The 273,684-nt window shown below is 56.6% G+C and overlaps 12 protein-coding genes and 3 long non-coding RNA genes across 36 annotated transcripts in view; 7 read left to right on the top strand and 8 right to left on the bottom strand.

Moving 5' to 3' along the window:
• Positions 1–7,520, bottom strand: part of LOC116799748 (ras-related protein Rab-11A-like) — an 11,315-nt gene extending 3,795 nt beyond the window's left edge. Inside the window, 5 exon segments of the mRNA XM_032713099.1 lie at positions 5,528–5,608; positions 5,770–5,963; positions 6,094–6,260; positions 6,263–6,291; positions 7,265–7,520. Of these exon segments, the coding sequence (XP_032568990.1) occupies positions 5,528–5,608; positions 5,770–5,963; positions 6,094–6,260; positions 6,263–6,291; positions 7,265–7,304 (511 nt within the window). The 5' untranslated portion in view covers positions 7,305–7,520.
• A 596-nt stretch (positions 7,521–8,116) lies between these two features.
• Positions 8,117–10,303, bottom strand: LAMTOR2 (late endosomal/lysosomal adaptor, MAPK and MTOR activator 2). Its single transcript, XM_032713100.1, is given in 5 exon segments — positions 8,117–8,332; positions 8,621–8,711; positions 8,827–8,885; positions 8,888–8,988; positions 10,221–10,303. Coding segments are annotated over 5 exon segments (375 nt in total). The 5' UTR covers positions 10,289–10,303; the 3' UTR covers positions 8,117–8,276.
• A 452-nt stretch (positions 10,304–10,755) lies between these two features.
• Positions 10,756–21,932, top strand: UBQLN4 (ubiquilin 4). The gene is given in 12 exon segments (XM_032713056.1): positions 10,756–10,908; positions 12,677–12,828; positions 14,781–14,986; positions 15,301–15,563; positions 16,760–16,918; positions 17,591–17,696; positions 17,699–17,815; positions 18,189–18,328; positions 18,766–18,849; positions 19,456–19,571; positions 20,141–20,318; positions 20,728–21,932. Coding segments are annotated over 12 exon segments (1,827 nt in total). The 3' UTR covers positions 20,881–21,932.
• A 5,164-nt stretch (positions 21,933–27,096) lies between these two features.
• Positions 27,097–29,613, top strand: GPATCH4 (G-patch domain containing 4). The gene is made up of 7 exons (XM_032713075.1): positions 27,097–27,260; positions 27,607–27,677; positions 27,759–27,852; positions 28,060–28,167; positions 28,313–28,413; positions 28,531–28,581; positions 28,671–29,613. Exons 1-7 carry the CDS (start codon positions 27,186–27,188, stop codon positions 29,176–29,178), a joined length of 1,008 nt encoding a protein of 335 aa, XP_032568966.1. The 5' UTR covers positions 27,097–27,185; the 3' UTR covers positions 29,179–29,613.
• Positions 29,567–31,929, bottom strand: NAXE (NAD(P)HX epimerase). The gene is made up of 6 exons (XM_032713076.1): positions 31,730–31,929; positions 31,269–31,377; positions 30,633–30,743; positions 30,386–30,499; positions 30,159–30,306; positions 29,567–30,078 (listed from the first exon to the last, which is right to left on the bottom strand). Exons 1-6 carry the CDS (start codon positions 31,912–31,914, stop codon positions 29,876–29,878), a joined length of 870 nt encoding a protein of 289 aa, XP_032568967.1. The 5' UTR covers positions 31,915–31,929; the 3' UTR covers positions 29,567–29,875.
• An 81-nt stretch (positions 31,930–32,010) lies between these two features.
• On the bottom strand, positions 32,011–37,782 carry TTC24 (tetratricopeptide repeat domain 24). The gene is made up of 13 exons (XM_032712874.1): positions 37,579–37,782; positions 36,470–36,838; positions 35,336–36,172; positions 35,039–35,257; positions 34,830–34,958; positions 34,572–34,693; positions 34,339–34,458; positions 34,132–34,202; positions 33,973–34,040; positions 33,725–33,857; positions 33,401–33,456; positions 33,283–33,325; positions 32,011–32,629 (listed from the first exon to the last, which is right to left on the bottom strand). The coding sequence occupies exons 3-13, from the start codon at positions 36,150–36,152 to the stop codon at positions 32,011–32,013; spliced, it is 2,397 nt and encodes a 798-aa protein (XP_032568765.1). The 5' UTR covers positions 36,153–36,172; positions 36,470–36,838; positions 37,579–37,782.
• A 1,301-nt stretch (positions 37,783–39,083) lies between these two features.
• On the top strand, positions 39,084–53,622 carry IQGAP3 (IQ motif containing GTPase activating protein 3). The gene is given in 40 exon segments (XM_032713077.1): positions 39,084–39,304; positions 39,306–39,353; positions 39,698–39,854; positions 39,928–40,005; positions 40,186–40,241; positions 40,243–40,260; positions 40,410–40,477; positions 40,716–40,829; positions 41,217–41,395; positions 41,700–41,787; positions 42,043–42,206; positions 42,402–42,489; positions 42,638–42,801; positions 42,917–43,077; positions 43,306–43,430; positions 43,598–43,761; positions 44,019–44,109; positions 44,222–44,389; positions 44,481–44,623; positions 44,697–44,867; positions 45,148–45,231; positions 45,686–45,757; positions 46,313–46,382; positions 46,754–46,962; positions 47,216–47,368; positions 47,481–47,644; positions 47,804–48,028; positions 48,108–48,248; positions 48,709–48,793; positions 49,092–49,324; positions 49,410–49,542; positions 49,847–49,881; positions 49,883–49,947; positions 50,105–50,246; positions 50,387–50,474; positions 50,741–50,950; positions 51,047–51,213; positions 51,365–51,468; positions 51,816–51,922; positions 52,148–53,622. Coding segments are annotated over 40 exon segments (4,860 nt in total). The 5' UTR covers positions 39,084–39,290; the 3' UTR covers positions 52,262–53,622.
• A 2,514-nt stretch (positions 53,623–56,136) lies between these two features.
• On the top strand, positions 56,137–157,204 carry MEF2D (myocyte enhancer factor 2D). 16 transcript variants are annotated; one of them, XM_032713060.1, is made up of 12 exons: positions 56,296–56,319; positions 99,415–99,483; positions 117,086–117,381; positions 123,510–123,713; positions 130,298–130,435; positions 134,036–134,246; positions 136,951–137,007; positions 140,712–140,902; positions 141,178–141,198; positions 144,297–144,426; positions 147,605–147,857; positions 149,253–157,204. In XM_032713060.1, the coding sequence occupies exons 3-12, from the start codon at positions 117,328–117,330 to the stop codon at positions 149,581–149,583; spliced, it is 1,590 nt and encodes a 529-aa protein (XP_032568951.1). In that variant the 5' UTR covers positions 56,296–56,319; positions 99,415–99,483; positions 117,086–117,327; the 3' UTR covers positions 149,584–157,204. The 16 variants fall into 16 exon arrangements, with proteins under 16 accessions (XP_032568960.1, XP_032568951.1, XP_032568955.1 ...); XM_032713059.1 differs by lacking the exon at positions 56,296–56,319 and adding an exon at positions 74,271–74,292; XM_032713072.1 differs by lacking the exons at positions 56,296–56,319; positions 130,298–130,435 and adding exons at positions 74,567–74,721; positions 130,570–130,704 and having other exon boundaries at positions 144,300–144,426.
• On the bottom strand, positions 87,992–89,517 carry LOC116799732. Its single transcript, XR_004361115.1, has 3 exons — positions 89,188–89,517; positions 88,820–88,973; positions 87,992–88,356 (listed from the first exon to the last, which is right to left on the bottom strand). It is a non-coding gene; the product is annotated as an uncharacterized LOC116799732 (long non-coding RNA).
• Positions 157,205–165,760: 8,556 nt separating the features above from the next.
• LOC116799707 lies at positions 165,761–167,464 on the bottom strand. The gene is made up of 2 exons (XR_004361112.1): positions 167,196–167,464; positions 165,761–165,987 (listed from the first exon to the last, which is right to left on the bottom strand). It is a non-coding gene; the product is annotated as an uncharacterized LOC116799707 (long non-coding RNA).
• Positions 167,465–174,440: 6,976 nt separating this feature from the next.
• On the top strand, positions 174,441–197,939 carry LOC116799706. Its single transcript, XR_004361111.1, has 4 exons — positions 174,441–174,581; positions 188,956–189,047; positions 189,482–189,845; positions 197,566–197,939. It is a non-coding gene; the product is annotated as an uncharacterized LOC116799706 (long non-coding RNA).
• Positions 197,940–233,258: 35,319 nt separating this feature from the next.
• On the bottom strand, positions 233,259–238,805 carry RHBG (Rh family B glycoprotein). Of its 2 annotated transcripts, none has more exons than XM_032713128.1 (10): positions 238,555–238,805; positions 237,022–237,208; positions 236,458–236,608; positions 236,164–236,317; positions 235,689–235,855; positions 235,349–235,486; positions 235,045–235,178; positions 234,763–234,884; positions 234,182–234,255; positions 233,259–233,737 (listed from the first exon to the last, which is right to left on the bottom strand). In XM_032713128.1, the coding sequence occupies exons 1-10, from the start codon at positions 238,733–238,735 to the stop codon at positions 233,672–233,674; spliced, it is 1,374 nt and encodes a 457-aa protein (XP_032569019.1). In that variant the 5' UTR covers positions 238,736–238,805; the 3' UTR covers positions 233,259–233,671. The 2 variants fall into 2 exon arrangements, with proteins under 2 accessions (XP_032569019.1, XP_032569018.1); XM_032713127.1 differs by having other exon boundaries at positions 233,259–233,743; positions 238,555–238,781.
• A 1,926-nt stretch (positions 238,806–240,731) lies between these two features.
• Positions 240,732–243,790, top strand: HAPLN2 (hyaluronan and proteoglycan link protein 2). Of its 2 annotated transcripts, none has more exons than XM_032713125.1 (6): positions 240,732–241,096; positions 241,274–241,387; positions 241,691–242,041; positions 242,367–242,483; positions 242,585–242,770; positions 242,912–243,790. In XM_032713125.1, the coding sequence occupies exons 2-6, from the start codon at positions 241,300–241,302 to the stop codon at positions 243,556–243,558; spliced, it is 1,389 nt and encodes a 462-aa protein (XP_032569016.1). In that variant the 5' UTR covers positions 240,732–241,096; positions 241,274–241,299; the 3' UTR covers positions 243,559–243,790. The 2 variants fall into 2 exon arrangements, with proteins under 2 accessions (XP_032569016.1, XP_032569017.1); XM_032713126.1 differs by having other exon boundaries at positions 240,733–241,096; positions 242,907–243,309.
• A 328-nt stretch (positions 243,791–244,118) lies between these two features.
• On the bottom strand, positions 244,119–261,266 carry BCAN (brevican). Of its 5 annotated transcripts, none has more exons than XM_032713122.1 (15): positions 261,038–261,266; positions 255,157–255,249; positions 254,644–255,036; positions 254,328–254,502; positions 254,106–254,233; positions 252,786–253,079; positions 251,282–251,545; positions 250,340–250,504; positions 249,761–250,168; positions 247,574–247,681; positions 247,231–247,389; positions 245,629–245,711; positions 245,156–245,300; positions 244,766–244,948; positions 244,119–244,682 (listed from the first exon to the last, which is right to left on the bottom strand). In XM_032713122.1, exons 2-15 carry the CDS (start codon positions 255,239–255,241, stop codon positions 244,657–244,659), a joined length of 2,616 nt encoding a protein of 871 aa, XP_032569013.1. In that variant the 5' UTR covers positions 255,242–255,249; positions 261,038–261,266; the 3' UTR covers positions 244,119–244,656. The 5 variants fall into 5 exon arrangements, with proteins under 5 accessions (XP_032569013.1, XP_032569011.1, XP_032569012.1 ...); XM_032713120.1 differs by lacking the exon at positions 261,038–261,266 and adding an exon at positions 257,923–258,322; XM_032713121.1 differs by lacking the exon at positions 261,038–261,266 and adding an exon at positions 257,889–257,922.
• Positions 261,267–265,417: 4,151 nt separating this feature from the next.
• On the top strand, positions 265,418–272,727 carry NES (nestin). Its single transcript, XM_032713118.1, has 4 exons — positions 265,418–266,308; positions 267,243–267,367; positions 267,855–267,928; positions 268,513–272,727. The coding sequence occupies exons 1-4, from the start codon at positions 265,496–265,498 to the stop codon at positions 272,271–272,273; spliced, it is 4,773 nt and encodes a 1,590-aa protein (XP_032569009.1). The 5' UTR covers positions 265,418–265,495; the 3' UTR covers positions 272,274–272,727.
• The last annotated feature ends 957 nt before the right edge of the window (positions 272,728–273,684 follow it).

The raw sequence follows: 273,684 nt of genomic DNA, 5'->3' as shown, positions 1-273,684 counted from the left end.
GGAAGCATCCTCCTCCGCTGCTGCTGGTCCAGCCCATGAGCCAGTAAGTCCCTGGGTGTGGGTTAAGTGCATTTTCTGCTCGTCCCAGATCTGGCTGGTTCCGGTAAAACCTGGTGCAACAGGCTCTGGGGAGCTTTATCACGCGCCTCCCCTGTCAAGTTTGTTGAGTTTATGACTCAACAGGTTTTCATTTTTATTTTTTTTAATTTATTTTTAATTCCTTCACTGCCAAGACTGTTCGTTCCCCAGGTGCACTCAGACACTTCACTTTGCCCACCCTGTGGGACACTTCACCCCACCATGGTCAAACAACAGCTGAGGTCATGACCATCCAGTGACCATGATGGGGAGGACATCAGAGCAGCAGCAGCAGCAAGGGATCACCAGGATGCCACATACTGCAGGAGCTACAGCAAGGCACAGCTACACTCAGCCAAGGCTCAGCAGACACCATCCTCCAAGGATGTTGCTCCATGTCCTGGATAACCCCTGCCCACCAGCTCCAGCTCATTGACATGGCTCTCTTGCATGGACTGGGGTGCAGAACATTCAACAGTGCAGCCACTCCCTTGCCAAAACCCTCGGTGAAGGGCAGCCAGCAAACAGTTTGGCTCCAGAAAGCCCAACAACACATGGAGCAGGTCCCTGGGGTCACCAAGGACATCTGGAAAGCACCTGAGCCTCACTGGCAATCACCGTGTCAGGACAGCCAGTGACAGAGGGAAGGGCAGCTCCTCCACAGCAGCACAGAATGGTTTGGGTGGATGGGACTTTAAAGCCCATCTTGTCCCACCCCCTGCCATGGGCAGGGACATCTTCCCCTAGAGCAAGTTGCTTCAAGCCCCATCCAACCCAACCTTGGACACTTCCAGGGATGGGGCAGCTACAGCTTCTCTGGGCAACCTCCCTCACCACTCTCACAGTCAAGAATTTCTTCCCAAGATCCCATCTAACCCTGTCCTCTGGCAGTGGGAAGCCATTTCTCCCTTGTCCTGTCACTCCAGGCCCTTGTCCCAAGTCCTTCTCCAGCTCTCTTGATGCTCCTTTAGGCACTGGAAGGGGCTCTAAAGTCTCCCTGGAGCCTTCTCTTCTCCAGGTGAACACCTCCAGCTCTCCCAGCCTGTCTCCAGAGCAGAGGGGCTCCAGCGCTCGGAGCAGCTCCATGGGCTTGTCTGGACTCACTCCAGCAGCTCCACATCCTTCCTGTGCTGGGGCCCCAGGACTGGAGGCAGCTCTGCAGGGGGGCAGAATCCCTGCCTTGCCCCGCTGCCCATGCTGGGGGATGTGCCCAGCACAGCATTGGCTTCTCGGCTGCTGCCCACTGCATGGAGGTCTGGGAGGACTGTGACAGTCTGCAATACTCTGGACCAGCCGACAGGAAAATGCAGGCCAGTGATAAGCCAGGCTCGTTAACACTTCCTGAGCATTGAAGCTTTGATCTGGGTTCAGTCCTTAACCAAAGGGAAGTTGCTGCTTCCTCAGCTAAACTCTCAACTGCAACTCCCGAGCTGCAACCCCCATCCCAGCAGTGCCGTGCTCCATGGCAGGCTCCAGAGGGCTTTGGACCACACCACGGATGCAGGGAAGGGGGGAGTGGGCAAGGCCCTGCAGCCTCCAGGGGAAATGTGCTGAGCCTCATCCCCCTGAGCCTGAAGGGCACGAGGGGCTGGAGCACCAAAAGCATTTGACGCACTCCATCCTCATCGCCTTCAAACACGCATCCTGCGAGCACCAGCGAACATCCTCAGCACACCGTGTCCCACTGCAGGGGAGTTGATGGAAACAGCCTGTACCTCCACACAGGGCCCCAAGGAGGGCTCCCAGAAGCAGCCATGCCCAGAGCTGTGCCTCATCCACCCTGAGCCCCTCCAGCAGCATCAGGGCCTTCCCACAAGCACAGCCAGAATGAGCATAGTGCTTCACAACAGTTGATGCTCCTGTCTCAGTGAAAGCTGGAATTACGCTGCTTTCCAGCTGTGATTGTGTCCCTTCTCTCAGGGGAGAAGTGAGCTGTTGTAGCCCAGGAGCACCAGCCCAGCTCCATGCCTCTGGACACAGGGAACGAATAGATACAGGAGGATCATGTGCTGGAGCCCCCTCAGAGCTGTTCTGCTGGCGCAACACCAGCCAGGAAGTGCAGGACACAGCAGCTGGGGGAGCTCCTGCCTGGGTGCCTTGCTCAAGGCACCAGCCAGCATCAGAGTTTCCCCCTCATCAGGTCCCAGAATAACTCCAGGGAAGAGGATTTTCCTGGGCAGAGGCCAGGGGAGGTGTGTGAGGAGCCAGGGGCTACCAGCATGTCGCTGGCTGGAATTACATCGTGTCAGTGGCTGGAATTACTCGGGGCCGTTCGGGCAGGGCTGTGTGGGCAGGCTGACTCATGGCCGCCCGCTGGTGAGCTCACGCCCCCGGTTTTATGGCTCAGGAGGTTGTGGTGTTGCTAAGATGTCCCCTGGCTTTGCCAGGGCCCACTCTGGCCCAAAATGTCCCCTTGCTTCTCCAGCACCTGCTCCAGCCACAGCAGATGGTAGGGAAGCCTGCCATACACAGGGATGGGGATGCTCCACAGGGGTGCTGGGCTCCCACAGCCAGGAATGCCAACACTGTGTCTCCAAGGGCCAGTCCCTGTCCTCCTGTGCACATTGGAGGTGTCCCACCAGGACCAGCACCAGGAAGGACAACCCCAGATCCCAGGATCCTTCCCCTCCACCAATGCTGGGGGTTGGCACAGCTTTCCCTCCTGGGGTTTCTCACTCAGCCCCCAGACATGCTCCCCCCAACCAGCCCAGCAGAGGAGAGCACTCACAGGTGCTCAGGGGCAAGCATAGCACCCACAGAGCCCCACAGAGCCCCACAGACCAGCCTTGCCCACCGCCCCCAGCGACCAGCACCCTGCCACAGCCATGGCCACCCCTTCCAGGACACTGCACTGAGGCGAGGGCTCCAGCCTCCTCCCGCAGCAGTAATGAGCTGCTGTAATTAGCACTGGGACCACAAACCATCAGCCCAGCTCTAAGCAAACCCTCAGACCATGGCAGCATTTCAACCCCAGTCCCACCAGTACCCACTCCCTGCTCAGCAGTGGGAAACGTCACAACAAGCCTACGTGCTGGTCCCCAGCACTGGAAACTGGGTGTTATATCCCAGTACAAGCTTCCAGCCCCATCCCAAGGGTGCTGCATGGAGCCAGCCCTGCCAGCAGGAGGCTGACTGGCACAGCTCACTACAGGCATGGCCAGCACAGCACAGGCAAGAGACCCACCTTTGAAGAGATAATCATACTCATCGTCCTTGCCTCGCATCTCGTCCAGCACCACAGCCCCACTCCCACTGGGCTAACCGGGATTTCCGGGTCTTATCCAGCCCTGGCAGGGGCTGTCCCGTGACACCCATTGGTGGCCACAGCCCTTCCTGCTCCACACCCATTGGCAGCTGGGGCTGCCCGTCATAGCCCAGGTGTGCTCACCTGGGCCAGGTAAGGGGGGCAGGGATCTGCACAGCAGCAGGTACAGGCCACCACCTGTGTTTGCCACTGATAGGGACAGTGACGGCCACACAGTCCATGCAGAACCGTGGCTGGGACAGGGACCTGGGCAGGGCACGGCTGGCATGGTGCAAAGGGAAAGTGAGTGAAGACATGGAGAATCCAGCAGGAATTTCCGAGGGGTTTCGGATAAGATAACTGGTGGAGGCTGCATCATCATTTGGACTGATGAAGTCCAAATGGGGGATGTGGACTGGTAAAGGCTGCCTGGGGAGGGGCTGCAGGAGAGCACGGCTTTGGGGTGGGAGGGAGCACAGAGGAACCATGGCATTGGTGTGGGAGGGGGCGCAGGGGGGCCAAGGCATCCAGCTGTGCTGCTTTGGAGGCCGCTGTGTCCAGCACATCATGAAGGTGGGGGCCAGGAAGTCGACCACAAACATGCAGGAATTCCAGCTCAGCAAACCTGCATTTCACAAGTCCTTTAATGATTGCGTCACCCCTGCTCTGGACACAGAGCTGTTGTTCCTGGCCCCATGGCACCGGGCCCTGCAACGAGTCCTGTCCCACCATGCAGACAGCAGGGACCTTCACTTGGTCCTGCTGTCACACTTGCCCCATGTTTGGGATGGGACAGAAGTGAGCCAAGGGCTGAGTGCTGCACTCACTCCTTAGGGCTTGGCTCAATTCCAGAGCAGTCCCTGGCAGGATGGACACCTGTGGGTCAGCCACATCCCAGCGTGTGGCACAGGAGCAACTCCAGGGCCAGAGGCAATCTGAGAGACTCCTGTTGCTGGCATGACCCTGGCCAGAATGTCCTGGCTCCTTCCCCAGCAGTGCCTTAGAGGTATTCCAGTTCTCTGTCCCGCAGGTCCAGAGGGATTGGGACAGTGCATGATGGTGGTGATACTGATCAGGGCCCGGCAAAAACACAACAGAGAGAGAAGAGCTCCTGGCACAGGTGCTTCTCACCATTTATGGCAGAATTTGGCCCCTGTCCAGGCTGCTGGTCCCCACTGCACCAGGACGAGGGTGGCACCACAGGCAGCACAGCCTGTGCTGGTAGCCAGAGGCAGACCCAGCTCTATGCCACTGGCAAGTCCCGGGATTGTGGGGTTCCCTGGGGGCTTCCCAGGGTGCCCAGCTGGTTCAGAGTGCCACACAGCACGGGCGCCTCTCCGCCTGTGCTGGGGCTGTGCTTGCAGGGCTCTCGCTGGCAAGTGACACCATGTTGCTTTGGCTGCTCCTCTGCTTCTGTTTCTGCACTTTGTGGAAGATCTCTGCAAAAGAAGAGGTGCTGGGAGGTCTGTGCGTCAGCCCAGGCCCCTGGGGAAGCAGGGACAGCCTCAAGCCTGCAGCCCCTGCTGTTCGCCCATGGCTCTCCTTCCCCTCTACGCAGCAGAGGGGTGACAAAGGAGCAGCTCTGCCAGGTTGCATCCCTGTGGCACCAGGGGAACACCCTGTGCTTAGGCAATTCCTCTTGCCCAACCTGGGATTAGTGCTTCGCCCCTGCACCGGGCTGGCAGCTCACCGGGCCAGACTGGCTCGGCAGAGCCCGGTACAGCATGGCACGGCACAGCATGGCACAGCACAGCATGGCTTGGCACGGCACAGCACATCTGGCTGCCCTGGTGCTGCTGGCTGCCGTTCCTGGAGAGCTGCTCCTGCATAAGCCAAGAACCACCCCCCCTCCATCCCTATCCCAGGTCCCCGTGGCCAGTTCAGCAGGGTGCTGGAGACGTTGAGTCAGGAGCCAAGACAACAGGAAGGGGACTGGAGATTATGGGGGAGAAGGAGCCCCTGGGGCTTTGGGAATGCCCAAGGGCCATGAGAACAAAGATGTGGGTGTGGGGAGAGAAACGCCCAGCACCAAAGGCTGGAAACCAAACCAGCCAGAAAGCCAACACCGAAACCAGCCCCAAAGAGCTCAGGTGGGGCAGGGCAGAGGAGAGAAGCTCTGCACATCCTTTGCCCAGCACTGCGTCCCGGAGAATGGACCCTGCAATGGTCCAGGACCCTGCTGCACCACGGTACCAGTGCCCATACCCTTCAGGATGGTCTCGAAAGCCTGCTCAACGTTGGTGGAGTCCAGCGCCGACGTTTCCACAAATAGCAGCCCCTTGTTGTCTGCAAGTAGAGGAGTCCCTGAGACAATGCAGACCCCAGAAAGGGCACGGCTCCATTCTAGAGCCCCTTTAGAGATGTTCAGGTGCCTGCACTGGTGCAGGTCCCTGTTGCCGGGGGGGTTCCCAAGCCCCCAGCCCCTGTGGCGGGGTGCCAGCCTGTACCTGCAAACATTTTTGCCTCCTCCATGGGCACCTCCCGAGCCTGTGAGAGGTCGGTCTTGTTCCCCACCAGCATGACGACAATGCTGGCCTCGGCGTGGTCATAGAGCTCCTTCAGCCAGCGGTCCACCACATCATACGTCTGGTGCTTGGTGATGTCAAACACGACCAGGGCACCCACGGCCCCCCGGTAATACCTATGGCAGAACCCCACCATCACCCCACGCTCCAGACATCTCCCTCAGCACCTCACCCATAGGGCTCAAGTATGAGGGCATCGCCCCCCAGGTCCCAGAGGAGCCTGGATTTCGGGCATCCCATCCTTACGCTGACGTGATGGCGCGGTACCGCTCCAGCCCGGCAGTGTCCCAGATCTGAGCCTTCACCGCAGCATCTCCCACGAGGACTGTGCGGGTGGAGAACTCCACGCCGATGGTGGTGCGGCTGTCATGGTTGAACTCGTTGCGGGTGAAGCGGGAGAGGCAGGTTGGTTTTGGCCCACCCCGGACTCCCCAATTAGGACGACTGTGGGAGGAAGGAGAAATCCCACTGGACTGCCCTGTTACTGGCATTGGCTGCATGGGCATCACTCATTGCCCAGTGACCCCAGACCGGGCAAACAGAGGCTGGGCAGGTGTGTGGACTTAACACCTGGTGTGTTTTGCTCCTTCAGCAAACTGGAGTCTGTCCCTGTGCCATGAGCTCTCAGCCCCTTGAGTGTGGTCGAGCCACCTTGGCGCAGCCAGCCATGCTCCCCATTTGCTGGTGTAGTCCCAGAGCTGTTCATAAGTCACAGCTACCAGGCTCTGGGCAGCAGGAGCAGGGTGAGGATGCTGGTGAGCCCTGGGTCACCCTGTTGCAGTGGGCACCCAGGATGGGTGGCACACCAGAGCCTGTCCGTCTCTGCTTGCCAAAGGAGAGCTCTGAGCCCCTGTGGGGTCTGGCCAGTAGCACCCAGCAGAGACACAGGATGCCAGGGCCCTGTGTCTGAGGAGCTCAGGCTGGAAGGTGTGAGGCTGTGCCCCTGTTTCTCCAGCCTAGGTTTGACCCCGTGTCCTCTGCATGTGCCACGCCCTGGTCACCACAGCAGAATGACTTTCAACGCCTGCTGCTCGTGGGGGTTATGGGCTCACACTGCATTTATGTCTCACATGCTCAACCCCAGCTGTCACAGCCCCTACACCTCACACCAGCAATTCACCCAGCACCCCACCTGAAGTCTTGGGGTATGTGGATCTCCCCATGACTCCATGGATCCAGATATCGCTTGTCAGCCCTGGCCTCGCTGCTGTCAGCTGGGGACGCGGCCAAGGCCAGTGCCTGCTCCCCAACTCCCTGACCCTTTGCAGCTCCAGTGCCCATCACAGCTGCACGGACAGTCAACAACAGAAGGACACAGCAGCCCCGGGGGAAGCCACCCCAGTTCCCTCCCCGTAGCCCCTGGCCTCCTGCTCCATCCCTTTAGGGGAAGGAGGCTCACATCGAGCACAGGACTCACCCTTAAAGACAAAGTTATAATCCTCCTCGGCGCTGCCCATGTCACCCCGGCTGCCGCCCAGCCTTCGCGGGGGCCACCGCTGGGTTCCTCCTTGCCGCTGCAAGCCTCGAGCAGACGGCGGGGCGGGCCGAGCTCCCGGAGGCGCCGAGGGAGGAGACGGAGCGGGCAAAGGTTCCTCTCCGTCGGGGAGCGGGTGGGAAAGCGAGGGGGGTCCAGGGGGGCGCGAAGGGGTGGCAGCAGTGGCGGCTGGGCCGGCCGGGTTGGCAGCGCAGCGCGGCCCTTGACTCGAGGGGTGGGACCGGGTGTCGGCAGCGCAGGTTGGGCAGGTAGTGTCACCCCTGGGACCGTCACGGGGTGGCCGGAGGGAGGAGCCGGGGCCTGATCCTGCCTGAGCGCGTGGCAGGCTGGGGCAAGCGAGGGCCGCGTGAACAGGATGGTCAACATGGGCAGTGAGGGGTGTGAGGGCAGCGTGAGCAGAGAAGGGCAGTGTCGGCAGCGAGGGGGGCGAGGGCAGTCGTGGCAGAAACAGAGCCCCCCCCCCCCCCCCCAGCCCAGCTCCTGCCGGCTCTGAACGTTCCCTCGCCTCTTGCTGCCATCGTGTGAAAGTCGGGAAAACTGAGACAGTAAGGAGCCCCCGCTGCCCCCGCTACCCCCGAGCGGCTGGGTAGGGCTGTCAGGGGGCTCGGCTTTCTTGTACCTATCCCCCTTGACACCAGCCCTGTTTTTCTCTTGGGTCTCTGTTCATTGCAGAGCAACAGGAGCCCCAAAACACTGCCCAGGCCCCCCTGGCCCAGGGATCCTACCGGATGCTTTACCCCACCAGCTCCCCCTTTTATTCACAACAGACACAAGCATCAGATACATTTTTATTACTCCCAGGTTTTGTGCTCCCCCCACCTTATTTTTAAGGCCACACCAGAGCTCTGGGATGCCCATGGGGCCGCTCACCCTCCACCCACGCCAGTGATGGTGTCAAAGCCTGGCAGCACCTCAGAGCCCTCTGCTGCCCTGCTCAGGATACGGCCACCTGTGTGAGTGGCTCCTCCAGGTACTGCACCAGTGCTGCGCCTGCAAGTAGAGAGCATTGTGAGCCATGCCCACGGGGGTTTGCCACCTTTGTGCCCACTGCCCACGTGCTTATTGTAATTTATATTTCAGTTTAGAGCCTTAAAAAGGTGTGGTGTGGTGCCTGGGTGGGCATGGGGGACAGAGGAGCCCTCTGCAAGGAGGAAAGAGGCATCCCAGGCATGGCAGCTTCCTCCATTCCTCCCATTCCCATCCTCAGCAGCTCCTTCCCACACACAGCAGGGACTCAGCCCTGCAGCCCCCCAGACTTCCTTCCCCCACCACCATTACCTTGGCCTTCAGCATCCCAAATCCCACTGTTTCCTTGGCATACATGCAGAGCAGCAGGTTTGCCAACCCGTGTGATGGCCACTCGCCCCTCCTGCCCAGGGAGAAACAGCATCTGTCACATCCCAGCCTGGCCTGGACCATGGGCAGGGTCCCAGGGGACTCCCAGTTACCTCAGGGGAGGGAGGGACGCCCCCAGCCCCACGTACCATGCAGTCCATGAGGATGAATTTGAGGTTGTCCTCATTGAATGCCTGGTGCCCATTCTGTCGTAGGCCACCCAGATGTTGCTGGCGATGGCTGCGGTGACCCTGGCATCTGTGTCCCCATAGCCAGAGTAGGCCAGCAAGGACCCCTCATTGTTCAGGAGCCTGGAAACGACATGGGGGAGGGGGGCGAACTGGTGCCTCTAAACCCAGTGGGGGCATCAGACCCCACTGCAGTGCCAGGGGCAGAGTGAAGTCCCGAGCGCTGCTCCCTGGACACCCCCACTTTGCAGGGGGTGCGGGGGCTTCAAAGCCAGGAAACTCTTGGGTGGCCCCAGGCCCAAGCAGGGTTTGAGTGGCTGCGTCTGTTGAAGCAGTGGGACCTGCTGCAGAGCAGGCACGAGCCTGGTGGGCAAACCCTGTGCACTGTGCACAGCCCTGGCACAGTGCATGGGGATCACAACACTGCACACACCGTGTCACACACGGCCCCAGCACTGCCCATAGCCCAGCACCATGCAGGGTGTGTGGGCATACCCCTGGTGGGGCCCCTCACCCTCCTGGGCCAGGACAGAGAGCATCCCTGGGCAGGGGCAGGGACAGGCAGCACCCCAGGCAGGGACAGGAGCAGGAGCAGGGAGCATCCCTGGGAAGGGACTGGAGCAGGGGCTGGGGGCAGGAGCAAGGGCAAGCAGCATCCCTGGGCAGGGCCTGGGAGCATCCCTAGGGCAGGAACAGGGGGCAGGGACAGGAGCAAGGGCAGGCGGCATCCCCAGGCTGGGGAGGCATCTCTGGGCAGGGGAAGCAGCATTCCCAGGGCAGGGCTGGGGCAGAGGCTGGGGCAGGAGCAAGGGCAGGACAGGGGCTGGGGCAGGGGCAGGCAGCATACCTGGGCAGGGACTGTGAGCATCCCAAGGCAGGGGCATGGGGCAGGGACAGGGGATGGGGCAGCAGCAAGGGCAGGCACAGCATCCCCTGGGGCAGGGGCAAGAAGCATTCCCAGGGCAGGGCTGGGACTGGGGCAGGAGCAGGAGCAGGGCAAGCAGCATCCCTGGGCAGGGCCGGGGCTGGGGCAGGAGCAGGAGCAAGGGCAAGCAGCATCCCTGGGCAGGGCCTGGGAACATTCCCAGGGCAGGGGCAGGGGCAGAGAAGCAAGGGCAGGGCAGGGACAAGGGCAGGCAGCATCCTCGGGGCAGGGACAGCATCCCCCGGGGCAGGGGCCAAGCAGTATTCCCAGGGCAGGGCGAGGGCAGGGGCTGGGTGCATCCCCGGGGGCAGGAGCAGGAACAAGGGAAGGCAGTACCCCCGGCAGGGGCAGGATCCCCCCTTCGCACCGCCCGCCGCAGCCCCCGGCGGGGGGAAGCCGCCCCGCTCCCGCAGTGCCCCCCGCACTCAACAGCGTGCTCTGGACGCCGCCGGTGTTGGCCTGGCTGAGCACCTGCGTCAGGGCCTTGGGCCGCAGCATGGCCGCCCCGGCTGCGCGGGCGGGGCCGACGCGGGGCCGGCGCGGGGCCGCGCCGCGCCCGGAGCATCCCGGGGACTGTAGTTCCCGGCCGGGTCCGGACCCCCAGAAAGGCCTCGGTAGCCGGAGGGGACACGGCGCGGGCGTGGGACCGCGGTGACACCGCGGGGATCCGAGATGGAGCCGCGTACTGAGGGGGTCATTAGGGGCACCGGGGGCCCCTGCGGGCAGCACCCCCTGTCCGCTTTGCCCCTGCCCGCTCTGGTCCCTGCTCGTTCTGCCCTTCCCCGCTCTGCCCGTGCCCGCTCTGCTCCCCACCCCTTTCCTCCCCCCTTTGCCCCCCCGAGCCGCCCACCACCTGGCCCTCCGGGATCGCCGGGGGGCGCTGTCGCGGGACGCGGGGAGGGGGCCGGGGCGGCGCTCGCTGGTCTCTGTGGTGGCGGCGGCCCGGGCTGGCGGCGGGCGGCGAGATGGCGGAGCCGAGCGGCGGCGGCGGCGGCCCCGGGCCCGGGCCCGGCGGGGAGGGCCAGGCGGGGCCCGGCGGGCGCTCATCCGCGTCACCGTGAAGACCCCCAAGGGACAAGGAGGAGATCGCCATCGCGGACGGCGCCTCCGTGCGCGAGGTGAAGGCGGGGGCGGGCCGGAGGGGGCGGAGGGGCCTGGCGGGGGCGTGAGGGGGCTGGTGGCGGGGGAGTTCACGGGGCCGGGATGGGGTGAGGAGTTTTGGAGAGAGAGCTGAGGTTGGTGATGAGGAGGACTTCGGGGGGACGTGAGGAGCAGGGGAAGGGGAGCTTTGGCTGGGGGGGGTGTCAGGGCGTACGGTGGGGCTCTCGGGGACCAGGTCAGAGCTAGAGGGGCGGCGGGGGGGTCCTGGGGGCAACCTGGGCCTTCGGGCCTTGTTGGAGCCAGGCTGGGAGGAGGCCGGGAGACCGGGGAGGGCGGGTGCTGGGGGGGCTTCAGGAGAGGACAGGTCCCGGGCGGGGGGGGGGGGGGGGGGGTTGGTCCGGGGTGGGAGGCACCCGTGGGAGGGGTCGTGGATGTCGAAACCACGTTTGTTGCGGGCGTGTGAGGGGGGTGTGAGGGCTCAGAGCGCGGCTTTTGGGGGGGTGGCGGCTGTGGGAGGGGTGTGAAGGACGGGCGGGGGGGGGGGGTCTGGGGGCTCGGCCGTGGGCTGGGCAGGCGGGGGGAGTGGGAGGGGAGGAGTTCCCTGAGGCGGGGCGGGGTGGGAAGGGTTTTGGGATTGCGGGCAGAGGCCGGCTGGGTGCGGGGGGTTCTGCTCCTGCTAGGGAACAGGACGGGGCTGGGATTGGCAAAAGGCTGGGATGGGCAAGGGCTGGCTCCGGGTGTTGGCCCAGTGCCGTGGAAGTGGCAGTGCCCACTGGGATAGAGGGTGTCATTCGCACAGCCGGAGCTGGCAGCGCGCGTCGGCGAGGCACAGGGCCTGAGGGTCGGCCTGTGAAGGACCTGGCAGGAATCTCTGGCTAGCAGGTCACAGTGTGGGCATGGGCTGTGCACATGTGGCCCTCCTGCTCCTTCCCATCTGTTGGCTCCAGGAGCCCATGGCTACGGGGAGTGTGGAGTGAGGGGCTCTGTGCAAGGGTGGGACATGAGGGCTGTGCAGGGAAGGCACAGAGCTGTGGGGCCAGGGTGACCTTTGGCCAGGGCTGTGCTCTCACCCAGCTTGTTTTAGACTGTGAAGGCTGTGACTCTGGGTCAGACATGTGCTTGGCACTCTGTGCTGGCCTTCCCCTCTGAAGTCCCTGTAATTTGTGGCTTCCAAGTGCAAGGCTTTGTTTTCCTCCAAATCAGTTGGGAATGCCCTGGCGGGGCCAGCAGTGACAGCGGTGTTGGTAGGGTTATCCCAGCACACCCCACAGTACGGAAGAGATCCCGTGCTCCGTGGCGCGCTCACACGGGAATTCGGTTGCAGAATAGGCATTGGAGAAGACCTAGTTTATTTCCATTGGCTGATAAAGGATTGTTCCCTTTTCCATAGAGCTCTGTCCTGTATTGAATCAGAGTTAGGCTTTCCTTAAGAAAAAGCTCAAATGAGCAGAGACAAAACCAGTTCAGTCATTCAGAATAAACGGTGTGTTTGGGTTAGGCCTGAGGACACACTTGGTCTGGCTTTGGAAGCCTTCAGCTCTTCCCGAGGGAATGGCTGTGTTCTTTCCAAGATTTACTCCATGTTTTGTGAGTGCAGAGCTTGTCTTTGCTTTGTTATGGTTTTCCTAAACACCTCAGATATGCTCAGCAACTGGTGCCTGAGTGATACCTGGGCTCCGAGGGCCTGTCACTCCCTTGTGCTGTTCCCAGAGTGGGTCTGGTCCCTGGAGCTTTATATTTCTGGTCTTGGTCCTTTGCCTGAAAAATGCTCTGTTTGTTTTCCAGTTCAAAGAAGAGATTTCCAGGCGGTTTAAAGCCAAACAGGATCAGCTGGTTCTGATCTTTGCTGGGAAGATCCTGAAGGATGGAGACACATTGAATCAACACGGGATCAAAGATGGGCTGACTGTGCACTTGGTCATTAAGACTCCACAGAAGTAAGAGTTTGGTCTGGAGGGCTGAGGGCAAATGAGGGCTGGGAATAGTGAGGTTCCTGATGAGCTTTCCCAGGCTCTCCCTGCCTGTAATGGGGTTTATCACCCACCTGTGTGCTCCATGGGTGGTGTGGCAGGTACTTGGTGGGGCCGGTCCTTTCACGTGAGTTTTGTGTGTGTGGCTTCATGTGTTTTGAGCCTTTAGAATTCACTAATCTTGGAAGAAGCCATTGGAACTTGATACTGGTTCTAACAAAGCCAAGTTGCTGATAACAGAAATTACTTTCTCATGAATTTGTGTTGCTGTAGAAGCAGCACCCAAGTTTTTTCTGTCATCTCCTGCCATGTACTCTGCTCTAAGCACAGTGGGTGCTCCACCTCAAGAGTGTGTGGAGGTTCAGGCTGTGTGACCACATGCACAGAGCAGTGTGGGAGTCTCCAGGGCTGCCTCTGCCTTGGGCTCCCGCCATGGTGTGTTTGGGCTCCTGGGAAGCTCCAGGGTGGCATCTCTGTGCAGTTCTGCCATCTTCTGGGAGAGCTGCATTATCAAAATGGTTATTTTGCCCTGGTTTTTTTTTTTCCCCATCTGTTATTTACAAAGACAGGGATGTGTATTATCAGGTCCTGCAGGAGCCTCTCCCTGGGTTCTGCCTCTCCAGGTAGCTGAAAAGCCTGATGCTCTTCTTCCACTGTCTCCACAGCAAATGTGGTACTGGTGAACCGTTTCAAAGGGTGAATCAGAGCTGTCCTGAGCTGCTCATTTTTCTCATGCCAATAGTCCTAGATACATTACAGTCTCTCCCTGTGCTCATAGAAACCAAGTGCCCTTTCTCCAGCTTCCTTCTTCCTTTTGTTCAGCTTCCCATTTACTTTGTTTCCCCACTCTCTGCCTCTCTCAGTGGCTGCTGGTTTTCAGCAGCAGTTGGGTGAGTCTGGACAGTGGACAGGGACCTTTGGGATTGGTCTTACAAGTGCTAGAATAAGAGTGAAAAAGGAAAGGGAGTTAGACAAAAAGAATAATTCTTGGAAAAGAAAAAGTAGAGAAATAATTGTTCTTATTTTCAGAGGTATAATAGCATTATTTGAGGCAAGTAAAGTGAATTTTGTGGTCTAAATTCATGTGAAAGCTCTTCAGCACTAGTCAGGACTCACTGTTGTGACTTGCGGAGGCTTCAGAGAATCTTTAAATGTTCTGTTTCAAATTCCTGTAACACTCCTGAGGAGGAACTGTGGTGACAAGTACTGAACTGGGTTGGTGTACTTAGCAAAGCTGACGTCCAGCACCTACTGCGTAGTGGCCTATGGCACAGTGGCTGTGTGGGTGTGTTAAAATAAGCTCCAGACAACTTGTGTTGGATGCAGGAAGGTACAGCCAGTGGCAGAGCTGGGAATTTGGAGCCAAACTGGCCATAGCTTTGTGGGACAAGTGCTGCTGCCTCGTGCCTCAGTCTCCCTCTCTGTAGAGTAATGCTGGTACTTCTTTTGCCCCAGGAGCACTGATAGGAATATTTAGAAGTGCAGAGTCTCGTTTAGCCCTTGTACCAGCCCTGCTGTAACCTCCTGTGGTTTCTGTGGGAGCAGCAGGAGGATTTTCCTGTTTGGAGGCAAACTCTTGCTCAAGGATATGGCTGAGGTAAATAGTTCAGTGGGATTCAAGGAAGAGCTGGATACAACTCAGGGTAGGACCTGTCCAAATGCTCTGTATGGGCGAGGACAGCATGACAGGGGCTGCAATGCATCAGGATGGGAGGCAGAATCCAGCAGATGGGAGGCATCTGGGAGCACAGCTGGGATGCGTGCAGGCAGGGTTGGGACAGGAGCTGGGGCTGGCTCCTGCGGGGGTGACCGGTGTGCTGGGAGCTCGGTCAGCGTGGGCTGCATGTCCCGTGTCCCCACAAAGGACTCTGCTCACCCTTCCCTAGCCCCAGGAGTTTAACACCCTCTGATCCTTGCAGGGTCCAAGATTCAACATCTGCTGCTTCTGCCCCCAATGCTGCTTCTGCCCCCACTGCAACCCCCTCTTCTCCTGCTGCCCCATCTCAGCCCTCCACATCCAGCAGTGCCGGTCCGGACACAGGGAGTGGCAGCAGACGGAGCAGCGGGTCGGGGACCATGGGAGGTCCTGCAGACGGAGGCCCCAACAGTGCTACATCCATCCTCTGTAAGTGGGGGCTGTGAGAAGGAAGGATTTCCTGGGATTAGGAATCAGGGTTCTTGACCCCCGTTGTCTCTGCTCGCTGTGGGCTTTGCATGAGTCACTCCTGTAGCAAACCTCAGTGTCCCTGCTCAGTGTAATGCCACAGCCCTTAGTAAGGTGTGCTGTAGGGGTGTCTTCCCTCAGACCTGGCTGCCATAGGAATGTGGGATACCCCTGAGTTTGTGGGGTGCAGTTCAGCTGATGTGCCTGTCCTCTTTTTGCAGCTGCCAGCAGTTACTGACTCACGCCTCTCTCCCCGTGTGTTGTTCCCTCTCCAGCTGGTTTCGGTGGCATCACTGGTCTGGGCAATCTTGGGATGGGCTCTGCCAACTTCATGGAGCTCCAGCAGCAAATGCAGCGGCAGCTGATGTCCAACCCAGAGATGCTTTCCCAGATCATGGAGAATCCCTTGGTGCAGAACATGATGTCTAACCCTGACCTCATGAGGCAGATGATCATGGCCAATCCCCAGATGCAGCAGCTCATGGAACGAAATCCAGAGATAAGCCACATGCTGAATAACCCGGAGCTCATGAGGCAGGTGAGTCACACCAGGGCCTCGGTAAAGAGCGTTCAGGAGAGTCCTTGTGGACCAGCTTTAGTGTCTGCTCTGCCGAGGGGGAGTGGGAATGCCAGAACAGTGGTTTTTGGAGATCTCTTCCTTCCTGCTGTGAGCTCCCAACAAACAGATGGTAGTCTTGAGTTATGTGAATACTGATTGCACAACCCACATCCTTGCAAATCTTGTCTCCCTTTCAGAGCTATTGAATCCATGGTGTGTTGGGAAAAAAAGATGCTGGATTATCCTAGCGTGCTGCCTACAAGACTACTGTGTTCTGATTCAGGAATGGGAGTAAAAGCAGTGCTGGAGAAGTGAAGCTACTGCAAAAGCTCTTTGTTTCTCTCTAGTTCTCTTGACAGATAAAGTACAGAGCCCTGAGCTGTACAGTCAGTGTTTCTCTACCTATATCAGTGGAGAGCGCTAGTGTAGGCCGGGATCCCAGAGGGCTCTGATTTTTCCCAGGACAGAGAGGACCTGTTCCCTAGAGGACTGGCTAGAGGGAAACCTAAGGGTTGAGTGAGAAATTGAGGGTGTTAATAGCCCTTGACAGGACTCTGCTGTTTCCTGGGAAGGCTTGTCAGAAGGGTTGTGCTGAATGGGCCTAGTTTCCATCTGCTTCTCGGTTATTCTACTTTCAACTGTGTTGGCCATACATGAAATTCCAGAGCTGCAGGACTAAATTGTGAATAATCCGTACGTAAGCAGATCCTCAAATGAGACCTGAATATTCCTTGTGCGGGAGAGACCCATCCGAAGTCTGGAGAAGGTGGAAGGATTCAGCCTTTTCTACCTTCCCAGCTGTTGAATGTAGTCTATCCAGTGTGAGTGGGAACATATGGGTGTTAGATGTTTGGATGTCCTGATACTGCTTAGAAACAAAACAGTCTCATCCAGCTGAACGGAGGCTGAGAAGGAAGAGGGGCTGAGCAAGGCTGGGGAGGAGCTGGGATCCCTGGGCTCTCTTTGCTTGGATAAATGATCTCTCTGCTCTCTGCCTGTGAAACGGGTTTAATTATCCTCTTTCTCTTTCTCCTGGGAGCTGAGATTTAACTCTTTCAGGGCTTGGCTGGGGGATCAGTTGAAAACTGCTGGGCTGCTGAGCAGGTTCTTGATCCACCCTGGTCCTCCGTGGCACACATGGGCCTGAGCTTTCCATCTTTTCCTCCTTCTCCCAGACGATGGAATTGGCTCGTAACCCTGCCATGATGCAGGAGATGATGCGGAACCAGGACCGTGCTTTGAGTAATCTCGAGAGCATTCCAGGAGGATACAACGCCCTGCGCCGGATGTACACGGACATCCAGGAGCCCATGTTCAGCGCAGCCAGGGAGCAGGTATTGGCTGCCTTCCTCTGAGTGGGGTGTAGTGTGGGAAGGGGGATCATTCCTTGGCCCCCGTGCTGGTGGGGCAGCTTTTCTAGAGCGTGGTTGGTCGTGTCTCTCCAGTGCAGGCACTGGCCTGCAGTGCCTCTCGTTACATGGGTTGGGGTGTCAGAGCAGAGACCTGCCCTGGCTCCTGCAGCCCCCCAGCAGGTTTGATGCCAGCCATAGCCCATGGTCAGGCCCCCGTCGCCTTGTTAGCACAACCCTCTGCTCCCTGGATTAGCTGGAGCCTGATGCCTTTGGAGCAGAGCTGGCTCAGATCCAGCTGGCTTGGAGCACAGGAGGAGGGAGCGCAGGTCTGGCTGCAGAGGGCTGTGCAGACATACTCCAGTCCAGCATTACCTACTGGTATGTCCGGGCGCTGGTTTTACAGAGGCGTTTTGAAGCCTTGCATTTAGGAGCCAAATCTGGAGGCTGTGGCCACTCCTGAGCCTGGTCTTTTTCCGAGCGAGGTGTGTTGTGGATTGCAGATTTCTCAGGAGGCGAATCATGGCACGTGTTTAGCATATTCTGGACTTGGCTGAATGTGATCGGCTGTTCCCTGGCTCACTCGGTGCTGGGGTTGGTCTGACCTTCTCTGCTGGGACTAACTGATTCCGGCTGTTTCTTTTTTCTTTTCCCTAGTTTGGCAACAATCCTTTCTCTTCCTTGACGGGGAATTCTGACAGCTCGAGCTCTCAGCCTTTGCGGACGGAGAACAGAGAGCCGTTGCCAAACCCCTGGAGCCCCACACCCCTGCTTCCCAGAGCCAAGCACCCAGCAGCGAAGGGAGCACGGGCTCAGCAACCACCCAGAGCACCCCAACTGTATCCAATCCCTTTGGGCTGAACGCTGCCAGCATCGGTGCTGGTACGTGAGGGGGGAGCTGGAGGATGCCCCTGGCTGAACAGGTCACCCAGGCTTCATTGGGGGGCCAGTCCCTCTGGCATTAGAGCCCTGTCTGGAGCTGTTCTCCGGAGGAATGGTTCTAGCCCAGTGGCAAGCACAAATGGATTGTTCTGGTGTGCCTGCCCGAGGGTCCCTTTGGGAACTCTGGTGTCCCTGCACTCTCAAGAGCAGGAGAGTGGCCAGCAGAGCACTGCCATGGTGTCCACAGTGGTGTTTGCTGCTGGCTGGGGGATGGACTACAGGCAGTGCTGTTACCAGTCACATTGTATTTCGGGCATTGCAGCGGTGCTCAGGCTCATCAGAGATCTTTTTTTGTCTTCCCTTCCCCTTGCAGGCATGTTCAACAGCCCAGAGATGCAAGGACTCCTGCAGCAGATTTCTGAAAACCCTCAGCTGATGCAGAACATGATCTCTGCCCCTTACATGCGGAGCATGATGCAAACTCTTGCCCAGAACCCGGACTTTGCAGCACAGGTAAAAGTACTGCAGTCATCTGCTGTTGCCAGGCAGGCTGTGAGCACAGTGAGACCAGTCTGCTGTGGGGTCAGACTGGTTCCTCCTGCAGACACCGAAGCAGAGTGAATACACACAGTTTGACTGTATTTCTTGATAGCCTGAAGGCAGCCCCAGCTCTGAGCCCTGTGTCTTAGCAGAGCTCCTGACACAAGAGGTGGCTTTCAGAGGGACATGGGAATGGCCCTTCTCTCTTCTCGTGACCAAGTGGCCCCTGTTCAACTGTTGTCAGGAACTGAGCTGTCCTGGTCCCTCTTAGCAGAGGAGCATGTTGAAAGCCCAGGGAGGGAGTCAGAGGCATGAATGACCTGTTCTTCATGGCTTAGTTGTGTAGGGTTTAACAGCCAGTCAGTGGCAGCAACCCTCTGACCCTACCTACGTGTGCTGTCTCTTGCTAGATCATGGTAAATGTCCCTCTCTTTGCTGGGAATCCACAGCTTCAAGAACAGCTCCGCCTTCAGCTCCCTGTCTTCTTGCAGCAGGTAAAAGGCCTCTGGCTGGCCCTGTGCTGCCCTCAGGCCCTGGCTCCAGAGCTTCTCCCCCCACACTGTGGGACAGGCAGGATCTCAGCTGCTTGGTCAAGTGCACTAGGAAGCATGTGGGCTTGGGGGGCGGCTGAGGAAGGAAAGAGGTTGCACTGGAGAGACAGAGAGGAAGAGCTTGGTTAGACAAGGCAGTCTGAATTAACTCATGGAAATTACTGAAAAGTGGACTCCAAATTACGCTCATTAAGCTACTTGGAACCCCTGTGGGACAGTCTCCCACTGTGTTGAGTTTACAAAAATTAACACAGCTAATTGTGCTAGAGCAGCTGGTTCTCAGGTAAATTAGATTCCAAAGGCGTGTGCCCCCAGTTCTAATCTGATTCACCCAGTTCATTTAGGAAACCTGATCTGAGCTCTGTGAGTGTCCCTGCAGATGAGCCCTGTGGTCTTGGAGCCTCGGAGGAGGATCCAAACGCGCAGGTCGGCGCTGGCCGCGGGCGAGAGGCACAGCTCGGTGCCTGCTCGAGTGTAGCAGTGCTGGATCTGGGGCTGCCCGAGCTCTCGCTGGTTGGTACCATGGTGTCTTTCTGCCTTGGTCCCCAGATGCAGAACCCAGACTCCTTGTCCATCCTCACCAACCCCCGCGCCATGCAGGCCCTGCTCCAGATCCAGCAGGGACTCCAGACGCTGCAGACGGAGGCCCCTGGACTAGTGCCAAGGTACGGAGCACTCCGGAGTGGAGTCATGCAGGCAGAGCTGCCGTGTCTGGGACCAGCAGGCAGAACTGGCTGTCAGTTCACTGCTTAGGGTGCTCTGTCCTGGGGCAGTTGGGTGTGTGCCTGCAGGCCTCTCTGAGCCTGGCTAACTAGCACTTGCTCCTTGCTTGTGCTTCGCTGGGAAGTCCTTGACCCTTTCTTTTTGGAGAAAAGGTTTGGAATGCACTTGGTCTCTCCCCCATCCTTTGTTTGCTGTATTCGGTGTGGACTGAGCTCAAGAACTGTATCTCTGGAGAGAGATGGACAGTCAGAAGGCTGGGTGGGTGTGCTGGGGCAGGCTGGGCTGCTGGCCCTCTGCTCGCTGTCACTGTATGTCGTGCTCCATCTCAGCAGTTCCCTGCAGGCCTCTGTTGGCTCTGCTCACTCCCAGCGCCACGTGTGGGGCACGGACGCAGCCGGTTCTGTTTCCAGAGCTGCCCCATAGCTGGCCTGCTGGCTGCCCTGCTGGCCCACTCCCAGGGGATGCCCAGAGTGTCAGCGTGCCCCTGAGCGTGCCCTGCCTTCCTCTGCAGCCTCGGCTCCTTCGGCATGCCCCGAATGCCCCCGTCCTCCACAGGAGGAAGCACAATCCCGGAGAACCCCGTTCCCTCTGCTTCGACGCCGGCCAGTGCCTCTCCAGCCGGGGGTGGTAACCCCCAACAGCAGCTCATGCAGCAGATGATCCAGCTGCTGGCCGGAGGAAACTCTCAAGTACGTAATACCCAGTGGCTCCTGGGACAGGCAGGGAGGTCTCCAGGGGGATCCCCATCCCACCCCGCTTGGGGGATGTGGTTCCCAACGGTCTCTTGTGGCTGTGGTGCTTTTTAGGCCAGGTTTGGTGTAGGGGTCTGGCTGGTTCTTTGGGGTGTGGAACCCTTTGCAGAGATTTAAGCTTGTAGTGCTGGGGATCCTACTCCTCACACTGCTGCTGCCGTCGGTACCAAGCCAGGACTGACTCTGGTGTGGCTGCTGTGCCACAGCCTGAGGGGACATGGAGACTGTCCCCACACAAGCCTGAGGCTGAGCTGAGGGTCCCTGTGCAGCCGTGGCTGCCAGCCCTGCCCGTGTTGGATGCTGTCTCTGCTCTCTGACTCCGAGGTCTCCGTCCTTTCCTTCACAGGCGCAGAGCCCCGAAGTGCGATTCCAACAGCAGCTGGAGCAGCTGAATGCCATGGGCTTCATCAACCGTGAGGCCAATCTCCAGGCGCTCATTGCCACCGGCGGGGACATCAACGCAGCTATCGAGAGACTGCTGGGCTCCCAGCCTTCCTAAACTCTGTCCTGCTGCCCCACAGATGTCAGCACATGCATCCATACACATGCACAGGGGATCTTTCCGGAAAGCCCGCCATCATTTTCATATCTGACAGCTGTCCATGTATTTAAAACAAAAAGATACAGCTTAACCCCTGACCTTCCTACTAAGTTAAGATTTCATGTTGAAATGCTCTTTAACTGGCTTGTATGTGGATTCCAGTTCTCATCGTGGCCACAGAGACTTCAGATGTGTTTTTTCCTAAATATGCCCTGTCTCAGAAACTCTTCTCTCTCCTCTAGATGGTAGAGGCGATACTTCTAGTTACTTACCTGAATGATTGTGTTTTGAGTAGCTTGATTTTAACTGTACATGATTCCCTCCCCTAGCCCTCCTTTCAGGCAAATATTTAAAAAAATGAGCCGAGTTTGGGGATTGGTTATTTCTCTCAGCATCTTGTTGGGAATGGATCAAAAGAAAAATTGAAATTACCTGGAAATTTCTGATGTCATTTGTCTTAATGTTCCCTGGGATGAAACGAGCCCATAATCCTCACTCACAGGTGCCTCTGATCTCCTGGTAAAGGGTTAATGGGTGCGAAAACTGCATTTGAAGTGTGGTCTTTATGCTCTTGGGGTGGCGTAACAGAGTCCAGGGGTCTGCAGGGACCAGGTGTGCTGTTCTTGAGCTTGAGTTGAAGGTGCTGTGCAGAGGAAGGTGTTTGGAAGGTGTGTTTCTGCCCAAGCAATGTGGTTCCTGAGCAGAGGTGTCGGGGACCGTTGACTCCTATGCTCGGTGGGCTCATTTCTCCAAGTGTAAAAACTAAAAAGGAAATGGAAAAATAAGTTAATGATCTTTTTCGCTTCACTGGAAAATGTTGAAGTTCATATTCTTCCCAGTTTAGATCCATCCTCCACCCCCCCCCCCCATTCTGATGTGTTTGAATGTTCTGACTCTCTCCAAGAGACTCCCCAGGACCAGCAGGGTGGTATTTCCCAGGAGCCTCCATGGCTGTGTAATTTGCATACACCATTTTTATCAAAGGAAATAAATGCGCACAACCATCTGTCTCCCTGCATCCCTGTCTCGTCCTTGCCTGCCTCGCCTCAGCTGGGGCATTCTCAGTTCCCCAGGAGGATTAATCCATGCTGTGCCCTGTGCTCACTTTGAGCGGATAGCGGGGGCGTCATGCTCCCTCCCCACTTGGCCCCTTCTGCTGCCTTCCCCTGTGGCAGGAAACGTTTCGGACACTTCAGGAATGCTGCTGAAGGTTCCCAAACTCTGGCTCTAAGTGTGCCTATTTGAAAGCTTCCTTTCAATTAGAATCAGCAATTAGCAATTAGCAACCCTTGGAACTGCTGTGAGCTGGGAGTTAGTGTTATTTGGTACTTTTAAGTTTCTTCCAGTGTGGGAGGATTGGGCAGTGAGAGGGAACAGGAGGAGTCCCGGCGCTGCTTCCTGCATACCTGTAAAACCTGCTGCACCCGGGGGCTCCTGAGCTGGAGCTGGGCTCGATGGGTGCTCGTGTTGCTGAGAGCGTAGGTGGTGGTGGAGAAAACGTGAGTGTGCGAGCTGGAAATGCTCCTGCCTGTGTGTGTATCCCAACTAGACTGAGATCCCTTGGAGGAGGATTTGGAAAGCAGCTTTAACCTCTTCTGGAGGCTGTGCACAGATCTGTGGATTGCTTTGTGCGACCTCTCCTCAGACATGGGAATTTTGCGCAGAGCTGTGTAGGGATGGGAGCTGGAGGGGTTGGAGCTCTTCCCAAATGTCGCTGATCAGCCCCTGAAATGGGTTCCTGAAAAGGCCTGCGCCTTGTGATCTCTTGGATGTCCCTTGCTGGCATTAAGGTCTCTGTCCCTGCACATGCCAACGCTTGCTCCTGGGAGGATGGATGGGGCAAGCAGGGAAGGGGGAGAACAAAGGGAACACAGGGGGTCACAGGGAGACATACCCCCATGGCATGTGTGAACCTCTGAGGAGCAAAACTAGTCCCAACCCTGTTGTGTCTGGCCAGGCAGAAACAGTCCTTCCACCCCCCTCGGTGTCAGCAAGGTGTGACTCAGTGGTGTCAGCGTGACACTGGTGTCAGCCACCCCAGTGCGAGGGGATCTGGGGTGAAGGATCCGTCCGTGCCTGAGGGATCTCTGTGTGTGAGGGATCTGTGTGTGCGAGGGGGTTTGTGTCTGAACAGGGACTTTGAGGGATGGACGGATCCAGTGAGTCCAAAGCTGGCTGGAAATAAATCCCTGTGGTGGAGAGATCCTGCTGCAGTGTGGGCAGATGGCTGTGAACCACTGAGGAGAGTCCAGAGCAGCCTGAGAATCACGGAATGGTTTGGGTGGGAAGACACCTCACAGCTCATCTCGTTCCATCCCCTGCCATGGGCAGGGACACCATCCACTAGACCAGGTTGCTCCAAGCCCTGTCCAGCCTGGGCTTGACTTCCAGGGATCCAGGGGCAGCCACAGCTTTTCTGGGCAACCTGGGCCAGTGCCTCACCACCCTCACACCCTCACCCTCCTAACATCTCGTCTCAGTCTCTTCCAGTTTAAAACCATTCCCTCTTGTCCCATCACCTTCTGCCTGTGTAAAAAGTCTCTGTCCATTGCTTTCACGAGTTCCCCTTAAGTCCTGAAAGGTCATGATGAGTCCTCACAGGCTGTTCGTTCAGTTCTTGGTGTCTCTTGCTTGTTTAAGCAGGAAAACACATTTCTCCTGTCTCTCCATTCCTCACCTGCTGCCAGCCCACCAGCCAAGATGGTAAAATAGAGACACAGAGAAGCCTGCAACCTCCTGCATCCATCTGATGCCACCTCCCAGCTCTCCACCCTCCCCCAGCAGCCTGGAAAGGCTACCCACTCCGTGCTGCTCCCAGGGGCTTTGTTGTGCTGCTCATGGGGAAGGAAAGTTGGGAGGGAAGGGCCTGTGGCTTCTCTGGTGTTGCTGGCAGGAGAATGGGACCATGGGGTGGGACACGGTGGGGATGAGATCAGAGAGCTTGGAGGTGTGATGGTGCAGCCACTCCAGCCATGGTTACCCCCAGAGGATGGGGGATTTGGCCCTTGATACCTGCAGGGATGGGGGGCCTGGCCCTTGGTATCCGTAGGGGATGCAGGTCTGACCTTCCCAGCTCTGGAAATAAAGGTGCTTTGAAGGCTGATGCAAAGGAGCCTTTTAGTGAAACCTTAATCCCCTCTAGAGCTTTCCCCAGTCCCTGGTAAGGTGCTGTTCAAAAGCCCACTTCCAAAGGAATGACCACACTTTCTTGCTCCCATATCCCTCCTTCCCAAAAGAATTGCCTAAAGGTGTTCTCACTGATTTTTTTCCTCTTATTTTACTCCAATAAATAGAATTAATACTTTCAAAATATAATGGAGGGAGCAATTTCCACAGCAAGTAGTGGTGAATCCAGTTGATTGACTGGGAGAGATTTCTGCTGTCAAGGACGTATTTTCACTTCATTCCTTCCCCCCTTCCCTGGAGCAGATCTGCAGCCTTTTCCCACAATATCCCAATGTAACACTTCCAACTTCAAAATCAAACCTCTGAAATGTGGAGGAGGGAGAGATTGCAGGAAACTGACATCTACATTGCTTTCAAGAAACCATTTTTTTTATTAAGATCCACGAGAGAGGTGGTTTCCTGCAGCCACAGCCCTTATTATGGTGTGGCAAGTTCAAAGTATCCCAAGAGAGGGTCAGTAGGGAAATATCCTGGGATTAGGAGGTCATGGAGTGGGACAGCTTGGAAAATATATATGTGTGCATATGGAGCTGCTGCAGCACCTTTGCTCAGCCACAGGAGCCATGAGGAAAGACTGAACAATGCTCCTTGGCCTCTCCGCTCAATTCTGCAGCATTTTGGGGCAGAAAACAATGATTTAGAGCTTGGTTGGGCCATGGCCAGCCTGGGTGGCTCCCTGCAGCAGGACCCAACCATGGCACATTCAGGGCCATATTCATGTTGCTCTGCCTTGGTTTATTTTTAATTCCTCCAGCAAGTTGACACCTGGTTCCCAGTCCCCGCCTGGCCAGTGCTGGCTGCGTTTCACTGGGGTTTGCTGGGGGTGTTCCCAGCTCGCAGGGCTGACTGTGCTGGAGCCAGCACTGCCCACCAAAGGAGGGAACCAGTTCCTGGGGCAGGACAGAGACTGGGATTTGTTGTTTGCTCCCTCTGAGATTGGAAACAACAAAATCACAAGTCTTCCAGCCTGCCCCAGAGCTGACAGAGGAGGGGCGGTCCAGAGACACTCACCAGAGCTGTCCCGGGACAGAGGAAGGGAGAGGGGAGGCATTTTGGCACCTGCCCTTCCCTCCAGGTCTGCTGGGCCTCTGTGTGGCCCCACGTTAGGATTAGGCCTGGCTGGTGCCCCTGAGCTGGCACCCACAGGTCCACCAGGAGCTGTGTCACCCACGAAGCCCAATGGATTTCTAATGTGCACTGGGAAAGGGTCCAGGGTGCCCGAGGGGCTTTGCAGCCCTTGGCTGCTCCTGGCAGTAGTGACACAAGGCCAGTGGTTGTCCCCAGTGTCCCCCCCCGTGTTAGTGATGGGGCTGAGCCTGAGCTTTGCCCCCATCTCCTGCCCAGGACAGCTCCAGCCTGGCTCTGCTGAGGACAGATGAGAAGCCCCCCCGTTCCCCACGCTGCCCTGGGAAGGGGTTCTGCTTTTGGCAGATTTTGCAGTGCTGGGACCTTGCATCGTGCCCTGCTCCTGTTCCTGTTTCCTGGCTGTCCTGGTGGGAACATCCCCAGCCTCGCTGTCTCCGTTTCCCTGTCCATGAGCCACATCTGGAGTGCAGCTGTGAGATGGCTCCTCTGCAAAAGTTATTGCTGCTCTTTCATCCCAGCAAAGAGAGCAGAGAGTGGTGAAGGTAAAAGTGGCTGAGGCTGCTGCCCTGTGGGCTCTGGGCTGCTGCAGGTTCCCACCTTGGTGCTGCCCTGGAGATAAGCCCCCAGTTATCAAGGGGAGCGGAAGAGGGGAAACAAAGCATGAGGAAAAGCAGGAGGGACGCCAGGGCTGGCGTAGGGGAGGGGATGTCCCTTGATCCCTCAATGCTGCTGCCACGTGCAAGGGCTCCAGCAGAGCCAAGTGTGGAGCTGCTGCCTTTGCTGTGTGTCTGTGGAGGCACACACTCCACTATGCAGCTCACACCCCACGTGCACCCCACTGCACACCTGGCACCATGTTCCCATATCCTCATATCCCTGTACCCTCACGTTCTCATTTCCCCATATTCCTGTATCCTCATATCCACGTATCCCTGTTCCCATATCCCCATATCCATGTATCCCCCCGTCCCCATATCTGTGTATCCCCCTCCTATATCCCCATATCTGTGTATCCCCATGTTACTGTATCCCTGTGTCCCCATATCTCTGTATCACCATTCCTGTGACCCATATCTGTGTATCCCCCACCCTGTATCCCCATCCCCATGTCCCTGTGTCCATGTTCTCATATCCCTCTACCTGTGTATCCCCATTCCTGTGTCCCTATACTCATGTATTCCCCATCCCTGTATCCCTCCATCCCCATATCTGTATATGTCCGTTCCCATATCCCCATATCCGCGTATTCTCATTCCCATATCCGTGTCCCCTGTATCCCCACGTTCCCATATTGTGTATCCCCGTCCTTGTATCCCCCTGTTCCCATGTCCCTGTGTCCATCTATCCCCACGTTCCCCTGTACTCGTATGTGTTGTATCCCCCTGTTCCTGTATGCCCATACCCCCATATCCCCGTCCCTGTATCCCCGTGTCCCATATCCGTGTATCTTCCTGCTCCCGTATCCCCATATCTGTGTATCCCCATGTTCCCATGACCCCATATCGTGTATCCCCATCCCTGTATCCCCCTGTTCCCATGTTCCCGTGTCCATGTATCCCCACGTTCCCCTGTACCTGTATCTGTGTATCCCCCGTCCCTGTATTCCCGTATCTCCATATCCGTGTATCCCCACGTTCCCCTGTACCTGTATCTGTGTATCCCCGTCCCTGTATTCCCGTATCTCCATATCCGTGTATCCCCACACCCCTGCACTCCCACGTTCCCCTATCCCATATCCCAGCGTCCCCCCATTCCCGTGTCCCGCCCCCTCTCCGGGCTCATTTCCCGCTCCCTGCCCCCTCTTCGCGCACGCGCAGAGCCCCTTCCCGGCGGGCCCCGCCCCCGGCCGTGACCCGCCCCCGGCCGCGACCCCGCCCCCGGCCGCGACCCCGCCCCGGCCGCGTGCGCGGGCCGCGCTTCCGGGGAGTCCCCCCGGAGACCCTCCGAGACCCCCCGGGACCCTCCGAGACCCCCCCGGGGCTCCCCGGGACATGAGCGCTCCGGGACCGCCGGGCCGCGGATGCGCTTCGCCGAGACCCAGCTGCGGCGGCACGGCTGGCGCCGAGGTGGGCCGGGCGGGGGTCCCGGGGTGGGAGTCCCCTGGCTGTCCCTCCGTCCCTGGGACCCCCCTGAACGCCCCGCGCTCCGCCCAAGCCCCAGAACTCCCCGGCCCCGGCTCCCCCTGCCAAGCCCCGGACTCCCCAGCCCCGGCTCCCCCTGCCAAGCCCCATCCCCCTCCATGTCCCCCCCAGCGCCCCGTTTTCCCCTGCTAGGCCCCAGCTCCCTCCAGCTCCCGGCTCCCTCCAGTACCCAGCTACCCCCCGGGACCCTCCAGGCCCCAGACCCCGGTGGTCCCCAGCCCTCGGGCCTCCCCAGCCCTCCCCGGCGGGGTGATGAGTGGCTCTGTCGGCAGGCAGGGGGGGCAAACGGCAGGACGGCATCGCCGAGGCCATTCGGGTGAAGGTGAAGTGTGACACGGCGGGGTGAGTGCAGCCCCCTGCCCGGCTGGGGCCCCGCGCCCACCGCCGGCCGCGGTCATTCCGGCGGCTCCTCTGCACCCCGCAGGTGGGACACGACGCGGCGGAGCCCTTTACCTTCCACTGGTGGGACCACGTCTTCAACAAGGCGGCTGCCAACATCGCTGTGGAGGCCGGGCAGGTGGGAGGGCTGGAGGGGCACCCTGCTCAGACAAGGGTGGAAAGCAGGGGAGGGGGTTGGGGTCCCTTTGATGGTCCTTGTGCTGCCGCTCTGTGTGTGTCCCCACAGCCCCTCTCAGCACAGGGACCATGGTGGCAGAGACGTGCTGCTAGAGGGGCGAAGCCCCTTGGGCAGATCGTTCCCGAGCCCTTTGTCTCTCCCCTCCAGGATGGCATCTCCGTGAAGGCGCTTTCTGAGCAGGGAGGCGGGATCAGCAATAAGAAGCCACGCAAGGCCGGCGGCACCAGGGACCTGCTGTACGGCCGCTTCGTGAAGGTAACCGGCCCTGGGATGCGGCTCAGAGAGCAGCTGGTGTCTCTGCAAAGGCTGTGGAGAGCTCTGCACCCCCCTTGCAGCACAGCCCCCAGCCTATTGCTGCTGTGTCCCCCTTCCTCACGGTCCCTTTGTGTCCCTGGTGCAGTCGGCCACACTCACAGCCTGTGGGGAGGAGTCCATGACGCTGCCCACTGGCTCCGAGAGCAGCGAGGAGGAGGAGAAGCTGGACCTCTCTTCAGCCAGGAGGCAAGGCTGAGCCCCATCTCCACGATGGGAGGGATGAGGGCTGCGAGGGGCAGCCCCAGTCTGAACCGTGCCCCTGCCACACTGCTGGGGGTGACACGTCCTCTCTGTGTCCCGCAGGCTGACGGACGAGGAGCTGGTGCAGGCGTGCGGGGGCCGCACGGCACACAAGTGAGTGGCTGGGGGGGCTGCATGGCCAAGCTGGGGGCACGTTTCCTGCTCAGGGAGATGCCAGATCCCACTGCCTGTGGTCGTTGCAGGGGTGCCCGTCACGGCCTGACCATGAGTGCCAAGCTGGCGCGCCTGGAGGAGCAGGAACGAGCCTTCCTGGCCATGTACCGGCACAAGGAGCGGCAGCAGGAGCTCCTGGAGAGCCCCCTGGCAGAGAGCCAGGGCAAAAAGAAGAAAAGGAAGAAGTCCAGGGACAGAGCTGACCCTGAGGTGCCCCAGAGCCAGGAGTCAAATGGGAAGGAGGAGAGTATCAGGAAAAGAAGTGAAGGTTGTGAAGAGGAAGAAAAAGAAGATCCGGGAGCCAAGTGGAGAAGAAGAGCTGATGGGAGAGGGAGAGAAGGTCATGAGGAAGAAGGTCACAGAGCCATGCGGAGAAGAGGAGGCATCAGGAGAGGAGGGGAAAGTCGTGAAGAGGAGGAAGAAGCCAGAGGCACACACAGAACAAGAGGTGGCAGAAGAGGAGGGGAAAGCTGCAAAGAGGAAAAAGAAGAAGAAACAGAAGCAGGAGGAGGAGGAGGACAAAGAAGAGCCAGCTGAGATAGATGTACCTCTAGAAGGCACAGGTGAGCCAGACCTGGGACACAGCCCCAGGAAGAAGAGAAAAAGAAGAAAAGGAAGAGGGAGCCAGAGTAAGTGCCACAGCTGCCGTGTTGTGCAGCTGCCAGTCCCACCTTGCTGTGAGGGTTCTGATCCTGGTGCTGGTGGGTGCCCAAGGGTGCTCCAGGCTCGTCCCAGACAGAGCCCAAGCACTGTGGCTCAGCCTGGAATGCTGGGCTGGGTTGGTCTGGAGCTGGATCGACCTTTATTTCACCTCCTGAGCCTTCACTGGTCAGGGGTGACCCCAGTTCCCCCAGACCCTGGGGCAGGGACCCATTTGCTGTGGGCTTGTTGCAGAAGGACACAAGGGGACAGACCCCGCAGCGTATTGAAGTATTTTTTCAAGAGCACAAATAAATCTTTATTGCAGTGAGACCACCCTGAAGTGTGAGTGGTGCAGGAAGCAGCAGAGCCCAGGATCCCAGATCACTTGGATCAGGCAGCAACCCCAAACAGAGCCCCCCCAGCAGCCCCCATCACTCCCACCTCCTGGGCCTTTGGTCTGCAGTGACCTTTGATCCTGCTGGGTTGAGCTGAAGCCCAGCAAGGTGCTGAGCACCCTCCCAGCAGAGGCTTGGGCAGAATTGGGCCCTGATGTGCAGTACTGAAACTGAGCCCAGCCCCTGTGGCCCTAGCCCTATGTGAGCTGCAGGACACAGTCTGTGCCAGGGTACGCTGGCAGGTTTAGAGCATATTTCTCCTGCAGTGCGGGAGGCACAAACCTGCCCCCGAGGAAGTGGTACCGTCCAGCAAAGTGCGTTGCCGCCTTCTTGGGTGCCGTGAGCGAGATGAGCATGTCGGGCTGGAGGCCGTCTGCCTTCCCCTTCTCCACGTCCCAGCCTGCAACGAGCCCCGTGGCTGGGCTGGAGGGACACCATCCTGGCTGGGCACCTTCCTCCAGGGGGTGCGGCGTTACTCACCTGAGGGGATGTCGATGCTGGCGATGGGCACTGTGACGCGCTCCAGGGTGCTGAGGATGCTGCCGAAGGGCTCCCGCACCGCCCCCTTGAAGCTGAATCCAAAAATCGCGTCCACCACCAGGCCGTAGAGCTCGTCAATGAATGCAGCCTGCAGCAGGGATGGCAGCAGGTGAAGGGCAGCCCTGGGCACTGCTCCCCCTGCTCCCGAGCCAACAGCTGCCCCTCACCTCAGTTGGGAATTCTGGGAGGAAGGGGATGTCCATCTTCTCGCACTGGGTGGTCAAACCTTCAAAGAGGGGCTTGCTGGGGCGCTTGGGGTAATACACGGTGGGCAGGTAGCCCTACAAGAGCATGAGGAATCTGAACTAATCCCGCTCTGGCACCAGCAGCAGCCAGAGGAACAGGACCCCAAAGCCTGCGGTTACAGGGGCACATGGGCATTGGCAGCCTCAGGGGGAGTGTGCAGAGACTCACAAACATCTTCAGGTGCCGGGCACAGACCAGCCCATCGCCACCATTGTTCCCCGGCCCGCAGATCACGAGCACAGTGGGCTGGCTTGTCGTGAAGGAGCTGGGTGGGTAGGCCTGGTAGGAGATGGCGAGTTATGGTGGGAAAGCAAGGCCACACCACGGAACCAGGACTCCCACCTGCCTCCCACGATCCCAACCTTGGTGCTGTCACAGCTCTTCCCATGGGACTGGGACCCCACCCTAGGACTCTTCCCAGGATCCCCACTTGCCTCCCTGGTGTCCACCTTGGCAGTGACACAGCTCAGTCCACAGTGCTGGGACCCCCAGAACCCCTACCTTGGTAATGGCAGTGGTGCAGCTCAGTCCACAGTGCTGGGACTTCCCCCCAGTACCTTCAACTGCCTCCTGGGCTCCCACCTTAGCAGTAGCACAGCTCAGCCCATGGTGCCAGGACCACCCTCGGGATCCCCCCTGTTCCCGAGGGCCCCCACCTTGGCAGTGACACAGCTCTGCCCACGGGACTGGGACCTCCGTAGAACTCTTCCCAGGATCCCCACCTGCCCCTACCTTGGTGGTGGCACAGCTCAGTACACAGTGTTGGCACCCCATAGGACCCCCCCTGCCCCTCAGGACCCCCACCTTGGCGATGGCAGTGGCACAGCTCAGCCCTGCCAGCTCCATCAGCTGGTCCACGCTGAACTTGTACTCAGTGAAGAGCTCCTGGTCGATGGCCTGGGCCTCCTCCTGCCTGGGGGGAGGAGGATGGCACCCCTGGGGACCTCGACACTCAGCCACCCACAAGGTCTGCAGGGCTGGGGGCTGCTATGATCCCCTCGACTCTGTATGAGCCATGGGGGGACACACAGGGTCCAGCTCCCCATGCTGAGCCCCCCCCCCGTGTATATCTGCACCCCAACCTCAGGTCCTGCCCGATCCCTTTGCACCTCTCAGCCCCACCATATCCCGTCCTCCTCGACCCCTTACCCCCCCACCACCGTGCCCCTCCACTCTGCCGCCCCCCCCGTACCCTGCGGACCCCCAGAACCCCCCGCCCGCTCTACCACCCCTCCTTCCCCCCGCGCCTCCCCACCCAGCCGTACCCCAGGAAGCGGAGCCCCTTCGGGCCGGGCCCCGCGCTGGGCCCGTGCATGGCGCGGCGGGGGGGGCACCGGCCCCTCCCGGCCCGGACCCCAACCCAGACCCCAACCCCAGCCCCGGCACCGCCCGCCGCCCGCGCCGCTGCCACGAGCAGCCCGAGCCCCAGCAGCGCCCTCGGGCCCGGCATGCGGCGGGCACGGCCCGGAACGGCTCGGAACGGCCCGGAAACGGGCGCGGAGCTCGGAAGGAGCAGGCGCGGGGCCGCCCCGGGGCGGAGCGACCGTCACCGAGCGCCCGGGCGGGGCCGTGCAGAGCCCTCGGTGCAGAGCTCTCTCCCCACGGCGGGACGCGGCGGGACTCGGCGGTCCATCCAGCCCCCCCCCCCCCCCGCCCTCTCCAGTCCCCTGGGGACCCCCGCGGTCCATCCAGCCCCTCCTTCCACTCCAGTCTCCCTCGGGACCCCCACGGTCCCTCCAGCCCCCCCCTTCCCCGCCAGTCCCTCTCGGGACCCCGCGCTCCATCCAGTCCCCTTCTCCCCCTCCAGCCCCCATCCAGGACCTCGCCGTCCCTCCAGTCCCTCTCTAGGCCGGACCTCGTGGTCCATCCAGCCCCCTCCTCCTCCTTCAGTCCCCTCAGGACCCCGCGATCCCTCCAGTCCCTTCATTCTCCTCACCGCCAGACCCTGGCATGGAAAGGATGGCAGAAACAGAGTGGGGTCAAAACCGTGTTGGCTCAACGGGCCCCCCCGCTCCAGCTTGGGGCTGTCCCTCCCGAGAAATGGCATCTCCCACGTGTCCTGCTGGTCACACAAGGTTGCAGACAAGGGACAGTGTCCTGGTCCCTCTTTGAGGTTCCCGCGGGGCCAGCAGCTGGTGACAGTGGCAGTGGGGTCATCGCCAGGGCTGCGAGATCACGGAGGCATCACAGGTTGTAGGGGTGTCCAGCGGGATGCAAAATGGAGTTATGGAATCATAGACTGCTCTGAGTGGGAAGGGACCTTAAATCCCATCTTGTCCCACCCTCCTGTCATGAGCAGGGACACTTTCCACTAGCCCAGGTTGCTCCAAGCCCCGTCCAACCCGGCCTTGCACACTTCCAGGGATGAGGCAGCCACAGCTTCTCTGGGCAACCTGTGCCAGGGCCTCACCACCCTCACAGCCAAGAATTTCTTCCCCCTATCCCATCTAACCCTGCCCTCTGGCAGTGGAAAGCTATTTCCCCATGTCCTTGCCCCACTCCAGGCCCTTGTCCAAAGTCCCTCTCCAGTCCTCCTGAAGCCCCTTTAGGCAGTAGCAGGCAGGAGGTTCATACTGGGGTGCTGGAAACCACCTTCAGATCTACTGCCCCATCCACAGGGTAGGGTTTGATGTTGGCTACAAGGTGTCAAAATCCCCAGGCCCTGTGATTTTTGGCTTGGAGACTTGTCCATTGCAAGGATCAGAGGTGTCCCAAGCCCTGCTGGGGGTCTCCACCCCTGAACCCTCCTCTCAGAGGACACCCTGGAGCCCAAACCTCCTGTCTGCTTCCTTGTCCACTCCCCCAGGGCATCACCTACCGCTCCAGAGGCCTTGGCTGGAGGGTTTGGTGGTCACGATGCCCTGTGGAACACAGTGTGAGACCTGCAGCCCTGGGCTCTCCACGGAAGGGACACTCCGGTTGTGTTCCGTACTTACATGGCTGGAGGTCTGTGTAGGGTGGTGGGGCCAGGCACAGGGGGGTGGTCCTGTTACTGGCAACAAAGTGCAGCTCATGTGGGGGTGACAGAGAGCATCTGTGTGACAAACTCTCCCCATCCCAGCGTGACCGAGCCCTCCCCAGGTTCCAGCTGGAAGTACCCCAAACCCACTCCCCAGAATTACGGATCTTTAAAAATCTCTGGATTTTCCCCATTAACCAGGAGAAGTCCCCAGAGAGACACCATTCATTGTGCTACATCTGCTGCAGGGGTATTTGGGTACCAGGGGCTGTACTGGGGTGACTCCCTCTCACGCACCTACCTGTTAGCCTGGGGCTGACTCGGACACTCTGGAGCCACATCAGGACCACCCTCATCCTCCCCAGAGGTGCTCAGGATGCTGTGTGGGTTGCAGGGCTCCAGCGTGAGGCCATCAGTCAGGGCCACTCCTCTGCCTCCGGGGAGGAAGGACGAACAGGCAAGAGCAGAGTATCAGACTGTGTTGAAGCCTCAGCTCCGGCAGGAATCTCCTGGATGGCTCAATCCTGCATTTAGTTCTAACCCTCTCACCTGAATGCTTGGGATGTGCTCCCGGCACACACATGTAGAGCTGGTCCTGGGCTTTCCCTCCAAAGGGCCTGGAGTGAAGGAAGGAAGGTTTGTCTCCTGGGTGATGCTGGGAACTCATCCCAGAGGAAGGAGGGAGAGGACAGCAGCTTTCCTACTCACACCTCACTCCTCTGGACCCGTGTCCCGCTGGCCTGGGGCAGCATGGAGCAAAACCGCAGCTGGCTGAGCTCCTGCTGGGATGGAGGGATGGCTGGGGCTCATATGTGTGTCCCTCTGCCCACCAAACCTGGGCACCTCTTGCCACCAACCCTACTGGGGTCCCAGCCCCAGCCTGCCTGTATGTCCCACACCCAGGGTGATGCTCACCAGAGCTGGGGTGGGCACTCGGCCCCCACGGTGGGAGAGGCGGCCACCGAGGCAGAGCCGGTGCTGGATGGCATCCGTGAGCTTGTGCACAACCCGCTCTCGGGTAGCTCTGGGGGTGTCCTGTGGTGGACAGAGCCCACATGGATGATGGGCTGAGTGGGTCTGTCCCCAGGGCTGGGGCACCCGTGATGCATAGCAGAGTCTGGCCCTGGAGGTTCCCCAGTGTGTCTTACCTGGCAGTGGGAAAGCAAAGTCAAGGCCTCCTCGTAGTGCCCGATGGCTTTCTGGGGGTCTCCCAGGTGGAAGCAGGCTGTGCCCAGCCCCTCACATGCTTGCCACTGCCCCTGCACGTCCCCTGGGAAGCAAAGGGCAGCATCAGTCCCAGCAGAGTGTAGTCGAGGTCCTGGGCAGGGAGCATCACCCAGCTTGAGTCCACTCAGCACCTGGATGCTGCAGACCGCCCGGGGGGGTTTGCCTGTGCCTCTCCTTACCTGAGTCCCGGAAGGCTTGCAGGGCGTGCAGGTAGCTCTCCGCGGCAGCCTCATGGTTCCCGAGCCGGCTGCAGGCATATGCCAGATTCCCGAAGCACTGCCCCTGTGCCCTCCGGTTCCCCAGAGTGCCTGGAATTGGGAACACGGGGCTCCATCCCAAGCCGGTACATCCAGCAAAGCCAAGAGCCGGAGACAGCGGTGTAACCTACCGTGCAGCGCGGCCGCGCGCCGGTGCCAGCCCAGCGCTGTGCCAAAACTGCGCAGGGCGTTGTGGGCAGCACCCAGGTTCTGCAGCAGTGCAGCCTCCCGGTGCCGGTCCTGCTCCAGCTCCCCTCTGCAGAGCCTGAGGGCCTGCTCGAAGCTCTCAGCAGCCAGGGAGAAGATGTGGAGCTGGGAGTAACCCAGGCCAATGTCGTTGTAGAGTTTCCCTGGGGGCATAGAGGAAAAGTGGGCACAGGAGCTGCTACCTGGGACCCTTGAGAGCAAAGGGTGCAGCACAGCATTACCTTGCAGGGCTGGGTCAGGGATGGTCTCACAGAGCGAGCGGCACCGGGCGAGGACCTCTGCGATCTCCGCCGCTCGGAACCGCCGGCTCTGCAGCATGGAGCCACTCGCCCTGCTCAGAGCCACCGCCGCGGCCTCGGGGCTCTCCGCTGCCGTGTAGGTCTGTGCCGCGTCCAGGAAGCACTGCGCTGCTCGTGCCGGCTCCCCCATCCCCAGGTAGCAGCAGCCCATCTGCACGTGGGTCCCTGCTCGACCGCCAGCCTGCGACACGTCATTGTGGCCAGTGGCTTTGCCAAAACAAGCCTTAGGAAAGTCCTGAAGCCCTTCCTGAGCTGCCCCAGCGTTGAAATAAAGGTCCCCCGAGTGCTCCCCATTCTCCCTCTCCAAGGGCTGGGACTGGAGGAGGAACTCAAGGGCCTTTCTGGGCTTCCCAGTCTCCACATAGGCAGCTCCCAGGTTGAAGGCACAAGCCCTGTGGAGCTGAGTGCTCACCACGTCCCTGGAGAGGAGCAGGGCCTTCCTGAAGCACCCCACTGCCTCCTGCCCAGCACCCAGTGCCAGCGCCTGGCGCCCGGCTTGTGTGAGCCCCTCAATCGCAGCCACCCTCCCCACTGCCTCATCACCTCCCTCCTGGGCATCTCCCTTGGCCTTGGCCGCCTTCTTTTTCTTCAGGCTCTTCTTGCAGCTGGGAGGGTTGGTGGGGGCTGTGGAGGCTGCAGGGGCTGCAGGGGTGGTGGTGGTGGTGGTGGTGGTGGGGAGGACGGGTTTGTCAGGGGTGGTGGGTTGCACTCCCAGGTCAGCAGCCTCCTCTGAAGCCATAAGCAGGGGCAGTGACCTGTCTACAAGAGAGGCAGAGGCTCAGGCAGCTAAGCTGGCATGATCCTGCCAGGGATCGCTTCAAATGAGTAGAGTTATTTATATTATTTATGAAAAATTAGGGAACTCTTGCAGTTTGTTTGCTGCTCAAATTTCAAGGAGGAAAAAGGCCTTTCCACAGAGGACCCTGCAAACCTCGGTGGCCACCAGAGGTGAGAGAGGTCACTCTGGGGGAGCAGGGGAGATGCTGCAGCAAGGGGGGGTGGGAAGTTCCCGGGGTGCCTTTTTGGGAGGCAGAATAACCATTTGCACACACTTACTGTTTGCTCTTCAGGCGCAGAGGGTGCTGAGAGCAGGGAGGGAAGGGACAGGGCATCCCCGCCGTCGCTGCTGCAAGTCACAGCTCTCTGATGGGGATGGATGGAGGGGGTCCAAGGGGCCTCTCCACCTGGGCTTCCTGGAAAGTTGCCCAGAGCAAGTCGCAGCCCCCCAGTGATGGCCACTGGTGCCTGGTGCTGGAGCACAGCCGGGTTCTGAGTGGCAGGAGCGTGGCAGGAGCTGGCACAGGCTGGGACAAAGCTCCTGGGGAAGCACATCCTGCAATGGCCCCGCTGGCTCTGGTTTCATCCCTGTCACCAGCATGGTGTGCAGTGCCATGGCAACTCCGTGCAGCAGCACCGGTGTGAGACCTGTCATGGATGGACGGCACAAACTGGGTGGCAGTATCATGGTTTAAGCCCAGATGGAAATTAGGCACCACACAGCCATTCGCTCGATCCCCCTTTTTCTCCCTTCCAACCCCATGGAATGGGGAGGAGAATCAAAAGTGAAACTTGTAGGTTGAGATAAGAAGGGTTTAATAATAGAAAACAAAGTAAAATACAATAATAATGGTAAGTAATAATAATAAAAAAAGGGAAAGAAAAAAACCCCAAGTGATAAACAATACAACTGCTCATCACTCGCTGACTGATGCCAGACTCCCTTCGCAAACTCAGATCAGCCCTCCCAGGTAATTCCCCCAGTTTATATACTGGGCATGATGGTCTATGGTGTGGAATATCCCTTTGGCCAGTTTGGGTCACCTGCCCAGGCTATGCTCCCTCCCAGTTTCTTTTGTGAACCTTCTCACAAAAAACCCAAAAGGTCCTTGACTTAGGAGAAACACAATTTAGCAAAAACCAAAACATTGGCGTTATCAACATTATTCTCATTCTGAATCCAAAACACAGCACTGTGCCAGCTACTGAGAAGAATATTTTAGCTCCATGCCAGCCAGAACCAGGACCGATGGATCCTACAACCGCACGATGGAGGGCACAACTGTGTGCTGGGCAGCACCAGTGCACGATGGACAGGACATGGGCACAATGGATCGGGCACAATGGATGACACAACCACACCATGGATGGCACAACTGGCCCCTCACTGTCTCGGCAGCTCATGGCAGGCACTGGGGGCTCGGTTTGTGGCAGGGCAGGTCTGTGCTTTGGCGCAGGTTGATGGACAGTTGCAGAGCAAGGAGGGCACAGTGAACCCCAGGGCTGGCAGCCTGGGCCTGGCACAGCCCTGGCCCCTGGGCACAGCCTTTGGTGGGGTCCCTCAGCCCAGCAGCCCTGCTTGGACCTTCACCCACCAGTTCCCCCTGCACCCCGGTGCGTGCCAGCCCCTGAACCCACGGGGTCCTCCCGCCCCCCGGTGTGGGTGTGTGCCACCCTCCGCACCATAGGCGACCGCTGCATCCCGGCGTGTGCCAACCCCCGCACCCATGGCCTCCCCCCTCCCCTCGGTGGTCCCCACGCCCCCCGTTTTGTGCCACTCCCCGCACCCACGGGCTCCCCCGCTCCCGGTGTGTGCCGGCCCCCGCACCTCCGGAGGTCACCCCCCCTCTTCACGACTCCCCCCTCCCCTCGGGGGGCCCCCGTCCCCCAGTGCGTGTCACTCCCCGCACGCACGGGCTACCCCCGCCCGCGCCGGTTCGACCTGCAGCACCCGGCGGCCCCGCGCGGAGCCACGTTGGTCGGCGGAGATTCCAACCGCGGGTGGGCCGCCCGCCACCGCGGCCATGGAGGGAACCGGGACGGGGCGCTGTGAGTGACCAGCACCGGCAAGGGGGGACTGCCGGGGGAGGAGAGGCGATGGGTGTGCGGGGGGCCGGGGGACAGGCAGGTCTGGGGATGCAGGGGGATGGGGGCTGGGTAAATCTGGGGCAGTCGGGGGGTGGATAGGGAGGTCCGGGGGTAGGGGGGGATGAGGGGAGCAGGCAGGTCTTGGGGTGCAGTGCGATCTGGGGGGATAGGTAGGTCTAGAGGTGCAGGGGAATCTGGGGGGACAGGTAGGTCTGGGAGTGCAGGGGTTGCTGGGAAGAATGTACGTCTGGAGGTGCAGCGGGATCTGGGGGTGCAGGTAAGTCTGGGGGTGCGGGGGTTGGCCAGGAAGGTCTGGGTGCAGGGGGATCGAGGGGGACAGGTAGGTCTGGAGGTGCAGGGGATCTGAGGGAACAGGTAGGTCTGGAAGTGCAGGGGGATCTAGGGGGACAGGTAGGTCTGGAAGTGCAGGGGGATCTAGGGGGACAGGTAGGTCTAGGGGTGCAGGGTGATCTGGGGGAGAGGGGGGATGTAGGGGCTGGTAGGTCTGGGGATGCAGAGGGATGAGGGAACAGGCAGGTCTGAGGGTGTGCGTAGAGGACGGGCAGTAGTGTGTAGGGTCCCAGGCACCTGGCGACAAACAGGGGGACGTGTTTGAGGAGTTGTTTGGTGGTGGGCAGCCGGGCTCCCCACAGTCACGGGTGCCTCCAGCACCAGCTGTGCCAAAGGATCCCAAACCTGCAGCTGTGTCCCCCTGAGTGCTGGCTCTGGGCCCCCGCTCCCTGGTGCCAGCTCTGGGTGCCAGCTGTGGCCGTTATTTGGGAAAAAGGGAAGTTGGAAACTTTTCCTCCAACCGCCTGATGGGCCTGGCTGGTGTCACCGTCATGCTGGTGCCTCCCCCACGTGGCTGTGGGAGGTTGCTGTGCCAAAAGCCTGCCTCCCTTTCCCAGATTTTATTTTGGGTGGCCATGGGGACTTCCAAAAGCCCCCCCAAGCAGAGGGCTCTGACGGGCACCCCCATCACTGCCCAGGTGAGCGCCTGACTGCGGCCGAGATGGACGAGCAGAGGACAGAACGTTGCCTACCAGTACCTCTGTCACCTGGAGGAAGCCAAGCGGTGGGGCTGCAACCAGGGAGCCCCTCGAGCTCAGATTTGGGGGGAAAAAGGGGTGCAAAGGAGAGGGGAGGGGAGGGGGTCTAGGTGGGGGCAGCTATAATGCTGCAGAATCTTGCCCAGACTCTGGGGCTTTGTGGCCCTCAAAGATGCTTTTGGGGGTGGTTTTTGGGGGGAGGCTCTCAGCCAAGCACCCAAACTGAGAACCACCTGGCAGCAAAGGGCTGGAGGCCAACCTCCCCTGCCAGGGGCATTTATGGGGAGGGGTTGAGGGGGTCTCCTCTGGGTGCTTTTTCTGCCTGGTGGGATGCTGGGATCTGTGATGTGCCCCATCTTTGCCCTGCCAGCTGGATGGAGGCCTGCCTGGGTGAGGGGCTGCCTCCCCCCACTGAGCTGGAGGAGACCCTGCGCAACGGCGTCCTCCTGGCCAAGCTGGGCCACTGCTTCGCCCCGGCTGTGGTCCCGCTGAAGAAGATCTACGATCGTGAGCAGACTCGGTACAAGGTAAGGCTGTGACACCAGGGGTGTGTTCCTTAGGGAATACAAGTTCAGCCTGACTCTAGCTCTGCTTTTCCAGGCAGCTGGGCTTCACTTTCGGCACACGGATAACATCAACTACTGGCGTGATGCCATGAGCCATGTGGGCCTTCCCTCGGTAATGTCCCCCCTCTGCTCTCCCTGGCCAAGGACATGCTGGCCTCTGCCCTGTGGCAGCACCGTGAGGAGTGCTGGTGTGGCAGGGGGTCTTTGTCTCTGCCCCCACCCTTGGACACCATCCTGCCCAGGGACCGTCTCGATGCCATCCCCCCTGAGCTGTCTCTTGTCTTTCTGGCAGATCTTCCACCCAGAGACCACCGACATCTACGACAAGAAGAACATGCCCCGGGTGGTCCTGCATCCACGCACTCAGGTGGGTGGCCTGGCCTGGCTGTCACCACTCATGAGCCGCTCATGTTTGTGCTCACGAGCCCTTTGGTGGCATCACCCGCCGGCCTCGGCTGCCACAGAAGCTTTGGGAGGGAGAAGCAGGTGATGTTACGGTCATGATCTGTCTTTCAGCTTGTACCTCTTCAAGCTGGGGCTGGCTCCTCAGATCCAGGACCTGTATGGCAAAGTGAACTTCACAGGTATGCTGCTGTGTAGGGGGACCTGGGCTGGGGGCTGGTGAGAGGGGTTTGCCATGATGTTTTGGGATCCTGTGGCAGGAGGGGTGTGGGGAGTGAAGATTTTGGGTGAGCTTTGCCAAAGCTGCCTCAGGGATGCTCACCCCAGTGTGGGGATTTTCTGCACCCCTCTGGTCTGGAAGGGGAACAGGGGCTCTGCTGGCTGCCCCCGCTCCAGTGCTGTCTCTCTGCTCTGCTCCAGAGGAGGAGATCAACAACATGAAGCGGGAGCTGGAGAAATACGGGCTGCAGCTGCCTGCCTTCAGCAAGATCGGCGGCATTTTGGCCAATGAGCTCTCAGTGGACGAAGCAGCAGGTGACGGGTGCCTGGTGGGGAGCAGGGCTGAGCAATCAGCCCCTGGATACCAGGTCTGAGGCCAGCAAACTTGAGAGGTGGTGCTCTGGGAGGTGGTGGTAGTCTGGGATGCAGCGGAGGCACCTGGTTGCTCACCTTCAGCCCCGCACGTGGCTGCAAGGGCTGACACAGCCCCTTCCCACTGGCAGCACCGGGGGTTCTACATTACCTGTTCTTGCTGTGAGACACCAAGACTTCCCACGTTCTGGAGACTGCAGCTCACTCTTTGGTGGTTCCCACCATCGTGCATGGAGTGGCCTTGTCCCACTGCGTGCAGGGTTATAGCGGATGGTCCATCTCACTCCTCCATGTCTCATCTCGCCCTCCTCCTTCCCACCTCGCCTCCAGTCCACGCCGCGGTGCTGGCGATCAATGAAGCTGTGGATCGGGGGGTGGTGGCCCAGACGATGGAGACCCTCCGCAACCCCAGCGCGATGCTGCAGGACCTGCGTGGGGAGCTGGCGGGCGCCTACCAGGAGGTGCTGCACCGGGCGAAGCTGGAGAAGGGCAGCAATGCCAGGAACAGGGTGAGGAGGGCATGGGGGGCTCGGGGGGAAGCAGCTGGGAGAGGAGCAGCCCCTTTGCTGATGGGTGCTTCGAGCTGAAGGGGTCCCTTAGCCACAGACCAAGGGACCTGGTGATTGCCGGGTGAAACACAGCCTGGGAGCCCTTGTGCTGAGCAGAAGATGGGGGAGATGATTCCTCTTTGGGGGCCTAGTTGATCCCCAGGGCTTGGGATTGGGAAATGAGCCCAGGCACCTGCAAGGGGCCCTGCTGTGTGCTGTGGGGTGAGCGTGGGAGGAAAGCTCAGGGTGAGGAGCCTCTCTCCAGTATCTGCAGGTGATCCCTGAGGGAGAGGATGTCTATGACCGGTGTCTGACCCAGGCTGAAATCCAAGGGAACATCAACAAAGTGAATGGTGAGAGAAGCTGGGGCTTTCTTCTTGGGGGGGCTCTAGGGCTTATAGTGGGACCGTGGTACCTCAGGGCATGAGGAGGGTGATGGATATAGCAGGAAGGAGTGATGCAGACCCATCAGGGATCAGGGCTGGATGTGCATTTCCAAGGAGAAGTTAAAACGACGGGTATGCAGGCTTCAGCTATAGCTGCCTTTGCTCCCTGAAGCTGTGGGATGATTTACCTGCTGACCTCTGGGATGGACTGGCCTCTTGTAGTGCACGGGGCTCTGGAGGAGGTGGACGATGCCCTGCAGAGACAGGATGTGCCGGCACTGCACCGGGCGCTGCAGGACCCTGTCCTGGCCCTGCACTGCTTCCAGCGCGACAACCTCCAGCTCTACTTGGAGCAGCTCAGCATGGACCGGGAGCAGAAGGCACTGGTAGGTGCTGGCAGGAGCCTGTGGTGTGGGTACCTGTGCTGGGGTGCACCCCCGTGGTCCTGAGGAGGAGGAAGGTCCCCTGGGTGGGAGTTGCTCTGCAGATTGGCAGATTTCTGACAGGGTCTGAGCACGGCTCCTCCATCAGTGTGAGCAGGATGAGGTGCGAGACCCAGCACCCACCTCTGCCCACTGCAGGACCTGGGCTACCTGGAGATGCTGGACCAGGAGGAGGTGCAGGCAGGGATCCTCACAGCCAACAGGAGGGGCAAGGAGGAGCAAGCCAGTGAGTGCCAACAGGGACATGGTGCTTGCGGTGCTGCCTTGTGAATGCCCAGGAGCTGGTGCCCCTGCCAGCAACCCGGCCAAAGGAAGACCAGGCACGGCCACCTCCTGCAGCCCCCCTGTGCCAGCTCCCCTGGTCTGTCCCTCAGTGCTGCTGGCTGTCAGCCGGATCAACGCCGCCATCCGCCGAGGGATGCTGGCTGAAACCTTGGAAGCGCTGACGGACCCTGTGGCGCAGCTGCCCGATGTGCACCCCTTTGCTGCCCCCCTGTACCAGCGCCAGCTGGCCCTGCTGCAGCGCCAGCACCCACGGGTGAGAGACCCCCAAGCACGGGAGATGAGGGGGATTGGTGCTTCCCCTGTGCCCGGGGGTGCTGGGCTGGAGGAGGGGATTATGAGGGATCAGTGTCTCTGTCTGCCCCGGGCAGGGTGAGCTGGCGCAGGAGGAGCTGTTCGTGGCTGTGGAGATGCTCTCGGCTGTGGCATTGGTCAACCAAGCCCTGGATGTCGGGGATCCCGACAGGCTCTGGAGCAGCCTGGTCAGCCCTGCCCTGGGCCTCTCGGGAGTTGAGGATGCAAATGCACAACGGTGAGAAGATGGGCTCTGTGTTTGAGGTCAGTGTGGAGAAATCCAGTGGGAGGGGATGGTCAGTCGGCCTGCACTTTTTGTGGGTTTATTCCAGCAGCCTCCTGCCCTGTGCCTTGCCTTTCCCCTCTGAAGAGCCAGGCAGCTGGCTGTGGCAGGTGCCATCCTGCTCAGAATGCACTGAACCCTGCTTGGAATGCACCAAGCCGTTGCCCTGTGTCTCTCCTTCAGGTACTTTGAGGACTTGCAGCAGCTGAAAGGCCAACCTAGGGAAGCGGAAGCTGAATTCCTGAGCTGGAATGACATTCAGGACAGTGTGAACAGCACCAATTCATTGGTGCAGGATGAAAATGACAGTGAGTCCTGCCCACATGGGGTTTGGGCGTGCAGGGCGGTCTGCAGACACCCCGGGTAGGGAGGTTGCACTGGGATTCCAGCCCCAGTGAGACACCACCCTGGGCTGACTCCCTTGGGTGCCTGGAACACGGGGGGTTGAGCAGCACGTCCCTTCCTTCCCACGCAGGAGTCCACGCGGTCAGGCTGGTCAATGAGGCGCTGCTGCAGGCAGACCCCGAGAAGACGCTGGCGGCGCTGCTGCTGCTGGAGGCCGCCCTGCCCGACATCGCCCTCCCGACCGCCCAGCGCTACCACGACGTCCTGTCCCGGGCACAGAGGCAGAAAGCCCAGGTGAGGTGGGGGTCATTAGCTGTGGAGTACCTCCATGGAAGCATGGCATCCCCCCTGGCTGTTCGGTACCCCACTGACTGCATGGCATTCCGCCCTGGAAGCGGGGTACCCCAGCTTGGTAGCACGGTATCCCCCAAGGCTGTGAAGTACCCCCCCACCCAGTAGTGCAACACCCTGCAAAGCAGAAGGTGCTCAAGGGGGGCTGCCCAGCTTGTTAGACTCCATTTCCCCCCGTGCCCAACTCTACTGTCTCGCAGGCCATGGGGGATGACGGAACTGTGCTTTGGTGGGAAGAGATCCAGGAAGGGGTCTGCCGGGCTAACCAGGACACAGCGGCAGCCAGAAGGAGTGAGTGCTCTCCCCACACAGGCTCTGGGTGCTGAGCCCCTGTGGGCTGAGGTGCTGCTGTGGGGGTCAGAGGACGAGAAGATGCTGACATGAGCCCCCTCTGTTCCCTCAGTGGCTCTGGGCATTGCTGCCATCAACCAGGCCATCAAGGAGGGGAAGGCGGCGCAGACACTGCGGGTGCTGCGCAACCCTGACGTGGCCCTGTGTGGTGTGGTGAGCGCCTGTGCCAGTGCCTACCAGGAGCAGCTGGCGGCTCTGGTGGCCACCAAGAGACCAGCAGGTAAAACCTTGGGAGCTGCAGAACTGCCCCCCTCCACCTGAGGTGTTCGAGGGGCAGCACTACCCAGTTCCTGTCTGTCCTGGCAATGCAGGGAGTGAGAAGCTGTACTGGATCCGGCACAGGCTGCCAGATGGTGCCGAGTACTATCTGAGCCTGAAGACCTTTGAGGGCAGCTGGCAGCGCCCACGCGACGGCGGCCTCAACACCACACACCTGAGCCGGGAGGAGATCCAGGTACAGGCCGGATGAGGCTGGGTGGGCACCAGTGGCATCACTGGGGCTGAGCTGGTGCCTCATGTCCCCACAGTTGGTTGTCACCCGAGTGACGGCAGCGCACGACCGGGAGTGCCTGTGGGCATCCAACACCTCCTTCGTGGTGAGGCTGCAGGCTCGGCTCCGGGGCTTCCTTGTTCGCCGGGAGTTCGCGGCACGATGGCACATCCTGCGGGAGCAGCAGCCGGCTGCCGTCAGGATCCAGGTGATGCAGCCAGAATCCATCCCACCTCTGTGCACGGGGACACAAACATGGGCAGCTGCTCACAGCATCCTCTGGCGGGTCCAGCGACCTCTGGCATTTCACTCCTGGGGTCCCCCGAGGTGCTGCAGAGGGTGGTGTGGGGCTTGTTTCTCTCACAGCAGCTGCTTTGGGTGCTGGTTTCTTCTTTTCTTGTGCTGCGTTATCTTCTTCCCTTGTGTGCTCCTGATGAGAGTCATGGTGACCTCAAGACACCTCATGCTGGTGTCTTCTCTTGTGCCAGGCTTGTTGGAGGGGGTACAAGCAGCGCAGAGCTTACCTGGAGAGGTTGTGTTACCTGCGAGCCAACGCAGAGGCTGCAGTCAAGGTTGGGAAGACTCTTTGCTCCCTCATTGGGCATTGCCACCCTCTTGCTCGGCTGCAGGATGGCATCTACCCCCTGCCCAGTGCAGAGGAGCCGAGGGGGATATGGCTGCTGGGCCAGGGCAGCATGTGAGGGGATAAGAGAGAACAACATCTTGCAAAAATCATTGAATAGAATTATGGACTTGTTGAGCTTGGAAAAGCTCTTGAAGATCATTGAGTCAAACTGTTCCCCCAACACTGCCAAGGCCGCCACTAACCCATGTCCCCAAGTGCCACATGTCTGTTAAATTCCTACAGAGATGGTGACTTCACCATTGCCCTGGGCAGCCTGTGCCATGAAGAAATTTTCCCTAGTCCAATCTAAACCTCTGGAAATCCTCAGTTTCCCCTCTCCACCCACTCGCTTTGGCCAAGTGAGTCCTTGCAGAATCCGACTATTTGAACATCTCTTCCAGATCCAGGCAGGTGTGAGGATGTGGCAGGCTCGGAGGAAGTACCAGGAGAGGCTGCGCTACTTCAGGCAGAACGTCAGTGATGGGATGGGAGCAAAACAGCTCCTGGGAACATGTTGGTGGGGATGGAGGAGAATGATCTGGAGCCCATGGTTGGATCTCCTTCCCTGAGTGCTTGTGGCACAGCTGGAGGGAGAACTGCTGCATCCTGGCCAAGGGGGACACATGGGAAGGAAAATGTGCCAGGGGGGTCTGGAAGCCAAACTATCAGGCTCTGTGAGGTGTGAGGAGAGACAAAAACCACTCCAGTTCCATCAAAAACCAGGGAATTCAAGATGCTCATTAGAGGGGAAGGAAATTTTGGGGGAAAGGGAGGTATTGGCTGCAGGAAGCAAAGCTGCACCTCTGGAGTTGCTGCAGCTTCTGAAATACAGTGAGCACAGGGGAACAACTGCTGAGGAGGGTGGAATCCCAAAATCCCTCCCCGGTTGTGGACCCTCATCCCAGGCCTTGGCACACTGCCAACAGTGGGAGCAGGCAGCCAAATACCTGTCCAGCTCTCCTCCACTCCCCACGTGTGTCAGGGATGCTGTGGGGAAACATCCCCCACCCCCTTGTTTGTCTTGGCAGATTAAAGCTGTAATTAAAATCCAGGCTTTTGTGCGAGCGAACAAGGCCCGTGGGGATTACAGGATGCTGGGTAAGTGTCTGCTCATTGCTGCTGAAGTGTGAGGGCTAATTGGAAAGGGGGTTCTGCCTCCTCCCTCCCTGGCCTTGCGTGGTGGGGAGGTGGTGGCAGGCTGGCCATCAGTGTCCCTGTGGCAAGGACAGGAGTGACAGATCCTTGGTGGTTCCTGGGCGTCAGCCTTGGAGCTGCCCCTCTGCCCCCAAAAGCTTCCTGGGGGCTTTTTTGCGGTGTGTCCATGCCCTGTCCCATGTCCTAGTATGGCAAGAAGATGCTTTTCTGGGAGGATGGGGTCTCTGGGTGAGGTCCTGGAGGTCCAAGGGTTTGTGATGGGGGTGGCTGCTCTGCCCCCTGCAAGCATGCACGGTGTCGCTGTCTTGCCGCAGTCCATGCCAGGAGGCCACCACTGAGCATCGTCCGGCGCTTCATCCACTTGCTGGAGCAGAGCCAGCACGACTTCTGGGAGGAGTCAGAGGTGCTGCGGCTGCAGGAGGAGGTGGTGAAGAGGATCCGTGCCAGCCGGCAGCTGGAGAGTGACCTGGACCTCATGGACATCAAGATCGGGCTGCTGGTCAAGAACAGGATCACGCTGCAGGTGGGGAGCAGGGCAGGGGTCAGGGGAAGATCTCAGACATCTCATGTGGTCCTGCCAAAGTGCCTGAGCCCATTGGTCCTGCTCTCCATGGCATTGCAGCTTGGACTTATCTCTGCTTCACTTTTCAAGTGGTTGGAGGGGTTGGGAGGGGTTGAGGAGCACTGGGATGCCTCAAGCTCTTTCCAGAGGCTGGTTGGAATGCCGGAGCCTATGGCAGTCCCCAGCACTTCTCTCCCTGCCCACGTGGCTGCAGGAGGTGGTCTCCCACTGCAAGAAGCTGACAAAGAAGAACAAGGAGCAGCTCTCAGAGATGATGTCCATAGACAAGCAGAAGGGGCTCAAGTCACTCAGCAAGGAGAAGCGGCAGAAGCTGGAGGCTTACCAGCACCTCTTCTACCTGCTGCAGGTGGGGCTGGTGGGGATCTGCTGTGTCCCCCACAGCGGGGGGGCAGTGTGGGGACCTGGTCCCCGAGCACTCCACAACATTTGGGTTAGCTTGCTGTCCCTCGTGCCTGCAGACACAGCCGGTCTACTTGGCCAGGCTGATCTTCCAGATGCCCCAGAACAAGTCCACCAAATTCATGGAGTCAGTAATCTTCACACTTTACAACTACGCATCCAACCCGCGGGAGGCTTATCTGCTGCTCCAGCTCTTCAAAGCGGCGCTGCAGGAGGAGGTCAGGTGGGTGTCCATGGGTGTCCTGGTTTGGGGACAGGCCTGGGCAAAGGCTGAACCAAGGGCATCATCTTGGATGCAGTTATCTCCTCTGGCTACTCCCTCCTGCTTGGAGAACACACACTGGTCCATCCCTCATCCCATCCGCCCTGTCTCTCTCCCCAGGTCCAAGGTGGACCATGTCCATGACATCCTGATGGGGAACGCCACGGTGATCCGGCTGGTGGTCAGCTTCTACCGCAACGCGCGTGGGCAGAATGCCCTGCGGCAGATCTTGGGTGGCCCAGTGCAGGAGGTCCTGCAGGACAAAGCCCTTGGCATCCGTACCGACCCTGTGGACATCTACAAGGCGTGGATCAACCAGGCTGAGTCACAGAGTGGGCAGAGAAGGTCAGGCCCTGGGTGAGGAGGCTTGGCCCAACCGCAGGGTGACAGGCATTGGGATGGTGATGGGATCTTCCTTTCACAGCAAGCTCCCGTATGAGGTCAGCCCTGAGCAGGCTCTCAGCCACCCCGAGGTCCAAAGGCGGCTGGATATTTCTATCCAAAACCTCCTGGCAATGACAGACAAGTTCGTCTCTGCCATCACCTCTTCTGTCGACAAGATCCCGTATGTATCCCTGTGGTATCTGTGCCCACCCCGGGAGCACTGCTGCCTCAGAGGTGTCTCTGGCAAGGCCTTAGAAAGGAGGTTCAGTGACTGAGGTCCTTTTGCCCCTTTAGTGCTTCAGGGCTGTTTTACTGCACTGTCAGCAAGCTGAAACCAAATATCAGCAGTGCCCCGTGGGCTGGCTCTTTGGGCCACTCTGAGCGCTTTACTGCTGGTGTTGAGGTGTTGCCAGGGAGAATCTGAGCTGTGGTCATCTCAGAGGATGAAGGCTTCCTCCAGGGATGTCTGGGCTGGCAGCAGGGAAGAGGAGGGAGCCGAGGGATGCTGCAGCTGCTGGCCCCTCCTGTGGGCTCCTCCATTGCCCCAGGGCTGGGGGTTTCCTGTATCTTGAGTTGTGGGTGGTAGAGCTGGGGCAGGGTGGTCCTTCATGCTGATAGACCTTTCCCTGCCCTCTCCTCAGCTATGGCATGCGCTACATGGCCAAAGTCCTGAGGACATCTTTGATTGAGAAATTTCCCAAGGCCCCGGCAGAGGAAATCGATAAGGTACCCTGGGGCTGGGGGGGTCTGTGCCGTTTGATGGGGTTCATCTGTGTCTGCACGTGAAGGGCCAGTATCTCTTCACAGAAAGTCAAGTCCTCTGGACTTAAAAATACCTCCAAGTCAACATTTTCCATGAGCCTCTAAGGAAATGCCAAGGGTGGGCTCCTCTCAAGGGTGCCATCTCCCCTGGGAGGCTCCCACAGGGCAGTGCAAGGATGCAACACCCTTCCCTGCTGAGCCACCACCTCCTCGGGCCTCAGCCCGCCTGCTCCCCCAACCCCCAGCCTGTCTCGTGCCCTAGATTGTGGGCAACCTGCTCTACTACCGCTTCATGAACCCGGCTGTGGTGGCCCCTGACGGCTTTGACATCGTGGACATCTCGGCTGGGGCGACCCTGCACCCCGAGCAGCGCCGCAGCCTGGGCTCCATCGCCAAAGTGCTGCAGCACGCAGCCGCCTGCAAGGCCTTCAGCGGGGAGAACGCGCATCTCTGCAGGGTGAACCAGTACCTGGAGGACACCCACAACAAGTTCAGGTGGGCAGGACAGCATTGGGGTGAGAAGGCGGTTGTGAGCCAGTGGCAGGGTTTTGGGGTTGACCGAAGAGGTCCTTCTCTGCAGGAGGTTCATCTCTGCTGCCTGCTGTGTCCCTGAACCAGAAGAGAGGTTTAATATGGACGAGTACTCAGAGATTGTGGCGGTGGCCAAACCAGTCATCTACATCACTGTGGGGGAGCTCATCAACACACACAAGGTAAGGGCATAAAGCTCACAGCAAGCGAGCTCTGTTTCCTCTTCTCCCACCTCCTGGGCTTTCTGCCGCATTTCCTCACACTCTTCTGTGTCCCACCCCCAGCACAGCTCCTCTCCTCCTGACTCTTTTTTCTTTTTTAAGCAAGGAAATAACCCAGATTCTGCAGGTTTGTTGCTGCTTGTCCTTCCCTGAACATCATATCTGCTTCATCCCCTTTCGGGTGTAAAGGATGCAAAGGGGGCCCTCTCTCCCTCTTCTCCTTTGCATCCCCCTTTGCCACTGACTCATCCCTTGCACTGTCCAGCTCCTGCTCGAGCACCAGGACTCCATCGCACGCACCACGGAGACCCCTGCACGAGCTCCTGGAGGATCTTGATGAGATTCCTACGGTCCAGTCCCTGGTTGGTAGGTCAAACTCTGGGACACACCACCCACACTGTCAGGAGGAGGGTGGACATGGGGACAATTTGACTTGCATGAAGCTTGATCTGGATTCCTTCTGTGTGAGAAACTGGCCCTTTGGAGCCCAACACAGCTAGCAGGGCTCTCTCTGCCCTTGTAGGGGAAAGTGTTGCCAGCCTGGCAGACAGTGGTGCTGAGCAGGTGCTCTCTCAGCTCAGCAGAACAGAGATCTCCCTTACCCTCACTGGCAAGCTGCTGCCAGCGGCCAGCAGTGAGGAGAGCACGAGGAGCTTGCTGCTGAGGTGAGGATGGGCCCCACGGGCATTGGGATTGTGCTGGGGGCTGGGATACTCTAGAGAGGCAAGAAATCCTTGCGTGGAAAGTAAATATGTGAGCAGGGTGGTGGTCTGGAGTGGATGCCTGATCTCGCTCTGGTCTCTAGTACCAAGCAGATGCTGGTGGATGTGATCCAGTGCCAGTCAGGAGATTCCCTCCCAGAAATCCTGTGGACACAAGCCTTGGAGCACGAGGTCGGTTGAGTGAGGCTGCTGCTGGGCATGAGCTAAAAACGTTCGCAGCAAAATGGCAAAAAAAGCCCTCAGCAAAAAGCTGCCCTGCTCCTCTTGGAGCCTTGGCCACTGCTCTTGTGCTCCAACAAGAGCTACAGTTTACACAGAAAACATGTGTTCTGGACCAGGAGAGATCCACATCAAACTGTGCAAGAGGGGTTTGGTTGCTCCATCTCCTCGTGCCCCATTTCAGCTGCGTTCCAGGCTCAATGCCTTCTCATCCCTAGGAAGCCGCCACGACCGCCTCGTGCACAGGCGAGCGCTGCAGGATGCCCAGACCCCCCCAGCTGAAGCGGCACCGCTCCCTGGCTGCCAACGGTCAACTCTCCATGGAGGAGAAGAAGCGCAAGATCATCTGCAACCTGCGGCACTTGGAGAGCCTGGGGCTGGTGGACTCTGCCCACCAGTACCAGGAGCTCATTGATGAACTGGCCAAGGTGTGCTGAGTCAGCCCCCCTGAGATCCTGCTCTGGTGCTCTGAGAAAGCTCAGAATGAGGTATATTGGCTTCTTGCCTGGCTTTGTTCCCTCCAGGACATCCGGAACCAGCGGCGCCACCGGCAGCACCGCCGCGCGGAGCTCCTGAAGCTGAGGCAGACCCTGAATGGCCTCGATGCCAAGACCTTATTTTATGAGGAGCAAATTGATTATTACAACCAGTACATCAAGACCTGCCTCGACAACCTGGCAGCCAGCAACAAGTATGGTTTCTTACCAAAAATCAGTACTTTTTTATAAAAACCCATTATTTGTTTTCATTGCTCTCTGGTTGTTGTGACTCCTGGAGATGTTGGGGGTCCAAGGGACACAGGTGGCTGGAGATGAGCTTTCACCGTGTGGTTCCTCTTCCAGGGTCAGCGGGAAGAGTAAGAAGCTGCCGTCACTGCACTACACGGCGGCCCGGCTGTTGGAGAAGGGGGTGCTGCTGGAGATCCAGGACCTGCCACCCATATGTAGCCCTGGCTCCATGGGAGGAGCTGTTACTTGGGGTTGTCCTGTGCCAGGGCCAGGAGTTGGACTCGATGATACTTGTGGGTCCTTTCCGACTCAGGATATTCCATGAAAGCTTGGGCAGGTAGAGGAAAATAACCCAGGAGAGAGTGCACCTGAGCCACCATTGTCCTCCTGGGATGGGGCAAGTAGTTTCATGTAGGAGAACACGGGACAGTTGGGATTTGGAGGGGGGATTTGGGCTGTGGGTCTGGCTGCTGTGCTGAGGGGTTGTGCTGGGTGGGTGACCAGCTCCTTGGTTGCCTTAAAGCCATGAAGCTCCTTCTGGCAGTGAGTGGCTCTGTCCCCTCAGGTTCAAGAATGTGATTTTTCATCATCCCCTGTGAGGAATCGGGCAAGTTCCAGGTGAAAGCCAAATTCATGGGAATCGACATGGAGCGCTTCCAGCTGCACTACCAGGTGGGGAGCCTGTCCTGGGGCTGCCGGTGCCCAGCAAGGCCAGGGAGTGCAGGGGACAGGTGGTGTGCCCCCGCCTGCAGTTTTTGGGGGACTCAGAGTCCACAGGGAGCCCGGCCCTGAGCTGGGGACAGCCTTGTCGTGCATCTCCCACTGCAAGCCCAGCTCTGAGCTGATCCTTCTTCCCGGGCATGGGGCTGGCAGCAGTGACGGTCACCTCTCCCACAGGACCTGCTGCAGCTGCAGTACGAGGGCATAGCAGTCATGAAGATGTTTGATAAGGCCAAGGTCAACGTTAACCTGCTCATTTTCCTCCTCAACAAGAAGTTCTTCAAGAAGTAACAGGGGTGGGGAGGGGATGGGCTACGGGGATGGGGGGGACCAATGAAAACCTGCCAAAGACACCTTGGGGTTAGTGATCCTGGGCTAGGGAAGTTGCTGCTGGCCATGGATCTTTCCTGCCTGGACACAGAGTGCTTGAGCACCTGCAGCCGGCTCAGCCCCAGCCCTGGGCACCCCAAGCTCGGTACTGAGGCAGTACCCGACCTCCTCACAGGAGGATGTGGCTGCCAAAGCTTTTGCAGCGCGTGTTGCTTTTAAAATCTGTTTTTTTCGTGGGTATTTTGGCTGTTTAGTTCCTGTGTTGCCAACAGCCAGCTGCTCAAGGACACTATGGATTTCTGGACACTACACAGGTTTTTAGTCATGCAATAAAGGTATTTTAATATATATATATATATATATATATTTCTTCCTCACAGTAAGGCCGGAGAAATGTCAAAATCAGTCTTTATATTGGGGGGTAGGAGAGGGGCAGAACATAGAGGCAACAACTGCTTGTGAGGACATTCGTGGCTGTTCCCTACTAAACTGAGGTGCAATAGGAGAATGTTGGTTTCCAAAGATGAATTTCATTGCTCTCCAGCCAGGCTGAGAACAGATAAAAAGCAGGGTGGCTCAGAGCCACTGCTCTCCCATGGATGCTGCAGGGCACCAGAGCAAGGACCTCCCCTTTCTGGGTTTGCCTGGTATTGGATGTGGAGCAATGGCACTGTCTCAGCTGGGATGGTGATGTCTCTCCCCTCTTTATTTGCTCTGGTGGGAGCAAAGTTTTCAAACGTGGATAATGATCGAGTTTGTCCACGGATGCATTTAAAGCACTTTCTCTTCATGTGAGCCCCTTCCCTGGGATGGGAAGGGAGCTGGTGGCAGTCCCAGCCTCCTCCCAGCCCTGTCTCCATCAGGCAGAGGAGCAGCAAGTCCAAACCTGCTCCATAAAGGAACTTTTTGGGGGGATTGGATTTGGAATCTCCCTCACTGCTCAAGTAACTGCCTTGGGTTAGGGTTAGCCTTCAGGCTGGCTCAATGGTACCTCATCTATTGCCATCTGGGGCTCTGTCTTGTCTTTGAAAATGTGTTTGTTGTTGTGAGGGTTTTATGTGTTTTTTCTCTCCCTTCTGTCATATAAAAGCTGCAAACAGTGCTTACCCTCATCCCTGCCCATGCTGGATTCCTGCTGTGCTGCCTCTGCTTGTTTACTTTAAATAAAGTTGTATTAGAAAATGCAGAATTGCTCTGGATCATTGTTTCCCCGTGGTCCTCACAAGCCTCTCCCCTGGCTTATCAGGGTCTTTCAGACTCATGACATTCTCTGCAGTCTCCCATGTCCAAAGAAGGTGCTTGTGGCCGTGGGCACCAGCCTTAACCACTGTTAGATGGGGACCGGCTCCCTCGCAGTGGTGCGAGTCAGGCACTGAGGCACCGACTCAGCTCTTGCATGGGGAATTTAGGCCACTTTCAGACACATTTAATTCTTAAATAAATACTATGATTACATCTCCTAAAGACTATGATTATATCTCTACAGGAGTGAAGCAGGATCAAGCTGCAGCACTCTTCCAGATTTAAAACAGGATCTGTTGGCTGCTGTGGGTGCTGCTCTATCTGCAGGGAGATGATCTGGAGGAGTTGCTGCTGCATGTTCCCATTACCACGCTGGGGTTTTTTTATTCTAGTTAAGTATATTTGTTTATTTTTCTTACCTTCCTTGCCTTCAGAGGAGAATCAGCATGTCTCTGGCTGTGGCTTGGTGTGGTTTGTTGCCACCAGCCACCTCCCACAGAAGCTGTCGGATTTGCAGCAGCAGCATTTGGCACAATAAAACCATTTATTTGGGATGTTTTGGGATGGAGGAGAACTTGAAGTAAAGACTCCACATAACGATAATAATCCCTAGCTCTTCATTAAGCACAGTCGCAGCACGACTGGAGGGGACTCAGTTTCCTGTGGAAAAGGTGATTTTTTTGGCTCCCAGGAAGCTGTGCTGTGGCCAACCATGACTCAGAAATGGGGTGTTGGCTCTTGCCTTGTGCCCACACGTTTTGGAGAGAAGGCTGGAGGGGAGAATTGAGCCCTGGGAGCGCTGGGGGAGGCCTGGTGCTGGCACTGGCTCGCTGAGCTCCTCCCGAGGTGGCTCCACTAGATGTCATTGCAAGCTGGGGATAAGCTCGTGGCTGTGGCCACCCGGGCACCAGCCGCGGGTGCTTGGAACACCCGACAGCACTGCGGGTACCAGCAGCCCCCCCACAGGGTCCTGAGGGACCATGCTGCAAACACACATGGTGTGGCCCCAGCTGGAGGGGTGGATCCATCACAGTGATCCCAGGACATCCCAAATGGGACAAAGCGAGACTGAGGCTCACAAGTGACAGGGATTCATCCTCACAGCAGGGCCCCTGGCCTCTCCTCCGCCCTGGCAGCTTTCCCCAGGGCACTGGGCTCACTAGGGGCTCTGTGGTGCCTGCCCAGGCTGGGACTGTGAAAGGGGCCTGGAGGAAAGCCCATCCTGAGAGGTATTCTTTGGGAATGGGGAGAAAGGAAGAGATCTGGGCTCCCCCTGAAGCTCATATTTCATATCAGAGGATCCTACAATGGTTTGGATTGGAAGGCACCTTAGAGCTCATCAGGTTCCATGAGCTCATCAGGCTCTTGCGATGGAGCAGGAACACTTTCCACCAGACCAGGTTGCTCCAAGCCCTGTCTAACCTGGCCTTGAACACTTCCAGGGATGGGGTAACCACAGCTTCTCTGGGCAACCTGTGCCAGGGCCTTACCACGCTCACAGGGAATTTCCTCCCAATATCCCATCTAACCATGCCCTCTGTTAGTGTGAAGCCATTCCCCCACATCCTGTCACTCTTTAGGTACAGAAAGGTGCTGTTTCACCTTGTCCAACTCCTGCAGGTCCTGTCCAATGCCTGACCCACGAGTATTCTCTGCATGGACAGGGAATCATTGTGCTTGCAGAGAGTCCCCCCACTGACCTCCCCACTCTGCACCTTGTACTATAAGTATGTGTATAGATGTGTGTGTGAGAGAGAGAGAAAAATGGCAACCGGATACTGGATATGTGTTACATATTTCACATCTCACCCAGCTGGACTGGGTATAAATCCTGCAGCCTGTGGCCCTGCATGTGTAGGAATTAGGGGGATTGGAGGCAGCTGCCAAGTGTAATCCATGGGGAAATGTGCCACCAAACCCACACTGGGACTGCTGCCCGGTCTGGGGTGGGAAAGAGGCTGCTGGGGTTTCCCAGGTTTTGGGAAGGAGAGGTGAGATAGGATGGAGGAGTTTTGGGAGGTTCATGGCTGGGAGCTCGCTGTCCTGGCAGCATTCTCTGTCCACTCCAGCCTGCTCGTGGGAACCCACACCCAACAGGGATGAAAAGTTGTTAAACCGGGCTCAGAAAGCTGCTGCCACGAGTCCTGATCCTGCCAGCTTGGGACTGCATGGCCTGGTGCAGCAGGTGCTGGGAGCTGGTGCTGGGTGTTGGATGCTGGTTCTGAGTGGTGGGTGTTGGGTGCTGGTTCTGGGTGCTGAGTGTTGGGTACTGGTTCTGGACGATTGTGCTGGGTGCTGGTGCTGGTGCTGGGCAGGCCGGCTCGACAGAGCTCCCCCAGAGCCGCTGTCCCCGCTGTCACGTGCCGCAGCGATGCTAATCCCGTTTTGAAAGCCCGCGCCCCGCACTGCACCCGCTAATCCCCCTCAGTGCCACGGCTGCGGGGCTCGGCGCTGCCTCGGGGAGCCCCAGGTGTCCCTGCCCCTGGGTCCCCTCCACAGGCACATCTGCCTGAGCTCACATCCTCTGCCTGCTCCTGCTCCAAGCCCCGAGGATGCTCAGGTGCTCCCTGCCCTGTGCAAACGGGTGCTGAGTCCTGGACATCCGCAAAACGCACGTTGGATAGAGGCTGGGCCGTGCCGGGTCAGGACATCTCAGCAGTCCCTGGAAGCGCCGCGCTGCCCAGGAGGAGGAGGAATTCACCTACTTGGCCAACCTGGCTTCGGCACAGCCCCGGTCACTCAGCACGACGACCTTGGCGGCAGCACCGAGGAGGCAGGTGAGCGGCTCGAACCTGCCTGTGTCGGAGCCGGGGCCCTTCCCCAGGAGCAGCCGCCTTCCCGGCAGCGCCGGGGGCTCTGCACCGCGGCTCCCGCTGAGGTGGCGCAGGCTTCGTGCGCTGAGGAGTAATTTTGTTGTTCCCTTCCGATGGCAGCAGCTTCCTCGTGGGAGAGGGGGAAAAAGCACAAACCGAACTGGGGAGAAAATAAGAGGGGAATGTTTGCCGACTGTCTGCTGTGTGTTGTTGCTGTTTGTTGTGTTTCTGCGGTTGCTTTGGCAACCGCGGGAAGATATGCCAGGCTGTAGCATGGCGGGTACCAGCGCGGCGTGCGAGAAGCCGGGGCTCCGCTCCCACAGGGCCAAGCTGCCGGCCCGGTGGCAGCCCTCGGTGGGGCTGGAGGGCTTCCGGCAGGGGATTGATGGGGTCACGTTTGTGCCCAGCTCAGCTGCTGCCCTCCTGAGCGAGCCTGTGGTGGGCACTTGCTTCGCACCGCATGGACCTTCCGAGAGGGACCTGGCTCGGAGACGAGCAAAGGAAGAGTGATTGGAGGGTCCGATGGGTTATCTCTGCCATGGGGACAGCTGCCAGCCCCACTGTTCCTCAGGAGCCTGGGAGTGTCTGGGCTCATCCCCTCCCTTCTTGTCCAGAGGAAAGGGAGCGAAACAGCCGTGTCGTGGAGGGGCAGCTGCTGCCATGCAGCGCTTGCCAGAGGGGCGTCAGGAAATGCCGAGTGTGGGGGCACCTCTGTCTATCCAAGGAAGGCCATTCCTCTGGTACTGGAGCACCAAACTGTGGCCTAACACGGGCAGGGTCATGCTGCTTTCTGTCTCCTGTAGCTCCGTCTCCTGCTTTGTGGGGCAGAGAGGGCTGCTGCCTGCGTGGCAGTGGGGGATGGAGCCAGGATCCTGAGGGGCAGCGTGGGACTAGGGGACCAGGGCAGAGGAGCCTGGCCGAGGAGGGGACGGGGCCAAGAGCAGCTCGGGGAGGATGGGGATGCTCCCAAGCCACTCTCTCCCTCCTGCAGCCCCGGGAACTGTGCGAGCTGACATCCGTCAGAGCAGGAGTCGCTGTGCCCCGCGGCATCCCCAGGGCAGAGCAGTCAGGGGGTGGGTGAAGGCTTTGCCCCTGGGAGCCAGGAACATTCTGTGCAGCTCCAGAGATGCATGTTAACTCTTTGGGGGCAGCGGGAGAACTGGGCTGCAGCAGGAGACTGAGCTCCTCGGGGATGTGGGCACCGTCCACCCAGAGCCTGCAGATCCCAGGGCTTAGATATTTAGATATTTCTGCAAACCAGTGGTTTGGGGCTCTGCTGCTTCCTGTCCCACTTTGCATGAGAAGTGCCAGCGAGGAAAGGTTTCAGCCTGCCGCTGGTCAGAAGTGCCAATTTAATGAAATTATTTAACTGCCGCATCTCCAAATGGTGCTTTTTTAACTGAAAGGAGAGGCCTGATGAGGAATCCTGCCCTGAGCTGGAAGCTGACTCATTCTCCTCCCAGTCCTAGGTCAGCGCTGGATTGCAAATAAACACATCAAATTCCCACTGCTGGGTTCTGGGAATGTGCTCCCGGCTCCACACGGAGGGCAGGACCCAGGAAGAGGCTGAGTGTCCGCCTGCCTCCCACTGCATCCTCCCACCCTTGGAGCAAGGGGGGCTTTGGTGACACCTGGAGCTGTCTGGGGTGGGGGGAAACACCACTTTGCTCTGATGAGGGTCTGAAAAATCCCAAAGGACAGAGATTTGCTGCCCTGTTCCCTCTTCCGAAAGGAGGCCCCAGCTCTGTGACATCCTTGCTGTGCCCACCAGGCGAGACCCAATTCCCATTTCTTTGCTTACAGCTCTGGTATCTCCATCCCCTCCTTGGCACGTGATTTCCATCACAGGATCTGTGGGTGCAGCTTCAGCCCAAGCCCAGGTCTTGGGAGGAAAGGAAAACAGAAGCAATAAGAGGTTGGAGCTGGGACTTGAATCCACATCCCAGGATGAAAGGGCAGCACTTTCCACCCCAAAAACTTCCCCACGCAGGGCTAAGCAGAAGCTGGAGCCAGCCTGAGTCACCCTGTGTGGCTGCTGCCGAGGCAGGAGTGACCTTGTGCTGCTGAGCCAGCGTGGGCTGGGGCTGTGGCCCTGTCAGCTACGGAAGGGGAAGCTTTTGCTCAGCATGGATGCTCCAAGGGAAAGAATGAGCTCTGGGGCTGAAATCGCTGTCTGGAAGGGACTAGAGCAACGGGCACAAGGTCAGGGAGGGTCTGAGGTGTGCCCTGTCTCTGAGGGGAGAGCATCAGGGCCTGCTGGAGCAGTGAGCAGGGTTTGGGCACTCCTGACCTGCTGGCAGTGTGCTCTGGGACTTGATGAGCAGCATCTGTGAGCCATGCTGTGACAGGACTCACTTTCCTGTGAAACTTCAGGGAAAAACAGATGAAACTCCCCTCTGCTCCTGCCATCCTGTCTTCAGCCTTGGGATCCTTCCAGGCTGGCGCTTGTGAATGTTTTCCCCCCATCAACTTCTTTCGCTTGAATCAGCGGACGTGACTCACCGGAGGAAAGAAAGGGCTCAGATGAGCTGCTCCATCCGAGGCACCGGGGCCCTTTGGAGCACGGAGCACGGGACACCACAGGAGCAGCATCCACATCCCCCTGATTGTGAGGAGCCAAACTGTGGGCTAACATTCCCCTTGTCCCATCGCTGTTCCCTCCCCGCGCCCAGCCCAGTGGGTGCAGCAGAGGGGGAACTGGTTGAGCCGGTGCACCCCGTCCTGGCAGAGAGGGGAGATTCCTCTGATGGGGGTTGACACTTGGGGGGCCTTTGTCACTGGGGCGGCCACCACACCCCAAGGGGACCAGGTGCTGGGGACATGCATTGCCTTTCCCAAGGGACCTTTGGAGGGAAGCAGCAGGCAAAGCCCCTCTGTGGCAGGTCTGCACTTTGGTGGGAGGGTGGAAGATGGGGAAAGTGGCTCCGGGGGGTGGGGGGGGGTTACTCCTCCTGGCACTGGGTTAGGGGAGCAGCCAGCCAGGGTGCCGAATCTTGGCTGGATTAGTTAAAGAGATCAAGCAGCTGAGGGATTAGGGAGTCAAGAAGCCAGGCCACCTGCGGAGGGGAGGGGGAAACCTATGGAGGAGAAGGATATGCCAGAGCTCTGGAGAGGGTGTGCAAGGCCTGGGCTTTGGAGTGATTAGATAAGTGAATCAGGGCCTCGGAGCGATTAGAGAAAGAAATCAGGTTTTACACCAATTAGGTAAAGTCCCTGAGTGATTAGACACACTGGTGGCTGCAAGCAGAGGTCTCCTGGCGGCCCATGGAACTGATAGGGCCGAGCATTGATTAAAGGAGCATCAGAGGCTGAGAGCAATTTGATAAGAAAACAAAACAGTGGATCAATTAGCCTGGGAAAGAGGAGAAGGCTGGGTGATAATAGGAATAGGGGCCAGTCAAACCAACCCCTACAGCTCCAAGCGTGGGACTGGTGGAGCAGAAGGGAAGGGGTGGAAGGAGGGAAAATGGTCCCAGCGGGAGCCTCCAAGGGCTGCGGGCACCTGGGGCACTGGGCTAAGATTGGTGGGCTACTTCAATTTGGCCTTGGCACAGGTGAATTTACACTTGGCCTACAGGTTCATTTATTGTTGGCTGTGGCTGGTGTGAGCCCCACACAGCTCATTGTGGGCTGCAGCAGAGCATTTCCAGATGGCTGCTCCTCCAACCAAGAGAAGCAAAAAGTTCTATATTTCAGTCATGGATTCATGGAATAGTTTGGGCTGTAAGGGACCTTAGAGCTCATCAGGTTTCAACCCCTTTGCCATGGAGCAGGAACACTTTCCACTAGACCAGTTTGCTCCAAGCCCTGTCCAACCTGGCCTTGAACACTTCCAGGGATGGGGCAGCCACAGATTCCCTGGGCAACCTGTGCCAGTGAATTGCAGAGAATTTCTTTTTTTGAGCAGGTTTTGCTCTGGGCTCACACCATTGCACACCTGGAGCAAGTTTATCCACTGGGAAGGCAGTTACACCAGGATAACTCAGCCCTGCGCCCCGTCCCAGATGCTCTGGGAGCTTCTAGATATGGGTGCCAGACGAACAAGCAATTAAGTAACTCAACGGAGCCTTGAAATAATTAGACCAAGGAATGCAGTTCCGGCAGATGAGTTTAGTGAAGAAATGGGAGTGTTGGAGAGATGGAGATGAGAAGGGTGATCAGGTCTCGGCACAATTATCTAGAGAAAGTCTGCTCCAGACTGATTAGAGGAAGGGAAAAGAGCTTCTGGGCAATTAGGTGAGGGAAATCAACTCTAGGCAGGAAGAAAATAGACTATGGAAGAGATTGGGGTGGGAGATAGCGAGTTATCTCTGCCCCCTGAGTTAGACAAGGGACCTCGATAAGGGCTTTCCGAGGCAGAGGCAGAAATGAGGATTAGAGGGATTAGGGAGCAGAGGTGGGTGTGCAGTGTGTCCCTGGTGCTGGGGTAGAGGGAGTGGGGACTGAGGTGGCAGGAGAAACTGAGCCCTGCACCTGGGGAATGGGAGGACTGAAATCCTGGGATTAGGGCTAACACGGTAAAACAGGGGTGCTGGCAGTCAGGATGGCTGTGGGTCGAAGTGGGGAAGGGAGCCAGGCACTATTTCCAACCCATCACATGGCAGGATGCTTCCTTAATCTGTAAAACGGGATTAGTCCCTCGTGCCCAGCGGTGTTGAGAGCTGTCAGGGTCTTTCTGCACGACTGCCTTTGACTTTAGGACAGAGGAACCTGCAGGGTGGGAGCGTGTTCGGGGATGAGCACGGGGATGGCAGATCCCGGGATGCACTCCAGGATGTGCCTCATGGCACCCGGCGATCCCTGGCTGAGCCAGTGGGAATGGGCAGGCATGGGGCAAACTGGGGCGTCCTCAGCAGTGAGCTTTACCCTGGATTTTGGGGTGCTGAGCCACCATAAGAGAGGTGACAACCGCTGGCTGCAGCCCAAGGTCGTGCCGCAGGTCCAGCAGCAGCTGCAGCTGGAGAGTGCCGAATCCTTTGGGAACGGCTGCATTTGCTCTTTAATTAGCCTTGACGGCTGCTGGAGCAGATTTTGCTGGTCCTTTCTCTCTGAGGTTGGCCCTGACTTGAAGTCGCAGGGTTCGGGAGTCGGGCTCCTTCTTCCTTCCTTGCCTTTTTCTTTCCTTCAGTCCTTGCACACAAAAGGCAGTGGAGGGAGGGAGCAGCATCACCCAGGCACATGATGCTGACTCTTATGCTGCGGGAAGGGGAAGCTGTGGTTTGGCTGCCGGGTCATAGTTTGGCCTCTGGAAATGACCCTTTTGGAAAGGGAAGCGGTGGTCTTGCCAAGCTCAGGGCAGGAACTTGGGCAGGGGCTTGGCAGCCCCCTGGGAGAGGCAGCAGCATTGGTGGTGGGCAGCTGGAGTGGAGTGAGGGGCCTTGTGAGCAGCGACCAAGGGCAACGGGGAAACAAACCCTGAGTTAAACCAAACACCTATGCAGGTCATGGAGAGTTTTTAGATTTTAATTTTTTAAAAAATTATCTTTTCTCGTTTTCAATTTACTGTTTTTTCCTCCCAGTTTGCACATGTGAGATTTGGCCACAGCTCCCAGTGGCTGCTGGCAAGTGACAGAGAGCAGTGCTGGGGCCAGCCAGGGAAGGTCTCATGGACACTCGTCCCCCCTGGGCATCACAGTCCTGCTTTTCCCAGTGGGAGGGCAGCTCTGACATATCTCCTTCACCCTTGGCCTCTGCTGAGCTTGCTGGGACAAGCCTGGTTTCTGTGGGGTGACAGCGTTATCTGGGACACAAGCAGAGGCAGGCTCCACTCTGGTCCCTGTTCCTTGCTGGTGTGGATATCCTCAGGAGATAGCACAGTAAATTGTCCCCCTGGACTCCATGTGGTTCACTCCCCTCTGACAGGATGGAAACGGGGCTTTATGGATGCTACAGCCCAGCAAAGCCCCAGAGGCATGCAGAGCATCCCTTGAGGCCCTACGGGTGTGTCCTCCTCCTAATGCTTAAACACTGCTTTTGTTTGAGCCCTAATGTGGATTTCAATGTTTTCATGTTTTTTTTTTTTATTTTTTTCCCCCTTTCGAATTCTGATGAAAAAGGTATTTGGGGAAAATAGAAATATTTAGACATTTCCCTGACAGGTGGCAGAGCTGGAAGAGCGGCGGTGCAGCACCATTCACGTGTGCTGATGAAAGCTGGGCTGGGGGATGCAGCGTCCTCAGCACCACGAGCCCCACAGGGTGGAATGGCTGTGCTCGCCCCACAGGTCATTCCTCCTGCCAGCAGGCCCAGCACCAAGTTGCCTTTGAAAGAAAATGGGTTTGAGCTGGATTTGGGGATGTTTGGGGGGGGGGGTGTATATGTATGTATATATATATAAGTAAAATTTTGGGTATATAAAATATTCATAGTATATTAAAATATACTATAGAGCATATTAAAACCACTATAGTAGGAGTTTTGTATTGAATAAGTAGTAGTATATGTATGAAAATATCTATACTTTGCATTATAATGTGCATCTGTCAAGGCTGGAAAGGGCTTTGGTGTTTGTGGTCCATACCAGCCCCCATTTTCCTGTCAGTGGATGTCTGGGCCAGATGTACCCTCGAAAAGGCCAGTGAAAAGCCCACCTGCAGCCCCAGGATGCTGCAGGGACCCTCGGGAGTGTCAGTGAGGGACAGAGCTACCTCCTCCATGCTGATGGCTCTGGGATGAGCCCAGACCTCCCTTTCCAGGAGGCAGAGAAATCCCCAGCCCTGAAACTTGCCTTCCCCCACCCCATTTTTTCTCCTGCTCACACCCTCAGGGTTTTGGTCTCGGGGACGTGTCAGCCCTGAACAGAGAGTGGCCACCGCACCTGCACTGGGGAGGGAACAGTTCCCATCCTGTGCCCCACTCCCTTCATCCCAGCCCCTCAGGTTTCACCCATCGCTCTGTGTCATTCCAGGGGGTACAGAGCCTCCTTTCTCACCTACCAGGGCTGTGCCTTCCCAGGGCTGGTCTCTGACCCACCACTCTCCCCACTGGGTCCCCACTACGTGAGCTCCCTGGATGTGGATGCCACGTGCACGTGGCATCTCTGCAGCACTGTGTGTTTGGGGCTGCTGGCCTGCTTCCTGGGGAGAGAGAGGGGCTGGAGGTCATAGAACCATGGAATCATGGAATGGTTTGGTGCTGGCAGGAAGGCCCTTAAAGCTCTTCTCATTCCAAGCCTCTGCCATGGGCAGGGACACCTTCCGCTAGACCAGGTTGCTCCAAATCCTGTCCAACCTGGCCTTGGACACTTCCAGGGATGGGGCAGCCACAGCTTCTTTGGACCAGCTGTGCCAGGGCCTCACCAACCTCATTGTAAAAGACTTCTTCCTTTTATCAAATCTAAATCAACCTCTGTTAGTTTAAAACATTCCCCCTTGTACTGTCTGGCCTTTTACTTGGATTTGGGAAGAGGAGCTCGAGGCCCCTGTGCCCAGAGACCTTGCAAAGACATTTTCCTGCTCAAATTTCAGTTCTCTGGAGAGCTGTTCTGTTGCTCCCTCCCTTCCCTCCCTTTTCTAACTTGTTGCTGGGGTGGGGGAAATAAATACATTTAAAGAGTTTTGTGGCTGCAAAACCTCTGGATTACACACAGGTTTGGAACTGCCAGGGTGGTGAGATCCCGGGGCAGGGCTATGGCAGTGTCTCTGGCCTCAGCCCCTGCCTGGTGGGAAAAATGAGGCCAGCTGTTCCTAAACCACCTGAAACCACCTCGGCATCCTCGTGTCCCTTGGGAGATGACCCAGAGGTGTGGTTTTGCCCACAGCCATGTCTGTTCTGCTTCAGCCACCCTTGGTCTGGATGGACCCTGCAGTGGTGTGAGGGACTGGAGAGCTGGACAGACCCAGAGGGGACAGGAAGACTGGAGAGGGGAGGTGGTAAGAGCATGGGATGGGGTGCGTAGGTTGTCTGTCTTCCCCGTTAGTGGGTCAGGCCTGCGTGGAGCACACGCGTCCTTGGGCCGTGCAGACATCGAGGTGTTGAGGCAGCGTCGGCCCCTGGGCCAGGGTGGTCGTGGCAGGGGAGCACTGCAATGGTGTTTTCTCAACTATTGGTGCTGGTTTGGGGGTCGGGGAGTGGCGTGGGGGCCGTGGGGTGGTGGGAGCACTGGGGCTGGCCACCCCTTCCCGCAGCCCCCGCGCATCCCGGCTCCATCATCAGCCTGACCCCTGATTACACTCCGCAGGCTCTGCATCGCTGCCGTTGCCCCAGCAACGTGTCGTCACCACAGCAACCGTGACAACCTTATGTTCATTAATTTAAAAAGGTTCACAGTGTAACAAATGAAATAGTTATAAGCTTGTCAGGGTGTTAAGGAGCAGGGGCTGACAACTCGCCCCCCCACCTGTGCTGCTGGAGCAGCCCTGCTCTGCCATGAGGTCCCCACCCCAGGCCCGGCTTCATCCCATCCTTGAGTGTGGCAACTCCCTCAGGCCAGTCCTTGGAGCATCCTGGCAGTGTGGCATCTCTCGGTACCTCCCCAGGGATGACATGGGGCCAGACACAGGCAGGGGGGCTGATGCAGAGGTGGCTGTGGGGGATTCAGATCAAAGATGCTTCCCTTGGGGCATTCCAACTGCAGTGTGGTTGATGTCTGTGATGGAGTCAAGGTGATCCCACCATCCTTCCCTGAGGTCAGCATGGGATCTCACACAGAGGATAATTACTTTCATGCAACCTGTAGCACCTCAGAATCTGCACCATTAAAATTGATATCTTTACTTTGTACCTAACATGGTTGAGAGGGGGAGGACAAACAGATTAAATAGATAACTATACACCTATATTCCTTAGGAAACCTGGCACATCACAGATACCCTGGATATCTGGTGGAAGTCAATTCTAGCTGGCTGAGCCCAGTACCTGGGGCAAATCAATGTTTCCCTTGAAGTCCTGGGCCAGGTTGCTGACAGGTACGAAAAGGTGTTGGAAAGATGAAGGTGCTGAAGCCTGGGCAGTGGATGCCAGTTGAGGATTTGGCTTGTACTTTATTATGTTACCATTTTGCTGAAATCTCAGTGGACTTCAAGTTGACCAAACCCCTTTAATCTCAAATAAAGGCCATTCTCTGCCTTTTTTGTAAGTGGAAACATGAAAGGAACCGTTTAAAAAAAAAAAATCTCCTGCCACTGCGATTCTGCTTGGTGAGATGAGAATAAGGTCACTTTTCAGCAAGAAAAAGTGGCCGTTTTAGCTAAAACTAAAACTAGTGAATTCTGGGCCACATCCATTCCTGGTGGAAGCCAGCACTTGGATTGCACTCTTTTTTGCTGGCTGGGACCCAGCATTCCCCAGCTCCAACACGGTCCCTTTTGCCAGCCTAGTGTTGTTCTGGGGATGGGGTTTGTCCCTCATTTTGGCCCCTGAGCCGCTCCCCCTCCTGTGCAAGAGGTGGTTACAGCTCACCCACCAGCTCCAAAGCCCAGCCCCGCTCCCTCCATCCCTGTGGCCATCCCTGCAGGCAATGCAATGCAGGCTGGAGCTGATGTTGGAGGATTCCTGTGGTGACGGGGGAGATGGCAGCTGTCATGGCCCTGCTCTCTGCCCTGTGCTCTGGGAAGGGAAATCTAGTGAGGACCCTGGGTGCTCATCTCCTTGCCTTCAAGAGATCCTTCAAAATCTTCTCAATAATTAAACAAGCAAGGCCTAAAAATAGCACCAAGATCTACTATATGTGGCAGGATAATTTAAGGGGAGAGCAGGGAACAAAATGTCCTCAGTGCCCCAACCTTCCCCCGATGCCTTGGTGGGCTCCAGCTGGGCACAGGGAGGCTACTGGGTGTCAGGAGCAAGGGTCTGGTGGCAGGTGGCCGGGATGCCTTTCAAAGCCGCCCGGTTTTGGGGATGTTTCATTCCCTGGAAGAGGCTTTTTGGCAGCTTCTTATGCTATGGTGGGTTTTGGAAGGGCATGGCAGCCTCAGCTGGGGGTCCCAGGCTGCAGCGAAGAAGGCACATGTTTGGGCACCCCAAACTTTGAGTTGGAGGCATCTCCTCCATTCTGGACAGTGGGCACCCCAGATCTACCCCAAAATAAGCTGGTGGCACAGTTGACTCCCAGCCCACAGTGCAGAAGCTGCCAAGTACGTCCGCCCAGGAACAGCATTCCCAGGCACAGCAGCTGGAGCCTTAAATCCCTGCTCTCCCGAGTTCTCACCTATCTCCAAAGCTCCCGGCATGGAAGCAGGGCTATGGTGGAGTAGATAAACCCATGGTCTGGAAGGGGCTATTGGAGCCTCTGCTCGTAGGAGAGGGGAGGCCCTGGGCTGGGGAGGCTCGGCCCTGGGGGCCTGGCTGAGATTTGGGGCTGTGCCCCCCGGTCCTTGGACAGTGCTTGTGCTGCTCTGACCTGTGTGCAAAGCAAAACAGGACTTGGTGTCAGCAGTGCCAGGGCACCATGGTGCGTGAAACAGGGCTGCCACCACCACACTGAGAGTCAGTGAGGATCCCGACTGGGAGCCAGCAGAGATAGCCAGGATGTTACAGCAGGATTTGCTGGGATGCCATAGCAGGGTTAGCTGAGATACTGTGCCAGGGTCAGCCAGGTTGCTGCACCAGGGTTAGCTGGGACATTGTGGCAAGGTTAGTTCCGATGACAGGGCAGGGTTAGCCAGGATGCTGCACCAGGGTTAGTTGTGATGCCATGGCAGGGTTTCTTGGGATGCTGTTTTAGGGTTAGCTGGGATGCCATGGCATGGTTATTTGGGATGCCATGGTAGGGTTAGCCGGGATGCTGTGGCAGGGTTCTCTGGGATGCTGCACCAGGCATGCTGTGAGCTTGCAGAAAGCTCTTCTTGCAGCATAGAGTCCACATGGAAAGGGAGCAGGGCTGAACCCTGGGGGACACCTGGAAAGAGGAGAAGGGGAATGGATTAGGAATGAATGGAAGCCTCAGGGACAGAGCAGGGAGGGGAACCACTGTGCTGCCTCTCACTCCCCTTTTGGGGCACCCCAGGACCTGCCCACTCCCCAGAACAGGGTACCCAGCCCAGCCTCCCCAAACTCCTCGCAGCGAAAGGCAAACAGCTCAGCCGTGCGTTGCATAACCAGGAAAAAAGGCGTCCTCGGAGCCGAGTGGCTGCCGGCCAACATTTGGCATTAAAGTGGAGCAGAGGATACCGGGAGGGGAGCGCGGATTAGGCGGAGAGGAGACGGGATCAAGTGAGCAGCGAGGGCAGCCTGGCCACAGCCTCACGGAGGGTCACGCTCCCCAGGGCCGTGGCCAGGAGGGCTCCAGCCTCCCTCTGTGGGCAGAGCAGGTGGCACACAGCCGGATCTGCGGTGCAGAGCCCCGGGCACCTCCCATCCCAGCCAAGGTTGGGTCGGGCCCACGGCAGCAAGGCTGCCTTGACTCACAGGTGATAAGGACCTCACCCGGGAGAGGCTTTTTGTGTGCACTGGGCTCAGTTCGTGCAGGTTTAACTGGCTGAGCAATGGGGAGGCGCTGGGCCCTTTCATTAGGGCCAGGTGTGCATGCAGGAATCATAGATAGTGTCTCGAGGATGAGGGGATGAAGATGCTCATGCTCAGCACTGAAGTTCTGGCTGCAGAAACCCAGGTCTTTGCTTTCTCCAGGCTGCAGTGTGGAGCCGCTCTGGATCTCGCACTGATTCAGCAAGACGTGAAGGCTTGTAACTTTTGGGAGTTCCTGGAAATTAGGCTGCTCCCAGTCAGCAGTTACTCCTACACATGGAGGAGATGCACTTCCTTGGGGAGCTGCTGAAGCTCTACCCGCCGGCTGCCACAGCCACCGCCTGCACCAGAACGGGGAGAGTGGAGCTGCAGTTCTCTGTTGGGAAGAAAAGGAGAGATCAGGTTAATTTGAAATTGCAAGGTGCTCCAAAGTGTTCCCAGTCTAGCTGATAAGCTTCATGCTGGGCTTAACCCTCTGAGGTGCTAAAAGACGCCTCCCTGGCTGATAAACCCCCAGCAGAAGGAGATGGGGGGGGGTGTGTGTGCTGTGCCTGATCTGCCCCAGGCACTGCTGCTGTCCCAGCTGGAAACCTCCAACACAGATCAGCAAAGCTGCCACCAGCTTGGGCTGAGCTACACCCCAGCTGGGTTTGCTGCCTGCAGAATCAGAGTTACAGGCTCATTTGGGTTGGAAGAGACCTTAAAGCTCATCTCGTTCCACTCCCTGTCTCCCTTCCACTAGACCAGATTGCTCCAAGCCTTGTTCAACCTGGCCTTGAACACTTGCAGGGATGGGGCAGCCACAGCTTCTCTGGGTAATCTGTGCCAGGGCCTCACCTCCCTTACAGGCAAGAATTTCTTCTCAATATCTCATCCTCTGGACTTGCTCCAGCAGCTCCACATCCTTCCTATGCGGGGGACCCCAAAGCTGGAGGCAGCACTGCAGGTGGGGTCTCACCAGAGCCGAGCAGAGGGGCAGAATTCCCCCCTCACCTGCTGCCCATGCTGTGGGGATGAGCACGGGAGAGCGCTGGTTTTCTGGGCTGCCAGCTTGTGTTGCCAGGTCACATAGAGCTTCTCATCCCCCAACAGCTCCAAGTCCTTCTCTTTTGGACATTTCCCACCAGGGCTTGGCCACAGTGGTTAGCCCATGGAGCATAAACCATGGTGAGCAGGTCCCACACAGTCTGTGCCACAGAGGGGTGGAGGCAGCAGCTTGCTGGGAGTGATGGCAAAAAGTCCTAGACCAGTGGCCAGGTCAAGGCTACACTGATGCTTTGCAACAGCAGTGGGGTCCTCCCCCACCCCCCACAATTTATCAGCTGATCTCCAGGCTGGTCCAAGCCCGGCAGCCCTGGTAGCCCATGCGAGGAGTGGCTCCCACTGAAGGTGGCTGCCTTCTGCAACTTGAGTTTTTAAATTTTTTTTCCCCTCTCTTGTGGTGGCTCCTGTTTGAGGGCTCACCATGATGGTTCCCACTTGCCCATCTGTCTGCCTTTGGAAGCTGAGCATTCCACAGGCTGGGTGCAAATGGAGCAGTGCCAGTGGCACGGGGCAGGGGCTGGGGATGCTCCAGGGGAGGAGGTTCAGGGCTACATTTTGTGCCCTGAGGAGCTGAAGGGCATCGTGTTTGTACTCAGATTTGCATCAGAATCAGGGTCAGAGCCAGGAATCTCTGCCCCCAAGAGCCTTGTGGTGCCAGCGCTCATGGCATGCTGCCCAGGCTTCCCGGCCTTGGGTCCAGGATCAGGGCGAATCCCGTTTTAAGGCAAAAGGTTATGGGCGGGAAGGAAGTAATCACAAAGCAAACACCACAGCCTTCTCCAGCCGCACATGGCTCTGGCACAATAAATAGAAGGGAAGGGACAAAAATAGCCCCCCGGGTTGCGGCGTGGTCACAGAGGGGAGGCAGGGCTGTGCTTTGGGGCGGGGGGCGCTCTCCTGCCCACCCTGACACCCTGAGTCATGGGGAAGGGGATGTCCTGCAGAGCTGGGGCTGTCAGACAATGTCCCAGAGCAGAAAGGATGAGTGGGCTTCCCCCTGCGTGCAAACCCCGTTCCCAGCCCGAGGACCCAGCCAAGCTGCACCGTAATTCGGGCAGAGGCAAAGCCCAGATGTAAAGGCACAAGGACTGGCTGGGGGCCCGGCAGCCGGGAAAAAAAATCAGGAGTCTGGCTCTGGCTTTGGGAGCAGGGTCGGGGAGCTCACACACCTAAAGCAAGCTGTCTTCCCTGGCCGCCAGAGCTGCTGATCCCCATTTGGGGTGGGTTTGGAGCGCAGCAGGGAGGGAAGGAGGACGAGAGCACGGACCTGGAAGCAAAATGTGTTCATGCTCCTGTGCGAACCTTGCGACGGGAGAGGAAAAAAAACCCCTCATCTCCCCCCAGCCTGCGCTGCTTCCTCCCAGGGTGAGGTGGGAAACACCTCCCGACAGCACCAGCACCAGCACCCCGGTGCCGTTTGGGTGGGGGGGTTCACCGGGCAGCCCCACCCCACCCCCGCCGGGCTCCCGCGCCCCCTCCCCACGCGGCCCCGCTTGTTGGGGTGCGCAGCTGGAGCCCTCCCAGGGCCCTGCCGCTTTAAACCTGCCTCTCCCACGTGCTGTCTGGTTGTGCTGGAGACGGTGACGCAGGCAGGACGTCAATGGACGCTGTGGGAGAATTTAGACTTGGAGAGGAAGGGGGGGACAGGAGGAAAGGGAACGTTTGCAGGAGCGGGGGGCCGGCGGGGGTGCATGGCCGGGGCAGGGAGGGACCCCACACCCAGCCTTGCAGGGTCACCCGGGAACAGCGCCGGCGGCTTTGCTCCGTGCAGTGTTCCCCCCCTTCCCGCCACGGGCATATGCTGGGGCCTCCGCCAGCTGCGAGGGCAAATAATCCTCCTCCCGCGCCCAAGCCGGGGTGGGCGGCGGGGGGGGGGGGAGGTGCTGGGGGGGCCACGTGAAGGCGATGCTTCCTCCCCGCTCGCACGGCCCCCCCGTCTCATCACCACACGTGTGCCACCCTTGTCCTCCTGCGGGTCGGGCGTGCAGCTGGTGAGCTGCGCTGTGCCCTGGGCAAGTCACCCCGGCACGGGCACGGGGGTCACGGGAGCCGCAGCGACAGGGCTGGCAGGGACCCTGAGGGTCATCAGGGCTGTCCCTCGGCTCGGGGCTGGAGAGTTGGGATTGATCCTGTGAGTGTATCTTTCTGCACAGCTCTGCTCCTCTCCCCGCCCCCAAAGACGGGCTGTGTGACCACCAAGGGTATCACCCCCCCCTACCCCAGGCCAGGGTCCAGCTCATGTGGGGCTGACAGGACCCCCATCCCTCTCTCACTTTCAGCTCTGCATCCCAAGGGCATCAGCATTGACAGGGACGAGCTGGCAGTGGCACTTCTACGCCAGCAAGTGATGAGATGAGCCACGAACTGTTTCCTCCCTGCATCCAACTCCAATCTTTAAGAGCCAAACTGGTCTCCCCGAAACTGGCATGGGAGTCTGCTCCTGCTTGGCTCAGAAGGAGGAATGGCAGCAGGGAGAGACAGAAAGTCGCGGCAAGGAGGGTGGAGATGCTGCTCCATGCACAGGACGCTGCTCTCGGCCTCCTGGCTTTGCCCCGCACGCCGCTCCTGTCCCTGCGCTCGGTGTGGGAGAGGAACAAATGTTTTTCCCACTTTAGGTTTTTGGGTGTCTTTTATGGTTTTATTTTAATAGCCTGAGCGTGTAGGTGGCTGCATATCTCAGAAGACCCAGGAGTCCTGCCTTCTTCACACTGGCATAGGGCAAGGGAAAGCAGTTTCCACTGTCAAGAGGCTGCGTACCAGCTGTACGGAGCAGCAGCCTGGTGTGGGAAGGGAGTTACTCAGCATCGGTTCCCAGAGACCAAAAAACAAAAAAACCCAGCTCGAACTGACTTTCCAAAATACTTTGAGGTTCATAGTAATGTTCTTGTCTTTGTCTCATAAATATCCTGGTTGGATCCTTCCCTCATTTCCCCGTAACTCATGGAGAGGCACCAGAGTGTGGCTGCTTGCGCGTTATTCTATTTTTATTTTTTATTTCTTTGGATACATGATCTCAGTTGATTGGAAAACAAACCCCAGAGAATCCTTGAGGAGAGACTGCAAACAGCTCTTGGTGAGATGACTAATCCCATCTCATATCTAAACCAACAGCGGCTAAAAATAACCCTATTTCTAACAATAAATATAATAAAATAACTACATGGACACACAACAGCCCCAAAAAAGCCAAACACACTGAAAAGGTCCACTAGAAATATGTATCGGGATGGTGGAAGGAAGCCAGCAGAAAACTGTGTCCAGTGAGTCAGAGGGGTGGTGGAGGCTGAGGTGCCCGTGCCACCGGTGATGCTTGGTCAGATCCAGCCTCTCTGTCAGGACCGTCTTTACCTCTCGCCCTAATGGAGATATTTGTGCCTTTGTTTTGTTTGCTCCAGATCAATGTGGGGAAGGTGCAGAGGCACCAGATCGTGAGGAAGCTCAGCCCAGAGTCACCATCCTGGCCCTCAGCATCTGGTGTCCCACTGAGAGCCCTCGAGCGGGACCCCCTCCCCCAGCTTCGGGCTGCAGGTCCATCACCCCCCGGCCTGCTCCCTGCCCACCAGCCTCCCTGGCCCTGCGCTCAACCACACACCTTGAATGTCGGATAATTTTCCGCCTACTTTCCACGCACCAGGTGCCTCCCACACCCAGCGTGTTGCAAACAACCCCTCAGCTGAGTCACTGGCATCAGGGAACCTCTTCCTGCCCTCCCGGCTGGGATGGGGCTCAGGGCAGAGCCAGCCATGACGAAGAGTCCCTATGGGAGTACACCCCAGCCCCATCCTGTGTCACCCCAGGCCTTTGGGGAGGGAACTGGGTGTTTCGGGCTTGTGCAGTGCCCTGTGCCGTGGGGGCTTGTGCAAGGAGACCATGTGATGCTGTGTTAATGGCTATGGGCATTGTCTGGGTGAAAATGCAGTGACTCTGCCCCCATCCCCAGCAGCTCCCCTGCATCTGGTTTTGTGCTCCAAGGACATTGGGAGTGCCTGTATTCCCAGTGCTCCAGCTGAATGTGACCCAAAGGACTTAGACATCCTTGTCATTGGTCCCCAGTCCCCCTTGTGCTGGACAGTGGCCTTGTATGTGATAGAGTCATCACTTGGTATCCCTTACTTATGGGGCACTGGAGTCCCACTGGATTGGTGCTGGCTCCTTGCTGCTGGTATCGGAAGGTGGGCTGCATTCCACTGGTCAGGGGGACCCGTGAAACATCTCCTGTGGAGGCTCCAACCCCTGGCACAAGCTTTTTTCCAGCGGGAGCAGTCCCACACCAGCCTCATTTTTATTTTTACTGCTTTATGCAGCACGTGGGAGCCCGCCCAGGCCTGCCGTGCCACGTGCGCCCTTGGAAAGGAAAGCCTGTGCCCCATGCTGAGCCCCAGCTGTGCCATACAGCACTTCTCTGGCATTCCCAGTGGTGGGAGAACTCATCCAGTGGAACACCAGCTCCTGCTGTGCCCCTCGTTGTGGACCTGGGGTGCAGGCAGGAGGTCTGCAGCTCGCCAGCCATCAGCTCCATCCGCACCCCCAGCCCCAGAGGCTGCTGGTGCCCACTGCCAGCACTGTCCTGAGGCTGTGGATGCACAGCACCAGACATGGCAGCAAGACAGGGACAGCAACCCCCTAAAAACCAGAGTCCTGCCCCAATCCAGAGCCCCAAACTGTCCTGGCATGGAGGTGGGAGTCACTGTTTGACCTGATGGATTTCTTTAGGGCAGCACACAGCAATTTATCCAGGTTGCAGCTACTGGAGGAGCAGGGAATGTAGTGTCCTGACTTGTAGCAGGGCCTGGGAGCTGTGGCCCTGCCACCAAGGAGCACATGGAGCCATCCCAGTGATGGTGCCACGTGCTCGGCTGAGGCCATGGCACTGCAGGAAGGGCCAGGGCAGGGCTGGGAGCCCCAGGAGCCTGGGAGCCCCCGGAGTCCTGTGCAGTGGGGATACCAGAGGCAGGAGCAGCCCCTGGCCTATGTCAGGGCACAACGGGCAGGGTCATACCCACGAGGGGTCTGTGCTGGTGCCAGACACTGAACCGGGACCTTCCACTGCCTCTGAGTCCCAGATCCAGCATCCTGGCAGCAGAACTAGGACCTCCACGGGCAGCTGATGTCCTCCGTGTGACTTTCGGGAAACTCTGACCCCAGAGCCCCACTGCTCTGAGCATGACACGCTATGCAAGCAGGGGCAGAACCCCACTGTCCCCCCACCACCCCGGGGCAGCTGCCTCGGCCGCGGGGATGGGCTGGACCCCCCTTGCCCACCGACACGGGGGGGCCACGCCAGACCCTGCGGGGAGAGAAGGGAGGTCCCGGCTCTGCCCCCCCCTTGGCCTCGGTCCCCTCCCGGTCCCTCCCGGTCGCCCCCCCCGCCGCGGCCATTGGCCGCCCGCGCCGCCGCCGCCGCCCCTGACGCTGGGCCGGGCCCGGCCATGGTCGCTCCCCGCCGGCTCCGCCGCAGCCCCGGCAGCGGCCGGTCCGCGCCCCGCTCAGGTGGGTCCCTCTCGCTCTTCTTCGCCGATTTGGTTTGTTTAATTTTTTGTTTCCTTTTTTTTTAATTGTTCTTTTAATTTTTTTTTTTTTTTTTTTTAACGTTTCGCGATTCTGGCGCTACTTCCGAGAACGCCTCCCTCCCTTCCTCTCCTCGGGCAGCCTTCGGGGGAGGGGGGGCGCCTGTCGGTGTTTGGGGGTGGGGGAAGCGGAGAGACCCCCCCCCGACCGCCGCGCGGTGCCGCCCCGAGGCGGCGGGATGGGCGGGGGCGGCGGCGGCGGCGGCAGCGGCAACATCCTCCCCCCGCGCCCCCCTCCTGCCTCCTCCCCCTGCCGCTTCAAAACAAACCGTCACCAAAATGGTGCAGAGGTGAAGGAGGGAGCGGGAGGAGGGGAAGAGGTGGCGGCTCGGCCTGGGCGCTGCGGGGACAGGTGAGGGGGGTGCGGGACACGGGGCGGGGGGTGTGGGGCGCGGGGGGTGGTGCAGGACGCGGGGGGATGCGGGACGCGGGGGAATGCGGGATGCGGTGGCCGGGTGCGACGCGCCGGAATGGTCCCGCTGGGTGCTGCCGATGGGGGCGGGGCGGCACTGGGGGTGCCCACCCCGCCCCGGGCGGTGGGCTGCGTCCCCGTGGGACATCCGTGGTGGCGACCCACGAGCCCACCCGCGACACCGCGGCCACCCCGGAGTGGGACCCGCCGCGGCCTGGCAGGACCCGGAGAGAAGCAGGGCCCAGCGGCTTTCGGGGGCTGGAGGCTGCCTTCCCGTGGGATGATGGCACGGAGGGGCTGTGGCGGGACCCGCCGGTGAGGCTCGAGGTGCCGGTGTGGGCTGCGGTTTGATTGGCAAGAGCAGATTTTGGGAGAGCCGGCGGTAAAATCGAGTCCGGGAGCGTCCATGCCTTGGCCGAGCGCCGGCTCCGGAGCCCGACAGCTGGGATTGTTTGTGCGGGGGGGGGGGGGTCAGTGCCGCGGCTCCATCCCACAGCGGCCGGAGCGGGGTGCTGTGGTGGGGGGCAAACCCCAGCACTGCCCCCGCGGCCACCCCGGGGCGGCGAAAGCTTCCTTGGCTCGGCGGTGCGATGGGCCAGCGGTGCCGGGGCGGAATGCAGTGACAGGGCGTCCGGCATCTGCGGCTGTTCGGCATCCCTGACGCCTGCTTGCCCGCGGCTTATCCCTTCCCTGCAGTTCCCAAACCCCTTTGGCTTTGTCATTGGCTTTTATTTTTTTATTTATTTTCCTCCCCCTCTCCCCCCGCCTTGCGCAGGAGAGCAGCACACCGTCAGCGAGACACACGTGTGTGCTTGCTTCCCTCTTCCCCCCGGGAGCCCCATGGCACCCCTGGCTCTGCATGGCTACCAGCTGAGTTGACCCCCCCACCCCCCTTCTTGTCCTCCCCGGCTGTCGCAGCTGCCACAAGGTTTTGGCCGGTGACTCCTTGCTGCTGAGGGGAGGGGTCCGGGCAGGCACACAGACACTGGTGCTGGTGCAAATTCCCCTGGCACTTTGGCTCAGCGCCTCTGTCCGTCTGCCTGCCTTCCAGGGAAGGCCTGATCTTGCCCCTCCAAAGCCCTTTCTCTCACAGTGCCTGTGGCCACACGTGGGTTTTTGGGCTGGCTCTGCTCCACCAAGGTGGGTGTTCTCAAAGCACTGTCCCAGGACAGCCAGCCTGAATCCTCACTGCTGACAGGGACAGGGCTTTGCCAACCTCAGTGCGATGGGGATGCTCACCAGGTGAGGCTGCGGGTTTTGGGTGTAGGTAAGGGTTATTCTGGGTATGTTCTTCCCTTCCCTGAGCCGATTTGGTGCTGGTGGCCCTGGCCTGGGAGTGCTGGGGCTGCTCGTGTCCCTTGGGAACTCAAAGCAAGCTGCCTGCCCTGCCCTCGGGATTACTGTCGTGGGCTCCTGAAGGTCATAGACCTCTGGACGGGCCTCATGGCTTCTCCTTTCCTCCCCCACCACCTTGTCCTTCAGCCCCTGCAGTTGTCGTGGCTTTGCCAGGCTGAGGCATCCACACTTGTGTTGGCTCGGAGCAGGTGGCTGATGTCCCCGCAGCAGTGGGGCCGCTGCTCAGGTTTCGCCAGTGCCTCTGCCATGGCAGGGATTTAACATGCTCGTGTTGAAGGGGCATTAGCTCCTGTGTCAGGTGGCTTGGTGCTTCCCCTCCTGCCCCGGCTCTCCCCAGGCACAAAGCGGCTTGGGGGCTCCTTGGGCTGAGTGGTCGCATCCATGCACGTGCTCGGTCCTGCTGGGGGGCTCTGGGAACCTTGGGAAGTGCCAGCTTTGTCAGCCAGTGACCTTGGGCATGTCCCTGTGCTTCCCCATGCTTTGGTGTTGCTCTCGGAGGGGGGGGTGGTTAATGGGTTAATTAAACCCATGGTTTAATTCCCCCCTCCTCACTGCTGTGGGGCTCTTGGCTGTGCTTGGGAAGTGTAACTGCAGAGCTGGAAAGGGCTGTTGCTATTTCGTGCTGTCCCCGAGCGGGCAGGGCGGGGGCATGGACGGTGCTGGAGTCACCCGGGGTGGATTTTTCCCAGGCTGCCAAGTGAAACAAGTGGGATCTGAGTCTCATTTAATGCTGCAGCCCTTTATTGCGAATCTGGCAACGTAAAGGAGCCTAAATATGGTCATAAACCACATCCACTTCAAGGTCCCTCCGTGCTGCCAGGGCAGCCTCACAGCGGCTTTGTGCGAGAGAGAACAAAGCCAAAAGTGTCGGACGAAAAGTACGGGAGTGGGACCCAGCTGCCGCGGTGCTGGCGCGTGCCGGGAGCCGGTGCCGGCAGCTGTCTGGCAGGGAGGTGTCAATGCTGGTGCAGGCCCTGGCTCATGGAGAGAGGACGGACATGAGGATGGGGGGAGATGCTGCCTGGCTCATCCTGAAGGAACAGGAGAGCTCGGACGAGGTGTGGAGGGCTCAGTATGGGCTCTTTTGCTGAGACCCTGGGCGAGTCATTTAAATCTAAAAAAGCATCTGTGGTGAGGGGCAGAAATTGCTTTTTCCCTCTTCTTTCCAAGCCAGAGTGCTTCCCAGGGTCGGGTTGGCGTCGCTTGGAGCATGCTGGGAGGGACCTGCCACTGGGTGCTGTGTGGTGTCCCTTCTGTGTCATGGATTGCAGGGCTATGGCTGTTTTGGGAACAGAGGGGAGGGATGTGGGTCGCTGGCATCAACTCCACTTTGCTGAACCACTGCTGCCCCACCGGGTGCCCCCAACAGCCCAGTGCTGGTGACCTGTCATGCGTAGCCATGGTGGTGTGAGCCAGCCTGGAAGGTGATGCCTGAGGCTTGGGAAGTGAGCAGACAACATCCCATTTAAATCCCGTAATACCTGGGAGTGCACACGGAGGTGGCCCAAGCCACGGTGAGCTGCATGGGCAGTGGTGGGGCTGCCATGCTGATGCCGTGTCTGTGCCGTGCCGGACTTCCCCATCTGCAACCAGAGCTAAAAATATCCCCCTGCCTCGCCCCGCCGCCGTCCCATCTGTTCGGAGGGCAAACTCCTCGGGCCAGGGACTCTTTCTTATTTTCATCACTATTTTGGCAGTTCCTGGAGGCTGAGCCGTCCCAAGTTCAGAGGTGACTCTATTGCAGATGACAGTCCTGCCCCCGGGAAGGTTCGGCTCTGCCACTGAGCCCGACGCGGTGAGCAGAAAGCAAGTGAGTCAGAGGAGGAGGAGGAGGAGGAGGAAGGCTGGGGAGGCACGGAAACCTGTGGCCATGCCAGTGCCACGGGGCAGGCACCGGGTGCCCCCGGCCACACTGGCCCTCCCTGTGCTGGCAGACTGTGGGGTGCATCACCCCCTGCCTCCCCCCCCCCGCTGGTGTCTGAGACTTCACCACCTGATGCACCTCTCAGGGGTTTGGTTTTGTTTTTTTCTTTTCCTTTTTTCCTCTAATTAGGGAGCTTTCAATGAAGAGCTGAAATTTGTTAATCACTTTGTTTGATCAGAGCTCAGGCAGTGCTGAAGACCTCTAGGTTTTTCCCTCTGCCTGTGTGAGCAGCAGTTTGCTTTTGCTTTCAAGATGGATCTTGCCGTCTGCCTGCCAGCAGCTCTGCCTCCCCGGATCTGTCGGTTTGCATCTCGCACTCCACTTTGCTTTGCTTGTGGTTCTTCTTTAATTTTTCCTTTCCCTCACTCTTGGTGTCTCCTTGCTGTAGGTCCTCACCACTTACAAAACAGACAAGAGGCTGCATCCTTTAAAAAATTGTTAAAAAAGTGCGCACTTGGAGCAAGGGTTTGTTAAATATGCAGGAAATCAATTTGGGGTGATTTATTTGGGAGGGATAGGCTGTACGTTTGCTTTCTCTTAAATGGGGGCTAAAAGGTGAGGAAGCAGAACCACTGAACTGCACAGGGAGAGTTTTTTGGGGAAACTCAGCCTGTTTTTGTGTGGGTCACGCCAAGGCTGGGGGTGTGCAGCAGCTGCTCCCTGATTCCCTTGCTGCTTTCCTGAGCTGTAGGTGAGCCCTGTATAAAAGGGGGTGATGAGATGAGGTGTGTGCAGTGGTTTGGGGGCTCCTCGCTGCCACCTTCCTTGTCACCTGGAGGGGCCTGGTCGCAGTGAGATGTCCCGGTTGTCGTTGAGTGCTGGGATGCCAAAGCAGTTGCCAGGGCCTGTTCCTGATGCTGAGTGCTGTTGTGGCACCCAGTGGACTTTAAACAGCTTCGTGCCACTCTGGTCCCAAGGGGAGCGGGCACGCGGTGCTGCTGCTCCTGGCTGCCAAAAGCGAAGCCTGAATTGGTGGGAGCGGTGCCGGACGGGTGTCTTGGTGCATGCGGTGAGGACAAGGTGGAAGGGCGGGGTGATGCCTGTGCCGGGATGTGTCAGGCTCCTGCCACCACCCAGGAGCCACTGTGGTGTCCCATCCCCAAGCAGCCGGACCAGACTGTGCCAGGGGCCGTGCATTTCACTCCGTGCCGAGCAGGACACGTATGATTTCCCAACATGCAATTAGCCGTTGGTTTTCCTGGAGGCGGCGCACGGCCGTGCCCGTGGCTGCTCGTGGAGGGGGTCGGCAGCACCCACGGCCTGACCATGCTCTCTTTAATTGATCAGTGCTAATTGGAGTCCAGAGGGGGGGAGCTGAGTCCCTGCCATCTGTGCTGGCTGTGCCCTGGCGCCCAGGTCCTGCTGGCGTGGTAGCTCAAGGTCAAAGCCGTGCGCAGTGGCTTTGGGCTGCTGCCGGGCATGAGCCGGCACAGGGTGAAAGAGCTCCCCCTCCTGTCCTGAGTCAGTGGTATTTGGGGTTGGAAAGGGGGTAATTAAGTGACCTATTTCTGGGCAGGGAGGAAGGGAAGGAGGAGGAATCGTTTTTCTTTCCAGAGCTTCAAACAGCTTCCAGCAAGCGTCCGGCACAAACCCAAAACCGCTTCCAAGAGGAGGTGCCTCAGTCGCCCCCAACTGGGGGGCTTGGGGCACGGGTGGGGGGCTGTGGGCTGGGGGGAAGGGTGACCTCCCACTGCAGCACTGCTGCCTCATCGGCCTTTTTTTTGGAAGGAGGCAGGGCAAATCCATGGCTCCTGAATTTTTTTTTCCTCCCAGCCCCAAAAAATAGTAACGAGATTTGGGAGGCAGCCTGTGGGGTCCCCGACCTGAGCCCACCCCAGGGCTGCCAAGGGATCATCTTAGAATTCCCAGTAGGATTCCTCCTCCTCATCCTTCTCCTGCAATATGGGGGATTATCAGCAGGAGGTGGATCCTGCAGCCCTGGGGGTGCTGGGACTGTCGGCAGGGGGATTCCTGCTCCGGAGGATGCGGTGAAGCTTTGGGTGGAAGGTGCTATTGATGGATATAAGCAGTGCTTATAAATAGCCCTGCTTGAAAGTTTTCATCTTCCGTTTAAATGGAAGTGCCTTTTGGAACAAAGTGACTTTCCTCCATCCTTTTGGAAAGCATCTTTTTTTTTTCTCTTATTTTGAAGATGAAACTTTTCTTTTTACTTTTAAATGTTTTCCTTTCCAATTATTGGAAGACTTCAGGGAAAAAATTGCTAGGCGCCATATTCAGGAACACATCCCATGTCGTGCAGGTGGAGAAAATATGTGGGGTCAGATTAGTTTGGTTTGGTTTTCCTTAGAAAAGAAATTGAGGAATGGAAAATGTTCAAGGCATCAGTGACACTTTTCTGTTAAAGCTGACAAAATTTGAGGGGCTGAAAAAATGGAGTTTGGCTTAAAACCTGCTGCATCAAGTGTAAGAAAAAAAACCCTTTAAATAAATTAAATAAATTGGATGAAGAACTTTAGTTTAGTGAAAAACTGGCAGCATTTCTGGGCTTCTGTCTGGAATTTTTCAGCTGTAAAACCTGAAATCCTCCCCCACCCCAAGCAGTAACCTTGAGACAGAGCGCCAGAGCAGGAGTTTCCACTGACAGGGAAGAAAAAAATTAAAATAAAGAATGTAGACAAATTATTTTGACCAACCAGCCTTTTTTTGTTGTTGCAAGGGCAGTCACTGAGACCAGCCCACCCCAGGGCCGTGGTGGTCAGTCCTGGGACCAGCAGATAAACCAGCGTCATGCAGGGCTGGGGCAGGGAGTGGCTGGGATTGGGCTCCAGGCACAGGTGCTCCTGGTCTGTGGTGGCATCTGTGGGAGAGGACCTTCTGCAAGTTTGGGACTGCCAAGAAAATGCATGTTTTTCACCAGTCTTGGATGGTCCGGAGGCAGAGAGGGGTCATGTGTTTGTGTAACCATAGGCTGAGCTGTCGGTGTGTTGTCTAAATATTCTGATAAATGTCCCCATGGAGCTGGTACCCACAGGCTTACCACTGCCATGAGAGCAAGCTCCCAGGCTTGGGAGGAACAGCCTGTCTGGTCTGAATGCCAGTGGTGGTCCATCCCTGGGCTGTGGTGTCCTGTGGCAAACGTGGCACCTCCTCCGAGAGGGGACCCCGGTGCTGCTCGGGTGGACAATGAGTGGCAGGTTGGAGTGGCTGAAGACCCCAGAGCTTGTTAAAATCCTGGCATTGCCGGAGCCTGGCTCTGCCACCAGCACCCTCTCCCTGCTGGGCACTGTGGGGGGAATTTTTGCCCTTTAAAATTCCACTGCAGGGAACTCTGGCTTTGGCTCTGCCATGAACATGGAGCCTGGCCTGTGGCACTCGGACCAGTTCAGAATTTGCTGGAAAAACCATGGGGGAAAGCAAATCATTTGTGTGTGTCACTTAGCATTTCCTTTGGCACTGGCATCACCAGGGAGGTCGTGGTAGAGGCGAGGAGGTGCCTTCAGGCATGGTTATTACAGATTCATGGAATGGTTTGGGTTGGAAGGGACTTAAAGATCATTTCGCTCCAACCCTTGGGTTTATCCCAGGGGGTAAACCACATTTTCCCTGGATATGTGTCCTCTGCCCTTAGGAAAGCCCTCTGATAACAGCAAATTTATTTCAATAACTGGGACAGGGTGGAAGGGTTGGGTGAAGGCAGAGCTTGCTTGAATGTGGGCTTGGGGCAGTTTTCCATCTGGTATTCCAGTGAGGAGCAGCACTTGGGATCACATGGACAGTGTGTGCATGTCAGGCTCTCCTTCAAGAGCATGGACCAGTGTGGGGGCTCCCAGGAAGGGCTCAGGGCTGTGGGTTGGGATGTAGCCGGAGTCAGGCCTTATCTCCAGCCTCATTTCTTGGGTGATGCTTTCCCAGAGAGCTCCGTGCACTGCTGGACATCTCACTTTGTGTGACTTGGGAGGACTCGATGCCTCGTCTCCAGGGTTTTAAGCACAGGGGTCAATCATGGATCCATCCTCACCTTCCCTGACTCGGCATGGCCGTCCTTCCCACGCGCCCGCAATGAGCTGCCAGGAAAACTAGCACCTCTCGGCTCGCTCGTTCAAAAATATCCCCGGCCCCGCGCGGATGCCGCTGCCAAGATGGGGAGCGGAGCCGGCGCTACCTCTTTGCAGAAATCTGTCGCCTCGCTCGGCGGTGGGGAGGCTGGGAGGGAGGCTGGGAGGGAGGCTGGGAGGGAGGCTGGGAGCCGTGGAGAGCCGAGCCCCAGCGCTTTCTAAAATAGAAGCAGAACAAATGGTTGGAGCAGGATGCTGGTGGCAAAGGCAGCCAGGGCTCTTCCCACGGCAGCTGGTGGCTGCTTCTTGCTCCTCCATCAATCCTCTCCCCAGAGCTGGCGTTTCCTTGTGGGGGGAGAGGCAAGCATCTGGCTCTTGGGGCAGCCTGGGGCACAACGGTGGTTTTTGGGATTCGGTGTGACCTCCTGGGTTTTTGGAACGGTTGAGCTTTGAGTGGGCTGTGAGGATGGTGGGCAGGAGGGGGTTTGGTCGGCGTGTGCCACAGCAGCGTGCGCCAGTGTGAGATAAGGAGGAGATGAGTTGGGTGGTGCCAGTTGCTGAAGGGACTTTGTCCAAAACAATGACACAGGTGCCGGGTTGAGCTGTGGGCATGGCGTGGGCAGCGGGTGCTGACCTGGTGTGTCAGAGGGCTGAGGCACGGCTCTGTGCCTTCTGCCTGCTCCCACAGGAGGGGCGGGGGGTCCTGGTGGGGTGAGTTCCTGGTTGCTCCTGGGTCCCCAGTTGTTTTGGGAGCTGCATTTGGGCCACCCTCTCCCTCCTTCAAGGGACTGCTGCTGGGGAAGGGCCAAGGGCTGGGTTCCTCACTGCCCTGCTCCCCTTCAGATGCTGCTCCTGAGGGGACGAAGCTGCCCGTCCTTGCTCCGGCCACTGGCACCCAGGAGAGGAAATGGTGAGCCCAGGTCTTGTCACAAATCGAGAGAGTTTGGAAAAACCTGTTAGTTGCCCTCAGGTCTTTGAGCTTTAGGGCCAGACGTGTGTGTGTTAGTGAGGAAGACTTCACGCCTGGCTTTGCACCAGAGAGGGTTGCTCCAGCTGGACAAGGTGGAAGTGGGAAGGTCGGGAAGATGTTCTTGCCTTGTCCTTTCCAGGGAAGAGAACCAGCTACAGCGAGCTCAGCATCAGCTGGGGTGACCTTGAGCGCCTTTGCTTGGTGAGGGAGACTGCTTTGCATGGCCTGTCCCCACCAAGCATCGGGGTCTTTTTGTTATGCAAATACATCTTGGTTTTAGCTTCACAGAGATAAATACCTTTGAGGCTAAATCTGGAGCTTGGGGCACTGCTGAAAGCGCCCTGATGGCCCAAGGGCTGACAGGTCGGATGCTGAAGGTGGTGGTTTGGTGGTTTGGCTTTGCTTTGGGCATGGAAACAAAATGCTCTCTCTGTTTTTCCGCCTGGAGTTACACAAGATTTTTTGCAGCGAGGAGCATTGCAAGCCCTGGTGGGGCGTCCTTGGCACCCACTGCCCCATGCCTGGATTTCCTACTTTTGCAATGATGTGCTGTGGGGTTTTTTAAGCATTTAGAGCTCAGGAGAGCCTTTTGCCCAGCATCACAGCTCCCTCTGAGGACCCCCCACTGAGCTGTTCCCAGGCACTGTGGCTCCAGTGCAGGACCGATGGTGATGTCTCCATTCCCCCTGGTGCTGGCCACCTGGGTTTTGTTGTTGGGGTCTTCTCCCACCCCTCAGAGCGAGGCTGAGGGGTGCAGGCTGCACGGCCGGATCAGTGCCCGGACGCTGTGCCGGGTGCCGCGCACCGGACCGGAGCCTTTTCTCACCTCCCTGCTCATGCGTGGGCGAGCGTGGTGTGGGCCTGGCGTTCCCTGGGGCTCTCTGGCTTCCTTTGGGACCCCGTGAGCCCCTGGCAGCCTGTCTCCCTCATGATGGGGGGGTGTCACAGGCCGTTAGGCTGGGTTTGGGCAGAGGTGTTTGTGTGCAATCTTATTTTTATTTGTGAGTCTTTCGGAAATTTTTCGTCACGGCGGGTGCCAGTTCAGTGCCCGACGATGGGACGAGAAGGGGTGCGAGGAGGATGGAAACGTGGCTAAAACTGGTTTAGCTTCTGCTCATGCAATTTTGCTGTTTCTGTGCCGTAGGAGAGCTTGAGGCTGCTGGGATTTGGGGGGGCTGAAGCCCTCAGGTTAACAGTCCATCCCTCCAATGGGGTCACGGGTCACCTACGAGCCTGAAAACCCGTTGACATCAGCCCAGGGGCTCTTTGGGGCTGAACCATGATAGTGTGACACTAAGAGCACCCAGAGGTGTCTCATGACCTTGCAAAAACACAGGGCAGTGGTAGTTTTTTTCTAATTGGGAACTGGACAGGAACTCAGGATCTCCCACATCCTGCTGCTGATGGGATGCCACTGGGACCTGCCATGGGCAGAGCAGGGCAGAAAGGAAAGGTGGTGGGGAATAAAGGTAAAAAGGGGAGGGCAGCTCTTTTGGAGCTGCTTCTTTGCAAAGTAGGTTGGTTTTGGCCCCGTGCAGGTGCTAAGCCATGGTGGGCAATGCTAAAGCCACACAAATAGGTGTTGCTCCACGGTTTGCCTTGGGTTCCGCAAGGTCTGCTGCATCTCCCAAAGCCCTGCAGGGTCTGTAGCATCCATACCCAGGGAAGCTGCTGCCCAAACAGTGCCCCAAAGTGGGTACTCTGGCCGGGGGACAGGAGCAAATCCACATTCCAGGGAAGAGAAGGCTCCAGGAAGACCTTGGAACTCCTTCCGGTGCCTAAAGGGCTCCAAGAGAGCTGGAGAGGGACTTTGGACAAGGGTCTAGAGTGACAGGACAAGGGGGAACGGCTTCCCACTGCCAGAGGGCAGGGTTAGATGGGATATTGGGAAGAAATTCTTGGCTGTGAGGGTGGTGAGGCCCTGGTCCAGGTTGCTCAGAGAAGCTGTGGCTGCCCCATCCCTGGAAGTGTTCAAGTGTTGGACAGAGCTTGGAGCAACCTGGTCTAGTGGAAGGTGTGTCTGTCCATGGCAGGGGGGTGGAGTGAGATGGGCTTTATGGTACCTTCTAATCCAAACCATCCCATGATTCACTGATCCCTCCAGCTGCAACACAGCCCTGCTCCTCCAGCCTCTGCTGCTCAAGTCAGGGTGCTGCCTTGGTTCTTTTTTTTTTTTTTTTAATTCTTTTTCCCTAAATGTGTTACCAGTGCAGCTCGTCCATATTTCCACCACCTTCTCCCTCCTGTTCTTGTGCTGAAGTCTATAATGCTGAAATTATAGCATCCCCCTCATCACCATGGCAACGAGCAGGGATGTATTTAAAAAAAAAAAAAAGGACCAGAAGCCCTCCAAGGATTATGACTTCAGTGAGGGATCAGGCTGGAGGGGAATCTGGGTCACGGCTGGAGCAGACTTTTCTTCCAACCTGTCTTCAGTAATTCCCCTCACAGCGCCTGGGGCCGCGTCAGGGCAGGGCAGAGCTGCCGCTGGCACCCATGGGTGCCCCCGGGGGGTCCAGCTGCCCCAGGAGGTGCTTCCCTCCCTCTGTATGAGATCACTCATCACCCGTGTGTACACCCTGGGAAAGAGCATCCTCTGCAAGCTCAGTATTCCCACCCAAAATCCAGGCATTTTAACCAAAGTCTTTTGATTCCCAAGCGTGCGGTGCCTGCAGGAGTGCCAGAGCCTTGCTCCCCCCCCCCCCCGACTTTGTGCAGTGCAAGTTTTCTCTCTCATCCCCCAAAATAACAGGACTTTTTTTTTTTATACAATTTTTTTTCTCCTCTTCTTCTTTTATTTTTTTTCCTCCCTTTTTCACACCCCCAGAGCCGCTGTTGCTGGTGGCAGAGAGCCCAGACTCTGTAGGAACTCAGAAATGCTGCAGATCCAAGCCCCGGCTGGCCCTCTCCGTTTCGCAATCCTTTGGAGTGGAGTTGGGGGGAGAGAGAGAAGGAATAAACTGGGAGGGGATTTTTTTTTTCTTTATTAGAGATTTATAGACTTTCCCACCAGTAGGGACAAGGAGCTGGAGCTGAGCGGCCAATTTCCTACAGTAAGTTTCCAACACTGCTCGTCTCTGGCCTCTGTGAAACCCTCTGCAGCCTCGCCTACGGTGGGTTGGGTTGGTTGAATTTTTGGAGATGCTGGCGGGGGGGGTTGGCAGGGCGAGGGCTGCTGGCGCGGAGGGTTGGAGTTTGTCTCCGTGGGCTGGCACCTCCCACGGGTTAGGTGATGTTAAGGGGCCAGGAAAAAATCAGCTCAGGTGGGTTTTCTGAGATGTTAAAGCCTTTTTTCTACCTATTTTTTGGTCGCATGTGAACCCTTCAACTTGGGCTTCCTGGTGGTGTCACAACAGCCACTGGCAGCTGCCGGTCCCCCCGGCTTTCTGGACGAGGTGCTGCTGGGGCACCTTCCCCATCATCCTCATCCCCTTCAGCCATTCGGCCTCTTGAGGTTTGTGGTCCATTTATTTTAAGGTAATTGCAGTGTCCGAGTGCTGGAGTGGCTGGTCACTACCAAGCAGCCGGACAAGGGAGGGTTTGTTGGCCGTTGTATTTTAAGCAGTTGGTTTCTTACAGACGAGAGCCTGGCGAGCTCCTCGTGCTGGTGTGGAGGAGCTCAGCTGATGCTGGTGGTGCTTTCTGTTCCCACATGGGCCACTTTACCTGTGCCCTGTGCTGGCACAGGGCAGGGTGCGAGGGTTCGGCTCCTGCTCCGCTCTGCACCTTCGCGCAGGATCTGCCCCCCCTCCAGTGCTCCACTGGGGGAAAAAAATCCTCCCTTGAGCTATGCCTGTATGAGATCTGAGTGCTGGCAGCTCTGCTCCCAGTGTCCAGTGATTAATGGGATTAAATTGGTGCCCCTAGTGAGGGTTTTTTTATGTTGCAATCTGGTTTTCTCAAGACTTTTTAAGCAGGGGGAGGCCAGGGCCATGTCGCACTGAGATCTGATTAGATAAGGGAGAGCTGCCTGTGAACAAAATTCCTACCGGATAATTATTTATACCTCCATGTGCGTCACTAATAAACATCTGGATCTGCTCCAAACATCTTCATTTGATTTGTTTTGTAGTTTCTCAACAGGGATGTTTCTCAGCTCCCCACCTCCCTCTCATCACGTGGCTTTTGAGGACTTGGCTGAAATGAGGGGTGGGCTTTGAGCGGTTGCCCCACTGCCCATGAGATAAGCCCAACCCCCAGTGCCAGCCTTGCTCTCCCATTCCTTTCTCTGCCGGGGCGTTACCACTTTTGGTTAGTGAATTCCCACTCCTGGATTCCTGTGATAGGGTGACAGTCACATTGCCCTTTCTTGGGAGGAGAAAATTTTTGGTGTTGGTGGTTGCAGAAGACAATACGAGTGGCCAAAGCAACCCAAAAAGCAACCCCAGATGTGTTGCTTTCTATTTTAAACATTCTCCTTTGATTGGGGGCGAACCAGACTCCTGACCTTTCGGAGCGCGTGGGGCTGGCAGTCACGCCGAGCTCTCCGAGGCCAGGGCTGAACTTCTTGCTCTGTTGTGTAGAGCCAAGAAATTACTATTAATAACTTTCCCTGAATGAGAGTTGAGTACCTGCTTCCCTGGGGCTCCTTGGAAGGCTCTGGCTCCGCGGATACATCACAGTCATTATGAACAGGACCGAGAGCATCGCGCAGCTGGGATGCAGATGGGAAGGGACTGGTGTGGCAAGGGAGAGATGAAGAAAACCTCTGGCTCGCTGTGAAGTGCCTCGGGCAGGGCTTGCAGGCGCCACGAGCCATTTTAGCCATTTTTGTGTGTTCCTCCATACTTTTTGCAGCCCCAGCCCCTCTTTGCATGAATGCAATGGAAAAACCTCCCAAGTTGCTGGAGCTGGCAGTGAATGCCAGCTCTGTCCATGTTGGCTGTAATCCGGGTCTCACCTCTGCCGGGCTCTCAGGAAAAAAAAATTAAATAAATAAGAAAGTTTCAGTGCTGCACCCAGCTTTAATCTCTTTAAACTGTATTTCGCTAATCCTTCATTAGGATCTCATTGTGAGCTTGTTATCTCCGTTAGGGCTGAGCCGTGCGCGGCGGCGCCTGCGGAGCCGAGGCGGGAAGGGGCTGTGTCGGCCTGCCATGGCCACGTGCTCTGCTGGGATGTGCTGGCAGAGCTGGGCGAAGTGGGCTCTGCCCGTGGGGGATGGGTCCTGCCCCTCTGTCCCACTGCTGCAGAGGAGTGGGTGCTGGGCAGGCGCCGGCTGTCCCAGGGTCTTTGCTGTGGACTGTGGGGATGCCATTTCTGTTCATCTTCCCCTCCATCCCTGGATGTCCCCATCTGGGGTGTCGGAGCTGGGGATGGGGGTGTCACATAAAAAGTGCTGGTTTTGGTTGCACCAAGGCTTGGTTGGCCTCGGGAGAGTTTCTGGGGGCTCTGCGACGGGGCCAGGTGCCAAGGGTGAGGTTTCAGCTGGGATTATGTGGGGAGCTAGTGGGAGGTGGACCCCGAGGGGCTCGCCAGGAGCCAGGTGAGCTCAGCACATGCTGAACCCCTTCCCACTGCCACTGGAGCCTTAAAAAGGGCATTGTTTGGCCCCAGCGTGCATGGGCAGATTCCTTCCCTTAGTGAGCGGCTGCTTTCCCGCTGGGAGGCTGAGCTGGTTCCCTGCTCTGTGCCACCAGCTCCCCTGTCCCGGCCTGGCACAGCCACGCTCCCCCTCCACAGCACCCAGCCCTGACACCCCCCAGACACAGGGACCTTCTTGGGGCGACTGGCATGGCAACAAGCTCTGCAGCACCCAGGGGGCTGGGATACCTGCAAGCCATGTTTCTGGAAGTTTTTGAAGGAGGAGAGCAGCCTCGCATGAGGCTAAAGCTGGAGAAATGGGAAGTCCATCCCGCCGGATAATAGAGCAGGGCTGAGCCTCGCAGGCTGCGAATCGGCGAGAGCAGGAGATGGTCTGCAGAGCCTGTGCAGAAAGCAAAACAAAACCCGCACACCCACACATTCCCACATGCGCAGGCACACACGGCAGTGAGCAGGCAGGGAGGGGATCTGCCAGCAACCGGAGTTGAGACTCGATTTGATTTGGTGGAAAATGAAAACCATTGCGGCAAGCGAGAGAGTTCCTGGCTTTTCTTTTTCCTCCCTCAAGAAAATAATAGGTGGGATTTTTACCTTACCTGAGTTTTGTTTTGTGCAGCAACGTGGCTCGGAAGAGGAGACCGGTGGCTAAATGAGTTGCTGCCTGTTTTGTGCTTTCCTGCCCAGTCTCCTCCATGCCGGAAGGTCTCATGGGCATGTGTGTCTCCGTGTCCTTGTCCACTCCTGCAGCGAGTCGGGGGAGGGAGGTGGCTCCTGTGACATTGCCCAGCAAGCGACAATGAACTTGACTCTAAGCCTGCGCGTGGCTTTGCCTGAGAGCCTTGGCTGGCATTTAAATTGATGCACATTTATGTGCCTCCAGGTTGGGGAGGGTCTCTGCAGGTTGAGCTTTTGGGCAATGCCAGGGCATGAGGGCATGGTAGGGGCTTGTGGCATCGCTCAGCTATAGGAGATGGGGTCTCCATAGGGAACCCAAACTCAAATTCCCGACATAGCATTGAGCAACACTGCTTCTTGCCATGTTTATTCTGGCAGCCGGGGCAGTGCTGTGCTGGCACTTGACGTGTGCTGGGGCAGCGTTGGTTCCGCTCCCCGTGAGGGGCTTCTCTTCTACACCAGAGCACGTAGGAATTGGGGAGTGTTGTGAGCTGAGATTTATGTTGGCTTTTATCCTCCCAGAAAAGAGGGATAGTGATGCCCAGGAGCACCTATCCCTGGCCTTCTTTCTCCTTCCCTGGGTTTCGCAGCCCTTTGGGGTGCTCCTGCCGTGGGCCTGGCTGGGGCTGTGACGCCCCACTCCCCTGCTGCTGGGAAGGTAGAGCTTTTCCAAACCCTCTCTCCCCTTTTCCTGTGCCTATAATTAGCCCTGGCTCCCCGCCACCATATACTGTACGATCCTGGAAAGAGGTCATGGCTTTGCTGAAATTCTTGGGAACAGAGCTGCCTTTGCAGCTGGGAAAGCAGTGCAATTTCCAAGCAGATAAGAAATAGGGCAAATGCAACTCTGTTCCCTGCTGTAACTTATGGGCTCTGGGGATGGCATCCGATGGCCTCCTCCCTGCTCTGGTTCTCCACGTGCTTGGGGGAATGGATGAGTCCGTCTGGGTTGGCGAAGAGGTTCCAACCAGCTCCTGACTCTGGTGTGCTGCTGGACACTGCCCCGGTGGCGGGGGGTGAGGAGACTTCTGTCTTCTCCTGGACTGCTGGGTCTGTTTTTCCCCTTCTGCTGGATCCTGTCAAGGTCTTGCCCTGGGTTGGAGAAGGAAACAAACCCATTCTTGGGTGTTTGTGGTCTTTCCACTTTTAAAGCTTCCCATTTTTATGAATTTCCTGGGAGCAGGACTCCCTTTGCAGCAGGAAAAGCATCATCTTTATGACCTTAAAGGTCTCTTCCAACTGAAATGATTCTATAATTCTGTGATTCCATGACCTCTGGGCAGATGACGAATAGGACTCAGCTTTTTTCCCAAGAAGGGGCAAAGCCCACGGGAGCAGAGAGGTCTGCAGGGGCTGGGGAGGGTTTTCCTGCCTCTGAACCCTCCTGTGCAAACCAGTGAAAAACTCAAAGTGAAAAGAATATTTTGAAAAGAGAAAACTCCCCTTTTCAGGAAATGTAGACAAAAACACAGCAAAATCCCCTGTTCAGAAGTTTCCCAAAGCTCTGCTATTGTTTCTCTGCCTCTCTACTGTCATTCTGAGAAAAAGCCAGGATAAATCCGCCCAAAAAGGACAGGAATGGAGAGCGAGGGCTCGAGCTGTGCCATCCCAACTGGGACTCTGCACGTGCTATATCCCCCCAGCAGCATCCCACTGCTGAGCTGATCGTCCCTTTCCAAAGGAGAGATTAGCTAAAAAATCACGAGATTAAAAAGCAAAACACTTTCCGTTTGTTGTAATTGGCTCCTGGGCCAGTGAGCTGCTTCTCTTCCCTTCCTTCCCTTTTACATCCAAGCACTCTGAGTTTTGCTTTAGCTGACAGGACTGAGGGGTTCTGAGGGGAAGAAGCATTGAGGATGCTGAGGTCTGTGAGGCCACTGCAGGGTCCCCTTTGGCAGCACCAAAAGTTTTTCTGGGGATTGCAAGACTTGATAAACCCTTTTTTTTTTTTTTTTGCATTTGCTGGTGCCAGCGTGTTCAAACTGGGGATTGCATTTGGGATTTGGGATTTTTGCAAGGGTCATTGGTGTAGATCCATTAGAGGCAGGTGATGCTTGTAGGGATCACCGTACATCCGGCCACGGATGTTTCGTTGCCCCCCAGGCGACTGAGTCGTTTGAGGAGCACAGGGCAGTTTCCTATGGATTCATGCTGTTCAGTTGACTGATTAACCAAATTACACAGAAATCTTCTTTTGTCACTGTAGGTGCCTATACACCCTCTTCTGCTCCCCCTCGCAGTGGCGTACGTGGGGGGCGGTGTAGGAGTTGCTGACGATGGCACCGAATGTGCAAGTGTTTCTCTGCACCTCACTGGGGAGAAATATTTTAATCTTTTTTTTTTCTTTTCTTTCTTTTTTAATAAAAAAATAGTGGATCTGAAGTTTGAGGAGTAGGTGCCCACTCCACAGAGATTCACTGAGGATACGAGGGGGTCTGGGGCTTGAACCAGGAGATTTGGGTAACCCCAAGAATGATTTTTAGTCTCTGGCTTGGAGTTTTCCCCTGCTGGGTTTTTGGAGGTGGCTGGGTGGCAGAGTCTCACTCCATCAGGATGTGACTCCCACTTTTCTCGATGCAACCCCTGCTTTGCAGCTGGTGAGGAGCCGTGCTCAGCTGCTGGACTCAAAGAGTTTGAACGAGGGGTCAGGGTGTGCACATCGGCTCAGGAATGAACCCCTTTATGCTTCCCAGGGCTGAGCAGCCCCGGCTCTGGCTCAGGTCACACCTGTGCCAGGTGGTTTTCCAGCCCCTCTCAGGGGTTGTATCTGGTGGGTGCTGGGGTCTATGGCTGGCACTGGTGGGCTGGGTGCTGGAGCTAGGCCAGGAGGTGTTGTTGAAGGGTGCTGGGGCCTGGAAGGTCGCAGCAGCCCTGGCTGTGGCCGAGTCTGCTCAGGGCACACCAGAAGGGCTGTGGCACAACCCAGAATTAAGTGTGAGTCTCCCAGGCGCCGGTGTTTGACCACGGAGCCACATCCCCTCCGCACAAGGAGCTCCCTTTTCTTTCTTGTTTGCGAGTCTCCTTACAAGCAGGTTTAAAAAAAGCTCTCGGCTTCCAACAAGGGCCACAGAGCTGGGTTGGGATCTGTCCCCATTCCCAGGGTGGGAGACAGCAGTGAGGGGCAGGGGGAGATTTGCCTTATCCCCCTTCCTTGTGCATGCCCACCTCCTCCCTCTGCCTTTGCAATGGTGTTGGCACAGGGTTAGTCCACCCTGGGAAAGCTCTGTGCCACCCCAGCACATCACCCAATCGCAGCCGAGAGGTGACTTTGGACCTGCCACCATCTGTCAGAGCAGGGAGATGGATGGGCTGGAGGTTTTGGACGTGGGCGATGGTGTTTGTTTGGTTTCCATGGGGAGAGGCTGGGCCCAGTGGCCGGTGGCAGCCCGAGCTGCCAGGGTTTCTGTGGCGATGAAGAACATCCCGGGGCTGGTGGCTGCTGACTCAGGTGACAGCAAGCAGGGCCATGAGGGGTCAGGGCTTTGCTCTTAACGATGACGATTGTCTCCCATCCTCCCTCCTGCCTGGCTCCAGCGCCACACCTCACCCAGTGGCCCTGGAGTTTGGACTTGCCTCACTGAGCCAGAGCCGGGGCTGGGGCTGAGCTGGTCTCGATGCTGGCGGGTGCAGGGACACCCAGAGTGGTTGGGTTCCCATGTTCTGGGAGGGGACAAGTGCTCCATCCACCTGGTGAACTCCCTTGAGGTCCTTGGGTACCTGCCCACGGGGGTATTTCCTGAAGAGGTGGTGAGGGGAGCTGGCACCTGTTTGCCGCAACCCCGTGTACTTCACCCGTGCTGGGCACACACGCAGCAACTCCTGTTGCCTTCCATGAGCCGTTCACATGGATCCACGTCAGCGCTGCAAACGCGTGAGCCCTGCCTGACGTGAGGCCACGGTGGTGGCCAGGCTGGTGCCGATGAGTGCCTGGCACACCAGGACGGAGTCATGGATGGGGTTCCTTCCAGCATCCTTTGCCTGGTCCTTCCTGCCAGGACCCCCTTGGACCTGCCTCCCTCCGGGGGCAGTGGAGGCTCTCTATGCGTGTGTTGAAGAACCAAACTCAGCGTTGATTTTCCTCCGGCTCCACTTGTGCCATCCGTGGGTGGTTGTGTTGGTCTGGTTGTGGAGCATCAGTGATGAGTTGCTGTTTTACCTGTGTGTTTGTGCAGGTGAGGTTTGCATCCCCCCTGTGCCTTGCATGGAGTTTACACTGATGTAAAGCAGCTGCAGAGCAGTGACAGAGGATCCGTCCCCCCATGCGACATAAGAGGGAGCTTGGCCTGACAGATGAGTGAGAAATCGGATCCGTTGGCCTCTGGGGAGAAGCAGCAGAGGAGAGGAGAGGTTAGTGGGGAGTCAGGAAGGCTTGGAGGGAGTCTGGGGGGCAAAACAGCTGATGGTGCTGTCTCTGCTTTACCTCTGCCTGGAAATGCCAACAGGAGCTGGAATTAGAAATCCAGAGTGGCTGTCAATGCTGCTGTGAAATCTCCTACATCCCTGGAACAGCACCGGGGCCTTTCACATGGTGCCCTGGCAAGTACGGAGGCCTTTGAGCACGGTGGAGGCACCTGCAGCCCCTCTTGGCACCCCCGGGAAGGTTTGCACATGCACCATCCAGGCTGCCATGAAGTTAAATTAGATAATGGATAAAATTAGTTCAGGAAAGTGAGCGGTGGCTGCTCTGATCAAATGTGGCAGCAGCCAGTTGGATGCAGATCTGGACCTGGACCTGGACCCGGTGCCCAGCACAGAGTTGCTGCCTCCCTCGGGGAAGGTGCTGGTGCCCTCGGGCCCTGGGGCTGGTGCCAGCAGGTGGCAATGTGGTCTGAAGCATTGTCATTGTCACCAGGGCAAGGGCAAGCACTGGGTGCTTGGCATATGGGACACCGACATCTTGGAATCCCTGTGCTCTCATGGGAGTCCCGGTGATGTTCTTGGCTGTTTTGGAGTTGGTTTTGGGGTCTTCCTGGTGCTGGTGGGTGAGCAGGATGGGACAAGGAGGGAGCCAAGGGGATTGCTCAGGGGGAGGTGACTGAGGGTTGGGCTGGGGGATGCTTATGTGTCAAGGTCTGCTGTTACCTTCCCCTCTCCGTGCGTCAGTTTCCCTGCACTGGAAGGCTCAGGTGGTGCTGCTGGCGGTGAGACCACCCCGTGTGGGCAGCTGTGGTCCCACTGACCAGCTCCTGCCCAATGTGCAGGGGCATCCTGCCAGGCTTGGGAGTGGAGACATGCCAACTGGAGTCTGCCCAGGTGTGGGCACCCACATGCCTCAGGGTGCTTCTGCTCCCATCAGATGTGCCGGTGCAAGGAGATGGGTGGCCCAGCTGTGCAGAGAGGGCAGAAGCAGGGTGGGTGCTGTGAGCCAGAGGAGACTCCTGTCTGTCATCTTCTGCTTCCCCTGGTCCCCCCAGCACCCCTTGGTCACCAGTGTGACGGTGCGTGGCCGTGCTCCGAAAGCCGTGCCAGTCCCCAGCCCTCCTGCGCCTCCGGCCGCCCCCGCGTCCAATACAGCTGGAGGTTTCAGTTCTGCATCTCCGCTGCCCAAGGGGAACTCAGCCAGCGAGAGCGAAACTCGGTGGCTCCAACGGTTGCACATGCTCGCCGCCCCCCCGCCGACACCCCCTCCTGTCCCCCAGGTCCTGGCAGGGCCAGCAGCCGCTGTCGCAACACCTGCGGCGACAGCTGTGCCACGCTCGGCCCCTGTGACCTTCCCTGGAGCACAGCTCAGCAGGGACAGAGCGGCTTCCCAGCTCCCCTGCCCAAATCCAGGGACTCGATTTGGGCAGGGAGCCCGTGCTAGGACTCTGTGGGGCAAAACCTCTGCAAGGTTACCTGGAGGAGCAGGGGAATGCCCCTCCACGATTCTCACCCTGCCTTGAGCTGGGGACACCTTCACCTCATCCCTGTGCAGGTTTGGAGGAGCTCCAGTGGTGGTGGTTGCATTCCGGGTGGTGTGAATGTGCCCTCAGCACAGCTGGCTTGTGCCATCACTCTTAGGCCGTTGCTCACCCCTGTGCTGAGCATCCCGTGCCACTGGAGGTGGGTTTCTCCCTCCTGGCTTGACACACTGCCCTCCTGTCCCCCTTTCCACAGCCCCTGGTGCTGTGCTGCTGTGATGGAGCCGTGGTTCCTCGCTGCATTTAACCACCAGCCTGTCCTGCCCAGAGTGAGATCTCTCCCAGTTTGTCCCTTCCCACCTCTTGGTGTCAAGCCAGAGGAAATCCAACTGTAAAAGACTCATCAGGTCTAATTAAGCCCTGGGGATATTCCCAGTGGCTGGTGCAAACCAAAGGCCAGGCCATGGCTGAGATGCTTTAGTTTCATGGGCTGGAGAAATGGAGAAAATTGGAGAAACATGGAGAAAGTTCTTTTTTTTTATTTTTATTTTGTCTGCTCCTTGCTGTTGCTGGGACCCTCCCAAGACCAACCCGGCACAGCCTGGGAACTGGGGTCTGGGATCTCCCTGGTTTGGGGTGGGTGTCCATGGACTCCTGGCAGAGGAGCGGCGAGCTGGACTGGGAGCCCAGGGTGGGGAAGTTCAGGTTTGGCATCCAAATGTTTGCAGCCCTGAGCCCATTGCTAAAGGAAACATGAAAAAAGAGGAAGGAGAGATTGCGGTCGCTGCTCTTCTCCTCCGCAATCTGCGCCTCCCTCTTGGCCCCTTTGGCTCCGGGGCTGGTTTTTCTGCCCATCCATCTCCCCTTGGCTTTCCTGCCGTGGCAGTGGCCATGGATTGTTTATTTGGGGGTATTACATGTATATATGATGTATGCAGGAGTTGTATATATTGGGGGTTTATATATATGAGAATAAATATATATTTGGGGGGGTTATATATAGGAGAATATGTATATTGAGAGGGGCTTATATATGTGGGAATGTATATATTTGGGGAGTTATATATACAAGTGGGAATACATATATTTGGGGGGTTATATATATGGGAGTGTGTATATTTTGGGAGGGTTGTATATAAGGGAATATGCATATATTTTGGTGGCGTTATATATATGGGAATATGCCTGTGTTTGGGGGTATTAGTGAAGACTGGCTGTGGCATGGGGGCTGCTGAGCATCAGCTGAGCAGATATCCAGGGAAGTCTCCGGAAGCCATCCCTGCACATCCTCTGGGATCCTTCTGGGCAGGCTGGAGCAGCTCCCAGCATCCACTGCCTTTGCATGGCAGGTTGTGCCAGCCCTACTGCATCAGTTAAAAACGGGGGTCCCAGGAGGTTCCCCCTGCCCTGAGGAGTTTTGGTCTGTCGCTCGGTGAAACCGAAGCTTTGGTTTTCAAACAGGAACAATGTTATCGCCTGCTCAGCATTTCTGCCCCAAAGCTGGACATAAAGATTGTCTCCTCTTTCCCCTTTTCCTCCCCTCCTCTTTTCCCTCAGAAAGGGGAATTCACTTGCTTTTGCCGCCTCCATCCCTCCCTACGTGATTTTTCCCCTCAGCTTATGAAATAACAGAACATTTTGAAAACACGATACTTTTCCCCTTTCCTGGGCAGCATTTCTTTGTTTATAACAAGAAGGCTTCAAGGGCAGATGTGTGACAGGGATGAGAGCTGTGGGCTGTGTGGGGGCCGTGGGGGCTGCTGGTGGCCCAGCCCGGCCCAGGCCCCAGCCCCTCACTGGGAGCTGGTCTCACAGAGCTGCAGCGGGTGAGACGGTGACCTTCCAAAATACTCCAGAATCCAGAGTTTCTGGGAGCAGTGCTGGGATGGTCATCCACCGGGGCACAGGATGTGCATGGACAGACATGGGGAGATGGCAGTGCTGGCAAGTGGGGGCTTTGATCCTTTGCAGCAAAAAATGCTGCAAAAACGGGGTTTACTGGTGCTGGATGTACCACTGGGTCCAAAGAGCAGTGGCTTCTGCAGCTTGGCCGGGGTGTGAAGCAGCCCTGGAGCTGTGGGGCTGGAGAGGGTCGAGCCTTTGAGCTGGTGTCTGTGTGCACTGAGGGCTCCAGACTGTCACCCCATGCATGCTGTTCATCCCTGTCTTGGGTGACACTGGGGTGTGACCCTGCACTGTGGGCTAAACCCCCTGAGACTGATCCTGGTCCCTCTGGAGTCTCTCACCTTGCCTTGCCCCAGCAAAGGGGGAGCTCGTCTGCCGGAGTGGTCGGCAGAGGCACTGCCATTAGTTGTCATGATCTGGGGACTGTGACATGGCCAAAGGCTGCATGGAGTTGGGTGTTGTCCGACAGTTGTTGTCCCAAGAGCCTGGTGGGCTCTGGGAGCTGAGGATGTGGCTGCTGCCAACAACCAACCATGGGCAGTTCTGTCGGTGCGAGGGTCTGTGTGAGCAGTGACTGTGTGGCTGTACCAGCTGTCCCGTGGCACTCTGGGGATCCTGGAGCCCACAGAAACACACGTTCATGGCTTGTCTACTGGTGTCCCCCACGGAGGGGAACAACTCTGTGTACAGATATATGAGGTCTTGCTTGGCCAAGTGTCCCCCACTGCATCCCAGTGAGCTGGCAGAGCTGGCCTCGAGCCCCCCGAGGCAGGGGGGGTTCAGCTGCGCAGAGCAGAGCCAGCCTGGGGCAAACCTCAGCCACATCCTCCACCCAGCCTAGCTCGTGGTCCCTGGTGCCCGTGTGGCTCTGCCACCAGCCCTGCAAGGCACTGCTGAGACCAACAAGAGCTGCTTGGACACCGAGGGGGAGCTCAGAAGCCTGTCGAGAGCCCCTTTGCAATAAACACCAGCTTCCCTCATCCTGGCTGGGAGTGTGGCATTCACAAGGTGGAGCTTCTTCTGTGGGTCCCCTTGTCCCCACGTGGTCAGTCATTCTGTAGAATGCTCTGTTTTATTCAGGGAAATAAAGAGGTGGTTCTGGGCGGCTCAACAGGTTGGTCTGGGCATTGACAGGTGCAAATGGGGCAGGAGCCCCACATCACTGTGCCCACTGCTCCCCCGTTGTGGAGGTGACAGTCAGACTCATCTGTTTGTCCTGATGAGAGAAACCTTGCGACTAGTCCATCTGGAGGGGCCCAGATGATGTGGCATGACGTTGGAGGCTGGAAAGCTGCTTGCACCTTGGCTGTTTTGGGGTGTCCCCTCTGCTTGGCTCCTTGGGAGTGAGGGGTAGGTGCAGCCCCGACTGGAGCCACACGCTCCTCACTCGGGCTTTGTTCAGGCTGAATTTTGTAATGCCAGGAAATGAGCTGGCCGTGGGAGGGGAGGCAGCTGGGGGAGGAAGGCTGGTTTTGTGGTTGGAGCGGAGGATGAGGACGCCGGAAAGCCGAGCACAATTCCTCGCTCTGTTGCAGGCACTGGGGGTGAGGCTGCAGCTCGGGAGCTGATGGTGTGTTCGGAGAGCAGGCATTTGGCCTCTGTGCCTTGGTTTCCCTTTTGTTCAGCAACGCTCCTCTTGCAGGAGTGTGCCCTGGGGATGGGCTCTGCACAGGGCAGGGGCTGTCCCATGTCAGATGGTGACGGCCACTGGTAGAATGAAATGATGAGTGGCTGAAGCTGCTGGGCTTTGCCCTGTGGGTCACCTCCTATCTCCCAGTGGCGAGTGGGATGAGTTCAGCAGCCACATTTCCTCCTGGGCCATGGCAGTTTGTCCTTGTGTGGGCTATGCTCGCTCTCCAGGAGAGTATCTGAGCAGGCAGGTTGGTGCTTTTCCCTGTGGGATGGGTCTTCCCAGAAATCGCCAGTTCACCTAAAACCTTGAGTGACTTGCTGCTGGCCACGCTGCCAGCCTGAACTGTGTCCCTCATTAATGTTAACCTTCAGTTTACCATTTGTTTCATTCCTGAACTCTTTTTAGCTTCTTTCCCCCTGGTCTCTTTATACATGTCTCCCTCACTCCTTTTCCCCCTTTCCTTTCACGGTCCCACAAGTTCCTGTATCCTGTGCCCACCTCGGACACTGGGATGCTCTCCATGCATAGCCTCAGGGCTCCTGGTTCCCTGCAGGCTCCCAGCCAGGTCCCACCCCACCTGCGTGGCCTTAGCAGTGATGCTCAGGGTCAGGGCAGCGAAGGAGGGGACCTGCGGCCAGGACTTCAGCAGGGGATACTGGGAGCCCCTCACTGTCCCCTGTGGCTGCCACGCCAGACAGATGGGGTGTGTGGGGAGCCCTGTCCTTGCCTCCATCCCCTCAGACTGATGGCTGCTCGCTTTGTCTTTGCAGTTGGATTGAGGAGTGGTGGCTGCAGCTCATCCCTGGCAGGAGTAGAAGATGCAGGAGGCTGCGTAGCAGGTACAGTGGAAATCCCAGCCTCTGGGCTCCTGCCTTCCCCCTTGGCTTCGCTTGCCAGGGACTGTGTTTCTGCAGGCTGGGGGCAAGCAGGGGGTCCCCACAGAGGTCACCCCAGCTGGGTGCAGCTCAGGGGCTCAGAATCCCATAGTGGTGCTGACCAGACCCTGCAGCCCTGCTCTGGTGGCAGGAGGAACAGCAGGTCCTGGTGCTGCAAGGGCACAGGGAACATCCTGCCTGGCTGTGCACCCCTCACATGCTGCCGCACACGGGGGGTCCCAGTGAGTGGGATGGGGCAGCAGAGCCCCCAGAGCAGGGCAGGAAGGTGGCACCCAATAGTGGGTGTCACTGCTGTTCTCCAGTGCCCAAGCTCCCCTTTGCTTCCCCGCCTGGCACAGCTCTGCTGAGTCCCAGCCATGGCCCCAGCAGTGATCTGGGACTCTCTGGGTTTTTTGCAACACATCACCTTGTATCTGTGCAAAGGAGGGTTTTCCTGGCCTGGTTTCTCCCTGTGTGGACGAGACATGTGGCTAAACCTGCTGTTATTTTGTCCCTCGCATTCCTCTGAAATAAGGTGCCCTGGGAGAGGGCATCATGTCCAGGTTTTTTCCCTTTTCAACCTTCTTGGCCTGTTTATTGCTCTTACAGTAAATGTTTGCGTCTCCTGTGTCTGCAGTGAGGTTGTGGTACAGACACCACCGTGGGCCCAGTTTATGAGGGCTCTACAGTTTCATGTAATGCATCTTCTGTACCTGAGAGTGAAATCAATAAAAAGGAAAGATTTTTAAAAATAATCTGCCCCCAGCTCCTGAACGGAGGGAGCTCTCTCACCGCTGCTTAGCAAGCAGTTTTGTGGGGTTGTGATGGCTTTTTAGTGCCGGAGAAGGGGCAGGTAATTTATGTGGAGGCCTGATGCTGGGAGATGGGGATAGCATGGCTGCTTCCTCCGCAAGGTCAGCACCAAGGGCTTCATCTGCTGATAGAAACCAAGAGCAGTTCCCCAGCTTGGATTGGGGTGAGTGCAGCAGACAGGCCTCACTGTATCTCAGTGGTGCTCGGCGTGTGCCAGGGATGGGCCGTGGTGTGCTGGAGGAGAGCAGGGCTGGAGGGCTTGGCCAGGTCTGTCCTGCTGCAGCTCGGCTGAGCACAGTGTTGTGAGAGTGTTCCAGGGGTTGGTACGGGACCATCTCTGGTCCACTCGCTCTGGGAACGTGTTTTAGTGCAGTGAATGACTACATGGAGCACTGTAGTGATGGGTCCTGTCCTGCTGTGGGGTGTGTGTGAGGACAAGACCCTCTTTGGGTCCCAAGTACTGTGGTCCTGGTGCTCTGTGCATGTCCAGTCCCCCAGCCCGGATGCTGGTGGGCACTGGCAGGATCTCTCTGTAACTGCGTTCTCCCCCACATCACGGTTTGCTGCTGGAGACAGGATGCTCAGCTCCGCTGGCTCCATCCTGACCAGTGACAATGGCTCCTTATTTTTTAGGCTCACACAAATTCTTGTTTTTCGGGTCGGCAGTGTCCTCCCACGAAGCCCCTTGCTGCCGCCGGCACCGGCACAGAGTTTTGAGGTGGGGAGGAGCAGTTTAGTGATTTCTGCCACTGCAGAACTGCTCGCTCCGAGGAGCAGCACAGCAAGTGCTGTGCTTAGGGAGGAAGATTTCGAAAAGCACCTCCAGGGGGACTGCTTTGAGACTCGTCCCCTTCGCTCTGTGAGCAACAGGAGCCGAGCAATTAGAGGAGCAATATTGACCCAGCCTGGGAAGCGTGACACGGCTGCACCGGGCAATTTAATCTCAACGAAGCCACGTCCTTGCGTCCTGGACGTGCAGCATCGCTGCCCATGATCAATAGGCATTTTGTCTTTCTGAGGCCAGCCCTGTTTGAGGCACACCAGGAAAACCTTGTTCTGCAGCAGAAAACTCTTCTAGGGCCTGTGACCTTAATTGAATCGACTCTTTTATGTCCTGAAGACAGTCGCATCGTCTCACTGCAGCCATGCTCGGTAAATCATGTGTCCGTCCCCGCATGCACACACCCCGGGGTCTGTACCAGCCTTGCTTCTCTGCTGATGAGATTTTGCAGCCCGAGGCTGATTTCCAGCTGCTTGGGAAGAGCCCTTGGGTCACCGGCTCTGCTCCTCCACTGTCTGAGGCCTTGCCTGTGTTCTCTTGAAGGTTTAATGGTGGTGGAGACTGGAATTGGCAGCTTCCAGGCTCCAGCCATGCTCGAAGTGCAAGTGTGCCACCTCGCCTGGCACCTGGCTCTTTGCATCTGGTAGGATCTTCCTTCTCTCTCCAGGGAGAGCTCATAAAAGCCCACTGGTGGGCACACCAAAACCTAAACCCCCACTTCTTGCCCCTTTGGGACGTGGGACCCTGGATTTGGTAAAGCAGTGGGTTCCCGCTGTCCTTGTGGCAGCTGAAATGTGGCCGAGCTGCTGGAGGTCACCTTTCCAGTCCCTGTGGAGCCAGGCGGCCTTTCCTGGTCACGGCTCTGCCCTGCGCTTTGGGTTCTGAGCTCATCCGCTATTTTGCCACTGGCAGGGGAAAAAAAATGTCTTCAAAGCCCTTTTCCCTTGGGGAAAAGCCAACTTGGTCAGAAATGTCTGCGCAGAAATGTCATCTAACCCAGGAGCTGGCTCATCCTCCCCGGGGGTCCTACGGCGACCGTCCCCGCGTCCCCATCCCACCGTGTCCCCGGGTTTGGGGTGGTGGAGGAAGCGAGACCAGGGCGCTGTTTTTGGCAAGCTCTGGCCGCTCCCTTCCCCCCACACGCTTCACCACCTCCTCCTGCCTCCGCATCTGCCTCTGCCCTTCAGCCGCCGCCGAGCGCCCCGGTGCCCCCCAGGCAGGGTCTTGAGGGGACTCGGGGGCCGGCCAGTGGCCTCGGCAGCGGTGACGGTGGCTCGGGCACGGCGGCTCCATCCCGTGTGCTTCCTCCCGGCCGCCAGCGCGCAGCAGCCGTGGAGAAGGACGCAGCCACCCTGTCTCCTGTAAGTACCTCTCACTCTTTCCACTGGAGAGTTAAAATTAGCAACTTCTTTTTTTAAAGCAGGCGTCGCTTTAAACCTCGCCAGCCCAACTGGGTTTCCTTTTATTCCCCCCACCCCCCCGCCCCCGGCTCCTTTTCTCTGATTTTTTTGTATTTTGTTGTTATTGTTGAACGTGTGCGTGCACTTTTCTCCCTTTTTATTTTTTTTTTTTTTTTCCCCTCCTTCGTTTCGTTCCTTCCTTTTTTAAACACGGGTGACGCTGCAGTGTCGGTGCGGAGTTCGGAGCCAAATAAACAGCCCGGCGCACCCCACCCCGATCGCCTTACAGAGCCTGGGCAGAGCCCAGCGCCGAATTTAGACCCTTATCTATTGTCAGCCTCCGCGGTCGCCGCTGCTCTGCCAGGGGGGGTTGCCCCGGACCCCCTTGTTGCTTCTGACACAGATCCTCGATGTGAGTTTGCCTCTTGTTGTTTTCCCCTCTCCTTTGTGTTCGTGGTAAAGCACCGAAGTGCCCGTAAATCAGGACCCGTTGCTTTTATCGAGGGCTGCGTGGGCAGGGAAGGAGAGGGGGGGTCTGGGTGATGGGGAGGTTCCCCTGCTGGAGAGAGGGGGAAACTGAGGCACGGAGGAGGGGAGACAAGGCTCACCGACGGGGAGTGGGTGAGCCGGGATTTCCTCCTCTTAAAATCAAAACAAACATAGACAAGGAAGGAAAAGGCAGCAGGCGTGGGCTCAGATGCAGGATCGGTGCCTGTCCCGGGGGATGAATCCCTTTGGGAAGCTCGCGCTCACGGGTCCCCTGTGGCCGGGACGGTTCCAGGGGTGACACTGTGCGGGTGGAGGGTGCTGCGGCCGGAGCTCTGCTGCGCCGGGACGGGGCCGGCAGTTGGAAGTGGACGTCCCAGCCCGGATCTGCGAAAGCAAACAGGAAGACGAGTGGGGAGCAGCTGCCGTGTTAACTCGGAGGTTATTTATTGTGGTTCCTCTGAGGTTGGTACCGGGGGTTTTTAACACCCTCCTGCTCAGTGCCGGATCCTCTTGGCCGGGGCTGGATGCCCGGTGCGGCGGGAGCTCTCACCGGCCACAGCGGAGGTGAGCCGGGTACCACGCACCGGGCATCAGGGGCGGCAGGAATGTCACACTGGGGCTCTCTCTCCAGTTCCTTCTCCTCCCTTGACTATTTCTTAAATGCTTAGTTTGCTCTAGAGCCCAGCCTGGCCCAGGTGGAGGTGGTGGGGGTGGATGTGACAGGGCTGGGACCAGTGCTGGGCTTGGCTCATCCTAGAAAAAGTTTTCTCTGTTCAGTTTTTTTCAGAGGTTTTTGTGCTGTTGCTGCTTTGGGGTGAGAGTTAATAATACTGATAAATTGCTTATCCACACCTGTGAAAATGGAGGTGTGGAGCCTGTAGGAAGGGGGTCAGCATTCTTCAGAAGTGCTTTTAGTGTTTCCCTCCCAGGAGGGAGGGAAAGTGTTTCCCTTCCCAGGTCTCCACTGTCCTGGCTCCAATGCTCATGGATGGCTTGAACACAACCAGGGCCGGAGGCTAAACTGCACTTTGGGCTAAACACAACCCTTTACCCATCACTGGGGGTGGATGAGGCAGGTTGTCCCCTCTGCTTGACTTGGGGGAACTTGTCACAGGGTGGTCCCTGTTGTTGCAGGAGCTACTACAGAGTCCTGGAACCTACTACAGGGGTTTGGAACCGAGCGGCTGCCCACAATACTGCCCTGGGCTTCAGAGCCCTTTCCTCCTCCTCCACTTCCTCCTCCTCCTCCTCCTCTTCCTCCTCCTCCTCCTCCTCCTCTTTTGGGCAAACAACCCATCAGGGCAATTATTTATTGACACGGTTTTACATCCCCACCCTTCAGCAAAACTTTTGACTGAAGTATTTTCATTTCTACCTGCAGACTTGTGCCTCACTCTTTCTCTCCCCCTTCCTTTTGCATGTATGCATAAGACACTGCCTTATTTGAGTTTTTTTCCCAATATTTACCCTTTTCCAAGAGGAATCGTGGCTGATGTTTATCCGTGACACTCCTGCACTCATGATGGCTCTGCCCTTGGGATACATCTCCTCTGTGCTGCAGGAGCATCCCAGTGGCTTTGCTGCCATCCCTCATAATCCAGCTGGAACCCATGACCAAGCTGTTGGCTTCAGCCATAGTCGTGCACCAGTGGTGCTCCAGTGTGGGACTGTGGAGTGTACCAGACCTGGGTGCTTCTGGAGAGTGCCAAATCTTGACATTTTTGGCAGTGGCTGGGCATCCCCATTGCTCTCCTGACCATTTCCCCCATGGTTTGCTGGGATGTCCTTGAGGGGCACATGGGCAGCGTCCACACCCCCAAAGCACAAGGCTGCCAAAATCAGCACCCTTCTGGCACATGGCTTTTGGTGCAGCTGTGGAGAAGGGCTCGGCTTGTTGGGGACCTTCCCCCCACCTAAATCCTCCTTGCTGAAACACAGGCTTTGGGGTTAAAAAATTCCCTTTTAAAAACAGAATACTTTTCCCCACTGTTCCTGGAGGTTGTGTGCTGGGATGAGCTCTGGATGAATCCGTCTCTCTCTAGTGGGAACCATCACCCAGTGGGTCTGTCTGCGGCCGCCACTGTTGGCCATGGGGCTGGCAGACGTCGTGGCTGCACTGCGGTGGCCTGGCTGCTGCCAGGGAGCAGAAGGGCAGGATTTGTGCGCCTGGGCCTAGAATGTGCGTCCTGTGAGTGAGTAGCAACAGCTGAGAGCCAGCTGTCCTGAAGGATTTCGGCTGCCTGATGAGCCGGAGCCGGATCCTCACCCCTCCGGCTTGCTGGCATGCAGCTCAGGATACATGTGGGTGCAAGCTGTGTCTGAACTGGGGAGTGGGGCTGGATCCTGTCCTGGCTGACAGCAGAGCCTTTGGGCACAGTGGGCATCCCCTGGTCTCAGCAGCCAAGGGTCGTGCTGGGGACAAGGGGCCCTGATCTGGTTTGTGCCCTCCTCCCTACCCTCGCTTTGGCTGTGGCAGCTCTGGGCACCCCCGGTTGCTCCAGTGCCTGGGCTCTGGATCAGGAGCACTGGTGGTGGCTGATGTTATTTGTGTACCAGGAGACACTGTGTTTTCAAGGCAGTGCAGGGGAAGAGGAAGTTAGACCCGTTTTTGCCATGGGGCATCTTGTCCTGGTTCCTTCCGTTTGCTTAGAGTGAGTTCAGTTTGGATTTGGTGTCAGCTGGACCGCAATCCCTGGGCATTGGTGGCTCCTCGTCTCACACTTGGGCTGTAGATCCTGGAGCCAAGCGACGGCTCCTCATGCCCAGGGCCTTGAACCCAGATAACCTAGCGCTGGGTTTGGGCCTTTGTTTCCTTTATTCACTGAAATAGCACTGTCTGGTGGTGAGCTCCCAGGTGTTGGATGGCAGTGCACTCCAAGTGTGATCCTGTGGCTACGGACCAAAGTGGGGTTTTGGGAATGTGTAAAGGTGGATTGGCATGTCCACCTCTGAGAACAGCAGATAGCCAGGATGACAATTTTTGTGGGTTTGTTTCCAGTCCGGAAGTGCCAGGGACAAGTCGGAGCTGTGATAGTTGAGTCTGAACATTGGGATGCAGGCAGAAGCCTGGTCTTGCCCATTCCTGGTGGTGTTGGCCTGATCTTTCCCATCTATCACTCCAAGGGACTCTAGTGAGCTCTGCTGCAGCATCACCCTCCCGATAATCAGCATTGCCCTATCACTGACAAATTAAGCTCTTTTGCTTCTTATCCTTCTCGTGGTCAAGTGGAGCTGGTGACCACCGTCTCCCTCCCCAGTGATGGGAAGCTTCTGGCTTCTTCACCAGCTCCTCCACACTCCAGATGAGTCATGGATCCTGCAGCCCCCGAGGAACCTGATGCCTCCTGCCCAGGAGCTCAAGATGTAAACCCTGATGGAGAGCAGTATCTGCTTCTCTGCTGCCTCCATATCTTTGAACCCGACGGAAGCGACAGTTGCCTTGGGCATGGATGCAGTCAGCAGTCACTAGATGCAAATAAAATCAGCAACCTCGTGACTTTGGTCATTGCAGCTGTTACTCACCAGTGCTTGAGGGTGAAAAACCAACAAAGAAGTGGTTTTGGGAGGCTGGTTTGAAAGATCTTGGTGGCCCTTGGGAAAGGGCTGAGTCTTTGGGAGCAGCGCTGCCAAGGTCACGCACTGGGAGGGAGGATCGTGTTAGAGGGCTGAGCTCTGAGGTGGCAACTGTGGGCCTCTGTCCTCTCAACAGCCCTGGCTCCCAGACTGAGCCTGCACTGGGCTTTGGGTGCTGGAGGATCTGCAAAGCTGCTCTGGGGTGTCCCTTCCTGGTTGGGGACAGGGCACGAGGTCCCTGAAAGTGGGGCTGGGCTGGGGATGGAGATGAAGACAGGCTGAGAGAGCTGGGGCTGTTCAACGTGGGGAAGGGAAGGCTTCGGGGAGACCTTAAAGCCCCTTCCAGTGCCTAAATGGGCTCCAAGAGAGCTGGAGAGGGACTTTGGACAAGGACCTGGAGTGACAGGAAAAGGGGAAATGGCTTCCTACTGCCAGAAGGCAGGGTTAGATGGGATATTGGGATGAAATTCTTGGCTGTGAGGGTGGTGAGACCCTGGTCCAGGTTGCCCGTAGAAGCTGTGGCTGCCCCTGGATCCCTGGAAGTGTCCAAGGCCAGGTTGGATGGGGCTTGAAGCACCCTGGTGTAGTGGAAGATGTTCCTGCCCATGGCAGGGAATTTGGAACTAGATGAGCTTTAAAGTCCCTTCATACCCAAACAATTCTAGGATTCCATGATTTGTACTACACTGCTTTTGGGCAAAGGGATGGTGACAGCAGGATGCTCCAGGCTGGCTGCAGAGGACACATCCCCAATCCCCGTGCCATTGACATGGGAGGGAAGAGCAGTGTTTCCTCTGGGACAGTTTCACTTTCTGCCGTGTCCCACGGGGCTGCCCGTGGATTTCCATTGCTCTCGTGGATGGCCCGGAGTAACAGTCAGGTCTCAGGGAATTTCCCCTGGGTAAAACCCACCATGGGAGAGAGTTGTCCCCTCTGCTGCTGGGGGAAATCCTGTCCCCTTCATGGAGAGCCCCTAAATTCCCTGCAGGGAGGATTTTGCCCCGATGCTGCTGAGCTGCCCTTGGGAGCCTCACTGGGTCGCAGTGGTGGGATCCTGCCCCCTGTGTGTGAGCTGAAGGCAGTGGTTGTCCCCCTTTGGCCTGTTGTGTTTTGGGACTCGCAAGTCATCGATGTCCTTGGTGACCACAGTGGTGACGGTGACCACTGTGAAGGTGCTGGCAGCAGGATCCTTGCTGGGCTGCACCGGGGCATGGTGCACCCTTGGGATAGGGGTGCTGTTGGGGGTGTGGGGAGCCTTGGCTGCACCCACGCCCCAGGTTTGCATCTTGCCATGCTGTTCATTGACAGAGAAAACCCCTCAAAGTGAGACATTGCTGCCATTGGGCACTGAGGCTTTTCCTGGGCTCAAACCCCCCATCCCAGATGAGGAGGCAGCTCTGTGAGCAGCAGAACTGGGTGGACCCAAAAACTGTAGCGACATCCACTCTCTCCATCCCTTCCCTTTCCTCCCTGTGGCCTCAACACCAGCAAAGTCCTCTCTATGGGGCTGGTTTGGGGTGGAGAGCTGCTCCTGCTCCCCACCGGTGCGAGGATGGCTGTGATGGCCTCCAGATTTATGAGCGCAGGATCCGACCCTGAATTCAGCTCCCTCTCCTTCTCATTCTTTTTTTTTAATGAGTCAACCTCTCATCTGTCATATTAAACCTCCTCATTACCAGGTATCTAAATTTTGCTCTGACAATAGTGACAGGGGAAGCTGCGATCTCATTGCCACGGCGCGGGGCTCTGGGGAGCTGGCAGGTGGTTATTTCATGCCCTGCAGGGAGCCGTGGGGGTGGGCGACAGAGCCGGATAATGGGCTCTCGCTTCCCATCATTTAGAAAACCCTACTTAGTGTAGAGGGGAAAATTACCCCCAGTCTCCAGCTCTGGAGCTGGTTATGGATAACCATGGGGTAAGGGGATGGTTTTTGGAGGGTCCGGCTGCTCCTCCCTGGGGGTGTAGGGTGGTTTGGGATGAAGGGGTGGGATGGGCATGGAGGATGGATGGGGGCCGAGGGTGGGTGGGGGTGAGGGTGGATGGGGATAAAGAGTGGATGGGGGTGGAAGGGGATAAAGGTGGCTGGGGATGAGGATGGATGTGGATGGAGGGTAGATGGGCATGGAGATGACAGGGCTGCCCTGTGCAAGCAGTTGGTCCCAGCCAGGGAAGGGGATGCTGTGCCCGTATGGGGGTGCCCCAGCTTGCTGTGCACACCCAGGGAAGCCACTGAACCACCTTAGAGACCAGAGCCAGGCTCGGAGTGATGAGTGACCCCTGCTGCGAGGATGCCACTGCCAAGGTCGCTGCTCAAGGTCATGGGACTTTTCTGGCAGCTGCATCAGCCTTTAGTTGCTGTTCCCAGGGTGCTTTGAAGGTCACTTTAGCAAGGGGCTGTCTGAGCCCTCCATTTTAACACTGAGCCTTGCAGCAGCTCGTCCCTGCTAGTCCCTCCCTGCAGCATCTGCCTCCGGGAGAGAGGACCAGCTGCCACCCTGGGAAGCCATGTAGCATGAGGGGCTGCAAGTCCCTGCTTGTCCTAGTCCTGTGGGCTCTTCCTCCTGGAGGCCATGTCCTCACCTTGGCATGGGGTGACAATGGTTCCCTGGTTGACTTTTGACCAAGGGCCACAGGTTTGCCAGTGACTTCGCCCAGGGCTCCTGCCTAGCCTCCCTTTCCCATGTCTCCTCCAGCCTCTGCTGGCTCTAGCCACGCTGGCGGTGCAGAGAAGGTCACCAGCTGTCCCTGCTGCCTCCCAGCCTCTGCAGAACACATCCCCAGCCTGGGACGTGCTCCTGGTGTGGTGGATGTGATGGCCTCCCTGTGGCGTGGGATAAAACCGTGGGATTTGGGGTGCAGAGGACCAGGGTGCCTGGTTTGGGTGCTGCCTCCAGTCTTCGCTGGTGCTGACACCCTTATTTGTGGGTGTTGTCTGGGTCCACACTGGCACATGAGCTGTAGGGGAAGAGAAGATCAACCCTGGTTTAATAATTTCCTCTAAATCCTTTCTTTCACCCACCCTTGCACAGCAAATGCTGGTTCTCCAGCATCGTGTCAGGGCTGTGCTGTTCCCCAGCCTCTGCCGGGCTTGGCACCGCGCGAGGTTTTGTTACAGCTCAGCGGAGCTGGTTGCGCGGTTGGCATCTGCTTTTCTCCAGAGAGCGCCTGAATCTGGGTCAGGAATATATGTGTCTTTTTCAAATTCCTTGGGGGCCTGACTGGATCCAGCCTTGCTCCTGCTCCCCTCAGCTCCCAAGGTTTGTACCTGCAGCTGGCAGGACCGATCCTGTGCAGGCAGGAGGAGCCGAGTTTGGTGCCCATCTTGGGGAAATCGGGGCCCTGCTGCAGGCATGAGGTGTGCAGGAGGAGCTCTGTTTGGCACCTGCCAGGCAAGCGGGATTTAGCCCCAGGGAGGGTCAAGCAGCCACATTTCCAAGCGGGAGGTTTGCTCTGGAGCCGTGTTTCGGACTCCTTCCTCTCCCCTCCCCCTGCCTGCATCTGGAGGCTCGACACAGGAACCCAGATAGCATCATCCTGAAACCAGAATAGAAGCCTTGGAGGAGACTTGAGCATGTTTGTGCGGTTTTGATCTCGGTTTGTAGATAAAGAGGTGCTAAACAATGCTAAGCTGCCGAGTTGGAGTCCCTCACGGTGTGTGCAGCGAGGCTGGTGAACTCGATGGCAGCTGCCTGTTGCCCTGCTGGGGACATCCCCAGGCAGGTACCACATTCCTCCAGGGTGCCACATCCCTCCAGGGTGCCACATCCCTCTGCTGGGGCTGCTTCTGCCAGTGCTGCCCCCATCCTGCAGCAAAGCTGGCTGCGAGTCCATCACCGGGGTGATGGCTGGCACCATGCAGGTGCCTTTGCTGGAGAGGAAGACCAATGTTAACATGGGTACAGGCACTGCATTTTAGGGAAGAACACTTTTCCCCCTCTGCAGAGGAGAAGGAAGTCGGTCCTGCAGATCCAGAAACCACCAAGAAGGAAACTAAAAGTCCTTGGTGTCAGCATGGAGGATATGTTAAAAAAACAACAATTAACTCACAAAAGGCAGCGAGAAAGGAAACAGGAAGGCAAGAACTGCAGTTAAACAGACGGGTTCAAGAGGTGACTTGAGCTAAATCCTCGTCCTTAAGGGAAGGGATCCAGCCCTGGTCGTGGGTGGGGAAGTGACTCCGTCAGTCTGTGCGGGTGCAGGACTCGGTAGCCTTGAGCCGAGGCTTGGAGACCTCGGCTGCGGTTGCTGCTTTATTTGCAATTGCTTTTATGGCTCTTTGCAGCGGGTGGGGAGTCAGAGCTGTGCCAGGGGCTGCTGGGGCAGGGCAGCCACACTTGCACCTCAGCTCAGCCGCTCCTCCTGGTAAGAGCTGCAGGTTTGTGGTGGGGAGCAATGCAGCAGGGCAGGGGGGCTGCTCTTTCTAAAGTATCATTGCCACCTTGAGAGCATCACTGCTCCCTCCCTCTGCTTGGCCCTTTCTCCCACACCCCAGCACAGGGTGGTGAAGGGCTCGGCAGTGGCTTGGCGTGGTGGGCGTAAACCACTTCCCATGGCAGGCCGAGCTCGGGGGCTGGTTTGCAGCGCAGAAATCCAGCACTGTCATGGGCTCACCCCCACAGCATGGGCAGCAGATGAGGGGGGGATTCTGCCCCTCTACTCTGCTCTGGTGAGACTCCACTGCAGTGTTGCCTCCAGCCCTCCAGCACAGGAAGAATGTGGAGCTGCTGGAGTGAGTCCAGAGGAGGCCTTGGAGATCCTCTAAGGGCTGGAGCCCCTCTGCTATGGAGAGCTGGGATTGTTCAGCCTGGAGAAGAGTCCTGTGACACCTTAGAGCCCCTTCCAGTGCCTAAAGGGGCTCCAAGAAAGCTGGAGAGGGACTTTGGACAAGGGTCTGGAGTGACTGGACAAGAGGGAACGGCTTCCCACTGCCAGAGGGCAGGGTTAGATGGGATATTGGGAAGAAATTCTTGGCTGTGAGGGTGGTGAGACCCTGGTCCAGGTTGCTCAGAGAAGCTGTGGCTGCCCCTGTATCAAGTGTTCAAGGCCAGGTTGGATGGGGCTTGGAGCACCCTGGTGTAGTGGAAAGTGTCCTTGCCCATGGCAGGGGAGTGGGACAAGATGAGCTTTAAGGTCCTGTCCAACCCAAACTGTTCTACAGTTCTGTAACACCCTGCACCTCGTACCCCATGTGCCCACTGCTTGTGTGCTGAAGCCCTCTTGCAATGACCCTCTGATGGAGATGCTGCAAGATGGGGACATTTTATTGCAGTAACTTCTGTATGTGAATAAACCCTGAGTACCCTCCCCCCCCCCCGAATGTGTTGGTCCCACTGAGCTGGGGTCAGTCAATTCAGTCCTGTTGGGTGCCCTGTGCCTTGGAGGGGGGTACCCGGTGGGGAAGACCCCATCTTGCTGCATTCAGACCCGTAGCTCTCAGCCAGCCCTTTGACTTGATGGAGCCAAGTAAGGACAAACCCATCTTTGAGAGAATTCCTGCAAATCCTGGGTAAAAGGTGGATTAGTCCTACAGTGAAAGCATTGGGTGCCTGGGCAGAGCTGGGTTGGGCTGTGCTCTGCCTGTCACCTGCATTTCTCCCTCCAAATTGGGGCTTTCTGTGCCATGATCAGACATCCTCCCATTCACCTCGTCCATCAGATGAGCTGCATCTTCACAGGGCAGTGTTTTATTTCTTTCCCTTTTCCATCCTTTCTTTACCTAAGCTCCCAACTGTCCTTTGAAGCTGCTTTTGCAGGTTTCCTCACAGCCAAGGACGTCCCCATGGCGCCAGCCCTGGTTTGGGGATGGAGATGGGGGAAACGTCCCTTGAACCAGTGCCATGTTGAACCCATCCCAGTTTTGCTGTCACCCGTGTTGCTGGCTCTGCTTTGTGTTTCTGCACAGGCACGAGTGGACTGGGGAGCGTGGTGCCACACGCCGGGAAAAACAAAGAGCTCTAAAGGCAAATACATTTTTGGAAAGGATGCATTTATTTCCCTTTATTTATCTTCCTAAAGCTTTTGGATTCATCTTTTTGATCTTCCCCCTGCAGCTGCACGGCCAGGGTTTGGTTTATCTCAGCTGACATTGTGCTGAGAGCACACGGCTTTGCAAGGCGGGCGTTAAGGAAGGGCAGCTGAATTCCTTTGCCCTCGAGAGGAGCAGTGTGTTGTGCTAACTTTAGTAAGGAGCAACTAAAAAGGGATGCAGTAAAAGTATATTAAAAATAGCAAATGGCCATAGAAAGTGGATGTGAGACTTTGAGTGTCCCTGCTCAGAAACGTGGGGCTGTTCAGGAGGAATGGAAAAATGACAAATTACAGAGCGGTGCAGAGCATCCCACTGCTTGTGCAAAGCCAAGGTGAAACAGGTAGAATAGATCAGAAATATGTAGGTAAAAAAATACAGAAATAGAGACTTAGAAGAGTTATCAGCTCCCCTGTGTCCCCAGCTCTTGGAGCTGGGGATCCAGCCCCCCAAATTCCTTGTTTTGTAAAAACATCTCCCAGCTGACATTCCTCTTTGCTTTTTCTTTCTTCCCCCATTTGCAAAATGCTAACTCTGCTCCCTCGCCCGTCTCTCCAATTTGGAGCAATTTACTGGGAGCCGGGGATGAATTACTCAGCACAGAGTTAACCAGCACCTGCTCGGAGTTAATTGGCATGTGTGCTAATTGCTGTGATAGTCACACTTGTGCGAGTGCGGGGGGGGGGTGGGGGGGTGGGGGGGTGTAGGGCGGGGGGTGGTGTGCGGGCGCTGGCGGATGCTGAATTCCTTGATCCTTGCCGAGATTCCCTGGGGCGGAAGAGGGACAGGGTGGCTTTTTGCCGGTGCAGTGCCAGTGGTTTGCTTTCCAGCAGGTTTGTAGGTCCCTTTCAATGCCCTTGGACCTTCCTCACTGGGCTGTAGCATTTTCCTTGGAAAACCAGGCTCAGGAGAAGGAAGCCGCTGTCTGAGAAAGAAGATGTTTTAATGACTGGGGTTATTGTGTTGAATAAAATCACCTGAGACCCCAAAGGTTGAAAGTTATTTAGGAGCTCAGCTCCTTTTAAGAGTCCTGTGCTCTGGGTGCTTCTCTATATACACGTTCAGGTGCTTAAATTCCACCTGATCATGGAGGGGAGGAGGGTCATGGGTGATCCTGATGCCTTGGGTTGGGCAATCAGGGACACAGAGCAGTTTGGTGGTGAAGGAGAGGGAGCTCCAGGGGCAAAGGGGGTGCTCTTGGGTTGGGGCTGAGCCGGCAGTGGCAGTGCTGGCATGGGGGGCAGGAGGAACAAAGGCAGCTCTCCAGGTTTCTTGCACTTCCAGGTGCTGATCAGAAACTCAAACCTGTGGTTGGACTTTCTGAAACAGCCACCTGGGCAGGAAACGTGAAAATACCTGGGTTTAAAAATATGGTGGGGAAAAAACCCCAACCTAAAAACAAATAAACCCACCCCCAAACCCCAACTCCAACACCAGGAGCATAAAGAGAAAAGGGAGGAGTTTGAAATCCCCTCTGTGGAGTGCATTTGGAGGGCATCAAACATGCCTTGCACTTCTCCATCCCTCCTCTTCGTCCCATCTGATGGTTGCCCTTGCAATGGGGTGTTTTCCTTCCCGTGCAGGGGAGAAGGATCAAGACCATCACATGGCAGCTCCTTTTCTCCCCATGATGATGAGCAAGAAACTATTAAGTTGCCTTTTTCTTGTGGAGAACTTTACCCAGTGGCATGAGCAAACCCCGAGGCTGGGACAGCGATCCCCATCCAGCCGAGGTGCTGAGGATGCCGGATTTGGGATTCAGAGCAGCAGGATCTGGTTTGGTGGTTGAAAAAGGGGATTTGAATTGAAACACTTGGGGTTTATTTGTGGCCCAGGGAGGGGAATGTGGTTTGAATCCCGCTGCTCTCATGCAAGAAGCGTCGGCTCGTGCAGAGGTCAGGGCAGGCATGAGCAGCATTGGGATCTTCTCATCCCTACAAATATCCCATCTCTTTTCGAGCACTCTGGAGCTTTTGGCTGCAATAGCATCCTGTGAACAAGTCCCACAACGAAATTGTGTTAAAATATGTTTCCTTTCACTCAGTTTAAATTTACTGCCCGTTGTTCTCCAGTGTTTATTGTTGCTTCTGGAGAGTTCCTCTCTGGTTTGGACAGTAAATCCACCGTCTTTCAGAGGGTTTCTCTGTCCAAGAGCTGCAGCACTCGGAAAGAATTAGCATCTTGCCCTGGGTCCGGATGTGGAGCTGTTGCTACTTCGTGCTGCTGCTGGCGGTTTTGAAGATGCTGAAGGTGAATATTTTTCAACCAGTTTAAAGAAATGGCATCTCTGAAGGGAAAAGTGGCAAAGCAAACCCGGCAGAAATTTCCTCCTCTACCAAAGCTCTCTATGCATGCAAAATGCTCACCTTGGCCTCGAGCCTTGCGCTGTGGACTCTGTCCCGTGAGGCCTCACAGTGAGGGAAACACTGAGCAGACACTCCAGGTGGATGTAACAAAAGTCTTCATTTTCCTTTTGGCTCTTCCCATATCACCAACTTTTGAGGGATAATCTTGTGGCAGCCCAGCACCTGCATTCCCTGCTTGCTGGTGCCAGCCAGGGCAGTGGTACTCTGGAACTGGCAATGCTCTGAGACCAGTGATGCTGTGGACTGGTGATGCTGGGGCACTGGTGATGCTCTGGGACTGGGAATGCTCTGGAACTGGTGATGCTCTGGAACTGGTGATGCTTTGGGTCTGGCAGTGCTCTGGAACTGGTGATGCTCTGGGGTCAACGGTGCTCTGGGACTGGCAATACTCTGGGACCTGTCTTTTTGAGGCTGCCCACAGAGGGACAGGGACATCCCTGGCACTGGCTCAGCATCCCCCGTGGTGACAATGCTCCTCACAGCCGGACGGTCCCTCCCATTTGCTGCTGGGAGGGAAACACTCGCCAATTTTGAGAAATAATGGTCCAAGCAGCAAATGCCATCCCTGTATGGTCTGTCCTTACAAAGAGTCTTCCTGGGGGGATTTACAAGGGAAAAAAAGTGCAGGTTTTGCTGCCCTTTTGCTGCCCTCTCCAGTCTCCTTCCTGTGCTTCCTCTTGCGCATCCTCCCTGAAGGGAAAATGGTGAATTTTGGGGGTGGGGGGGAAAAGTCTCCCCATTCTCCTCTGGGCTGCTTAAACCTACACTAAACCATAGAAGACGGTGCATGATGAATAATTTTACCGAAAAAAAAGATTAAGCGACTCACATGACTCAATGAACCCCAAAAACAAGTGTGGAAGTGAGACCATCAGGGCTTGTTTGTTGTTGAAACATGGTCTGATGAGAGGGCAGAGGACAGGGCCAAGGTCCCTGGGGGCCTTCAGTGCGGCCTGAGGGGGCTCTAGGGTGGGAGAGGAGCAGGAGGAGCTCGGTCAGGGTTGGCTGCGGCTGCTGCAGTGCATTTGGGATGAAGGGATAGAAGAAAAAGCTTTTTTTTTCATGCTTTTTGTAACAAGACCAAGAGCTGGGACTGCCAAGTCAAGGCAGATCGGAAGCTATTTTGGGACTGGCTTTTCCCTCTGCCCGGGTCTTGGCACAGGGCACCTCGCCTTAAATGCAATGTTATCACTGCTGTTATCCAGCCGCTCGCAGAGAGAGCTGGGAGAAAAACATACCTGTGGAAAATGAACTGGCTGAAGTTCCCTCTTTGTCCCCCTCGCTGCACTGCAGCACATGCTGAGAAATGGGGGTGAAATGGGGTTGGGAGGCTGCGTCAGGAGGTGCCCTGGTACATCTGGATAGAGCCTCTGGCATCAGGGGATGCAGGTGCCCGGGGGGGCTGAGTCCCTGCCCTGTGATCTGCTGTGGGATCCCAGAGTGAGGCTGGAACCATGTGGATGCTCTGGGATCTGTGGACTCACCCCTTTGGGAGAGCTTAGGGCACAAGATACCCCCGAGTCAATCCACACCCCCCCCAGATCAATGGAAACATCCAATGTCTGGCTGTGGCTGAGCTCAGTGGAAGGCCAGGCTGTCTCAGCTGCCTTCAGAGTCTTCCTTTCTCATAAGAATTAGGTTTCTGTGCCTGGTTATAAGGTTTTTTTAAGTAATCAAATAAAGATATTTTAAAATTCCAAATTGAAGATTAGTGCAGAAATTGGAGACGGATTTAAATTGCCCAAGCTAATCACCAGCCACTCGACTACTTATGACTTTATTAAGAGAAAAAAAAAGTCTGGAGTGTCACAGAGGAATAATGATTCATGGGTGCGTTGCTGCCGTCTCCTCCTCCTCCCTGAGCATCGCCATGCCCGGCCCACACGTGTCCTGTAGCGCGGGTGCTCTTGGGCTCCATCCTTGGGGTTCTTCAAGACCAGGTTGGATAAATCCCTCTGCAGCCTTTCTGGTCCCAGAGCTGAATGGGAGGAAGGACCAGAGACCCCCATGGCCTGGGGAGTGGGATCCACACCAGCGGAGGGAGGATGCCAGGAGGGCGCTGGGTCCTGGGTGCGGTTTGGGAACAGACTGGCTCACTCCTGTCTCTCTCCTTGTGCAGGTTTCTGAGCAGCTGCTGACGGCTCAGCCCCGCTGGATCCGACCACACACGAGGGTACCATGAACTGAGCACGGAGACACCCAAAACTCTCTTTTTTTTTTTGTTTTGGCTTTTTTTGGGTTTGTTTTCCACCCGTGAAAAAAAACCCTCGACGCTCTTTAATGAAAGCGTTTTGAAGCGAGGTACTTCTCCCCTCCCCTGAGCCGAAGTCGTCCCGGGTGTGGTAAGGATTTCCGGAGAAGATGGGGAGAAAAAAGATCCAGATCCAGCGGATCACGGACGAGCGCAATCGGCAGGTCGGTGCTGCCCCTCCTCACCCCTTCTCCTCCTGTACCATTGGGGATTTTAGGGGTTCTGTTTCAAAACGACCCATTTCCATCTCATTTTGGGCCACTGGTGCTGTTTTATTCCCAACCCATAAAATAAGCAGATGGGTGAGACTCGGCGCCGGGGCTGGATCCAGGCAGATCCCAGAACCAGGCAAACAGCCCCGTTGCACCACGGCCCCCACCCAGGCGTTGCTCCTTGCCTTGGAGCTCCTCGCACTGTTTCCATCTAAGTGCTTTTCCAGAAGAAAGTATCTTCTCCACTTAGTTAGTTCCCTTTTTGTTTTTTTTTTAGTCTTGCAGAAAATATACTTCAGTTGACATTTTCCATGTGGTTTTTCCAATAAAAAACAGCCACAACAAGTATCCATTTTGCTGAACGCAAACAACCCAAATTATTCCTTTTTTTTTTTTTTTTTCTTCTCAATTGAAAACTTACATGGCTCCAGGGTTTTTTTCCTTGGGCTGTGTTGAAGCCAAGCCCGAGATACACATGCATGTGCATGTGTGTAGGAATGCATTTGTGTATCTCAGAGGGAAAAAACCCCATCAGGTTTTTCCCAAACTTCCGTGTTCCTTGAGCCGGAGCAGCGGAGCAGCGGCTCTTTGCTGGCCCAGGTTTGCTCTGGGATGACTCCATCGGTGTACTCCCCATAACCACAAGACTTCCAGGCAGGTCCCTTTGCTTCCTGTGCTCCTGGAGTTTGGCTAAGCAGATCCAAGCCTCTGTCCTTAGTCCAGCAACCTCCACACCCCAGAGTGGCCTGCCACACTTCTTTCCTGATGCTTTTATTACGTAAAAACAGAAAAAAAACCCCAGCAAAAAAAAGTGTGGATATATTCCTAATGCTTAAAGAGTGGCAAAGAACAGAATTGGATGAACCAGTTTATTGCTCTGCAGCAGAACAATAGGAAATGGCAGGTTTTCCTCATTACAGCTTCATTTGAGGGGAGGGGGCTGGGATGAACATCAAATGGGTTTTGCTAATGTCCCAGTTGCTCCTGGCACTATTTGTGTCCATAATGAAGAGGAAACGGGGCCTTAGGGGTTATTAAAGGAGCCAGGCTGTACTTTATGGGGCAGCACTGCAGGGGGGAGCGAGGGATCCACAGCGACTGGAGCCCTGTTGGAAGTTCAGACAAATGGAAAATATTTGGTAATGCTGGAGGGGGGTGGCACAGCCTGGCCCTGCTGGATAAGGCTTCGGGAAAGGAAGGAGGCACTTCTCTGCCAGAGACAACAGTCAAGGTGGTGGGGCTGTTTTTGGGGGTCTTGCTGCACCAGGTGGGATTTGGCAGCAGTAGTTGCTCTGCCCAGCCGGGTGCTGTGGCTTTAGTGTGTCTCCCATGTCACGTGTTCTACCCAAAGCCCAGCTCCCTGGGCTGGGGGACATTGGTTTTCCCTTGGCAGCAGCTGCAGCCCTGGCTGGGCTGGTTCTTCCAAAACCCAGTATGGGAGCATTGCTCCCCACCCCAGCACGGCACGTCTTGCTTTGCTTCCCAAAAACCCAGCCCTGTTGAAGTTGAGTGTCAGCAAAGCTGCAGCTGTTTAATTGGTCATCAGTGCAGCTTTGCAATCAGTTACTTTCGCTGCTCCCTTTCTTTGGGAAACAAGGACACACCAGGAAGATGGGACATTTTGTGAAGGGCTGCTCCAGGCAGTGGGTTGCTGATCTGCTCTATCCGCCACAGTGGGAGCTGTAAAGGTGGTGAGAACCCTCCTGTTCCACACTGTACATGAGCACTGCCAGGATTTGCTCCCCAGAGTCAGAAGTGTCCCCTCTTGCTTCATCTCATGGAATCATGGGATGGTTTGGGTTGGAAGAGACCTTAAAGACCGTTTTGTCCCACACCCCTGCCATGGCCAGGGACACCTTCCACTAGCCCAGGTTGCTCCAAGCCAAATCCAACCTGGCCTTGAACACTTCCAGGGATGGGGCAGCCACAGCTTCTCTGGGCAACCTGTGCAAGGGCCTCACCACCCTCACAGGGAAGGACTTCTTCCTTAACATCCCACCTAAATCTCCCATTCATCATTTTAGAACCATCCCCCCTTGTCCCATCAATATCTGCCCATGTGAAAAGTCCCTCTCCATCTTTTTTATAAGCTGAAAGGCTGCAGTGAGGTCTCCCTGGAGCTGCCTCTTCCTTCTCTCTCCCGTTGCCTCCCTCTCCGGCTGTTATTGCGGATCAGGATGAGAGGCGTCCGTGCGTGCGTTCCCGCTGTGGCTGTGGGCTGTTGGCTAAGCTGGCTTAAACCCAGTGTCTGGGAGCATCCTCAGCCCACTCCTGCCTCCACGGCAGCCCCCGCGCTCTGGCTCGGCACGCTCGGCTCTCCGGTGCCGCGCCCCAGGAGCGGAGCAGCCTGGCACTGATGAATTATGGATGGGGCTTTGTGCTGCGGTGCTGCTGCTGGAAATGTAGGGCTGGCAGCTCTGTGCACCATCCTCGGTGTGCCCGGATGGCTCCCACGGCACCTGCGCCTGTTGGGAGAGGGAGAGATGAGGAATGGGCGTAGTGCGGGGATGTGCTGGAGAATGGTTGTGTGAGGAGCTGGAGGCAGAGCTGCTCTCGACACCTGCGGTTCCGTTTGTGCTGCTGAGGATTTCATCCCTAACCGTGGTTTGAGGGCTGCTGAGGCATCGTGAACCTCAGGGAGAGTTAAGGCTGAACAGGGGCTCTCCAGAGCCTTCGCTGTGCGGTGAAGCTCTTCCCTTGCATCTCACCCCGAGCCTGCGGCATCAGTGAGTCTGACCCTGCTCATGTCCCACGTTCTGCCTTTCATGGGGGCACAGACCACAAACCCACATGGAGGCTCCAACAGCACGTGGAGTTGCTGGAGTGGGTCTGGAGGAAGTCACGGAGGTGCTCTGAAGGCTGGAGCACCTCTGCTCTGGAGACAAGCTGGAGCAGCTGGGATTGTTCAGCCTGGAGAAGAGAAGGCTTTGTGGAGACCTTAGAGTACCTTCCAGTGCCTACAGTGGCTTCAGTAGAGCTGGAGAGGGACTTTGGACAAGGACCTAGAGAGACAGGACAAGGAGGGGATGGTTTTAAACTGAAAAGGGGGAGAATTTAGGTTGGATATTAGGAGGAAATTCTTCTGTGTGAGGGTGTTGAGGCCCTGGCACAGGTTGCCCAGAGAAGCTGTGGCTGCCCCATCCCTGGAAGTGTTCAAGGCCAGGTTGGATTTGGCTTGAAGCAACTGGTCTCACTGCCCGTGGCAGGAGAGTGAGACAAGATGAGCTTTTAGATCCCTTCCAACCCAAAGCACTGTGTGATTCTGTGAATTACAGCAGCAGCCAAAACCAGGAGACGAGAGCAAGTAAGAGTCACTAATGTCATTAGAGGAATTACTGGAGAGGATTTGCCACGACAGATCAGGCCATCAGTCCTTCAGGGCCAGGCCGCTGACTCTGGCAACCGCCAATATGGTTTGCATCAGGGGAAAGGCAAAAATCCCCTGCTAGTGTGGGGCAGTAATTCCTTCCTGACCCCTTTGGTGATCGGCTTATGCCCTGAAGCATGAGATTTGATTACCTTCTTAGACTTACAAGGTTAATTCTTCTAGATCGGGTTCGTGCACGGCGTCAGGGGAAGGTTTGGGGTTTCTGTCCCGGGTCACGGGTGGATGCCCAAGGCAGCATTAGGTGATACCTTTGTGTTATGTGGTGGCTAAATGGTAAATCTTTGCTTTTCTCTGGAAGAAACAAGGGTGCCAAGACAGAGGAATGCTCCTCTGCCCTGTTCCTGTCTGCAGAGGGAATATCTCCTCATCTGTAGAGGGATAATTTGGTGCTTTGGGTTCTGCTCAGCTCTGCCCAGGTTGCTGGTTGGTTTGGGGAAGGTGACCCCACACTCAAGGGCAAAACCCAAACCAAGCTTGTTCCTGGTCTTCGTTGCCAAGAGCTGCCCCCTTGCTCACACGCCTCGGCCTCACCCTGTTGCCTCTGATCTCGGTGGATGAGAGGTCTCGTGGTGCTTGGCAAGGTGTATTTTGGTGAGGTATCCCCAGCACTGGCAGCAGCAGAAGCAACCACCCTCGGCTGTTCCCTCTGTCTTGGCAAAGACATGGTGTGTTTTCCTCTCAGGGGCTCCTGGGGCTGCTTAGAGGGTGAGTCAGAGCTGTGGGGCCATCCCGGCGGGACAGCGAGGGAGGTCGTGCCAGGCTGTGGTGCTGCTGGAGCTGCGGCAGAGCACCCGGTCTCTGGTAGGGACGTGGGACCAGAAATGGTGCTGCCACAGTGCTGGGGAGCCCTGGCTTGGTTTTAGTGCCTGTCCTGCCATGGAGGAGCAGAATATCAGCTGACCATGCGGCCACTGGCTGCTGCGTGGCACTGCCGGCTCTTGGTCTTGGGAGCAGCCGGGTCCAGCACCTGGCAGCAGCAATTTTGGGTGGCCAAGAGGCCCAGGATGCCACCGAAGAGGGGAAATTGCTGATGACCCCAGAGCTGGCCCTCAAGTAATTTAATTTGTGTCAGAGCGTGCCAGGGCTGGGGCAGCGCTGGCAACGTGAGCACCAGTGCTCACAGCCCGGCTGCAGCGAGAGCGGGTGCACGTGGAGGGTGCAGCGGCGCGGGGTGCCAGCCCTGCACTTTCCAGGGGATGAGGCGATTAGAGCCGAATCTCGTTACTGCTTAATCATCTCTGGGAGATGGTGGGGAGGGGCAGCAGCTCCCTGTGCCGAGCGCGCCCAGACCTGCCCCTGCTCTGCCCTCCCACCATACGCGGGGGCACGGCTCTGTTTTGAGGGGTGCAGGACCCCGGGGGGTGTGTGCTGGGTGCTGTGGCAGCATCGTGGTGGCACTGCTCCTCAGCACTGGCATGGGCTGGGAAGCTCCATGTTGAGCTCTTTGGACTGTGGCTGTGACGCCACTGACTCGGGTTGAGCAAAGGCAGCAGCCTCCTTCACTCTCCTCCCTCAGCTCTGCACATTAAAGCTGTTCAGCTGCAAAATCGATGCTGTGGTGGAAGCCCAAAGTGGGGTCAAGCCCTCCCGTGCAGCGAGGGAGCAGCTCTTGGCACCCAAGGGCATCTCAGCTCGACTCCAGCCCTTCACCCGGCAGCTACTTCACCCCCAGAGCGATGCTTAGAGCAAAGCTGTGACCTCCTGCCTTTTATTGTCTTTTTCTGCTTTTTATTTGCTGAGAGGGCATTGGCCAAGCATCGCGCCTTCCCCAGCAGTGTGCCACGTGTTCTGGAGGGGTGAGGGACCCTCAACAGCTGTCTGCACTGCAGCAGGGACTGGGAGCCCCAAACCAGCTCCCTCCCCTCCAGCTGGGTCCCGTTAGGAGCGTGGTAGCAAGAGCTGAGCGTGGGCTGGGAATCGCAGCCCAATGTCTGCCCGGCAGCTGGAGCGGGTGTTGGAGCCAGCACCCAGTTTGGCCCCGGGCCCCAGCCAGCTCATCAGGATCAGTCCTGCAGAAGCTGCCTCATTACCCAGCAGCTCTGGTGGCAGCTCAAGGCAGGGCAGGTTGGGGGACAGGGGACCTCAGTAGGCAGGCAACGCAGAAAACTCCCCAACAAGGTTTTGGGGACAGCAAGAGGGAGCACGGGGGGCTCGGGGTGCCCTTGGGGAAGCACAGCCTCCCAGGAGAAGAGGGGGCTGGTGAGCAGGATAGTGACTCAAGGGTGGGGTGGGCACCCCAAGGCAGCTTCCGGGAGCTGAGCCCCCAGCTCTGCAGCCCCTAAGGTTGGGTGCTCACAGTGCTGCTGCGGCAAGCGAGGACGAGATCTCCATCGCTTGAACATTCGACTTAAAAACTGCCGAGAACCCGCAGCCCCCAGACAGATGGCAGCTCTGCTGGGGATTTTGCTGAAATTTATTTTCTCTTGATTTGGCAATATGTGATTTCCAACACTGATAATCATCTTTGTGCTTGTGAAGTGTCTGCTTTTGGAGGATCCCAAAATAGGCAGCGATATGAACTGGTTGGAAGAGGGGAAAAAAGAGAGGAGAGCTTGGGGTTGGGTCCATTTGAGGAAACTACCCTTCCTTTCCTTTTGCTCTTTGTCCAGTGGTCATTCCATTTGTCTCTGGGAGGTGTCAGGTCTGTGGCAGGATGGACAGAGTTTCTGACCATGGCTGTCCTTGCTTTCAGGTGACCTTCACCAAGCGCAAGTTCGGCTTGATGAAGAAAGCCTATGAGCTGAGTGTCCTGTGCGACTGCGAGATCGCCCTCATCATCTTCAACCACTCCAACAAGCTGTTCCAATATGCCAGCACCGACATGGACAAGGTACTGCTCAAGTACACCGAGTACAACGAGCCCCACGAGAGCCGGACCAACGCAGACATCATCGAGGTGAGGCCACCTGTCCGCTCCCCGGCTCTGCTGTTGTGGTGGAGCCAGGGCTGGGTCTGGCACCCCACCGAATGCAGGAGGTTGGTGCAGGGTGGGGATGGAGCGAGCACACAGTGCTCACCTTCCACACACAGTGCCAGATGGATTTTGCATCCTTTTGGTTCAGCCTACAAAAGTACTCCATTTGGGTGGTAGAGTTATGGTAGAGTTATGAAGCTGTCTCGAGTTATGTGTTGACCTGCTGCCTTGAAACTGAGGTGCACGTTTGCTTTGTGGGACTTTGCTGTGGTCCAGGCAAACCACGTGTTTGGAGGCATCTCATGGGGTTGCTGCACTGGGGTGCCTGGTGCAGCTGGTGGCATTGCCACAGCCCAATGTTCTGACAGACACAGTGGGGTTGTGGGAGGGCACGAGGAGTTCAGATGAGAGGGACCTTGGGCGTCTCTAGTCCAGCCCCTGCTCAAAGCACGGCCGAGCTCACGGGTTGGTGGGGTTGCTCAAGGCTTGTCCATCTGTGTTTTGTGGGTCTCCAGGGATGACCCAACCAAGTCCAGTCTGACCCACCCCTGGCACTGCCACTGCACGTCCAGACGGTGCTCATGCCAAGGCTACTCTCTCCAGTCTGCTGTCACTGCAGGAGATGCTCAGCTGCCATGTGCTGTCAGTGCCCCTGTGCTGGCCCTCTCCACTGCTTTGTCTTCATCCCTGGTGCTGGCAGAGCATCACCGGGCCCAAGCACACGGTGTTCGGCTCACACAAAGGTGCCAGCGGTGCCTCAGCCATTGGTCACATCCACGGAGATAGAGCTGTGGGGTCATCAGGTGCCATTAAATCTGGGCAAACGAAGGGCTTGGCTGGGTAATTAGCAGCATTACGGCATCAGTTAATGCCTGCAGAGCCGCTGGTGACAGAGTGGAGCCCTGTGCTGCTGGAGGAATCGGGCTGAACCACTTCTGCCTTTGAATCCCTTTGGTGCGTCTTGGCCAGCATGCTCAGGCTTTGATTTCATGAAGGAGAAGGGAAAAAACCCAACCTGCCCCCTAAATCTTGCTTCCTTTTTATTTTTTATTCTCTATGAAATGTGTCTTTTTGAGAGGTTTGGACTTGAGGTTTTCACCTCATCTAGTTGAGCCATGGCCAAGCATCTGGCAGCATCTGCCTTCTCTCACTGGGGTTTGGAGACTCTTCTGCCACCGCACAGTTGCGTAGGGGCCTTAGAAGTGGTTCAGAAATGTCCTTTTTGGCCCATTTGAGCCAGGTGATGCCCCTTCTCTCTGAAGATGCTGGGGGTTTGCAGGCATTTTTCCCTGCCATGCTCGCCAGCGCAGCCTCTCCGGGATGCTCAGACTGCGGCGCTTGCAGCGCCGAACAGATTTGTCTTGGCCTAAAAATACCGTAAACATTTTGGGCAGCATTCTCTGTTCCCGTATGGTCCAAGATGCAAACACTCCCAAGCCGACAAGTTACACACAGTCCTTGGCACCCAAAGAAACACTGTGTTTGCACCACATGAAAAGCTGGATCTGCATCCAAAGCCAAGGAGAGGAACATCGTGAGCGGAAGGATATTGGTGAATGGCAAGAAAAGGAGCCCAAACACGCTGGGCTCGGCACATCTTGCTGGCAGAGCCGTCACGGAGTGAAACCCACTGGGGTGAAGGCAGGTCTGGAGGCTGCTCAAGCTTCCCTCCTCATCTTCATCTTGTCTTGGAACAGGGTTAGGGCTGCTCTAAGATTTTTACTGATTTCTCTCCCACATCCATGCCCCCAGGAGACCATTCCTGCTCCTGGTGCTGATTTCCATTTCCCCTCGCCCAGGTCAGGTCCCACCAGCCCAGCTGTGTCCCCACTGCACACAAACCCAATTTATCTCATGTTTCTTGGTGTCTCCCAGTTGAACATGACTCCCGGAAAGTATCTTCACATTTCAGAAGTTTCCTGTGTTAAGCATTTAGAGACCATGAAGGTTGAGGCTGGGAATTTGTCACCAAATATGATTTTAGGTGGATTTCAAGGACCCACCTTCCCTGTGATGCCCACAGCCCCTTCCTGCCGAGGGATGCAGCTCTGAGGGACTCTGGCATCATCTCAGGAAGGATGAGGAGCAGTTGGGGCCTGGGGGAATCAAGGCAGAAGCCTCCTGATTTTGTTTTCCTGGTGGAGGGGGAGTGGGCGGTGGCTCCGGAGATTGGGCACTGTTACCACAGCTCAGGGTAGGACAAGTTGCTCTGTCCAAATTATATTTTAAAACAACAGTAAATGTGAGGATCTCCTGATTTTTGGCTGTGGGGAGGGGCATCTGTGTGGGGAGCACTGGAGGCACCCCAGCCCATGCTGCACAGGAATGCCCTGGAGCAGTTTATCCCCCTGGATATTTAGCGGGAGGCAGAGCTGCTCTGGGATGAACATACACAGCCCTAGTTCAAGAGGGGTTCCACACCCCCCGACTGCCTTTTGGGGACCATCCCCCATGGGGGCATCCCTGTGTCTCAGCCATGCCAGGGCTCGGCAGTGGCTGTCGTGAGCGGGATTCAGCCACGCAACCCCTGCGGCTTCTCCGTGCCCGGCAAAGTCCTGGCTGTTGGAAGCTTTTAAGTCTGAGAAAATCTCTCTAATGCAGAGAGGGGGGTTTCCTTAATCAGGCGGGGGACAGCTGAGCCCCCAGACAGGCACGCTGGGTGCCACGTGCGCGCCCGGCCTGGGATCACGCCGGCTTTGCTCCTCGCTGTCGCTTCTCGTTTCCTTGCAGCCCGGCTGACGTGCCAGTTTCTGATAAGGGACTTGGGCAGAGCAGAGCTCACCGGGCACTGGGATGCTCCACAGCCAGTTAAAGCCACACAGCCATTTCTGTCCTTTCCTTGGCTGAATGTTCTGGAGGGGGGCTGATTTTTCCCTAATTCTCCTTCCTGGAGTTGTCATTCCCCAGGATGTGTAAAATCAGGCATTTTGCAGGATGCTAGGGAGGTGGCAAAGTGCAGAGGCAGCTGCCGGTGTCGCATCTTCATCCTCATCCTCATTCTCATCCTTATCCTTGTCCAGACTTCCCCAAAGCCCAGGGTGGTTGAGTCTCCCTCCTCTAAGGGAAGTCAATCACATCCTGGTCAAGCATCATTTCCTCTCACATGTTCTGCATTTCATGCTGCTCTCTCACGCTCTTCAGGTTGGAAGTGTGCTCCTGTGTGAGCTGGGATCATGGGAGTGGGAATATTTCCTGGAAAAGAAGGATCTGCAGTGGATCCTGATAGAATGGGGGTCCTGGGGGTGGCAGCGAGAGGGGCAGACAATGAGTGAGGTCAGTTTTTGCTGTGGGAAGTTCTCACCCTGGTTTTCTCCTCTGAAAATTTTCTGCTCGGAAAGAATTGCTTTTAAGCCTCTTTTATATGAAAAATAGTTGTGTTCCACTGGCTGCAGCCCAGTGACAGAAAGGTTTCCTGAAAACCTCTTTGTATCTTCTGTTTTTACCCTGGCAAAGAGAATGACGAGGAATGAGAAGGAAAGCTCTTTTCTAAAAGACCTTGCAGAGATCCCGAAAACAGGAATCTTTGGGTTTGATTCCTGCTCCAGTAGGATTGTTTTCCTTTTACATCATCTTAAAAAGCTAAAAATGTGGGACACACATTTTTTTTGTCAAAAAAAATGAAAGAACCAGCAGCCAATGCCTGTATGGCTGATAATGGCATTTTGTTGTCCCAAACCTCTTGTTGAGCAGCAGATTGCTGCGAGCTGGGCTGCCTTGGCTCGTGTCCTGCTGTGACTCGGGCCCCGGTCACTCACCGCCGCCGGTGCTTCCCGTCCCACCGCGCTGCAGATCAGCCCCATCCTCGGCTGTGCCAGCTCTGGAGCTCGTCCCCTTCCCCTTCCCCGCAGCTCCAGCAGCCCCTCGCTGTGGCCAGGGTTACAGGCAGGGTTACAACAGGCTTGGGGCGGGGATGACAGCGCTGCAGCAGCCCCTCACAGCTCAGGATGCTCCAAACCCACCCAGGCAGGGAGCTGTGGGTCTCACAGACAATGAAGTTATGACTGATTTTAAGAAGTTGGTGGCTGGGAAGAGCGAGGAGACCAAGGTAAAGCTGTGTTGGGCACTAAATATGTTAGACCCACAGAGAAAGACCTTGGGAAAGGCAAAGGGCAATGCTGTGAGCTGTTTCAGGGTCTAGGTGAGCAGAGCCACGTCCACCCCATTCCACTGCTTTCCTTGTCAGCCTTGTTGAGGAAGCAGTCCCTGGGATGATTTCATGAGGACTTGGAAATGGCAAAATACTGCAGCAGCCCCTCACTCATCCCTGCTCTTGGTTTGGGTGGCGAACGGGGGGCAGAGGCAAGGGCACTGGGAGCTGTCTAAAACATCCAGGCCTCTGTGTCACTGCTGCAGGTTTTAGAAAGGAGAAGGATGTTGTTGCTTGGCTGAAACCTCTTAAAAATTCCGTTGTGAGGTTCCCTCCTTCAAAGGTCCCAGGGGATGGCCATGGCTTGTCCATTCCCACAGCTTCTGAACCTGCCAGCAGCTGTTGCTGGAGGAGAGGAGCTTCCAGGGATGTGAGGGATTGCTTTCCCAATTCCCAGCCAGGGATGGGAGGGCAGAGGTGTGAGGTCCAGTTCCTGTCCCTGCAAAAGGAATCGTGGCGAGATGGGCACAGCCCCTGAGACACCGGAGAGTCTCCCCAGCACCCGAAGGAAACCCAGCCTCAACCCTTCTGCTGATCATGGAACGACTTTTTCCATTTTGCCTCTGAAAGAGAAAAAGGAAAAAACTCCTTTTTTTTTTTTTAGAGAAAAGCTCAGCTTTCTGTCTTTCAGCTGCATTGGTGAAACAAAAGGTTTTGGGGAAAAAAAAAATCCACAAAAAGCAGTTTTAAAAAAAAAAAAAAGCAGGCAAAGCTGTTCCTTCCCTACCAGCAGTGCCTCTTCCTCTTTTGGGCCATTCTGAGAACAAACAAGGACACATTAAAAAATAGAAAAATAGTAGGGAAAAATCCTTGGGAACCTGCAGAATGAGCCCTGGGAATGTCCCGTTCATGTCAGTGACTCCAATTCCCACTGCCTTTCTCTATAGAGGGACAGCACAGGAATTTGTGGTACCAGGAATTATTAGGAATATTATTGTTAGGTATAAGAATTATTCAGAATCATTATTATTAGGTAATTAGTTAATAGTTATTAGGTAGCAGGAATTACTGGTAATGCCAAGCAGAGTGTCAGATGCCACTGTGGCCGGGAGCGAGCCTGGTCCTTCACTGCTGGAGCTGGAGCTGGAGGAGGACATTTCCCTTCTGCGACTGAATCCAGCAACGAGGGTGAAAATGGCACCACAGAAGGAGTAATTTTAATGGAAAATATTGTGAAAAGCTTCAGCTGGATGGAGAACAGGCTGGGGGTGGTGCCCATTGCTTGGCCATGGCCACCTGGCACAAGCATCCACTAAGCCAGGCTTGCAGGAAAAGTGGAGCTATGTGGCACCAGTGCTGTGCGGACCAGTGCCGAGCATATCCTACCCATGGCGTTCCCAGCCTTTCTGGAGACATCCTGGTTTTTATTCTCTCCAGCAAAACTTCCCCTACAAGCCTTGTGTTTCCCAGAGCTCACAGGTAGTGGAAGAGCCACTCCTGAACACGCTTTGGCCTCAGAATGGAGATGTTTATTGCTGTTTAGGAAGACAGAGAATTGTCTTTTTTTTTTCCCCCCACTGCTGGTTTTGGCATGAAAAGGGACCGAGACTTCCAGGAAATTCTGTAGCTTTGACTTCTAAAAAAAACTGAGTTGGCAAGTGCTGGTTCCATCATAACGCCTGATTGCTTTTGTTATGTTGAAAATAGAGTGATTGAAAGTGGATCTCAACTGGCTGCCGAGCACGAGCGAGGGACTTTGGGGTGTCACTGTCCCTTGTGCATGGCCCAGATGGGCGGTCACTGGGCTCCTCCTAACGAGGAGATGTCTCCTTGTTACCTTGGTGCAACAATGCTGGGGACCTTTCCTGCTCGTGAGTCCAGTCTTGGCGTGGGGTTTGCTGCCCAGTGTTGTCACCGTCACCCCCCTGTGCCCCCCCCAGCAGAGCTCGCAGCTGTCACTGTGCCACATGCCCTGTCCTGTGATGCTCTTCCTGTGGCACCTTTGTGTTTGGTAAATGCCACCCATCTGGTTTTGTCAAGGATGAGCTACTCTTTGCTTATAATTTTGGGTTTTATTTTTCTGTTTGTGAGCAGGTTTTCCCTGGTTTTTGCAGTAAAGCAGAGAGCATTAAGGTTTATTTCCCCTCCATGATGTGGTACTTGTAGGTGACAAATGTGCCTGAGCTGGTGTGGGGCCAAGTTCAGCTCCAGTGTAAACAGAGCCTTTGAAAGCAAGGAAGTTTCTCTCCATTCCTCCCTGTGCTGTAATTCCTAAATTAGAGACGCCCTGTCATCAAAACCTAGGATCTCTATCCTAACTTTTTGACCCTGTTGAGGTCAACAGCATCTTGGGGCCACGGTGTTGATTTGTGCGAGGGCAAGTCATGATCCGTCCGGGCTGGTGGGTGTTCCAGGGGGGACCTGCCCGTGCTCCCCATCCCCACTCGTGGATCTCAGACTGTCACGGTTGTGTTTTCAGACATTAAGAAAGAAAGGTTTTAACGGCTGTGACAGCCCGGAGCCCGACGGTGACGACTCCATAGACCAGAGCCCTTTGATGGAGGATAAATACCGCAAAGGCAGCGAGGATCTGGATATCCTGTTCAAGCGATACGGTGTAAGTACCTGCCCATGGCTGGAAAACCCTCATTATATGTTCTTTTCTGTTTTGTTTCTCTTCTGTTCGACTTCCTCCCAACCTCGTCCCCTGCTCCCTCCCCGACACCCCCCGTGTCCCCCCAAACGTAACAGGCGCTGAACAAGAAGCACAGGGAGTGCGAGAGCCCGGAAGGGGATGAAGTGTTTGCGCTGACCCCGCAGACGGAAGAGAAATATAAAAAGATTGATGAGGAGTTTGATAAAATGATGCAGAGTTACCGGCTCGCAGTGAGTAGCTGGTGGCCTGCAGCCCCCCGGTCCCCTCCCCAGTGCCTCCAGGTGACGGGGGGTGGATTTTGCATGGCTTTGCTTCGGAGCCGTGCCGTGCCTTGGGAGCCGATGCTCGCAGCCCCCACAGCCCCGAATGCAGCCGGCTCTGATGGGTGAGATGCACGAGGGGCCTTGAGGCTCCCTCCTGTTTCCCACCCTTGGGAAAACGGTTCCCATTAGCTCCAGTGTCCTGAACTTTCCTAGCTCTGTCTGGACAGTGTAGGAGGATATTGTCCCTCTTCCCTCCTCTGCTGCAAATACTGAATTAGGGCCTTCTTTTTCACCTTCTTTTCCCCACAAAAAGAATTTTTGTTTGGGTTAAGATTCCAATGTTCACATGAGCTGGTGGTGAGTGCCGACCCCTCACATCCCTGCAGGGGTCAGCCCGGTTTGGGCTGTTTCACATTAATTCCCCCCAAATCCACCGAGCCCTCGGGGCAGCTGGTGGCCGTGGCAGAAATCCAGGGAGGTTTTAGCCTGTGATCCCAGAGCTGTCACCGGCACCGGGGTGGCATCAGGACAGTGCTGAAAGGGATTTGTGTCAGGAGACAGGAGGAGGAGGGGGACGTGTTTCAAATTAGTTGTTAGTTCAAGGGAGCAGAGACTGTCGATGCAGGCAACGGCTTTTCAGGGGGATTAGCCCCGAGTTGCTGCAGCCATAATTAATGCTGTGGGAGCAGGAGGGAGGCTCCTTTTCCAGGGGTGGATGCAGCACAGCAAAAATGACACACACACCCCCCAGCAAAATAATCTGTCCTTCTGTGCTTTGCAAACCCCCACAAGTTAAAATTCTGGCTTTTCTCGAGAGCTAGGTCTTTTGAAATCCCCAGTTTTTATTTTGCTGACTCAGTGCTGTGTTACTCCAGGAGCCTCGCAAGGACCCCAAAATCTGCATCTCCATCCCTTACATCTTGGGGTGGAGGGGGTGAAGGGACTGCTCTGAGACCTGGGAGGGCTGGGGAGTGGAGAAGAGTGGGGTGCAGGAGGTGATGGTTGCTCGCAAATCTGCTGTGACAGCGAGCCCAGCCCCACGGGTGGGTTCAGGGCAGGATTAGCTCTGGTGAGGCTTGGTCTGCCTCATCCTGCCTGGTTTCACTAGTGGGGGGCAGGTGTCCACCTTACCAGGGCTTGTGGGGTGTGGGTGCAGCTGGACGTGCACGTCCCTAGCACCTGGCACAAGCCCTGCCACTGGCACAGAATAGGCCCAAAAGCCACCTGAGCTTTCTCCTTGGGAAGTAGGGGCTGCTCAGCCTCAGTACATATCTGCTGCAGAGGGAGGGCTCCCAGCAGACCCTGGTCATCCAGACATGCCAGTCCAGAGGGACAATCCCAAAAGTCCTTACGGCTGGTGGCATTCAGGCGCTGGGCGGCTCCTGGTCAGGGTGAAGCATCCGGCTCCCCCACTAAACCTCCTGGCAGCGAGAGGCCGAGCGGTGCAGGTGGAGCGTGTGTGGTTGAAGATGACGCTTTTCCATTTTAACTGCTGGGTTGGTTTGGTGTGTGACCAGAACTAACCTGACAGGGTGGCCGGGGCAGCTTAATGACAGCCGTGTCTGCTAACGAGAGGCTTTGACGGGGCTTCTGCCTCTGGTGTTTGTCCTCGCTTCTAACAAGAGCAGAAACCCTGGAGTTTGGCTGACGTGTGCATCTTCTCCCCCAGATTTTGGACCAATATGCAAACCACTGTCCCTAGCTGTGCCCTCCCTGGGGTGAGGGGAATCTGGTGGCCTGGGTATGTGTTGCTGCACGCTGGGGCAGCATCAGCCTGACGCTGGTCTGCAGGTGCAGTGGGATAGAGCTGAATTAAGGCAAACCTCGGCTCTCGGGCCGGTGTATCCACCTCCTGGCTCTATCATTCATGCTGCGTTGCAGAGGGGGTTTAGATCTTCCTCTCCCTTGCTGGGAATGTGCACGCACACAGACGTGTTGGCAGTGATTTATTACACAGCGCTGCTCCGGTGTTCGTGCGACACCCAAGAAACCTTCCTCCTCCTTCTCTGGTTCTGCTGCTGTGCAGGATGAGGTCCTGGGGCTGAGCAGAGGGAGGGCTCCACGTTCTGGCTCTCCCCAGCGGTGTGGGGATTGCTGAGCCCTGCCCCTGTGAACAGGAGCAGTGCTGCAGCGCAGGCTCAGAGCCGCTGTCCTCGCAGCTTGGCTGCGGCCGCGGGATAGCTCTGAAGGACGGGGTGCCCTTGGAGGCAGGTGGGGAGGGTTCCTGGCAGCGAGGCGTGGGTGAGCACCATCCCACTCCTTCCTCCCATCCTCCCCTCTGCCTCCAAGGTGCAGCACCCATCCAAGAGCAGATTTCTGGAGGGGAAGGGGCCACAGGGCAGCAGCCTCCGTCCAGCTGTAGTAGGGAGATTCTCAACTCCCTCTACCCTCACCAGGGCAGCCTCTGGGGTCCTGGGTCTGGTCCTGCCATGGTCCCATCCAGCGCTGGGCTGCTCTGCCTCTCCATCCCTGAGCAAATTAAAGTGGGACTTTAGCAAAGCCTCTGCTAAAGCTTCTAAGCAGGTGCCCGCTCCTGTTAACGAAGAGCAAATCAGTGACATAAGACAGACAGCCAGGATAATCACAGCGGGTCTGGCTCCCACGGGGACACCGGTAGGTGAAGCTGGTCCTCGACCTGCAGCCAAGGATAGGGCTTTAGCGATGCTCCCGCTTCCTTGGGGTCAGCTCCTCCTTCCCAGCAGCTCCCAGAGGAGCCAGGGTAGATGACAGTGTCACCTGGGGGCTGTGTGGAGCAAAATGAGTCTTTCCCAGGTGCTCAACCACCAGCACCAGTGCCAGCCCAAACTGACATCCACTGTTGGCTCCTTGGAGGGCTCTTTCCACCCCTCTGGATGAGGAACGGCCTCATAAAACCCCTGCCGGCTCTTGGGGTGAAGGGTAGTGCCAAGCTCGGCCACTGTTGGTGCTGGTGGGGCAGACCACGGGGGTGCTGCCCATCTTCATGCTCTGGGATGTTCTCAGCTTCTCCTCCGTGGCTGCCCTGAACACACTGAGGGTAAATAAATAGTCTGAAAATGAGGCCAAAACAGCAGGTTGCAGAGCTCTGGTGTGTCCGAGGGGACAGCCCATTGCTCTTCCCATGTTCCCTGGTGAAGTCTGGGCTCTGGTGCATCCCCCTGAAAGGGCCAGTGTGGGTTCAAGCACAGCAGCTCAGGCCAGCAGTGAGATGGAGGTTTGGGGACCCTGGCTGTCCCTCCTTGATCAGCAGTGGGTGTTGCTGCTGCTGTGCTGCAGGAATTTGGCTCCGGCTGCCCTTTACCCCCCACTCTCTGTTCAGTCCGCAGTGCCCGCTCCCAACTTTGCCATGCCCGTGACGGTGCCGGTGACCAACCAAAACACGCTGCAGTTCAGCAACCCAGGCAGCTCGCTGGTGACCCAGTCCCTGGTGACCTCGTCGCTGACAGACCCCCGGCTCCTGTCACCGCAGCAGCCGGCACTGCAGAGGAACACAGTGTCCCCGGGGCTGCCGCAGCGGCCAGCCAGCGCAGGTGAGCCACGCCGTGACCCTTCACACCCTCCCCTCCCCATCCTCCCTGCCCAGAGCCTGGCTGGGCATGCAGCACCAAGCACAGGGCATCCCGGGTGGCAGGGGACGCCCCTGCTGCCTCCCTGGGTCTGTGTCCCAGCATCCGTGGGTGGCAGGAGCAGCCTGGAAGTGTTGTTGCCCCTGGCCGTGTGCTCCTGTCCTCCTGCCAGAGGTCGATGCCCCCAGTTTGTGCCTTGGACGCAAACTGAGGGCAACCCCCCTGCCTTACCCAGATCTCTTTGAGAGCTGGATCCCTGCAGGGATCTGTTTCAAGGTTGGGCAGCACAAGATGAGTCACCCAGCGCCATTCCCAGGCTTGGGGGTGGCTGCTGGCATCCCGCTTGCCGGTGGCACTCCGGTGACATGGGACTGCTGCCTAAAAAGGGCTGTTCTGAGTCGGGCCGGGCTGGTTGCAGTTGGTCCCAGTGATTACTCATGTGGCTCTGCTGACAGATTGGAGGAGCCGTCATTTCCAGCAGGGACCGGCGATGGGTGGCGGAGGGCGGGGTGGGGGAGAGGAGTTGTCACCCGTGTCCTCTGCAGTGCCGGGGGGGGATGAGGACGACGTGTGACCACAGCCCAGCTCTCCCACAGTGCGATCATAAATAATAATAGCATGCAGAAAGCCCCTGCCTGCTATTTTGGGTGTCACAGATGGTCTGTGAAAGTTGCATGGGCTGCAAAATGGCAGAGCTGGTGCCTGTGACTACCTGGATGTCTCGGCAGTGGGTGCTTGGCTCTGGCCCCCCGGCGCTGTGAGAGCTCGGGGGGGCTCTGCAAAGGGGGGGTGGATTTGGGGAGAAGGGCTGGGAGGTACCTCCAGAAGCATGTTATGTGGTGGGTCAGGGTGAGCACAGCGAATTGCCTGGCTGGGATGCAGTAGGAGCTGTGGTTCAGAGATGGCTTGTTTGCTCACTGCTCTCCCCTCAGGGGGTCTTTGAGGTGCCTTGAAGTGCTCAGGTATCAGTATCAGGATGAAGCCCCAGACTTGGAGGACAGGGGTCATTCTGTTCTAAGTCTGGTCCCACAGAGCAGCATCTCACTGCAGACAGGGCAGCAGAACCCTCCTCAGGCACGGGCAGCCAGCAATCTGGCTGCAGGGATCTCCGCCCTCTCACAGGCCCCTCGGCTGAGAACAGAAGAGGCTCCCTGGTAAAACAGACCCCGCTGGGTGCTCGCTGTTTCCAGCTCGCTCGCTGCTCGTTTGAGGGGGATCATTTTGTGGTTGCGAGTGCAGAGGTGTTCCAAGTCCGGCCATCTGTGTCTCATTCGCTCGCTGCCTGGGACACAGAAGAAATCCTGCTTGTGGGAGCCAGGGCGTTGCATGTTAGAAAAACTCCCTTAAATTTTTTTTTTAGCATTGCACCGGAGCCAGGAGTGTTGTTTCCAAAGCAAATGCATAGTGAGTGCTGGGTGGGTGCCTTTGCACTGCCCAGTGCCATCGGCTCGGGGATGGGAGAAGGGCAGACAAAGGGTTGTATAGGGCTGGGAGCAGGGTTGGCATCAATCACCCAAGGGAGCGAGCCCACTTCAGCAGCCTGGGCACCAGAGGCTGGGGTGCAAGTGGAGTCCCACAGCAGGGCACAGCCCTAAAATCCTGGTGGGTTGCCTCCTCCAGGACTTTAGAGGCACCAGGACCTATGGCTTTACAGCCCCGTTCCTTGAAGGGAGGATGCTGTGGTGCCATGTCTGCCACATTTTGTGAGTCACCTTGCCCTTTCTCAAGCTGTACAATATTTGGGACCACTTCTGTTCCCAACCCTGCTCCCATGTGGGGAGCAACTGTACTACCCTGCACAGCAATGGCTCAGCCCTCCTGCCCTCCTCCTGGTGTCAGGGGCTCACTGCAAGCCTGAAGCCGAGAGCCATGGGCTGAATAAAGGTTTCTGTCTCAGGTTTCCCCATCTGGGCTGAGAAGGGCTGGGCGGTGGTTAGAGGTGGGGTTTGGGATCGGAGGCTCCTCGTTCCCCAGCCCAGGGCTCCAGGATGACTGCGGTTGCAGCTTCAGAGCCTCCGCGACGGCTGTTGGCCACAATCGCTGCCCGCGGCGTAGCCAGGCAGCCCCAGCTGGGGAATAGGTGGCTTTCAGAAGTGACTCCATAACATGGCAGAAAAAAGTCAAATCTTCTTACAGGAGAGGCAAAATGTTCAGTTTTTTGGGAATGTAAAAGCCCCCTGTCTGTTTTTTCCCAGCCTGGTGGGGAGTGGCGGCACTTTCCAAGCGTTGGGACTGTGGGAGGCCGGATCGTAGCAGCGTCCTGGCAGTGCAGGGATGGTTTCCATTCGGCGTGAACATTACAGGGGGGATAGTGTTTCACATCGTGCTGCTGGGGCTCTCTTCCCCAGCAGCACCGGCCCCGTGTCCCCCAAAGGGGGGCTTGGAATAAAATAGCCGCAGTGTTTTCCAAGCTACCTCCTTTGGAGCAGGCTCCTGTGCACCTGGCTCCTTCCCAAAGGAAACGGATCTGCCTGGATAATGTTTCCTAACCTGATCACCAGGAATGCTGCTCATTTCACCCAGGACTTTCTCCCCGGCGCCCCAACCCCACTTATATTCCTCTGCTTTCGTCCACTGTGCTCCTCCCCCACTTCCTGCTCCCCAAAAGTAGGGATGCTCACCCTGTTTCTGCGTGGATGATGACCCTGTGTTTCTGGTTGCTTTGCAGGGGCGATGCTTGGGGGAGACCTGAACAACACAAATGGAGCCTGCCCGAGCCCTGTGGGTAAGTGAGGAGCCTTTCAGCCCTGTACCCAGGGCTCTGTGTGCCACTCCTGCCCATGGTTTCCCCATGTGTCCGATAGGATTTTGCTTTGCTATTCAGCGGGAAGCGCTGGGGAAAATTTTGTTGCCATTGGCAGTGAGAGAAGTTGGCATGTGGAGCTCCAGCCTTTGTGGGGAGCGCTGGTTTCAGTGAAGACCCCAGAGACTGAGGTGTGTCCATCTCCCCTGGGTCTCTGGGATTGCTGAAGATAGAGAAGTGATCCCTGAGGACCAGGATTTGGGCAGCACTGGGTTTAGCTCCTCATGCAGCCAGTTCCCCCCCTGACCTCAGGTGATCAATTAACACTCAGTTTCTCCTCGTGTTTGGGCCCTGTAAAGCAACTTTACTGCAAGGAAAAAAGCTCATTAAGATCCCTTTCCACTGTGAGAGCCTCAATGCTAACAAGGCTCAGGCGTTGTGGCTCAGCTCCCTGGCTGTAAAATGCACTGACAACATCTCCATCCTCACGTCTGCCTCTGCTGTCTGCAGGCTGAGGATGTCAGCCCAGCACTGGTGTGGGCACAGCACAAAAACCAGTGATGGCCCCAGGTCCTGCTGGGAAGCTGCTGCAGGTCGTGAGCTTGGGCTTGGGCTTGACAGGGTGGATGCCATCCGTCCCAGGGCAAAGGCAGCCTTGCTCCAGGAGCATGGCTTCTCACCCCCTCCAGGCCTTTTTGCAGCAGGGCTCCAGCTGACAGCACGGAGTAGGAGTGTGAAATTCCACATTGCCCCAATTAAAACCACATTGGAGCCGGGTCCCACCGGTTGTGTGGATGGGGCTGGTCCAGTTGCGGTTCGGCAGCACTGTGACCGCCTGTCCCTGTGCCCTGCACCACAGCCCCTCCTGGGAATAGACTTTTCCCTGTGCTGGGCAGCAGCCATGCCAGTGCCAGCAGGATTTCTTCCCAGCTGCGCCTCCAGAGCAAACCCTGCCAGGGCGGTTTGGGAGGCTGCATCTCCCCGGGGCCTCGCAGTGCCCAACACGAAGCTTTGCTGCTCCTCGAGGGCAGAGGGAAGGGGCCGTCGTGCCCCGGCCACCAGGCACCTTGGCGGCCCCTGTCCCCCCGCCGCCCCCACGTCAGCTGTCGGGAGCAGCCGTGGCGGTCGGAGCTTGGCAGGGCCCGTGAATGTCACCATTGACGTCACCGGAGCATTCCCCGCGTTCCTGCCGCCACTGCAGGAAACGGGCGTGAGGAGCAGGGACAGCCCGGCCGGGGCCAGCCCCGGACCCCCGCTGTCCCCGGCCCCCCGCCCGCCCCGGGGCTCCCCGCACGGCTGCGGGAGGGGAGCGTGGCTCTGGCTCTGGCTCTGGCTCTGGCGCTGGCACTGCGCTTGCGGTTTTCAGGTACCTGGGACATCTCTTCCTCCTCCTTCTTCTCCTCCTCCTCCTCCTCCTCCTCCTCCCTTGCAGTCTCTGCAGCACTGAGTGATCACCTGCTGCCTCTGAGTCATCAGCTGCGGGTGCCTCTGGCTGGATCCTGCAGCGATGCCGGCTGTATCCCGACTGTATCCTGACTGTATCCCGGCTGTATCCCAGCTGTATCCCGGCTGTATCCCAGCTGTATCCCGACTGTATCCCTGCCCGTGCACCACAGCGTGTGCCACCCTTGGGATGCGGCACCCGGCCTACCTGCCTGCCCCGAGAAGGGAATTGCTGAGCCCTGGCTGTCCCCAGTTCTGCTCAGATTCACACTGGGGTGGTGCAAAGGCGGCCCAGAGTGCTTCACTTTTAGACCCCTTTTTTTGGGGGTGGGGCCTTTGCTGGGAAATCCAGGCAGGAGCACAGCCCTTCTCTCTCTGGCTCACTGGGGTGGCCGGGTCCAGGCTGGGTGGAGACAGTGATGACAATGCTCGAGGCCACCTGCCTTTGGGGGTGAGTGGCAGCACTGGAACCCAAACCAGCTCCCCTCCAGTACAGGGGCCACTCCGATCCACACCCCAGGTGATGCACACAATAATGTGCCATGCCTCAAACAGGGAGTCACCATGAGAGCCACATGTGTACCCATGTCGGTGCCACCTTGGGCAGGAGAATATCAAGGGGTTTAACATTTCTTTTGGCTTATCCATGGCCACTGGCACTGTGGGTAGCAAAGGTCACCCGGGGAATTTCTGCACCTTTGTTGTTAATAAATCTAAAAGCCAGTGGCCTTGTGAGCGGGACGCCGACAGCTCACGGTACCGGGACCTGATGCACCAGGCACATGCCTTTTGCAGGGCTGTTCACGGTGATTCAGGCCTGGAGGACATCTCACTGGGGACAGGAAAGCTGGTCCTCTCCCTCCATCAGGGACATGGGTACCGGAATTGCCAGCCTGCAGCAGCCTAGCCACCATGGGCATCCCTGATGGCAGCTCCCAGGTGGCTGGTGGGGCAGCACCTCCCGTCCCTGGCAGCATCAGCGGGATCAGACCCATGGCTCCCAGGGAGCGTGGCCATCCCCTGTGCCTGGTTCACCCCATCACCGCTGCGTCCAGCCTCGGGACAGCTCTGAGAGGCAGCGGCTGGCACGCGGCCCCCGCGCGCCGCGGCTGCGGCGTCACTGCCACAGCCGCCTGCTGAAATGCAGATGCAGCGCAATGGTGGATGTGATTAATAATGCAATCAGCGACCTATTTTTCCCGGTCTAACGTGCAATGAATATGAGGGCTGAATCCTGGTGATTGCTGAACGCCTTTCTATCTTTGGGGCCTATTCAGAGAAAAAAAAACAACCCTCATCAGAACAGTAATCTGATCCAATTTATTCCTTTCCTGATGTTCATCAAATCTTTTCCTTTTTAATTTTTTTCTTCCTTTCCTTTCTTCTTTTTTTTTCCCCTCTTTGCACATAAAATCCTTAAGTGGGGCATCAGGAGGAGGAGGAGGAGGAAGAAACCTCAGATCTTCAAAGGGGCAATGGGAGCAGTGAACTAAGTCCTCACTTGGCCATAGCCCCTTTTTGCTGCTCTGGTACCATAAGTGAATGTGCCAGTAATTACCTGCCATGGCAGAGCCGTGGTGTCCGGCCAGAGCATGTAAAGAGCCTCTGATCAGGCCTCTGAGATGTACCAGGTGTTACTGCAGGAACAAAAGGGAGTTCCTGCAGGTTGAGGAGTTGCCCTGGGCACTGGGGACTCGGGGCCACTGTCTACCCTGCCCTCACCCTGCAGGGTGAGCCTGCCTGGGTGCGGGAGGGTGTTGGGGAGCCTGGAGGGATGAGGTGCTGCTCTCCCTGGGAGGAGCATCCATGGAGCCCTCCTGTGGCACTGCTTGCTGTGCATGTGCATTCACCATCGCCATGTATTTACCACCATGCATTCACCACTACCATGCGTTTGTAGAATCATAGAATCATGGAATGATTTGGGTTAGAAGGGACCTTAAAGATCATCTAGTTCCAACCCCCTATCATGGGCAGGAACACCTCCCACCAGACCAGGTCGCTTCAGTCTGGCCTTGAACTGCCAGGGTTGGGGCATCCACAACCTCCCTGGGCAACCTGTTCCAGTATCTCAGCACCCTAACAGCAAAGAGTTTCATCCTAATATCCAGCCTAAATGTCCCTTCTCTCAATTTGTACCTGTTCACCACCACACATTTGCCATTGCCATGCTTTCACTGCCGTGCATTCACCATCACACCATGAACTTACCTCTTTCATCTCTGTCACCCATTTTCTCGCAGGAAATGGCTATGTGAGTGCCAGAGCCTCGCCGAGTCTCCTTCCTGTGTCCAATGGCAGCAGCCTGGGCAAGATCATCCCAGCCAAGTCCCCACCGCCACCCTCGCATGGGACGCAGCTCGCCGCCAACAGCCGCAAGCCAGACCTGCGTGTGATCACCTCGCAGAGCGGGAAGGGGCTGATGCACCACCTGGTGAGTACCCGTGGGTCTGTCGGGACACCAGCTGGGGTGGGAGCGGGTCCTCGGGCAGCGGACAGGCCGCAGGGGACTTGGTGCTGGAGCAGATGCAGGGCAGGTGCCTGTTCCACGCAGCAGTAGTGGAAGCTGGCTGGGGCTGTGCCGGCAGGGAGATCTGAGGAGGAAGGTTTGGATTCCCATTGTGGTGCCGGCGAGCGCGGGGTGCAGCGGGGACGGGGCGCTCGAGTTAACGGTGCCTCTCGGTTCTCTCCCTGTTCTCCCGTGGGCAGACCGAGGACCACTTGGCTCTGGTGAGTTCCCTCTGAGTGTGCATGGCGGCAGGGTGGGACGTGGGCCACTTGTCCCCCTTGGTCCCCACACCCTGCCCTGGCTTGACAGAGGCGTGGAGCATGCGGAGGGGGTGGACACTGGCTCCTTTGCCCTCCGTTGGGAATGTGATGGGATGTGGGCACCAAACACACATCCAGTCCTGCCTCAGAAAATCAACCCCAGGAAAAATGCACTTATAGGAAAATCGAGTACCCTATGGAAAAGAAGGAGCTGACACGAGCTGTAAAGCACCTGTTTCTCTACCAAGGCCAAAAGAGTTGTGCTGGTCACCCCAGGGAGGTGAGCCAGGGTCCCTTTGGGGGCTGTAGAGCCAAGCTGGGCACCGCCACTGGCCTGGACCTGCCCCGTGGGCTTTGCTGGAGCCACCACAGTTACAGCACGGGAAGACCTGGTCCATTGCCAGCACATGAGAGACAGGGAGTAAATCAGGCTCTTCCCATATTAAGGATATTATTTAAAGCCTGTGTAAATCCATGGGCTGGCTAGTGCAGTCCCTAAACCTCCCTTGTGCACGGGGCAGTTTTCCGTGTTATTTTTATGGCTTTTTTTCCTCTTCCTGCCAGCAAAGTGAATGCCACCTTGTTTGTGGCAATGATTCACTCTGCTCCGTTGCTATTCTGGTGCAGGGCAGATGGGCGACAGGTCAGCGCAGCGAGGGAAGGGCAAGAGCTGCTGCGGGATGCAGATCACAGCCAGGGAAAAGCTCTCCAAAACACAGGAGTAAGCCAGTCCCTCTGGCAGCCTGCAAGGAGACACTCTTGACCAGGGCAGGGATGGGCCAGGGCTTTGGCAGACGTGGATTCTTTTGCTCTTTGTGCCCCCAAACCCTTCTTGCTTAGTGGCCCCCTCCCGGCAGCTCCCTGCCTCAGTTTCCCCATGTGCAGAGAGAGAGCAGTCACTCCCCTCCTCCCGGTCTGCTCATCCCCATTCCCACTGGCCAAGGCATTTCCAGGCTCCGGGAAGTGAAGAACATCCTCTCCGCAGCTGAGGTGGCAGAAGGGAGGTGGAGGGTGATGAAATACAGTGAGCGGGGGACAGGGACTTTGGCACAGCTGGAAAGGGAATGCAGAGCATTGTCCCTGCTGACCCCTCCTGTCCGGTACAGATGCCCCCCTGCTCCATTAACCTTCTCCCTAGATTTGCTCCCTCCATATTGCTCAACCTACACACCAGATCCTCTCTCCAAATGGCAGCTCCCACCTCTTTCCAGGCAGCAGCAGGATGAGTCAGCGGCCCCTCCGCTGCATCCTGCCCCTCTGCCCAGAGCCTCTGCCGGCAGCCCCAGCCCTGCCAGTCCCGACTCTGCTCCTGCAGCTTTGGGCTCTGAGCACACTCTGCTCCTTTAGAGGGTTCAGAGAGGCATCCCCCCATTTGTCTCCACACTTCTAACACGGCAGGGGTAGCAGGATCCATTCGCGGAGCTCACAGCAACGCATGGGCTCCCCGGGAGCATGTGCATGGTTTGGTGCCAGCTGGAATGGCAGTTTGCAACTGGAGCATTGTGTGTGGGCATGGAGTGTGAGTGGCCCGGGGTGGGGGGCAGCTTGCACACATCCTCTCTGCATGGATTGGGGTGAAAATCAGGATGACATCCCTGCACTCGCCTTGTGATTCCCAGGGCTGATATGCCTGGCACAGCCCGTGTCCCAGCAGCCCAGCCCTCCAGTGTGGCCACACTTGTCCCTGTGCCTCCGCTCTCCTGGGAAAGCTGCAGAGCCCCAGAGCAAGGGGCAGAGGGGATGGGGCTGTGGGCTGCGGGCTGCATCCTGCTGAGCTGGCTCGGGGTCCAGTACACGCAGGAGAGGGATGGGGATGGGTCCTGCTCTCTGTGGAGGCATTTCTTGCCATGTCCTTAACCCATGGCAGTGGGCATGGACAAGGGTGGCTGCCAGCAGGATGCGTGCCAGGAAAACCCGCTTCTAGAGCCCAGGGCTTTAGCAATTAGAGTCCTGGTAATCGCCTTCCCTGGGCGGGCGGTGGGAGGGACCTGCGGACTGGGCACCATGTGGGCGTAGGGTGTGCAAATCCAGCACAGCCGGGTGCTGTCACCCTCTTGGAGGTAGCCAGGGCAGGGTTTGAGCCTCCAGCCTTATCCCGGGAGAGTCCCCATGGCCATGAAGTATTGCATGGCCCATGCCCAGCCCTCCAAGGCCCTGGAAGCCCTCAGTGTGGGAGGAAGGCTCCTCGCTGTGTGCTGAGGGCGCAGCCAGCCTCGTGCCAGGCATGATTTAAGCTGGGCACTGCCCCAGTCTTCACAGGGTGACGTGTGCTGGGGTGCTTCGGATTAGAGGCAAGCCTCTTGAGTCTGATTTAAATCAGATCAGCAGAGGCAGTCCAGATTATCTGCCTTGTAAACAGGGCTGAATCTGACCTGTAGATCCGCCCACGTAACTGCCTGGAAAACCACAGGGGGAGGCTGGCGTGCACTGGTCCAAGGGCAGAATTTTTCCACAGTGGACCTGCTAATGCCTGAGTCACACAAACCTCATGAGGGCACCGAGCTGGCAGGTTGCTGAGCACTGGACTTCAAGTTTAGGGATGCCACAGAGTCCCTTTAAAATCCTGAGGCCAATGCTCAGCGTCCTCAGCTTCCCTTGAGGCAGATCTTGGCCACTGGAGCTGCAGGGAAGAGGATGTGTCAGCTCTGTGCTGCCTTGGCTGGTCCTGGTGGTCCCTTTGTCACTCCTTGGTAGCCCAGCAAACCTCACACACAACCTCTGGAAAGCAGTGAGGAATAGTCTGAAGCATCCTACTGATATTTGCCCCCCATGCACAGAGGGACATGGCTGGTCCTGGTGGGTGAAGCCCAACCCTGGGCAGGAAGGGGACCTAAGGCCAAGTGACCTGCAGATGAGTGTCACAAGGTCCAGAGTGGCAGTAGCTGGTGTGGTTTGCACTTTGTTGCAGTGTGGAATGGCCAGAGGATCAATCCTGCTTATCCCACAGTCTCTGTGCTCAACCCCAGTGCATGCCCAGGGGGTCTTGAGGGGCCACAACCCACGAAGACAACAGAGTCCAACCGTCTGGGTTTTAATTCCCTCCCTGTTTGCTCCCACAGCAGAACACGCAGAGGTTGGGTGTCTCCCAAGCAACTCACTCTCTGACCACACCGGTTGTTTCCGTGGCGACTCCGAGTTTGCTGACACAGGGGCTGCCCTTCTCTGCCATGCCCACAGCATACAACACAGGTAAGAGCAGTGGCCAGGTCTGAGCTCTCCGCTGAGTGAAGTAACAGGAGAGGGAGATGTGCTGTTGCAGGGATGTGCCTGTGCTCTCCGAGCAGCTGCATCGTCGCTCACGGAACTTGCTGCAAGATATGGTTGAGTCCAAAGGTTCCACAGGATTAAAATCAAGGGGAAAGTCATTATATAAATGCTGTCGTAGCCAGAAGGGCTGTGAGGGCTGATCCTGCCCCACTGTAGCCCATCAAACTGTGCAAGTGGATGCTAATTACAGCTACACCCATCCCCGGGCTCTCCAGAGCTCAGGGGATGCTGTAATAGGGGCTTAATGACAATGAGCGTAGGCCCCCAAAAGTTGGGAAGAATGCAAACCAACCTGCTCGTAGGCACATCTGATTCAGGCTGGCGGGGTTCAAGCCAGCCCGAGGCGACGGTGACAACACAGTTGCCCAAGAAAAGGGGTTGTTCATCTGCCACCTGTCAGACCTCCGTGAAAACTTTGAGGACTTGCTGGTTGCCTGTGTAACTTGCTCTGAGCTCAGAGGAAAGTTTGCAAAAATGTAAAAAGCTGCTTGTCTGGAAGAACCCAGAACAGGCGTGTTGGGAACTCCCTCTCCTAAATTAGTAGGTGTAGCCCTGAAGATGCTGGTTGTGTGTGATGAGGCTCCTCTCCCCGCGTGGCAGCCGGCGCTGGCCGTGCTGTTCGCCAGCCAGGCTGGGCACAGCCAGAGTCCCCAAAATAGGTTTTAATTGAGCCCTGTGCTGCTGCTCAGGGTGGAGGGGCTGAATTTCAACTCTCTGTAGTTATTTTCTCTCAGAGCTGACCACGGGCAGAGCCATGTTCCTGCCTGAGCACCAGTGGTGTCTGTGCCACGGGGTTTGCTGCGGGAGTGAGCGTGGGGGGCATCGCTATGGGGTGCAAACTCCAAGCCTGGGCTGTTGCCACTTGTTTTACAAGGGCTACCCTGTTAATTAAGTGGGAATTATCTTGATTTGTGAAGGATATTGAGCACAAGGAACGGCTGAGGGAGCTGGGGGAGCTCAGCCTGGAGAAAAGGAGGCTCAGAGGGACTCCCTCACTCTCTACAACTCCCTGACAGGAGGATGGAGCCAGGTGGGGTTCGGGCTCTTTGCCCAGGTAAAAAGTGACAGGACAAGAGGAAATGGCCTCAAGTTGTGCCAGAGAAGGTTTGGGTTGGATATCAGGGAAAATTTCATCATGGGAGAGGTGATCAGGCATTGGAAGAGGCTGCCCAGGGTAGTGGTGGTGTCACCATGCCTGGAGGGATTTAACATATGTGTGGATGTGGCACTTGGGGACATGGGTTAGTGGTGGCCTTGGCAGTGCTGGGGGAATGGCTGGACTTGATGGTCTTGGATAGCTTTTCCAACCTAGATAATTCCATGATTCTGTGATGCTGCCAGGATAATCATCTTGTGGGTTACTGTGGGATGCAGATACCCTGAGCAAACTCCCAGCCTGGGGCGTTGCCACTTGTTCTTTCCAGGACTCACCTGTTAATTAAGTGGGAATTGTCTGGATTTCAAGTGGGTGCAGTTGTGCCAAGCTGCCTGGCCAGGGTTACGTGCCCTTTCCCCTGCCAGCTCCGCAGCTGGATTCAGTCAAGCCCAATCATTCCCAGCTCTGTGATCCAGGGAGGCTCCAGCTCCAGCCCTGCTGGGGGCTGTGGGGGCGGCCACTGTAACCAGTGGGTGTCTGGAGCTCCCAGACCAGAACGGCCGGTGCGGGAGGTGAAGGACGTTGGGTGGGGTGTGCCGGGGATCCGCCGGCGGCGTTGGCAGCGGTTCAGCACCAGCACAGCCACCTCTGTGTGTGCTGCTGGGGCGGGGACAGCTGAAACCACGAGACACCCAAAATTAGAGAAAGGGGGAGGGAGAGGGCACGGGGAAGGTTTGATTGACCTGTGGGTCCGTAGTGTCTGTGTCAGGTGTTGGCGTGGCCGACCAAGGTTTGACCATCTCCAGGAGACTTTCCCCCCAGTTTTCTCCATCGTCGTTCCCACCCCTTGTAAAATCTCCCCTTGGTATGGAGGTGCTCCACGGGGATTTGGGATGCTCCCGAGGTCCTATAGGGGAAGGGCATCGTCCTGCAAGCGTGGGGGGGTACCGGGATGTGAGGTGTCCGTGGGGAGGAACACGGTGGCTGCTGAACGTCCCCATGGCGGGTGGGGAGCGCCCCCTGCTGTCACACGGGGGGGTGACCCAGGTATGGGTGACGGTGCCTCAGACACAGGTGGGGATGCCCCAGGTATGGGTGATGGTGCCTCAGGCACAGGCGGGGATGCCCCAGGTATGGGTGAAGGTGCCTCAGGCACAGGTGGGGATGCCCCAGGTATGGGTGAAGGTGCCTCAGGCACAGGTGGGGATGCCCCAGGTACAGGTGAGGATGCCCCAGCTGTGGGTGAAGGTGCCCCAGGTATGGGTGGGGATGCTCCAGGTATGGGTGGGTCTCACCAGCTGTCGGAGGTTTGCTGCCAGGGAGGGGAGGACATGTGTGTCTGTGCTCTGTATACCCAGCTGGAGGGTGGCTGTGGGGTGTCTCACATGCCCACAGTCCCTCCTGGGGGGAGCTGGATGCAGCTGCACCATGGGGCTGCCCCTGCCACCGCTGTGCCTGGGGGATAATGGCACCGGTGGGTGTTGGGGGTGTGGAGGGTCCTGCCAGCCTTGAGGCCAGAAGGCAACTGGATATAAGGAGGAAATGGTTTATGCTGAGGGTGCTGAGGCACTGGCACAGGTTGCCCAGAGAAGCTGTGGCTGCCCCATGCCTGGAAGTGTTCAAATCTGGGTTGCAGGAGGCTTGGAGCAACCTGGGATAGTGGAAGGTGACCCTGCAGGTTGGACTAGATGGCCTTTAAAAGGTGCCTTCCACGGCACATAATGCCGTGGTCTAGTTGCCATGGTGTTGTTTGGTCATAGATTGGACTTGATGATCTCAGAGGTCTTTTCCAACCTCCATGATTCTGTGATTCCAGCCCAAATCATTCCATGGTTCCAAGAACTGTGTCCTCCAGCTAGCATCCCTGTACCACTTGCAGCACGAGACAATATTCCGTACGTTGCGTGTTTGTGTCTCTTGCAGGTCTCCATCTTCTCGCAGCACTCAGGGTGCTGTGGGAGCAGGTTTGACATTGAAATGACTGAAGGGCTCCTTCTCTTCCAGATTATCAGTTGACGAGCGCTGAGCTGTCCTCGCTGCCAGCATTCAGCTCACCTGGAGGCCTGTCCCTTGGCAACATCTCTGCCTGGCAGCAGCAGCAGCAGCAGCAACAGCAGCAGCAGCAGCAGCAACAACAACAGCAGCAGCAGCAGCAGCAGCAACAGCAACAACAGCAGCAACAGCAGCAACAACAGCAGCAGCCACAGCAGCAGCCGCAGCAGCAGCACCTGGTCCCTGTGTCACTAGGAAACTTAATGTAAGTGGAACAGGTACCAGGGCCACTCAGAGAGAAATGGGGAATTCCTCAGAGGTGCCAAACCTGCAGAACTCCAGCTGTGACTCCTCCCTGCTGGGCCCTGGTGGGTCCACGCTGTGTTTCTGGGCGGCAGGAGCAGCTGCAAGAGGAGCCAGCCCAGCCAGCTCAGGAAGTCTGGGGAGTCCTGTCCCTGCCTCTGTCATAGGAGTGACCCAGAGTCCCCAGCTGAGATCAGAGCAGTGGCATGCTCGGGGATACTCCAAGAGCTGCATCCTGCTGTCTGTCCACAGCAGGATTGCTCCCTGCTCTCAACTGGGGGGCCAGAGATACAGCCAGAGTCAGCATTAGATGGAACAGAAGTTGCAGGATAAGGTGTCTGGAATTGTGCCCTGCTGGTGTAGGAAGAAGGTGGCTTTTAGTATTGCAAATGGATTGCTTTCCTCCAGGGAAGAAAACACAAGCACTTACATATTGGAGCAGGTTTTCTGAAGTGGATCTCCTTTTAGTCTGAAATAAAGCATCCACACACCAAGTTACTTGGTCAAAATAAAGATTTAAGCAACTTGCCTGAGATGACACTGAAACTGTGGGACAGAAAGAGGCAGGAATCGAAGAGGGGAAATCTGTGACTTTACCCCAGTCACTGAATCAAAAACTCTGATATGCCCAGCATGAAGTGCCAGGTGAATGGATGGAGGAATGGACGGATAGAAGGCAGGAGGGAGGGGTGGACTGACTAGGCTTTTGTGCAGGGAGTTCAGTTCATTTCCTCTCTACCTGGAGCACATTTTCCAGGCAGGGCAGACAGCAGCTTTCCCAGCAGCCACCCAGACCTCCTGCACCAGTATGGAAAGTCTGGATGAAATTTTGGGTTGTAGCAAAGAGGTTCCCAGTTTGGAGCAAAACCCTCCACCGTGTCTGTGCAACCCACGGGGATGCTGGGGCAGAGCTGTATGGATACCCATGGGACAGGGATGTCACACCCTGTCCTTCTCCTCCTGCTGCTTTGGGACGGTGGGTAGGATTGGAGCTGGATCGCAGGGTGCTGGGGGAGAATAGGTGCTGCTCGTGGGGTTCTGCAGGTCCCAGGTTGGCAGTGATGTGTCCTGGTGAGCGCACAGCTTGTGTGTTCTGGAGTTGTAGTGATTCATAATTCTAATTATGAATCCAGATTAGTAATCTAATCCAGGTTCATAATCCTGTGTTCATTTGGCTGTGGAATGTGCAGGTTTTGGATTCTGTGTATCGGAGGGTAAAAGGCTGTGAAAAAGATAATAATGAGAAATTTCCCATTATCTCTTTTTTCATCTGTTTCTCCCCCTCCCTCCCCTCCTGCTCTCCTCCTTCTCCTCCTCCTCCTTTCCCAACCTCTTCCCCTACCTTCTGGATGCCCAGACAAGGGAGTCACTTGTCCCACACCACCACTTTGACTGTCAACACCAACCCCAACATCAGCATCAAGTCGGAGCCCGTCTCGCCCAACCGGGAGAGGAACACTGCCACCCCGCTCAGCACCTTCCCCCACCAGCCCCGGCACGAGCCCACCGGCCGCTCGCCCGTCGACAGCCTCAGCAGCAACACCAGCTCCTACGAGGGCAGCAGCGAGCGGGACGATCCCGCCCGCCCGGATTTCAGCTCGTCCCTGGGCCTCCTGCGGCCCAGCAGCGAGCCCGAGGGGGAGAGCCCCTCCGTAAAGCGCATGCGGTTGGATACCTGGGTCACATAACGCGTCCCCGCCGTCCCTGGGAGCGCCGGTGGGGCCGCGGGAAGAGGGCGGGAGGGGCGGGGGGGCGAAACGGGTGATGGGGATGGGCTGGGGTGGGGGGAAAATTATCATAAACTGCCTGAGAAATAGCTTTAGGATTTTTGTAGGCATTCATTCTAGCGCAGCAGGCGACGCACGCAGTACATACGGCTCTCCTTGGCCGGGGCCGCGGGCTCGGGAACAGCCAAGGGTGTGGGAACGGGGCACGGGAATGGAATATCTGCGTGGTTGCCAAAAACAGCAGCCTCTGGCGATGCTCCCCCGCGGGCGGGCGGGCCGGGCAGCCGGTGCCCACTGGCTGGCGAGACCCCTCCCCGGGAAGTGGGACCGTATCCCTTGGGAAGAGCGCCTGCAGCAGGACGGGCTCCGGGGGGAGACAGGGCACAGAGCACCCCCAAAATGCACCTTCACGCCGTGCCCGGGCACTCCTGGGTCCATGTGCAGGAAGGGGCAGTTCGGAAATGATCCAGCTCTCCGAAAGCTTGAAGGGCTTTGGCAGACACCAGTTTTCCTCAAAAAGGGTTTTCCTACACCAGTTTTCCTAAACCAGCTGGAAAGGGAGGCTGAGGGGGCTTTGGTATGAAACAGGATACAACTGCATCCACAGCCTGCTTGGGCCTCCTGGATACTGGAAAGCTTAATCCAGGGAGTAAGAGGCAGATTTTTAAGTCAATCCCGTTTGCAGTTTGCATGACAAGTGGATGCAGACAGCATCCTTTCATCCTTCCTAGCAGAGCAGGGAACTCTGCCATCTCTGACCAGGGTCACTGGAACACTGGAGTTCCTCTTTCCCAGGAAAGCCTTGCCTCTGCCTGGGTGCAGTGGGTGTGCAGAGGAAGGATGAAATAATGATCCTTTGGGATTCTGCCTGAAGGTTTCTAGGCCTCAAAGGTAAGGGTGAGCTGTGTGGAAAATCTGCTCAAGTCTCGACGCAGTGATTTAGTGGAAGGAAAAAGGAAAAAGAAGGAATTTCCTTGTCTTGCCACTTGCTCTGGCAGTTTCCCGGGGAAAGGTGTCAGCACTCTGATCCCAAAATGCAGCAGCCAGCTCAGGGCTGGAGGATTTGGAGCAGAAGGGTCTGTTCCTGACCCGTGTAGGTGTTAGGGAGAGCTTTCTCCCTGCAGGCGCTCTCCTCTGGGATGCTGATTCCCCATCCCCCTCCCAGCCTGCCTTGTCACCCTGTGCAGGGACACCCCAGCCCCGCTCACCCCTGGGCTCACGGTCACAAACTGGCACAAAACCTGCCTGGATGCCACCTTTGCCAACTCCTTCAGCAGCTGGAGCCTGGCCAGGCTGAGGGGGCTGCAGAGGAGCCGGGAGCTGCTTTGGGGTCAGCTTCCTCCGAGTTGGAGCAGAGGGAGAGGACCAGAGTCACAGGGGGATTTATCCTCCTCGTGGATCCCTCTACCAGGTGTCAGCACCAGCTGAGCCTTGGAATGAGGTGGATGGCATAAAAATGTCCCAGGATGAGGACAAACCAGAAGAAAATGTATGGTTTTTTATAAACGTTTCCCAACCAAGCATTTATCCCAAAGTTTCTAATTTGGAAAAACGAGACAAAAAAAAATTGATGATTACTGTGAAATGAACAGGGGTGACCTAAAGGGAGGGGTTGGGGGAGGAGAGGAAATCCTGCAAAAATCCTTGCAGAGGGGTCACCCACACATCCCTCCTGAGCTGATACCTGCCTTGACCTTCCCTCCTCTCCCAAGGATCCATTGGTTTGGCTGTGGGGACCTGGGGAAGGGTCCAGGATGGCAGATGCTTGGCAGTGCCAGGGTTCCAGATAGTGGCATCCCCTGCCTGCAGAATGAGGCATGGAGCGATGCGTGGGATAAAATTGCCCCATCAAAATCTTGTCATATCAAATTCCTGCCACAAAGGCTTTTCCAAATAATGGTTTGATTCCTTTCCAATGATAAATTTGGAGTTCCCTCTCCTGTTCCCTCTCCTGTTCCTGCGCTCTGGAGGGCCTTGGGCAGACAAGGGTGAAGCCCCATGGTGCCAGGGAGGGCTCCTGGCAGGCTTTGTGCAGTTAACCCCCCCATCTCCCCTCCCCAAGACAAACCCAGCGGGTACCACTGTGTGCCAGGGACATGCTCGGCTCTCACCTCTGGAATGCCGGCGCGGCATCGGCGGCAGAAGCGGATCTCCCTCCCTCCATCTCCGTCTGTCTGTTGAGAAGTGGGAGAGACACTGTGGACCGTGGTCCTCCTCGCCCACGCTGTGACCCCCCGACCCGGCGATGCCCGATGTACCGGACGCGCACCTGAGCTCTTTGCACGGCCTTTGCTTTGGAAATTAGGCGGGATAACGACGTCTCATCGCTCTTGTTTTATATTTCAGTTTTTTTTTCCTTCACAAAAAAGAAACTCAACCCAACTCACTGAGGTCTGCCCCGCTGGGAGCGACACAGCAGGAGGGCCCAGCAGAGCAGTTTTCTCCGGAGACCCCAGCGGGGAGGCGGCGGCGAGACCCCTCTGGCACTTGACGCCACCGGTGCAGAGCAAACCCTGAGCGGGGAAAAAAACCAAAAAAACATTTTTGCTCATGGACTTCACGCCCTGACTCCCAAGTTCACACTTCTGCCTGGAAGCTGAGAGCCTGGAAAAACACGAAATCCAAGACACGAACGCTCTGGGTTCCGTAGATGCGGGTTTAGATGTGCCTGGCGGGGAAGGCGCCGGCGGTTCAGCGCCGGGCTGTGCCGTGCCGGACGGATCCACAGCAGCGCGGCAGCTGAACTCCACGATCCCCTGGGCTGGTGCCACGGGCAAGTATGGCTCGTGGGAAGGCGGGGCTGCCCCGGGTCAGACACGGCTTCACGTTGTGGTGAAAGGGGTTTGGGGGCTGTTTGTCGGGGTCTTCATTTTGTTGGGGGCTTAGGGTTATTTTATTATTATATTCTATTTTTTTTTTTGTCCGGGTCATTATCCTTTATTTCCCCCCAGACTGTAGTATCCGGTAAACTCCTCCTAATTTTCAAAAGACAACGAGAAGAATGACAATCTAAGAAACCAACACCCTCCTTTGTGCTTCTATAAATATGTTTCTGATCTAATTTTATTTCTTGTGCTCATCTGTACTGTTGACAGTTACAATTGTGTATAATTTTTTTTTAATTTGGAATTTTTGCGTTGTATAGGGTTTAGTTTTAAAATATATATATATTTTCCATTTTTTAAAAAGGGGTGTTGCAAAAAAAAATTGCACGATTTAAATGACAATAGTTAAAATGCTGCAGTTTTTAGAGATGTGGAAGCAAAATGGAGCTTATTTATTCTCAAAGGCTATAAAGGTGTAAAATGCATGAAGAAAAAAAAATTTACAAAAAAAAAAAAAGACAAAAAAAGTGTAACCTGAACAAAGTGTAGCGTTAAAGATTTTAAAGGATGACAACAACAAGAAAAAAAGAAAAAACCAACAAAAAAACAGCTAATATATTGTGTTTGGGCTAGTTTGCTTTTGTTTTTAATTGTTCCTTTTTTGGAGAATGAAATACAATTGTGTATATTTTCATATAAGAAGTATGCACTGAGATGTTTCCAAACTGATATGTTCCTTTCTAAACGTGTGGTTACTTACCAAAGTCTGTTTCTGATCTTTACCTTCTGAACTCTCTGTGGATGCTCCAGCCCACGCCCGCCGGGGCCTGACGCCGCGGCCACAGGTAAGCCGGGGTGGGGGCACCGGCGTCGCCCCCTCCTCTCCCTGCCCCAGGGTGGCTGATTTGGGGTGCTGGTGGATGTGACCGCGGTGCTGGTGTTGGGGGGGGGCTGTGACCCCCGTCCCGGGAAGGCTGGTCTTTCCCAGGGCTTGGCTGGCTGGTTTTGGGGTGTTTGTGCCGGCAGCGGGGGGACGGGGATGGCCAGGACCGCAGTGACCCTCCTGGGACGATGCCAGGGGAGCAGTGTTGCAGGGGGCAGATGCAGAGGAAGGGATGAGTCCCATGTGCCAGGAGCACGGAGCGTGCGAGGGCTCTGCCGCCAGCGTGTGCCGGAGTGGCCGGGGTTTGGTGCAGAGAGGAGGAGGATGATGGAAGGAGGTTGCAGGGTCTGGCTCAGGTGATGCTGCTACTGGTAGCCATAGGAGCAGGATGGGGTGGGAAGCTGCTTGCCCTCCCCGGGAGGAGATTTAGGGATGGAGCAGGCCCTAAATGATATCTTGAACCTGAAATCCCGGGAAGGGCTGCTGGCACGTGGTGAGGATGGTGATGGATCGAGGGGGATGGTCTCGCCTGCTCTGGGCGGCTGCAGGGCTGATCAGCTGGTGCCAGGGTGGGGTGTGGGGGACAGGGTGACCCCCTGCTGATTGGGGTGGTTTTGGGCGATGGCAAAGAGCTCGGCTGTGTTGGATGTTTGGATGAGGGCATCGGTGCTGGGGGGTCTGGCAGTGTGTTGTGGTTGTGCGAGGGGCACCACCAGGGGTGGTGGCAAGGAGACCCTTGGGGAAGGGTTTTGCTGCTGTTGTGTGTTTGGGGCTGCTGCCAGTGTTGGGATTGGAGGGTGATGGAAGTGTTAAATCCAGAGCTGCTGGCAACGGGCCGTGCGTGGTCCTGGGGGAAAGTGGGGCAAGGAGAAAGAGTTTCCTTTTCTTCCTCCCTTTTTCACTTCCATCTTCCCTCCCAAAATAATCTTGGCAAACCAGGGAAAAAAGCAAATTTACAAAAAAAAACACCTTTTCCTTGAAAATTTCACCTCCTGCACTTTTTTCTTCCCTTATGTTGCTCATTTGGGAGATTCCCCCTAACGCTTTGGATGGGAATTGTGAAGTTTGTCACCAGCTCTAGGGAAAAGGCTGCAAACTGCTTCTGCCAGCCTAGAGCTCTGCCAGGGGTGAGGGGCCCTCAACGTTTCAGGGGTCCCCTCCGCACGGATCCCTCTGTGTTGCTGGGGTGAGCATCCATTGGATGAGGAAGGATATTCCCAGCCATGCCTTGGTCGTGCCATCCCTGGTGCCACATCCTGCCTTGCCCTCCCATCCGTCTGGCTGAGGGCACAATTGGGGAATATTTTGGGGATTTTTACCACTTAAAGTGGCAAAAATTCATCCCTTTCCACCTCTCCCAGGGCTGTGGGCGAGTCCATAACTATGGGCTTCAGCTGAACGTTTGCTCGTTTCCCTTTCCCATGTTTATCCTTTGCCTTCCCCTCTCACTTCACTTTTCTTTCTTCTCTTTTTTCTTTCCTTTCTCTTTTTTCTCCTTTTCTATCTTTTTTTTGTTTCGTTTTGGTTTGGTTTTTTGTTTCTTTTTCTCTTCCACAAAAAATCCCAACCAGATCCGTAAACCAAGTATTATGTTTTCACTACCTCCATCCATCACCCTTCCCTTTCCGATGCCAGAAGCCATGCTCGGGATGTAAGAGGGCCTTTCCCCCTTTATTTTCCCCTTTCCTCCAGAGATTTTATCTCCTCTGTGTCCCTCTGCCCCTCCTCTCTCTGGTCTCTCACCTGTAGTGTTTTACCTGGCTACTGTAACTGTAAATAGCGAGTTTCAATCTGTTAGCGATGGTAACAGTACAGAAAACTGGTTTTGGGGTTTTTTTTTGTTGTATTGATATGAAATGAGATTATATTTTTGTCAGAGTATATTGTAATAATACTGACTTTGGACATGGCCGAGTTGTACAGCGATTTCTTGTTTAACCCTCTTGGCTCTTCCCTTGCACCCCCCTCGCCGTCCCTCCCTGCTCCCCAAGTTTCCGTGTCCCAGACCCAGACCTGGCCGGGCTCCCAACTGGGAGCAGCCACTTGGCAATGGCTTCACGCCAGGGATGCTTTTCCACAGGGTTCCCAACACGCTGGCGTGTCTCCCCGTGGGTCTGGAGAGGTCAGAAACATGCGGGAGGATATTTAAGTGAGCCTTGGATATAAGGAGGTTCCTGGTGTGCAGGGATGCTCCCGCTCTCTGCTACACTCCCGGCAGGAATCAGGGACCTCGGAGGAATGGATGAGGTCATTCCAGCTCCCCTCTCCTCCCTAGCGAGTGGAAAACCACGTTGTTTTCCAGTTTCTTCCTCCCGAGCTCCGTTCTCTGGAGCGATGCCTGTTTGGAATGTGCTTTCCTTAAGCCAGAAGAGGGTGGTGTGGCTCAGGCTGCGCCGGGATCGTCTCCGAGCAGTCTGAAGTAGTTTTCTGGGAACTGGAGGTTTTACAACATCCCCAGCCCAGTGCTGTGGGGAGAGGCGTTGGTGAGCCGGGGTGAGCTGTTCCCCCCCTGCATCCCACCCCCAAATGAGGGATTTCTTCCCTTCGGCTGGGTTTGCAGAGTGGGATTTTCCTGCTGGTGCCACCGAGATGTAGAGACCAGCCCAGTCCTCGCTCTCTGGGCACAAACCCACTGCAGAGCCTTATGGAACATCCTTTCCACAGGGAAACATGCTGTCGTGGGACAATGCTGAGATGTCCCCGTGGGCTCCCAGCATCTTCTGCAAGGCTGAGGGGTGAAGCAGCCCAGCTCAGGCCACGACACCCCTCCTCCCCACGGCTCTTTCTGAGCAGTGTGCAGACAAATAGGACACTGAAGAGGTGGGGACCATCACGGCTGTGCTGCTGCTCCCCTTTTGTGTCCCACATGGCCTCTGGGTTGGGTCTCCCCCATCCCCGTCACGCCTCTGGTTCCCTGTAGCTCAGTAAAGCAGGTAGGTGTTAGCAAACTCTGGGGTGTCTGCAACAACCTTTGTAAAATAGAATAGACCCTTTAAATGATGCACTAAAAGAAAAAAAAAAAACAAACAATAGATCCCCTCTCCCTCAGCTTCTCTGTGTGATGGTTCGTTGGATCTCCCCGCTCAGCCCGTCTGTAACAGCACAGGCAGCTCTGCATCCTCTCCCCAGGGTGCTGCACGGGTAGAAACAAAACAGGACGTGCGCTTCCCCTGAGGAGTTTTATTTATTGTTTTGAGAAGCAATTTAAAAGGAAAAAAAAATAAACTGTGTATCTATAATATATATATATATTTTTAACCTCTTTTCTTTTCCTGATGCTCCTCCACCCGTGTGTGTGTGTGTGTGTGCGCGAGTCAAGGGATTCTGAGTGGGGACCACAGTGTCCCCTTCCCCGTGTCCAGCTCTCCGGGGGACCAGGGTGTCCCCTTCCCCATGTCCAGCTCTCCAGGGGCGATGCAGCAGAAGCCCAGAAGCAGCAGTGGGAGGGGAGGGAGGATTTATGCTGAGAGCTTGTAACGTTTTAACCATGATTTTTGAATAATTCCATCTTTCTCTGGAGTATTTGCACCCTTGGGGTCTGGCCTGACCGAGAACCTCCCCCACCCTGGGGATGCCGTCGCCCCCCGTTCCCATCCCCTCCTGTCCCTGCTCCCTTGACAATCAGTGGCTCCTTCCCAGGGACTGCAGCACGTGGTTGAGACGTCTGTTTCGTTTTTTCAATATTCCTTTTTTGTGCTGTATGGTGATGCGTTATTGTATATTCCACAATAAGAAAAAAAATATATAAAAAAATGATGATAATAATAATAATTACCATGAGAAATTCTTATGAGTTTTGTTTGGAAACTCTTTCACTATATTTGTTGTAAAGAGGTTTACTATTAAAAAGAAAAAAAATACACGTTTCTGATAATTTTCCATGCCTCTGGCTCTTTCTTTCCTGCCCTCCCCATGGCAGGGTGCAGCAGGGTGTGTCTCTCTGGCCTCCAGCTCCTGCCAGAGATCCCGGCAAGGTGGGGCTGCTCCTGTGTCACCTGCTCTCGGTGGCTGCAGGTAACACTGCTGTCCCTGCTCCCACTGGGCACATGGGCCTGAGATCACCTGGATGAAAAGCAGTGGCCTGGCAGAGGGACACACCTGGAGCAGCCCCGGGGATGCAGGAGCAGGGCGTTACCCCTCTGTCCTGCTCAGGTGTTCCCAGTCTCCCTGTCTCATGTCCACAAGGGATTCAAACAGGCTGAGGACCAAGATACCGCTGGCTCGTGGAGAGTCCCCTCCCCACAGGCCACCCTGAGGAGGGGTGACGGCTGTCCTGGGGTACTCTTGGCTGCTCTTTGATGCTCTCAGATGCCTTGGGATGCTCTTGGCTCCCCTGGGATACTCTCAGTGGAGATGGTGGTCCCCACCACCCAGTTTCTGGTGCCTTACTGCTGGAGGCGCCGAGTCTTTGGGCTGGAATGGACACCCCAAGACACACCGTGCTGTGGCTCCCACAGACCCTTGCAGTCTCCTTCCAGGTCAGGCACTGCCTTTCCTACCCAAAGGTTTTCCTGGTGGGGGCTTGACTTAAGAACGAGGCCTCCCTCCACCCAGGGGTGGATTTCTGTTGGGCTTCCAGCCAGTGCGCCAGGTAAGTGTGAGCTCCTGAGGACCTGCCTTTGGTTTGGGGTCCCAGTCACACACCCCAGCTGGGTACCTCTGGGTTCAGGATACACCCAGGAATGCTGTGAGGCTGATGCCTGCAGGAAGGGCAGCAGCACCCAGCTCCTGGGGGCCTCACCTCGAATCCTGGGCCCTTCACAACGAGAAAGACATTGAGGGGCTGGAGTGTGTCCAGAGAAGGGCAGTGGAGCTGGGGAAGGTCTGGAGCACAAGAAGAGGCTGAAGGAGCTGTGGGGGGCTCAGCCTGGAGAAAAGGAGGCTCAGGGGGGACCTTCTTGCTTTCTACAACTGCCTGACAGGAGGTTGGAGCCAAGTAGGGGTCGGGCTCTGCTCCCAGGGAGCAAGGGACACAAGAAGAAACAGCCTCAGGTCGCACCAGAGGAGGTTTAGGTTGCATATTCGGGAGAATTTCTTCACCGAAAGGATGGTTGGGCACTGGCACAGGCTGCCCAGGGCAGTGGTGGAGTCCCCATCCCTGGAGGGATTTAACAGACATGTGGTACTTGGGGAAATGTTTAGTGGTGGCCTTGGCAGTGCTGGGGGAACAGCTGGAGTCGATCTTGGAGGCCTTTTCCAACCATAACAATTCCATGATTGTATGGTTTCAACTAAACCAGGCCAAGAACTACCTCCCAGTGAAAAATAGCCTTTTCACCCCAAAACTGATTGGGGGGAAGGGGAAAGATCCCCTTCCCCACCCCACGAGGGCTCTGCTCTGACCCTTTATTCCCTTTAATGCTCGTACAGCCAAGCCGTTCCCGATGCCGACCCCCCCCGGTTTTGGGGAGCGGGGGGTGGGGTTGGGGGGTCGCCCCCGCCCCGGCGCGTTTCTCCGTGTCGCCGCCAGGTGGCGGCAGAGGGCGGGGCTGGCGGCGCTGATTGACAGCTGTCAATCACCGCGGGCGGGGGGGCGGGGGGGCCGGGGGGGCGACACCGCGAGGCTGCAGAGCGGGGGAAGTTCGGGCCTCCGTGTTCCACTGACCCCCGTGCTGCGTGGCTGGGGAGTTCCTCGGTCTGGCCCGAATTCCTCGGACAGGAGTAAAACCACAGTAAAACCCGCTTTGGCGGGACCCGCTCCCGGCCACCGGCGGCACAGAACGTCAGCGCTGGCCTGGGCTCATCCCACAGCGTGGGCAGCACCTCAGGGGGGCATTCGGCTCCTGTGCTCCACTCAGGTGAGATCCACACCTGCAGAGCTGCCTCCAGCCCTGCCCCCAGCACAGGAAGGATGTGAAGCTACTGGAGTGAGTCCAGAGGAGGCCACGGAGGTTCTTCCAGAGGGCTGGAGCCCCTCCGCTCTGGAGACAGGCTGAGAGAGCTGGGGGTGTTCAGCTGGAGAAGGGAAGGTTCCAGGGAGACCTGAGAGCCCCTTCCACGGCATAAGGACCTGGCCAGACAGGACAAAGGCAAATGGGTTCCACTGCCAGAGGGCAGGGTAAGATGGGATATTGGGAAGAAATTCTTGGCTTTGAGAGTGGTGAGACCCTGGCACAGGTTGTCCAGAGAAGCTGTGGCTGCCACATCCCTACAAGTGTTCAAGGCCAGGTTGGACAAACTTTGGAGCAACCTGGTCTAGTTGAAAATGTCCCTGCCCATGGCAGAGGGATGGGATGAGATGAGCTTTATGTTCACTCCCAACCCAAATCATTCCATGATTCTCTGACTCTTTGCTGACCGAGCCAACGACAGCAGTCAGGTCTGTGGGCAGCCTGCAAGGTTTCCAACCCATGCAGATGAGGCAAGGACCTGTCTTTCCCTTAGAGGATCTGGAGCATCCACAGACTTCCCAGTGCTTCCAGAGATGAGTTTCCCCATCCTGGGAAGATGGTTTGAAGCCATCCATCTCTGAGGGGTTTCTCCTGGCAGGGCTTTGTACCGACATGTTCAGTCAGCTGAATGCCACCAGCCAGCCCCAAAATATCCCACAAAACATTTTTGTTACAAAACTCCACTTCATGCAAGCTGCTGTTTCCCAGGAGCAGGCTGGGAGCTCCAGGAGCCGGGTCTCCCTCTTCCCCAGTCAACTAGACATGGGGATGGCAACACCGAGAGTTTATCCAAAGGCTCTTTAGGGAATGGTGGATGATCCTGTTTGTCCCACAGCTCCCTCTGTGCCAGAGGTGCTCTCTGGCTGCACTGGGAAGTGGGTCTGCCTGCTGGGGGCATGGCAGCCAGAGGAAGAGGGAGGAAGGAAAGAAAAATCCTCTGCTCTGCTCACTCAGCTGGCAGCCTGGGAAGGACCTGAGTGCTGCACTCCCATATTTCCAAGTTTTGGTAACAGAGGAAGCTGGAAGCTGAAGTTTGGTTCCTCCCTATATATGGGGTTACCTTTAGTTAGAGCCTCTTCCAGCTCCAGGTCTAATCACTCCCTGCAGCCAGACACTGTTCTTTGTGTGATGGAAGAATAGCAAAAGAACAGAAAAAGAGTAGTAAAGGAATAAAGCTCAAATTCATATTATTTCTCATTTTTTGACATGTGGTCTCAGCTTAGGAGAAGGAACCCAGAATCAGTAGTCTGAGGCAACAGAGGGCATTTCAATCCCTGTTTGGCTGGATTTGATATGAGGAGGATGCCTGGGACAGCACCTTTCCAGAGAGCCAGTGCAAAATTTGCATCCATGAAACCACATGCTTTGAACATGCTGTGCACCCCCACACTCACACCCTGAGATGGCCCAAAAGCTCCTGGCTTCTCCAGAGTGTTTATTTTGCAGCCACCCTACTCACACTTTGAAGTAGATTTAAACAGCAACAACAAAATTATAGGCCCAGTATAAATCTTTAATCAGAATATGTTTCCCCCTCCGAGCCTGCACTGCTGTGCACAATCAGAACGCAAATCAAAAGAAAGCGGAGTAAATTATTCATTGGGAATCTATTCCTGCTTTCCCTACATGGGAGACTTGGAGGCAGAGTTCGGGGTGAGTGGCTGCCTCGGGACTGTTAATATTCACTCCGCTGAGCTGCGACCACAGCACTGAGGGATGGGTGAACTGCCGGGAACTGCAGCCCCTGGTTCTGCTCTCCCGTGGGGGGCAAGGGACTGGGGTGACCCATGGGTAGGAGCTCCACCAGCGTGTCCTCCAGCCCCTCGGTGCAGGACAGGATCTTCCACCCAGCCCGTGGGACGATGCTCGTGTGGCCACACCTCCCCCTGCACCAGAAATCGTCTGCACGGATTTACAGCCAGGGGAGAACGAGCCCCCTGAGCCAACCTGGTGTGTCTCACCAGCAATTCCCATCCCTCCCTCATCCCACGCATCACACCCACCTACACACACTATTTATGGGATGCCCAAGCAGACGCTGAGCCCCACCTGACCGACGGGGGCTCCGCTGCTGTTTGTCACTGATGGGATACAGAGACATCGGGAGCATCTAAACACTTTGGCAGAGCTGCCAAGGCTCTTTGCAGAATATGTTTTTAGAGGGGGGAGTAATTATTATTATTATTATTATTATTATTATTATTATTGTTGTTGTTGTTGTTGTTGTTGTTGTTGTTATTTTAAACTTCAAGGTATTTATCCAAGAAATGCCTGGGCCCATCGTTGCCGAGTGTCTGACTCGGCACATTGTTCTCGGCCGTCAGTGAAATCAAACCCCTTTTTCTTGAGGGTTTTTTTTCAATTTTATTTCAGAGTCACGCTCCACAGCACAAACTGTAAAAATACATTTTAAAACGGCCAAAACAGACAGGTCGAGACCTTTCTGCTAACAATCCTCCACCCCATCCTTGAAATCTAAAGTAGTGAAGGATTTTGCAGAAAATAATGGATCATTTTCCCATTTACCCATGATTCAAGGATTAATAACTAATCCCATCAAAGGACATCTGCTTAGATTGTTCCTTGTCAGTGAAAGTAAATAGAGCCTTTTAGTCTTTAGACCTAAACTCCTCTGAGGTTATTATGCAGAGGAACCTCCTACAAGCGGTTGCTTTCTCTGTCGTTCCTGCTGTGACTAACCCTGGAGGGAGAAAGCAAACTTTGCAAGTCCCTGGACATAAAGGTTATTTGCTAGAATGGAGGAGACTTTTATGAGAGGCCGGGTAAGCTGAGACCCTCACCCTCCCCTAAGGCTCGGCTCGGGCAGGGGGCTGCAGCCCTTTGAGCTGCTTTGTCCTGCCTCTATGGCACATTCCCCACTCCGGGGCGGGAACACAGGGGCTTTGCTCCCCTGAAAGCTTCTCCTGTGCTTCTTCAGAACAGCTCTTTCGGGGTTAAATGGGAAAAAGAGGAATTGTTTGGGTCTGGGTCCAAAATCCCCAGGGTTGACAGGAAAAGTCTGGGAGGGAGGTGGGTGTGGGAGGGATGGATGGGGCTGGGGCTCCACTGGCACACAGGGCTGGCAGAGGAACGGAGACCGTGGGGGAAGCATGGAGGGGGTGACCATAGGTGTTGAGGGCAAAAAACCTGGGCAATAACAAACTTCCTGTTAAACAATGGGCTGTTGGAGCATGACTTGAGCCTGTCATCAGTGGGGCTCCCAAAGCTGCTTTTCTGGACATGGAGACATTCCCAAAAGAATTCTGGCCAGGAGGGGCTCAGCCAAAATGTGAGCAAATTGCCTCAAATAAGAGGAGTCCTGTCTCTTCCTCTGCCCAGGAGCTGTTCTCCATAAATATTAAGTAATGGGCCTACCCAGGGCAGATCCCTCGGGGTCACCTGGGGAGAGCCCAGTGCAGGGTACGGCGGATCCCAGCTCCCTGTTCTCTCCTTCTGCTGGGGTGGAAATAACCACCGTTGCCTGTGCCAGGCCATTGGAGGGATGCATGTTGTAAGCATTTCAGAACATCTAAAATTAGACTTTGTCTTTTTTTCCCCCTACCAGAACATGGCTGAATGTCTCATCCACCAACACCAGCTGTGGATTTTTTTACTCTCACTTTGGAAAAAGCTTCCTCAGAGATACAGACAAAAAAGAAACGCCGCTCCACCCTCTCCCTGGTGCACACAAAATACGAGAGTAATTACAAACTGAGGCTGTGGGCCCCAAACCTGGACCCTGCTCTGAGCTATTGAGGGAAATCTTTCAAAGCCCAAATGGAAACCAGCCCCATCGGCCTTTTGCTGTCGGGGGGAGGCTGGTCCTGCTGTGCTCAGCCCTCCAGCCCTCCGGACCCGCAGCCCCATCGTCCCTGTAATCCAGACTCGGCTCCGAGCTCCGGCGAAGGGAACAATTGCAGGCAGAGCCAGTGGGAGTTCAAAAGGAGCAATACTGAATTAAACGATAGCAATTTCCCTTATTTTCTGCTGCTTAAAGGTGCACGCTGGGAATGTTTAAATATCCTTGTTATCCCCTTCAATACCTAGGGAACATTTTTTAACGAGCTGGGCTGCAATCAGGCCGTGTTCGTGCCAGGCATCTCTTACAACAGCCATTCTCCAAAAGAGCTGTCCAGATCAAAGCCTTTTGAGGCAGAAGAAAAGGCACCTGCTGGACTGAGGGCTCTGGGCAGCTGGGTGAGCCAGGGTAGGTGCCGGGGGGACACTTCACCCAATTTTACCGACACAAAACAGAGCTCCCCTCCTCTCACAAGAGGGAAATTTTGGTATTTGGTTTAGGTTTAGTCTTTGGGTTTGTTTTTTTCCTGGCTTTTTTTTTTTTTTTATATTGATTTGGGGATGAGCTGAAGCTGAGGATAACATCACGTCTCAGGCTGAGATGGTCTGATACAAATGAACTTACTTGTTTTCAGGCTCCAGCCCCCTTCCCCTCTGAAACTACCAGGTTACGTAGGTGCCTTTGAAGGCATCGAGCCACTGTTTGGCCTCTGGGGTGAACTATTAAAATCTCCCAAGCTGTTAAAATCTCTGCCTGAGGTAGGAAAATGCTGGGGAAAGAGGCAGGAGGAAGGCACGAGGCTTTGCAGCCCTGAGCGGACTCGGAGGAGAAGGGATTGTCTCACTGCGGGGTCCAGTCAAGGTTGGAGCAAAGGGAGCAGGTGCCCAGGGTGGAGGCTGCGGGCAGGCAGTGGCTGCCTCTACACCACTGGCACAGCCCTGCAGGCCTGGGGATGGCTCTGGAGCTTCTCTGATGCTGTTCCTTCAGTGTGCACCCGCTTGCTTCAAAATGCGGCCGGCTTTTGTTGCCATTTTCTTTGTCTGGTGGCACCGCATGGGAAAGTGCCCAGCGAATGCAGGGAAGGGCCATCCACGAGGTTGAGGGGTTTGCAGTGAGACAAAGACATTTATTTAGAAATTACCCAGCTCCAGACCCCTCTTCCTCACCCATGAGCCACTAATCTGCCCAGGCACCTGTACCCCAAATTTTGAGGTGACTGGGACTGCTGGGAGAATCTCAAATGAAAACCTGTATCTGAACATCCCATGGTAGCAGTCACACACAGGTTCAGAGGCAGTGGTGGTTGTGTTGAGTGGTTTATACAAAATACATGTGGCTTGTCTAAAGTCACACATATTTGTGGATATATCAGAGCAAATACTTAAAAAGCCAAAAATCATCTTTGATCCATATGTGACATTTCTTCCAGAGCTGAAACACCTCCAGCATGGAGCCTCTCTGAGCTGGCAGGGGAAAAAAGGAGGGAATTTCCCTTAAAAATCCCAGCAGGGAAGCTCCATGCTGGGGCCCTGCAGGCTCCCTGCACCTTGCACAGCCTCAGAGGCGCTCGCTGGTGTCCAGCACCCACCAGTGAGCACAGGGAGCACCCACTGTTTTTCCCTAAGCAGGGAAGGGCTGCAGACAGGGCGTTTTGCAGTGGCTATTTTGCACCTCCACACTCACAGGGGCAGAGGGAGTATCTGTATCTCCCTACAGGAGCCCTGCAAGGAGGGAGCCCGAGTTGCTTGGGTGGATGGAGCTGGAGTGTGCCCTGTGCAGCTGGGTAGAAATCCCACTGTGCTCCCACCCTGCCCGGGGCCTCCGTGTGCCACACCTGTGGTGCACACACCCTCCATGCACAGGGCACGCACGCACAGGGCACACACGAGGCGGGTACACTTGGATAGGGCAGCACACGTGGGGTTCATGCACACCCCGGGGGTTTCTGTGCAGTTTTGGGGGTGCTGCTCCCGAATCACGTGTCCCGTCCCCCCCCCCCGCGATGTGTGTGACCTCTCCCCGGGTCTCACCTTGGCAGGGGGTGGGGAAGGGGCTGGGAGGACAGAGCTGCACCCGCGGCGTTGTGTTACCTTGCAAAGACTCGTAGAAATAAAACCCGGGGGGGGGCTGCACCAGGTGGGGGACACTCCTCGCCTTGCGCGCTGCAAACCGGACCCTTCCGGGCGGACTTGCGAGTTTTCTTTGGGTTTTATTCTTTTGCGGGTGCGAGGGCTGGGTGGCTCCCTGCGGGGGCAGGGGGTTGTGGGGGCGGCTTCTCCGCGGCCTCCGCGGAGCGCAAGTGCCCCGGGACCGGGAGCGGCGGCGGGGGTTCCGCGGGTCCCTGCCCGTCTGCCTCCCCCGGGACACCCACCGCCGAAAATCCCGGGTTTCCGAGGTGAAAATCCTCCTGGATTATCCGAGACTGACCGTCCCCGCCGCCGCAGCCCGGGATTTGCCTTCCAGCAGAAACTCGCTTTAAAAATAAGTTTAAAGCTCCCGTTTTGCGGCACTAACGCCCCTTTCCCTGTCGTGTGGCAGCGCCTGGCGCTGGAAAAATAAATGTGAGATGAGACGGGCACAAAACGGGCTGGAGGCAAAGGCTGCGTGCCTTCCACTGGAGGAGCCAGCAATGCCGAGGGAATTCCGAAAAAATTTCTCTCTCTCTTTGCTCCAACCCCTCCTCTTTAAAGTTCAGTACTAGATAAAATAGAGCGGCGCCCAAAAAAAAAATCAAGGTCTGTCCCAGCAGAAGGCAAAGGTCCCCACTTTCTTTAATTGTTACTTCGGGAAAAGGAGGGAAAAAATAATAATCCACCTTTTTTTTTTTTTTTTTTTTTTTTTTTTTGCATAAACTGGTGGGCGAAGCCGCCGTCCTTGCTGGCGGGCGGGGAAGTGATGCCAGAGGGTCTCGGAGCTGGAGTGATGATTTCTGCAGGGAAAACGCTTCGTCTCGTTGGTCGTCGGTAGCTGTGAATTTGCCAAGAGAGAAGAAACCGAAAAGGAATTTTAATTCTTTTAATTTCCTTTCTAAACAGTGTTCTCTGCATTTCGAAGCTCACGGGAGGTTTGCAGGAACAGGCGGCTGAATTCCTCAAATATAAATAATAACCAAATCAAACTACAGAATGGGACGGACGGAGATGCTCGGGGTGATGGAGGGTCCCTCTGCCCGGGGCCGCGGCTGTTCCCGGTTCTGGCCATTCGGAGTAAAAAAATGAATGGGAAAAAATTTATTATCGTAATAATAAATCCTGGTGACTCGGGAATTAAAGAGGGATAGGGTAGAGGAACGCAGAGAGCAGCGACCCAGACGGGGCTGAGAAAAGCGGCTCAGCTGCCGAGGTGCGAATGCAACGGCTGAAAAGAGCTTTCCCCAAATAAAATAAAATAAAAATAAACTCAAAAAACCGGAAAGAAAGAAGGAAAAAGATCCACGCAATTAACTCTGTCCCCACGGCTGTTGCGCTTGCAAGCAGGAATAACCCGGGCTCGGGCACACGGAGCCGGCCAGGCTTGAGGGGATGCTGCGGTGTCCCCGGGGTTGGGCTGCTGCCACCCCCATGCCCCCCAGAGGCCTTGGGAATGTTTTGTTCACTTTGACTATTTTTTCTATATTTTTAGTATTTAAACCAAGCCGCAAAACATGCTTAGCGTGAGGAATCGTTTCCTGATTTCAGTTCTTTCTCGTTATTTGGGGGTTTGGGCGGAGGCTGAAAGAGAGAAAATGTTATTTATTTGCGGGAAAAATTAAAAATAGTCTAGAGCAGGGTAGAATATTGGAGCCCAGCTTGAAACGGGCATTATTCTTCTTTAATACGCCGTGATTAGGGTTTGTGGAAGGAGGAAAACAAAGTCAATTCCCCAGTCGAGGGGGGAAGCCGGGGGGAACTTCATGAGGTGCCACTGAGGGAGACGCTGCGATGCCCCCACCCCGAGCCACACCGCGGAAAAAACCCGCTCCCCGCGCTGCTCCTGCCATGACCCCCCAGCTTTAATCAGCATTCAGGAAATGCCAGGGAGACTTTGCCACTAATCTGTGCTTATTAAGCAAAAAACCCTACGATGCTTATAAAATCGCAGGTAACAAGGAAACCCGCTATCGAGTGCGTGTGCCGGGGATCGCCGCTTTATGGTGGGGGTTTTTTATTAATAAAACGCAAGAAGTCAGGAATTACCTTTAAAACACTCCTTCGGACCGGAGCTGGAGCCGTCCGGCCCCTGCCCCGGCCCCCCGCGTGTCCCCGAAGTACCGGGTTATTCCCGATATATGCTGCGGGAACCGCGCGGTTTTTGGGGGCTGCTCGGCCGGTGGAGGGACCCCCACACACACCCCGGCCAGGCCGTGCTGCTCACTCGGAGTTTATTTCAAAGGGAGAAAAATTTTATTTGATTTAAGGAGCGAATTCGGAGCAGCCACGCGGGCCCCGGGTGCGCGTGTCTGCGACCCCCCCACCACTCCCGAGCTCTTTGTGCCCCCACGGCCTCACCGTTTTCCTTTAAAACCCGCCAAATCCCCCCAAATAACCTTTTCCCCTCCTTGTCCCCGTTCCCCCGCACGCATCACCCCAATCCCCACCCCAAACCCTGCTGCGGTTCTCTCGCCCCCCGCGCCTCCGTGGCTGCGGAGGAGAGAGGTTGCCATATTTGCATATATGGTAATGAGTTCTTAATTGCCAGGCTTGCTGCGCTTTGCTGATCGATTTCGAGCAATCCAGAGGTTAAGGAAGCTTGGAAATAGCGCGGCTCCCCCTTTCCCCCCAGCCCCCCTCCCGACCCCCCCCAGCGCGATGGAGCTGGCCCCGCATTTGCATCCCAACTTTTTTTGACTCTCACACGTACACTTTACGTATCGGCTACGTGGAGGCTCCTCGGCCGCTCCTATATATCCTTACGCCGGGCACGGCCCCCGCTCCTCCGGCGGCGGCTCCGGGCTCGGGGCCACCGTGAAGACCCGCGGGCCGCGGGGCCCGGGGGCGAGTCGGGCCGGGGGCGGGCAGGTGAGGGTAGGACAGGTGAGGACAGGGCAGAGTGGGCAGGCAAAGAGAGCGGGGGAGGGAAGGCAAGATAGGCAGTCAGGGAGAGCAGGAAGGGAGGGCAGGTGGGCAGACGGAGCAATGCAGACAGGTAGGCAAGGAGAGCAGTGCAGGCGGGGGGGGGCAGGTAGGCAGGCAAGCAGGGAAGGCAAGGAGGGCAGTGCAGGCAGAGAAGGCAGGTGCAGACAGGGTAATGCAGGGAGGGCAAGCAGTGCAGGATGAAGAGCAGGGCAGAGAGGGCAGCGCAGAAAGGACCCGCTGCCCATACGGGAGCATCCCCCGCCGCCCAACGCCCCGAGCGGGGTGAAGAAGCAGGGGGAACCCGGGAGAAAGAAAGAGGAGCGGCCGGGCCGGACTCTGCCGGCCGACCATCGCTCGTCCACCCCCGCCCCGCACTCGCGGCCGGGCCGGGGAGCGGAGCCCCCGCGAAGCCCCCGCAGCCCCCCGCAGCCTCCCGCACCGCGCGGGGCCGGCCCCGCAGCCGGACAAACAATGTGAGACTTGGCGGAACAAAAGCGGTGGGGCTTGAGTTGCTGAACACGTCTGAGGCCAGACGAGCCGCGCGATTTATTGGACTCGGTAAGAAAACCATAATAAAAAAAAAATAAGGGGGGCACGGGGAGGCGGGGGGCGGACGGGGGGGAGGGAGGACTCTCAAAGCGTCTTTATTATGGGTTGGGGGCGGCAGAGCTGCGGGGCCGGGTGGAGGATGCCCCGGGAGAGGGTCCAGCTCCTGCTTGGGGCTGGGGGCGAGGGTACACCCAAGGCCGGCTGCGGGGTGGGAGTTTCTCTCAAAGCCCCGAGGGCAGGGGGAGCTTCCCTCCCTCTTCCTCTCCCCTCTCCCTCTCCCCCCACCCCGGCACCCCGGCATCTGAGCTAAGAGAGTTTGGGGACGGTCGAGCGCGGTCTCCCGAACCACCGTGATTTTCTCTCGGTCCGCGGATGACCCAGACCCACTCCGAGTGAGGGACGGTTTCACTTCTTCCACCTTCTCCCGGCTCGAGGACCCAGTTTTGGGGTGCGGATGCCCCGCTGGAATCCCCCTCTCCACCTCGGGCAGGGAATGGGAGAGGCCTGGCAGGACACGGCCATTCCCAGTCCTCGTCCCCCACCCACGCACGCCCGTGGGCTCATTGTTACCCTCCACGCCAGGCCACGGGGCTTTGCGCTTTGCTGGAGGCGATGCTCGCGGGGCGTGGAGCGACTCCTGCACCCGCGGTGGGGGGGAGAGGCACCCCCGAATCCTCGCTCCTGCAAGTGGCTTCCCCGCAGGAGAGGCCGAGGGGGCCGACAGGGGCCGGGCCGGGTCGCAGCGCGGAGCGTGGGCGGTGTCGCGTGGGGACACGCACACGGGTGACCCGGGAAGTGGAGGGCCCTGTCACCTCCATCCCGGAGTAAGATTTTGGGAGAGGAGGGAGCGGGATACGCAGAGCCGAGTGTTCCCCGGATCCGCACCCCGCTATGGAATAAGCAAATCCCAGTAGATGGGGCTGGGAGTGAATTAAACCCGCGTGGGAACAGAGTCGGTGCGGAGGTTCCACGCCTCCTCCGTGCGCGGCGGAGCGCAGCCGGGTGCGGAGCGGAGAGGACATGATCCCTCCCCCGCCTCGCAAACTTCTCCTTGCGCGGCATTTCTCAAATTTCTCCCCCCACCCCAATCAGGTTCGACCCGCTCCATCACTCGCCAACCCCCCGCAGTAAATAACCAGCCGTGGGGCGACCCCGCCGAGGCTCCCCCTCATCAGGCTGCGAAGGGCACCCAAATTAAGTGGATTTAGGGTTTTTTTAGCACTTATTGGAGCCAGACGTGATGCCCCGGCCGAAATCCGCCTCTCGATTGCAGCGGGCCCGGGCGCCTGGTGCTACCACCGATGGAAAATCCCTCTCGGCTTTTTTTTATTTTCTGCTAAGGAAGCTTTAATTTCTATTTCTTTTAATTTGTATTTTTTTTTACTTGTGTTTTAGTTCTTATTTTCCTTTTCCTTTTCTTTTTCTTGGTTGGTGTTGGGTTTTTTGTTTGTTTGTTTGTTTGTTTTTGGTTTTTTTTTTTTTGTGTGTGTGTGTGTCTTTAAAATCCTGATCCTTGCAGTCTGTCCTTGAGTCTCCCGTCTGCGCGGGGAAGGAGAAGAAGCTGCGCTCAAAGAGTGCGCGGGGAAAAATCAAACCGAGCTTATTTTAGGTTATTTTTCAGTTCGTGCGCGGATTCCCTGCTCTGCAGAAAACCACTTGGTACCCACGGGGTCAGGCTCTACCCGGCTTGGCTCTGTTTTTAGTCCCCGAAAATTAAGTTTTTATTTATGCACTGGTGTGCATGGAAATTTTAGGGCTGGAAATCCTCAAATTTGCCGTTATTGGGGCGATCCCGCGATCGCGGCGGCTCCTTCTGTTTCCCGGCGATTTGGATTTCTTTTTTTTTTTTCTTTCGGGAAAACAGCAAAGCACGGAGCAGGTTTTTATTTGCCAAGAGACTCAAAATACACCCGAGCATCTTCTGTTAATCGCTCGTGTCCTTCCCTAAATCCTCCCAGATCGGGATGACTCTAACGCGATTTTATTATTAAATAAAATTAGAACTAAAACTGCACTGTCATCGGGGAGAATCCAAGTTTGAAAGCGAAATCCGTGTCTTTGCAGCCTTTCTCAGGATGAATCGCAAAATTCGTCGTGTTTTTTCTTTTGGCGGGTTAAAAAAATAATAATTATAATTTCTGAAGGAGCCTGAAATAGAAATTTAGATTTTTTTTTAAATGTGGATTTAATAAAAAGGAGAATAAAAAGAGGGAAGGTGTGTGGTTGTGTCTCCAAAATCCCATCTCAGCGAGGGTGGGGAATGGCTGAAGCCGGCCCCGCCGGGACCCTGCAGAGCTGCTCCACCGACACCCACGTGTGGGGGCTGCGCGGACACCCCCGGTGCTGCCGGCTCTTTAACCGACCCTTTCTGTGTCTTCTCTTCCAGGAGAGCCCTGGCTCTGGGTCCAGTGGCTGCTTCCTCCCCGGCCGGCCCCAGCCCCGCTCTGCCCACGGGGGAGAAGCCGCTCGCGTGGGGAGCGCGGCTCAGGTGGGTGACGGGGAAACAAGGAGGGAGAAATCCCGGGGACCGCCAGCCCCGGGGCGCGAGCAGCTCCGGGAGGGCGTGGGAAGGGCCCTTTGCCTAAAAGAAATTGGGGGCTGCAATTCAGTTGGGGGTCGCAGGTGGGGGGGAATCCCCTGATGCCTCCAAAAGGTGCTGCATCCAACCCCGCCCTCCATCCCCTGCGAGCACCCACAGAGTCTTCCTGAAATCTACATTTTCCTCCCCAACCAAGTCTAGAAGCAGACGAAGGGAAGGGGGAAAGGTGCAACGACACCCCACACCCCAAACCCTCCCGTGCAGACGGGGGCCCACAGAGAAGCCAGGCTGGAGGCCACGGGGAGGGGCTGTCGGCGGAGCAGCGACAGTCCTGGGGGGCAGAGCACCAGCCCCGGGAAATGGGGCCAGAATGGTTTGGGCTGTCCATAAGGCTGAGCTGTTGGGACCACCCTCCCGGGCAAGTTCGGGAACCCCCAGGACTAAGAAGGTTCTCTGCTGCCTCGATGCCTCACAGGACCCTCCCTGGGGTTATTTCCACATCCCCTGGCCCCCTTTCCCCACTCCCAGGCAGAGCTGTAAGTGCTGGGCCTGATGGGAGCCAGACCAGTGGACTCCCGTTTTCCCAGTGGGGGCAACTGGGAGAGAGGACCCTGACAGGGCGGGCATGCCACCAGCTGCACTGATGGTGACAGTGGGAGAATCTGGCTCCAGGAAGGAGACAAAAGCCGTGAGTAACTTCCCACTCTAAACTCACAGAGCCAAACCCAGCTGGCTTTATGCTAGGAAAAAAAACTCCGAGGTGAAGAGGAATTTTAAGAGAAAATGCCGGGGGGGGGGGGAGAGGGAACAACCCTCAAGCTCCATTCTTGTTCAAGGAAAAATCATGGCTTTATTTTTGGTGGGATCTGTATTACAGCAGGAAAATCAAAGGGTAGTTAGTGGCCTGTGGGGTTAAAACTACAAAAATAAAGTAGCATTTGATTCCATCTGGGAGCTGCACAGCCCGGCTGGGCCCCAGTGGCACCGGCACCACTTGGACAGCAGCAGCAACGCAGATGAGCAGAGGTTCCCCTCCCCGAGAAAGGAGAGCCCGGGGGGCTGAGCCTGGGGGGCAGAGAGGAGGAGAGTTGGAGAGGTGGGGTGATGGTCATGGCTGGTGGTGGGGTGGGTGGTGGCAATGGGTGGTGGCCAGTGGTGGTGATGAGGGTGATGGTGATGAGGAAGGTGGTGGTGATGGTGCCAAGGGTGATGAACGGGATGGACATGAGGATGACGGTGGTGATGACGGTGCTGAGGGTAGTGAACAGGGTGGTGATGAGGGCGATGGTGCTGAGGGTGGTGAATGAGACGGTGGTGAGGGTGATGGTGGCGATAATGATGCTGAGGGCGGTAAACGCGAGGTGATGAGGGTGATGGTGATGAGGGTGATGGTGACGGCGGGTGATGGTGCTGGCGATGGCGATGGTGGTTCTGAGGTGGGTGAGGTGATGGTGATGGACGGCGGCGGTGGTGGGGGCGATGATGGGGAAGGGTGATGGAGGTGACAGAGACGGGGGTGAGAGGGACGAGGGCGATAGGGATGGGGGGGTGACGGGCGGCGGCGACGCGCGTGTGCGCGCGGCTCGCGGCCCCTCCCAAACCCATTGATGAACCGATGGGCGCTGCAGAGGGGTGGGAGCCGGGGCGGGTGACGTCAGGAGGGGCCGAACCAATGGGCTCGCCCGGAGAGGGCCGGGAGTGGGAAAGCATGAATGAAAAGTGCCGCGCGCCGCTCCCCCCGGCGCAGAGGCTGCGGGCAGCGGGGCGGGCAGCAGGTACGAGCCGAGCCGAGCCGAGCCGAGCCGAGCCGAGCCGAGCCGAGCCGAGCCGAGCCGAGCCGAGCCGAGCCTTGCTGAGCCCAGCCGAGCCGTGCTGAGCCCAGCCGAGCCTTGCCGAGCCCAGCCGAGCTGCCAGCAGGGCCCCGAGCTGCCGGCAGGGCCCCGGCCCCGCGCTGCCGGCGCTCCGCTTCGCGGGAGAAGGCGGGGGCGGCGGAGCCGCGGCATCTCGGCGGAGCGAGGGCTCCGCGTCTTCCCCGCAGCGCGCGGAGGCTGCAGGTGAAGGAGGGATGGGAGCGGAGCAGGTCGCTCGGCGAGGGGAGGGATGCGGGTGGAGGCGGGCGGCTGGGACTGCGGGGTGCCGCGGGGAAGGGGAGGGGTGAGGGTTCCTCCCCTGGAGAATGGAGGGATGCGGGATGCCCTGGAGAGGAGGAGCGGTGCGGGGATGCGCGTTCCTTCCCAGAGGAAAGAAAGGTGGAGGGACGCAGGTCACTCCGGAGAAGGAGATGGATTCTCCCCCACCCCCGGAGAAAGGAGGGATGGAGGGATGCAGAGCCCACGAATGAAGGATGGAGGGATGCGTGTTCCCCGCGAAAGAAGAAAGGACGGAGGGATACGGGGAGAGGAAGGCGAGGGATGCGGGTCCACACCAGCGGAAAGCTCCGGTCCCCCCCGAACGAACGGCGGGATGCGGGTCCCGGTCCCCGTGCAGAGCCGGGGTCCTGAGCCGCGAGCATGAGTCTCTCCCTTCCTTCTTTCCTCCTTTCATCATTTCCTCTGTGTTTTCTGTGTTTATTCATTGCTTCTGTTCCCCCAGATCTTGGCTGAATCCAAAGCATCACAAGTTATTATTTATATTAACCGGCAGGTTTTTATCGTAGTCATTTTGTTTAGAGAGCGTTAAACGCGTTTCTGGGTGGGGAAACGTCCTTTTGGTCTTCTATGCATATCTTAAGTTGCGGGTGCAAATTATATTTGCTTTGATTATTACCAGTTTGAATGCATTAATTTGATAGTTATTAAAAATAATGTGGGCTTAATTCTCGGCACCTGCAGAATATCATTTGGTTTGCAAATGAAACAAATTGAAACTCGGCAGAAAATAGGCAGCTCCTGTGTGGTGATCCTGTAATTCTGCTCCAAATTGTGTTTCCGAGGGGCCTGATCCTGCCTGTCCCAGTGATGCTCAGGACTCTGTGCCCTGGGCTGGCTGGGCTGCGGGAACAGTGCCAGGGCTGTAGCTGTGTGCACATATTATGGATCTGGCTGCTAATATTTGCATCTCTTTTTATTAATTTTCCTCCCTCGTTCATTCCTTAAAAGCCACGTGCCCCCGAACCCCTGGAGAAGAGAAGGTTGGCTTTTTCCTGCTGATGCTGTAGACTCCAGGGGTTGGTTGTTATCTTTGGTTATCTAGCTGTATGAGTGGTGTCGATTCTTCATAAAGCTAGATAACCGAAAGTAAAAATAACCCCATTACACGCCTGAGGAGGATGTGGAGAAGAAAGGAAATTCATCAAAAGGAAGAGGAGGAAAAGAAAAAATGAAAAGAGAAAAAAAAAAAAAAAAGGAAGAGAAAGGAAATGAGAGGCAGAAAAAAATGGGGAAAAAGACAACTTTCAGAGTCTGGAATTAAAACCCGAGGTAGGATTTTTTTATTTCATTTTTTTTAAGAACTCATTTTCCTCCTGTGATTTTAAGAGTTTACTAATTCTGGGCATGGGGAGAAACCGTCTGTGTTGAGAAAGACAAGGATGTTGCCGCTCTCTCCTCGGCCGTTAACCGTAATTGAATTAACAAAGTAAAACTTCCAATCAGATTATGAATTAGTTAAGTCCAGGACCCAGACTACAGATCAAGGATGAACTTTCATTGCATAACCAGTCGTAGAGCATCAGAGAATCCATAAATCAATACAGATTACTGTGTTGGATTATCTGTTTAATAAAGCAGTAACAGAGCAATGTTTATTAATGGTTGTTTTGCAAATACGAGTACTGGATTCTTTTTCCTTTTTTTTTCCTTCCCTCCCCCACTCTTCCCTATCTGTTATACGTTTAATTTTCTTCCCTGACAGCTATAACTTGATATCAGGATTAGAAAGAAGGATATGGTGATTTGGAAAATGGTTTCTTGCAGTTTTCTTTGTTTTTCTTCCCTAGTATCTATCCAAACACTTTCTTTATTCGTTTAACCCTTTGTCTATGAACATTTCTTTGCATAGACTCAAGATTCCAAGATTTGGGATTCACAAAATATATAGATATATATAACTTGTGTATGGAACCGTGTGAGACTCTTTGGGAAACTTGATTTTGCTTAATTTATCTTGTCTGCAAATCCATGCTGGTTCTTACCCCTCTTTACTGGATTATGTGTCAACCTCTTCCTTGTGGAAACTGAGATTTTTTTTTTTTTACCTGCTCTACTGTAGAAGGGAATTTTGGATCAAAGAGGTGAACTGGGTGCTTCCCACTCATTTTTAATAGTGAGACTGGTTGCCTTAGATGCTACCTTCAAAATACAGCAAAATATCTGCAAAGGTGTCTTGATGTTGCTTAGAAGAACACAAAGATCTCATGGTGGATTAAGAAAAAATAATCTCAGAATGGTGATTCCAAGGAGAGGAAAAAAAAAGAAGGTCTTAATAATAATAAAGAGCTAATGCGGGTGACGGCACCTGAACTAATTTTGGAAAGGAGCAATTATAGCTTTGTGACTTTATGAAAACCCTCTTGTGAGAGATGTAGAAATGAGCTGACTTTTGACCCACGCTGGACCCGCTCGTTTTGCTCATGTGCTCATCAGGATCTTAAAAAAAAACAGAAGGGCAGAAGAAACTGTCCCTTGGCACCTCATCCAGGGAAGGGCTGCAGTGCTGCGTGTGGCATGAAAGATTTATCCTGCTCATATGATTGCTTGAAATTAATAAACAAGGTATTTTTTCCCCCTCACCCATGGCCCTGTAATTCAGAATAATTTAGTACCTGTGTTAACTGGGAGTTCATGTAATGATCTTCTTGGGGAAAGCTTAGGGAAAACCTCCTCTCTGTCTTCCCATCGAGGTTCACCTGGGTGCTGCCATTGTTCCTGGTGCTGTTCCCGCAACCCATGTCGGTGCTGGCAAGGGAAGTTTTTACAGGCTCTTATATGATTCCCTCTTCCTTGTTACCTTCTTCTTTCTCCTCCCTGGGGCAAGTGAAGTGCTGCTCTCCTGGTCAGGTGGCTCATCCCCAGTCAAAGGGGGACATTGCAGAGGACAGGGCAAGAGGGAGCCAGCTCCAGAAATTATTTGAGCTTTGATCCATGGACAGGGAGAGAGCATCCTCCATGGAAGGGGAGAGAGCATCCTCCATGGACACTCACACCTGAGTGTCTTGTAGGATGAGGTTGGACATTCTTGGCTTTGGTGACAGTGGGGTGTCACCACACAGAGCTCTCCTCCTTCATCCTTCCCGGGCAGACTGAGCCTCGTTGCTGGTCCAGATGGATAGTATGGATAGTTGCTGCTCCAGCCAGGCTGAGGGACTGGGATGTGTCTGTGAGCAGACACCGGCACCGAGCAGTGGCCTGAAGTCCTCGTGTGAAGAGGGGCGGTGGCTCCCCAGGGGGCCAAGGGACTCTTGCTCTGGGTGAGCACCGGGGAGCTGCCACGTGCCACCCACCATTGGCCGCTGTCTTCGTTCAAGGGGGGGGAAGCACCTTTTCTCCAATCAGGGGCTGGGAGCGATGCCATGTGAGCATCTTTTGGTGTTCCTGGGTGACCAATCCTGGTCCCGCACTGCCATAGGCTGATTTTGATGGTGTCACTTGCTTGGCTGTAACAAAGGCACGGGCAGGAGTGGGGGGACGTGAACTGGGATGAGGATGAAACTCGGCATTTGGCAAACCATGTGTGGTGGGCCCGGACCCAGGGACAGGATGTGCCTGTGCTGGTCTGTGATGGAGAGGTGGGTTTAAAGCCCACCAGGCCTGACCTGGCTCTCTGGAGCTCGTGCACCTCATTTCGAGCTGCAAAAAACTCCCCTTAAAATGGCTGTGACTCTCCCCGGTCAGGGGCGTGGTGACACCATGGAGCTAAAGCATCTCCTGGTCACCACCCATCCCTTTGTGTTCCCAGCCTGGTAGGGTGAATGGGAACCAGTTTCACTCCACTCACTGCCCCTTGACCATTTGGTGGGTCCTTGGGGGTCCCGGTGCCACGAGCTTTGCTGTGGCCCGTGGGCTCTGTGGGTGCTGTTGGAGCATGTTGCTCTTCGTCTGGGTGGAGATTCCTTCTTAATTTGGATTTTTGTTGTGGGGGGTGGCCATTCCCAGTGGCAAGACTGGCTGCATGGCTTCGAGCTTGGCTCTCTCGAAGGCTTTTAGGATAGTCTTGCAAAGAGCTGATTTTTATTTTTTTCCCCCTTTTCTCTCTGATTTGCTTCTGGAGTGCACTAGCAGTAAGCTTGGTGTATTGGCATGACATTGATCCAAATTGCAGTTTACATGTGGCCATTTAAGCTTGCCTGGACACTATGATTTGACTGGTTAACACTCAGCACTGTCTACTCTGTTCTCCCTTCTGGCCATATAACTGCTGGAGACATTAATAGGAGACACATTCGCATGTTCAGGAGCAAGGGATCAGCTCTCCACATCCCTTCTCTTGCTTAGCAGCAGCTTGGAGCAGGGAAAAAAAAAGGAGCAAATGCAATACTAATTTTTCCATGATTCGGTGAGTCATTGTGGAGAACAAGCCTATACAAACATAATTATTGAAAATTATTAATTTCATTCAATAAATCCCCTTTAGCTCCTGTCTTTAATGCTTATACCAAGGATACAGAAATGCAGCAGGGCATTTTGTTGCTGAGTCCAAAGCCCTTTCACACCACTCTCATCATATGAACGATGCGCTATGAGTCAGGGGACTGGCAAAAGTGGCAAAAGTGCAGAAATGCTCATGCTGGTTGGTGCTGCCAGTGGATATGAACTTTTACTTTGTGATGGATAAAATATTTATAATTTTTAATATTTAATATTAGAAAATTCTCACCCCCAAATGATGAAGAATAGTTTAAAAATATTTTTAAATAGTCGGGATTGTTTGGTGTTGGAGGAAAAAAGACATTTCCCCACTGAAGGAATTTTCTGCTGGTCTTTTCCAGTTTTCAGCTGAAAACAATAGGAGGCCCTGATGGCTCAAGCCTTCTAGGTCTCCCTAGAGCATGGTGTCCCTTTCTCTCCCCAGCATCTCTCTCTCGGCACAGTCCCATGTGCCGTGGGTTGGGCAGGTGTGGAATGGCACTGCAGTGCCACCACAAAGAAATCATGCTGATACAATAGGAATATGTGTGTATCTATACAGATACAGATATAATTCCTTCCTCCAAGATGTTGCTTCCAGATTTGGTGGGAGAGGGGATGGTTTTTAAAGGTGCTCTCACGGCAGGGCTGGCAGCCAGCAGTGACTCACTCCCAGCACTGCTCCTCAAAGCTCTGCTGGTTTGGGGGTGTCAGGGTTCTGTAGTGTGTGGTCCAGCTGGTCGGGACGGGCTTGGGGGGATCTCTGTGCCAAAGCAAAGCATGAGGCTTCCTGCCATCGGTACCTATGGGGGTCAAAATGCTGACTGAAGCCTCCAGCCGCTGGACTGGGGCTGAGAGGGGAGCACGTCTTTGTGCCAAGAACAGAGTCTTTCCTCTTCAAACAATCAGGGCTTCAAACCCCTGAGCGTTTTCAAGGGAACGATTTTTATGTCGGGATTATGATAAACCGGCTGAGTGGGCGTGCTAAGCCGCCATAGGAATCAGATCAGGCCCTGCTTTAATTTCAGCAAGTGGCGGGTGTGTGGGAACGGAGGCCGGGGCGATGCTCGGAATTAACCGTCTGGGCTCTGGGCCCCGGCGTCCCCCGTTTCGGAGCACAGACCCGAGGAGGGGTGCGGGCAGGGTCATCTCGGCCCTGTCCCCACCGTGGCTTTGCCGATGGATCTGGCCACCGACCCACAGCACTTTGCAAGGTGCTTTGCACCACCCTGTGACGGTTTTAGAGTAGCCAGCGCCGGTCTCTGTACGGCAGGAGCAGGAGGGAGAGGGGATTTCTTAATATTCCGAGCTGCAAACGTGGTGCTGAGTGTCCAGAAACGAGACCAGGTGGCTCTCACTGCACCCCGCCAGGGGGGGAAGCGGGTGGCAGTGCCCCGAGGAGGGTACAGCTGGAAGGAAAATGATGAGCTCTGTGGTCTTCAGGCTGCTGGGAGGAGACGGGCGCCAGCGGGCAGGTCGCTCAGATGCAGCCGGGGTGATTGGATGTGAAAGCGGAGCCGCGGTTCTCGCCGCCCGCGCCGGCAGCTTCGCCTCTCCGCGCCGCCCGCCGCCGCGGCGGGAGGTTCTGCAGGCCCGGGCTTGTGTGACAGCGTTGCCAGCGTGACGGGGGGGCCCTAAAAATAGTCCTGGGGCCGCATTCCGGCTTACCCTGAGGGATTTTCAGGGACAGATATAGAAAGGGACGTGTGCGTGTGAGTCCCGACACCTCCCCGCTCGCTGCCTCTCTCGCTGTGAGAGCAGGGGAAGGGGTGGCAGCCGCCGGGAGCGGGCGGGATCTGCTGCCGGGAAAGCTGTGGTGGCCCTGAGAAATTCTGGTTCAGGAGCCCCGTGGCAGCTGCTGTGAGGGACCCCCCGAATCCTGGGGCTGGGATTCCAGGTGTGGGGTGTCTGTATGTACTGAAGTCTGTAAAGCTAACAGGGAGGTCTTGGATCGGTGCTCCTGGCTGAGTCCATCTCTGGTTATCAGTGGATCACAGTCTCTTACTCGCTGAATAACTCCAGGATTTATCCTGCTACAGCTGAGACCAGACTTGGACCTGGCATCTGTAACTGTACAGCTAAGCTGTGTAATCCTCACCCAGCAGTGGCGGCTGCGGCCTGAGCTCTGGCTTTGACAGCCCAGGCTAGGTGTAAAAATCATTGTAATTCTACTTTCAGGGGTTTTAGTACTGCTGGAGCAGGGACAAAGGGGGTAGTGCCAGGATGCTGGAGCAGGAGGAGGGAGCATCCTCACTGGGTGCATCTGCTGGGTCTCACGTGAAGAATTTTTACAGGCAGGCAGAGGATATGAGATGGACCTTGCTTTGGGACAGGGAGAAAATTCAGGCTCTCAGAGGAAAAAGAGAAAAAAGGCAGATTAATAAGTGTGGGGAATGAAAAACACTGGATACTCTTCGGTGTGGTGGGATGGCCTGGCCTCGAGGCCTGTGTGTGGCTCAAGGGGCCTGTTTGGCTCATCCTGTGGCCTTGTGGTGTTTAGGTCAAGGCAGGTAAACCAGGTTTAATTTGACCTTCAGAAGGTTCCTGACTGCTGGAAGCTCAGAACACATCCTTTGAAAAAAACCCACAAAAGCTCTGCTGGATCAGCATGGGAGCTCTGGGGAGGGGAAAGGGGGTCCCCAAGATCCTTGTCACCCTTATGGAGGCACTGGGTGCTCTTTGGCAAGGAGGAAGATATCTCCCTGGGGAATCTGCTTTGTTTCATCTGTCCCTCCTCCTCTGGCTTTTAGTAAGTTTCTACTATTTTAGGTAAGAGTGAAACACTCATCTTTTACAGTATTTCTTAGGAGTGGATTGTTTTAGGGATTCCTGGGCTGAACCAGGCAGGAATGTGCCGGAGCCAAATAACCTTCCTCTGGCATCAGCAGGCACCAGCTGCTTGGGAAGAAAGTGCTTGAAACCCTACAATTATGGGATAATGTATTCCAAGAGAGTTTCTTGGCTTTCCGTTCCCAAGCTGGAGAGTTTATATCCCCTCCCTGATCCTTGTAAAATGTCGCTGAACTTGGATGTTCTTGTCACCTGGCCCTCCACGGTGCCACAAGTGGTGGCAATCCCTCCGTGGCAACTGGCAGGGGCTTGGGGCTGAGCAGGAGGAAAAATACCCCCAATTTTCTGGCATTTGCTTTGAATTTGCCTCTGTGCCCTGGTTTTGGGAGAGGAATCATATCTTTGAAAAGAGATGGAGGGGCACCGGCCTCCACAGCCACCTATAGAGTCAATGGGAGAGTGATGGGGAATTAATAATATAACTTGGATTGTTCAAGGGAATTAGGCACATAATTCACTCAGGAACTTTCATTAATCCTGCAGGGCACTGTCAGTATCCAGGAATTTTCTCCCTGCTGGGGCCTGGTGGGGAGGTACAGGATTAAGCCCTCTGGCTGGTGAGAGGTTTGAGGTCTCTGGATGCTGTGCTGGGCTGGACAGGGACTGTGGGGGATGGATGGCCCTGGGCCACTGCCCCACCCCATGATTTTGCAGACAAACCCCACTCTCTGGAGAATTTTCTCCCGTCTTCGTCTTTGTTTTGGCTTTGAACAGCAAAACTCACTAGCACACACTAACACACACTTCTTTTTTCTTCTTCTTCTCTCTCTCTTTTTTTTTTTTTAATGAACAGAAGTTGTTTTTAACCTTAAACCCATCCACCTGCAGGAGCATCAGCAGGGCGGGGTGGGTTTTTGGAGGGAGAGCTTTCCTACCGAGCTGTGCATCTCCTTGGTGCTCTTTGCTCTAGAAAACCACTGATTTTTGGGGAGGTGGGGAGCAGGAGGAAGCCTGGTTGTGCTGCCTGGCCACTCTGCCCCCTCAACCAAGGCTCTGCCAACACCAGAACAAGCCGGCCAAGAGGCCGGAGTGAAGGCAAAGCTCTCTCCCTCCTCCGGTGCAAGGGACGGCCAGGGCGCGGGTTGCCATGGAGAACCGGGATTACTCTGCGCGTGTGTGCGCGGGGTGGGGGGAATATCGGCTTTTTTTTTTTTAAAACATTTTTGATAGAGTGCGATGCCGTCGGCGGCCGTGCTCACCCGACCTTGGGAGCTGCAACCTCCAACCCCATCCCCATCCCCTCCTCCCCTCCTGCAGCCCCAGCTCCTGCCCCAGCCCCTCCATCGGACTCTTATCTCCAATAATCCCCCCGTAAGAGGGCTTTCTGCTTGTTATGACACCCAGTGAAAGCGTGGGAGAAAGATCCTTTCTTCGCCCTTGTCCTCCACAGCCAGCCACTGGCCTGAATGGGAGGCTTTTTTGTGTCTCTGTGTGCCTGACTAATTGAGCTGAAGGACTTGCGTCTGGAAGGGCTTGAAAGGGACTTTTGTTGCCACTGCGGAGTTTGTGGAAGGCGAATGAGCCCTGCTTTCTTAGGGAACGCGGGTCCTGGGCAAATTTGACTCTCAGTGCTCACGCCTTCGGGTTCTTTGGGAAAATTAGAGAAAAAAGGGTGGTGGAATTGATTTTTTTGGGCGGGGGAGGGGGTAGGTTTTTTTTTTTTTTAGAACACTATCGGTAGCCCCAGGCACTGGAGAATTGAGTCTGGCAAAAAAAAATAAAATCTGGCCCTGCAAGGCTGGGGAGCTGGTTTTAAAAAAAGGGCTTGGTGAGATGAGTTTAAACCAGCTAAAAATAACTGTATGGGGAGCCCTTGTTTCAAAAAATAACAGTATTGAGAGCTTCTGACTGATGTTTTTTTTAAGGCCCAATAATCAAACTCCAAATTTCCCCAGTGGAAATTGTTTCGTGGTCCAAGGGCACTTTCACATCCCATTGCATTCCAAGAGGTGATGAGCATCAACTATCACAAGGTGGTTTGAATGGTTGCTGCAAAATTCCTCTTTTCCTCTTGCCCTTAAACAGGAGTGATGAAAAGTTGGGATTCTCCCTAAAAGCGTTTTAATTGTCCCTTGGTGCAGGATTGTCCCCTGGTCATTCCTGGCAGGACCAGTGATGGTGTGGGCGAGCAGGAGGGAAGCCTTCTGCTGTCTGGAATAGCCCAAACCTCAGATCTTCCTTAAAATACCCACAGACATCCTGCTCAGTAAGAAAACCGAAAGGTTTTGCCACAGCAGTTTTGCCACACAGTTTTGCCCAGACTCTTTTCTGTTGGGAAGGCTGGTTTGGGGCACCTGGGACTGTCACCCCTGGTGGTGTTCCTGCTGCACCACGTCCCATTCCAAGGATTTGGTGTTTTCCATATGTCCCTGCCTTTCATGATCTGATGCTGGGTTCATTCAGGGACCAGCAGAACCTTCTCCCAGCCCGTCTTTTCCCCACAGCAGGGCCATGAGAAGCCCAGAGCATCCCACCTGGAAAACACCCCTATGGCAAGGAGGTTTGGGGAAAAAGAGGACTTATGAGGCAGAAAACTCCTTGGCATGTTGGAAAGGTTGGACAGTGGCTTTTCAAGTGGCTGGTGGGAGAAATGGGGAAGAAAGTGGCTGTATGGAGTCACTTTGCTTCCGTCGCTCATCTCCCATGGGATGTGCAGCCCCTGCACCTCACTGAGAAACTGCTTGAAATTATTGACAAGAAATATGTTTCCTTTGTAACTTTTACCCCTCTCTTATTTTTTCCTCATTCCTGTGATCTTACAGGTCCCTCCACACAAGGAATAGCTGTGGAAGCTGCCAGGCTCTATTCCACCCTCTGTGTGGATAAACACTCCTGGAGAGTGTTACTTGGCAGTTGATTTCTAATGCCAAGGGATTAAAACATTTTGACAGTTGAATTTTTTGATGGGCTGATTTAGAGGCTGCAAATGCCCACAGCACCTCTTTTCTCACCCTGTGCCCAAAGGCCACAATCATGTGCCTTCAGGAGTTTTCCAGGGCCCAAGAGATGCATCAAGAATAGGGAAAAGCAGAACAACTGGGTTTGAAACAGATGTGGATGTGAGCAGTGAAACTTGACAGAGAAGAAAAGGCAAAAAGAGGTGAATGAACAGGGGCCTTTTAAATAAAAAAAACTATTAAAAATTTTAAAATCCCTTTTGGAGCTGGTGCCGAACCCCTTTTCACGTGTCTCCACTTGGGACTTTTCAAATTCAGCAATTTCTGCACCAGTCCTTAACTTAACACTGTGCTAAACCCCAACACTGCTTTTCTGTCCCGCAGCCCGAGGTCCGTTCTGCCGCAGCTCCGGGGGTGCCCATGACACCAGGTATCTGTTAAGTGCATCCTGACTTGTTATTTTCCTGGGAAACAACAATTTCTGTGCTGTTTGGGTGCTCATGAGGCAGCATCGAAGGCGTTTGTCCCCTCAGCCCCACGCCAGGGTGAGGCAGTTGCACGTTAGTCATTAGTGAGGAGCAGCTGCCGGTTCTGTGCCTGGGCACGGCTGTGCCCACCAGCACCCCCAGCCCTTCTGCTGCACAGGACTGGGCTTTCTTTGCCTCCTTTTTTTTTTTTTTTTTAAGAAATATATTTCACAATAATTATTAAAACAAAATCACCCAATTCCAGTTTTGGAATGATGCATGAACTTAGAAATTGGAGCTTGGAGTCAAAACGAGATGAGCGGAGCAGAGCAAGGCTTCTGCTTCTGCAGGCTGGGGGGTAGAAGACAAAGAAACCACATTGCAGGTGCTTTATTTTTTAAAAAAATTATTATTCTTTGTTTTTGTTTGTTTTTGTTTATTTTATTTTCCCTCACCTTTTTTTTTTTTTTCTTTTTTGGTAGGGAAAGGGTTTGTTCTTTTTTTCATTTTCCAAAGTGCAAACCTCGAGTATATTTTACACTCTGCAGAGGACTTACCAGTTTGGGATCACCTTAACAAAACAAAAGAGTTTATTTTTTTTATAGCTGACCAGTAGTTCTGGGCTTTTGCATTTCAGAGCACATTAGATTGACCCTAAAACAATGATTTTTATGGCGTCTCTAACCAAACCCCTAAAATTTGGGAAATTCTTGCCATTGCACAGATTATTTCTCCTGCTCTCAATAGCTTCCAGATTAAATAACAAGAGGTTTTAATTAGATGGGGAAAAAAAAAATCAAATGTAAAAGGAGGTATAGAAAACAACAGAATAATCAGGAGATTTCAGAAAAAATGAGGAATAATTTTTAGCCAAACACAGCAATAATCCTAAACTGCTTAATTATTGCTAATCAACACAGTATTGCTACAAAATATTTAGAATTCTGCAATGCATCTATTTCTCCACTTTACAGCCCATTGTAATAGTCATAATTCCTGCAATCCCAACATTTGGTGAGCAGGAGGCCACGCACCCAGAATTTTCCTGTTTCGGTTCCCAGCACAGGGACCTTTGCGTTTTTGGGGCTGGGATTGGGCATCGGGATTTTTCCAAAGGTTTGGAGGAGCAGGGCAGTGATCCCACGTCGATGCTGTGTGTGTTCCCAACACACTCTGAGCATCCCGAGATGCCAGGCGGGTCACGGGGATGTGGATGGGGGGCCTGTGCCACCTCTGCCATCCTTCTGCTCCTCTCTCCCTCCCTGGAGGACAACAGGCTCATTCAGCATCGGGGGAAACCACAATTTCATTTTTTTCCTCACTGAAAAAAGCTGGAAAAAAAAGAAGAGCGGGATCTTGGTGCGTTTTGTGACTTTGTTTCCAGTGGACGAAGAGCCGGTGGCTCCGTGCCCACCCTGGGTGTGAACAGCAGAACCCTCCTGGCTGCCAGAACCTTTCGCCGCACCACAGGGAAGGTTTCACCTTCTGCTGAGAGTGGCCTGCTTATGCCTTCCCTTTCTTTTCTTTTCTTTTCCTTTTTTTAATTATTTCTTTAAAAAAAATTTCTATTTTTTTAATTTTCTTTTTTAATTTTCCTTTTAAATTTTTAATTTTCTTTTGAAATTTTTGTATTTTCCTTTCTATTTTTTTATTTTTCTTTAATTTTATTTTTCCTGGGTTTGCTGTTGCTTTTATTTTTTGTTTCTTTCTTGTTTTCTATCCATTTCCATTTTTTCCTTAATTCTGCATTTAAGCCTGCTTTGTCTTGTCTCCTGCCAGAACATTTATCGAAGGGCAGCCGCTCCCACGCCAATGGGGTTTGTCTGTTGTTGTTGGTATTTTCCCGATGCTTTGTTCCACCCAAGACCCTCCCCAGGGCCCACGGTGCCCACCGAGGGCTGTGGATCGAGGTGCCTGGGATGGATTGGGAAACACAAAGCCCCAAGGAAGACACGGGGCTCTTGTTATCCTGGCCGCGCGCGAAAGAGTTAACCCATTAGAAATTCCGAGCCCTTCTTCCGATAGTTAAACCTGATTTGCATGCATTTGCATAATGAATGTCATTTGCATTCTTGGAGGTTGGCTACTTCTGTGGGAAAAGTCAAAGCGGGATTGCGGGGAGGGCGAAGGGGGGGTCGGCGAAGAAAGAAGGGAAGATTTTTCCCCGCACCCCACGCGCATCCCTGCCCCTCGCCAGCCTCGCCCAAATGCTCTTTTTTCCCCCCTTCTTTCCCCCCATTTTTTCCCCCCTCAATGCCTTCCTGCCTCTCTTTCCGCAGGACGCACAAAGCCAACCAAGGGGCGGATGGGCCGTGTCGAGGCGAAGCGCATCCTTTCCCGCTCCCCCCCTTTCCCCTCCTCTAATTTCTCCCTCTAATTCCATCTTGGCTCCCGTTCCCGGCGCCCTCTCGCGCGGGGGGCTGCGGCCCCTCTCCCTCCCCTCCCCGCGGGTGCATGCGTGCTGGAACGGCGGCGGAGAGGGGAAGGAAAGAAGGTGGGAGCCACCATTTTAAGCAGCTGCCGTGTAAAATGGCTGATTCCCTTCCCCTGCTCCTCGCCACGCGGTCGGCCGCATCCCGGCTGCATCCCGCGGGCGGGGATGGATCCTGCCCGTGGTGCCCCCGGTCCCGTGTCCTCAGCACCGCGGGGCTCGTCCCGGCCTCGGTCGCGGGATTTCCCTGTTCCCTGTTCCCAGCTCGGGGCGTCGCAGCCACGAAACCCCCCGGGTCACGCACGAGGCACTGACCCCAACCCCAAACCAACCTCCTCTTGTCTCGTCTTCTGCAATGGGGACGGCACCAAAAGCCAGTGCGTGGTCCTTTCTTACCAGATTTTTTATAATTATTGTTTGAAATGCCCTCCTGGGGACATTGTGGGGCTTGAGGCTCGGCTGCAGGATTTTTTCCTCGATGCAATGGATGACATTTCATTCTTTGTGTACTATGATAGCATTAGTGAAACAGCTGTTTAATTATTTTTTTTTTTACCCCTCCTCCCTCTTTTGGACTAGAAAAATTCAACAGCCTCATTTTTTTCTGCTGCTGAAACCATTTTGTGGCTATTCAGGACAGGGGGAAAAAATCAATGTGAATCATGAGCGACTCCATCCCCTCCTTGTGCGTGATGGGCTGAGGCGTGAGAGACTTCACTTGGTCCAGATGATCTGTGAGCACAAAGGTATTGTGCTCAGGTTAATGTGAGAGAGGGGAAAAATCTCCTCATAGAACCTGGTGGGGTGTGAACTGGTTAATTTTACTACAGCACTTGAAATGTTTTGGGGTATTTTATCTGAAGACCTGTTGTGAGAGGCTTGTGGGTTAGGTGAAAACCTTGGTGTTCCATGAGGCCGCGTTAGTTGTTCTTTTTAATTTCTCCCCATCCCTCTGTTGCCATGAGACCTGGAAACTTAAAAGCCTAAATATGCTGAGTGAGTTTAACCCTGGTGTGACGGGAATTTTGAAAGCAGATTAAAACCACCTCGAAATTTATCCTTAGAAGAAAAATAAATCACATTTTTTGCCAGTGGGCTGACACCTGGCTGGGGGCGGCCCCGTGGAGAGCTGTGGCTGGGCTCGTCTCAATCCTGGTCCCTGGTGGGGTGTGTGAGGTGGGAAGGGATTGGGGAAGGGGTGACTGTCACAGCTGTACCCCTTTAGCTCGAGCTGTGAAGGGTGTGTGGCCACGCGCTCGCTCCGCCTGCCAAACGTGCTTAGTCAGGAATGGGAAATACTTCCCTAAAACTTGCAAAAATGTACTAAGGCTCTTAGCTCTTGGGCTAAGCTGCAGCTACTTAGCCCATTTCTCACTGATTTTATTTATAAACTTCAGTCCATGCTGGGGGATTTATTTTTTTTTCTTCCTTTTTTTTCTCCCCTTCTTTCCCTGGGATGGGGCACATTAGTGGGTTGGAAGTGGGGCTGGAAGGAGAGGATTGGTCTGGGTGTCCCTGCTCTGCTCCCACCAGTGCCACTCGGGCTCCCCATCGCTGAATTTCCACAGAATTGGATTGTCTCTGATTTCTGTAGCGTTATAAATGATTTATGGGGCTGATGGACGGGAGAACAGGTTCTTTCTCTGGCCTGAGCCCTTCCTCTCTTAAACAAGCCACGTCAGTTCTGTACTGGGTGTCTAAATCAATGTGTAGCCTGTGAGTAGCCACAGCTGAAAGCAGAGTTTACACAGAGGAAAAATATACAAAGTGAATATTAATATATTATTAAAATATAAAACAATTCTGTAGGGATGCTCCAAAGCAGCCTGGAGCGGGGGCTGGCAGCACAAGGGTCAGGGTTGCCTGGTTTTGTTATTTTTAGGCAGGGATGTGCAGTGCTGGAACTTTCTTGCTTGGTTCCTACTGCATCAGCAAGGGGGAACCCTGCAGAGCCCAGGGTACATCCCAAGCCTCTTCCCTCGATGTGGCTCCCACCGGTGAAGGGTCTCCCTGGGCTTGGGGTGAAGTGCTTGGGGCAATCAGGATAAATCCCCCCGAGCGGGGGCCACAGGGTGCTCTGGGTTTGGGTTCAGCTTTCGGCCTTGGTGCTGCAGCCACTGCCCTGGGCAGAGAGGGAAGCCTGGAGAACACAGCTTCCCTGAAGGCAAAGAATAAATAAAGGTGGTTTTTTGCCTTAGATTTATGGGTTTTGGTCCTGCCTTGTCATTCCTGAATACTTGGGGCTGGCTTTGCCACCGGGGCCACAGCAGGATGCTGGCTGGCCCCACACTTGCCGGGGGCAGGGAATGGTGCAATGAGAGCTTTCCCCCATTTCAAATCCCCCCAGAGCAGATCCCGGCTCCTCTCGCTCCCCAAAGGGCAGAAGCTCCACTGGGGCATCTCAGATTCGGAAACCAGCCCTGCTGCAAGGATGCTGAGAGTTTTGCAACTTTCTTCTCTCTTCCTTATTCCCTTTTCCTGCCAGAAAAGTGGCTGTAATCTCCCTGTCCTGGTGTAATCCAGACAGGGAACATGGGGCTGACATTTAAAGTGCTCCCATCCACTTTTCTTTCTCTTCCTGTCAGGGAGGACGTGAGTTCATCCCATGTGAAGCTCATTTTCTGGCCAACGAGTCGCAGGTCTCTGTCCCCCGTGAAAGTTCACAGGGAATATCCTGGTAAGTGGATTTTAAAAAAAATTTTAATTTTTTATAGGCTTTCCCTAAGCTCTTACACCAGACTCTGGTACTGTCACTCTGCTGAGATGGGACAAGTGTCGCTATGGCAAGTGTTTGGGGACTGGTGAGAGCCCATGGTGACCACATGGTGACATTGAGAAAAAGAGGGGTCAAAAGCTCCATGGTCACCAGCTCTGTGGTCACCAGCACCTTCCTTGCTGACCACTTGGCCCAAAGTCTCAACCATCCAGGGATTTTGTTCTGTACTTAACATCTGTTCTTGTGGGTTTGTTGGTTTGTTATTCCCAAACCCCGGGAGAGATGTCTGTCCCACATGCAGGAACAAAGGGCTCCTTTATGGTCTTTGGGGAGTTTTTTCTGCCTTTTAAATGGAAAGGGGGTAATAAAGGTGTTTCTCTTGTGTTTCCTTGTAGCTCAGATCAGCTCGTTACCACATGAACCCAGGAGTGGGGGCTATATGGAAAACCTCACCCTCCAAAAGCCATGAGCCCCTGCCTACAGGGATCTGACAGCAGGACCTGCCTTGTGGGACCCTCAGCAGAAGCCCCTCACCACAGCTGGTCCCACATGCACTCCTCCTCTTCCTCCTCCAACCAGCAGACCCCAGCCTGCAGCACGACGTAGATCGTGATTTGCACCAGCGTCCATCCAGGGTGACCAGGGCTGCTGAGCAGCCTCGGCGTGGGGACACAGCACCAGCTCAGGGATGGACGGGTGGAGAGGACACCGGGACATCCCCATCCCACTGCTGCACAACACCCCCGGGACCACTTGCCGGTGAGACTGGGGTGGGATGTGGGCACCTCTCTGGCAGGTCGCACTGGGGCACGGGGAAGCTGCATCCACTGAGGGATGGGTAGCTCAGGTAGAGCCCACACCGGTGGGCAGCTGGCCTGAGGAGGAGGTGATGGGCAGGGGGAGAGGTGCTGGGAAGGGACAGTGTGTTTATTATTGAGGCGCAGCTGAAGCGGGTCCTTTGCCAGTGGTCAAGTCTGAATCACAAACTCCGCATTGTTTCCGAGTGGGTTCAGCACATTTCCCTTCTCCCCCTCCCTTCCCCTTTCCTCTCCTCTCGCCCTCGCACAAAGCTGTCATTGTGCCGGGGACTTGGTGATGGCAGCGTTGTTATTTGGTGTTAAAAAAAAAAAAAGGAAAAAAAAAAGAAAAGAAAGAAGTGGGGAGGGGGGGACCCAACAAGGTGAAGAGGTTTAAATCAGCTTAGCCCAAATGCCAATTAAAAACGAAAGAGGATTAGGCTTGTGATCAGCAGAATAGACAGTCATTGTACCCCGAGGAGGAGGTTTTCCCCCTCCCCAGGCCTGATGCAGTTGTGCCTCAGGTCTCCCTGCAATCGTCACCGCTCTGCCCCTGAGCTGGGATGGAGCAGGGCAGGGGCTGCCTCTGACCCCAGGGCTGAGCTGCCCACCCACCAGAACCCTTGCCTGGGGCAGAAAAAGCCCCACAGGCTCCTGGTGCAAAGACCTTTTCTTGCGTTTTTTAAGTGTATGCGAGGACTCTTGTCTTGCCTTGGGTTCAACCAAGCAAGGAGAGTTCTCGATCTCTCTGCCAAAGGAACGGTGTTCCCTGGAACAGGCTCTTGGGCTGAGAGTGTCCCTTGGCTGGGAGCTGGTGGAGGGTCCCTGGGGTGAGGTCCTGTCTGGGGGTCTGGGCAGACACTGTCCCTACCCTCTAGACACCTGTGTGCTGGCTGAGGGCTCTCTCCAACCATGGGACTGGGCAGTGGGAACCATCGTCAGAAGAAACCAGCATATCGCCTTTGGTCCCAGGGCTGCGGTGGCAAAGTGCCAGAAGCATTGTGTGGATTCTCCTCCAGACAGTGGAGATCCAGAGAAGACTTGGCACTTCTCTGCTCTATGGCCTGGAGATGACATCAGAAGTGCTCTCTGCCTGGTTTAATTCTCTCTGCCACCCGGCAGCTTCCCGATTTCATGGTTTGGAGTCTAATGTAGCCAGAACTTGTGGTCCTTGTAGCATCCTCACCTGCAGAGAAGAACCTGGGCTGGGTGAGGTGTGTGTGAGTGCTTGCTTGGATGTCTCTCAGACTTATGCAGCTCACCCATCTCTAAGCATCTCTCCCAGTACACCACTAAACTGGTAAAATCCCAGGAATCAACGTGGCTGCTGTTAATGGGGATTGGAGTCTGCTGCCATTTCAGTCCTGGCTCGCCTGACAGAGTGGTGAAGGCAAATCCCCTGCAGCCAAAATGGGTGTGAAAAGGGTGTCACCAGAGCCAGAGTGTCCTGATGCCACACTAGCAACTTTAAACTTAGGTAGAAAGTGTAGTTGTGGGCTCTCTTTGAGGCTATTTGGGAAAGGAAAGGTGCCAAGCATAGGTGGGAGCTGGGCCAAGCAGGGAGAGGTTTAAGGAATATCAGCAACAAATTCAGATGGAGCTTGAGCACCTCCATGTCTAAGTGCAGATGGGTTCAGCCTCAGCCCCTCCTCTCTTTTAGTCTGATCCTGCCTGGCAGTTGGGGGTGCAAAGAGACCCCCTGCACATCTCTCCTGCCTTTTCTCAAGGTGAATCCTCTCTGCTAAGGGCGACCATTGCCCAGCTGAGGAGACCCTGGAGCTTGGTGGATCCCACTGTCCTGCTTTGCACAGGAGCCCAGGGATGGCTGCGGTGGAGTCTGGTCCAGCCCCAGCCATCCTCTAGAAGACACTGAGCTGTCGTCTCTAGATGCAAAATGCTCCTGGCTTTGAGCCAGGGAGAGCAAAGAGGAGCAAAAGGGCCTTTTCCCTGGAGAGCAGAAGAAGGAGAGAGCATCCCACCTCTGGACCAGGAGCCGCTTCTCTCTGATCCAGCACATGGTCAGCACTGGCTGAAGGAGCACAGTCATGGTGGGACAGACGACTCCAGTGCTGAGGCAGTGGATGCTCAGGGAGCATTTGGGAGCAGAAAGCAGGAATGCTGCGGAGCAAAGGAAATTGTGCTTTGAGGGGAGAGGGAAAGGGTGAGGGAGATGTTGAGAGCTGGGAGGTGCAATGCCTTCACCTCCCTCCTCCAGAAAGCCCTCATGCCACCACTGCCCCCGTGCCCGAGGATGCCCACGGCACCCAGCGAGCGCACGGGGCTGTGGGAGTGGGGAAGGGGGCAGGATCCGTCGCCTTTTGTTGCTGCCGTGTAATTTATGATATGAGAGAGGGCCATTGTCTGGACCCATCCTGTATTTTTCCGAGGGCTTTGCCTCTCTTCCCAGCCCCCCGCTGTGCTCCTGCTACTGTACGGTTGCTATGGGCCGTGCTCCCCGCGCCGCGGCTATGCGGGGCAGTGCCGGGGAGGGCTGCCCGCCGCGCCCGGACCCATCTGGAGCCCCGAGCCCGCTGCCGCAGCCCGGGCCCTCGGCGGCCCCGCTGACGTGCCGAGGGCCTGGGAATGGGGCTTTCGGCCCATCCAAGTTCACGGCCACCGGAGGCATTCAGCTGCCGGAGGGGAGGAGGGGGGGCAGCGGGATCTGGGGCGTTTGGCTCCATTCTCCCTTCCCTTTCAGCGCCGGCAGTGTCCTCGGTGCATACAGATCCCCCGTCCCTTTCTCCTCCTGACAAGTGCGCACATAAATAAATTACCCCACCGGGCGAGTGTGGAACAATCTGTCCCCTAAATTCTATTCATCGCCAGACAGGACTCATTATTCCCCCGATTAAAGCCGCTGGAGTAGCTTGCAAGGGTTACAGTTACTCTGTCAAACTGTAAATAAGACACTAAAAATAAAGGGCGCTGGCGAGAGAAGGGGGAAAGGGAAGCCAGACTAATGCCTGCTGCTAGGGAAACCGAATGAATCCCTAATGACGCTGTGTACAAACTGCAAATAATGAAGGAAAAGTGACAAACAGACCTCGGCCAGGCTGTGGCGAGGTCCTCGCTCGACGGTGGTGGTGGTGACTGGCTCGCCCCTTCCTCTGGGGAGAACCAAGAGGGAGGGGGACCCCCTTCCACATCCCTCTGAGCAGAGAGTTTAAGCCCTTGTCCTTCACTTTCAGGAAGGTTTAGGTTTTGTGAACATGTTTGTTTTCCAGGCATAAAACCCTCCTTGGCTCGAGCCCACATTCTGAGGTTGCGCAGGGAAAAGGTCCATTGCCTGTGGCCTCAGGGCACAGCAGCAGCTCCCAAGCTTTTAGTTTGTGCTCCGGGAGCAGAGCACAGAGCTCTGACCTAGGACAGGGCTAGAACCACGGAGTTGAGTCCATCCATCTGCCCGGAGTCCTGGGGGATGCAGCCAGGTCTTCTTCCCACCTGCAGCCAGTCCTCACTCTGGTGGCTGAGATGGAGACCCAGGGCTCAGTCCTGGCTCTGGTCCACTGCTGCCTGGGGCATGATAGATGTCAGGGAGGGACGTGTCCAGCCCTAGAAATCCTCTTTGGATAAAATAAAATTCCTTCCTTGCTGGTCTCTTGCCAGCCAGCGAAAGTAGGGACGTTCACCTCACAGAGGATTCTTCTTTTCCTCCTTTGATACTTTAGAGCTGCAGAAGTGAGGCAAAAAATTCAGCTATAGGCTCATCGTGGGTATTTCTCAGTTCCAGAGGGACTCAGATGTGAGAGTTTTGTTTCATGTCCTCCCTGAACTATTCCCACCACCTGCAATGGGCAAAATACTGGAATTCTCTGTGTTGCTCAGGGAAATATATTGATTCATGTCTCCCAAGCATCAAAAAGCAGTGAAGAGAGCTCTGAGCTGTGCTTCTCCAGGTGGAATTTTGCTCTCCAAAGGAGAAACCCAAGGAAAAGTCCCAGTGGAGCCATGAAGTCCTGGGCACCTGGAGCAAACGTATCACTGGGCTGGGAACTGAGCTATCACCCCACATATCTGCATGGATGCCTCACTGCACATCCATCCTCCTGCAGAGCCCAGCAATGCTGGGGCCCTTTGGGGGCCTGATCTGCAAAAAAGGACCAAGGAAGGGCACAGCCAAGAGCAAGAGGAGCAGCAAGGTGCCAATCCCTGCCCTGCAGATGCTGCTCTGCAGGACACCTGCCTGTTCTCTCACTGGCAGCAGAATCCAAGGAGCCTTGTGCAGGTAGAGGGTTTTTAGAGATGTGCTCTGCTTGGGGCTTTCACAAAGCTCAGACATCTTAAAAGGGATTTTTCAGGGCAGCTGAGCTAGTCTGGAGCCCAGTTGCATTTCCCAGTCAGGTCAAACCTGGGTTTAGCAGATTTCTTCCCTTTCCATCTTAGGGAAAAAAACCACTTTTCACTCCCAGTTCCTGGTTGTGAAGCCTCATGACTCCATAGCAGCATTCCTGGGACATTCCTGTTGCCGGTGGTATGTGCAGAATTTCAAACAGTGGCACATGGCTCCACATCTCCTTGTGCTGCCCGAGCTGGACTCCATTATTTGGGAGAAACTCCAGGATGGAGCAGATTTATTATTGCCACTAGTAATAGTGTTGCCTGTGCAGCTCCTGCAGCCCCAGGTGGGTGTGTGTAGGTGGTGATGAAGGAAGAGCTGAGATTTTGTCCTTCCTCTGCAAAATTTACCAGCTTTGCTGGAAAAGGAGCAATTCTAAAAAAGTCTCATAGACAGCCAGGCCTGAGCAAGACAAACACGCCTGGGTTGATCTGGTGCTACCCAGCCGTGGAAATGGACAGCTCTTCACCAAAACTGCTCCCTGGAGGTTACCTTTAGATGAGTGATGGGCTTAAAGAGCCTCACTGCATCCTGGGAGAAGGTTTTGATCCCATGGGCTTTGCTCCCTTGCCAGGAACAGCTTCGCTTGAGGACTCAGGTCCTGGGAGCAGCATCAGTGCCAGGGATGCACTCAGGAATACTCAACTCCCCTTGAGATCTCACCAAGATTGGCAAAAAATAACTTACTTGCCTTCCCTGCTTGAATCTCTTGGGTCACATTTTCCAAGGTTTCTCTCAACCTCTAAAAATATGATTATTGCTATTTTTTACTGGAAGCTATGATTTCCCTCCCTGTTAATCACCCAGTGTCAGAAACTCAAGCATTACTCTGGTGGTTGATGAGGCTGGGGGTTTTCAGTGCTTGAACAAAGCACATCCTGACCAGGTTTGCCCTACAGCCACCTGGAGACGAGGAATGAGAGTCCTCAATTTTAAGTATCTTTATCCCAGCTCTGAGAAGATCCTGTGCCTCCCTTAGTTTCCTCCAGACACCTGAATGTGTTTTTCCCCCGACTATGGATGTCATCTAAATATACCCACGAACCAGAAGCTGGCAGGTTGCTCTTGGCCCTTCAAAGGTTGCTCAACAGAGTCTGAATGGTTTGTGGAGGCCGTGTTTCAGTCACACCATTGCCAGTCCCCTTCCTTTTCAAGGATTAGGATGAGGCAAACCTTCAGTTTGGTTTAATCCTCAGGATCTGGTTCTGAAGGAGTTTGCTGGCACACGCACAGTGCACGCATGTTTGCAGGAACAGCCAGGTAACTCACAGGGCTAAATCACTCTGGGTTTTTTTTTCTTTATAACCTCCTTTTAAAGCATGTTTAAATGCTCCCCTGCAGGCTTGTGTGAGGGCTGTTAAGGGCTTCATTTGAATAAATAAGGGCATAGGTACAGGAGGAGCATCACCACAGCCCCTGGAAACCCAGCACCAGCGAGGGCAGCAGAGGGCTGGTGAGTGGGGAAGGGCCTCGATGTTATATATTCCATAAAGTAGAGTAATTAAGTATTACTAGTTTTGATGACTTCAAACAGAGTGACTCCAGGAAATAAGCCCCTTCTTTATAATTAGTGGGATTTCCTCTGCATCAAACGGAGAGATTGATTCTTTAATCTGCTCACATGCTTTTGATTTGGTCTTTCAGCTGCTTGTACCAACTGCTTCTACTCCCTGCTCTTGCCGATAAAACCTTGCAAAGGAGATTTTAGGAAGGCATGACCTGAGTTGAGGTCCAGGATTTTCTTTGTGTGTGGCTGTTTTGTGTATTCCTAATTTGCCAGAGGTGATGATCGTGATGATAGCAATAATCAAAAATAACATAGACATGGGTTTTTAACATCCATGTACGTTTAGGTCAAATAATTGGGGGGTTTTGGTTATTGTTTTCTCTTCCCAACACACCTCTTAGCTCTGGCTCATGCTCTTTAACATCTGAAAAGTTAATTTTGGCTACCTGTCTGCAGTAACCCTGAGCTATCCTGGGTGGGACTTACTGTAAAATGTTGCTCTTGTAAGAGAGCACAGCCCTAACGCCAGGGTTTGGGTGGGCTGTTGGCATTCCAAGGGCTCCAACGAAGTAAGGACTTGGTATGTGCAGTCTTTTTAGAGTATTTCAGGTGTTGGTCCTGATTTAGGACTAAACCCAGGAACTTTGGAAGCTTTGTCTGAAATAAAATGGCTTGTGGCTGCCCCATCCCTGGAGGTGTTCAAGGCCAGGTTGGAAGGGGCTTGGAGCAACCTGGTCTAGTGGAAGGTGTCCCTGCCTAAGGCGGGGGGGTGGAACAAGATGAGCTTTAAGGTCCATTCCAATTCAAACCATCTCATGGTTCTATGAAAATCCCCACAAATGTTGCTGCTTTCCAAACAAAGAATTCAGGAGGGAGTAGGAACTTGCCCAGTGCAGGTGAAAGAAGCCGATGGTGAGCAACCAGCTCCTTCCCGGGCATCTCCACGGGCTCAGTGACACTGTATCAGTTGTATGGGAAATGTACCCTGGGGTCTGTGTTAGTTCCAGGCATGGACTGAACCTATTCTGTGCTACCCCCACCTCCAAACCAGCTCAGACCTTGAATCACCACAGCAAACAGTTCCCAGATGAATTTCTTTCTGGCACATGAGGTTCTTCTAGGATCACTGAGGAGGGAAAAAATGGTGAAAATTTGGGACTCTGCTGTTTTCCTTCCACCTTTCGACCCTGTTGGAAATGTGCAGGATGGTGGTGGTGCTGGAGCTTGGCTGTGGGTAAAAATGGGAGGACGATGGCCCTGCAGGAGGGGGTTTTGGCAGCTGTAGGGTAGGGACTGATATCCCACTCACTGTGGGGCCCGGTGTCGCTCTCAGCGCACGTCAGCCCCAAAACAAGGGGGGAGGACTGTCCCCACCACGGTCAGGTGGCCACCAGCCTGCAGGGAGGAGCTGAGGGAAAGGGATGGATCATGCTGGGTTCACCTGGAGCTGGAGCAGTGGTTGGTGCCCCTCACAAGCCTCCCCACGTCGGGAGCGGTGTCGAACACGGATCGTGTAATTAGGGACCCGGTGAATACGTAACTGTACAATTATGCAAATAGTGATCAAAATCACTGTTTTCAGCAGAAATGCCTGAAGATCAAGACAGAAGCTTCATGCAACCTTAATTTAATCTGGTCCTGCAGGAGTGGGGAGGTCTGATGGATGACCCAACCTTGTGCCTACCCGTGTTTAGCAAGGCTGGGGTGGGAGGCAGGGGAGAGGAGCGCCCGAGCATGCTAAACGAGGGGAAAATGGCACTGGAATCTTGTCAGCAAACCAGGAAAAAATGACACAAAGTGCTGATGTTTACGGTGATTTTATTTTTCTTTTAATTTCAGGTGAAGAACACAAGGTTGGAAGGAAAAAAAAAAAAGAAGAAAAAAGAGAAAAAGAGTCTCCAACCCCAGGAAATCTGTGTTAATTGCTTATGAATGTCTCTGTCTAAAAAATTATCGAATTGATGTTGTCGTGCTTTTTTTTGACAGGCTGTCTGTTACATTTTTTTTTAAAATATTCATGCACTGAAATCTAATTACTAGGCAAATTTAATGATAATGAAATGAAGGCACTTTAGCAGAAAGCACAGGGCCTTGTTAATGTTTTCTCAGCCTCTGTCTTGTTCATATTTTTAAAATTATGCTTTTTTACAACTGTCTTTCTTGCCTATGAAAAAAAAAAAGATTGCTGAAAATAAAACTTGGATTGTCGATAATGTTTGTGGTGGCTCAGTTTGTAATGATGGGGAATTCGCAAGGTGATTAAAGGTGTTTTGCAAAAATCAAATGAGCCTAACCTAATCAGACCAGGCAGATGAAATATTATTATTAGAGAGGTAACATTAAGAGCACGCCTGGAGGTTCCAACAAAGATGAAGTCTCTAGTGCGTGTGTAGGGGCAACAACACCCTTGCCATCCTCTGGGCCTCTCCAGGGCATAGGACTTGTCTGTGCCCTCCCTGAGACAGGTCTGGGTGCTTGGAACTTGCATGTGATGGTTGGAGCACGTGGGTAATGGTTGGAGCATGTGGGTAATGGTTGGAGCATGTAGGTAATGGTTGGAGCGTGCACGTGGTGGTTGGAGCATGAATATGGTGGTTGGGGGACACATGTGGTGGATGAAGGACACATGTGATGGTTGGAGCACACACATGATGGTTGCAATAATGCCTGTGGTGGTTGGAACCCACATGTGGTGGCCTGAGCACACACGTGATGGTAGGAGCACAGCTGTGATGGCTGAAGCATGCACGTGATGGCTGTAGGACATGTGATGGCTGGAGCACACACGTGATGGTCAGACCATGCACCAAGCTACTACCCCCCTCATCTGACCTGCTCCAGGTCCCTCCTGCACCCTCCTGAGTGGGCATCGAGCAGTGTGTCAGCAGCTGGGTGGTAGAAAAAAGCCATGGGCCTGAGGAGATGCCACCTGGGACCCATGAGCCATCAGGGCAGGGGCCAATCTGATTGTCAGGAGGTTATGGAAAGGCTCTGCTTTCCTTCTACCTTCAGCTCAGCCTCTGCCCATGCTGCAGGCTGTGATGGACATCCACACCATGGCCAGTCCTGCACCACAGCTCTCAGCTCTGCCCCTGCTCTTTGTGGGAGCTGAAGGCTCTGGCTGGTACTGAGGACGATGGTAAAGGGCTAGGGTGCTGGTGACCCTGATCATCTCTGTAGGATCTGCTCTTCTGAAAGACCATGGCAAAGCTGCTTTTGCAGTGGTTGGAGTGCCCTAGTGAAGGTGGTGTAGGTGGGAAGGGATGTGTATCTGGGCTTGTTGCTGCAGAACGGGACCCCTCTTGTGGGGTGGCTGGGAGTCAAGCTGACATGAAGGGTCTCATGTTCCTCAGGTGTCCCCAGTAATGGCTCAAAGTGAGGAGCCTCTGGGGTCCTTGTTTCTGTAGGAATGAAGAGCCATGGGAATTCAGGAGTTTGCAGATGTGGCTGTGAACATGGGTGGGCAGAACTGGCTTTTTCTCCCCAGAAATGCTGCCCTTTGCATCCTGGGGGATGCACTGGTGGAAGCTCATTGGGTTTGCACAGGGAGGACCATTACAGGCCAGGGCACATTTTAGACCTCTTTTGACTTGCAGACTCCATGCTCCCTCGATGAGGCCAAGGGTCCCTGCTAGGCCCTTCTTGTGCTGCAGACCAGCTTTCTGGTTGGGGAAAACCTCTTGGAAGTACCTCCTGGATCACGTTAATCCCCTTAAACCCTCCTGTAGCCATTCCCTGGTGGTGATCAGCCACTGAAAGGCTTCCTAACACCATCTCTGAACTGCTAAAGTTGACTGCAGAGGGATCTCTCCTCCCCAGAGGTGACAGGATGACCGCTGACCTGCTTTGTGTCTCTGGGTTCCACACCTTCTGCTGCAAAGTCTTGGTCACTTGTAGGCCTGAGTGTGGACAGGGAGAGCTTCCTGTCTGCTCCTGAATCTGCAGCCACACAGATTTGGGGTCTGCATTTCCAGGCTTGCAGCAAGGAATGCTCCCTCTGCACTGCAAAAGATCAGGCTCCCTTCTCTCCCCCCCGTCAGAGGACCCATCTCCACCGTCAGAGCAGTGCTTCCATCTGCCCTGATGAGATGCCATGGCAGGAGTTCAGTGAAACAGGAAGGGGTTGCAGATTCTGCTGTGGGGACCTCCAGCTCCAGGACCCCACAAGTGCATTTACTAAAGGCTTTTGCATCCCTTCTCTGTGCTTCTCCAGCTGTGCCTCTTGTCTCCTAAAGTGATTCACGTGGTTTTTCCCTGATTTCAGCTCATCTCCTGGTGGAGCAGAGCAGTCCCTGGATTCCCTACATAAAATTACAGACTGTTTTGGGGCTGGAAGGGACCTTAAAGCTCATCTCATTCCAACCCCCTACCAGGGGCAGGGACACCTTCTACTAGACCAGGTTGCTCCAAGCCCCATCCAACCTGGCCTTGAACACTTCCAGGGATGGGGAAGCCACAGCTTCTCTGGGCAAGGGCCTCACTACCCTCATTGTAAAAACCTTCTTCCTTATATAAAATATAAGCTTCTGATGTGTAAGAAGCAGTTAGATGTTCATCTCTGTCCTGAAAAAAACCCTTTCTGAGTGGCCCTGGGAGAGCTCACAGTCTTGCACACTCACACACGTCCCTATTTGTGTTACAAAGCTCCTGAGCTGCATTTATCCTCCACAGTGACAGTTTTCCATTAGAGAGCTGCAGCCCAGCATGGTGATTATAATTGTCACTAATTTCTTTCTTTGGCAATCAGTTTGTACCTTGACACACTGGCATAAAATGAAACAGATTCCCCCCCCCCCCCATTCAGGGCAAGGTTCACTCTCAAAATTTTTGTATCCCCTGATTTCTTTAGGGGAAGCTGGTGCTGCTCTGTGGTGCCTCTGCAGAGATGCCAAGTTTGGGCTTTAGGTGAGGGAAGGACAATATTAACAACACCGTGAGCCAGGGACTGGGAATGCCTTGTGCAAACCCCTTCTGAAGGGGCAGTCACCCTCCTGAGCAGGCACATCCCAACCCCACTCTAGAGAAGGCTGGATGCAGAAATGGAAGGCTCTTCCCTGGATTTGATTTGGGCTGGAGCATCTCAGGACAGGGCAGGGCTCTGCACTGATGCACTTCACCTGGGCATCCTGAGCAGAGCCTCACACTGGTGTCCTCAGTGAGGGGAACCACCTGCTTTGCTGGTAAGGCTTTTCCCACTAAACCCATTAAATCAGTGCAAACGGGATGGAATTACAGCAAGGCAGTGTGGGACGAGTAAGGAGAGTCTGTGGGGCTCATGAGGGTTCAGAGAGGGGGGAAAGACGTGCTTCTGGCTTGCTCCTGCCTTTCTACTGGGGTCATGAGAGGAGAATTTGGCCCTCTTATTTATTTATTTTTTTTAGCTTAAGCCTCTGAAGAGAGTGCTGCAGAGACTCCCAGGGGGTATCGACTGGCAGAAGTCCCATGACACCCTCAAAAATATCCCCCCAAACAGAAATAACTCAGTAAAACAAAGCAGTGGATTGTTCAGCCAACTAAAATTACCAGCATGTTAAATAAAATATGTACAGCATTAAAATAAAATTTGCATTGCAATAATGCTTTATTAAGCACATTAGGAGATTAAAAGAATCAACCCATTTGTTCCCATTCATGTTGCGTCAGGATTTGCATTTCTTTTTTCCCCGCCTTCAGCTCGCCCCTCTCCCCTTGCTTGTTTGGCGAGTGATTTTCTCAACGAACCTTGCAAAGCTCTGCCTCGAAAGAAGGTGTGTGTGGATATGCCGAGGGGTTTTTAAATCAAAGCACTTGACTCGGTGGTGTTTGTCTGCATGAGTGTGCAGCAGAGGAGGGGTGGGGTGGAGAAGAAAAGGTTTGTCTGCTTCCATTGCAGCTAAAATGGTTAATTAAGACAATAGAGGCTCTATAACAATCGGGGCCCGGGCTGTGAATGCTTGTCTAGACTCTATAGTTCAGCTGCAACTTCTCTGTCGGAATTTTAACTTGGCCCGGCTCATTTCCCCTCCCCTCTTTCCCCGCCTCTCAGCTCATGTCCATAAGTTCTCTTTTCTCTTTTGTTTGTTTTTTTTTGTCCTTAATCAATCTTTTGAGAGATCGGGGCCGGATTGACAGCTCTGCCTGTCTGAGGGCTTGTGTTTGCCACGGCTCTGCCTTCCCAGCTCCGGAACGGGAGGTGTTTGTTGTGAACGGAGCCGCTCCGCACCCGCGCGGGCCCGATCCTGGCACAGGCAGAGGGGCTGAGACCACCTCTTGGGGCTCAGTGGAGTGGGATGTGAGCATAAATGAGAGAGATTTTATTTTTAATACTAGAAGCCTTAGAAGGGCTGGGAAGGAGGTGGGGGGACACCAGTGCTCAGCGTTTTGTGGTGCTGGCATAGAGAGTTCTCCAGGGGACCTGGATTGCTTTGCTCTGGCTTTTGCAATCCGGATTGATCTGAACTGGGGCTAATCCTGCTCTGGGGGTCTCTGTGGTCCTGCTCTGGGGAGCTCTGTGGGACATGTGGGTGAGGCTGACCAGTGTGAAGCCAAGGGGTACCGGATGGTTCTGCTGGGCAAGGCAACCCTACCAGAGCAGTCACCTTGCTGCCCCTCACCTTGAGTGGGGATTGGGTTTGTAGACATTGCAAGAAGCTGATCTGGCCCCAGTAACATCAGCTGGCCCCTGTCAGGCTCACAGCTCCTCCTCAGGCTGTTAAACCACCTCTGAAAGACCTCCAGGCTTTGAGGAGGAGCAATATGAGGAGGGAGATGTGAGGAGAGACCTCAACTGACATCCAGATTTTCCACTTCCAACATTTTTAACCTACAACTTCTGGAATTGCTTCAAAAATATCCCGAAAGCATTGAAGAAAGGGCATTCCAGGGCTTCAGCTTACAGCGCAGGGATCTGGTAAAATACTTGGCTCCATAAACCTCAGATCAATCCAAAATCTTGGTTCCCAGAGAGGGACAGAGGGTTGTACCTGGAGCAGCTCCCCCAAAGCCCAGGGATGCTCCCCATAGCTGAGGTGTGGGCACTGCTGTCAGGGTCTCACAGCTTGGAGTGACCCCCAGTAATGGCACATCAGGGCTTCTCTCTTTTGTCACACGGGGCCTCAAACCTCTCTTTCTCTTGCACAGGCTCCTGTGGGGCTGGGGAAGCCTGGCTGGTGTCTAGGTGGCTTTAAAGGCAGCCTGAAGTGGCTGCACCAGGATAATGGCATGCACAGCGGGAGGGAACCTCTCTGGAGGAGTACACGGGGATGCAGCCACACGCTTGAAATATGGGCGAGATTATTCCAACTGCATACATGCAAATGAGGCCCGTCTGCAGACAGGAGAGACAAAAGGTCATTAGCTTCCCATGTAGAGCCCTTCGTGCAGGGCCTAATTTACTGTCTTCCTAACCCTTTCCTACAGATCTTGAATTTTCAGACTTAAAAATCGTGATATTTTGGCAGGTTTGATGGGTGTTGAGCAACTCAGGGTTTATTAGATGTTGTAGTAGTGAGTGGGAGGGATGTGCAGGAGTTCAGCTTTTCCTCGAAAGCAGATGTTTGAGACTTGTTACATACTGCAGGCTGGCTTATAAATTGAGGTGTACTTCAGGACCTCCTGAAAGACAAGATCCCCCCGGTTTTCCCCCAAAAGGACAAATTTTTGATTGTCCAAAAGCTTGCTCTCCGCTCTTGTGGACCTTTTTGATCCCCCAGTTGATGCTTGATTTTTAAGTGAAGCTGGGAGTGGTGGTGGAGAGCGTGGCCACCTCTGCAGAGCTGGATGTGTCCACTGGACCTGAGCGAGCTGGAAGCATCCTTGGGGCACCCAGTTGTCCCCACAGCACCCATCCCTCCTTTGGGTGAGTGGCACCCAGCTGCCTGCTGTCACAGAAACACATGACTGAGCCTCACACAGATCTGTGTGCTCGGGAGATCTTTCCCCAGGCTGGGGAGAGGTGACTGCCCTCGCTGCTCTTTCCCTGTGCAATTTGGGAAGAGTCCAATGTTTTGGAAGGCCCTTTGCAAACCCCTCCAGGGGCTGAGGGGACCTTTGGCTGGATCCAAGCCAGTCTGCTCCAACAGTGCTTGTACAGGGAGCTTCCATTGATGCTTTTGGTGCTGCTGCCTGAGTTTCAGGCACTGAAGTAATATGGGAAACTCAGTATTTCCCTGTACATCCTGAAACATTTCATTTTGGCTGTTCTGCTCACCAACAAGGTCCTGTGGGCAGGTAGCAGTGGTGGGCAGGGGTTGGGGTCCCCCTTGAACACTGAGGTGGGACTCAATGCACGCAGGGCAGGGTGGTGGGTATGGTTTGGCTGGCAGAGGGGTGAGGGTGCTCTGGGTGCTGATGGGATCTCTGTGGCCATCCCTGGGTGTGGGACTGCGAGTGCCAGTCCCGCGATCCAGCGCAGCTCCCGCCAGCCCTGCCTCTCCCAGCCCGGGATTGAGAGTTTATTCACGCACTAATCAAAGTGACATGATGGTCGTGGCAGACTAAAGCCATTCACTCCCCGAGCTGGCGAGGTCGGGAGGTCGCCCAAGTTCGCAAGAATGGGGCTTTTGTGATGTAGATCGGCAGAGAGCGGCCAGACGAGCGTGGCAGGGTCCCCCCACAGTGACGTCGAGCGGGACCGATGTGCCGGCATGGGCCGGAGTGGGGGTCTGCCCCTCTCCCCGGGCAGTGGGGGGCACTGTGGGGGACACCGAGGGCTGCCCTCAGCTGGTTTGTGGGGTGGGATTTGTGGGTGTGGGTGCTCCTGCAGCACCGGGAGGACGTTAACAAACCGTTTGGGGCAGGGGCATCCTGGCAGCAAGGCTGGGTCCTGGTGTGGGGCCACCTCAGAGCAGCCACCCAGCTCCCCCTGCCCGTGTGGGCCTGAAGGGGATGGCTTTGGGTCACTCTTCCCAGAACTGCTGCACCTGTGTCAGCTCGATCCAGGTGATTCCTGCGGTCCTGGTCCTGCTGCTGAGACCTGGGGGGCTGTGTGGGGTCAGGTATCTGTGGGGATCAGCTGAGCTGTTGGAGGCAAGCAAACCCTATGCTGTGCTCCTGAGGACCCAACCCAGGACCTGCTGCATGTGGCAGGGGAAGGGGAAATGCTGCTGTGCAGGAGGGATGAGGACAGAGGGCTCGTTCCTGAGCTGAGAAACTGCTTTGCTGCCTTTGAGCAACGTGTCCCCTCCATCCGCATCCCCTCCAACCGCACCCTCCCCTCCCTCTGCCTCATGCGCCGCCTGTGCAGGGCCATTTGGTAGCTTTACAGATGTGATGACAATTTTGCACCTCTAAAGCAAAGCAAACCCCCAGCCCAATTTTTATAATTGGCTCTTGACCAAAATGAGAGTTTCTTTGAGGGTGTTTCGAACAAAGCACGCTGATGGCGGGGGCACCCTGAGCCACAAAAGGGCCTGGCTTTGATCCTTTCTGCTTTTATTGTCGGTGGAGGTAAAATAAATGGTTTTAAAATTAAATTGGTGCGAGGTTTTTTTTTTTTTAAATTTCAGCAATACTTTCACAGCAGATTTGAGGCAGTGGCTGAGCTCAGGCACCTCTGTGGGGGCTGGCATGAGCAATGAGAAGTAAAGTCAGTGTAGGGTTGAGGACTGTTCTGGCTAAAAACAAAGGCAAATCAATTTGGGCAGAACTGATCCTTTTGGCTGAAATGGGAAGCTTGGGGAAGAATTATCCAATAAACTTAAATCCTGGGTAGGGGGAGGGTGAAATGGGATGTGGTGACACTGCAGGAGAATTTGTTACAAACCCTGCAAGACAGAGGGAAGTTTTCTCTTTCTGGAAGTGCAAACACAGGTTACAACCCCAGAGAGCTGGGTTTGGGCTAACACAGTTGGACTTTGGACTTGTCCCAGGTGTAAATCTGGAGTGTCCTGAGGCTCCTTGGGTCTTTCCTGTGGTGGGACAAACGCTCGGCCGTGCAGAGCAGGCTGGAGATCTACCCCGGGTGCTGCTGTGAGACCTCCGCTGGCCACCCTGATAGAGAGATACGGGCAGTGGCAGGGCATGAAATCTGCTTGAATTGGTGACTCCCAGCTCGCGCCGGCCGATGTGCCTGAAATGACTAAATTACCTCTTTGCTGCCCCAAGGTCCCTCCTGGGCTGCTGAGGGCGGGAGAAGCTGCTCTGCACAGCTCAGGGAGGCTTTGGAACCAGGTCCTTACCTGTGTTGAGGGGATGAACTCGCTCGGTAGTTGGGGAAAATCAGGTTTATTCCTCTTCAAACCTATAATTTCATCTATATTTGAGATGTGTTCCATGCATTTTTGCTGCTATTCAAGCTGAGCACTTCCTGTTTGACCTGGTTCTGTAAGGAAATGGACGTGTGTGCCCAAATATGCTTCTACCTCCCAAAAAACCCTGTGGGGGCCCATTTTCTGGAACTCCAGCTTTATTCCATGACTGTCTGCAGTGCTGGGGAGGAACGATGAAGAGTAGGGAGGCATTTACCCCCGTATTTTCTCATATCTGCTTTTTTTAGTTATTCTGTGTTGCCTTGGTGGTGTCTGGGGAGATGGAGTGTGAGGAGGCCCAGCAGTGAGGCTGGTGGGGCACAGGGGTCCTTCCCAGGGCTGTGCTGCTCCTGGGGAGGGGGGATGCAAGTTCCAAATGGACCAGAGAGCACCCATCTCCCTCGGACAGAGAAAGCGAAGGCGGAGGCACAAAGGGGTGGGCTTTCTTCTCTCTCTTTTTTTCTGGGGGAATACAATGTGATGAATTCAGCGTGAGGGCCAGCACCACCCTTTAATATACTTTCAGCTGAACAGGGGTTTCTATGGCAGCCGGGAGAACCAGGCGAGCCCTGAAAAGCTGTTTGTGCAGAGCTGTGCCAATGGCATTTGTGGTGAGGGGCACCGGTGCCAGACGGGTAACGCTGCGCAGCCACTCATCACACGCTGACAGCCCCCTGGTCCCCCACCGCCACCCCAACGTTTCTGGGGTTTTAATGCCCTCAGACAAAAGGGGCGGCAGCGCTCGCCCGGGATGTGCCTGGCATCGCCCCGGCAGCGTTGCCTGCGCCATTGTGGCAGCTAAAAATCTGCCACGGGAGAGCAGGAGGCAGCTCTGCCCCCAGGCAGGTGCTGGAGAGTGGGATGGAGAGGAGGAGCAGGGCATTGTGTCTGCCAGGAGTTGGCCATCCCTCCAGCTCTATCCTGTTTTATTCCCCGTGTTTGGAAGTGTTTTCCAAAAGCAGGAGCAACTGTAAGGGTTGGTATGGATTCTTCCTCCGGTTGCACGCTTTGTCCCAGATCTGCCTGGTACTGAGTGTGTGCAGAGCACTCAGTAGGGAGGACCAAGAGCCTCCTTGTCCCACTGCTTTTTCCTGGCAGGATGTGAGAAGGTGGTGACGGTGGCACTTAGCGTGGAGGGCACAGCGAGCACCAACTCTGCCCTCGGGGATGCAGCAGCCTGAGCAAGACTCCTGATCACCTATCTTGGCACAATTTTGCCACAGATCTCCAACATGTCTTGGCACTCCCCTTCAAGGGAGTGGCTGGAGCAGCCCCTACTCGGCCACTGCCTCTCCAGCAGCTGCAGGTTGAGTTGCTGCTTGACTTCATCCAGGAGCTCTTTGCTGCTGTGTTTCCTCTAGATGATTTTTTTTTTTGTCATGGAAAGACACTGAATTGTTTTCTCCAGAGCAAAGCTGCCTATTCTGGCAGCATCAGCTCTCTGGGCCAATGGCCTGGAGCGTGTTCTCCTTGGTGCAGCCAGGGACAGAAGAGCCACTGTTGGGGTGAATCCTGGGCTGGTTTTGGTGGGATGATTCAGGGCTGAAATGGGGAGGGGGTTCAGTGCAGCCTCCACACTCTTCATGTGGTGCTGCTCCCTGTGATGTCACGTTGGCTACAAGTCATTCCAGATGGTCCCTTCCCCCATCCCAGGGGACCTTCCCATGCTCATCCCCGCCGAAAGCTCCCTCTCCCCCACCAAAAAAGTGTTCTCCAACTTGCTCATTTCCCATGGGCATTTCCATCCCTAATCTTTTGTTGTTGAGAAAACATTTCCAATGAGATTTTTCCTGAGCAGGGTTCCTACAGATTCAGGGCTGATCTCATTAAGACAGCCGGAAGGGGAAGAGGATGTTTTAAATTCATTGGCAATACTTGAGGTTTTTCTTCCCTTCTCCTTCCCCCTTTCTTCCACTTCTGAGGAAGAACAAGAGATGAAACTTCAATGTTTTTCTCAGAGTGAAATTGCAAAGTAAATTACTTTAGACTCTATAATGTGAAATATTAAAATGAAAGGTGTTTTTTTTTAAAAAAAAAAAGCTCAGTGTTCCTTCTTGAAAAGCCCAAAGCAAAATGTGTTGATCTCGTTTCAGTGCTTCTCCCCTCCCTATTTCTCTTTCAAAACAAACTCTTTGTAGAAATGGACTGTGTTTAGGCGTGACATCTTGCTTTTGATGAATTGTCATTTTCCATCAGGAAAATGTCCAGCCAGCTCCACCCACTGAGCCGTTCACTGGTGATATCCCCAACAGCTTCAGTCTGTGCACACTTAGAGAGAGGAGCTTGTCAGTCCCAGTGAAGGATTTAAAGGTTGCTCCCACCCCTGACTCAAATCCCTCAGTTGACACCAGCACAAGCCAGGGTAGCGCTGGGGCCCCCTTGGGTGCTGAGATTTGGCCAGGTTTTTGGTGCTTGTGTGCAAACCCAGATGTTTTCACTGCTGAGCTCCAGCCTGTCCCTTGCCACCTCTCTTCTCTATCCCACCAGGGCAGCCTGGGATGCCCTGCAGCATTGCTCATCCCAGGGGTGCAGGATGTGGTGTGTTCCCCCTGCCTCTAGCAAAGTTTGGGGAAAAGCTGAGCAGCTTCGGGCTCAGGGAAGCTCCAGATTCCTGAAAGATTTTGGGTTTGTTCTGCAATGGGTAACTGAAGTTACCTGCTCACCAAAAGAGCAACTCTCTGGTGTTCCCACTGTGGCCTGGGGTGAGCAGTTCTGCAGGGATTGGGGTGAAAGGGCCGGGATGAGGCTGCTCCCATTTCCTGCCTGTTTTGGGCACCTCAGGAGTGCAGAGGAGGCTCATTTACCTGCCCCAGCAGGAGATGGCCTGGAGCAATGTGTCCTCCCCCAGCCCTCCAAAAGACCCCAAACCAAAACTGGGCACGGAGGAGGTAAGAGCTGCAAACAAATCAACCCCAGAAGCCAAAGAGCAGCTCCCAGGAGGAAGACCCTGTGCTCTTTGAGCTCTTCTTGCCAAACGCTTGACTCAGTGCAGAGAAAGGGTTATTTTTTAAAAGCATAATTGTCTGGCTTTCTCCCCTGGAAAATCAGGTGGAAAACAGATGGGACTGTGCTTTCCCCTGCCCTAATATTTGAGCCCTTTGGCTGACGACAAGAGGTTTATGAAAAGAGGGGGGAACAGAGCAGAAGTGGTGGCTTTGCCTCACCAAGGAGGAATCAGAGTCAGAGGCCTGCCCTGTGTTAAACACCAGCCAATTCCCTGACCCCTCCTGATGCTGGGCTCCCGGTGAACCCTGACTTTGGGAATCATGAGGGTGACAGAGTCAGGAGCACTTTGGGGACTGGGAAGGTGATGGAGCAGCTGGGAGCACCAGGCAGGGCTGAAGGTGGCTCCGGGGGCCTCTACTGGCACTGGCCCTGGAACTGCAGTGCATGCAGCTTCATGTTCCCTCTGAGAGAAGTTATGGAAAATGAGGAGAAAAAAACCCAAATGCCAGGAGAAAACAACCCCCCAAATGCCAGGCTGGTGTGGCAGTGGGCCAGGCTGGCAGGGATGAGCAGCCCAAGCTCAGACACAGGGCAGGATGGACAGTAATGCCCTCGTGGAGACACGGACTGGGGACCAGATCCTGCCCTTGCTGGGTCTGCTCTGCACTCACCAGCTCCTGGGCTGCAGCAGGGTGATGTGAGAGGATTTATGGGGTTAAAATTATCAGCAATTTAATGCTTAAAAGCTTGGTTAAATGGTTTAAAGCAGGATTTGCTTTTGGGTTGTGGTGTCTGGGAGGGCAGTGGGGGTGTGCTGGCTCTGTGATGGGCATCGCCTGGGCAGGGGCTGCAGATCTCGTCCCTCCCTATCCCTGTGCCCCACTAGTTGCTTTTGGAAAAGCAGTGAGACCCCCTGAGCTGCTCCCTCCCCTCATCCCTGGGCTGCTCGGGAGCTGCTGAGGGTGGGCAGTGCCCCAGGGCTGTGACCCGGCTGAGGGACCCCCGGCTGTCAGAAAGGACTCAAACACATTTAAACTTTTAACAGTTGGACTCAGGATCTTGAAGATCTTTTCCAACCTAAACATTTCTATAAAATACGTTTATTTTCCTTGTTCTGGCTACGTCAGTGAGAAGGGAGCACTGTGCTCCGCAGAGAGCACCTACAGCTGTGGGAGGGATGCTTTGGGAATCTTGTTGGAATTGCTGAAATCACTCATTTTGAGCGGGGCAGGAGATCTCAGCCTTCTCCTGCAAATAATTTCAGAAAAACGTACCATAGAGGAGAAGGGGAGGGATGTCTGTTAATTTTTTTTTAATGGAGCACGGGAATTCTTTTAAACTTTTGTCAAGCAAAAATCAATACTTTCTTGTACTTAAACCAGAAAAGCTCTGTGAGTAAACTACATTTTTTTTTGGTCATGAAATATCCACACAGTCCTAGTTAACATTTGGCAAAATATTGCAAAAACATCACCACAAAAAAATTAATATTTTGACCAAATCTGAATGTAGCCAATTGCTATGCAGTTCCCTGTGCTCCATAGGTGGAATAATTTAAGAAATGTAATGTTTAGACATGATGAAATATTAATAAATCTTCGAGTTAAACATCACAGAGTTCAGCTGATCTTAAAAGGCTTAAGATTGTGGCACAGAGTGGCGATGCCTCGTCGTGATAGTCCTGACATGGGTATCTGCAGCCTCTGCTGCTGCTGCCACAGCTCTGATATCAAATGACCCCTTTATAAATTTCCTATTCCAGTGTAAATGAGGAAAAATATTTATTAAGGCAAAAATTACCCATCTCTCTTAAATGAAAACAAATCCCTTTCCAACTGTACTGGCATTTTTAAAGGGAATATTTGTCAGTGGCTCAATGTTGTGTTAATGGGGAGTGGGGGGGGGATGTGGCGATTCAGCTGTGAAGAGAGTGTTTATTTTCCATTTATTTTCTGGACGTTAATGGCACTAAAATGCAGGGCACTCCCGCCACAGGGCTGAGAGACAAAGGGCTGTTGTGCAGCAGCAGGTACGTGGAGTTGGGATAGGAAAGGGATGCAGGGCTGGAGCCATCCTGGGCATTGCCCTACAGAGCCGGGTCCCTCCGTAGGTGAAATCCTAAATCACACCCCACGGCCCCCACGCCGGGCTCGTGGATCAGCTGAGGTGAGAGACAGACACGTATAAATAGATTTGGATTCCTCTTTTTTTAGGCTGTTTGTGTGGGGAGCTGTCGCATCCTGCGCCTGCTCTGCTCCTCTGAAACCTGTTCTGGGCGAGCGCTTTGTTAATTGGAACAATCTTATTTAAAGGAAGATGAATTAAAAAAAAAAAACAAAACAAAACTCAGCAGCCAGCTGCCCCCATCGACCCCCCCAATAATTGTCATTGCTCTGGCGCTGCCTGGCAGCTGCTGCCCTCTTTTCTCCACGGTGTGTGCCAGGGCGCCAGCTTTCTGCTGGCACTGGGAAGCACTGGTGGGTTTCAGTGGGAAGAGATTGGTTTTGCTGGGGCTCCAGGCTGGTGGCTGCACCCAGTTCCCCCCCACTGGGCTTTTGGGGTTTTCCAAGGGTGGTTAGTGAAGGCTGCCCTGCTGTATGTCTGGGGCATGGGGGGATTTTGCTCCAGGGACCCGTGTCCTGGCGGGAAGGCAGACGCAGGGATGGTCCCTGAGGGGCTGCTCCCCAGCCATGGGCACTGACCTGCCTGCGAGGCTGGTTTGGCTCAGGAACATCCTCAAGAAAGTGACCCCCTGTCCCTACCTGCTGGTGACAAAGCCAAGAGAGAAGGAGTGTGGATGGGCCTGGGGTTTGAAGATCACCATCCAACCCTCCATCCCACCCCAGGACCCTGCTCGTGCTCCTCACTCAGCTGGGCATTGGGATCTTCATGGGAATTCAAACCTGTGCCCAGTCCGTGGGCAGGGGGGTCCCATGAGCGGGTCTGGGCAGGTCAGTGGGGTGAGCATGGAGAAAGAAAGAGGGCTCCTCCAAACTTACTGCCTGTGCACATCATCTTCCCCAGGGATGTGGGGTCATGGCTGTTGGACTGTCCCCCTCTCCTCGGCCCCGCGGCCGTCGGCATCACCCTGCCTGTTTGCAGAAGTTTAATAGGATCAGTGGTCTTAGAAGCCCTTGTGTGCTAAATCCCATAACTGCTGCGGGAACAGGAGTGCAACGGGGAGAGGGGAGCCCACGTAGAGAATGCTAAAGTGATCCCTGTGAATTATCCAGTTAAGCACCACCCTGGTCAGAGCTGCGTTTGGTGTAAATTGTAGTTATTTTGGCTTTCTCCATTCCCCTGCTGAGGTTTTGGTGCTGCCTCCCACCAGTCCTGCAGAGCTGCTGCAACCAGAGACATCGAATTCCCAGTCCCTTCATGGAGAATTCCCTACGATGCCAGGACAGGTGCACATATCCCAAATTCCTCATTGTTTAATGCCTCGTGCACCAAAAAGTGCTGGTTTTGTCAGGGAAGGATCAGGCCTGGGCTGCTCCTGCGGCAGAAGGTGAAACGAAAATCTGTGACAGTATCAGAAATTGTTTATGTATGATAAAAGGACGTGTGTGTGACTTCATCATCTTCCAAATGAGAATGGATTTCTATTTCCTTTCTAAGGGGGGATTGGGTAGGAAAGGGGACCGGCACATGGGTAATGAGAGACAGCAGAGAAATATTCCTGTCTGCTCCCAAGGAGAACAATAACGTGGTGTTGGGTGTTGCTGTGGTTTCAGAGGGAATAGATGTTGGTCTCAGATTTTCCTCATTGAATGTGGGGGACTGCTCCCAAATCACTATTTGCCACCAGGTGAAATGTTTTCCTTGTGATGCAGCATTTATAGAGAGGGAAAAGTTAGTGCTTCAGTCTGGGCTTTTTTAAAAATTATTTTTAGGGGCAAATGTGGGGCTTGCTTTGAGGGGCAGCACTGAGCCCTGAGCCGAGCACAGAGCAATGACTCTGAAAGTCACTTTTGTATTTTTTTCAGGTTTAAAAAAAAGTTTAAATATTTAAATTACTAGAGATGTTAGAGATGTTGTCTCTCCAATGCTCCTCTAAATGTCACTTGCTGATTTTTCAGTTCCAGTGCGACCCTCTTATTTTAAAAAACAAATATTCAGTGTAATTTGTAAGGGCTCTGTTGTAAAACAGCCCTGCTGGGAGGGTGTTCTCCCCATCCCAGAGCTAGGAAACCCCTGGCAGAGCAGTACCTGGAATATTTAAGTTATTGATCTTTTTCCCTTCTAAAATCTGTGCATTAGTGACAGTAGAAATTTGGTTTAGGCTCCAGCAGGGAGCGGGGAGAGAGGGCTAAGACCCTTTGCAGGGCTTGCCGGGGCTCCTGGAGAGCCGGGGGGCAGCGGCTGGCAGTGCCACGGGGTTGGAGCATCCAAGGAGCCGGGAGGATGCGGGAGGGACCGCGGGCTGTGCGGGGGCACCTCTTGTCCCTGCTGGAGGGGGGGAGGTGTCTGTGAGGAGACTTCTTTTTCCGCTGTTTGCAAGAGAACAGTGAAAACAGGAGGGTCCTGGCTCTTCCTGGGGAAGCAGCAGCAATAATAACAGCGGTTTATGCATTTGTGAAGATATTTTCTACCCTGGAGTACCTTGTTTTTTGGTTAAAGGTGAAAAGTCGTTCAGACGTGGGGGAATGACACAGGTCAGGGATAAATCTGAAATCTTCTGACGTGAGTGTGGGGAGTGCAGGTGTCCACGACCACATTCAGGAGGCAAAACCCTCACACTCACTTCAGTGACGGGTTATGTTGTGGAGGAACAACTTTTCATCAGATATAATAATTATTTATATGATATAAAATGTGCTAATTGGTGTTCTGTTTACAATAAATCTCATCAAATAGTGACTGAATGTGCCAGCAGGTAAAAAGGACAAATTCGAAGGTTTTTTGTAAAAAACCAAACAAAATAAAAAAACCCGCAATCTAGTTGCAGTGTTTTCTGACAGAACTGTCCTGTAAATAATTATAATAATGACAATAATATTATTATTAATAATAACGATAATAATACCCCCGATATTTAATCCCCATGATTATAAATACAGGACTTGCTTTTAGGTATGCAAAAAAAAAATCATTAAAATCAATGAAATTTGTATTAGAGGATCAGGGGGAAAGCTGAAACTACATAAATCATTTATCATTTCCCGGGATTTCCAGCTTCAACTTGACAAACTGATTGTTCACAAGGTGAATGAGTTTTATTTTATTATTTTATTAGTAGACTCCAAGTTTTTGGGGGGGTTGCAGTTCGCACCCAGCCTCGTGGGTGCTGGATGGAGCCGGGGCAGGAAGGACTCGCAGGGACCCCCGGCACTGCTCCGGCTCCGCTCGGGGGGCCCACAGGGTTTGGGGCACTTTTGAAGCTCCTGCTGCTTCCGCGCTGTAGTCCCCGTGCAGGTCTCTTTTAGGTAATCGGCTAAATTTCGTGCGTTTGTGGTTTTTATGAAGAAAAAAAGACCCATTTTTCATCTCCCAGCTCTTCAAACCTCTTTTTTGTTCCGTGGTGGTTTTTCTCGCTGTGTCCCAGAACTTCTCTCCCCTGAAGCGATGGGGAGGGAGAGTGGGGGGACATGTGGGGCCCCGACGGGACACTCCACGCAGGGATTTCTCCAAGAATTGCCCTAAACCAGCCCCGTCCCGGGGTTTCTCAGTGCAAACGAAACAAAAAAACCTCTCAATGCTCGCTGTGGATATTTGCAATTTATTTACGATTAGCCCCAAATTTACCAGAGATGACAGACTGAAGGGGGGGGGGGAAGCAATTCAATTAATTTGTAATCTTGCATTTCATTAGAAAATGCAAGAATAATGATCGCGTCCAGCAGGCAGGGGGGGAAAAATCATAAATGGAGATTTCCCCCTCCCGAATCAGATTATAAAATAAGCTTTTTTTAATTAAATTAGTTGATGCGCAGTTGATCAGAGTACCCCCAGATTATCAGCGAGGTAAACACAACAAATAGAAATAACAAAGGACACAAAAGTTGACTGCTCTCCCCTTTTTCGGTGCAGCCTTCGGGGCTGCTGGGGGGGTCCCGAAGAGGGGAAGAGCCGGGGATGGGGGGAAAGAGCCGGGGATGGGAGTGCGGGGGTTCAGAGCCGGGGATGGGGTGCGGGGATGCAGCCGGCTCGCAACAGGGCAAATAATTCGTTTGCAAACAAGTTTCTGCCGGCAGCGAAAAGATTCACGTTGAACTCGCAGGAACTGAGTTGTTTTAACCCGGGTTAAACCCAAAAATCTGCAGAAAAGGCTCATTTGAGGCGGGGGCAGTGGCGGACCCGGGGCTCGAAGCGCGGAGCCCGAACGCCCCGGCCGGGCCCGCCGTCCCTCCTTTTCAAAAATTCATTGGCACTTCTTTTTCCTCCTTTTGTAAAAAAATTATTTCCCACGGAGGAACCTCCCCGCTCTGTCCCGGGTGGGATTCGCTCCCTCTGAACCCCCCCCGCGCCGGGCAGGACTGAGCGCTGCCGCCCGCGGGTGGGGGCGTGTGAAAGTCCCCAAAACCCCCCAATTCTCCCCAGTCCTTCCCCGTCAAACTTCGGCTTCGTTTTCTGCCTTTTCTCCTCTCAAGTTTCCATCCCGGCAAACAGGCAAAAAAACCTCTTTAAATGGATCCAGTTAATATTTTAATTTTTTTCCCCCTAAAAATCGTTGAAGTCGAATTATGTCCCCTAAAACCCAGGAAGGGAAGGGAAGTTTGGGGGAATATCGTGTGTTTCTGGGTCTGCTCCCAGGTCTGTGCCGGAGGAAGTGTGAAATCTCGCCCGCCACACGCTCAGACAAAGCCGTCTTGTTACCCGGGATTTGTCGGGTCAAGCAGGATCCCGTTTTAAACCAGTTACTAAATGTAATTCTCCCACTTTGCCTCTTAATTTAGCAAACGAAAAAAACCCCAACTTTTCTGCTGGGGGCATAAATTGGAATGATCATTTGCCCTCAGAATTAAAAAAAAAAAAAGTATTTTAGTCCTGTTATTATTCCACTAATGTTTGTTCATTTATAGAATGAAAAATATTTGAGAAATGTTTGAATACACTAAAATGTCCGCATTTAATTAGAAATTATTTGGATAAAATACCATATTTCAAATTACAATTTTAAATGTCCACATTAAAAAAAATTCTTGACAAGACTTTTACAGGGTCCTGAGCTGGTAGGAACCAATTTAGCTCCTTTGTGTAGCATCATCCCCGGGTATTTCCTATTATTCTTAGGAATTTGGATTCATTCTTTATTCTGGGCTAAACATTTTCTTAGTGCTCTTGTTTTTTTTCTTGGGAAAAAAAAATGGAACCGCTAAATGAAAAAATACAAAAATAAGAGTTTGTGTTTCTCGACTTATTCCATGTGTACACAGAAATACAAGATCTTGGGTCTGTGACTGAACAAGTGTTTTTAAATGTGGGTCAATCCTGCTCAAAACTAGTTTTAATTGCAAAACAATCCTTGAGACTATAAGGTGCAAAAACGTAATCAGTTCTGAAGCTGGTTGAAATTTTCAGACTATGATTAAAGCAAAAGAATAACAAGTGTGGGGAGTTTTCACTTTTTAAAAATAAATAGTTTGTCTTTCACTGTTGCTGTTCAGCAGCATCCACCACCTCATGAAGCAAAGCCACTCCAGCAGTGGAGCCGTAAATCCCAAATACTTTTGCCTTTCATTGAGACAGGAGGGGAAAAAATAATAATAACAAAAAAATAAATAAAAAAGGAGTTTGAGAGGTCTTCAAAAATGCAAGCATTCCCAGAGATTCGGTTGGGTCCTTGCTTCAGCTGCAAGCTGCCCACAAGAAGAAAAATACATGTTTTTGATTGCCCATCCAGTGCCCCGGAGGCCTTTGGAAGGGACAGGTGACTTTGAAGGGCATGGATATCCATGGCAGGGCATGGGGGTGGGCAGGGAGGCTGCACCCCCTCCAGAGCAGAGCTCAGCTGCCCTCTGATCCAGAGGCATTTTAACCACATTTTGGGCCACATCCTGATGCTTCATAGCTTGTTGGATTTTATCATTGCAAAGGGCTATAAAATCTTCAACAGCCTTTGGGTAAAGGATGGTGCCTTCCAGTCCTCTCTGGATACGTGTTTCACCTGGCACAGAGGGCTCCCATATCGGCCGTAAGCCAGTGGGACGGCACCGCGACTGTTACTGGCACTGCCGAGGATGAGGGTGTTGGTACAAATCTCCCTGGATAGCGTCCCTGCTCCGCACACCAGCGAGGCTGAAGGGCCGTTAGCATATTTATTTATTTTTTCAATGTAGGAGGCAGAGGTGTCCTTAAAAGCCACCCTTCTCCCCCCTGCCTGCCTCGATCCCCCACCCTTGCGTGTTGTGCCGGTACCCAGCATTGTGCGCGGCTCTCCAGCCCCGCTCGGCCTTTTGTCAGCCCCCTTTTCTGTGTCAATCAGATGCCTTTTGTCAGGTCCCAGACATGTTGTGTCCACACGCACACAAATATCCCCGCGCAGAGCGTGGGGAACGCGACGCACATTCAGATCATGCCCTGCACCCTCCCGTGCCTGGGCACGCACAGGCGGGGGGGCACACGCGTGTGAAAAGTCACCTTGTCCCCTCCAGAGGGGTTGGAATTGGGATTTGGGGGTGGCTGGAGCAGGAATGGTGAGGGTGTCCAGTCTCCAGGGTGTCCATGTGTCTTTGGGCACTGTCTGTCCTGCAGGATGAAGCTGTGGGCTGCTGGCACTTCTCTCCCTCGTTATGAGTTTTCCTCCCCTGTTACTTTTCTCCATCCCTTGCTTTGAGCTGTTTTTTTCCCAGTTTTTCACCCATGTTTCTCAAGCACGGGGTGACGTTTGACCAATTCCTCAAATTGATCCTAGAAAATGTTGATTTTACAGTCTTATGTGCTGTTTTTGTGAGATCTGGTGCAATTAACTGCACCAGGTGATAGAGAAACCACAACTGAGGGAGAACACACTGAACAGTCACCTAATGGCTCTTCCCCGAGTCCTGGGCTCCTCTCCATCCTCAGCTGCCCCCAGCCCGGAGGTTGCTGTCAGGACACCAATTTGCTGCAGCTCAGAGGGCGACTTTGGGCTAAAAGCCAGTGCTCTGGGGGCTCTGACAGAGCAGGGCTGGGGACCTGCACAAAGGGGTGGCAGCCCTGTTCCTCAGCTGCTGGGACGGGGCCGGTTTCCATCTGTTCTCTCATCGTCCACCCCAGCACAGAGGAGGCTTCTACCCTCCCCACGGCGCTGCTGTAGCCACAGGCCGGAGCACCTCTGGCCAGGCCGCTCGGTGTCCTCAACCACTGGGGCCTTGACTGCACCCACAGGCCTCTCCGGCCCCACCAGCCAGGCAGGGGCACCAGGGGGATGGAGGGGAGGCAGGAGCACACCCTGGACTCGGGCTCTGCCTGTGGAAGAGCCGCCTCGGCCGCCGCCTTCCCTGGGCATCAACAAAATGGCGTCAGGGGCTCCCAAATGGCGGCGCCGGGGCTGGCGGGAAAGGCGCCGGCGCGGTGCCAGGGCTGCGCCGAGGGCACAATGACTGGCACATAACGGCCCCTCGCCGCGGCCGCCCCTCGCCCTGGCGGTGCCAGCTGTAGCCCCCCTCCCTCCGCCTTGGCACAGGCAGGCGGCCCCGCCATGGCTGCCTCTGAGGAGGATTAAGGCCGCAGTTGTGTCTCCCTTCTTTCTTTCCCCCTCAGTGGCTGAGAACAGGAAACGTGAACCTATCTGAGACTAATTGACTTGCAAATTAATCGTTTGTCCCTGTGCCTGATAATTAGTGCTAACGATTTTTACACCCCCCCCCCCCTTTTGCTCTCTCCTCCTCCTCTTTATTTTAAAGGGGGCTGTTTTCCCTTTCTTCTCTTCCCCCCGCCCCTTTTATCCATCTTCGCCCCAGTTCTTCCCTGAGCATCCCCAGCTGCCCCCACCGTGGGGTGAGGATGGCACCGGGTTTGGGGTGAGGGGGCCTGGCAGGGCGGCCGCCCCGCTCGGGCACCCACAGCTGCTGGTTCACTTCCCACGCCTCGGTGCCAACCTCCACGTCTGCCCTGCCAGGGACAATGGACGGGGCTGGGAGAAGGGGGTCAGGACTTTTGGGGACTGCGGAGGGGCCGGGAAATGGGCAAGTGGTGTTTTTGGGACATGGTATCGCTTTGGAGGTGGCTGCAGCTGAACCTGTGTTTCCAAATTTCCCAAATACTCAGGGAACGTGTTTAAAAAAAATAAAATATTAAAAATCACTTTGAAAGGAAGCAAAGGTTGGGGGTAGTTTTCTCCAGCCTTCCCTCTTCCTCTGGCTTTATTCCAGGGATACATCTCATTTCTATGAGTCACAAGAGGTGCTTCTCCTGGAGGAAGGCAGCTCAGTGTGGATATTGGAGACTGGGGGTTGAAATCACTGGCGTTGTGGCTTTGTCCAAAAGCCTCACCTGAAGCTGGGGTGCTTCAGGGAATGGACAGTGCTGTGGCTGGAGCACGGAATTTAATGCGGGAGAAGGGGGGAAGGTGGGTTTGTGGTCATTTTTGTGGTCTGAGGCCCCTGGGTCCTGCTCAGTGAGACTTGTCTGTGCCAGAGCTTGGGAGCAGCTCAGGGCTGACAGGAGTGGATGTGTTCAGTTCATTGGTGATATCTCAACAGTAAAATGCAGTTTTGTTGGAATTATTGTATTTTACGTGAATATTTCGCTGTCAGCAGCAGAACAACCCCACTAATACATTATTCCAATGCATTTATTGAAGGCTGGTAATATAATATACCATAAAGTACCTTAGTTGTTTCATTTCAGTTAACTTCTGTTGTATATTGTATCTCCAGTGACACCGTGCTATGAAAATAATTTAAAATTCTTCACGTAATTACCATGTTTCAATGTAATTCAAACCAAAATGCTTAGATGCTCCTGCACTGGAATTCTTGAGAAATTCCACGTGGCAAATTTAATTTTTTTTTTCCTCCCTGTTTACTAGGAGGAAAAGATGCCATTTGAGGGAGATGCATTGGGATGGAGGGGAACCCTTTGTGGTGTTGATCTCCCCTTTTTTCCCTGGCTGGATGGGATTTGCATCCTCTCAGTGCCAGGCAAGGCAGGAGGTAAAACAGCCCCTCTGTTTCCATGCTCAGGACCCTGACCAGCCCCCAGTCTGTGGCATAGCCAGGGTTTCTCCATCCTCCCCATTCCTGACCCCAAGTCAGGCTGCAGGTGGGACCGTGGTGTCCAGCTGACCCACCACTTCCCTCCAGCCACGAGAGGCTTCTTCCTCTGGTGCCCAACCATTGATAATTAAAGGGATCCTTTTCCTTGCAGCTCTCCTCCCCAAATGCTGCTGGTGCCTGACACCATTTGTCAGCCATACCCCTGCTGTAATCCTATTTTTGCCCCCCTCCCTGCCCTGCTTTGTGTCCGGGGCTCTCCTCGCCTCTCGTTTCGCAGCTCCTGCTGCTCAGGCGCTGCTGGTTCCCCCTTCCCTCGGAGCCAGGAGTCTATAAAGCGCTCACAGCCTCGGCGCTCATGAACTCACTCTGTTTGGTTTGACCAGAGTTAATTGCACACAAACTCGGGCCTGTCGGCACACAGGGGCTCTTTGTTCCCGCAAGAATCACTTGCCCTCCGAGGTCGCCGTGGCTGCGACCTGCTGTCCCCGAGGGTCGCCCCACCGACAGGCAGTGTCAGTTTGATCCCTGCACCGTGGAGAGGGTGGGGTGGTGCAGGTTGCTGTGGGGAAAAAGCCGGAACAGGGAGCCGAGGCGTTGGTGGAGCCTTTTGGGTCAGGCTCATTGAAGTAATGTGATGATTAGCAAGGATTGCTGAGCTTTATGGCTGGGGAGGAAGAGAGTGGGTGAAAGAGATGTTTAGGGGTGGATTAACCCCCGTCAGACCTGTACAAGAGGTTTCCCAGATTAAACACAAGTTCAGTGGTCTGTAAATGCTCCCCTTTGGCCGGGGCTGCTTCACCAGAGCAGCTCTGGGGTTAAAGCTCTGCAGTGTGTGTTTGGGACTGAACTTCCACAGCATCTCAATTCCTGCTCATGCTCTTGGGGCCCACATCCTTTAAATCTCCTGAATGTGTCCTTAGACACATCCTTGTGTGCTTGGAGACTTGAGCTCTCAAGTGCCAGGTTAACCTGGGTACTTTGTTCCCGTTAACTTTCCAAAGCATCTGGTGAACTTTTACTTGGTTTGTGGTCCCTCCAAGAGGTTTTGGGTGATGTTCCCATTGGTATGGTGCTGCCTATACAGTGCTGGCTGGGGAGACAGGCTGCACCAGACGTGGCTGTGATGTGCCTGGCACTCCAGGGCAGTGGAGACCTGGGAATCCTGGTTGGATTCGGGTGCTGCTCAGAGCCAAGTGCATTGGCCAGGGACAAGACACTTCGCTCTCTTGCTGTCTCAGCTCTGCAGGGGGACAGGGGTGTTTGCTGGTGAGTCGCTGGCAGGTACCAGCTCAAGGAACACTGATCCTGGTGAGGGCTGAGATGGCATTGAGGGCTCAGTGGCCCCTGGGCAGGACCGACTTCCCTGAAAACCCCTTTTGACCTGCTTCCCCACCCAGACATAGCCTTCACTGCTGCTGCTGGGAAAGTCAGTCCCTTTCCTCTTCAGCATCCTTCAGGCTCCATCTGAGTGAGTCCAAGACATGAGTTATAACCTGTTTCAGAGGGTGAGGCAGCTGATGACTGACAATAGCAGTGTGAACAATGCTCTTCAAAGCTCTCCAGTGGCAGAGGGCCCTGGGTGCTCATCAGTGCTGAAGGGGATGTTCCCACTGACCATCTCATCCTTGGGCAGGTGGGAATTGTCCCTGAGGTGGGCAGCCCTGTGCAGACCCCTCCGAGCTGGGTGGGTTGGCGAGACGCTGCCTCGAGGCGGTTTCCCAATCCTGCGCACCTGGTACTCTGTCAATGCAGCCACTTGGCTAAATGTGGGTCATTGTAGGAGGGTGCAGCCACTCGAGCAAACAAGCCTCAATTGCCCACTGATTGGGGTGGCTGAGAGCACCATCACTGAAATTTCTGAGGGGGGAGGCATTAATAATCCCCATTCTGTCTCTGCAGCCCTTGCCCCCTTGTTATTTCCCTCTTTGTGTCTTAATTTGGCCCATTATTATTATTTTATAAAAGGGCCTTTTCTCCACCCCCTCCCTCTTGAAGACACTCCTTAGACCGATGGGAAAATGGCAAGGAATAATTATGAAAAACATCAGTGGAGAGAGGGCCATCTGAGAGGGATTAAAGGATTACAATTAAAACTCATTTTAGGGAGGTGATGTGACATTAGCGTTTTCATTCTTCCCCCACCACCACCCCCCCCCTTCCCCAAACACCCTCCAGGATATCTGGGTCTAAGTTGATTAAATGACAAACTCCAGCTCGGAGGGAAACAACAACAAATTAAAAACTGAGTAAAATGAAAAACAGCAACCCAAAAATGATTTACAAAATTAAGTGAAAATGAGGTCACTGAGAATTACTGAAAGTCTGGCAGCAGCTGGAAATGGGGTGGACAAAGCACCTGCCACTAATAGCAGGTTTCTGGTGGTGGGAGCATCTCCCCGCTGCCTGTTCCAGCAGCAGGTGAAGACGTCTGAGGTCTCTCCTCCGGGATATGAGTTGAGTGTTGGCTGGGCTGTGGCAATGGCTGCTTGTGGTAAGGCTGGTGCTCCCTGCTGGGTTTGCCAGCCCTGTGCTCCATGAGGTGACGCAGGGCTTTGCTTTGGGAGCCGGGTGTGGACGTGGCGCTCGCTGAGCTCTCCCTCCATCAGCCCGCAGAGGATCTGCAGCCGGAGAGCCCAGGCCAGGAGGTGCCCCTGTGCCAAGGTGGTGCCAGGGCAGCAGGACACTTGTGGCAGCCTCAGCGTGCCCCTTCCTGGTGTGGCTCCGTGGCCCATTTTCTCATCTCTTTCTGCAGCTCCTACTAGTGGCTGGAACCAGTGAGCCCCTGCCCTGTGCAGCTTCCAGCCATTCCTGGCTCTGGGGTGTGCTCCGACTGTCCCTGAGCAAAGGTAAGCAGAGGGGGATGCCTGTGGCCCAGACACCTTCTCTCTCTTATCCTACCCATCGGGATGCCCATTCCACCTCTGCCACAGAGAATCTTGACAGGGCTCCCAAGGACAGGAACTACTTATGGCAGTGTTGAAACTCAGTGCCATTGTAAACGAGAGGTGTTGGGAAAGGCAGTTCCTCGGAGCAGGAGCTGTGGGGAGCCGAAACTTCCAAATGGAAACACACAGCAAGCTGGGACTTTATTTTGCCGAGAAAACCAAATTCTAGGATGATTGCTGGCCATTTCAGCAAGGAGTTATGGAGCCTGGAGTGGGGGATTCCCCTTTATAAAACAAAAATATCTGTAATTCAAATTATTCAGGTGATGTGTACACCTAATCCAGTGCTGCCAGTCCTGTTTGAAGGGGGGATGACATGAAGATGTGGAGGCAGATGTGTGGCTCAGGCTCTGCAGCTCACTGTGCTTAGGAAGTTTTGGCTGCCAACACCTGATCTGTAGGGCCCTGAGAGCCTCAGGGGGACTGAGCCTACCCTAAAAGCACAGGTCTCACTGCATGAACTCAGCCACCAAAGTCTGCAAGCGCGTGGCCTGGGAATGCTTTCCCTCCCACGTGTGTGTTTTGGCCGTGCACACAGCTTTGGGTGTGCAGGTCGGGAGCAGAGAGGAGCTTCTCTCTTCTGTATCCTCCTATTTCTGCTGCCAAAGGGGGTCAGGCTCAAGCCCAGCCTCTCCCCTCTCGCCTCCATCCTGCAGCCTGGCATAGCTGGGCATCTCATCACGTGGCTGTGCACGTGGGCACGAGTGCTCGTCATGTGAGGTGCCATATCGTGTCTCATACTGGGAGGCAGGGAGAGATGAAAAAGCTTAACGGAAGGGAAACTCCCCCTTCCTCCCCCCCCCTCGATCCAGCCTATTTTCTTTCCTCTCCTTTTGTTTCTGATTTCCGGAACTATGCAGCGAAGCAAAGCGTGGGGAGAAAGAAAGAGGCTGAAGAGAGCTGGCATCTGGCAGGGAAAAGAACAAAATAGCAGAGCAGGGCTTTGCTAGGCAGGAGCAGGGAAGGCGGGCAGATCTCAGGGCCCTCTGCCCTGTCGGCAGCGACTGCTCAGGAGCTGGGCAAGCCCCGGGAAAATTCACGGTCTAAACACGGAGCTGGTCCCAGGCAGGTACAAACTGGCACAGATCTTGCTGGTTACAGCAGTGGAGAGGTCAGTCCAGAGGCTTGGAGTCTGGACTCATGGACATCCTTCTTGCTCCCCCAGTTCACAATATCTGTTCTTTGATCTCTCTCCTACCACAAGCTCCATTCCCATGAGCATCCCCAGGCACCTGTCCCAGTAGTGAATTCCCCAAGTCCATGCACTGCACCTCCTGCACAACGTCAGGAGGCTGGTGTGTGGTGACAAGGCCCCAGAAATGAGGAGGCCGAGGCAGAGGCCGTTCTCCCGTGGTCTTTTCTCTGAGGCTGAAATGATCAGCGTGGTGCAGTTCATCCTGTGATGTCCCTTTTACAGTCAGGGCTGGGAGATGCCTGAATATATTTTATTCCTGTTTTTTCCTCTGTCCCGGCCAGTACAGAAAGAGGTCTTTGCATACAGACCCAGTGTTAATTAGGTAAATTAATTAGGACCAAGATGCGGTGTTTTCCCCCTGAGGAGGAAATACAGTAAACTCCATTTTTGTGAGCTGTTTATTCAGCCAGGGGGGTCGAAGGAGAATAGCCGTGTCAAAGAAGCTGCCATTTTCAAGGTCCTTGTGTCCCTTCTGCGCCGCCCTAGAAAGGGAACAAAACTCTGTTGACAGCAAAATCTCAGCAGGAGCCCCTGGGCTGAGGGGCACGGGGAAGCGAAGTGGAAAGGGTGCCAGGTTTCCGAGCGCCTGGAGGGAACAGGCTTTGGTCTCCAGTGTTTCAATGGGCCGGGGAAAGCAAATCAGCCCTTTCAAGGCCAATCACGCTGTTCTCGAAGGCACACACTGGAGACAATGCGCCGTTGGCAGCGGGGCGACAGGAAAGGACTGGGTGGCCATGGCAGGGGTGAGGGCAGGAGAGCTACCAGGGGCCAAGAGCTGGCAACTGCACTCCTGCTCCATCCATCCCACCTCCTCGGCGCGCTGTGAGAGGGGCTGGGATGCACTGGTGCACCAGGAACAGCTCATGGAGGGTGTTGAGGTGGGGAGATGGGGCACCCATGGGTGTTTCTCTCTATTTTGTGTTGTCTCGTCCCTCTCCACCAGCACAGTCACAGCTAGTGTGGTGAGGGAGCACAGAAGCATGGTGCAGCTCCCTGACCCTCTTCCCACCCCAGCTTTTGGTTTCACAGCTTTTAGTTCACTCCACCCTGAAAGCCAGTGACCAGGAGAGCCTGATCCCAGCCCATGTCTTGCTCCAGTGTCTCTCCTGCACACGGCGTGTTTCTGAGTGGATCAATGTGCTCCCCGAGACGGGCCGTGGGATGGGCGGGTTCGTGGCTGCAGTCGGGGTGTTTTCATGCCGGGTGCTGCTGTGTCTCCTGGAGAGGAGCAGGGCTGGGTTTGTCAGCTCCTTGGCAGCCTCTCCCAGCCCAGCGCTCTGCCCACAGCACCATCTCCCGTCGGCATCACGCTGCCTTGCAGGGGCAGTGCATCCTGGGAATTTCCTTCCCCGGTGCCAGAATACCTTCACCCCAAGTCCGATCGTGCGGATGATCTTCTGCCATCATATTTAACCCCCCTCCCCATCCCTGACCAAAGCCAGGATGAAAGCAGTGGGGTTTTTTTCCTCTTTCTTTCTTTCTTTTTTTTTTAATGGCGTTTCATTAGCTTCCAAATCAGACAGGCGAAACAATGGTGTTCTGTCAGCGATGGGCTTTCGTGCTGATTTCATCTCCTCTCTCATCCGTATGCAAACCAGCCTCCAGCAGGCTTTGGTCATGCCATGGAAACCGAGGTGCAGGCCCGGAATGGGGGTTCTCGGAGTGAGAAATCTCCTGTTCGCTTTTTCCCATTTGCATAATGCAACTTTTCTTCCCCCAGACACTGAGGCGCTTTGTTTATAGAGAGCCAAGAGAAAAGGGGATGCTGGGGACAGAGGAGGGACCGCGGGGAGGGGGGAAGTGCCCGGTGGGAGTGGGGAAGAGGAGGGCAGCGCTCGCAAAAGAAGAACATGCAGAGAAAAGCGCAGGGCGACTAGAAGGGAATATATATGAGGATGGGGACTGGGAAATGGGGCTGGGCCAGTTCCCCGTGATCCTGAGACCCGAGCGCTCCTTTGGCCTCTCTGTGCAAGCCGAAGGGTGTCGGGGGGACTTGGCGTGGCTGAGGATCCAGCTGGGAGCTTGGATCTGCGCTGAATTAAAGCCGGTTGTCATGATAATGCCCCCCAGAGGAAGCAGGAGCCTTTTCAAGCCCTGCATGAAATACCTCAAAGGGTTTTGTGCAAGAAGCTTCTAAGATCCTCAACTGGTGGAAACCGAAGGTTGTTTGGGGGAATAGTGACCCACAGGGCTCACGGGAAGGAGGTGGCTGAGTGACAGCCAGCAGAGCGTGAGGGCCCGGTCCTGGGAGGTGGGGAGAGAAACTGGGGGGGATAAAATCATTCCCGCATTTATTCTCAGGGATGGGTGGGGCTGGGAGGGAGGGAGATTAACAACACACGATTGTCGTCTGTTTCTCTCCCTTGAAACATGGCAAACTCCAAGGTGGCACAGGGGAGGTAGGAGGGTGAAGGAATTGGGTAGTCCAGTCCCCACCAATGCCCCCCAGTTTTTTGGAGTCATTGGAAGCAAGTTACCCCCCACCTTGTACTTCTCTTTCTGCAAGCTGGTGAGCTGCTGCTCTCTGCAAACCAGTTTGAGATCTACTAATGGCAAGGGCAGGGGGCTGCTCCAACGAGTCTCTTCATTTCTGATGGCTACACCTCCTAAAAACAAACCTGGTTCTTGCTGGCTCTGTCCTGGGCGACAGGGTTTGATTTGTGAGTTGGATGGATGCACGATTAATAGTAATAATAACAATAATAGCAATGAAATGTATTAATCAGTGACGGATGACAGACATGAAACCTGCAATTAGAAGTATTTTAGGATATGTAAAAATCCCTGCAAATGATTTGCAAATGAGGTGCAGACAGTAAAGCAGGCGGCAATGGGGATATTTTTGGATTTTGCCTCAAAGTGGGGCTGCTTTTTTTTTAAGGTTCTTCAATGCAAGTTGGATGTACAGACGTGTGCTCCTGAGGGAAGGTCTCCTGTTGGTACTGCAAAATGTGGGATTGATACTCCAAAGTGTGGGATGCTCCTCCAGGCCCCATGAAGTCCTGCAGGGTAGGGCCAGCAGAACTACAGGCAGGAGCCTCAGTGATTCACGGGCCTGCATGTGGAACTCACTCAGGTTTAGGTGGGAATTGTTCAAGCCTCACTTGTGCCATTTGCACTTCAGGGCTCTGGTTGCACACGGGACCAGACATTACCACATCCCTGTTAAAGAGCAGCTGGGATTCATCTTGGATGATCTACAGAATGTGAAATATTAAATCTCTACCGGTGAGCAGGAAAACTCTGCAGTCTGCTCCCGGCATCTGGTATGCTGGGACAGGAGGGAAAGTGGAGGGAAAATATTTGTGCTTTGGAGGATTCTGCAGTAACTCCACAGACTCCCTTTAGCCAGCAGGGATGCCCACCTGGACATCCCTCTCAGGTGCACTGGTACCTCTGTGTAGCACACCTCTGCATTGCTGACGTGCCACATGGAGCAGCTGGGATGCTGCTAATGCTCTGTAAAAGGGATGGGGATTTTGAGGCAGCTGATTTGGGGCTTTTCCTCATTGATTTTAGTCTGATTTCCACAGAAAATGAGATTTCTGCCATCACAGGCTGTGTCTGTCACTTCTCATCTTTCTCTCCCAGGAACTTCTGAAACAGGACAACTTCACCCCCATTTGGCTCAGTGTCAGTTTTGGATCCCCAGTTGGTGGGAGCTGCTTTGGGTCTTCAGTTATATGTATTTTTCAGAACCTTATTTCTACTACTGGCTCCAAAAAGCAGTTTTTACTTCAAGACCAAACTGGAGAAGAGCAGTGACCCTTCCCTTTGGACAGAGAGGGAGAGGGGTCTGTGTCGTAGGGGCTTGCCAGGGTGTGAACTGCAACTGCCTCGGCCTAACGAGCTCTGTGGTTAATGAAGCATCAGAGCATTCCAGTCCAAGGTGACTTCAGCCCAAACAGAGTTTCTGAAGGAGCCTCACACATCTCTGCTCCTGACCGTGTTCAGACAGAGCTGCTTGTGGACTCAGGCAGTTGCCTGTCCAAAGCCCATCCACGGTGGCCTTGGGGCAGTGACAGGGGAGCAGAGGAAGGAGCAGGGTGTGATTGGAACATGACTTGGGTGTGAACTGCTTTGAAGGTGGCCCATGCCAGGACGGGAAGGGGCAGCGGGTCGGTCGCTGCCAGAGCAGGGAGAGGACTTCCCGGCATCACTTCCACTCTCACCCTCCCACCCTCCGGCCCGCTGGTCATGCCAATTTGTCACCAAGCTGGGATTTCAATTAAACCCCAAAAGAAGGGGTCAGGGGTTATGCAAACACGTTGGTAAAGGCCGCTCGCCTGGAGGGCTCTCCCGGGGCCGCTGGTGCCGGCCCCTCGCTTTACACAGTCCTGATTGACCCGGGCTGAGCCCGGCTTTGTTCCCTGTGCTCCATTCAAGAGGCAGTTTGTCAATAAAATTGACCTCTTGGCTCCCCGGGGGGGCTGCCACCTCCCTTTCCCAAGGGTTTGGCTGGAGTAGAGCTAATGGTCCCTCCGTGGTCTTCACGCCCCTGGACACGCCAAGGGTGAGGGCAGAGATGGGAGCAGAAGGCCACATGTTGCAGGCCCAGCAGCAATCACAGCAGCTTCTTCTCCCCATGGAGGTTTTTATTACCAGTCTCTGCCCTTTGGGCTTTTGCACCTGAGGGCAGTTTCCAGCTGGACCCCTTGGAAACACCAAGGCAAACACAGGGTTCTGTTCATCCTCTCCAGACCTTGTTCTCCCTCCAGGGCTGTCACTCTCACAGCCGCCTCCACGAGCAGCCCTTGATGGTTTTCTGCTCCTCGCCATCCAGGCTGGGTTGATGCAGGGACCTGGAGGTCTCCTCCCAGAGAACTGAGCCGTGTTTTCCCTCCCTATTACACAGCCAACACCAATGCCCCACTCAGGGCAGAACCTCTCCCTACCAAGCCATGTGCCCACCAGCACATCCATCCACTGTGGGCATGATCCCACTTTTCAGGGAGGTGTGAGGCTTCCTGGTGGGCTTGGGTGGTGGGAGTGCATCAGCCCCTGCTCTGGTGCACTAATTGCACCGGGCAGCATTGCAAACAAGCAGTGCTTGAACCCACAAGCCTAAGGAGGCCATTTCAGCTGCGAGATAAATGGATATCACGGAGCAAGTGGCAATTAGCGTGGGTAAAGAGCCCCTTAGTGACCATCCCTTACATAACACCTTTGTTCCGGGCCCTTCACTTCATATTCAATTTGTAAATAAACTTGACTCCCAGTTTTACTGGGGCCTTTATTCCCTCTTTATTTTATTTTATCATTCTTTGAACCCGGCGAAGAATGAGTCGATTGTTCACCCTGGGGAGATACAGCTCTCTGAGGCACTGCCCGGCCTGGCAGTGCCCACTCGCCCCAAAACGGGCACTGGCAGCTGCCCACGCCAGAGCCACCCACGCAGCCGCCACGCCAGCAATTTTAATTGCTTTGCCCCCGCCGATGGTGCCCGGAGGCTCATTATGCTGCTGGCCATGAATGAGGGCCTCAAATAGTGGCTCTGTAATTGCAGTGGGCTGAGGGCAGTGGGGGCTTTCATTGGGGGGTGGCTTGGCAGAGGGGCAGAGCTCTACCCCCAGTGTTTGGGGTCAGGGAGGGAGTCTGGGGAGCTCTGGATCAGTCCCAGTGCAGGGACCTGTCTCTAATTTACGCCGTGTCCTCCCTGTCACCATCTAAACTGTGGGTCCTGGGAGGCTTTGTCTGCACCCACGGTGCTGCTGCCAGGCTGGCAGGGAGCAGAGGCTCCAAGGCATGGGGAGATGTGGATTTGGGGTGCCCGGTCCCAGGCTTTGGGCATGCTGTGATGAGCAGGGCCCGATGGCTCTCCTGCCTTTAACCTGCATGCTCCAGCCTTTGCCAGGTCCTTTTCCAGAGGGCTTCTTGCAGAGTCATTGACGTGTTTAGTACCACAATCAGTGGCTCTTCCTCCACCAGCCAGGCTCTCCTCTTGCTGCTGGTCCCTCAGACCGGTGCTGGTGATACTGGGCTGCACTGGGAAGCCGTCAGGCACAGCTCTTTGTTTGGTGCAGGGATGGTCAGGCCCCTGCTCCTCTCCAGAGCCTTCCCTCTCCCATATGGTGCCCATTATTAGATGTGTACACCAGCCTCGTCTGACAAGGAGCTTTACAGGTGTCGCTGGGATAACGATTCACACTCTGACGAAGGTGGGAAAGATGATTAGCTGGCTTTCTATCAAACAGCACACGGCATCAGCTGCTCCAGGGGGTGGGGAGGCAGTGGGGGCTGCGGATGTGTAAGGACATGTACGCCGGGAGCTCGGGGAGCCCAGGCTTTGTCCTGCTTCTAATTCCAATGGACTCCCGGGCACCTCTTTGTGTGCCTTAGTTTCCCCAGCTGTAGCGGGGGGATGTTGTTATTGCTTTGACTTGTAAAACACCCTTCGAGCAGCTGATTGAGCTCCTGCATTAGCAAGAGGTGAATTAGGCAGGTCTCTTGGCAGCTGGGCTGCCGCGGAGAGGGCAGGGGAGCTGTCAGAGCCGGGGCTCTCAGGGGACAGGGCTGGAAGTGGGGAAACATGAATTAAATGAACCCCTTGGACGCAGGCATGCGGTGCAGCGTGCCTGGAGCGTGTCCTGAAGGCTGTGAGAGCCCCGTGGCGTGGGGAAGGTTCCCTGGTGCCAGTGTGGCACGGGCAGGTGGATGTGTGCATGCCTTGTGCTGCCTGCGTCGTGTCTGTGGGATCTTGGGCTTTTCCTGCTGTTGTATTTTAAAGACTCGTTCAGCAGACAGGTCCTGGCATCCCTGAGCCTGACACGGGCACACCACACACCCAACCCTGAGAGCTGGTGGAATTCCTTCCACTCTTTCCATATCCTGAATATTGTTGGAGAGAGAGACAAAACAGGAAAATAAGAATAGGATGAGCTTTTCTCGGCTGTCCTTTGCTTCGGTGCAGGGAAAGCTTTGCTGTCTCACATTACATCCCCCCACGTCAGGCTGCGATCTGAGGGTGAGCCCTGCCTTGAAAAGTGACGGAGCAGAGACCTCCCCACGGGGCTGGGGAAACTGAGGCACGAGCGGCGTCTGGCACTCGAACCGTCCCCCGAGGCAGGAGAAGTGTGAAGGTGCCCAAGCTCCCCGAGCCCCGCCGGGGTGCCACCATCACCCAGACGCTGCTGTGACCCTCCCGTGCCGGGCCGGGCCCCCGACGCTGTGGGCAGAGCCGGCGCTGCCTCTCCCCGAGCTCGCGGGATTATCTGCTTAGCTGCGCCATCTGTTCCTCAAACTGCCATCATTATGTTCAACTTGGGGAAGAAAACGGCCCCTACAGAGAAGCAATTTGTTCGCTGACTAAACCTTTCAGGCTCTCGCCGTCCCGACTCCCCTCGGCCGCTGCACGGGCGAGTCCTGCGCTCGCTTAAACAACCCGCGGGGAGAGCGGCGGCCGCGGGCCGGGCGCGCTGGTAACACGGGCGTGGGGAGGGCGCAGGGCTCCCCTAATCCGATTACAGAACATAACAGCCTTTCAGAGGGGCCGGGCGAGCAGAGGAGGAGGGAGGTCCATTTCACACCCGACCCCGGCGTCCGGGGGTCTCGCAATGATCTCACTGGAGGGGCTTTTCTTCCCCGTCGCAGTGGGTTGCTTTTCAAATGCGCTGCGAAGAGATCAGAAAGGAGAAAGGGGCTGCCTGGGAAAGGGGAGGAGAGGGCTGGGAAGGAGGTGAGACGGGAAGGGGTGGCGCGGGGCCGGGGTGAGCGCTGCACCCCAGGCTGGGGGGACGGCTGGAGCCCCTTGCTGGGCACCAGCCCTCGTGCCGCTTCTCCTTCTCACACCCCACCCCTGCGACGTGGCACAGGGGGTGTGTCACAGGGGTATGGACACGGGGACGTGTCCTCCCCTGCGGCCTGAAAGTGGAGCTGTGGTCCCTGCAGAAACCCTCAGCGCCAGCAGTGGCAGCAGAAACGGAGCCGGGTGACCCACTTCCACTGTGTTTTGCCACGGAATTTCAGTGGCACCAAAGCATTTAATGTGTTGATTTCACCAGTTTTCTGTAATGAGCCACGAAAGTGGAAAGAAGTTAAAATGATGTTTTGACTTATATCAAAGCAAGAAGTTTTGACTTTCTGCTGTGTTTTGTTATCACCTGCAAACAAATCCGGTTTTTTTTGTTTTGGTTTTTTTTTTTTTTTTTGCATCTTTGATGCAGTCAGTTAAAGAAAACCTGTGTGCTTCAACAGCAGCAGATATCAGAACATGGTCCCACCTGTGGCCACTTTGGTTGGGTTGCAAAGCACTTACCCCAAACTTCACTGTGCTGGCCCTGCACCCTCTGCCCCTCCACGTGGGGTAGGGCTGTCACCCCCTCCCCAGGGATGGTGCTGGCAGCTGGGGACACTTGTGCCTGCGGGAACCCCCCATGGTGAGCGCTGGAGTCTGGCACAGGAGGTGTGAAAGCGTCTGCCGGCCATCCCAGGCTTGTGGGAGGTGGGACTCCAAGGTCTCCCCCCACCAGAGACCCCTGGCATGGTCACCATCACCCCACTGAGAGTCCTCTGGGGTTGTGCCCATGCTCCAGTTGCTGCAGGACCCTCTGTGGGTTTCCATGAGCTGCCACAGTCCCAGGGTGCTCCAACCTGCTCCCAGGCAGGTCTGGGGGCTGCTGCCCATACCTGGGGCAGGCAGGTGAGGTGAGGGCATGTGGGGATGGCTGCAGTGGCCAGGGGAACATCCCTCTCCCAGTGGGGTCGAGGGCTTGGGGAGCCCCTTGATTTGAGGAGGGGGGTCTTCCTTGGCCCCAGCCCCTGGCGCAAGGTGGTGAGAGATCAGGGGAAGGCAGGGGTCACTTCTGTGTGGGGACCCCGGTGTCACCCTGCTCCTGCCCCTGGGTACTGGCTGCTCTGGCTGTCCCACCCTCCAGTGGCCAAGGCACCCTGTTGGGTGGCTGGGACAACCCATGAAACCCACATCGTGGGCAACAGTCTTTAGGATGCAGGGGGGCTGAGGGGCTTTTCTTTCTTCCCTGGAACCACACCTGAAGGAAACAGCCAGCAGAGAGGCTGTGGGAATTCACTGTCAAGTCCCAAAGCTACAAAAGATCTGAGGTTTTTAATTGTTGTGTGCAAAAGTGTCCATAGAAAGTCTTTGTTGCTTTCTGTGCAGCCTCCTGTGCCCCTTCTCCAACACCCTCCCATTGCCTTCATCCCTTCAGAGAGCAGCAGATGGGGAAACTGAGGCACAGAGTAGAGAGGGGAAGTGGCTGAGCCAAGCCTGGACACCCTGAGGTATCCCTGGAGAAAGCTGGATTGCTCCCACAGAAACACCTGGATCACTGCAGCATCTCTTCACCCTGCAAAGGCCTGTGGGCACCTGGCTTCTCCCAAAATATTTGGGACCAGGAACTGGCTCCCACATGGGGATAAGGTGGCTGTCTCCAGAACAGGCTGCTGGGAAGTTTGGGCTACCAAAAGTCATCTGGCACTGGCAACGGCAGAGGGTTCATCCTGGTGGTGCAGGCCCTCACTGGGAATTTGGGATCATTACACCAAGGTGCTGATGCCCGGCTCCTTCCCACTTGTCCTGGGGTCACATCCTTCCTTGTCCACCTGCTCCTAGACAGAGACGTGGAGAGGGGCAGAAATGGGCCCTGCTCGGGGCAGATCGGGGTCGGATGGGGGCAGGAGGAAACGGCCTCAAGTTTCAGGAGAGGTTTAAACAGGATATTGGGGGAAAATCCTCATGGAAGGGGCTGTGCATCCCTGGCACAGGCTGCCCAGGGCACTGATGGGGTCACCATCCCTGGAAAAATGGTGTGGATGGGGCACCTGGGGACATGGTTTGGTGGTGGCCTTGGCAGTGCTGTGGGAATGGTTGGACTCGGTGGTTTTAGAGGGCTTTTCTGACCCAAAGTCGGGCAGTGATTCTATGATTCCATGACCAGGGGCGTTTACTGCATCTCCCCTGCCCAAAATGCTGCTGCAAGAGGAGGGAGGGTATGGGCTGCCTGAGTCCTGTAAACCTCTTTTTTATCAGAAAATAGCGAGCTTTACCTCCCAGAGGACGGTGTTCTCCAGGTTTCCCTTGTCCGGGGGAGACCTCAGCGCCTTGGTTTTCAGGACGGCTCCTGGGGATGCCGAAAGCCGGGCGAGGGCGCCTGAGAGCCGGGCGGCCGCTGCCCGGGCTTTCCCTGACATCTAGCGGCAGCGCCGGGCTGGGCAGCGGGGACCCCCGGGCACGGGGGGAGCCGTGGCCCCCAGGAGAGCACGGCCCCGGGGGGAGCACGGCCCCGGGGGGAGTCCCAGCCCCGAGGGGAGCCACATTCCTGAGGGCAGAATGGCAGCGAGGGAGCCGTGGACAGCCACCACCCCGGAGGGAGCCTCAGCCCCGAGGGAAGCACGGCCCCGGGGGAGCCCCCGGCCTCGTGGGAGCCCCGGCCACGGAGGGTGCCCGATCTCGAGTGTAACCCTGGCCCCAGCGGATTTGCTCAGCGCCGAGCACTTCTGGGCTCTGCCTGTCCCGTCCGATGGGGACGCTTTGCTTTGGGGCTGCTCCTGCTTTTTTCCCCCTCCAAATCCACCAATTCCCCTGCCCCTCACACCCTCCACCCTGTCGCACCAGAGGCAAAACTCACCCGTGAGGCAGCCCCCGAGCGTGGCGAGCAGCAGGGTGAGGGGCAGGGCACAGAGCTGCCACAACGCCTGGTCAGCGGCCGTCCGGCTGCCCTGGGCCACCAGCGGGAACACGAGCTCCAGCCTGCAAACCAGAGAGCTTTTTGGGGAGCTGGTTCTCCCAGGCTTGCACCTCTAAGAGGGTGCTGTAACAGAGGATGTGTGGAGCATTCCTGCTCTCAGGGGTCATGGTGGCCCCAGCTTGATGCATCAAGTCACTGGCACCCGATTCTGGCTCTTCTCACCTGTCACCGTAAGTGTCTGCGGTGGCCAGCAGTGTCAGCAGCATCCCCAGCAGGGCACCCAGTATCCCTGGCAGCCCATGGATATTGTGAACCCCACATGTGTCCTGGATCTTCAGCCTGGATTGCAGGACAGGCTGGGGAGAGCACAGAGAAGAGCTGGTGCTGGGAAGGAACTCGGGTTGCCCAGGGCTGGGTGCTGCAGCTCCGTGTTTGCAGGTTTGGGAGCTGCAGGTTGGTGATGCAGCTGCCCCAAAAGGTCCCCTGAGCTGGGACCGGTGTCCTCAGCTGTCCTGAGGTGACTCACCGTGAAGAATCTGAAGCCAAGTGGGCAGATCAGGCCGGCCAGAAACCCTGTGATGAGGGCCCCAAAGGGGGTGACCAACATCTCCCCAGCCATACCCATCACGGCAGCACCAGCCAAGGTGGCATCCTGGATCTGAACCTGATGGAGCAGGACACAGTCACGGGAATTGGCTCCATGGAGCACACCAGGATGGGGCTGGGGGAGGTTGTCTTCCTCGGGGAACCTCAGAAAGCCTAACAGACATCCCCTCCTGCCCTGGGTGTGTTCACACTCACTGTCCCGTGTAGGACAGGACACGGGCAGTGTGTGAGACTTGGGTTTCTCCCAGGAGAGCACCTACCATCCGTGGGGTGCTCTCCTCATAGAGGACAGGAGACAGGATGAAGGTGGAGATGGTACTCGCCACCAGTGAGAAGTAGGTGTTGAGCACTGCCCAGGGCTCAGCATTGTCATGAACAGAGGTGGCTGAGGTAAAGCTGGGCCAGAAGATCCACAGGTAGATGGTTCCTGCAGGGAAGTGGAATGGGCAGATTTTGAAGCTGGAGTTGATCCCTTGTGGGAAAGAAATTCTTTGCTAGTGCTAAGAGCTTCAAGTGGCCACAGCAAGGGTGGTTCAGGTTGGACATGGGGCAAAGCTTCTTCTAGGAGAGGGTAGTGCAGCCTCAGGACAGGTTCCTGGGGAGGGGAAGGACCTCTGTCCCAAGTGGTTTGCAGGAACCTGCTGGTCAAAGCCACAGCCTCACTGTCCTAATATTGGTGATAGCCCTTCCACCACCAACCCTGTGACCCCAGTTTGTAGGATTTGAGCTCCGTACCAACCACAGCAAAAACATCCGCCTGGTGCCCTGTGTCCTGCTGGTCCTCCCTCTTCCTCTGGTCCATATGGGGCTGGTGCAAGATCCGTGAAACCATCAAGCCAAAGTAAGCCCCGAAGGTGTGGACGGTCAAGGAGCGCCCGCTGTCGCTCACCTGGTGAGTACAGAAAAGCACCGTGCAGGAACTGGGGATAAGGGATTTATCTCTACAGACAAGTCAGGACACGACATGAGGAGCCTAAACCCACGGACACACCTTTGTGGTGCCCGCCCCCCTCCCAGCTGGTGACTCACCCCCATGAGGCTGAGCAGGATGTATTCATTGAGGGTGCAGAGGGTGACTTCCAGTAGGGCCAGCAGCAGCATCTGCACAGGGTTTACCCTGCCCAGAACAGCTCCGGTGGAGATCAGAACGGCTGCGGTGCAGAAGTCGGCACTGACCATGCTGGGAAGGAGAGGGAAGGTGTGGGGCTGGACCTGGCACTGCTGGGAGGAGTGTAGGAGCTGGAGAGAGCAGGAATGGGGGGGCAGGAGCAGAGCCCACAGCCCAGACCCTGCGTCCCACCACCCCTGCAGGCTGAACAGGGAGCCTGAGCCTTGTGGTGCTGTGACAAAGGGACAGCTGGGCTGGGGGCAGGCAGGGGCCAGTGTGCCCCCCTAAATGCCTGGCTGTAGCCTTGGCAGTACTTACATGGCCCTTACTAGTGTGGCACTCAAACAACCCAGAGGCCTGGTTCTACTTGTCATCAAACTCCTTCTCCAAGGCAGAGCTGTGAGTTTTACAGAGGAGGGAGCCAGTGTGCCAGGGCTGGGCTGGGATGAGTGTGTTTGGACAGCAGCAGCTCCCTCCTGCCTTACCTCCGAGCTCCCACGTAAATTTTGCCATTGAGGAAGAAGTACAAAAACCCCTGGATCAGTATGGCCCACTGGATGGCAAAGGACACGATGAGGATGCTGATGGCCACGCTGCCCGGCCCATAGCGGCCGAGGAAGGCCACCAGGAGCCCGAAGCCAAGGAGCACTTGGAGGTGGACATCCTGGAAACCTGGGGAAGGAGAGGCAGAGGGTGGGTCTGGAGGTGTTGAGGGCAGGCAGCCACCCTCCTGCCTGCTGGTCACCAAGAGGACTAGGACACCCCCTGTTCTAAAGGTTTGGGGGAGCGGAGGCTACAGTGCATGTGAACCAGCCTCACTCCACTGACATGTCTCTGGAACTGTGGTGGATCAGGCCTTGGATCTCCCTTGGAGATCTGTAGCAGAGAGTGGGAGCAGTTGTGGCTTGTGCTGGTGACAGGTAAAGCTGTCCCTGTCTGATGTGGCCCAGTCACCCCTTGCAGTGGCTCCTTGACACCCTGTCTGCCACCATCCAGATATCTCAGTACACTCACAACATTCATCCAGCAGCCCAGGCACCTCCTGCAGTGGCTGACAGCCATCTGCATCCATTACACCAGTGTGAAGGTGGGTCTGAGATGTCAGCACCCCCCTCCAGGACCTTGTTGCTGCCCCCAAAAACACCACATCCTGCTTCATGGGATGAAGACAGAGGAAGGATGAACAGAAAAATGGGACCAGTCTGGTACTGTTTGGTGGCACACTAGAGGATAGGGGACTAATTTAGCTTGAGCTAAATGCCCTTTGCACCTCTTGTGCCGACAGCTGTGTCCCGTCCTTCCCCGTGAGTCACTGCCTGGGTGGGGTTACTGGGCAGGCGAAACCGGGAGAACCTGCCCCTGTCCAGCGGCTCAGCTCCACCCCCTCCCTCAACCGGGGCATCTGGAGGCTCCTTTCACATCAGAAAGCCACGGTCAGCCCCTCATCCCTCAGCCGGGATGAGTTCCACAGCGTGCAGGAGGATACTCCCAGCAGGGCAGACCCCAGCCCTGTGTTGGGCCCTGTGTAACACAAAGGGAGCTGAATCCTCTGTGGAAGGAGCTTGGTACAAGTCCCTCAGCACTGCAAAACCCAGCAGGGTGATGGGAAGCTTTGCAGACCCCAGGGCACATGGAGCAGCTGCCATACTCCCCACAGGAGATGGGAGCGTGATCCCAGGTTTATCGCTGCACCCAGTGAACCCCTCTGAACTCCAGCTGGTGAAATGCACATCCTGGACCCAAATATCCCTGTTTTGGGGCTGGGTCTGTCCAAGCATGTGGGAAATCTTTGCGGTACATCTGTTTTCCACCCACTGCGACCTCCTTGGTGGGATGCACTGGTACCCCAACCCTGCGGTGTGACGTTTCCCCTGTTTAACTCTGGAGTCTGGTCCAGAGCTGGATGCTGTGACAGGCTCTGCAGCCTGGACTGAGTGTGGTGACATCCTGTGCCGCCCCCTCAGCAGCACCTGGGGACCACAGAGCCACTCTGCACCCACGGGCACGGGGGTACTCACGGGGGTGCTGGAAACCCGAGTCCTGGTTTCTCCGGCTGCAGTTCAGCTGCGGGGAACAGAGGCTGGAGCTGCTCTCTGGGCTGTACCGGACAAAGGCAGCGAAGAGGAGGATGTTGAGGATTTGAAGGAGGAAGCACAGCCCGGAGAGCCGGAGCCTTGAGGCAGCTTTGTGCTCAGGCATGTCCAGGGGGCAGCCAGGGCAGGGGAAAGCCCTGCAAATGGGGGGACACGAGGAGAGCCACGCTGGGGCTGCAAACTCCGCCTGCCAAAGCCGCTGCCAGGTCCTGCCCTCGCCTCCCGCGCTTCCCACGGTTGGAAGAGGCTGCCGGGAGTGGGACGGCGCTGCCAACACGGAAACTCTGGGCTGGCTTCCCTGGCACGCCTCCACACCCGGCTCTGCCACACCGGGTGGCTCAGGCGGCTGTGCCGGGAAGTATGTGGGGTGTGTGGTATCAGTGGTATCAGTGTCCCTCCCTGCCTGGTCCAAGGGGGTCACAGGAGGACCTGGGGGGTGGCAGGAGCTGTGCTGGGGTCTGGATGTTCAGCCTTCGAGAAACCTTATGGTTTTGAGGACTGGGTCAGGGAGAGGAGGTGGGACTGACCTGCTGCAGAGGTGCTGGGCTTGAAAAGGCTCAGCAAAGCCAGGGTCAAACTCCCTGTTCAGAGGGAAAAATGATGGTTCATGAGGGGCTTTGGGGAGGAGGTTCCCTGTGAGGGGAGGAGGAGAATCTACCCCTTGAAAAACAAGGGCAAGGAGCTGAATCAGGGGCTGCTGATAGAACCTGCACCAGGAACTGGGGGGGCCGAGCACAAGGATTTCCTTCAATTTTCTTTGACGGCTTCTGCTTTTGCAGAGGGGTTTGTGATACACCGAGAGCCAGTGCAGATCCCAAAAAAGGAGAGTAAGAAAGAAGGAGCCAAGAAGTAAAACACAGTGTGTGTTTGGGAAGTGACTTGAGTAACTCATTTCCACACTGTTGGGCCAAACTATGATCTCAGATAAGCAGCATCGCTGGGGTCATGCCCTGATGCCAGTGGGATGGGGAAAGGGAGTGAGTCACTTTTGCAGGCCCCTGCAAGTATCCTGCTTTGGGCTGTGGTTTTGTGAGAGCCAAGGGCTGTAGCTGTTGCCTTCACTTGGGAAAAATGTGAGAAACACTCAACTTGTTTGTGGTACCGTGGAGCTGGGAATCAGCATCCTCCAGCCGAGGAGCCTGGGCTGCTGCTGGGAGGGATCAGGATCTGCTTCTGCAGCCGTGGGCATGGGAAGTGTGATGGAGGGAGATCACGGGGTCTCTGAAGAGCCCTGGAGCCACCAGATAACTGTGGGGAGCTGCAGGGGAGGAACTGCCAGTGCTGCTGTGGTTTAGCCTTCCTCTAAAGCCATGGCCACCTTTTATTCATCAAAATGAGCCAACAGCTCTGACCATTCTGACCTGGGAGAAGCTCGTGGCCTTCCAATTCAGCCTGCTGGCATCAGTGTTGATGCTCCTCCTTGAAGAGGGGCTGGGAGCAGTAGGGAGCAGGTGCAGGGCAAGGGTCCAGGGACCCAGTGCTTTTCCTGGTGCCTCTCCCTGGGAGGATTGTTTGCTGTACCATGCCAGGATCACTGTGTCCTTTGGTGCCGGGGACAGTCGCTGCTTGTCCTGTGTTTCCCTTGAGAAGAGCTCCCTCCACCCTTGGAGACGGACCCTGGGGGAGGGAGAAGATGCAGGAGCCCAGAACACAGTTCCATTGTGTGCCCGTGGTTTGGTGCCGGCAGCATCCCAGCCCGAGGTGGCGACGGGGAAACCTCCCTGATGCCTTTTCACAGGGCAGCATAAGGCCGGTGGGGTGCAAGAATGATGGGATCCCCCTTGCACGGCCTGTGGGAGCCCCAAGGAGTGGGAACTTCTTCCCCTCCACTGGGGACATAAAATTACCCATTGCCCTGATGTGTGTGGGATCACAGAGCACTGTCCCAGCACTGGGGGCTGATGCTGAGCAGAGGCTTTGCAGGCCCAAGAGCTGCTGGAGCCCGGTGCAGAGCTGTATTTTTCCCTGAATTCCCAACGCTGTGGCCTGCAGATAAAGGGATGTTTGTTAGCCGGGCACGCTGTGTTTTGCAGAGCAGAACAATAAAGAGAAAGACACTCACAATGGGAAATTGTGCTTCCTCCTCCCTGTGCGTTCCTCGGGGAGGTGTTGGAGGGGAAAAAAAAAGAGAAGAAAGCGGGAAGAGACGGTGACAGGGCAGGGAGTGCGGGCACAGCCGGCACCATGGGAGCAGGCAGCAAAGGCCCACAGGGCCACGGGGCTGCCAGGACACTGCCCGTCCCAGGACGGTGACAGGGCAGGGGCTGGCTGGGAGCACCCACTCGCCACCTCCCACATCCCCGTGTCCCTGTGCCACCTCTTCTGTGCAGGTTTGACCTTCCCGGAGCCCTCGGCCCCTCCATGGGCTGTATATGACGGAGACAGGACGCAGCAGGAGCTGGGGCATCACATGGGCTGGGGGCCTTGGATGGGAACAGTGGCTCCCCAAAGGACACACCTGGGGACGGTAAGAGATGGGGTAGGGGGTGCTGGGAAGCAGGGTTGGGCACGGTCTGTGGGTTTGATGTCCCCTTTACACAGTAAAAGTCAGTGAACCCACCACGGAACAGGGCCACCTCCTCTGGTCCCCATGGAAGCTGGGGGATGTCCCACTGCCTGTCCCTGACCCCTGTGCTCCCCCCAGGTACCGTCCTGCCCCCAGCTCTAAGGATGCACAGGCTGCTCCTGCTTGGCTGCTTCTGGCTCCTGACAGCACCCACAGTGTCCAGCATCTTCCAGAGGCCAACTGGAAGCCCAGGTAGGGAGCGGGGCCTGGGAGGAGGATGGGGGAACCCATTTAGGGAGCAGGACCTGAGGGGAAGACGGGGCACTGCTGTTTGGGGTCAATGCAGGAGGGCAGAGATGATGCTGGGGGTGTCCAGCTGGGACGGGGGCTGAGCTGTGCTTCCAGAGGATGCAGGAGAGGGGAAGAGGAGCCAGGAGAGAAACCACCAAATACTTCTAAGGGTTGGAGGGCACTCAGAGAGGTGTTGTAGGGGTGTTGGGGCCTCAGCAATGCTCCGTGGTGACCCTGTGCTGAGGCTGCCTGCGGGTGCCACAGCCCCCCCGCGCCTGCAGTACCTGCTGGAGCCCCTGCACTCCACGGTGCACACCCAGCGCGGGGCCACGGCCACCCTGCCCTGCGTCCTGCGCGCCCTGCCCCAAAACTACCGCGTCAAGTGGAGCAAGGTGGAGCCAGCCAACTACCGGGAGAACATCATCATCATCACCAACGGGCTGTACCACAAGAACTACGGGCCGCTGAGCCCGCGGGTGCACCTGCGGCACAGCCACCGCTACGACGCCTCGCTCACCATCACCGACGTGGCTCTGGAGGACGAGGGGCGCTACCGCTGCCAGCTGGTCAACGGGCTGGACGATGAGAGCGTCTCGCTCACGCTGCACCTCGAAGGTGAGCTTGGGCTCCCCCACCCTGGGGAATGCAGCAGGAGACTGAGACCCAGTCCAGACAGGGACTCTGGGCTGGACTGGAGGTCTGGGGGGTTCAATCCCTGTATGGGCCATTCACTTAAGAGTTGGACTTGATGATCCTTGTGGGTCCCTTCCAGCTCAGAATGTTCTGTAACTCCTGTCTACTGTAACTCCTGTCTGTGGCTGGCTGCCTCCAGCCCTTGTTGCACCGCCTCAGCCTTATCTTTATCACTGAATCGCTGGGGATATTAAGTCAAAGCCTCCTCAGGTAGAGCATCTCCCTCACCCTGTCCCTGCCCCTCCAGGCGTCGTCTTCCCTTACCAACCCAGCAATGGGCGCTACAAATTCAACTACCATGAAGCCAAGCGAGCCTGTGAACAGCAGGACTCTCGCCTCGCTACCTACCAGCAGCTGTACAAAGGTGAAGCACTCAAAAAAAGACTCTTCTTCAGCCCAAAAATACACCTGACTGGGCATGGGGAGGAGGAAAGTGCTGGTGCTGAGCTACCTCTTGCCCCACAGCCTGGACAGAGGGTCTGGACTGGTGCAATGCTGGCTGGATCCTCGATGGGACTGTCCACTATCCCATCATCAACTCAAGGGAGCCTTGCGGTGGCCGCCTCCTCCTGCCCGGTGTCCGGACCTACGGGGCCAAGGACAAGCAGAAGGACCGATTTGATGCTTTCTGCTTTACCTCTGCTCTTCAAGGTAGTGCTGGGGTCCCCTGTCCCTCCCACAGAGCCCTGATGCCCCCCAAAATTCGTGCCAGGTCCAGGGGGTTTTTCCCAGGACATCGTGGCAGCCGCTCACCCGCAGTGTCCCCATCCATCCGTCCATCCCCAAGGCCAGGTCTACTTCATCCGGGGCCACCTGAACTTCAAGGAGGCCGGGCAGGCGTGTCGCAACCACGGGGCTGCCATCGCCAAGGTGGGGCAGCTCTACTCGGCCTGGAAGTTCTCCCAGCTGGATCGCTGCGATGGGGGGTGGCTGGCGGACGGCAGCGTGCGCTACCCCATCACCACCCCCCGCCAGCGCTGCGGGGGGCTGCCGGACCCCGGCGTCCGCAGCTTCGGCTTCCCCAGCAAGGAGATGAGGACCTACGGCACCTACTGCTTCGTGGGGAAGTAGGGAATGCCAGGAGGAGAGGTGGGCTGAGCAGAGGGGGTGGTGGCGGGACACCAGCCCTCGTCACCCGGGGCAGAGAGTTTGAGGTGGGGTATGAGGGGATGGTCTCCCAGCGATTTTGGGTGGTTTGTGCATCATCTGGAGAAGAAATGGAGCTGGATTTAGGTGCTCAGTGCATGCTCTCATGGAGCTGCTCCCCACGCCCCAGCCTGCTGCAGGACTTGTGGGCTGTTCAAGGCTTGCTGGAGAAGCCAGACCCATTGCTGGACCAGGAAGGGGGTCTAATCCAGTCCCCCCAGCAGGCAGCACAGACTCCCCATTCCCCAGCTCCCATGAATCCCTCACCCCATCCTCGCTCCCTGCAGCCATGAGGACTCTCTCTGGTGTGAGCACAGAGGACTTGGGCTGGGCATTAACGAGCGTGACTAATGGCGTGTCGCCTTCTCAATTAATAAAGCAACGGCAAAGTTGCACAGCAAAGCCACACTCCTGCCTGGTTCCTTCCCCTGGGACCATCTGGGCCTCTCCACAAGGGGAATTTGACAGGGACTTTCCATCTCTGATGCCCTGTCCGGGGGTTATCTGTGTTCCAGGCTCCGGGGGTTTCCGGGTGTTGCTGTTTGATACAACCCAGGAGAGCTATAAAAAGCTGTGGAACTGGCACAGTGCGGGGGGATTAACAGCCTGTGGAGATGCTGGCATCCCCTGGCACCTGTCTCGTGTGTTTGCTGGTAGCAACATCCCAGTTCAAGCCCTGACCAGTGCCCAGTGTCACTGGGATGTGAGGGCACTTTGGTCTGTGCCTTGCTTCTTCTGTGCCCAGGCTCTCGGTCTGCTGGTTGAGGCTGACATGGTCTTTATTTTGGGGCTGTACAGCCCTGCCTGTCCCACCCTGTGCCTGACCCCCCACACCAAATGACGAGGCCACCACTCTGCACCATCTGTTTACTGGTTTTAATACCCACAGGAGCACGGAGAGGGGGTTTGGGCAACACGTACACAACTCCAAGCCTGTGGTGGTGACTTCTGCCTTTCCTGGGAAGTGCAGAAGCACCTCCACACCCCAGGAGGGTGCTGAGCTGCAGCAGAGCTTGGATGTCCCCATGTCACCCCCCACCAGGGTGTCACAGGATGAGAACCCTTGGGGCAGAGGTGGGAGAAAGAGGCTGAAGGTGACACTGGCATGTCACTGCCATCCCCTGCCCATGGTGTCCCCTTTGATTTCAATTCTGTTGTGACTGCGGGAACAAAACTCCCGTTGTGCTGCATTTCAGGTCACTGTCGGTTCCTTTCGAGGGGGTCTTTAGTTATTGGGATTTCTTTGTACAGATATAAAACAAACAAGGAGGCAAACACCCAACAGTGAGGTTTCATCCCACGCCGGTGTCTGCGCCGGTCTCCCAGTGCTGTCCCCATCCCCATGAGCTCCAGGGCCTGGGCAGGTGGTGGCTGCTGCCCCGGGGACTCATTCAGTTTTCACGGGGCTGAGCCAGGCCTGGGGGGGACACAAGAAGGCCCAGGTGAAGGGAAGGCCAGGTGGGCAGATGCCGGGGGAACTGGGGGGGTCCTGGAGCTCACCGGGGCGACAGACCAGCTGGGGCGGCTCCCACGTGCCATCCTCGCGGCAGTGGATGACGGGCGAACGGCGCGGGATGAGGCCGTGCCGGCACCGGTACCGCGCCGTGGAGCCGATCTCGTAGCGCTGCTTTGGTTTGCCAAAGGCGCGGGCGTTGGTGAGGGCGGGGGGGGGCCCGCACTGCACTGCGAGGGGGGGTGGGGGTCACTGCAGCCAGCGGGGAGGGACAGCCCCTCCCAGCCTGGAGCAAACCACTGCCCCATAAACCCCAAACGGGCCAAGGGGCCCATGCGCAGGAGCTGTTTGCCCGCTGTGGGGATGGTGGGGAACCCCCTCTTTGGGGGTTGCAGAGGGGCACGGCCCCAGCCCGGGGTGGGGGAGGCACAGCTTACCCAGCCCCATTTTGCAGGTGTAGGAGAGGTGGTAGTTGCAGGGCACGTCGCTCCACTGGCCCCCGTCGTGCCACACGATGACCACGCAGTTCTCACCAGAGAGGAAGTAGCTGTCGGGCTGCCCAGGGTGCCAGTTCTCATAGAGCTGGGGGGACAGGCATGACAGGGTGCACGGGGCACCCCAGCACACCCTTTAAGTGTGTGTGTGGGGGGGTTCCTGCACCAGCACACACCCATGTGCAGCCTCCTGGCTGTGACATCTCCCTCAGGAACAAGGTGCCACCTCCATGCCCCTTGGCATGGCCTCAGTACCCCAAATCCTGGGGTCTGACTTCCCTGAGGATGCTCAGCCCTGCAGAAGGGCTTCAAATCCTGGCCCCAGGGTTGGACCCCAGTGCTGGAGAAGGATGACAAGATGCCAGGCAGGGTGTGGAGACACGAGGGCGCACAAGGGCTTACCAGGCCAGACTTACCAAGGGGCTCCCGTCAGACCACTGGAAATCCCCCTCGATAGTCCGGTCGTTCAAGCCGATCCATTGGTATTCCCTGTACTGGTCTGGGGGGCAAGGGGTGAGCTGGAGGTGGGAACACACCCAGGCAGCCCAGCCAGGCAGGAGGGGGCTGAAGGGTACTGGAGGCTGAATTTGGGGTCTGGGGATGAGTGCGGGGAAGCAGAGGTGTCCCTACCCCTGCAGCGGGAGGGTGATGGGAGATATGGGGACAAGGGGAGCCCCGAAAGGGACACAGCGGAACCCCTCGGCCCACACCCCAGAGCGGCGGGGCTGGGCTGGCCGGGAGAGGGCGGCATTGCCCCGGGACCCCGCCGGTCCCTGCCTGTCCCCACATGTCCCTGTCGGCACCCGCCTGTCCCTGCCGATCCCTTTCTGTTCCTGCAGATCTCCACCTGGCCCTGCAGGTCCTCACCTGTTCTTGCCGGTCCCTGCTTGTTCCTGAATGTCCCTACCTGTCCCTGCCTGTCCCCACCTGTCCCTGCAGGTCCCCACCTGGCTCTGCCTGTCACTACTTGTCCCTGCAGCTCTCTGCCTGCCTTTACCTGTCCCTGCAGGTCCCCACCTGGCTCTGCTGGTCCCTTTTCTGGTCTGGCCAGTCCCTACCTGGCCCTGCAGCCCCTTGCCTGTCCATACCTGTTGCCACCTGTCCCTACAGCTCCCTGCGAGTTCTCTCCCTGCCCTTCTCCTCCTTTACCCTCAAGTCCCTCCAGGCCTCTTTGCTCTCTGTCCCATCCCCACCACTCTTGTCCCTGCTCTGTCTCCCTCTGCCTTCCCCCGTGTCCCTCCACAGCTGCTTTCAGGCGGGTTATTACTTTGCCTTCAAATTTACTTGCATATGTCCAACCCTCTGCTGATCTGTCCACTTGTCATTGGATCACAGAATTTTTTATGTTGGAAAAGCTCTCCAAGACCACCAAGTCCAACCATTTCCCAGCACTGCCAAGGCCACTACTAATCCATGTCCCCAAGTGCCACATCCACATGTCTGTTAAATCCCTCCAGGGCTGGACAGCCTGTGCCAGTGCCTGACCACCCTTCCATGAAGAAGTTTTCCCAGTGTCCAACCTAAACCTCTCCTGGTGCAATTGAGGCCATTTCCTCTTGTCCTGTCACTTGTTACCTGGGAGAAGAGCCTGACCCCCACCCAGCTCCCCCCTCCTGCCAGGGAGTTGGAGAGAGTGAGAAGGTCCCCTGTGAACCTCCTTTCCTCCAGGCTGAGCCCCCCCAGCTCCCTCAGCTGCTCCTGGTGCTCCAGACCCTTCCCCAGCTCCATTCCCCTTCTGTGCTCACACTCCAGCCCCTCAATGTCTTTCTTGTCACGAGGGGCCCAAGACTGAGCCTATCTGCTCCCATGTCTCTCCATGTTACTGTCCATCTTCTCCCATGTCTATCCATGTATCTGTCTACCTGTCCATCCACCCACTCATCAGATCTGAAGGGCCAGGCTCTGTCTCAGCTCTTGGCTACTTTTTTGGCTTAAGGTTTAAAACTTGCAGCCCAGGACTGAGGGTCGTTGGCAGCGGTCCAGGGGGGTGCAGCAGGGTCTGGGATGACATCACATACCATTAATGAAGTCCTGCTCTTCAGGGGTCAGGATGGTGGCAAGATGTCCCCCGTAATGTCTGCACTGGGTCTCCGCGTCCTCCCAGCTCCTCCGGGTGGAGAAGTGCTTGTAACAGGCTCCCTGGAAGCTGTCCCAGCCGGGGCTGCACCTCCTCAGCACTGAGCCCCGGCAGGGAGCAAGGAGGGAGAGAGGAGAGGGTCAGGGTGATGGAGCCTGACTCACCCCAGACTCCTGATTTCCCCACTTTTATGTCTCCTGAGCCGCTGCTTCAGCAGCTGAGATGGCAGCAGGACCTGGACAGGGGCAACCCGGTGTGGCCACAGTGGGACCTGGGGGACTCACGTCTTTCACAGCTGCTGCCTCCGTAGCCGGGCAGGCACAGGCAGGTGAGGTGGGTGTCGTCCTCTGTGCAGGTCCCTCCGTTCAGGCAGGGGTTGGGGACACAGCCACCTGCAAGGCACATGCAGCCATCCTCACCGTGGGTGCTCGGGGACCTTGTCAGTGCCCAGCATCGCCAGAGCCTCATCCCTGCGTGTCCCACAGCCACCAGGTCTCTGAGCTGGCCCCTAGGGCCAGCCAGTGTAGAGCAGGTGAAGGACTCGGGTGCATGGTGATGTGCCCAGAGCCGTCCCACGCTGCCCTTTATCCGTGGGATGGACCCAGCTCAGCTGCCCTGGCCCAGAGCTGGCAGGACCTGTGGCTTTGGCCTCCCCTCAGGGCACAGGGACATGAGCTGGATGCTCTCATCCTCCACATCAGTGATCTGGCTGCCATGCCAGCCCCTGGCCCGCTCCTGCTGCCCGGGCACAGCTCCTGCTTTCCCCTGGAGTGACGCAGCAGTTGTACTTTGAGAGGGGAGCACACAAAGGATAAACCCTTCGGCACATTCCGGCTGCACGTCCTCAGCCTGGCAGCAAGGTGAGCCACACGCCTGCCCCTCTGGTGTCACCTTCAGCCTGGCCAGGGCTGATAACTCAGCTGGCGCTGTCCCCAGCCCGCGTGTCCCCAGCAGCCCGTTACGGTCATTAATGCACCCGGAGCACATTCTGTGCTTCCAGCCCAGCTCAAGAGTGTGATGAAGGGTTGCTGCCAGCACCAGCCGAGCAAGGACTGAAAGTCCTTGGCCTCCTTCATCCTAATGGTGCCCCATTTCATGGGCCTTGGCTCAGTGGAGACGTGACAAGGGTGATGCTGTCACCCTCACCCGTCCCCAGGCACCATCACCTCCCCACAAGGTGCCAGCAGCTCACTCGGGACATCCAGCTCGTCTCCAGCAGACCGAGGAACGGAGAGGGATGGGCAATTTAGGGCCCTAACATCACATGGACGGCTCTTCCTGGGCAGGCATCTCTCCTTGCCAGGGCAAGGGCAATCACCCCACAAGGTCTTGCCACCCTCCATGGAGCCTCCTTCACGCCACGGGACCAGGCAGGGCACTGCCAGAGCAGGTGGGGAGGGACGTCACATGGTACCCTCTGCTGCAGCTGCCCTTGCAGGGAACAGGAGGGTTGGGTCTTGGCTGCTGTGCACTGCATTGGAGCTGGGAGCATCCCTTGTGGGGGGAGGGGGCAGAGGGTGGGTCTGGGTGGGTGACACCCACCTGCAGCAGTTCATGCACCCACCACTCACCCATCTCAGCCCTCCTCTGGGGGGACCAGGGATGGGGTGAGGGGGAAACTGCTCCCTGGGGGGACTGCAGCAATTTTGGGGTGCTTGGTCACCAAAGGCAGGGTTCTCTTGGTGGGGCTCTGCACCCCACGACCCATCGGTGCCCCCATGTTTTCCCCTGCTCATGCCATGCAGCCCTTGCCCCTCCTCCCGGGGCAGCATGGGTTGACCCAGCCCAGGGGGGCCACATGGAGCATGCAAAGCAGCCATACCCCCAGACCTCATGGGGGGTCCCATCCACCCCATTCCAAGGGACTCACGGGGCCAGAGGGTGGGGGATTAGTTCGTCAGTGGGAGAGGCGCGTGGGCAGCAGGCGCAAGGACGAAGGGAAGAGCTCGCCGAGATGCTTGTTCTAGAAAGCTTTTAATTCCCTTTATTAGTACCACGGTTAGTCAGAGCAGGGGCTGGGGCTGCCTTTTGCTTATTGGGCTTTTTCATGGAAACAGTCATTAAAACACTTCACAGAAGTAGAAGAGATTTAAGTGCATGCAGACCTCGGACCAATTTGTTTGACAAATATGTGCTTCTCCAGACCTGTAACCTTCCCTTACCCAGCTGAGGAGGAGAGAGAGAGAGAGAGAGAGAGACGGACGGACAGACAGAGGGAAGCACAGCATGAAGGAAAGGTGTTGACTTTCTCTATTGCCAAAGAGCAGCCAAGAGGGCTGCCCCGAGGGCGAGGGTGGCACGGCGGGGACCCCCGGCCGAGCTGGCGCCTGCCCCGACGCTGGCCCGCTCCGTGGGGAGGGCGGGCAGGGGCACAGCCGTGCTGGGGGCCGGGTCTCCCAACGGGGTCCCCGCCAGGGTCACCCCTGAGCTGCCAGTACGGGGAGAGGTGAGGCCATCCCTGCGGGTCCCACCTGGTTCTCCAGGAACGGCTGCAAGGAAACCCTCCACGGTTGCAACGGAGGGAGCAGGTTGCTCTTCCTCCTCCTCCTCCTCCTCCTCCTCCTCCTCCCGGGAAGGTGCAGCAGGCATCCCGCGGTCAGCGCCCGGGGGTCGCGGCACAGCCTCCTCTCCTTCCAGGGCTGGGGCGCGGCTGCCGCCGGGCACCGCCGTTGCCTCCGCTGCGGGGACGGTGCTCCCGTCCCCCGGGGCCGCAGGCGAGGGGAACCACGGGGCCCCTGACAGCTCCTCTCCCTCCTCCTGCGGCTGCGAGGGCGCAGCGGGCAGCGGGGAAGCCCCGAGGCTTTCGACCACGTCTCCGGAGAGCTCGGCGTCTTCAGCGGCGGGGACGGGGCTGCTCGTCCCGCCGGGCTTGTGGTGCTCTGTCGAGGTGGCAGAAGCGGCACCGGTTGGCGATGGCACACGGTGCCCAGGTGCCCCAGGGCTGGCAGTGTGGGCCGGCCGCCCCATGGAGTCCCGCGGGCGGTCGGGGCGGTGTGCGGGGCCGGCAGGGCTGGGCGGCCAGGGAAAGCCCTCAGGAGGCTCCGTGTCACCTGCTGGGACAGCGGTGGGTCCCTCTGCGCCCAGCCGCGGGGCCACGGAGAGTGTCTCTGTGCCGGGGGCTCCGTCCGGCTCCAGGCTGGGGTCTCGCCCTCCGCCCGGGCTCTCCGCCGATGTGCTGCCAGGGCCCCTGCCCGGCGCTGCTCCCTGTTCTTCCTCTGCAAAGGGCAAGGCAGAAAGGCAGTGAGACGCCTGCGCCGGGAGCCAGCCAGACCAAGGGGCCGCGGGCTCCGGCATCTCCTGCCAGCGCTGCCGACCCTCCCCCGGTGGGCAGAGCCGGGGGGGGCGATGCCAGCACAAAGGTGCGCGGGGAGATGGAAGCGGCCCCGAGCCCGTGTGACACTGTCTCCTCTGAACCGGCACGGCTGACAGCTCTGGTTTGACCACTGCCAAGCCCAGCCCTGGCTTGTCTGTGGCAGGGGCCATGCTCAGCCCCTCACCGCTGTGCCTGGCCTCCTTTCCCTCCAGCTGCCAGCGCCCTTGTCCAGCTCCTTGCTCTGCTAAACTACGGTCCAGCACCGACCCTGCACTCTGGACTGTGGCCGAGGGAGGAACACAACAGATGTCCCCACGCCAGTGCACAGCCCTACACCAAGACACCAGTGCACCAGCCAGGGGGGCTCCCTCCGCAGGAGGGACAGGGACAGCAGGGGTGACCTGGGCACCCACGGGTGCCTCCAACCTCTCCTTGCAATCCTGGTGCCTCTGTGCCTGCTGTTCCTCTCTGTGTCCCAGCCCTGGCACGGCCACAGCAGCTGCTCAACCTACCAGTGTGGGACAGTCCGTGCCTGGCCATGGTGGCTGTCCCACTGTCCCTGTCCCCCCGTCCTCCTCCACAGGGCGTGGGCTCCCCAGCTTTGCACCACAGTTAAGTGGGACACCTGCCTCGGGGACGGCTGGGGCCGTGGGGAAAGGGGAGGCAGGGGTGGGGTGACCTGAGGACACGGAGGTATCTAGTGGGGGGTGCCGGGCCCCTGGCCCTGGTGTGTCTTCGGGGGACGGGCTCGGCTTTTCCAGCTCAGCGTCCTCAAAGAAAGGGACGGCGTAAATAGCCCCTCGCGACTCAAGCTCCACTGGTGCTCTGGGCAGCTGCAGCTCCTCCAGCTTTTCTGCCACTGTGACAATCTCCTGGAGGAGATTCTCCTCGGGCTCTTGGGCTTGGTATTTTCCTGCAGCCTCAGGGAAAGAGTTTGTCCCTTCTGTGGGCAGAAAGAAAGTGGGATATTACTGCCCTGCCCTGGCTCAGTGGCAGGCAGAGATGCCCTCGCCCCACAGTGGGGCTGGAGTCCTGGCACCCCTGCAGGGACTCAGCTGTCATTGACCTCCCCTTCCCCACCTAAAGAGGGTCAGCACGGGGCAGGATCAGGCCCTCCCAGTTGCTGTTGGAGCCAGAAGAGCCAACAGCCCCAGTGGGAGCTGTGGGGCTTGGCAGCACGTAGGGGGGCCAGACCCTTAACCCTGCATTCCCCTCTCGGGAAGGGTCCTTCTCCACACCCCCACCCCCACCCCGGGGAGAGCAGACATGCACAGGGAGTTAGTGTGTTACAGGGGGCTTGGATTCACGGGACGGGTCCATCCTGCCTAACCCATCCTGCCTAACCCTGCTGAGAGGTGGGGAATCTGAGGCACGGAGATGTGCAGCATCCAGCCGATCCGGGGGCAGTGTCCCCGTACTGCCCCGAGGGGATACACGGAGAGGCGGGATCGGGCAGGAGGAGTGGAGAAGCAGCTCTTCCTCCCTCCATGCCCATTATCCCTGCAGTTCATCACCTGTGGGGCTCCCCGGTGGTGCAGGCAGTGCTGTGCCGCTGCCCACGGGTCTCCTCCCTGCCCACCGTGGGAGGTATTGCCCCAAACCAGCCTGGCAGGCTGTGTTCCACAGCCCCCAGGACCCAGCAGTGCCCCCCAGGCCAGCAGCTGTGCTCACAGAGCTCACACAGACTGACGGTGCCACGCGGGACATCCCTGTTCCATCACGATCTAGTGGCGTGCAGTACTGAGGACATGCAGGGCATCCCTGCTCTGTCGTGACATATCAGCATGCACTGCTGAGACCACGCAGAGCACCCCTCCTCTACCGAGAGCTATCAGCATGCAGGATCAGGACCATGCAGGTTATCCCTCCCCGGTCACAACATGCAGCTTGGAGACCATGCAAGACATCCCTATCCTACCGCGGCAAGTCGAGATGGCACAAAACACCCCTGCCCGCCCTATCGCGATAGCGCAGCACGCGGCACAGAGAACATGCAGGGATCCCGACGCGATCCCGACCCTGCGAGACAGCCCGTCTCTGCTACACGCAGCGCACTCGGGTGGCCTGGGGGTGGCACCTCGCACCCGCCGGGCACCTGAAAGCCCTGCCAGCGGCTTCCCGAGGCCTCCCGCCGGTCCCTGCCCAGGAGCACCCGCGGGCCGCGGGGTAGTGCCCCTCTTTACCTCGGAAACAGTACGCATCGTATCTGCTCTGGGCATCGGGGAATCCCGTCTGGTTGCGGAAGAGGAAGATGGTTTTGACACCCGGCAGGGCTCCGCCGCAGCGCTCGCGGGGGGTGACGATGGGGTAGCGGACGCTGCCGTCGGCCAGCCAGCCGGGGCTGCAGGCGTCCAGCCCCGCGTTCCAGGCCGCGTAGAGCTGCCCCGGGCTCGCCAGCTCCGCGCCCAGCGCTCGGCAGCGCTCCACCGCCTCCTCCAGCGTGAACCTGGCTGGGGCCGTCTCCAAAAAGATCTCCCCTGCGAAGAGAGGAAGGAGACGGGGCGTCAGAGCTGGGGAGGGGGGCAGGGGCTGCGAGAGCCCCCTCACCTCCTCCGCTCTCCGCACGACCCCAGGAGCTGGCATGGAGGTGGGGACACCAACGTGTGGAGGCACACCAGGGGCTGGAGGAGCCTGCCTATATCCCTGCCTTCCTTCTTGCCTTCCTCCTTGCCTTCCTCCTTGCCTGCATCCCTGTCTTCCTCCCTGCCTGCATCCCTGCCTCCTGTTTCCCTGCACACGCACGTGGCAACTACAGTGCAGGCGTGGCTGGAGCTCTTGTGCCACATGGGATTCCTGCCCTTGCAAACAGAGCTGAGACTTTGAAGCATCCATGAACCACGAACGGGACCGCAAACGAACAGGTCTTCACCCTGCACAGCACAATCCACAAGCAGGACATTTCTAAGGGGGATCTGCAAGCCCAGTGGATACTGTGGTGGGGCTTCACACTGAGAAGTTCTGGACACATCACATGTTGGCCCCCACAACCACACTGATCTCCCTGTCCCAGCACATCGTGCCCTGCGCACAGGCAACCTGTCCCTTGTCCCTGCCACCCTGCCTGGCATCACCCCAACCGACCCCACAACAGCTGCTGCCACCAGTGGGGAGCCCCATCAGGGCCCAAAGGAAGGACTGGCCACTCCCCACACACACGGCTGGGTGGGATCTGCAGCACTGCAGCACGTGCAAAGCATGGTACGAGCATAACCAAACCCCAAACCACCTCACAGTGTTACCCACGCTCTGCTGCCAAAGCAGGGCAGATCACCGTGGGCACACTCCAGCCCAGGCACTGCCTGCTTCAAGGGAGAGAGCCCCCCCATCCTCCCAAACCAAACCAGAATGCTTTAGGAAGCAGCACAGCAAGTCCCCACGGCCTGGAGCCAGAGCCTGAGGTTCAGGGCAGCTTTTTCCTTGGATTCACAACTGGTTACAGGGGCGAGTTAGTGTGGGAGCAAAAGCAGGGGAGGGCAAAAGGGGACTGGTGGCACCGCAGGCACCTGGGAGGTCCTCAGCGTAGCAGTACACGTCGTACATGTCCTCTGGGTCCACAACCCCGTAGTTCCTGACCCCAGGAAAGCCATTCATGTCTCCATAACAGGCCTCGCGGGGTGTCTGGATGGGGTACCTGGGGCAGGAGAGCACAGGGAAGGGTTGGTGACTCACAGAAGGGTGATGGGGGGAGGCAGTGGGTGCGGTGCCTGGGCGGCGGCAGTGCCCACCTGACAGTCTGGTCGGCGATCCAGCCGGCGTCACACTGCTCGTAGCCACCCAGATAGGCAGCGTAGAGCTGCTCGGGGGTGGCAATGCTGGCACCGATCCGGGCACAAGCTTCCTGCGCCTCGGCAAAGGTGTAGGCGTAGCGCATGGAGCCCTCCCGGTAGTGAAACACCACCCCTGGGGGAGGACAAGGGCGTGGGCAGGGGGCTTCGTGGCAGCCCCCCCTGCGCGGGTGCAGATGCACCCGGGGGGGCATTTGCTGAGCCAGGAGAGGGCCCCAGCCCACCCCAAGCCCCACCACTCCCCACCTTGGAGTACCTTTGACTTTGACATGGAGGATGTCGTGGCCGTCCTCGATGCCGTGCTGCACGTCGCAGCGGTAGATCCCCGAGTCGTTGGGCCGCAGCTCGGTGAGCAGGAGGGAGGCGTTGGTGTAGCGCTGGTGGAAGATGGGCAGGGAGGCGCGCAGGCGATAGTCCTCGCTCACCTTCACCCTGTCCCCCCGAGCTACCAAGATCTCCACCTCCCTGCCCTCAGAGATGAAGGTCCACTTGACCCGGGGGGTTCCCAGGACAGCCCGGCGGCCGCCCGTGCCAGCAGTGGGCTGGGGGCCAAGGTAGGTGATGAGGCAGGGGATGGTGATGTCGCCTGCCAGCACAGGCTCGAGGGCTGGGTGGCGTGGGATGGAGACCTGTAGAGCCTTGAGGTCCTCTGGGTGGGAGAAGAGAGGAGCCGTGAGCAGGATGAGGGTGGGGGCCCCCCTGAAGCCCCCGCTATGGGGCGCAGACGGGGCAGGGAGTGATACAGATGCGGCCGATGATGCCGAGTTACCTGCGCCATCTCCGGGGCCAAACACCTGCGGGACCACTGTGGGGGCAAACACCCAGAGCAGCAGCAGCGGGAGGGCTGGGGCCATGCTCTGCCCTGCAAGGGGGGAGCAAAAACCACCAGCTGTGCTTAGAATCCAAAAATGTATCAGAAACATCCCATCCCTGCATGAGCGGGAGAGCTCAGGGGGAGCCCCCTGCCCATCTGTGCAGGGATGGGGTGTCAGGGCACTGGCACAGCCACAGGGCATGACCTGGACCCTTGGGCAGTGGAGAAGAGAGGGAAGAGAAGGAAATGTGCCCTGGTTAACAGGAGGAAGGAGACAGCATGAGCTCCCAGGACCATTGGCTGGGAGCCACTGGGTACCATCCAGCCCCAGCAGCCTTCCCTGGGAGCTGGGTCCCCTGGGGACAGCAGAGTCCAGCCTGGCACCGACGGCACGGAAGGTCTGAGCCCAAGCACTGGTCACAGCGGGCAGGGAGGCGATGCCAGCGCCCGCGGTGCCGCCGTGAGAAACCTCGGGAAGGGTTCTAACAGCGGGTGCTGAGCAGGAAAGAGGCAGCGAGGGAGGCGAGCGAGCAAGCAGGGCACACGCGTGTGCTCGTGCCGCTCCACGCGTGTCGCAGAGCTCGCACGTGCGGGTGTGCACACGCGGGTGCGTGCGCTCGTGCACGTGTGTGCTGAAGAGGGAGTGTTTGTGGAGGGGGTTGAGGTCAGTGAGCTGCTGGGGAGGGGTGACAACCCAGGGCACACAAAGCACAGGGCAGAGGGGGAGGGAAGGAGCAGGGGTGGAGGGAAGGAGCAGGGCGACTTCTTTGCCATTCAGCTCACGCCGGAGGCTCCCTGCGCGGGCTGGGAAAACCGGGGCTGACCAAAGCAGCCATTATGTCCCAGGCCTCTCTCAGGCTGCCTGGCACAAAGGGCTCTCACCGGAGGGCTGGGGAACCAGTGCTGAAAGGAGAGCCCAGTGGCCAGCACCGCTGTCACCGGCCTCCAGCCCTCCCCAGGGAGCAGCTCGGGGGATGCCAGTCATGTCAGGAGGGGCTCTGGCTGCCCACAGCCTCTTGCAGCCCTCTGGAGGGGAGGGTGCTGCTGGGCATGTGGGGAGATTCCCCTGCACGATGCACAACCCTGATACCCCCTCACCCCTCTGCAGAGGCTCCTCAGGGGGCTGGGAGCTCCTCAGCCCCCCATGCCAGGATTGCATCACACCGTTCCCTGGGAACCGAGCACCCTGAGCCTCAGAGCAGCTTTGTGATTTATGAGCTCTTTGTGCTGCATTGATTTCGGCAGCTACAGTAGTGGCTTGGGCAGCTCCACAGCAGATCACTGGCTGCCAGGGCCAGCCTGCTGGGAGTCTGTCCTGGTCACCTGCATCCCTCTGCAAACTGCACTCCTGGAGTGTGCCCAGGGGACCGCTGCTCTGGGAGAGGGTGTGAGTACAGCCCCCACACTGAGCACTGTGCACCCACACCCCAGCACCATGCAACCAAGGATGCCCAGGCACCACCCACCACAGACATACAGCCCCTGGCACCACAAAACCATGGACATACAGCCTCTGGCACCAAGCACTGTGGACATACAGCCCTTGGCACCACCCACTATGGACATACAGGCCCTGACACCACACACCATAGATGTCCAGTCCCTGGCACCACCCATCACGGACATACAGCCCCTGGCACCACGTAGCGATAAATGTACATCCTCTGGCACCACACACCATGGATGTACAGCCCCTGGCACCAAGCAGCATGAATGCACAGCTCCTAGCACTGAGATCTGTGGACATACAACCCTGGCATTGCACAACCATGGACATACAGCCCCTGGCACCAAACATCATGGACATACTGCATCTGGCACCGCACAGCCATGGGTGTACAGCCCCTGGCACCAAGCACCATGCATGCACAGCTCCTAGTACCAAGATCTTTGGACTTAAAGCCCCTGGCACCCCACATCATGCACATCCCTGGTACCACCCATCATGGACTTACAGCCCCTGGAAACACACACCAAGGATGTACAGACCCTGGAATCACAGACCATGAACATACAGCCCCTGGCACCACACCCCACAGATGTATAGCCCCTGGCACCAAGCACCATGCATGCACAGCTCCTGGCAGAAGTTCCATGGTCTTACAGCCTCTGGCACCCCACATCATGGATGTCCAGCCCCTGGCACCACGCACCATGGACATACAGCCCATGGCATGACACACCACCAATGTCCAACCCCTGGCACCACGCACTGTGGACAGCCCATGGCACCACACCCCATGGACATACAGCCCATGGTATGACACACCACCAATGTCCAGCCTCTGACACCATGCACCACGGACATACAGCCCCTGGAATCACATACCATGGACATACAACCCCTGGAACCAATCATGGACATACAACCCCTGGTACCACACATCATGGACATACAGCCCCTGACACCACGCACCACGGACATACAGCCCCTGGAATCACACACCATGGACATATAACCCCTAGCACCAAGCACCATGGACATACAGCCCCTGGAACCACTCATCATGGACATACAGCCCATGGCATGACACACCATCAATGTCCAGCCCCTGGCACCACCCACTATGGACATACAGCATCTGGTACCACACACCATGGACATACAGCCCCTGGCACCAAGCACCATGGACATATAGCCCCTGACACCACACAACCATGGACATACACCCCCTGGTACCACACACCGTGAACGCCGACCATCATGTGCAGACCACAAACCTCCCCTTCCCAGCAGGAGCTCAGCAGGGGCAGCCGGAGCTCGATTGCCCGGACCCAGCCGGTGGTGCCAGGGCCAAGCCAGGGGCTCTCTCCACTCCGGACGGATCATCTGAATGCAGCCCCGTGGCTCTGGAGCGAGGGACAAAACCCTCCTGCGCGGCCGCCGTGGCTGGGCTCCAGTGTGGGGGTTGGCTGCCACCCCCAGGGCAGCCAAGCGAGGAAGGCTTTTGTCATGGGCACCTTTTCTTCCCATCCCCAAGGCGCCGCGGTGGCGCGGGCAGCAGCCATGAAGCCCCAGGGAGGAAATCCAAGTGATAAAACTCTGCAGGAATGGGGCAAACTGGGGTGAGTGGGTCTCTGCTCCCTTCCCGTGCCCGTCCCTGGCTGGACCAGCGTGCTGGCACCAGGAATGGGATGTGGAGAGGGTTAAACTCTGCCCATGGGTGATGTCCTGAGGTGCCCGAGTCCCATGACGGCAAGAGACTCTCAGCCATCAAATCTGGGGCTTGAGGTTGGATTTTTGGCTTGGTTTTTTTTCTTATTTTCCACAGATGGAAAATCTTTTGACCCACATGTCATGAGGGAAAAGCTGGGAGCAGGACTAGGGAAGGGCAGCCAAAAAAGTTGAAGAGGAGGAATGGTAGAGGCTCAATTGTCTCTGAGACCTCAGAGCTCAGCAGATGCCAGGGATGGACTGAGACAAAGGCACGCACGCATGTGGCGGGGCCAGCTAACCTCCATTTCCGTGGAAAACCAGGTGGAAAATGGAGCCAAAGTCTATTTTGGGACAGGAGCGATCTTTCTTTCTCCCCTGAGCTCGGCCCTCCTTTCAGAGGCGGCTCCTTGAACGTGGGGCCAGCAGGATTTGGGGCTGCAGCACCTGGTCCAGGGCGCACGGCAGGAGATGCTGCGAGGGGACGGTCGTGGGAGGGGGTCCCTTCTCATCTCGGAAGAGGGGCTTTCTCCTCCGCAGCCCCTCGTCCCCTCCACGTGACGGTTACTCATCCCGGCTCCCAAGGTGCCCTGCCAGCCCGCAGCGAGCCGGAGGAGGGGGGAGCAGAGCGGTGGCTTTCCAGGGATGCTCAGCTGCAGAATGAGTCAGCAGCCGCCGGCACAGCCTGGCCCCGCTCCAGCCCCATCCCCACCAATGCAAAGGGCTCCGGACACCCCGCTGCCGCCCCGGCTGCCGGGCGGACCCGCAGCCACGGTTCGCTTGTGGCTGCGCCGTGTCCGTCCCCCCCCGCGGCGCCGCAAACTGGCGCTGCGTCCAGGATTCCTCCCCACCCCCGCGGGTGGGTGGGGCGCGACCATCGGAGGGGTCCCCGGAGCTGGGCAGTGCCAGGGACATGCCAGCTCAGGGTATGCAGCGGGAAGAGCCCGGCAGCCTCTTGGCAGCAGCCGCTGGTAGAGCTTAAAGGGCCGGAAGCAGGTGGGGAGAGCGGGGCGGGGAGGGGTCCCTCCAGCTGCCAGAACCCCCCGCCCCCCACCCCAGGAGGGAGAAAGGGGCTCCTTGTTGCAGGGCTGGGCTGTGGGAAGTGTCTCCGGTCCGCGGGAGCCCAGGGAGGGTCCCTGGGGAGATACAGTCCCGCACGGAGGGGTGGGACGGGAGCAGACCCCTCAGGAACCCTCCAGGGACACGTGAGCATGTGCACCCCCCAGTAAGTGTGTCACACACACAAGTGAAGGTTTGCACGCCCTTCCCCAGCTGTGGGGCTCCGGTGGGGAAACTGAGGCACCAGGTGGGACAGAAGCGTGGGGTGGATGACGGGGGGTTCCCAGACTTCAGCGCTGCCGCTCACCAGCAAACTCACATCTCGCCGTTCCCAGCGCAAGATCACCCGATCTCCCAGTTTTCCCAGCCTAAATCCATTCCCGGAAAAGCGGGGATCACCCTCTCTCTGTGCCCAGAAGCTGTAAAAGGCTCCGGGCTGGGGCAGAGGGAGTTTCTCCCACCCCCCGGCAGCCAAAAGGAAGAGCAACAGGTTCTGGGTTGGGCTGAGGCGGGAGAAGTCGGCGTGACGGGAGCAGCGATCCCTGGCAGGGATGCTCAAGGGCAGCCCCTTCGTCCCGGGGACGAAATGCTCTGGCTGCGGGAGGGGAAGCGGATTGCGGCAAACGGCCCCCACCTGGGGCACCCCACGGGGCACCTGGGGTTCACACTGGGGCTGCTCGGCTGGGAAGAGCCATGAAAATCCTGAAAAATTTTTCCCCGGGCCCTCCCGTCCCCCTCACCGGGACAGAGCCAGAGATCGGAGCCGAGAGAGCTGGGGGAGGACAGGGAGACCCGGCGGTGCCCTACAGCCACCCCAAACCCTGGGCTCGTCCCCAGCCCCTTGGGAATGGGCAGTTTTGCCCCTAAACCCCTTCCCCTCCACGGGGCGTAGCGACACGGCCGTGCAGGAGCCGGACCCCTGCCCAGCTCCGTACCTCAGTTTCCCTTTCCACTGCTACCCTGACTGCAGCCTCCTTGGGACAAGGACCCCACGAGAGACTCTGCAGGACAGGCGGGGAGGGCTCCTCCGTGACGGGACACCCCAGATCCATCCTGAATCCCTGGCCCCTCTCCCAAAACGGGGGTCCCGTGGGAGCAGCTGCTTAAACAGCCCGGTAAATCGCCCTTATCCCCAACCCCTTCGAGCCCCGCTGCGGGACGGGCTGGGCTCCAGGCTGCAGCAGCCAGGTAGTACCAAAGTCCTTTCTCCATCCAACTTCGCAAGAGCCCCCCCTAACCCCGCTCTGCCTCCAGCGCTGCGGAGCCGCTTCAAGCTGATCCCTCAGAAAAAAACTTGCAGCGCGGTGCTGTGCTCGGGGGCGCCGGTGACAAGGACAAACCTCCCCGAAGCGGCACCGCGGGGACCCCCAGGTCCGAGCGTCCCCCCGCTGCAGGGCAGGAGGATGCCCTGTGCCCCCCGCGGGGAAAAGCACGGGGGAAGCTCTGGGCATCCCCACGCCGGCTCAGCTCCCGTCTCACTTTCCGCCCGTGGAGAGGTGAAACGCGATCCTGAGATGAAAAGCGCAGTACGGCAGCGCCCTGGGGACACCGCAGCGCCCGGGGCCCCGCCGGCCCCGCACCCCCGGGGGACATCGCCGGCCCCACGCGCTCCCCGCATCCCACCTGGCTCCGTGCGTGGCGGCAGCCCCGCGGCGGGGGCTCCTCTGTGCGGCGGGGGGAACGGGGGGTCCCCTTGCCCGGGGTCCCGGTGCGGGGCTGAGCTGCGGCTCCTCCGGGGCAGCGCGGGCAGCGGGCGGCAGCAGGTTGGCAGGACGGCTGGGAAAGAGCTGCACCAGGCATAAGTGCAGGCGCCGAGAAAAGAGGCTTCTGTGTGTGTGTGTGTCCGTGTCCTCCACTCTTCTTTTTTTTTTCCTTCCCCTTTCCCTCCTCCTTTTATATTTATTCCTTCCTCTAATTAAGAAGGGAAAAAAAAAAAAAAAAGATATTACCGTGTTGGCAGGCGCCTCGTCCCTCCCCGTCCCTCCCTCCTGGCAGCTGGCAAACCCCGCACGAGAGGAGGATGCTCAGCCCGGGCACAGTGTTAACCCAATGCAGCAGCAGTGGGCGAGCAGCCGGCACTGGGTCCTCCGGACCCTGCCGGAGATGGGGAGACCCCCTACCACAGACCCCACCATGGCACGGGAATGTCCTTGGAATGGTTATTCCTAATATTTGGCAGCTTCAGCAGGACGGAGAGTGGACCACAGGCGGGGGTCCCAGTACCCAGCGGAGGCTTTATTATGCAAAAGCCCCTTCGCTGCGAGGCCACAGTGGGTGGAGGCACCATCCGGGGGCCGGAGGGACCCTCCACCAGCCCCAAAAGTGTGTTGGGAGCAGCCAGATCCCACCTCCTGACACAGTACTCACAGCCAAACTTGTTCCAGCAGAGAGACATGCCGTGCCTCAGTTTACCCGCCTGCGTCCGTGTCAGGGTTAATTTATGCCAGGATAATTTATGCATCTTTAGGCTTGAATGCTTGTTCCTGGAGGGATGTGTGGGGACCTGGGCAACCAGTGGGGTCCTGGGGCAGCTGGAGCCCCTCATCTGCAGACCCAAGCCCCTTGGCAGAAGGGCAGCTCTGGTATTGGGGCTTTTTTTAGCCAGATCTTCCTCAAACTTTCCCTGGCACGGAGCACCCCCTGCCCGGGGGGGCTGGCACGGAGCCTGCCAGGGAATTGCTCGGGTGAATTTGCAGAAAGCCGCAGCTCCTGAGCAGAATTAATCACTCGTCGCCCTGGGAAATAATTGCAGGCGGCAGAGGCGGTCTCGTTAGCAGAGCAGTTGGGTGGGGGATGCGAGTCCAGCGGGTGATGCTCCTCCGGTGGGGACACACACACGCCGCAGGGCTCTGCCCTCCAGGCTCTGCCCTCCAGGCAGCTGCATCGCGGGGCAGGGCTGCGATGGGCACCGGGACGGGCAGGGGGGAAACCCGCAGGCTGGCTTAGCCTCTGCCCCCCAAAAACCCCACCCATGAGGTCACATCCTGCACCAGGAGCTTCTGTGGGAAAGGGCTCGAGGCCGGGGGAATCGCGGAGTGCCTGCTCAGCAAGGAGCGTCCCCCATCCTAATTGGGAACAAATGTTCCCGGCGTGGCTGGGGTTTCCTTGCTGGTTCAGAGCAAATCTTCCAGGGCTGCTGCTCTGCCAGCACCTTCCCTCCTGGTCCTTCCTGGCCATTGGAATCTATGGAGTAAAGCCCTTGGGACATCCAGCTCCTGGAACAGGCAGGGGAGAAGGGAGAGGAGTAAGACAGCAGCAGGGATTGTCTAACCCTTGTTAGACACCAGAGAATACCCATCCCTGCCTGCAGCTCCAGAGGTGCCGGGGGCCTCCCAGCCTTTCCCATGGCCCCAGGCCCAGCTCCAGCAGCCAAGGGCATGGAAAGGGCTCCCAGCCTCATGGGGACCCCCACAACTGCAACCCCCTCCCCCACCCAGTCCCAGCTGTGTCCAGTCTGGAAGGGCCTCAGTGCCCAGCTGTGCTTCCTCCTCCTCCTTCTCCTCCTCCTCCAGCCCTGCTTGAAGTCACGTACCAGCTGCTGTCACGCACCCTGTGCCAGGCTCGACAGCACCCACCAGCCCCCACCCTCAAGCAACAGGGCTGGGGCACCCTCAAACCTGCTGCCCCCCCAAACCTCTGATGCTGCTGAATGGCCACCCCTGAGCACCCCACGGGGACAGGGGGACACAGGGACAGACATCCTCCTTCCAGAGGGTCCTGATCCCGAGCACCTCCCAGGGACACAGACACCCCCATCCCAGGGGATCCTGACACCCAGAATTCCCCAGAGACATGGATATCTCCCTCCAGGGAGGCTCCTGACTCTGAATGTCCCCCAGGAACACAGACACCTCCATCCCAGGGGGTCCTGACCCCCAGCGTTCTCCAGGGACACAGATGACCCCATCTCAAGTCACTCCCAAACCTGAGCACCCAGCAGAAGGAAGGGATACACAAACATGCCCACCTCAGGGTGGTCCCCAGCTCTCCCCAAGGCTGGGAGGTGCCAGGATCCCTCAACACCCCTGGAGACCCTGAGTCCTCCTTGGGCTGCAGGATTTGTTCTGTCCCAACGAGCCCCAGCGCTGGCTGAGGAAGGGGGCCCTGGGCACAGTGGGGAACCCCAAAGCAAAGGCATGAGGAGGAAGAGGGGAGCAAGGCCAGGGAGGAGGGAAATGCTCCCTCCCAGGGCACGTCCTGGTGTAGCCACAGGCACTGGGGGCTGTCTTGTGGCAGACACCAATACTGGGGGCACCCAGACACCTCAGGGGGACCTGGACACCCCGCAGGCTTCTGGACAACCCAGAAGGAAGAGAGTGGGAGCAGCCAAACACTGGGGATGGCCAGCTCTGGAGCATATGTGCTATGGAAATGAAGAGGGGGAGGATGAAGACACACAGCAAGGCTTCATGCCCCACTGCCCGGGGCTCCGGGGACCCCGGATGAATTATCCAACCTCAGAGCTCCCTGTGCTCCTTAATGGCATTTCAATCCTGGCTGTGAGAGGCAAACCAGAGCCGGGGCCAGGGAGCCAGACAGGATGTCTGGCCGGAGATGAGCCGGAAAGGCAATGCCTTTCGGGACCCCCGAGCCAAGTCATCCCCCCTTCCCCACTGTCCGGGCACCGGAGGAAAACCGGGTACTGGGACCCCGTTACTGCTGCTCCCAGATGTGGGAGGTGTTGGGGCCCCCCTCACCAGCTCCCGGCTGCTGCGAGGCTGGAAGGAGCTCGGGGACAGCTCTGGGTAGCTCTGGGCGTCCTTTGCCAGCAGAGGGGACTGTTGCTTGTCTCTCCAGAAACTCTCGTTTGGAGCCTCTCCCGTGAGACAGCTCGGGAGGGGACATTCTTGTCCTCCTTACCATGGTGAGGACAGAGCACGGACCCTCCTGTGGGAAAAAAACACCGTCTCTCGGGAGAGGGAGGACTGGGAGAAAGCTGGCAACAAGTCTCTCCCCAAGTGATGTTTTCCTGCCTCTTTTGTTCACAGAAACCTCCCGAGTCTGATTTTTTAAATCTCCGCCTCTTTACCAGCGCACTGCCCTTCCCCCAGATAAACCAGCTGGGGAAAATAAAAAAGAAAAATCAAAACTCCTAATCCCCAAACGCTCCTCGTGAAGCGATTCCTATCCCGACCCTGACGGCTTGACCGCGCGAGTGGAAGCTGTGAAGGAAATCAAACGCTGAGCCGGCTCTTGCCAAGTTTCAGAGGCTACCGGAGCAGCTCCCGTTGGGCTCCCGGCTGCGCTCGGCACATCCCACCCCGAACATCTGGAAAGAAGGAGGGTTGCAGCTGGACGCAGCTGGATGCAGCACCACAAGGAGGGGGGGATTTGGCCAGGATGACGCTCTGTGTCCCCCCACTGTCCCCCAAGGCGCTTCTCCCTCTCTCCTCTCTGACGGATCCAGGGCACCGGATCTGCTGTGGTTTGTGCTGAGCCCAAAACAGCCCCGGGTCCCGAGTGGCATCAGTGTTCTTGGTGCAGCCATCATCTCCCCAGGACTGTGAGACCCTCGGTGGGCTCCTACTGGGCTCCCTTGCACCCGGGTTTCAGAGCACGGGGCCGGCCAGACACTGTGGAGGGAGGGATGCTGCAGCCAAGCCCTCCGGGATGGGCATCTGCCAAGTGCCCTTGGGCATCTCCCAAGCTCCACGCCGAGCCCCACGGCAGCCCTCCAGCTCCCTGGCATGGCACTCAGGCTTTGGGGAGGGCATTCCCAGCCGAGTCACGCCGAGGGAGGATCCAACCCCTCAAGTCACCCTCCCAAAGTGTAAAGGAACACCTTGCCCCTCCCCAGGGCTGGGACATCACGGTGCTGGAGCAGAGTTCAGTGTCGAGCCCACGTGGGCTGGAGCCAGCCCGGCTGTGCAAGAGTTAAACCCGGCTGCTCGCCCGTGTCTCGGGGGCCTCCCACTCCTCGCAGAGTATGAATAGCTGCGCTCCCCTCTGCTCTCAGCCACTCACTTCCCTCCCTGCCCTCCCTCTCCTCCAGAGCTTCGGCATCCTCCCCGACATCCTCCTCCCCTGCGTCTTCCTCTGGCAGTGCCGGCTCCAGAGCCCCGGCACCCTCCGGCAGCGCCGATGCTGAGCACGGAAAGTTTCACAGGGGCGAGAGCCCTGGGAGAGGAATCGCTACAGATGTGGGACCTCAACAAGCGGCTGGAGGCATATCTGGCCCGCGTGAAGTTCCTGGAAGAGGAGAACGAGGTGCTGCGAGCTGAAATCCAGAGCGCCAAGGGCAGCCTGGCTGGGGACTCGTGGCGGGTGAAGTACGAGGAGGAGCTGCGAGCCCTGCGGGATGCGCTGGATCACGCCTTCAGGGAGAAGTGCACGGCCGAGCTGGCCAGGGACAACCTCTACGAGGAGGTCCAGCAGGTGAAAAGCAGGTGCCAGAAGGAGCAGGCAGCCCGAGAAGAGGCCAAGAAGCAGCTGTCCTTGAGCAGGAAGGAGCTGGAGGAGGAGAGGAGAGCGCAGATCTGGCTGAAGGAGAGAGCCGTGCAGCTGGAGAAGGAGGTGGAAGCCTTGCTGGAGGTGCACGAGGAGGAAAAAGCGGGGCTGGACCAGGAGATCGCGAGTTACTCCCAGAGCCTGGAGAGCTTCCGCTGTGCACCTGTGGCTTTCCAGCCCGTGGAGGTGGAGGACTATTCAAAGAGGCTCTCAGAGATCTGGAAAGGGGCAGTGGAGACCTACAAGACAGAGGTGTCACAGCTGGAGGGCTCCCTCTACCAGGCCAAGGAGAACCTGTGGAAAGCAGTGGAGGACAACCATCAGAGCCAGCTGCAGCTGCAGCACCTGGAGAAGGACCTGACGGGGCTCAAAGCACGGAAGGAGATGCTGGAGGAGAGCCTGGCCCAGCAGTGGCAGGAGCAGCGTGGGGAGGCAGAGAAGTTCCAGGTGAGTGAGGGTGGTGGGGAGGCGCTGGGATCCTGGGGAATGGGAGAATGGGGGGCTGTGGGTGCCTGGGAGGGGCCTCAGGGCACACATCCCCCTTCAGCAAAGGGATGGGGGAGACAGATGGGAGAAGGGATGGAGGGAGCAAACCCCAGGGCAGGGGTGGACGGTGGCCCTGGAGGAGCTGCAGAGGGAGATGAAGCTGGGGAGGGTGGGAGATAGAGCAGAGCAGCTTGGGGACATCCCTGTCCCCATCACAACAGGGACCTGGGCCCCCCACACTGCAGGGAAGCAGCACCCAGAGACCTCCCCCAACACCTGCCCGAGGTCACTGCTCCACATCCTGCTGGGCTCCAGGGTCAGGGTCCTGGGGAAGGGCAGTCCCTGCCCGTGGCCCCCTGGCACAGGGTGCAGGCAGTGGAGTTCAGGTAGCGGGGTTCAGGCAGCGGGGAGGGGGGTTGTGGGCAGGATGAACTCCGACCGACTTTGCTGCAGCTGGAACTCAACAGCTGCAAAAGTGATTCAGCAGAGGGAGGTGGAGGCAGGGGGGGCTGGGAATGCGGGAACGGCGTGAACGCTACCCGGGGAAGGGTCTCTCTTTGTTCCAGGCCCTGGGACCAGCCATGGGTGTCGTGGGGCAGAGGGTGCTGCAGCCTCTACTGCTCGCCCGAAAGTTGCTTCTTTCCCATGCTGGCACCCCACAGTCCCAAATTCCCCCCGGCCTTTCCTCCCTCCTCCAGCAGCCGTGTCCCCGTCACCTTTCAGCCCCTCTCCTCTCCTCGCCCCATCCTCAGCGTCCCCCTGCTAAAATCCAGTCCCCAGGACTCCTCTCCCCGCAGCATCCTGAGGGGACCTGCCTGCCTGGTCCCAGGTGGGCAGGGACTGGCAGGGCTCAGGTGAATCTGAGGCTGCCCTGACCCCCCTGTGCCACCCACAGCTGGCGATGGAGGCCCTGGAGCAGGAGCAGCAGAGCCTGAGGGTGCAGATCGCCCGGGTGCTGGAGGACAGGCAGCAGCTCATGCACCTCAAGATGTCCCTCAGCCTGGAAGTGGCGACCTACAGGTGAGGCTCCCGATGGGAATGGGGCCGGGGAGCTCCCCCAACACGCAGGGAGCTGGGGCCGAACCTCGGTGGGCACAGGAGGGTCTCGGGCACAAGGGAGGTCTCGGTAGGGACAGCCCTGTGCCCCTTGTACAGCCCTTCCAGATGGCCCCACACAAAGGCCGCCTGCCAGGGACTGGGGGGACAATTAGCATGAGAATAGGGGCTGTCCCAGCCCAGGCGAGGGGCCTCCCCGGCAGAGCATGATGTCACCCTGCGAGTACACTAATCCCGGGCACGGGGGGATGGGAGGGGAGACAGGAGCGAGGGGGGCTCCTCGAGTGCCCCCGTCCCCTCACCGAGCCATGACAGCACAACCATCCGTAGCCCCTTCGTGCCTCAGTTTACCTACTCCCTCACCAGCGGGGTGAGCTAGGGGTGCACAGGGAGCACCCACCCACCCTGCAGCACCCACCCTGTAGCACCCACCACTCTCCCCTCCTCGCAGGACGCTGCTGGAAGCGGAGAGCACCCGCCTGCAAATGCCAGCCGGGGAATTCAGACTGGTCAACGGTGTGCGAGGTAAGGAACCCCCAGCGCCAGCCCCCGCACTGCCACTGTGTCACCCTGGGGCGGGGCTCCGGGGCTGAGGCTGGATATGGGCACATTTTCCTGCATTTTCCTGGCAGCGGTTTCCTGGCTGCGATAGGAAGGTGTGAACAGCGGCCGGGGGGCTCCTGGCACGGGGCTTTCAGCCCAAATAAGGTTTATCTCCTTCTTTGCCTCTTTTTTTAATGCCTGCCCTACCTGGGCAGGGCAGGAGCGGATCTGCCCAGCTGGACAACGGGCTGCGGTAACAAGCCGAGCATTTCCTTTTTCCTCAAAAAAAAATAACAAGGAAAACCTCCCACCTGCACACTTTCCCCAGCAGCAGGACCCGACTGTGGGCTGCAGCCGGGACAGCGCATTGTCCCGGCCTGATGCCAAATCCCCTGGGAACATCAGCATCCGCTGCACTCAAGAGGGAGGAATTTCCCACTTTCCATGAAGGGGCTGTTTAAAAATAGGAGAGGGGGCAGCAAGAGGCTGCCAGGCGGCAGGGGAGGGCTGAGGGAGCCATGGAGCAGCTTCTGGAGCTGCTCACCGCTCCAACTCCCTCTTTGCAGATCTCCAACTGGAGGTGAGCAGCGGCAGCAAACTGGTACCAGCAAGCCCTGAGCCCAGGCGGCTGCTGCCCCGGGACCACGGCGCCAGCCCCTCTGTCTTCCCCAGGGCAGAGGGGAGGGGCCAGCCGGCGAAACCTCAGAGCGATGCCCTGACACCCAAAAGCCAGAGCCCCGGTGCCAGGGAGCTCCAGAAAATCAACTCAGTCCTCCACGGCACGGCTGCTGGCAGGGCTGGGCGTCCGGGTGCCCCCGGGTGCCCCACACCGAGCCCCTCCCAAGCTGCCCCTCCTCTCTCCCCGGAGCCCCCCAGCCCCTCCCCACCGGAGCCGGGGAGCCCGGGGGGAGAGGGTCCCACCTGGCCGGGGGGAGCCGGGGGGGTGACGAGCCAAGGGACGGAGCATCCCCTGCCCGGAGCCGCGACAGAGAGCCCCGAGGATGGTGTGAAGCCCCCCGGAACGGCGCCCACCCGCAGCCTGCAGTACCCGGCCCAGCTGGTCAGCGACGCCCTGGAGGACGCGCTCAAGGAAGTGGAAGATGATGCTCAGCCCGAGGAAGAGCCCACCCTCAGCACCGCGTGGGCCCCCCAGGATGCCCGTGCCCCCAGCCCCGTTTTCCCCACAGAGGCTTGTGGAGGGGCTGTGGCAGAGGGGACAGGGGAAGGGCAAGACCCCTCCGAGGGCTCTGGGGATGGTGATGGCCCCGAAGCAGTGGAGGAAGCCGAGCTCCAGGGGCTGGGTGTGGAGAGCAGCATCCTGGGGCACAGAGCCACGTCCACGGCCCTGAGTGACACAGTGAGACGGGAAGAGATGGGAGCGTGGGAGGAGGAGGAGGTGCCTGCTGTGCTGAACCCAAAGGATCCAGAGGCAGAGGTCCAGGAAGAGGATGTGAGTGGTCCTGGACAGACAGCGACCAGCTGGGAAAAACCAGGGCAAGAGGAGGATGGGGAAGAGACCCCAAGCACGGAGCCATCACAACCCTCAGAGGATGAGGAGGAGAGGGAACCCCAGAGTCCCTGCCAGGAGGACGGAGATTTCCATGGAGAAGGAGGGGATGAGCCAGAAGAGGAGTCCCCAGATGGGGAAGCAGAATCTGTTCATGCTGTCCTCGTGGAAAGCCACCTGGTTTCACCCACAAAGAGTCACCTGGAAGAGGATTTTGTTGATGCAGAGCAGGAAAAGTCTGAGCATCAGAAAATGACTGTGTGTGAGACAGAGGCTGCAGAGCAGGAAAGGGGACAGGAGCTGTGCCCAGAGCAGGAGCCCTCAACTGTCCACGGGGCCATCCCAGCAGAGGAGGCTTCATCAGGAGCTGAAGAAGATGCTGTGGGAGGGGAGGACACAGGCAGAATGAAAGATGATGAGGGAGAAGAGGGAGAGGCCAACAGGGAGATGCTGGGAGGAGAGGACCCTGGGGCAGAAGACCCTGAGGCAGGAGAGGATCCTGGGGCAGGAGAGGACCCCAAGGCAGGAGAGGCTGCAGGAGGTGACACCCTGGGGTGGGAGAGCAGAGCCCCAGAGGAGCCCGAGGACCTGCAGGAAGCCAGAGCTTCTGTGGAAGAGGGGGGGGAACAGGAGGAGTTGGAGCTGGAAGAGGAGCCCTGGGGCAAGGGGGATGATGGCAATGGCCAAGAGCCCTGTCCAGGGGACTGGGAGGTGACAGCAGAGGACACAGAGGGGGCTTTGGGCACAGAAGAGTCAACCTGGGCTGATGACACCCCATCCAACACAGGAAGGCTGGAAAGTGAAGAGAGAGATGGCACTTCGCCAGCAGAGCTGGAGGAAGCCCAGGAAGATGATGAAGAAGATGCCAAGAGCCAGGGGATGAGCCAGCAGCAACCACTGCCAGAGGCTGAGCCAGCACCGGAGCTGGCAAGGGGGGAGCAGGAGGGCACTGCAGGGCAGCCTGACCCAGCCACCCCACATGCCCCTGGGCAAGGGGACAGCCAGGAGCCGGCCGAGGCTCCGGAGGAGCCGTGGGAGGTGCAGGGTGAGGATGCTGAAGAGGGGCTTGGCTCAGAGCTGGGGCAACCAGAGAGCAGCAGCTCTGGCCTCGAGGCACTGCAGGAGGTGTCAGGTGAGGGCACAGGGAGCAGTGAGTGGGCGGAGGAGGATTTCGGGAGATCGGGAGACTCGGAGCCCACCCCGGGCACCGGCAGGAGGGTGGAGCTGGAGGACACCCTGCCAGACAGCACACCCTTGCACCTCTACGAGGGGGAGATGCTGGCTGGGGGTGCACCCAGCCAAACCCCCATGGGGACTGAGGAGACCACGGAGAAAGACCCTGTGACCGAAACAGCTCCGGAGGGGGAAGAGTGGCTGGAAGGGAGGGACAAGCCACTGACTCCCACCATGCCAGAGAGCCCTGAAGAAGAGGCAGAGGTAGAGGTGGCCCCTGTGGCAGAGGGTGCTGAGGAGGAGGAAGGATATTTCATGGTCTCTGCTCCCAGCCAAGAGGTGTCCAGCTCGGAGGAAGCCGAGACCTCTGAGGACTTTGAAGAAATTAAAGTGGAAGTAACTGAAGGCAGCCAAGGTGACCTGGGAGCTCCCAGAGAAGCATCTCCAGTGCCAGAGGGCAAAGGGCACCTCAAGACTTTTGTTGGGGAAGCAGAAGAAGACATGGAGATGCCCACAGAAGAACCTGAGAAGCCACAGGATGAGGAGGAGGACGACACTGCTGAGCTGGAGGAAGGCCCAGATATGCCTGAAGCAGATCCCAGCTGCCCCGGGGCCATGGGACCATTAACAGGAGGCTCTGACCAGCCAGCCCAGAGTGCCACAGGCACCGGGGCACAGGAGGGACGCGACCACTCCAAGGATTTGGCTGCTGAATCGGATGAGGAGCTCCATGGCACAGTGGAGTTGGAGAGTGATGCCAGTGGAGCCACAGCACTCCCGGGCTGCAGCCTGGGGCTGGTGGGGCAGGAGGAGGAGGAGGAGGTGGATGAGGATGAGGATGGGCCTGGCATGGCTCACCATGACACGGCCAAGGCCACCCCTCCGTCAGAGCTCCAGGCCCAGGCAGTGCCGGAGCAGGCGGAGCAGCCGTCGGATGAGCAGCCGCCCGTGGAGGAGGAAGCACCAGACAGTGACAGCCCCCCCTCAGCAGGGGATGAGCAGCCCCCTGAGGCCGACCCACCCCAGCCGGGCTCTGCACTGGAGCAGAGAGGTTTTCCAGAGGTGATTACAGACATCCCTGACACAGCTGTTCTCCCAGCAGAGGTTCCAGTGGATGTCATGAAAGACTCTGATATTTTGGAAATAGTTGAGCAGGCCCTGGAGTTCAACCAGGAGCTGGTGATGGGGGCAAGGGCGGCCGAGGGAGGGCAGCAGGGTCCTGACAGGACCGAGCTCCCCCGGGATGCTGGGGAAGACTCCTCACCGACCTCGTCCAGCGAGGAGGAGCCGACGGTGCAGGAGGCGCCGGAGACCGAGGGTCGGGTTCAGGCTGCGAACGGGCTGCACCGGGAGGCCAGTTTGGAGGACCTGGCCGAGTTCACCGAGGAGGTGCTGAACGGCATTGCCAGCATGGCCCAGGCACAGGAGTTCCCCTCGGGGACCGCAGACCCCTCCGTGGGGATGCCAGCGCAGCCCCCCGCTCCCAGAGACACCAAGCTGGGGGATGGCACCCCGTGGGGCAAACATGGCAGAGCCGACCCCGTGCCCCCCGCTCTGGGGGAGGATGTCCTGTGCCTCACACCCAACCAGCCACCAGCGTGTCACCTGAGAGCCGAGCAGGAGCCCTGGTCCTCGGGGGACGAGTGACAGCAGTGGGGGGACCCCCCCGGTAGCCCCTTCCCTGCCGTGATCCAGCACCCTCAACTTCCCCCACCCACCCTCCTAATGCTTCCCCACCTCCTTATGGTTTTTAACATGTTTGTGTGGATTTTTTGCACCCCTTTTCAGAGTGAAGAACCACCAAGCTCCATTCCACCCCACAGCCTCTCTCTCCCCCCAAAAATTCGCATGCTTGCTTCGGGACCCCCACCTCATTTTGAGCCTCCTCTGGGTGGGTTGCCATGGCTGTATTTAATTTAAACTCTGTGTTTCCCCCTTCCCTGCAATCTCCTCTCCTTCTGCCCCCCCAGCATCTGCCCTAGGAAGGCCAGCTGGAGGCTGGGGACCCCCACATGCTGCACCCCAGGACTCAGTGCCTCAGGGTGATGTCACCCCGGGGTCCCCAGCCCTGACTCTCCGACAAGGGGGCTGAGCCAAGCTGGACGTTAATTTAATAAAGCCTCATCCTCCCACTCAGGGCTCCAGCTCTCCTCACTCTGGGGGATGGGAGGGGAGGGGACAGCAGCCCTGGGGCGGGGGAGAGCACGGTTTGGGGTGGGGGCTGCACTTCCAGGTTGCTTTCTGCTAGGAAATCGCACCTGGGGCCATCCATCAGCATGGCTGGGGACAGTGTCCCCGGGATGATGCTCCCCCATGCCTGGGACAGTGTGTGCCCCATCAGTCAGCACGGGCTGGGAACAGGGTTCCCGGGATGATGCTCCCCCACCTCCGAGACAATGCACATCCCTGGGGCACCGCGGCCCCATCCTTAGGGTGACGCAGCCCCCTGGGGCACGCCATGCCCCCCACACGTGGAGTGATGCTCCCCCACTCCCGTGGGGATGCAGCCCCCGAGGGTGATGCAGGGTGATGTTTCCCCACCCCCAAAGAGGTGCAGCCCCCCGGGGTGATGCTCCCCCATCCCCGGGGCAATGGAGTCCCCCAGCGTGATGCTCCCCTCACCCCCAGACAGATGCGGCCCCCCGAGGGGATGGTCCCCCGCCCCCGGGGCCCCACAGATGCCACTCGGGGCTCGCTGCTGGCCAAGCACTTCCCCAACCTCCGCCTGGGCTGCCGGCAGGAATGGGGCGGGACGCCAGCCCACCCTGTGCCCGTGCCAGTGCCTGGAGCCAGGAGCCAGGAGCCAACAGCCCCGGCCGCTGTTCCTGCCCGGCCTGGGCAGGATGCCCACGGGACAGCCCGCGGCTCCCGGGAGCTGCGGGAACCCCGGAACCACGGTGGGGACCCCGGCAGATGAATCTTGGCCCCCTCACCCAAAGCGTGTTGGGCTTCAGGGGGGGCTGTGAGAGGAGCCGGGGCCTCAACCACCCCGCTGTGCAGCCGGGCGTGGGGACGGCGCGGGAAGAGCCGCATAAATGAGCCTCTGGCCGAAGAATGG

This window comes from Chiroxiphia lanceolata, chromosome 29, assembly GCF_009829145.1.
Source record: "Chiroxiphia lanceolata isolate bChiLan1 chromosome 29, bChiLan1.pri, whole genome shotgun sequence".
In the NCBI taxonomy this organism is placed as follows: domain Eukaryota; kingdom Metazoa; phylum Chordata; class Aves; order Passeriformes; family Pipridae; genus Chiroxiphia; species Chiroxiphia lanceolata.
The sequence above is the reverse complement of the archived record's forward strand: the minus strand, read 5'-3'. Positions and strand labels throughout refer to the sequence as shown.

Coding starts and splice junctions, on each gene's coding strand:
- TTC24 (XM_032712874.1), bottom strand. CDS start 36,152: ATGGCTTCAGAGGAGGCTGCTGACCTGGGAGTGCAACCCACCACCCCT. Junction 35,258..35,335: donor CCCTGACCCAGCCCTGCAAG/GTAATGCTGTGC, acceptor CTATGCCCCCAG/GGAAACTCTACAACGACATT. Junction 32,630..33,282: donor CAGCCAAGGCCTCTGGAGCG/GTAGGTGATGCC, acceptor GTGATCTCGCAG/CCCTGGCGATGACCCCACTG.
- HAPLN2 (XM_032713125.1), top strand. CDS start 241,300: ATGCACAGGCTGCTCCTGCTTGGCTGCTTCTGGCTCCTGACAGCACCC. Junction 241,388..241,690: donor GAGGCCAACTGGAAGCCCAG/GTAGGGAGCGGG, acceptor CGGGTGCCACAG/CCCCCCCGCGCCTGCAGTAC. Junction 242,771..242,911: donor CTTTACCTCTGCTCTTCAAG/GTAGTGCTGGGG, acceptor CCCCAAGGCCAG/GTCTACTTCATCCGGGGCCA.
- GPATCH4 (XM_032713075.1), top strand. CDS start 27,186: ATGAGCGCTCCGGGACCGCCGGGCCGCGGATGCGCTTCGCCGAGACCC. Junction 27,678..27,758: donor GTGAAGTGTGACACGGCGGG/GTGAGTGCAGCC, acceptor CTGCACCCCGCA/GGTGGGACACGACGCGGCGG. Junction 28,582..28,670: donor GGGGGCCGCACGGCACACAA/GTGAGTGGCTGG, acceptor TGGTCGTTGCAG/GGGTGCCCGTCACGGCCTGA.
- BCAN (XM_032713120.1), bottom strand. CDS start 258,175: ATGGGAAGAAAAGGTGCCCATGACAAAAGCCTTCCTCGCTTGGCTGCC. Junction 251,546..252,785: donor CGATGCGTACTGTTTCCGAG/GTAAAGAGGGGC, acceptor TTCTGCCCACAG/AAGGGACAAACTCTTTCCCT. Junction 250,505..251,281: donor AGATACCTCCGTGTCCTCAG/GTCACCCCACCC, acceptor TGCCCTTTGCAG/AGGAAGAACAGGGAGCAGCG.
- NES (XM_032713118.1), top strand. CDS start 265,496: ATGCTGAGCACGGAAAGTTTCACAGGGGCGAGAGCCCTGGGAGAGGAA. Junction 267,368..267,854: donor CTGGAAGTGGCGACCTACAG/GTGAGGCTCCCG, acceptor CCCTCCTCGCAG/GACGCTGCTGGAAGCGGAGA. Junction 267,929..268,512: donor ACTGGTCAACGGTGTGCGAG/GTAAGGAACCCC, acceptor CCCTCTTTGCAG/ATCTCCAACTGGAGGTGAGC.
- NAXE (XM_032713076.1), bottom strand. CDS start 31,914: ATGCCGGGCCCGAGGGCGCTGCTGGGGCTCGGGCTGCTCGTGGCAGCG. Junction 30,744..31,268: donor GTGCCACTGCCATCGCCAAG/GTGGGGGTCCTG, acceptor ATCTCCTACCAG/GCCTACCCACCCAGCTCCTT. Junction 30,079..30,158: donor CAGCATCGACATCCCCTCAG/GTGAGTAACGCC, acceptor GGCTCGTTGCAG/GCTGGGACGTGGAGAAGGGG.
- MEF2D (XM_032713069.1), top strand. CDS start 117,328: ATGGGGAGAAAAAAGATCCAGATCCAGCGGATCACGGACGAGCGCAAT. Junction 137,008..140,711: donor AGCCTGCCCGAGCCCTGTGG/GTAAGTGAGGAG, acceptor ATTTTCTCGCAG/GAAATGGCTATGTGAGTGCC. Junction 144,427..147,604: donor GCCCACAGCATACAACACAG/GTAAGAGCAGTG, acceptor CTTCTCTTCCAG/ATTATCAGTTGACGAGCGCT.
- RHBG (XM_032713127.1), bottom strand. CDS start 238,735: ATGCCTGAGCACAAAGCTGCCTCAAGGCTCCGGCTCTCCGGGCTGTGC. Junction 236,318..236,457: donor TCCTGCTCAGCCTCATGGGG/GTGAGTCACCAG, acceptor TGTACTCACCAG/GTGAGCGACAGCGGGCGCTC. Junction 234,256..234,762: donor GCTCGGGGGCTGCCTCACGG/GTGAGTTTTGCC, acceptor CGGCATCCCCAG/GAGCCGTCCTGAAAACCAAG.